The sequence below is a fragment of the Fringilla coelebs genome (genome assembly GCF_963513975.1).
Source record: "Fringilla coelebs genome assembly, contig: SCAFFOLD_41, whole genome shotgun sequence".
NCBI classification, from domain to species: domain Eukaryota; kingdom Metazoa; phylum Chordata; class Aves; order Passeriformes; family Fringillidae; genus Fringilla; species Fringilla coelebs.
In genome coordinates, this window is record NW_028167191.1 from 511905 (window position 1) to 793363 (window position 281459).

Sequence of the window (281459 nt, forward strand, 5' to 3'; positions counted from 1 at the left end):
ACACTGTGAGGCACCACTGAATAAAGGGATCATTGTGACAATGAGAGGCCCCATCAAACCAAGGGTCCATTGTGACACCACAGGGCCTCATAAAACTATGGAGACCATTATGACAATTTGGGGTGTCATGGAACCAAGGGGCCATTGTGATGCTGAGGGGACTCATGGAATCATGGAGATCATTGTGACACTGTGAGGCCTCATGGAATAGGCAAATCATTATGACACTTTGTGGCTTCATGGAACCATTGAGACCATTGTGACCGTGGGGGTCTCCACAGAACCAAGAAGACCATTGTGATACTGTGGGGCCTTGTGAAACCAAGAGACCTTTGTGATACTTCAGGACTGCATGGAACCAAAGCTCCAGGGTGACACAGAGGGGCCTCCTGTCATCAATGGTCCATTGTGACACTGTGGAGCCAAAGGAGACCACTGTGACACCACAAACCCCCAGGGTCCTAAGGTCCATTGTGACATTGCAGGGCTCATGGAACAGAGGAGTCACATGTCATTGTGGGGCCTGAGGAACAACGGAGAATATTGTGACATTGCAAGGCATCAAGGAATCATTGGGACCACTGTGACACTGCAGGGCCTTATGAAACATAGGAGCCATTGGGACCCTATGGGACCCCATTGAATGAAGGGTCCATTGTGACACTGTTGGACCCCATGGAATCAAAGCACCACTGAGACACTGCGGTGCCCCATGGAACCAAGGGGACCGTGGTGATACTGCAGGGCCTCATAAAACCAAGGGAACACAGAACAGGTCTGGCTGGTTTGGCCTCCCGTGGACTGCCTGACTGGTCCAACTGACCTTTGCATGTTGAGGGTCTCTTCTCATCTGCTGCTGAAACACTGAGGCTCCGTGCTTTCCTTCCCAATGAAAAAGAACTCCTCTGGGCACCCATTAGTAGAACTGGGATTTCAACTCCAAGTTTCCTTATGTCTTGGTTTAGAAAGACAGGTGCCGGCTAAAGGAGACAGGAACCTCCCCTGAAATGGAGAATGCAAACCCTCCCCACCCCTCAGAATTGGTATGAATAAGGGGCTCTCAGGCAAAAAATATGGGAGCAGGAAATAACAGTTCTTTAATAGGGAAAAAAAAAAAAAAATATAACAATGCAATACACCAGAACAACACTGTCAGAGTCAGAACACGACCTGACACCCTTGTGGGTCAGGGTGTTGGTAGCAGTCCAGTTGGAAAAGTTCTGTTGGAGCAGGGGAGTCCTGTAGGAAAGGAGTGTATTCTTCCTCCACAGATCCGTGGAAGTAGAAGCAGCTGCTGTTCCTCTGGGTAGTCCAGTGGAGCAAAGGCTGTCTTGGTGTCAGAACCTTGCAGGTTATATCTTCATGACACTGCTTGGTTCCTCCCTCTGGGCAGAGCATCTCACAATGGGTTGCAATAGTTCTTATCAGTCATGTGGTGACATTCAATAGCCCCTTATCAGCAAATGCCCTTTGTTGATTATGATCACTCAGGAAGAGAGATAAGGAGCAATGCCTGCTTGTCACCAGACAACTGCCATACAGATGGCAATAGAATACATCTTGCCTGGCAATCTGGAACATTATCCACCCCTTATTCTATTTCCATCTGCATCATAATGAAACCTTACACACAGTTCTCACTTAAGACTAGGTTTCCCTGTGGTACACAACGGCTTTCTCCATCTCTCTGCATTATCCACCAAGTGTAACCAGGTCCTTGAGCAAAAACTATTCCACGGATGGGTTTGTCTTTGCCTGAGGTGGGAGTAATCCAAACAGTTTCCTAAAATACCTTTCATGTGTACAACAGGGACTTAATCTCCATCCACAGTGCGCAGGGATTCAGACTGGGCAGGACCAGCTCGATTGATGGACCCTCTGGTGTTGACCATCCAGGTGGACTTTGCTAAGTTCATTTCCCAATTCCTAAAAGTCCCCCCACCAAGTGCCTTCAGGGTAGTCTTGAGTAGTCCATTGCACCGTTCAACTTTCCCGGCAGCTGGTGCATGATATGGGATATGGTATATCTATTCAATACCATGTTCCCTGGCCGGTGTTTATAAGGCCATTCTTGAAATGGGTCTCATTGTCCGACTCAATTCTCTCAGGGGTTCCATGTCTTCACAGGACTTGCTTTTCAAGGCCCAGGATGGTGTTCCGGGCAGTGGCGTGAGGCACAGGGTAGGTCTCCAACCATCCCGTGGTGGCTTCCACCATGGTCAGCACATAGCGCTTGCCCTGGAATGTCTGGGGCAGTGGGATGTAGTCAATCTGCCAGGCCTCCCCATACCTGTACTTGGACCACTGCCCACCATACCACAGGGGCTTCACTCGCTTGGCCTGCTTGATGGCAGCACACGTCTCACAGTCATGGATGACCTGCGAAATACTGTCTTTGGTTAAATCCACCCCTCGGTCTCGTGCCCACTTATAGGTAGCATCTCTGCCTTGATGACCTGAGGCATCATGGGCCCATTGAGCTAGAAACAATTCCCCCTTATGTTGCCAATCTAAGTCTGTCTTTGACACCTCTATTTTTGCTGCCTGATCCACCTGTTGGTTGTTCCAGTGTTCCTCATTAGCCCGACTCTTGGGGACATGGGCATCTATGTGTTGGACCTTCACAGGTAGCTTTTCTAACCAAGTGGCAATGTCCTTCCACTCATCAGCAGCCCAGATTGGTTTTCCCCTACACTGCCAGTTGGCCTTTTTCCACCTTTCCAGCCAGCCCCACAGAGCATTGGCTACCATCCAGGAATCAGTATAAAGGTAGAGCTTTGGCCACTTTTCTCTCTCAGCAATGTCCAGGGCCAGCTGAACAGCTTTGAGTTCAGCAAGTTGGCTTGATCCACCTTCTCCTTTGGTAGCTTGAGCAACTTGTTGTGTGGGGCTCCATACAGCTGCTTTCCACTTCCGGTTCATCCCTACGACGCGACAGGAACCCTCAGTGAAAAGAGCGTAGCGTGTTTCCTCTGCTAGTAGATGGTTGTACGGTGGAGCTTCTTCAGCACGTGTCACTTGCTCTTGTTCCTCCTCATCAGCAAGACCAAAGTCTTCACCTTCTGGCCAGTTTGTAATTATTTCTAAAATCCCAGAGCGATTCAAGTTTCCAATACGGGCACGCTGTGTGATCAAGGCAATCCACTTACTCCATGTAGCACCAGTGGCATGGTGGGTGGTGGGAGCCTTTCCTTTGAACATCCACCCCAGTACCGGTAGTCGGGGTGCCAGGAGGAGTTGTGTTTCCGTGCCAATCACCTCTGAGGCGGCTTGAACTCCTTCGTAGGCTGCCAAGATTTCCTTTTCTGTGGGAGTGTAATTGGCTTTGGACCCTCTGTAGCTTCGACTCCAAAATCCCAGTGGTCATCCTCGAGTCTCCCCCGGCACATTTTGCCAAAGGCTCCAGGACAAGCCATGGTTCCCGGCTGCAGAGTACAGTACATTCTTCACCTCTGGTCCCGTCCTGACTGGGCCAAGGGCCACCGCATGAGCGATCTCCTGCTTGATCTGGGCAAAAGCTTGTTGTTGCTCAGGGCCCCAGTGGAACTCGTTCTTCTTGCGGGTGACCAGGTAAAGAGGGCTCATGATTTGACTGTACTCGGGAATGTGCATCCTCCAAAAGCCTATGGCACCTAGGAAAGCTTGTGTTTCCTTCTTGCTAGTTGGTGGAGACATCACGGTGATCTTGTTGATGACCTCAGTGGGAATCTGACCTCGTCCATCTTGCCACTTTACTCCCAGGAACTGGATCTCTCGGGCAGGTCCCTTGACTTTGCTCTTCTTGATAGCACAACCAGATTCTAGCAGAATCTGGATGATTTTCTTTCCTTTCTCAAACACTTCCATTGCTGTGTTCCCCCACACAATGATGTCATCAACGTATTGCAGATGTTCTGGAGCCTCACCCTTTTCCAGTGCAGTCTGGATCAGTCCATGGCAAATGGTGGGGCTGTGCTTCCACCCCTGGGGCAGTCGGTTCCAGGTGTACTGCACACCCCTCCAGGTGAAAGCAAACTGAGGCCTGCACTCTGCTGCCAGAGGAATGGAGAAAAACGCGTTAGCGATGTCAACAGTGGCGTACCATTTTGCTGCCTTGGACTCCAGCTCGTACTGGAGTTCCAGCATGTCCGGCACAACAGCGCTCAGCGGCGGAGTCACTTCGTTCAAGCCACTGTAGTCCACAGTCAATCTCCATTCTTTGTCAGACTTGCGCACAGGTCAGATGGGACTGTTGAAGGGTGAGTGGGTCTTGCTGAGCACCCCTTGGCTCTCCAGCTCACGGATCATTTTGTGGGTGGGGATCATGGCATCTCAATTCGTCCGATACTGCTGGCAGTGCACCATCGAGGTGGCAATTGGCACTCGTTGCTCTTCCACCTTCAGGAGACCTACTGCAGATGGGTTTTCTGACAGTCCAGGCAAGGTGTTCAACTGCTTGATGTTTTCTGCCTCCACAGCAGCTATGCCAAAAGCCCATTTGAGTCCTTTTGGGTCTTTGTAATAGCCATTCTGGAGAAAGTCTATGTCTAGAATGCATGGGGCCTCTGGACCAGTCACAATAGGAGGTTTCTTCCAGTCTTTCCCCGTCAGGCTCACCTCAGCTTCCAACAGGGTCAATTGCTGTGATCTCCCTGTCACCCCAGCAATGGAAACAGGTTCTGCCCCCACATGTCCCGATGGTATCAGGGTACGCTGCGCACCAGTATCAACTAAAGCCTTGTACCTTTGTGGTTCTGATGTGCCAGGCCATCGGATCCACACTGTCCAGAAAATCCGATTTTCTCGTGCCTCTCCCTGGCTAGAGGCAGGGCCCCTCTAACACTGGCTATTATTTCTTTCCTGGGCATACATGGTAGAAGTGCCCTCAAGGGGATCTGACAGATCAAACTCAGGAGCTTGGTCATGGGAGGCTGAGGCTACCTTCACTTTACTGGAGTTCCCTCGGTTAGTGTTTCCCTCCTTGAGTTGACGCACCTGTGCTGCCAGGACAGAAGTGGGTTTTCCATCCCACCTTCCCATATCTTCCCCATGGTCCCGCAGAAAGAACCACAGGTCAGCCCGTGGGGTGTCCCCTCTCTCTCTAGCTGGGGAACGTTGCGCTCTGAATCTGGGGCCTGTCACTCTTACTGGTGCAATGTGGGGATTGTTCCTTCTCACCACCTCCCTCATCTCCCTCATCTCCTCTCTGAGTTCTTGGACTATGGCAGAAACATGAGCCTGCATGGGGCCGTTGATCATACTTTCATAATTCCTAAACTTATCTGCAACAGAACCCACTCTCTCTCTGTTGGTATCAGCATTAATCATTGCAATGAAGGTGGTGTATTGAGATGGCCCCAGATTTGCCAGACTCCACAGCATTTGCCCTGTGCATCTGACCTGATCAGGGTCATTATCGTGCTGTCCATCCCTCCCAAAGAGTACCTCCAATACTGCCACTTCTCTTTGCTGTTGGATCCCTTCCTCAAGACTCTTCCAGTGCATTCTATGGTGCTGCTCCTGCATCCTTTCCCTGTGGACAAACCTCTCTCTGACACTTATTAAAAGCCACTCCCAGAGGGAAAGGGACCCTGGCTCCCTTACAAAAATCTGATTGATACCTGAGTCCTGAGTCAAGGGTCCCAGATTCCTTGCTTCACCACCATCTAGCTGGACACCTGTACCCATGAGATCCCAGACCCGAAGAAACCAGGTTGTATACGCTTCATGTCCCCGTCATACAATATCTTTGTGCAGATTACAGAGACTTTCGTACTTCAGGGACTCGGTGATGATTGCAACCTCCGGCTCCCCTGTGGGCTGTGAGGGCCCTCCCCTATCTGGGTGCTCTGCTTTTGTCTTCGATCTCCTTGTTTCTACAGGGGCAACTGCTGCTGGCTGTGACTGCCTCTGCAGTTCAGCTGGAACCTGAACAGTTGTAACATCTGTGGGTCCTACTGCTGCACTATTAGACTCTCCCTCTTCAAGGCAGGGGGAGGGCTTCTCACCAGCTGGGGAAGTGTATTCCTTCAGCATCTGGTGCATCTCCTTCACCAGACCCCCCACCCAATCTGGGTAGTTCACATCTGGGGTGGGCTGTGGGGTAGGGTCAGGCTCTGGGGCAGCAGCAGCCCTAGATTCTGGTAGCATGTTAGGTTCTGGGGTAGGTGTCAGGGTAGTTATCCAGGTTAGTCTCCCTCTCTCTCTAAATGCGAAATAGAACAGGCCTATCAGCAACACCAGCCACTCTATGATATCATTATTATTTAGAGTGGATCTGATCCCTTCAAAAACTGGTGGGGCGGACCCAAACAGACGGTTAAAGGGTTGGGAGAAGATTTCCCCCAGTGTCATTTCCTTACAGCAGGTACCATTATTAAAGTAACCCCAAAAACATACAGTTAGTGTGTGATAGCTGTGAATCCATGTGCCTGCTTTCCAGAGGAAGTTACAAATCCATGAATTTCTCACCTTATTCACCCATAAGAGAAACCGGATAATAGCCATAGTAGCCTTGGTTATAGGACCCATGTTTAGATAAGGGCTTACTAATGGGAGAAATACGGCCATGATCACGTGCCACCCAAACCAGGGCACGCTGGACCACATGGTGTTGCCTAATGGGGTTTCTGTAGCCGCACACAAAAAAATCAGATTATTCAAGAACTGTTATTCCCTTTTTGTTTAAGTGCCCTCAAGCGTCAGGTTGGGCGCCAAAATCTCTCTTGGTTTGGAAAGACAGGTGCCTGCTAAAGGAGACAGGAGCCTCCCCTGAAATGGAGAATGCAAACCCTCCCCACCCCTCCAAATTGCTATGAATAAGGGGCTCTCAGGCAAAAAATATGGGAGCAGGAAATAACAGTTCTTTAATAGGGAAGGGAAGGGAAAAGATAAAAGGATACAATAAAACAATGCAATACACCGGAACAACACTGTCAGAGTCAGAACTCAACCTGTCACCCTGTGGGTCAGGGTGTTGGTAGCAGTCCAGTTGGAAAAAAAAATGGCTGCAGTCCTCCTGGAGTGTCAGGTGTGGTTCTGTTGGAGCAGAGGTGTCTTGTAGAAAAGGGTGTATTCTTCCTCCGCAGATCTGTGAAAGTAGAAGCAGCTGCTGTTCCTCTGGGTAGTCCAGTGGAGAAGAGCTGCCCTGGTGTGTCAGAATCTTCTCGGTTATATCTGAGTAGGAATGCTTGGCTCCTCCCTCTGGGCGGAGCATCTCACAATGGGATGTTATAGTTCTTATCAGTCATGTGGTGACATTCAATAGCCCCTTATCAGCAGATGTCCCCTGTTGATTATGATCACTCAGGAAGAGAGATAAGGAGAATTGCTTGCTTGACACCAGACAACTGCCAAACAGATGGCAATAGAATACATCTTGCCTTGCAATCTGGAACACCTCAAGAACCCACAAATCTTCCAGAACATGTCCCCAAACCCTAAATTCCACCTGAAATACCTGTTAAGTGATGGGACTTAAGACATCCTATATCAATTTCTTTCTTTTTAGTCCTATTTCAGGTGTTTTTAAGCAATAAAGACAAATAAGAAGGAAACTGGAGCCAAACCAAAAGGATAACCAGCCTGGTGTCCTCCCAGCACAGATGACAGGGAATGTCGGTTACCAGGGCTCTGCCGAATGTGGGTCCATCTGTGAGGGATGGAGCTGAAACAGTGCACAAAGCTCTTCCTGCAGTTGGGGCATTTGCAGAGCTTCCCTTACTGGTGCCTCTCTTGGTGTCGGGACAAGCGAGAACGGCTGGAGAAGCTCTTCCCACACTGGGGACGCTCGTAGGGCCTCTCCCCAGTGTGGATGTGCCAGTGGGTGATGAGGTGAGAATTGTTCTTGAAGCCCTTCCCACGGTCAGAGCAGCAGAAGGGCCTCTTCTCAGCATGAATCTGATAGTGCTGGAGCAGATGGGACCTGGTCTGAAAGCTCTTCTGACACTTGGGGCACTCAAAGGGCCTCTCCCCAGTGTGGATCATTTGGTGGATGATCAGTTGGGACCTCCATCTGAAGCCCTTCCCACATTGCCCACACTTGTATGGCCTTTCCCCAGTGTTGATCCTCTGGTGGCAGATCAAGGGGGACTTCTGCCTGAAGCTCTTCCCACATTCTTCACACTCGTAGGGCCGTTCCATGGTGTGAGTCCTCTGGTGGGAGATCAGGTTGGAGCTCTGGTTAAAGCTCATCCCACAGTCCCTACACTCATAGGGCCTCTCCCCAGTGTGGATGCATTGGTGGGTCACGAAGCTGGATCTGTAGCTAAAGCCCTTTCCACACTCCCCACACTCGTAGGGCCATTCCCCGATGTGGATCATCTGGTGCTGGATCAGGGTGCTGCTCGGCCTGAAGCCCTTCCCACACTCCAAGCACTTGTGGGGCTTCTCCCTTTCATGAAGTTGCTCATTGACCACCAGCTCTGAGCTCTGGCAGAAGCTCTGCCCACCTTCCTCGCTCAGGGTGGGTCTTTCCTCCTCAGGCACCCTGGGATGTGTTTGGAGCCCCTCCTCCTGTGGGATGTCTGGGGCTTTTCTTCCCCGTTGGATTCCTGAGCCATGGAGCCGCTCAAAACAGCCTCTTCCACAAGGTTCTGCCATGGAGATTTGTCTTCCCTGGTCTCCATTCTCAGTTCCTTGTCTGGGGGAGGAAGGACAAGGAGAGGATGGGATTTGCCTCTGTGCCAGAGGGAAGGGGAAGGAGATCCTCCCAGTGCATCCCGGCAGGACAGTGTCAGCAGTGGGGTTGTCCTGCAGCCAGGGGCCATGCTGGGCTGGGAAATGGAGCAGGAGAGAGGGGGAAAGGGGCACTGACTTCCTCATCATCTGCCTGGGGGTCCCAGGCCATCTTCGTCTTACTCGCAGCTTCCTCCTCCATCTGGCAAAGGTTTGGGGATGGGAAATTCTGTTTTGGAAGGAAAACAAGGGATAAGCACATTGAGTTTTGTACTGGTTTGAAGGGAAACCAGGGGCAGAGTCTAAGCCAGAATTACAATTCAATAAGAAAATTAAGATCAAGGCAATGATACGGAAACACTGCCTTATACTGACAGAGTCAGGATATGACCTGACACTCTGTTGGTCAGGGTTGTGGTAGCAGTCCCATTAACTGGTGGCTGCAGTCCTGTTGGAGTGATGAGTGTGATTCTGTCGAGGCAGTGATCCTGTAGAAGGGTCTGGTCTTCCTCTGAAGGTCCAGTGGTGGTTGTGGAGCTCTTGTCCTCTGGGAATCCAGTAGGCAGGGTGCTCCTGGTTGTTGCAAGCCTCAGATTCTATCCAGGTAGGAATGCTTGGTTCCTCCCCCTGGGCGGAGCATCCCACAATGGGATGATGTAATTTTATCAGTCCTGCAGTGACACTCAGTGGCCCATTATCAGAAGATAGCCCGTGGAGGGCGTTATCAGGGCTGAGTCATGGAAGAGATAAAGAACACTGCCCCAGCTGTTTATAACAGTTTATGAAGATGGTGATTAAAAACATGCTTTTGGTTACATCCTACAATCTTACACTGCAACCTGAAACAGTGGGGTAATCCCTGCTCGGGGTGTGTGGGGGCTGAACACCAACCCCCTTTCCCAGACTGGCTCAGATGTAAAATCCCCACACCAGGAAGGCCACACACACAGGGGACAATGTCACACTTGCCCCGCCCCACGGGATGTCTCTGTCCCTGTCACTTCCTTTGCTATCCCCCCTTTTCTCTCTCTTTCCATCTCTCTCTCTACCTCACATTTACTGTTCAACAAAATCCACTCTGGATTTGCTTTCATTAGCACCTTAATTGGGACAGAGGCATCTCTTGGACAATTTTCTTAACCAGATTGCGACGTTATTTTGGCACAGTGAGTTTAGGGCACTGTAGTCTGATCCCAAGTGCCTTTGTCAACAGCATGGTCCCCTCCTCTGCGGAGGTTGTGGTTCTCTCTGGAGGAGCTCTTGGAAACTTGGATGCAGTCCCTCCTTCCTCCTGGGGAGAACTGATAAGGAAAAAGGCTGTTGTGGGTGGCCAGTGTAAAGAAAATATTTTGTTGTCCTTCCTTGAAAAGTTTGTTAAAATCGCTGGAGGGAAGGGAGCAAATGTTACCAGCGAGGCTGACAAGGTTCGTTCACCCCAAGGTGAGGGACACAAGGCTGCTAAAAGTCCTGCAAGAAACTCAGCTCATGTAGCTAAATTGCTGAATAACTCCCGAATTCAGAGGCTTGGAGACTTTGCCAAATGTGAGAATCATTTTTCTCTCTGTCCCTCTCACCTTTGTGACAGTTATACAGAGTTTTCCCTTCCTTTTAATAATCTATATTGGGCCAAATTTTCACTTTTATCAGAACCTGCCAGCAGCTGAGCTGGAGCTGTACAGGAACCGAAGAACTTGGAATTGCCACAGAATTTCTCCTATTGTTTCTATTTATTAATGTGTGGGATTTGTTCACATTTCCATCACAAGTGACTTGTGGGAAAATCAAATATTCATCAAAGTATTTTATGTAAGGTTGTCTTGGTTTGGAAAGACAGTTGCCTGCTAAAGGAGACAGGAGCCTCCCCGGAAATGGAGAATGCAAACTCTCCCCACCCCTCCGAATTCCTATGAATTTTAAATAAGGGGCTCTCAGGCAAAAAATATGGGAGCAGGAAATAACAGTTCTTTAATAGGGAAGGGAACAAATAAAAGGATAAAATAAAACAATGCAATACACTAGAACAACACTGACAGAGTCAGAACTCAACCTGACACCCTGTGGGTCAGGGTGTTGGTAGCAGTGAAGTTGGAAAAAAAAGGGGCTGCAGTCCTCCTGGAGTGTCAGACGCGGTTCTGTTGGAGCAGGGGAGTCCTGTAGGAAAGGGGTGTCTTCTTCCTCCACAGATCTCTGGAAGTAGAAGCAGCTGATGTTCCTCTGGGTAGTCCAGTGGAGAAGAGCTGTGCTGGTGTGTCAGAATCTTCAGATTATATCTGGATAGAAATATTTGGCTCCTCCCTCTGGGTGGAGAATCTCACAATGGGATGCTATAGTTCTTATCAGTCATGTGGTGACATTCAACAGCGTCTTATCAGCAGATGTCCCCTGCTGAGGGGCCCTGATTACAATCACTCAGGAAGAGAGATAAGGAGAATTGCTTGCTTGACACCAGACAACTGCCAAACAGATGGCAATAGAATACATCTTGCCTTGCAATCTGGAACAAAGGTAAAGTTTGATTTCTGCCAAGTTTATTTTGTCGAGTGTCCAGGGGACGCTCGAGGAGTCTCTGTGCCTCTCGGCCTGGGGGATGCTTGGGAGAGGCTTGGGAGAAATGTCCCTGTCCCTGCCACCCCAGACCATTCCCCAGGGGATCTCCATTGTTCTCACCCCAGGGAATGCCTGGGGATGTCTCCCTCCCTCTCACCCCTGTGCCAGGGGGTGCTCGGGGCAGTCTCTGTCCCTCTCAGCCCAGGGGATGCTCAGAGGTCTCTGTCCCCTCGCCCTGGGGGATGCTCGGGGGTGTCTCCATCCCTCTGGCCTCAGGGAATGCCTGTGCAGGGATGGAGACCAGGGACTCTCTGTCCCTCTCACTGCTCAAGGTGCTCGGGGCTGGGGGGAGCTCTCCGACCTTCTCACACCTGGGGAGTCTGGGGGGGTCTCTGTCCCTCTCAGCCGTGGTGTGACCCCACCCAAACATAATTGCAGTCAGAGGGACAGAGACAGTCCAAAGCCCCAGAAGGAATGAACCTGGGATTTGGTTTGGGGCTGAGAAATTAGGAAGTGGCTGGAATTGGGGTTGGAGTCGGAGCTGAGATTTGGATTTGAGCTGGGATTGGGTTAAGGCTAATCATGGGATTGGCTTTAGGGCTGGGGTTGGGATTGCATATGGGCCTAGACAAGTCTGGGACTGGGATGAGATTAAATACAGAACTGTGAGTGTGTCTAAACGTGGAGTGAGATTGAGACCAGGATCAGGGTCAGCTTTGGAACAGAGCGCACACAGAGCAGGACAGGGGGGGTGTCACTGCAGGATGTCCCTGGCATCGTTCCAGCCCTCCTCAGGTACCTCCAAACATGGGGGGCAGCTGGGTGCTCCAAGATCCAGGGGCTCCCACCCTGCCCCTCAATACCAGGTGAGCATTCCCTGAGGGCAGCCCTGACTGTGACCCTTGGGGCTCTGGGATCAGCCCTCACATCCCTGTGGGAGCAGCTGCAGACAGGATGAGAGATTTTCCCCTCCCTCATTCCTGTGGAAGGGTGAAGCTCAGCTGTCCTTTTCTTCTGGTGCCTCCTCCTCTCCTCAGCTGAGGATGTAGAACTCCCCATGAGCAGGAAAATCCCCATTCCCTCTTTCCTTGTGGCTGCAGCCTGGAACATCCACTCAGAATGAAAAGCTTTCTGACAGTCCTGCTGAATGATACTGGGAGGAGGTTTGTGAGAAAGGATGGAAATTGTGTTTTGATAGGAAATAATGTTACAAAATTATTTCTTTCTGTCCCATTCCTTTTCTATCAGTTCCAGTTTGTTTTTCAAAGTGCCACCTTCTCAGCTGATTGTGTTTGTTTCCTCCTTTCTCTCCTGCCTTTCTTTGCCTGCTCTGTTTCTCTCTGTCTCTCTTGACCCAGGGCAACTCCCACCAAGGACCCTGCCCTGATTGAATTCCCAATCCAGGAGCTACAACGACCATGGGTGAAGTTATGGAGGCTGGCAGTGAAATGTCACTGTAAGATCTTGCTCCACTTGGCTTTTGGGTCCCTTCTTAAGGGCTTTGCCTTCAAGGGCAGAAAATTCTTTTCCTGGCTGGGAGCTGGAATTCCAGCCCCTGGGAGTGTGTGCCATGGATGCCAGAGGGGCATTCCCGAGGCTCCCAGGAAGGTGTGCAGGGCCAGGGGACAAGGCCCAGCAGCTCTGTGGGCTCCCAGAGCCCACAGCAATTGTGGCTTTGCTGGACATTTCCCAGCACATTTCCGGCTGGAACCAGAGGGAGGGAGGAAATGGAAGCAAGTCCCCGACAGAATCCCGGAACGATTGGGGTGGGAAGGGACCCTGCCCATGGGTCACGATCTCACGAGGGAGAGACCCCTCTGCCCCAGTGAAGGTGCGAATGAGAGCGTGGGAACGCAACCTGCGGATCTGCTCAGACTTGGATTGAACTGAACAAGAAATGGGAAGGAGAAAGGGAGAGAAAGAAATCGAGAAGAGGTCTCAGAGAGAGAAAGAAATAGGAAAGAGGTCTCAGGGAGACAAAAAGAAAATGGAAAAAGATCTCAGAATGAAAGAAAGAAATCGCAAAAAGTTCTCAGAAGGAGAGAAAGAAAGAGGAAAAGGCTCCGGCCCGGACTCCGCAGCTCCCAGGGACACCCGCAGGGCCCAGCGCCTTTCACAGTTCCAGCCAATCAGAGAACGCACTAACCCATTTCCAGCCAACCAGAGCGTTTCTTACCAATGACTCACCAGTTGCTGGGCGGACCCGCGGAGCCCAGCGGCCCCCGGAGCGGAATTTGGGGCTCGGGCCGGGGGGACGGATCCGCACCGGGGGGGTCCCCGAGCCCCCTGCCCACCCCTGGGGCCGATCGGGGGCTCCCCCCAGCCAGCAGCCGGTGCTGCGGCGGCCGTGGGGCAGAGGGGTGGGAAAGGGGGGTCTGGGGTGGGAGTGGAGGAAATGCGGGAGGAAGAGGAGGGAGAGGAGGAGGAGCAGGAGCGGGAGAATCCCGCCGCTCGCACCGCCCGCACGCTGAGCCTGCAGCACCCCCTGCCCCGGGAGCATCACCCCCAGCCCCGAGCCGCAGGTGAGAGCGGAGGCCGAGCTCGCCCCGACTCTACCGAGGGGTCTGCGGGAGGATTTTTTTGGAGAGTGTTCGGAGGCGGCAGATCTCGGACTCGAGCCCCGGATATCTCCGGGCTCCCTAAGAGGAGCTTTTTCGGGGGGAGAAGAGTCGCGATCGCCCCTCGGGAGTGTCTTGGGGGATCCACGTGGGGATGGCCCGGTACCGACGGGGCGGGCCATTGGATTTGGGGATCCCCGTGAGAGCCGGGGCCGTGGGACCCCCGGGCCGGGGAGAGGGGAAGGGGCGGAACCGGAGCTGGGGGACCCCCGGCAGCCCGGAGATGAGGCGGGGACGGGACCCCCTGACCCTGATAGGGGCACGTCCTGGGGTGACTTCATGGTGCTCGTACCCCCATCGGTCCGTTTAGCTCAGAAATGAGTTCTGCACCTTTAAGGCTGGTTCTGAGAGCGAAGGGGAGGAGGAAGAAGCAGCAGTTTGTTTTCAGAAACTGCACTCACTCCTCCACATTCCGGCTCCTGGATTGTTGTGATGCCCTAAGGAGCTGGAACAGAGGCTAGATGGAGCTAAGAGGAATAAAGTGGATTTTTATTGAAGTGCCTTCAAAGGCCACACTCTGGCAGTGCCGGAGCCGCAGTTGTGGCTCTGCCCGGATGGCTCCAAGATGGGAGCAAAAGAGGGCTTGGTCACAAGATCTCACATTTTTATAAGTTTGAGTCCATTTGCATATAGGAGTTAATTGTCCAATTTATAGCTTCAAATTATGAAGTTTCATCTTCCTTGCTTGCTTGCTCACCATCCTCTTTTCACATTGTTTATGCTTTGAGCCTGAAGTTTGAAGAGATTGTGCTTGAGTCTCCAGCTAGAATAGGATTGTTTTGTCTTCACCAGTCTGTGAAAAGATCCCAGTAACACTTAATATAAAGCTAAAAGCTGCACACCAAAACAGAAGAGAAAAACTTAAAACCTAAGGTATCAGTTGTCTGTGGACAGACACACAGCAGGACAGAGCTCTCCTTTGCTTTTAGTTAGTTTGTGGCTCGCTGAGGCAGAGAAGTTCCCTGGACTGTGGTTTTTCTTTTTCTTTGGAGCTGTTTAAACCTGGTCTGGACTGAACACCCAGAAGAGCACCAGCAGCTCCCACCTGTGGCCCACCTGGCTGGGCCTGGTCTGCAGCATTTCCAGCACCTGAAGGACTTATAAGAGACTGATAAGAGACTGAGTGAGCCAAGCTACAGCCCACAGAGGGACTTTCTGAGTTTGTCATCTCTTTTGGAGAGGCAAGAGTTTTTATTGTTTAATATTGTTCTTTTTTTTTTTTTTTTTTTTTTTTTTTTTTGTGCTGGTGAATGCTTTACCTGTTAAATAAACAGTTTTTTCCACTTTTCTCTGAGGAAATCTTTTCTCGATCTGGTTGGGGGAGGGGCCACTTGAATTTGCTTTTTAGAGAAAACCCCTTTGGAGGTTTTTTTCCCAAATTTGCCCTTTACCAGGACAGGGCAATGGGAAGAGGGGGGAGCCCCAAGTGGCTGGACCAGGGGGAGGCTGGAGAGGGGAACCGAAAACCCCCCAGCATCCCTAAGCAGGACCCTGGAGAGGGGGGATCCCCAGGACCCATGAGGATCTCCAGCAGCCCTGAGACAGGGGACCACCAGAACCCCAGAGGGAGGAGACAGGAAATGAGACACTCCTGGTGGCTTTTTTTTATTCACTCTTGATTCTTGGAGGTTTTTATGGACACCAGATGATTTCTAGAGATGGACTTGGGCAGGAGGAATCCCCAACCCAAGGCGTTCACACCTTGTTTTTCCCCAAACCAGGATTTCCCATCCCAAATCTGGGCTGGATGGAGGAGGAACAGGCTATGAGGAACAGGAAGATGCCCCGGGACCCCCAGGCAGGTGAGGAGGAAGTCAGTGCCGTCTTCCCCCTCTCTCCTGCTCCATTTCCCAGCCCAGCACGGCCCCTGGCTGCAGGACAACACTGCTGCCAATGCCATCCTGCCGGGGATGCACTGGGGGGATCTCCTTCCCCTTCCCTCTGGCACGGAGGCAAATCCCATCTTCTCCTTGTCCTTCCTCCCCCAGAGAAGGAGCTGAGGATGGAGACCAGGGAGGACAAATCCCCACAGCAGAACCTCATGGAAGAGGCCATTTTAAGCAGCTCCATGGCACAGGAATCCAACGGGAAGGAAAAGCAAGAGAGATCCCACAGGAGGAGGCGTTGCAAAGCCAGCCCAGGGTGCTCTGAGAAGGAAATACCCATCCTGGTCCAGGAAGGTGGGCAGAGCTTCAGCCAGAGCACAGAGCTGGTGGCCCACAAGCAGCTTCATGACAGCGAGAGGCCCTACGAGTGCTTGGAGTGTGGGAAGAGCTTCAGGAAGAGATTCAACCTGATCTGCCACCAGAGGATCCACACTGGGGAACGGCCCTATGAGTGCTTGGAATGTGGGATGAGCTTCAGCCACAGGTCCGACCTGGTTGTCCACCAGCGGTTCCACACTGGGGAGAGGCCCTACGAGTGCCCCGAGTGCGGGAAGAGGTTTCACACCAGCTCCCACCTCCTTGTACATGAGCGGATTCACACCGAGGAGAGGCCCTTCCGCTGCCCCGACTGCGGGATGGGCTTCAAACACAACTCCACCCTCGTCACCCACCGACGCATCCACACCGGGGAGAGGCCCTACGAGTGTCCCCAGTGTGGGAAGAGCTTCTCAGACCGCTCGTTCTTTACCCGACACCAACGGAGGCACCGGTAAGGGAAGCCCTGCGAGAGCCCTGACTGCAGGAAGAGCTTCATGCACTGCTCCAACTCCATCCCCATCGGGGAACCCACATTGGTCAGAGCCCTGGTGACCCACATTCCCTTTGATACACAGTGGGAAGTGGCTGGTGTTCCTTTTCTTTTGCCTCTAATTATCTTTTGGTTTATCTTCCTCTCTTCGAAACACCGAAAATTGGGGTAAAAATCAACAAATTCTTCAAAGGCATTTAAAGCCTCACATTTTACTTGTGTTTTGGGGGAATCTTGGATTCTGGGAGATATCTGGGAGGCTATGGGGGGGGTTGGGGGGTATTTGGTTACTTATCTTTATTTCTTGGCATTCCAAAAGATGAGAGGGATTGATCTGTCAGCTCAAAACTGCTCAATGCCACTGAAAACTACTCAATCCCACCCACAAATTACTCAATTCCCCAGCCCCTCAGGGTGGAATGGGGTTGGGAGGGGATTGGGCCAAGTGGGATGCAAATCAGGAAGGATGAGATGAGCATTGGGTGGGGCAGGATGAGAGGATGGGTTTTGGGAGGTGTGAAATGGGGGAAATACAGCTTGGGAAGGGGGTCTTGATGTCCAGGAGGGGTGGGATGGGATGGGTTTGGGATTGGGGAGGTGGGGTGGGGTCTGGAATGAGACAGCCAAAGTTTGGGGATGATGAAGGGAGGGGGAGCCCGTTACTGATTGAGTTTTTGGATATTCCATGTTCATGCAGAGGTTTTGGGGTATCTCACATTTCTGAGGTGGTTTTGGGACACTCCTCAGCTCTTGGGGGGTTTCCTGAGAGCAGCTCCATGGAGCCCCATTGCCAAGGGTGTTTGCCATGGGCATGAGCTCATAGCTGTAGCCAGAGTCCATTGCCTTGGTACTGGAGAGCAGAGAAATCATGAACGGCCCCAGACATCTCCAGTGTGTGTTTGGGGCTAGGGCAAGTTGTGCACAGGTGGGGTGGTCACTGCCCAGCCCAGCAACTGCAGCCTCTGGCACCGCCCCAAAGTGGCTGCCAAGCCCCTGGCACCCCAAAAACCCCAACTATGAGAGGGACCAGAGCAGGTAAGGCTGTGACACAGGTGTGACACTGACACGTCTCATGGCCCCAGGGCTCACAGCAACTGAGATGGCACTGGATCCAAGGACGACTGTGGATCTCTCTCTCCTGCTCTCTCTTTTCCTGGCTTCCTCTTCTCAAAATCTGGATAACTTGAAGTTCTGTAGTTGAGAGTTTTTCAAGTGCTTTGTGAAGTGCCTTACCACAATTCCAGATTTAATCAAAGTTATAAGCTATGTTAAATACTATTGCTCTGTAAATTGTTATGTCATAGGTTATAAGTTAGGATAAATAGTATTAATTACTGTTCTTTTGCTAAGTTGTTAAGTTTAAGGTGTAAGTTAAGGTTATGGTATAAGTATTAAGTTTGAGCTCTGTTCAGCTTTTAGGCTGTATTCCTTTTATCCTTGCCCTCACTGTCCTCTTGTCACACACACACAGGGGGGCAGTTCTCGGTTAGTTTCTGGTTTAATTGCCTGGATTTGATTTGGTTTTGTGGCTGCTTTGCTTCCTTGCTGTGCCTGCATTGTCCCATTGGGGGCAGAGTGACTCTTGCCAAGGAACTTTGTCATGCCTCACCCCCTGTGCTCCTGATCGGTGATTTTTGTCTGTGGAGGGCCGGTTGGCCAACAGGGAAAGACTCCGTATCACTCCCCTGGAGGGAAAACCCCTCAAGCCCAGCCTCTTGGTTAGGATGAGGAGAATGGCTTCTCCCAGCATGCCTTGCTGAGACATGGAGATTCAATGTATCCCATTGGTCCTGGTCTTCTGTCCTATCCCTCAAGATCCCTATATAAACCCCTGCTTTTCCTGCCTGAGTGGCTCTTCCATGACTGGATCCTTCAGGGAAGAAGCTTAATAAAGGCTCTCCTTGGAACCCCACACGAAGACCCTGTCTCTCCTTCTTCATTGCCCAGATCCCAGAAGAGCTGAAATCACCTGGCGTGAGCACAGATGTGCCTGTGCCCCTGAGGTGTCTTTTTCAAGACGCTTCTTTAGGAAGGTCACGGCAATCTGAAAAATGCCTGCTGCAAGAGGTGGCACCCAACGTAGGGCCTTTGCAAAGAGGTCTCTGAAGAAGTGTCTCCTGCAACATCAGCTGCAGGACTTAAGCCGCTGTTGGGTTTGCTACTTCCCTGAGGAGAATCCCTCACATTTTAGTGGGGGCTATCCGAAGGGCGACCAGGACACTCCAAAGACTGAAGAGGCCGAGGAAGTGCCGGAGCACCAGAGGCTGGCCACAGGCTGACCACCTGCAGGGGAGATTTTTGTTGACTCAATGGGCATCAGCCTGAAGAGCAAGTGTAAGTTTTACACATATTAGGGTCTTCTGCTTTTTCATTTCCCTTTTTCTGCTTGGTGTGGGAGTGAAGTTTGAGGATGGGCAACAATCTTAGTCACCCCAAGCAGAGCCCTCCTCAAAGAGACATCTACTTCCAAGTTGTGGGTGCCCTTGTTGTTCAGGGAATTCATTTTTTTTAAGGAAAACTTGAAAGCTTTTCTTTTTTTTCTTTTCAAATACTTTGTGAATTGCTTGTGTTTTGGGATATAGCTGGGATCTATTTATTTGTTTTACAAACTGAGGGAAATGTTAAAGTGGGGAAGTTTCATGCTCTTTTTGCTTAATCTTCTTTTTTGTTCTTTTTATGATTCAGTTAAAAAATCAGTGGAAAATTCAGGAAAAGTTTTGGGTCCCCGGTTAAAAACCCCTTTCCTGCCTTCCTCATCCCATGTGCCCAAATCCTCTTTCCCACCTGAGGGGTGCTCAGCAGGTGGTTGTTGCTACTCAGAACAGGGTTGCTGGCATCTCCCTGCCACCTCCTGATCCCCTCTCTCCCTTTATCTGGACAGCAAGGCACCTGCTGCCCTGGACCTTCCCCTCATCCTCCCTCCAGTTCCCCTTTACCCAGTTCCACCTCCTATTGATTCCCTGCAAAATGCTGCTGCAATGTGACCAGCCCTGCCATTTTGCCACTTCCCTTTCCAAGCTTTCCTACCCTTACACCCCAAAATAGCCACCTCCCCACCTCTCCTCCTCCCTTTTCCATGCCTTCTAACCACACTGAGACCCCCTCCTTGCATTGGGAATTGCCTCCCCATCGTGGACCCCATGCCATTTGTGTATAAACAGGAAAGAAGGACATTACCCAACTCCTGGGACCCCATCCCCTGCAGGGACGTCTCCTCATCGGAATGTCCCCTGATCATCCGGAGCCATGCCACTGCCCCAGGGGAGGATGCTGAACCGGCAGGGCACCCTGCTGTGGGAATTCAGCACATCGCTTCAGATGTCCAGAGCTACCGAGAGAACCCCTGGGGGGCTCGGAGGTCTTGGAATGTTGCCAAAAGCGCCTGATGGATTGACTATGATCCCTCTAGGGATGTGCCACCTGCATATGAGGATATGAGAATCACTGGGGTTTGAATGATGTAGAAATAGTATAATTACAAGGTGAAACACGGGTTTTAAGGTTTTGGTACAGGGGGGTTATGGAGACAAGATGGAAGAATTATGGTCTATCTCGTGGTTCTTCTTCCTTCTTTATGTCTTCCATTTTTCTGTATGACGAAGATATTTTTTGATAGGTTCTTGGTGAAGGTACACTTGCTAATAACGATAAAAAGTATTGGGGACAAAAGGTAAATAAGATTTACGTAGGTTTTGTTATAAAAAGACACGACTGCCCTGTGGGTGGTCAGAGTGCCTTTGGCTGCCTTGCTGGTCAGGTCCCGGCTGGGCAGAGAGAAAACTTTGTAGATAAAAAATAATAAACAACCTTGAAGACCAAAAATCTGAGAGTCCAGCCTCATGTTTTGAAGCCCGATTGGAACGAACCATCCTACGCGTATCTGGGCAGAGACAGAAAACAGCCGACCCAGACAGGGCTGGAGGGAGCTCAGATTTGCACAAGGCTTCTCTGAGTGCCAGGGCTTGGATGGGGGAAATGGTGGGGTGGGGGTAGGGACAGAGTCTGATTGATTGTCAGCCATGAAGGCTCTTGATTTTTATATCTATTCAGACTGCATGAAGAGGTACTTGGATTCAGTGTCAATTGGAGTTTGCACATATCAATTTATTACAGGGAATAAAACCAAAACAGGAACCAAAAAAATCTTTTCACTCTGTCTTTTTAAACATAGTTAATTATTTTAAATAGGCTTCTGAAACCTGCAGAATTAACCACAAAAGATTTGGAAACTGAAATCAAATTATTCCCAGAGGCTTGGCTTGTTAAGGTGTTCTGACTGTTAATGAGCCCTGGGACACTGAATTCCTGCACTCAAGAGCTGAAGGCTGAACAAGCCTCTGCAGCACTGACATTCAGCAGCAGCCTCCAAGTTGCTGAGGATGTCAGCAGCCCCCACTGAGGCCATCCCTGCCCAGAGCCCGTGGGGGAATGGGCAGACAAGGAGAGCGTCCCTGGGGCTGGGGCAGCACAACTCAGAGGCAGCAGGGGCTCCAGCTGGGAAATGGAGTGTGGAATGTGTCTGGGAAAGCCCTGCCTGGGCTGTGCCAAGCAGGACAGACAAGCCCTGACCCCCATCCCTGAAACAACTCTCTCAAGGAGGCATTTCAAAGGAATTACAATTGTTTGTGTCCTCTGAGTTGGACTCCCTGGAGAAATACCAACAAGAGATTCTCAGGAGCTCAAAAGAATAAAACAGTCATTATTGGTATCTTTAGAAAATCAGAGAAACTTGGCAAAAGCTTTTTTATGACATTGTAGTGGTTTTGGTTTGTTAATTAAGGATTTTTCTTATTTTGATATTCCTCAATTAATGTATTGATGAGTGTGGTGGGTTTTAGTGTTGGTTAATTCTTTATGCATTTCTTTTGTTCTGAGTTGGGATTAGGAGAAACGTAAAGTAGGCCTAAAATTTTAAAAGGGTAAAAAGAAAATTTTATTAAAGATAAATTTAAAAAGGAAAAAGGTAACAAGAATTAAAATAAACTCTTTAGAACAATTGTTTTTTCTTTACAACTTTTTCTTTTTACTGACAATGTAAAGAAAGAAAACCAAGTATTTCTAGTTAGTTTACTTTTTCTAGAATGGTCTTTTTTTAGTTTACTTAAGGAGGGAAGTTTTTCTTGTTAAGGTTATGGAGATCTTTTTACAAGAGGAAAAAATTGTTTTTTTGAGGTTCTTCCAAGGCAGGGTTGTTTTCTTTTCGTTTGGTTGAGATAGGGCCAGGGCCAGGGCCTGCTGCTTCTTTGTTGACTGGAAAAGAAAGAGGAGGTTCCTGGGTTTTTTCATCTTTAACATATGTGTTTCACAGAGACGTGTTCAGTAGCTTCCTGGTTTAACAGATTGTCAGTGCCACAAAGAGTTTTGTATTGCTTTTTAAATATTTTCTTATGTCAAACTACGACAGACATTCAATCAACAAAAAACACTTCTCAAAGCATTGACTTAGCCCATTCACACTCAGAAGATCTAAGGCTGTTCAATTTAATTTTAATCAAAATTTGCAGGAGCACAGAAACAGCAGAAGATGACACAGAAAGACAAAGAAGATACAGAGAGGTGCGCACACAGCTACCAACTTCTGGATTCCAGCAGTTTTCAGATGGAAATTCCAAGAGGAGGTAGGGTCAGGATGTGTGCTTGCCATGTTGACAGCCTTCAATACCCCTTGGTCTTCCTGAGCCCTGCCCCCAGGTGGGACTTGCCCACTCAGGAGCTGGGCTGGGGGCTGCAGAGGTGGCTGTGGAGCATTGCCTGTGCTGTGCCAGGGACTGGCAGATATTGCTGGGCTGGGATAGAGGCTCTGGGGGGATTGGGGTTCCAGGGCAGGGCAAGGCTGGACCTGCCCCTTCCTCCCACACATATGAAATGTTTCAAGCCAACAATGTCTTCCAGTCTCTCACATAGGCAATGCTGGAGGTAAAATCCCATTTCTGGCCATGGGCACCTGGAGGAGAAGGACAGTTCTTTTCCACACGAAGGGAAATACAGAGCCTCTGTGTTTGGAGAGCCTCACTAGCCAAGGCCAGCCAGACTTGTTAGGAATGACAGATTTCGTCTGGGAGCAGTCTTTGGTCATAGGGAATTTTTGAGGTGAAAGCCCTATCTTGGCCATGGACACATGGAGAAGCAGGACAGTTCTTTCCCATAGGAAGGAAAGCACAGAGCCTTCCCAAGTGTCTTGGTTTGGAAAGACAGTTGCCTGCTAAAGGAGACAGGAGCCTCCCCTGAAATGGAGAATGCAAACCCTCCCCACCCCTCTGAATTGGTATGAATAAGGGGCTCTCAGGCAAAAAACATGGGAGCAGGAAAATAACAGTTCTTTAATAGGGAAGGGAAAAAATATAAAATTATAAAATACAACAATGCAATACACCAGAACAACACTGTCAGAGTCAGAACACAACCTGACACCCTGTGGGTCATGGTGTTGGTAGCAGTCCAGTTGGAAAAGGGGCTGCAGTCCTCCTGGAGTTTCAGGCGTGGTTCTGTTGGAGCAAGGGAATCCTGTAGGAAAGGGGTGTCTTCTTCCTCCACAGATCCGTGGAAGTTGCAGCTGCTGTTCCTCTGGGGAGTCCAGTGGAGAAAAAAAAGCTGCCGGGCATGTCAGAATCTTGGAGGTTATATCTGCATGGCACTGCTTGGCTCCTCCCTCTGGGCGGAGCATCTCACAATGGGATGTTATAGTTCTTATCAGTAATGTGGTGACATTCAATAGCCCCTTATCAGCAGATGCCCCCTGTTGATTATGGTCACTCAGGAAGAGAGACAAGGAGCATTGCCCACTTGGCACCAGACAACTGCCATACAGATGGTAATAGAATACATCTTGCCTTGCAATCTGGAACACCAAGTTTTTTAGGGACAGATGAGAGCTGGCCCTTGTGAAACTCTTGCCATCCAGACTTGTCCTGGCAACATTCCTATGGGAACAATCCTTGGATATAAGGAAATTTGGACTTGAAATCCCTGTTCTACCCATAGGTGCCCAGAGGAGAAGGACAGTTCTTTTTCATTGGGAAGGAAAGCACGGAGCCTCAGTGTTTCAGCAGCAGATGAGAAGAGACCCTCAACATCTTAAAATCAGCTGGACCAGTCAGGCAGTCCACGGGAGGCCAAACCAGCCAGACCTGTTCTGTGTTCCCTTGGTTTTATGAGGCCCTGCAGTATCACCACGGTCCCCTTGGTTCCATGGGGCACCGCAGTGTCCCAGTGGTGCTTTGATTTCATGGGGTCCAGCAGTGTCACAATGGACCCTTCATTCAATGGGGTGGCAGAGGGTCCCAATGGCTCCTATGTTTCATAAGGCCCCGCAGTGTCACAATGGTCCCAATGATTCCTTGATGCCTTGCAATGTCACAATGGTCTCCAGGCCCTACAATGACATGTGACTCCTCTGTTCCATGAGCCCTGCGATGTCACAATGGACCTTTGGACCCTGGGGTTTTGTGGTGTCACAATCGTCTCCTTTGGCTCCACAGTGTCACAATGGACCACTGATGACAGGAGGCCCCTCTGTGTCACCCTGGAGCTTTGGTTCCATGCAGCCCTGCAGTGTCACAAAGGCCTCTTGGTTTCACAAAACCCCACAGTATCACAATGGTCCTCTTGGTTCTGTGGGGACCCCCAGGGTCACAATGGTCTCACTGGTTCCATGAAGCCTCAAAGTGTCACAATGATTTTCCTATTGTATGAGGCCTCATAGTGTCACAATGGTCTCCATGATTCCATGAGTCACCTCAGTATCACAATGGCCCCTTGGTTCCATGACACCCCAAAGTTTCATAATGGTCTCCATAGTTCCATGAGATCCCATGGTGTCACAATGGACCCTTGGTTTGATGGGGCCTCTCAGTGTCACAATGATCCCTACATTCCATGGTGCCACAGAGTGTGCGAACAATCCCCTTGGTTCCACGAGGCCCAGCAATGTCACAGTGCTCTCTATGATTCCATGAGGCCCCACAGTGTCACAGTGGTCCTTGGTGTTATAAGGCCCTACAATGTCACAATGGTCTCTTTTCTCATAGGGCCCCACAGTGTCACAATGGTCCCTTGGTCTCACAGGACCCCACAGTGCTACAATGGTCCCTTGATTCCATGGGCCCTGTGCTGGTGCATTCCCCCTTCCCCTTCTCAGGCCACCCTGCCAGCTCACAAATGCTCCTTGGGCCTCGGCCTTGGCCAACATCCCCTGGGCTCAGCTCCTCTGCAGCTCATCACAAACAATGTCTGCTCCAGGCACTGCTGCTGCCCAAACAGCTCCTGGTTTCTGTAGGAGCAGCCCTGGCAACTGTTTGTGTTCCCTCAGTGGCACAACATCCCTGTTCTCACACTGCCAAAGAAAGCTGTTGATGCCAAGTGTGGCCAGGATGAACCATTGCTGGGACTGAAGCCCCTCTCGTGGGGCCCTGCAAACAGCGCTCCAAAAGGAGCCCTTGGAGCTCTCCTGGGCCAGTGACTCCCTCTGAGTGGGGCCTCTCCGAGCCGGGAACTCTCCCGTTTGCTGCACTCAGGGATCCTGAATAATGACGGAGCCTGGGCCGATCCCCCCATTCCTCCAGACTTAACCCTTGGCCCGCTGGGGAGATGCCAAAGCATCCACAGGGAGCATTTCCTGCCCTCAGGGGAATTTCTCACAGGTCCCTTGCACTAACTCTTTGTGTCTATGTGCACATAGGAGTTCCTGTGCTGGGGAAATGTGTCAGAAATGCTGCTCTCTGAGGGGTTTGAGTGCCTTGGATATCTGAGTCAGTGAGGCCTCTAAGTGCGGTAAAGTCAAAAGCTGTAGCTAAGCTAAATGCTGATAAGAGTTGTTTTTTTCCTAAGGTGTTATATTTAATATAACTTAATATAAGCTAATAAGCTAAGTTGAATATTGTTTAGTGTATTCCACTGTTAAATCGCAAAGTAATAGGTTGTAGGTTAGGGTACGTAATATTAACCTCTGTTCTTTTGCTAAATTGTAAAGTTGAAGGTATCAGTTAAGTTTAAGGTGTAAGTGAAGTCCTGTTAAGTTTTAGCTCTGGTAAAACTTTTGGGCTGTATTCCTTTTATCCTTGCCCTCACTGTCCTTGTGCCCCACACACAGAGGGGAGAGTTTGCAGTTTGTTTCTGGTTTGATTGCCTGGATTTTGTTTGGTTTTGTTGGTGCTTTGTTTCCATGCTCAGCCTGAAGTGTCCAGTCAGCAGCAGAGTGACTCTTGCCAAGGAACTTTGCTGTGCTCTCACTAAATATCAAATCTGGTTTTTGCTGATCCCTTGCCAAGGATTTTTTCAGTGCTCTCAAGCCCTCGTTCCTGACAGGGTGAAGGACCCCATGCCCAGGCTCTGCCCTGGGGGACACGGGGAGGCTGCTGGGGGGTCCCCTGTCCCCTTTCCCACACCCCAGGGCCCCGGCCCCCCGTCCCTGTGTCAGGCTCTGGGGTTGATCTCGTGGAACATCCTCTGGGGGAGGCTGCGGTGCTGGGGGCAGGAGGACCTGGGGGGACAGGGGACCCTGCTGTGCACGAGCAGGGTTGGACTGCTCTGGGGGTAACTGTGGGGGCCGGGGCGGAACAGAGTGACCTGACACTGTGAGGTCACTGTGATTTTACACAGTCCCTGTGTAAAATCACAGTGATTTTACACAGTGATTTTACACAGTCCCCTATGATGCCCCACAGCCCTTTTGCGATATCACACAGCCATCTGTGATGTCACGGCCCACTCTGGGACATCACACAGCACCCTTGTGATGTCACAGAGCCAGCTCTGACATCCCTCATTCCAAGGAAATCACCCTGGAATGTCATGCAGCTGCACTATGATGTCACAGAAGACTCTGTGATCTCACAAAGTCACCCTGAGACATCACAGTCTGTTCTGTGATGTCACAGCCTGCTCTGTGATAATACACAGCCACCCAGTGATGTCACAACCCCTTCTCTGATGGCACAAAGCCACACTCAATGATGGCAGAGTCTGCTCGATGGCCTCCCATCCTACTCTATGATGTCACTGTCAGCTGTGTGATGCTACAACCCCCCTCAGTGATGTCACAAAACCCTCTCTGTGATATCATACTTTCACTCTGTAATCCTTGAAGAAGGCACTGAACAGGAAGCAGAGCCCTTGCTGCCTGTTGTGTCTCCTGCAGCTGGGCCAGGCCTGAGCCCTAATGGCTCCAGCAGGAAGAATATCTCTCCTGGAGGCACTGGCCGACGCTCCTGCAGCCTGCTGCCTTGTGAATGGCCTGGAGATCCCTGTTCTCTAAGACATTTGCAGGGGGAATTCCCAGAAGCCTCAGTGGGCTGAGGCAATTCTGGCTGCAGGAGCAGCAAAATCACTGCCTTGGTGAGCCAAATGGCACTCTTGGGGAGCAGGATCAAAGGGCTGGGCAGCAAAAGCCAGGGGCTGGCAGCAAATGCCAATGTTTGAGCCCTATGGGAGCCAGTGGCCGGAATCCCTGAAGAGGCAAAGTCGCTGAAAGGCAGCATGGATGATTTTTGGCTTTTGCTTTAGCTGTGGGGCAGCTAAAGCCTTTTCCCCCTTTGATCTTGCAGGAGGCTCTGGAGATGTTGCTCTCGGGGGGGCCTCCAACACCTCAAGGCACTCCCTTGGCCGATTATCATTACGCAGGTAACCAAAGCAGAGCTTCTTCTTCACTGACACACGCTGCCGTCTCCTTAAGTGCCGCGGCAAGCATTTCTGCTTCAACAAGTAGTGCTTAACACCCGCACGAGGTCTCCACTTCTCCGGGGGTCGGGCAAAGCACCAGCATCTCCTCCTTCAGCTTTACTTCTTTTCCATGCCTTTTCCCTGGGCCATGCCTGCTCCTGTCTTCCTTGCCTTCTGAGGGAGCAGACGTGGAGACGGGTGAATGATGGCTGGCGCCGACTTGCTTTCGGCAGCCAGGGGGATCTACTTCAAGTGGATGGAGGCATCAATTGACCCGCTGCTGCTTTTTACGGCCAGGCTCGGATAGATGGACACCTGAGGAGAAGGAGTCCTTCCAAAAGGCTTTCCACACCTACGGCAAGGATTTTCATCTCATCCAGAAGCAGGTAAAGCCATAGGACCTTCTTTACCCTAGCAGATCATCCCAAGGAAAGGTTGGCTATTTCAGCTACCAACTACGGGACTTCAGTCTCTCTCTTCTCAAGTACCAAACACCTTCAAGTAGTAACAAAAGGGGACATCCAAGGCCTGCGGGAAAATGGTGATCCTGCCTCTCCAGCCCTTTTCTGCAAGCTCTCTTGCAAGAAGCAGCTGTATTCTGTCACACTTGTCTCACAGGTGTGCTGCTGCTTGCACAACACACATGGCGCTGGCATAATTGCAGTGAAGCGGGCAAAGAAGAACGGTGCTCGATGGATTTGTTGTTGCTCTGTGCATTACATGTGGTACCACGTAGCATAATACAGGGTTTATTCCTTTGCATGATGCCTCGCTTCCTCGAGATGATTTCATTTTACACCCTACTCCATTTCCTCCAGGATTTTCCTTCCTCCCTTGCTCCATATTCTGCTTTTTCTCCAGTGCACCCTACAGCAGGGTCATTTGGGATTCCTTCTTTTTCTCTTCCCAACAGATCCAGACTAAGACCGTGGCACAGTGTGTGGAGTACTACTACTCCTGGAAAAAAGAGCAGAAAGTTGCCGGCACCCTTGCTCAGGTGAGTGGCAAGAGAATGGAGACATGCCAGGAGGGAATCAAGGAAGTGGCAGAAGGGGACACAAGCTGCTGGCAAGCCATGCCAGAGGCCGCTTTGCCAGGATCCCGTCGTCCCCTGCACTGGGAAAGGCGCAGCACATGCTGCCCAGGCCTTCACTGTGCTGCTGCCCTGGAATATGCAATCCTGGAGCATAACTTGGACCCAAGAAAGCAGCACTGCCACCAACATGGCCTTTGACTCTCTACAGCTTGCTTTCTCAAGGGCCTTGCTGATTCCAATCACACCCTTCATTCCCCACTGCTTGCTAACAGCAGCAATCCCAGCTGCCTTCATGCAGATGCTGCACATTTGCAGGGATCTTTTGTAGCATCCCAGCCTACTCCCCAAGGAGGAGCTGCTGCTGCTGTGGCTCTGCTCAAACTTTCCTTACTGGCAAACAGCAATTGGCTTCAGAGACAGAGACAGAGAGAGAGAGAGAAGTATTATTGAGGGTAGTAGAAAAGGGGGGGAAGCATGTGTCTTCACTGATTGGACTGAATTCAAATCCCATTTGAAGCCTAGACATTTGTGGAAGGAAAGCCGAGAGAAATAGATGTTAGGCAGGGAGGTATAATTAAGAAGTGTGGAAGTAGAGATAGCCAGGCACTTATGCCAGCCCTTTGGGCTGTAGAAAAGAGGAGTCTTTTCCTCCAAGTGCTGGCTTGGCAGCCCGCCGCAGCCCACTGCCAAAGCCAGCCGTGTTCTCAGCTCTTGGGGCTTTGGAAGAATTTGCTTTGGCCCATCGACTTTTGTGCTGGACGCTCTGATTTGCAGCCTTCTGAGAGGAAGGAAACATTGATAAGGATTCTTTGATTTGCAGACTGCGTGCGAAGCAAAGAGCAGCAAAAGCCCCCCCAGAAAGGAGACTGGGCAGACAGGGAAGAGAAGCCGCAAGAGGGCTCGCAGCGCCGACTGTCCCTGCTGCCAAGCGCGCCAGCCGCCCCAGCCGGCGCGAGGCCCCTTTCCCTGCGGCCAGTGCAAACGGTGCGCAAGTTCCTCCTCTCTCTGCTCCAAGCTGCGCCTTTGCACTCAAACAGGCTGAGCCTTTTCAAAGGCACCACAGGGCAAGCACAGGCCGCTTGCAGGGTGGGCCCTGGCAGCCGTGCTCAAGGTTACAAGCCACTTCCAACGCAAAGGGCTCAGCTCAAACCCACTTCAATTCACAAGGAAACCTTGCCGTGCCCCCCAACAAGACGCACTTGATACAAGTAGGAATAGATAGCATCAAAGCTTGCTTTGATGGGGCTGGTCAACTTCAAATGGGGATGAAGCAAAAGGAGGATGACATTCCAAGGAATTGAAAGCACAGAGATCAAACTCATGGTGATGATCAATTTGCATATGTGTCACAGTCTGAAAAGACAGAAATTGGTACTAAAAGGGAGGTCTCCGTGCTTGCTTTCATGGTGTGTATTAAATTGACAATGGATGGTTTGTTTCCTATCTTCCAGGGTGTTTGAAACCATCAAGGAAAGGAACAAACACAGGAGAAGACATGGCCCACGGAAGGAAGCAGAGCCTCTCGCCAAGAAGAAAAGGCCCAATTAGACAAGCCTGCAGTTGTGCAGGGCTAGCCATCAAGAGTTAGCCCTCAAGAAGACTAGATAGGAAGAAGATGGGTTTTTAAGACTTTAGGGTTGCTTATTCTTCTACTGAGTTGACATGGTAGCAATCTCTGCATTTCTTAGTTCAGATTAGTTCAGATTAGTTCAGATTAGTTCAGATTAGTTCAGATTAGTTCAGTAGTATTATTGAAGATGTTTTTCTTAGTAGTCCTAGATTTCTCAGTAAATGGAAGAGGTTTGGTGTTGGCTACGCTCTGTCTTTTGTCATTTTGCCTTTGTTGAGACGCAACCTCTCTTTATCATTAAAACAAAGTTTGTTCCAAATTCTGTCTTTTTGTCTGTATGAAATCACTCCAGCCAAGTTTGTTCCATTTGCTTGGTGTTGCAAGCATGGCACTTGCCCTGAGAGAAGAATGCGGGCACGTGAGTCCTCCCACCGGCCCAGCCCCTTGCTCAGCTGGCAGGACTTCCAAAGGGCCGTCTCCATGAGTGCCAAGGAAATAACGGTGGGGCTTCATCCTTTGATGAAGCCTAAAAACCTTGGCCGGGAGTTCAAAGGGAGGCTTTGTTGAATTCAATGAATTGGAGCGCAATGAGTGATCTTGTCTCACTCCACTTTCTGGGATAAAAGCAGAGGCTTCCGTCCTTTTTTGCTGCCCAGCAACATAACTTTGTTTCATTGTGGGCGACAGATGGACTTGACTGCCTTCCAGGACGTTTCTAACCTCTGCCATTCTATAAAATCCCTATGCACCACAAAGACATCAGTGGTTGCATTTCAGTTTCAATGTCAAGGCCCACTCTCCCGCTCTGGGCCTCCAGCAATCTCCTCAGCTAAAGCAGAGCGGCTGTGCCCATGATGCTCTCACTTCTCACAGCTTTGGCATTTGCAGCAAAGAAGAGTCAAAGTCACTCTTTTGTCTAGCCCAGCAAATGGCAGTGCCTAGCAAGGCTTTGGAGGCAGGGGCTAGGGAGGATGGAGAGGGGGCCAGGGAGGGGGGAATTGCCAGGCTGCTTCTGGCAAGGCGAGGGAAGCTTGCCCTTGTCCCATGGAGCCAGGGCAGGTGGGATTTGCAACCTACAAAGTAGCTGCACTTCAGATACTTGAGAACCTACAAAGTATCTGCACTGCAGATACTTGAGAACCTCCAAAGTATCTGCACTGCAGTGGGCCTTGGTACAGCTGCGTTTGCTGGGTTTGTTGGCGTGTGTGGCACACGCAGGCTGGCAAGGAAGCGAGATTTGCTCTTGCTTAACGCTAGGCGGGATGGCAGCAAAAGTGGCTGGCTTTTGCCAGAGCTGGGACCTAAGTCTTGAAACAAAGGTGAAGGCCGTCAGTGTGGAGAAGTCATTCTGTCAGTGTTCCTTTCTCAGAGGAAGCCCAGAGTATTAGAGATGAACATTCTCCCTTCTTCAAGGCAGCTGGAAGAATGACATGGAAATTCTGCACCACAGATTGACTACCAAAACATGCTGGTGGACTGCCCCAGTGTGCGGCCCCATCACTTGCCCTGAAAAACATCCTGTTTCTCCAAGGTTCAAGGAAGGAGAGTTGCGGTGAGAGACCCGCTCACTAGGCCAAAGGAGGCAAAACATCAAGTGACATCTTGGGCAGCAATAGGACAACTGAGCAAGGGGGCAGGAGGAATGCCTTCACTTGGAGAGAAAGCTTTGCCCTTGCTTCTGCACGCAACGCCTTGCAGCATCTAGCTCCTCTGCGAGCCGGAGGAGAGCCAGCGGCGGCAGTCGCCCTGCTTCTCCAGGGCAGGAGATGGGCTCTGGACTCTGGGCCCTTGCACAGAGCCAGGCTCCTGTGCACATTCAGCTGCAGGCACCTTACAGAGAAGCCCAGGCAAGACCCAGAGCTGTCCCTGCACGGCTTTTGCCCGTCTCATCAGACCACTGATGAGAAATGCCCCAGGGGGAAGGTTCTCCCAGCAAACTTGCAGCCCAAGAAGCAAAAGGGGCAAAGGTGGCTCATCCCTGTTTTTGTTGCCTGGCTCCCCTGGGGTTCTAAATGGAATGTTGTCCCTAGCAACTGGCATTGTCTCCCACTCCTGTGGCCGTTGGTGGAACACTGGTGGAGCAGCGGTGGAGCAGCAGCTGCAGGATCTGCTCCTGGGCTCTCCCTGCCTCTCTCTCTCGCCTTCTGCACTCAGCGCCACACCTGGCCTCTGCATCCACATCCTCCTCTTCTCCTCTGCCGCCAGGCATCCCCACAGCACTTTGGCACTGTCAAAGGTAAGGAAGTCCATGGTTGCCCTCAAAGCACTAACAGAAGGGCAGGAGGCTCCAGCTGCCTCTCCCGCCAGCCACCACACACAGGGTGCGTGCTCACTTTGCCCAGAGCAGATTCCTCATGAAAGCGGGCTCCTACTTCTCTTGGAATAATGCTGCCCCCAGGGCAAACACAGACCTTTCCATAAGAGGACAGAGAGAGCTGTCACGCTGCACTTGCAGATGCTCGTCCACTGATGACCTGATGAAATTTCTTGGCACCCATTTCACTCCTGAAACTATCTTGTGCTGACCCCAAAACATATTGGTCATTCCTGAGGAGTTCAGGGCTCCGGCGTCAAAAAGTCCTGTTGCGCCCTCACCCTGCTCACACCTCCTCCAAAGCTTCAAAAAGCAGAAGGATGGCATTTCTCCTCTGTGATCCCTACCGTTCAGGGCATGGAAGCAGTTTGCTGGCCCTCTCCTCCAATAGGGGCTTTCATCTTCAAAAATGATCTGCCTTCTGCAATTCTTAGAGACTTACATACTTACATCACTTACAGATGCGTTCTGGTTTCATCGCTTTATAGTTTGTTTTTTGGGGTTTTTTGGATCTCTTTTGCATAGAGATAGTGGTATAGATTTGTCTGAGTTTTTCAATGTCTGAAGGGCTGGTTCTGCTTCATGGCAAGAGGCAGCCATGAAATGCCATCTTGAGTGGTCCTTCTCAAGAGCACAATGACAGTAGGAGAGAATTTTCTGGGCTGGAAGGGATTCTCAAAGATCATGGAGCCCGCATCCTGGGCCTGCCCAGGACAGCCTGAAGAATCACAGGCTGGGCCCAAGGGCAGCGTCCAAAGGGTTTTGGAGCTCCGTCAGGCTTGGTGCTGTGACACCTTCCCTGGGGAGGCTGTTGCAGTGCCCAAGCACCCTGTGGCTGAAGAGCCTTCTCCTTCTATCCAAGCCAAGCCTCCACTGGCACATCTTCCATGCCATTCTCTTGGTTCTTCTCCCTGGCCCCAAGAGTGGAGAGAGTAGTGCATGCCCTTGTGCTTCCCGTCTTGAGGAAGCTGCAGACTGCTAGGGGGTGCTGCCTTTGAAAATCCAGCAATTCCACCAAACGGAGGGGAGCTGGGACAGAGGAGCTCGTGCTTTGCAATGATGAGGATGAGAAGGAAGGCTAGCGACACATGTTGGCAGAAGGATTTTTATCTGGAGCATTGTTTTGATCTCTTGCAGGTGGAAAGGAGAGGCAGAATGAAAAGGAAAGCAAGAGCCAAGAGTCAGCCGTGAGTTTTGGCACAGGGTTAAAGGACAGCCAACTTGAGGAATGGCATAGAGGAGAACTGCTCTTTCAGAGTCAGGGTGGCACTGGGGCAAGGCTTTGAGGCTACGGGCGCTGTCTCTTGAGCGCTCGCCTTTCTTACGTCCACCTTCTTCTTCCTTTAGACACATCAATGTTGGCAGTGACTTTCAGGCCGAGCTCCCAGAGCTGCAGAGCAGACCAGCCAGTGAGGAGGAGAGCATGCAAGCCTGGTGTGGAAACCCTGGGAGGAAGATGAATCTGACATGGAAAAACCGGACAGAGGTAGCTGTCAAGCTTCTCTTCCAGGCCTGGCATACTGGGCTGTGTCAAAGGCTGCTTCTTGGGTGCAAAGGCAGCTTTTTGCAGGCTCTGCTTCTCTCCTTGTCTCGCCCATCTTGCCACGCGCAAGTCTTAGAGGCAAGGAGAATGCTCTGCTTTTGCAGCAGAGCAGGCAAAAGAGCAAGCGTCCTGCTCTCCAAATTGGCCAGGGGCATTTGCCACTGGCAGAGGAGAGATTGGCCCCCACTTCTTCTTACAAAAGCTGCTTGCATGGGAGAGCCAGCAGCACTGTGTGGGCCTTTGCTTCAGCTGCCCCTGTCTTTGCTGTGCTTTTCATGCTCTCCAAGCTGATGACTTTAGCTCCTGTGCTTTCCTTCTGCCTTGGATGGCAAGCTTTGCCCCTTCTGGGCTCAAGCCTGACTTTGGGTGGCTTTCTCTTGTGCTTGCAGTAAGAGAACTCTTGGACATGGCCAGCTCCCGTGGCATTCCCGGGGCAGCAGCTAACCTGGAGCTGGCCCTGCACTGCCTGCACCAGGCTGGCGGCAGCGTTCCGGTAAGAAGCGGCTCTTTGGGCGCGGGGAGGAGTGGACAGGGAATTCATAAGGCCCGGGCACTGGCACAGCCTTTCCTGGCTGCTCCTTGAAGAAGGCACTGAACAGGAAGCAGAGCCCTTGCTGCCTGTTGTGTCTCCTGCAGCTGGGCCAGGCCTGAGCCCTAATGGCTCCAGCAGGAAGAATATCTCTCCTGGAGGCACTGGCCGACGCTCCTGCAGCCTGCTGCCTTGTGAATGGCCTGGAGATCCCTGTTCTCTAAGACATTTGCAGGGGGAATTCCCAGAAGCCTCAGTGGGCTGAGGCAATTCTGGCTGCAGGAGCAGCAAAATCACTGCCTTGGTGAGCCAAATGGCACTCTTGGGGAGCAGGATCAAAGGGCTGGGCAGCAAAAGCCAGGGGCTGGCAGCAAATGCCAATGTTTGAGCCCTATGGGAGCCAGTGGCCGGAATCCCTGAAGAGGCAAAGTCGCTGAAAGGCAGCATGGATGATTTTTGGCTTTTGCTTTTGTTGTGGGGCAGCTAAAGCCTTTTCCCCCTTTGATCTTGCAGGAGGCTCTGGAGATGTTGCTCTCGGGGGGGCCTCCAACACCTCAAGGCACTCCCTTGGCCCATTATCATTACGCAGGTAACCAAAGCAGAGCTTCTTCTTCACTGACACACGCTGCCGTCTCCTTAAGTGCCGCGGCAAGCATTTCTGCTTCAACAAGTTGTGCTTAACACCCGCACGAGGTCTCCACTTCTCCGGGGGTCGGGCAAAGCACCAGCATCTCCTCCTTCAGCTTTACTTCTTTTCCATGCCTTTTCCCTGGGCCATGCCCGCTCCTGTCTTCCTTGCCTTCTGAGGGAGCAGACGTGGACACGGGTGAATGATGGCTGGCGCCGACTTGCTTTCGGCAGCCAGGGGGATCTACTTCAAGTGGATGGAGGCATCAATTGACCCGCTGCTGCTTTTTACGGCCAGGCTTGGATAGATGGACACCTGAGGAGAAGGAGTCCTTCCAAAAGGCTTTCCACACCTACGGCAAGGATTTTCATCTCATCCAGAAGCAGGTAAAGCCATAGGACCTTCTTTACCCTAGCAGATCATCCCAAGGAAAGGTTGGCTATTTCAGCTACCAACTACGGGACTTCAGTCTCTCTCTTCTCAAGTACCAGCACCTTCAAGTAGTAACAAAAGGGGACATCCAAGGCCTGCGGGAAAATGGTGATCCTGCCTCTCCAGCCCTTTTCTGCAAGCTCTCTTGCAAGAAGCAGCTGTATTCTGTCACACTTGTCTCACAGGTGTGCTGCTGCTTGCACAACACACATGGCGCTGGCATAATTGCAGTGAAGCGGGCAAAGAAGAAGGGTGCTCGATGGATTTGTTGTTGCTCTGTGCATTACATGTGGTACCACGTAGCATAATACAGGGTTTATTCCTTTGCATGATGCCTCGCTTCCTCGAGATGATTTCATTTTACACCCTACTCCATTTCCTCCAGGATTTTCCTTCCTCCCTTCCTCCATATTCTGCTTTTTCTCCAGTGCACCCTACAGCAGGGTCATTTGGGATTCCTTCTTTTTCTCTTCCCAACAGATCCAGACTAAGACCGTGGCACAGTGTGTGGAGTACTACTACTCCTGGAAAAAAGAGCAGAAAGTTGCCGGCACCCTTGCTCAGGTGAGTGGCAAGAGAATGGAGACATGCCAGGAGGGAATCAAGGAAGTGGCAGAAGGGGACACAAGCTGCTGGCAAGCCATGCCAGAGGCCGCTTTGCCAGGATCCCGTCGTCCCCTGCACTGGGAAAGGCGCAGCACATGCTGCCCAGGCCTTCACTGTGCTGCTGCCCTGGAATATGCAATCCTGGAGCATAACTTGGACCCAAGAAAGCAGCACTGCCACCAACATGGCCTTTGACTCTCTACAGCTTGCTTTCTCAAGGGCCTTGCTGATTCCAATCACACCCTTCATTCCCCACTGCTTGCTAACAGCAGCAATCCCAGCTGCCTTCATGCAGATGCTGCACATTTGCAGGGATCTTTTGTAGCATCCCAGCCTACTCCCCAAGCAGGAGCTGCCGCTGCTGTGGCTCTGCTCCAACTTTCCTGTTTCCTGGCAAACAGCAATTGGCTTCAGAGACAGAGACAGAGAGAGAGAGAGAAGTATTATTGAGGGTAGTAGAAAAGGGGGGGAAGCATGTGTCTTCACTGATTGGACTGAATTCAAATCCCATTTGAAGCCTAGACATTTGTGGAAGGAAACCCAAGAGAAATAGATGTTAGGCAGGGAGGTATAATTAAGAAGTGTGGAAGTAGAGATAGCCAGGCACTTATGCCAGCCCTTTGGGCTGTAGAAAAGAGGAGTCTTTTCCTCCAAGTGCTGGCTTGGCAGCCCGCCGCAGCCCACTGCCAAAGCCAGCCGTGTTCTCAGCTCTTGGGTCTTTGGAAGAATTTGCTTTGGCCCATCGACTTTTGTGCTGGACGCTCTGATTTGCAGCCTTCTGAGAGGAAGGAAACATTGATAAGGATTCTTTGATTTGCAGACTGCGTGCGAAGCAAAGAGCAGCAAAAGCCCCCCCAGAAAGGAGACTGGGCAGACGGGGAAGAGAAGCCGCAAGAGGGCTCGCAGCGCCGACTGTCCCTGCTGCCAAGCGCGCCAGCCGCCCCAGCCGGCGCGAGGCCCCTTTCCCTGCGGCCAGTGCAAACGGTGCGCAAGTTCCTCCTCTCTCTGCTCCAAGCTGCGCCTTTGCACTCAAACAGGCTGAGCCTTTTCAAAGGCACCACAGGGCAAGCACAGGCCACTTGCAGGATGGGCCCTGGCAGCCGTGCTCAAGGTTACAAGCCACTTCCAACGCAAAGGGCTCAGCTCAAACCCACTTCAATTCACAAGGAAACCTTGCCGTGCCCCCCAACAAGACGCACTTGATACAAGTAGGAATAGATAGCATCAAAGCTTGCTTTGATGGGGCTGGTCAACTTCAAATGGGGATGAAGCAAAAGGAGGATGACATTCCAAGGAATTGAAAGCACAGAGATCAAACTCATGGTGATGATCAATTTGCATATGTGTCACAGTCTGAAAAGACAGAAATTGGTACTAAAAGGGAGGTCTCCGTGCTTGCTTTCATGGTGTGTATTAAATTGACAATGGATGGTTTGTTTCCTATCTTCCAGGGTGTTTGAAACCATCAAGGAAAGGAACAATCACAGGAGAAGACATGGCCCACGGAAGGAAGCAGAACCTCTTGCCAAGAAGAAAAGGCCCAATTAGACAAGCCTGCAGTTGTGCAGGGCTAGACATCAAGAATTGGCCCTCAAGAAGACTAGATAGGAAGAAGATGGGTTTTTAAGACTTTAGGGTTGCTTATTCTTCTACTGAGTTGACATGGTAGCAATCTCTGCATTTCTTAGTTCAGATTAGTTCAGATTAGTTCCGATTAGTTCCGATTAGTTCCGATTAGTTCCGATTATTTCAGTAGTATTATTGAAGATGTTTTTCTTAGTAGTCCTAGATTTCTCAGTAAATGGAAGAGGTTTGGTGTTGGCTACGCTCTGTCTTTTGTCATTTTGCCTTTGTTGAGACGCAATCTCTCTTTATCACTCAAACAAAGTTTGTTCCAAAGTTTGTTCCAAATTCTTGTTCCCTCAAGAAGACTAGATAGGAAGAAGATGGGTTTTTAAGACATTAGGGTTGCTTATTCTTCTGCTGAGTTGACATGGTAGCAATCTCTGCATTTCTTAGTTCAGATTAGTTCAGATTAGTTCAAATTAGTTCAGATTAGTTCAGATTAGTTCAGATTAGTTCAGTAGTATTATTGAAGATGTTTTTCTTAGTAGTCCTAGATTTCTCAGTAAATGGAAGAGGTTTGGTGTTGGCTACGCTCTGTCTTTTGTCATTTTGCCTTTGTTGAGACGCAACCTCTCTTTATCATTAAAACAAAGTTTGTTCCAAATTCTGTCTTTTTGTCTGTATGAAATCACTCCAGCCAAGTTTGTTCCATTTGCTTGGTGTTGCAAGCATGGCACTTGCCCTGAGAGAAGAATGCGGGCACGTGAGTCCTCCCACCGGCCCAGCCCCTTGCTCAGCTGGCAGGACTTCCAAAGGGCCGTCTCCATGAGTGCCAAGGAAATAACGGTGGGGCTTCATCCTTTGATGAAGCCTAAAAACCTTGGCCGGGAGTTCAAAGGGAGGCTTTGTTGAATTCAATGAATTGGAGCGCAATGAGTGATCTTGTCTCACTCCACTTTCTGGGATAAAAGCAGAGGGTTCCGTCCTTTTTTGCTGCCCAGCAACATAACTTTGTTTCATTGTGGGCGACAGATGGACTTGACTGCCTTCCAGGACGTTTCTAACCTCTGCGATTCTATAAAATCCCTAGGCACCACAAAGACATCAGTGGTTGCATTTCAGTTTCAATGTCAAGGCCCACTCTCCCGCTCTGGGCCTCCAGCAATCTCCTCAGCTAAAGCAGAGCGGCTGTGCCCATGATGCTCTCACTTCTCACAGCTTTGGCATTTGCAGCAAAGAAGAGTCAAAGTCACTCTTTTGTCTAGCCCAGCAAATGGCAGTGCCTAGCAAGGCTTTGGAGGCAGGGGCTAGGGAGGATGGAGAGGGGGCCAGGGAGGGGGGAATTGCCAGGCTGCTTCTGGCAAGGCGAGGGAAGCTTGCCCTTGTCCCATGGAGCCAGGGCAGGTGGGATTTGCAACCTACAAAGTAGCTGCACTTCAGATACTTGAGAACCTACAAAGTATCTGCACTGCAGATACTTGAGAACCTACAAAGTATCTGCACTGCAGCGGGCCTTGGTACAGCTGGGTTTGTTGGCGTGTGTGGCACACGCAGGCTGGCAAGGAAGCGAGATTTGCTCTTGCTTAACGCTAGGCGGGATGGCAGCAAAAGTGGCTGGCTTTTGCCAGAGCTGGGACCTAAGTCTTGAAACAAAGGTGAAGGCCGTCAGTGTGGAGAAGTCATTCTGTCAGTGTTCCTTTCTCAGAGGAAGCCCAGAGTATTAGAGATGAACATTCTCCCTTCTTCAAGGCAGCTGGAAGAATGACATGGAAATTCTGCACCACAGATTGACTACCAAAACATGCTGGTGGACTGCCCCAGTGTGCGGCCCCATCACTTGCCCTGAAAAACATCCTGTTTCTCCAAGGTTCAAGGAAGGAGAGTTGCGGTGAGAGACCCGCTCACTAGGCCAAAGGAGGCAAAACATCAAGTGACATCTTGGGCAGCAATAGGACAACTGAGCAAGGGGGCAGGAGGAATGCCTTCACTTGGAGAGAAAGCTTTGCCCTTGCTTCTGCACGCAACGCCTTGCAGCATCTAGCTCCTCTCCGAGCCGGAGGAGAGCCAGCGGCGGCAGTCGCCCTGCTTCTCCAGGGCAGGAGATGGGCTCTGGACTCTGGGACCTTGCACAGAGCCAGGCTCCTGTGCACATTCAGCTGCAGGCACCTTACAGAGAAGCCCAGGCAAGACCCAGAGCTGTCCCTGCACGGCTTTTGCCCGTCTCATCAGACCACTGATGAGAAATGCCCCAGGGGGAAGGTTCTCCCAGCAAACTTGCAGCCCAAGAAGCAAAAGGGGCAAAGGTGGCCCATCCCTGTTCCTGTTGCCTGGCTCCCCTGGGGTTCTAAATGGAATGTTGTCCCTAGCAACTGGCATTGTCTCCCACTCCTGTGGCCGTTGGTGGAACACTGGTGGAGCAGCGGTGGAGCAGCAGCTGCAGGATCTGCTCCTGGGCTCTCCCTGCCTCTCTCTCTCGCCTTCTGCACTCAGCGCCACACCCGGCCTCTGCATCCACATCCTCCTCTTCTCCTCTGCCGCCAGGCATCCCCACAGCACTTTGGCACTGTCAAAGGTAAGGAAGTCCATGGTTGCCCTCAAAGCACTAACAGAAGGGCAGGAGGCTCCAGCTGCCTCTCCCGCCAGCCACCACACACAGGGTGCGTGCTCACTTTGCCCAGAGCAGATTCCTCATGAAAGCGGGCTCCTACTTCTCTTGGAATAATGCTGCCCCCAGGGCAAACACAGACCTTTCCATAGAGGACAGAGAGAGCTGTCACGCTGCACTTGCAGATGCTCGTCCACTGATGACCTGATGAAATTTCTTGGCACCCATTTCAATCCTGAAACTATCTTGTGCTGACCCCAAAACATATTGGTCATTCCTGAGGAGTTCAGGGCTCCGGCGTCAAAAAGTCCTGTTGCGCCCTCACCCTGCTCACACCTCCTCCAAAGCTTCAAAAAGCAGAAGGATGGCATTTCTCCTCTGTGATCCCTACCGTTCAGGGCATGGAAGCAGTTTGCTGGCCCTCTCCTCCAATAGGGGCTTTCATCTTCAAAAATGATCTGCTTTCTGCAATTCTTAGAGACTTACATACTTACATCACTTACAGATGCGTTCTGGTTTCATCGCTTTATAGTTTGTTTTTTGGGGTTTTTTGGATCTCTTTTGCATAGAGATAGTGGTATAGATTTGTCTGAGTTTTTCAATGTCTGAAGGGCGGGTTCTGCTTCATGGCGAGAGGCAGCCATGAAATGCCATCTTGAGTGGTCCTTCTCAAGAGCACAATGACAGTAGGAGAGAATTTTCTGGGCTGGAAGGGATTCTCAAAGATCATGGAGCCCGCATCCTGGGCCTGCCCAGGACAGCCTGAAGAATCACAGGCTGGGCCCAAGGGCAGCGTCCAAAGGGTTTTGGAGCTCCGTCAGGCTTGGTGCTGTGACACCTTCCCTGGGGAGGCTGTTGCAGTGCCCAAGCACCCTGTGGCTGAAGAGCCTTCTCCTTCTATCCAAGCCAAGCCTCCACTGGCACGTCTTCCATGCCATTCATTGGTTCTTCTCCCTGGCCCCAAGAGCGGAGAGAGTAGTGCATGCCCTTGTGCTTCCCGTCTTGAGGAAGCTGCAGACTGCTAGGGGGTGCTGCCTTTGAAAATCCAGCAATTCCACCAAACGGAGGGGAGCTGGGACAGAGGAGCTCGTGCTTTGCAATGATGAGGATGAGAAGGAAGGCTAGCGACACATGGTGGCAGAAGGATTTTTATCTGGAGCATTGTTTTGATCTCTTGCAGGTGGAAAGGAGAGGCAGAATGAAAAGGAAAGCAAGAGCCAAGAGTCAGCCGTGAGTTTTGGCACAGGGTTAAAGGACAGCCAACTTGAGGAATGGCATAGAGGAGAACTGCTCTTTCAGAGTCAGGGTGGCACTGGGGCAAGGCTTTGGGTCTACGGGCGCTGTCTCTTGAGCGCTCGCCTTTCTTACGTCCACCTTCTTCTTCCTTTAGACACATCAATGTTGGCAGTGACTTTCAGGCCGAGCTCCCAGAGCTGCAGAGCAGACCAGCCAGTGAGGAGGAAGAGCATGCAAGCCTGGTGTGGAAACCCTGGGAGGAAGATGAATCTGACATGGAAAAACCGGACAGAGGTAGCTGTCAAGCTTCTCTTCCAGGCCTGGCATACTGGGCTGTGTCAAAGGCTGCTTCTTGGGTGCAAAGGCAGCTTTTTGCAGGCTCTGCTTCTCTCCTTGTCTCGCCCATCTTGCCACGCACAAGTCTTAGAGGCAAGGAGAATGCTCTGCTTTTGCAGCAGAGCAGGCAAAAGAGCAAGCGTCCTGCTCTCCAAATTGGCCAGGGGCATTTGCCACTGGCAGAGGAGAGATTGGCCCCCACTTCTTCTTACAAAAGCTGCTTGCATGGGAGAGCCAGCAGCACTGTGTGGGCCTTTGCTTCAGCTGCCCCTGTCTTTGCTGTGCTTTTCATGCTCTCCAAGCTGATGACTTTAGCTCCTATGCTTTCCTTCTGCCTTGGATGGCAAGCTTTGCCCCTTCTGGGCTCAAGCCTGACTTTGGGTGGCTTTCTCTTGTGCTTGCAGTAAGAGAACTCTTGGACATGGCCAGCTCCCGTGGCATTCCCGGGGCAGCAGCTAACCTGGAGCTGGCCCTGCACTGCCTGCAGCAGGCTGGCGGCAGCGTTCCGGTAAGAAGCGGCTCTTTGGGCGCGGGGAGGAGTGGACAGGTAATTCATAAGGCCCGGGCACTGGCACAGCCTTTCCTGGCTGCTCCTTGAAGAAGGCACTGAACAGGAAGCAGAGCCCTTGCTGCCTGTTGTGTCTCCTGCAGCTGGGCCAGGCCTGAGCCCTAATGGCTCCAGCAGGAAGAATATCTCTCCTGGAGGCACTGGCCGACGCTCCTGCAGCCTGCTGCCTTGTGAATGGCCTGGAGATCCCTGTTCTCTAAGACATTTGCAGGGGGAATTCCCAGAAGCCTCAGTGGGCTGAAGCAATTGTGGCTGCAGGAGCAGCAAAATCACTGCCTTGGTGAGCCAAATGGCACTCTTGGGGAGCAGGATCAAAGGGCTGGGCAGCAAAAGCCAGGGGCTGGCAGCAAATGCCAATGTTTGAGCCCTATGGGAGCCAGTGGCCGGAATCCCTGAAGAGGCAAAGTCGCTGAAAGGCAGCATGGATGATTTTTGCCTTTTGCTTTTGTTGTGGGGCAGCTAAAGCCTTTTGCCCCTTTGATCTTGCAGGAGGCTCTGGAGATGTTGCTCTCGGGGGGGCCTCCAACACCTCAAGGCCATCCCTTGGCCGATTATCATTACGCAGGTAACCAAAGCAGAGCTTCTTCTTCACTGACGCACGCTGCCGTCTCCTTAAGTGCCGCGGCAAGCATTTCTGCTTCAACAAGTTGTGCTTAACACCCGCACGGGGTCTCCACTTCTCCGGGGGTCGGGCAAAGCACCAGCATCTCCTCCTTCAGCTTTACTTCTTTTCCATGCCTTTTCCCTGGGCCATGCCTGCTCCTGTCTTCCTTGCCTTCTGAGGGAGCAGACGTGGACACGGGTGAATGATGGCTGGCGCCGACTTGCTTTCGGCAGCCAGGGGGATCTACTTCAAGTGGATGGAGGCATCAATTGACCCGCTGCTGCTTTTTACGGCCAGGCTCGGATAGATGGACACCTGAGGAGAAGGAGTCCTTCCAAAAGGCTTTCCACACCTACGGCAAGGATTTTCATCTCATCCAGAAGCAGGTAAAGCCATAGGACCTTCTTTACCCTAGCAGATCATCCCAAGGAAAGGTTGGCTATTTCAGCTACCAACTACGGGACTTCAGTCTCTCTCTTCTCAAGTACTAAACACCTTCAAGTAGTAACAAAAGGGGACATCCAAGGCCTGCGGGAAAATGGTGATCCTGCCTCTCCAGCCCTTTTCTGCAAGCTCTCTTGCAAGAAGCAGCTGTATTCTGTCACACTTGTCTCACAGGTGTGCGGCTGCTTGCACAACACACATGGCGCTGGCATAATTGCAGTGAAGCGGGCAAAGAAGAAGGGTGCTCGATGGATTTGTTGTTGCTCTGTGCATTACATGTGGTACCACGTAGCATAATACAGGGTTTATTCCTTTGCATGATGCCTCGCTTCCTCGAGATGATTTCATTTTACACCCTACTCCATTTCCTCCAGGATTTTCCTTCCTCCCTTGCTCCATATTCTGCTTTTTCTCCAGTGCACCCTACAGCAGGGTCATTTGGGATTCCTTCTTTTTCTCTTCCCAACAGATCCAGACTAAGACCGTGGCACAGTGTGTGGAGTACTACTACTCCTGGAAAAAAGAGCAGAAAGTTGCCGGCACCCTTGCTCAGGTGAGTGGCAAGAGAATGGAGACATGCCAGGAGGGAATCAAGGAAGTGGCAGAAGGGGACACAAGCTGCTGGCAAGCCATGCCAGAGGCCGCTTTGCCAGGATCCCGTCGTCCCCTGCACTGGGAAAGGCGCAGCACATGCTGCCCAGGCCTTCACTGTGCTGCTGCCCTGGAATATGCAATCCTGGAGCATAACTTGGACCCAAGAAAGCAGCACTGCCACCAACATGGCCTTTGACTCTCTACAGCTTGCTTTCTCAAGGGCCTTGCTGATTCCAATCACACCCTTCATTCCCCACTGCTTGCTAACAGCAGCAATCCCAGCTGCCTTCATGCAGATGCTGCACATTTGCAGGGATCTTTTGTAGCATCCCAGCCTACTCCCCAAGCAGGAGCTGCCGCTGCTGTGGCTCTGCTCCAACTTTCCTTACTGGCAAACAGCAATTGGCTTCAGAGACAGAGACAGAGAGAGAGAGAGAAGTATTATTGAGGGTAGTAGAAAAGGGGGGGAAGCATGTGTCTTCACTGATTGGACTGAATTCAAATCCCATTTGAAGCCTAGACATTTGTGGAAGGAAAGCCGAGAGAAATAGATGTTAGGCAGGGAGGTATAATTAAGAAGTGTGGAAGTAGAGATAGCCAGGCACTTATGCCAGCCCTTTGGGCTGTAGAAAAGAGGAGTCTTTTCCTCCAAGTGCTGGCTTGGCAGCCCGCCGCAGCCCACTGCCAAAGCCAGCCGTGTTCTCAGCTCTTGGGGCTTTGGAAGAATTTGCTTTGGCCCATAGACTTTTGTGCTGGACGCTCTGATTTGCAGCCTTCTGAGAGGAAGGAAACATTGATAAGGATTCTTTGATTTGCAGACTGCGTGCGAAGCAAAGAGCAGCAAAAGCCCCCCCAGAAAGGAGACTGGGCAGACGGGGAAGAGAAGCCGCAAGAGGGCTCGCAGCGCCGACTGTCCCTGCTGCCAAGCGCGCCAGCCGCCCCAGCCGGCGCGAGGCCCCTTTCCCTGCGGCCAGTGCAAACGGTGCGCAAGTTCCTCCTCTCTCTGCTCCAAGCTGCGCCTTTGCACTCAAACAGGCTGAGCCTTTTCAAAGGCACCACAGGGCAAGCACAGGCCACTTGCAGGATGGGCCCTGGCAGCCGTGCTCAAGGTTACAAGCCACTTCCAACGCAAAGGGCTCAGCTCAAACCCACTTCAATTCACAAGGAAACCTTGCCGTGCCCCCCAACAAGACGCACTTGATACAAGTAGGAATAGATAGCATCAAAGCTTGCTTTGATGGGGCTGGTCAACTTCAAATGGGGATGAAGCAAAAGGAGGATGACATTCCAAGGAATTGAAAGCACAGAGATCAAACTCATGGTGATGATCAATTTGCATATGTGTCACAGCCTGAAAAGACAGAAATTGGTACTAAAAGGGAGGTCTCCGTGCTTGCTTTCATGGTGTGTATTAAATTGACAATGGATGGTTTGTTTCCTATCTTCCAGGGTGTTTGAAACCATCAAGGAAAGGAACAAACACAGGAGAAGACATGGCCCACGGAAGGAAGCAGAGCCTCTCGTCAAGAAGAAAAGGCCCAATTAGACAAGCCTGCAGTTGTGCAGGGCTGGCCATCAAGAGTTAGCCCTCAAGAAGACTAGATAGGAAGAAGATGGGTTTTTAAGACTTTAGGGTTGCTTATTCTTCTACTGAGTTGACATGGTAGCAATCTCTGCATTTCTTAGTTCAGATTAGTTCAACTTAGTTCAGATTAGTTCAGATTAGTTCAGATTAGTTCAGATTAGTTCAGTAGTATTATTGAAGATGTTTTTCTTAGTAGTCCTAGATTTCTCAGTAAATGGAAGAGGTTTGGTGTTGGCTACGCTCTGTCTTTTGTCATTTTGCCTTTGTTGAGACGCAACCTCTCTTTATCATTAAAACAAAGTTTGTTCCAAATTCTGTCTTTTTGTCTGTATGAAATCACTCCAGCCAAGTTTGTTCCATTTGCTTGGTGTTGCAAGCATGGCACTTGCCCTGAGAGAAGAATGCGGGCACGTGAGTCCTCCCACCGGCCCAGCCCCTTGCTCAGCTGGCAGGACTTCCAAAGGGCCGTCTCCATGAGTGCCAAGGAAATAACGGTGGGGCTTCATCCTTTGATGAAGCCTAAAAACCTTGGCCGGGAGTTCAAAGGGAGGCTTTGTTGAATTCAATGAATTGGAGCGCAATGAGTGATCTTGTCTCACTCCACTTTCTGGGATAAAAGCAGAGGCTTCCGTCCTTTTTTGCTGCCCAGCAACATAACTTTGTTTCATTGTGGGCGACAGATGGACTTGACTGCCTTCCAGGACATTTCTAACCTCTGCCATTCTATAAAATCCCTATGCACCACAAAGACATCAGTGGTTGCATTTCAGTTTCAATGTCAAGGCCCACTCTCCCGCTCTGGGCCTCCAGCAATCTCCTCAGCTAAAGCAGAGCGGCTGTGCCCATGATGCTCTCACTTCTCACAGCTTTGGCATTTGCAGCAAAGAAGAGTCAAAGTCACTCTTTTGTCTAGCCCAGCAAATGGCAGTGCCTAGCAAGGCTTTGGAGGCAGGGGCTAGGGAGGATGGAGAGGGGGCCAGGGAGGGGGAAATTGCCAGGCTGCTTCTGGCGAGGCGAGGGAAGCTTGCCCTTGTCCCATGGAGCCAGGGCAGGTGGGATTTGCAACCTACAAAGTAGCTGCACTTCAGATACTTGAGAACCTACAAAGTATCTGCATTGCAGATACTTGAGAACCTACAAAGTATCTGCACTGCAGTGGGCCTTGGTACAGCTGGGTTTGTTGGCGTGTGTGGCACACGCAGGCTGGCAAGGAAGCGAGATTTGCTCTTGCTTAACGCTAGGCGGGATGGCAGCAAAAGTGGCTGGCTTTTGCCAGAGCTGGGACCTAAGTCTTGAAACAAAGGTGAAGGCCGTCAGTGTGGAGAAGTCATTCTGTCAGTGTTCCTTTCTCAGAGGAAGCCCAGAGTATTAGAGATGAACATTCTCCCTTCTTCAAGGCAGCTGGAAGAATGACATGGAAATTCTGCACCACAGATTGACTACCAAAACATGCTGGTGGACTGCCCCAGTGTGCGGCCCCATCACTTGCCCTGAAAAACATCCTGTTTCTCCAAGGTTCAAGGAAGGAGAGTTGCGGTGAGAGACCCGCTCACTAGGCCAAAGGAGGCAAAACATCAAGTGACATCTTGGGCAGCAATAGGACAACTGAGCAAGGGGGCAGGAGGAATGCCTTCACTTGGAGAGAAAGCTTTGCCCTTGCTTCTGCACGCAACGCCTTGCAGCATCTAGCTCCTCTCCGAGCCGGAGGAGAGCCAGCGGCGGCAGTCGCCCTGCTTCTCCAGGGCAGGAGATGGGCTCTGGACTCTGGGCCCTTGCACAGAGCCAGGCTCCTGTGCACATTCAGCTGCAGGCACCTTACAGAGAAGCCCAGGCAAGACCCAGAGCTGTCCCTGCACGGCTTTTGCCCGTCTCATCAGACCACTGATGAGAAATGCCCCAGGGGGAAGGTTCTCCCAGCAAACTTGCAGCCCAAGAAGCAAAAGGGGCAAAGGTGGCCCGTCCCTCTTCCTGTTGCCTGGCTCCCCTGGGGTTCTAAATGGAATGTTGTCCCTAGCAACTGGCATTGTCTCCCACTCCTGTGGCCGTTGGTGGAACACTGGTGGAGCAGCGCTGGAGCAGCAGCTGCAGGATCTGCTCCTGGGCTCTCCCTGCCTCTCTCTCTCGCCTTCTGCACTCAGCGCCACACCCGGCCTCTGCATCCACATCCTCCTCTTCTCCTCTGCCGCCAGGCATCCCCACAGCACTTTGGCACTGTCAAAGGTAAGGAAGTCCATGGTTGCCCTCAAAGCACTAACAGAAGGGCAGGAGGCTCCAGCTGCCTCTCCCGCCAGCCACCACACACAGGGTGCGTGCTCACTTTGCCCAGAGCAGATTCCTCATGAAAGCGGGCTCCTACTTCTCTTGGAATAATGCTGCCCCCAGGGCAAACACAGACCTTTCCATAGAGGACAGAGAGAGCTGTCACGCTGCACTTGCAGATGCTCGTCCACTGATGACCTGATGAAATTTCTTGGCACCCATTTCACTCCTGAACCTATCTTGTGCTGACCTCAAAACATATTGGTCATTCCTGAGGAGTTCAGGGCTCCGGCGTCAAAAAGTCCTGTTGCGCCCTCACCCTGCTCACACCTCCTCCAAAGCTTCAAAAAGCAGAAGGATGGCATTTCTCCTCTGTGATCCCTACCGTTCAGGGCATGGAAGCAGTTTGCTGGCCCTCTCCTCCAATAGGGGCTTTCATCTTCAAAAATGATCTGCTTTCTGCAATTCTTAGAGACTTACATACTTACATCACTTACAGATGCGTTCTGGTTTCATCGTTTTATAGTTTGTTTTTTGGGGTTTTTTGGATCTCTTTTGCATAGAGATAGTGGTATAGATTTGTCTGAGTTTTTCAATGTCTGAAGGGCGGGTTCTGCTTCATGGCGAGAGGCAGCCATGAAATGCCATCTTGAGTGGTCCTTCTCAAGAGCACAATGACAGTAGGAGAGAATTTTCTGGGCTGGAAGGGATTCTCAAAGATCATGGAGCCCGCATCCTGGGCCTGCCCAGGACAGCCTGAAGAATCACAGGCTGGGCCCAAGGGCAGCGTCCAAAGGGTTTTGGAGCTCCGTCAGGCTTGGTGCTGTGACACCTTCCCTGGGGAGGCTGTTGCAGTGCCCAAGCACCCTGTGGCTGAAGAGCCTTCTCCTTCTATCCAAGCCAAGCCTCCACTGGCACGTCTTCCATGCCATTCATTGGTTCTTCTCCCTGGCCCCAAGAGCGGAGAGAGTAGTGCATGCCCTTGTGCTTCCCGTCTTGAGGAAGCTGCAGACTGCTAGGGGGTGCTGCCTTTGAAAATCCAGCAATTCCACCAAACGGAGGGGAGCTGGGACAGAGGAGCTCGTGCTTTGCAATGATGAGGATGAGAAGGAAGGCTAGCGACACATGGTGGCAGAAGGATTTTTATCTGGAGCATTGTTTTGATCTCTTGCAGGTGGAAAGGAGAGGCAGAATGAAAAGGAAAGCAAGAGCCAAGAGTCAGCCGTGAGTTTTGGCACAGGGTTAAAGGACAGCCAACTTGAGGAATGGCATAGAGGAGAACTGCTCTTTCAGAGTCAGGGTGGCACTGGGGCAAGGCTTTGGGTCTACGGGCGCTGTCTCTTGAGCGCTCGCCTTTCTTACGTCCACCTTCTTCTTCCTTTAGACACATCAATGTTGGCAGTGACTTTCAGGCCGAGCTCCCAGAGCTGCAGAGCAGACCAGCCAGTGAGGAGGAAGAGCATGCAAGCCTGGTGTGGAAACCCTGGGAGGAAGATGAATCTGACATGGAAAAACCGGACAGAGGTAGCTGTCAAGCTTCTCTTCCAGGCCTGGCATACTGGGCTGTGTCAAAGGCTGCTTCTTGGGTGCAAAGGCAGCTTTTTGCAGGCTCTGCTTCTCTCCTTGTCTCGCCCATCTTGCCACGCACAAGTCTTAGAGGCAAGGAGAATGCTCTGCTTTTGCAGCAGAGCAGGCAAAAGAGCAAGCGTCCTGCTCTCCAAATTGGCCAGGGGCATTTGCCACTGGCAGAGGAGAGATTGGCCCCCACTTCTTCTTACAAAAGCTGCTTGCATGGGAGAGCCAGCAGCACTGTGTGGGCCTTTGCTTCAGCTGCCCCTGTCTTTGCTGTGCTTTTCATGCTCTCCAAGCTGATGACTTTAGCTCCTATGCTTTCCTTCTGCCTTGGATGGCAAGCTTTGCCCCTTCTGGGCTCAAGCCTGACTTTGGGTGGCTTTCTCTTGTGCTTGCAGTAAGAGAACTCTTGGACATGGCCAGCTCCCGTGGCATTCCCGGGGCAGCAGCTAACCTGGAGCTGGCCCTGCACTGCCTGCAGCAGGCTGGCGGCAGCGTTCCGGTAAGAAGCGGCTCTTTGGGCGCGGGGAGGAGTGGACAGGTAATTCATAAGGCCCGGGCACTGGCACAGCCTTTCCTGGCTGCTCCTTGAAGAAGGCACTGAACAGGAAGCAGAGCCCTTGCTGCCTGTTGTGTCTCCTGCAGCTGGGCCAGGCCTGAGCCCTAATGGCTCCAGCAGGAAGAATATCTCTCCTGGAGGCACTGGCCGACGCTCCTGCAGCCTGCTGCCTTGTGAATGGCCTGGAGATCCCTGTTCTCTAAGACATTTGCAGGGGGAATTCCCAGAAGCCTCAGTGGGCTGAAGCAATTGTGGCTGCAGGAGCAGCAAAATCACTGCCTTGGTGAGCCAAATGGCACTCTTGGGGAGCAGGATCAAAGGGCTGGGCAGCAAAAGCCAGGGGCTGGCAGCAAATGCCAATGTTTGAGCCCTATGGGAGCCAGTGGCCGGAATCCCTGAAGAGGCAAAGTCGCTGAAAGGCAGCATGGATGATTTTTGCCTTTTGCTTTTGTTGTGGGGCAGCTAAAGCCTTTTGCCCCTTTGATCTTGCAGGAGGCTCTGGAGATGTTGCTCTCGGGGGGGCCTCCAACACCTCAAGGCCATCCCTTGGCCGATTATCATTACGCAGGTAACCAAAGCAGAGCTTCTTCTTCACTGACGCACGCTGCCGTCTCCTTAAGTGCCGCGGCAAGCATTTCTGCTTCAACAAGTTGTGCTTAACACCCGCACGGGGTCTCCACTTCTCCGGGGGTCGGGCAAAGCACCAGCATCTCCTCCTTCAGCTTTACTTCTTTTCCATGCCTTTTCCCTGGGCCATGCCTGCTCCTGTCTTCCTTGCCTTCTGAGGGAGCAGACGTGGACACGGGTGAATGATGGCTGGCGCCGACTTGCTTTCGGCAGCCAGGGGGATCTACTTCAAGTGGATGGAGGCATCAATTGACCCGCTGCTGCTTTTTACGGCCAGGCTCGGATAGATGGACACCTGAGGAGAAGGAGTCCTTCCAAAAGGCTTTCCACACCTACGGCAAGGATTTTCATCTCATCCAGAAGCAGGTAAAGCCATAGGACCTTCTTTACCCTAGCAGATCATCCCAAGGAAAGGTTGGCTATTTCAGCTACCAACTACGGGACTTCAGTCTCTCTCTTCTCAAGTACTAAACACCTTCAAGTAGTAACAAAAGGGGACATCCAAGGCCTGCGGGAAAATGGTGATCCTGCCTCTCCAGCCCTTTTCTGCAAGCTCTCTTGCAAGAAGCAGCTGTATTCTGTCACACTTGTCTCACAGGTGTGCGGCTGCTTGCACAACACACATGGCGCTGGCATAATTGCAGTGAAGCGGGCAAAGAAGAAGGGTGCTCGATGGATTTGTTGTTGCTCTGTGCATTACATGTGGTACCACGTAGCATAATACAGGGTTTATTCCTTTGCATGATGCCTCGCTTCCTCGAGATGATTTCATTTTACACCCTACTCCATTTCCTCCAGGATTTTCCTTCCTCCCTTGCTCCATATTCTGCTTTTTCTCCAGTGCACCCTACAGCAGGGTCATTTGGGATTCCTTCTTTTTCTCTTCCCAACAGATCCAGACTAAGACCGTGGCACAGTGTGTGGAGTACTACTACTCCTGGAAAAAAGAGCAGAAAGTTGCCGGCACCCTTGCTCAGGTGAGTGGCAAGAGAATGGAGACATGCCAGGAGGGAATCAAGGAAGTGGCAGAAGGGGACACAAGCTGCTGGCAAGCCATGCCAGAGGCCGCTTTGCCAGGATCCCGTCGTCCCCTGCACTGGGAAAGGCGCAGCACATGCTGCCCAGGCCTTCACTGTGCTGCTGCCCTGGAATATGCAATCCTGGAGCATAACTTGGACCCAAGAAAGCAGCACTGCCACCAACATGGCCTTTGACTCTCTACAGCTTGCTTTCTCAAGGGCCTTGCTGATTCCAATCACACCCTTCATTCCCCACTGCTTGCTAACAGCAGCAATCCCAGCTGCCTTCATGCAGATGCTGCACATTTGCAGGGATCTTTTGTAGCATCCCAGCCTACTCCCCAAGCAGGAGCTGCCGCTGCTGTGGCTCTGCTCCAACTTTCCTTACTGGCAAACAGCAATTGGCTTCAGAGACAGAGACAGAGAGAGAGAGAGAAGTATTATTGAGGGTAGTAGAAAAGGGGGGGAAGCATGTGTCTTCACTGATTGGACTGAATTCAAATCCCATTTGAAGCCTAGACATTTGTGGAAGGAAAGCCGAGAGAAATAGATGTTAGGCAGGGAGGTATAATTAAGAAGTGTGGAAGTAGAGATAGCCAGGCACTTATGCCAGCCCTTTGGGCTGTAGAAAAGAGGAGTCTTTTCCTCCAAGTGCTGGCTTGGCAGCCCGCCGCAGCCCACTGCCAAAGCCAGCCGTGTTCTCAGCTCTTGGGGCTTTGGAAGAATTTGCTTTGGCCCATAGACTTTTGTGCTGGACGCTCTGATTTGCAGCCTTCTGAGAGGAAGGAAACATTGATAAGGATTCTTTGATTTGCAGACTGCGTGCGAAGCAAAGAGCAGCAAAAGCCCCCCCAGAAAGGAGACTGGGCAGACGGGGAAGAGAAGCCGCAAGAGGGCTCGCAGCGCCGACTGTCCCTGCTGCCAAGCGCGCCAGCCGCCCCAGCCGGCGCGAGGCCCCTTTCCCTGCGGCCAGTGCAAACGGTGCGCAAGTTCCTCCTCTCTCTGCTCCAAGCTGCGCCTTTGCACTCAAACAGGCTGAGCCTTTTCAAAGGCACCACAGGGCAAGCACAGGCCACTTGCAGGATGGGCCCTGGCAGCCGTGCTCAAGGTTACAAGCCACTTCCAACGCAAAGGGCTCAGCTCAAACCCACTTCAATTCACAAGGAAACCTTGCCGTGCCCCCCAACAAGACGCACTTGATACAAGTAGGAATAGATAGCATCAAAGCTTGCTTTGATGGGGCTGGTCAACTTCAAATGGGGATGAAGCAAAAGGAGGATGACATTCCAAGGAATTGAAAGCACAGAGATCAAACTCATGGTGATGATCAATTTGCATATGTGTCACAGCCTGAAAAGACAGAAATTGGTACTAAAAGGGAGGTCTCCGTGCTTGCTTTCATGGTGTGTATTAAATTGACAATGGATGGTTTGTTTCCTATCTTCCAGGGTGTTTGAAACCATCAAGGAAAGGAACAAACACAGGAGAAGACATGGCCCACGGAAGGAAGCAGAGCCTCTCGTCAAGAAGAAAAGGCCCAATTAGACAAGCCTGCAGTTGTGCAGGGCTGGCCATCAAGAGTTAGCCCTCAAGAAGACTAGATAGGAAGAAGATGGGTTTTTAAGACTTTAGGGTTGCTTATTCTTCTACTGAGTTGACATGGTAGCAATCTCTGCATTTCTTAGTTCAGATTAGTTCAACTTAGTTCAGATTAGTTCAGATTAGTTCAGATTAGTTCAGATTAGTTCAGTAGTATTATTGAAGATGTTTTTCTTAGTAGTCCTAGATTTCTCAGTAAATGGAAGAGGTTTGGTGTTGGCTACGCTCTGTCTTTTGTCATTTTGCCTTTGTTGAGACGCAACCTCTCTTTATCATTAAAACAAAGTTTGTTCCAAATTCTGTCTTTTTGTCTGTATGAAATCACTCCAGCCAAGTTTGTTCCATTTGCTTGGTGTTGCAAGCATGGCACTTGCCCTGAGAGAAGAATGCGGGCACGTGAGTCCTCCCACCGGCCCAGCCCCTTGCTCAGCTGGCAGGACTTCCAAAGGGCCGTCTCCATGAGTGCCAAGGAAATAACGGTGGGGCTTCATCCTTTGATGAAGCCTAAAACCCTTGGCCGGGAGTTCAAAGGGAGGCTTTGTTGAATTCAATGAATTGGAGCGCAATGAGTGATCTTGTCTCACTCCACTTTCTGGGATAAAAGCAGAGGCTTCCGTCCTTTTTTGCTGCCCAGCAACATAACTTTGTTTCATTGTGGGCGACAGATGGACTTGACTGCCTTCCAGGACATTTCTAACCTCTGCCATTCTATAAAATCCCTATGCACCACAAAGACATCAGTGGTTGCATTTCAGTTTCAATGTCAAGGCCCACTCTCCCGCTCTGGGCCTCCAGCAATCTCCTCAGCTAAAGCAGAGCGGCTGTGCCCATGATGCTCTCACTTCTCACAGCTTTGGCATTTGCAGCAAAGAAGAGTCAAAGTCACTCTTTTGTCTAGCCCAGCAAATGGCAGTGCCTAGCAAGGCTTTGGAGGCAGGGGCTAGGGAGGATGGAGAGGGGGCCAGGGAGGGGGAAATTGCCAGGCTGCTTCTGGCGAGGCGAGGGAAGCTTGCCCTTGTCCCATGGAGCCAGGGCAGGTGGGATTTGCAACCTACAAAGTAGCTGCACTTCAGATACTTGAGAACCTACAAAGTATCTGCATTGCAGATACTTGAGAACCTACAAAGTATCTGCACTGCAGTGGGCCTTGGTACAGCTGGGTTTGTTGGCGTGTGTGGCACACGCAGGCTGGCAAGGAAGCGAGATTTGCTCTTGCTTAACGCTAGGCGGGATGGCAGCAAAAGTGGCTGGCTTTTGCCAGAGCTGGGACCTAAGTCTTGAAACAAAGGTGAAGGCCGTCAGTGTGGAGAAGTCATTCTGTCAGTGTTCCTTTCTCAGAGGAAGCCCAGAGTATTAGAGATGAACATTCTCCCTTCTTCAAGGCAGCTGGAAGAATGACATGGAAATTCTGCACCACAGATTGACTACCAAAACATGCTGGTGGACTGCCCCAGTGTGCGGCCCCATCACTTGCCCTGAAAAACATCCTGTTTCTCCAAGGTTCAAGGAAGGAGAGTTGCGGTGAGAGACCCGCTCACTAGGCCAAAGGAGGCAAAACATCAAGTGACAACTTGGGCAGCAATAGGACAACTGAGCAAGGGGGCAGGAGGAATGCCTTCACTTGGAGAGAAAGCTTTGCCCTTGCTTCTGCACGCAACGCCTTGCAGCATCTAGCTCCTCTCCGAGCCGGAGGAGAGCCAGCGGCGGCAGTCGCCCTGCTTCTCCAGGGCAGGAGATGGGCTCTGGACTCTGGGCCCTTGCACAGAGCCAGGCTCCTGTGCACATTCAGCTGCAGGCACCTTACAGAGAAGCCCAGGCAAGACCCAGAGCTGTCCCTGCACGGCTTTTGCCCGTCTCATCAGACCACTGATGAGAAATGCCCCAGGGGGAAGGTTCTCCCAGCAAACTTGCAGCCCAAGAAGCAAAAGGGGCAAAGGTGGCCCATCCCTCTTCCTGTTGCCTGGCTCCCCTGGGGTTCTAAATGGAATGTTGTCCCTAGCAACTGGCATTGTCTCCCACTCCTGTGGCCGTTGGTGGAACACTGGTGGAGCAGCGCTGGAGCAGCAGCTGCAGGATCTGCTCCTGGGCTCTCCCTGCCTCTCTCTCTCGCCTTCTGCACTCAGCGCCACACCCGGCCTCTGCATCCACATCCTCCTCTTCTCCTCTGCCGCCAGGCATCCCCACAGCACTTTGGCACTGTCAAAGGTAAGGAAGTCCATGGTTGCCCTCAAAGCACTAACAGAAGGGCAGGAGGCTCCAGCTGCCTCTCCCGCCAGCCACCACACACAGGGTGCGTGCTCACTTTGCCCAGAGCAGATTCCTCATGAAAGCGGGCTCCTACTTCTCTTGGAATAATGCTGCCCCCAGGGCAAACACAGACCTTTCCATAGAGGACAGAGAGAGCTGTCACGCTGCACTTGCAGATGCTCGTCCACTGATGACCTGATGAAATTTCTTGGCACCCATTTCACTCCTGAACCTATCTTGTGCTGACCTCAAAACATATTGGTCATTCCTGAGGAGTTCAGGGCTCCGGCGTCAAAAAGTCCTGTTGCGCCCTCACCCTGCTCACACCTCCTCCAAAGCTTCAAAAAGCAGAAGGATGGCATTTCTCCTCTGTGATCCCTACCGTTCAGGGCATGGAAGCAGTTTGCTGGCCCTCTCCTCCAATAGGGGCTTTCATCTTCAAAAATGATCTGCTTTCTGCAATTCTTAGAGACTTACATACTTACATCACTTACAGATGCGTTCTGGTTTCATCGTTTTATAGTTTGTTTTTTGGGGTTTTTTGGATCTCTTTTGCATAGAGATAGTGGTATAGATTTGTCTGAGTTTTTCAATGTCTGAAGGGCGGGTTCTGCTTCATGGCGAGAGGCAGCCATGAAATGCCATCTTGAGTGGTCCTTCTCAAGAGCACAATGACAGTAGGAGAGAATTTTCTGGGCTGGAAGGGATTCTCAAAGATCATGGAGCCCGCATCCTGGGCCTGCCCAGGACAGCCTGAAGAATCACAGGCTGGGCCCAAGGGCAGCGTCCAAAGGGTTTTGGAGCTCCGTCAGGCTTGGTGCTGTGACACCTTCCCTGGGGAGGCTGTTGCAGTGCCCAAGCACCCTGTGGCTGAAGAGCCTTCTCCTTCTATCCAAGCCAAGCCTCCACTGGCACGTCTTCCATGCCATTCATTGGTTCTTCTCCCTGGCCCCAAGAGCGGAGAGAGTAGTGCATGCCCTTGTGCTTCCCGTCTTGAGGAAGCTGCAGACTGCTAGGGGGTGCTGCCTTTGAAAATCCAGCAATTCCACCAAACGGAGGGGAGCTGGGACAGAGGAGCTCGTGCTTTGCAATGATGAGGATGAGAAGGAAGGCTAGCGACACATGGTGGCAGAAGGATTTTTATCTGGAGCATTGTTTTGATCTCTTGCAGGTGGAAAGGAGAGGCAGAATGAAAAGGAAAGCAAGAGCCAAGAGTCAGCCGTGAGTTTTGGCACAGGGTTAAAGGACAGCCAACTTGAGGAATGGCATAGAGGAGAACTGCTCTTTCAGAGTCAGGGTGGCACTGGGGCAAGGCTTTGGGTCTACGGGCGCTGTCTCTTGAGCGCTCGCCTTTCTTACGTCCACCTTCTTCTTCCTTTAGACACATCAATGTTGGCAGTGACTTTCAGGCCGAGCTCCCAGAGCTGCAGAGCAGACCAGCCAGTGAGGAGGAAGAGCATGCAAGCCTGGTGTGGAAACCCTGGGAGGAAGATGAATCTGACATGGAAAAACCGGACAGAGGTAGCTGTCAAGCTTCTCTTCCAGGCCTGGCATACTGGGCTGTGTCAAAGGCTGCTTCTTGGGTGCAAAGGCAGCTTTTTGCAGGCTCTGCTTCTCTCCTTGTCTCGCCCATCTTGCCACGCACAAGTCTTAGAGGCAAGGAGAATGCTCTGCTTTTGCAGCAGAGCAGGCAAAAGAGCAAGCGTCCTGCTCTCCAAATTGGCCAGGGGCATTTGCCACTGGCAGAGGAGAGATTGGCCCCCACTTCTTCTTACAAAAGCTGCTTGCATGGGAGAGCCAGCAGCACTGTGTGGGCCTTTGCTTCAGCTGCCCCTGTCTTTGCTGTGCTTTTCATGCTCTCCAAGCTGATGACTTTAGCTCCTATGCTTTCCTTCTGCCTTGGATGGCAAGCTTTGCCCCTTCTGGGCTCAAGCCTGACTTTGGGTGGCTTTCTCTTGTGCTTGCAGTAAGAGAACTCTTGGACATGGCCAGCTCCCGTGGCATTCCCGGGGCAGCAGCTAACCTGGAGCTGGCCCTGCACTGCCTGCACCAGGCTGGCGGCAGCGTTCCGGTAAGAAGCGGCTCTTTGGGCGCGGGGAGGAGTGGACAGGGAATTCATAAGGCCCGGGCACTGGCACAGCCTTTCCTGGCTGCTCCTTGAAGAAGGCACTGAACAGGAAGCAGAGCCCTTGCTGCCTGTTGTGTCTCCTGCAGCTGGGCCAGGCCTGAGCCCTAATGGCTCCAGCAGGAAGAATATCTCTCCTGGAGGCACTGGCCGACGCTCCTGCAGCCTGCTGCCTTGTGAATGGCCTGGAGATCCCTGTTCTCTAAGACATTTGCAGGGGGAATTCCCAGAAGCCTCAGTGGGCTGAAGCAATTGTGGCTGCAGGAGCAGCAAAATCACTGCCTTGGTGAGCCAAATGGCACTCTTGGGGAGCAGGATCAAAGGGCTGGGCAGCAAAAGCCAGGGGCTGGCAGCAAATGCCAATGTTTGAGCCCTATGGGAGCCAGTGGCCGGAATCCCTGAAGAGGCAAAGTCGCTGAAAGGCAGCATGGATGATTTTTGCCTTTTGCTTTTGTTGTGGGGCAGCTAAAGCCTTTTGCCCCTTTGATCTTGCAGGAGGCTCTGGAGATGTTGCTCTCGGGGGGGCCTCCAACACCTCAAGGCCATCCCTTGGCCGATTATCATTACGCAGGTAACCAAAGCAGAGCTTCTTCTTCACTGACGCACGCTGCCGTCTCCTTAAGTGCCGCGGCAAGCATTTCTGCTTCAACAAGTTGTGCTTAACACCCGCACGGGGTCTCCACTTCTCCGGGGGTCGGGCAAAGCACCAGCATCTCCTCCTTCAGCTTTACTTCTTTTCCATGCCTTTTCCCTGGGCCATGCCTGCTCCTGTCTTCCTTGCCTTCTGAGGGAGCAGACGTGGACACGGGTGAATGATGGCTGGCGCCGACTTGCTTTCGGCAGCCAGGGGGATCTACTTCAAGTGGATGGAGGCATCAATTGACCCGCTGCTGCTTTTTACGGCCAGGCTCGGATAGATGGACACCTGAGGAGAAGGAGTCCTTCCAAAAGGCTTTCCACACCTACGGCAAGGATTTTCATCTCATCCAGAAGCAGGTAAAGCCATAGGACCTTCTTTACCCTAGCAGATCATCCCAAGGAAAGGTTGGCTATTTCAGCTACCAACTACGGGACTTCAGTCTCTCTCTTCTCAAGTACTAAACACCTTCAAGTAGTAACAAAAGGGGACATCCAAGGCCTGCGGGAAAATGGTGATCCTGCCTCTCCAGCCCTTTTCTGCAAGCTCTCTTGCAAGAAGCAGCTGTATTCTGTCACACTTGTCTCACAGGTGTGCGGCTGCTTGCACAACACACATGGCGCTGGCATAATTGCAGTGAAGCGGGCAAAGAAGAAGGGTGCTCGATGGATTTGTTGTTGCTCTGTGCATTACATGTGGTACCACGTAGCATAATACAGGGTTTATTCCTTTGCATGATGCCTCGCTTCCTCGAGATGATTTCATTTTACACCCTACTCCATTTCCTCCAGGATTTTCCTTCCTCCCTTCCTCCATATTCTGCTTTTTCTCCAGTGCACCCTACAGCAGGGTCATTTGGGATTCCTTCTTTTTCTCTTCCCAACAGATCCAGACTAAGACCGTGGCACAGTGTGTGGAGTACTACTACTCCTGGAAAAAAGAGCAGAAAGTTGCCGGCACCCTTGCTCAGGTGAGTGGCAAGAGAATGGAGACATGCCAGGAGGGAATCAAGGAAGTGGCAGAAGGGGACACAAGCTGCTGGCAAGCCATGCCAGAGGCCGCTTTGCCAGGATCCCGTCGTCCCCTGCACTGGGAAAGGCGCAGCACATGCTGCCCAGGCCTTCACTGTGCTGCTGCCCTGGAATATGCAATCCTGGAGCATAACTTGGACCCAAGAAAGCAGCACTGCCACCAACATGGCCTTTGACTCTCTACAGCTTGCTTTCTCAAGGGCCTTGCTGATTCCAATCACACCCTTCATTCCCCACTGCTTGCTAACAGCAGCAATCCCAGCTGCCTTCATGCAGATGCTGCACATTTGCAGGGATCTTTTGTAGCATCCCAGCCTACTCCCCAAGCAGGAGCTGCCGCTGCTGTGGCTCTGCTCAAACTTTCCTGTTTCCTGGCAAACAGCAATTGGCTTCAGAGACAGAGACAGAGAGAGAGAGAGAAGTATTATTGAGGGTAGTAGAAAAGGGGGGGAAGCATGTGTCTTCACTGATTGGACTGAATTCAAATCCCATTTGAAGCCTAGACATTTGTGGAAGGAAAGCCGAGAGAAATAGATGTTAGGCAGGGAGGTATAATTAAGAAGTGTGGAAGTAGAGATAGCCAGGCACTTATGCCAGCCCTTTGGGCTGTAGAAAAGAGGAGTCTTTTCCTCCAAGTGCTGGCTTGGCAGCCCGCCGCAGCCCACTGCCAAAGCCAGCCGTGTTCTCAGCTCTTGGGGCTTTGGAAGAATTTGCTTTGGCCCATAGACTTTTGTGCTGGACGCTCTGATTTGCAGCCTTCTGAGAGGAAGGAAACATTGATAAGGATTCTTTGATTTGCAGACTGCGTGCGAAGCAAAGAGCAGCAAAAGCCCCCCCAGAAAGGAGACTGGGCAGACGGGGAAGAGAAGCCGCAAGAGGGCTCGCAGCGCCGACTGTCCCTGCTGCCAAGCGCGCCAGCCGCCCCAGCCGGCGCGAGGCCCCTTTCCCTGCGGCCAGTGCAAACGGTGCGCAAGTTCCTCCTCTCTCTGCTCCAAGCTGCGCCTTTGCACTCAAACAGGCTGAGCCTTTTCAAAGGCACCACAGGGCAAGCACAGGCCACTTGCAGGATGGGCCCTGGCAGCCGTGCTCAAGGTTACAAGCCACTTCCAACGCAAAGGGCTCAGCTCAAACCCACTTCAATTCACAAGGAAACCTTGCCGTGCCCCCCAACAAGACGCACAAGTAGGAATAGATAGCATCAAAGCTTGCTTTGATGGGGCTGGTCAACTTCAAATGGGGATGAAGCAAAAGGAGGATGACATTCCAAGGAATTGAAAGCACAGAGATCAAACTCATGGTGATGATCAATTTGCATATGTGTCACAGTCTGAAAAGACAGAAATTGGTACTAAAAGGGAGGTCTCCGTACTTGCTTTCATGGTGTGTATTAAATTGACAATGGATGGTTTGTTTCCTATCTTCCAGGGCGTTTGAAACCATCAAGGAAAGGAACAAACACAGGAGAAGACATGGCCCACGGAAGGAAGCAGAGCCTCTTGCCAAGAAGAAAAGGCCCAATTAGACAAGCCTGCAGTTGTGCAGGGCTAGCCATCAAGAGTTAGCCCTCAAGAAGACTAGATAGGAAGAAGATGGGTTTTTAAGACTTTAGGGTTGCTTATTCTTCTACTGAGTTGACATGGTAGCAATCTCTGCATTTCTTAGTTCAGATTAGTTCAGATTAGTTCAAATTAGTTCAGATTAGTTCAGATTAGTTCAGATTAGTTCAGTAGTATTATTGAAGATGTTTTTCTTAGTAGTCCTAGATTTCTCAGTAAATGGAAGAGGTTTGGTATTGGCTGCGCTCTGTCTTTTGTCATTTTGCCTTTGTTGAGACGCAACCTCTCTTTATCATTAAAACAAAGTTTGTTCCAAATTCTGTCTTTTTGTCTGTATGAAATCACTCCAGCCAAGTTTGTTCCATTTGCTTGGTGTTGCAAGCATGGCACTTGCCCTGAGAGAAGAATGCGGGCACGTGAGTCCTCCCACCGGCCCAGCCCCTTGCTCAGCTGGCAGGACTTCCAAAGGGCCGTCTCCATGAGTGCCAAGGAAATAACGGTGGGGCTTTATCCTTTGATGAAGCCTAAAAACCTTGGCCGGGAGTTCAAAGGGAGGCTTTGTTGAATTCAATGAATTGGAGCGCAATGAGTGATCTTGTCTCACTCCACTTTCTGGGATAAAAGCAGAGGGTTCCGTCCTTTTTTGCTGCCCAGCAACATAACTTTGTTTCATTGTGGGCGACAGATGGACTTGACTGCCTTCCAGGACGTTTCTAACCTCTGCCATTCTATAAAATCCCTATGCACCACAAAGACATCAGTGGTTGCATTTCAGTTTCAATGTCAAGGCCCACTCTCCCGCTCTGGGCCTCCAGCAATCTCCTCAGCTAAAGCAGAGCGGCTGTGCCCATGATGCTCTCACTTCTCACAGCTTTGGCATTTGCAGCAAAGAAGAGTCAAAGTCACTCTTTTGTCTAGCCCAGCAAATGGCAGTGCCTAGCAAGGCTTTGGAGGCAGGGGCTAGGGAGGATGGAGAGGGGGCCAGGGAGGGGGGAATTGCCAGGCTGCTTCTGGCAAGGCGAGGGAAGCTTGCCCTTGTCCCATGGAGCCAGGGCAGGTGGGATTTGCAACCTACAAAGTAGCTGCACTTCAGATACTTGAGAACCTACAAAGTATCTGCATTGCAGATACTTGAGAACCTCCAAAGTATCTGCACTGCAGTGGGCCTTGGTACAGCTGGGTTTGTTGGCGTGTGTGGCACACGCAGGCTGGCAAGGAAGCGAGATTTGCTCTTGCTTAACGCTAGGCGGGATGGCAGCAAAAGTGGCTGGCTTTTGCCAGAGCTGGGACCTAAGTCTTGAAAGAAAGGTGAAGGCCGTCAGTGTGGAGAAGTCATTCTGTCAGTGTTCCTTTCTCAGAGGAAGCCCAGAGTATTAGAGATGAACATTCTCCCTTCTTCAAGGCAGCTGGAAGAATGACATGGAAATTCTGCACGACAGATTGACTACCAAAACATGCTGGTGGACTGCCCCAGTGTGCGGCCCCATCAGTTGCCCTGAAAAACATCCTGTTTCTCCAAGGTTCAAGGAAGGAGAGTTGCGGTGAGAGACCCGCTCACTAGGCCAAAGGAGGCAAAACATCAAGTGACATCTTGGGCAGCAATAGGACAACTGAGCAAGGGGGCAGGAGGAATGCCTTCACTTGGAGAGAAAGCTTTGCCCTTGCTTCTGCACGCAACGCCTTGCAGCATCTAGCTCCTCTCCGAGCCGGAGGAGAGCCAGCGGCGGCAGTCGCCCTGCTTCTCCAGGGCAGGAGATGGGCTCTGGACTCTGGGCCCTTGCACAGAGCCAGGCTCCTGTGCACATTCAGCTGCAGGCACCTTACAGAGAAGCCCAGGCAAGACCCAGAGCTGTCCCTGCACGGCTTTTGCCCGTCTCATCAGACCACTGATGAGAAATGCCCCAGGGGGAAGGTTCTCCCAGCAAACTTGCAGCCGAAGAAGCAAAAGGGGCAAAGGTGGCCCATCCCTGTTCCTGTTGCCTGGCTCCCCTGGGGTTCTAAATGGAATGTTGTCCCTAGCAACTGGCATTGTCTCCCACTCCTGTGGCCGTTGGTGGAACACTGGTGGAGCAGCGCTGGAGCAGCAGCTGCAGGATCTGCTCCTGGGCTCTCCCTGCCTCTCTCTCTCGCCTTCTGCACTCAGCGCCACACCCGGCCTCTGCATCCACATCCTCCTCTTCTCCTCTGCCGCCAGGCATCCCCACAGCACTTTGGCACTGTCAAAGGTAAGGAAGTCCATGGTTGCCCTCAAAGCACTAACAGAAGGGCAGGAGGCTCCAGCTGCCTCTCCCGCCAGCCACCACACACAGGGTGCGTGCTCACTTTGCCCAGACCAGATTCCTCATGAAAGCGGGCTCCTACTTCTCTTGGAATAATGCTGCCCCCAGGGCAAACACAGACCTTTCCATAGAGGACAGAGAGAGCTGTCACGCTGCACTTGCAGATGCTCGTCCACTGATGACCTGATGAAATTTCTTGGCACCCATTTCACTCCTGAACCTATCTTGTGCTGACCCCAAAACATATTGGTCATTCCTGAGGAGTTCAGGGCTCCGGCGTCAAAAAGTCCTGTTGCGCCCTCACCCTGCTCACACCTCCTCCAAAGCTTCAAAAAGCAGAAGGATGGCATTTCTCCTCTGTGATCCCTACCGTTCAGGGCATGGAAGCAGTTTGCTGGCCCTCTCCTCCAATAGGGGCTTTCATCTTCAAAAATGATCTGCTTTCTGCAATTCTTAGAGACTTACATACTTACATCACTTACAGATGCGTTCTGGTTTCATCGTTTTATAGTTTGTTTTTTGGGGTTTTTTGGATCTCTTTTGCATAGAGATAGTGGTATAGATTTGTCTGAGTTTTTCAATGTCTGAAGGGCGGGTTCTGCTTCATGGCGAGAGGCAGCCATGAAATGCCATCTTGAGTGGTCCTTCTCAAGAGCACAATGACAGTAGGAGAGAATTTTCTGGGCTGGAAGGGATTCTCAAAGATCATGGAGCCCGCATCCTGGGCCTGCCCAGGACAGCCTCAAGAATCACAGGCTGGGCCCAAGGGCAGCGTCCAAAGGGTTTTGGAGCTCCGTCAGGCTTGGTGCTGTGACACCTTCCCTGGGGAGGCTGTTGCAGTGCCCAAGCACCCTGTGGCTGAAGAGCCTTCTCCTTCTATCCAAGCCAAGCCTCCACTGGCACGTCTTCCATGCCATTCATTGGTTCTTCTCCCTGGCCCCAAGAGCGGAGAGAGTAGTGCATGCCCTTGTGCTTCCCGTCTTGAGGAAGCTGCAGACTGCTAGGGGGTGCTGCCTTTGAAAATCCAGCAATTCCACCACACGGAGGGGAGCTGGGACAGAGGAGCTCGTGCTTTGCAATGATGAGGATGAGAAGGAAGGCTAGCGACACATGGTGGCAGAAGGATTTTTATCTGGAGCATTGTTTTGATCTCTTGCAGGTGGAAAGGAGAGGCAGAATGAAAAGGAAAGCAAGAGCCAAGAGTCAGCCGTGAGTTTTGGCACAGGGTTAAAGGACAGCCAACTTGAGGAATGGCATAGAGGAGAACTGCTCTTTCAGAGTCAGGGTGGCACTGGGGCAAGGCTTTGGGTCTACGGGCGCTGTCTCTTGAGCGCTCGCCTTTCTTACGTCCACCTTCTTCTTCCTTTAGACACATCAATGTTGGCAGTGACTTTCAGGCCGAGCTCCCAGAGCTGCAGAGCAGACCAGCCAGTGAGGAGGAAGAGCATGCAAGCCTGGTGTGGAAACCCTGGGAGGAAGATGAATCTGACATGGAAAAACCGGACAGAGGTAGCTGTCAAGCTTCTCTTCCAGGCCTGGCATACTGGGCTGTGTCAAAGGCTGCTTCTTGGGTGCAAAGGCAGCTTTTTGCAGGCTCTGCTTCTCTCCTTGTCTCGCCCATCTTGCCACGCACAAGTCTTAGAGGCAAGGAGAATGCTCTGCTTTTGCAGCAGAGCAGGCAAAAGAGCAAGCGTCCTGCTCTCCAAATTGGCCAGGGGCATTTGCCACTGGCAGAGGAGAGATTGGCCCCCACTTCTTCTTACAAAAGCTGCTTGCATGGGAGAGCCAGCAGCACTGTGTGGGCCTTTGCCTCAGCTGCCCCTGTCTTTGCTGTGCTTTTCATGCTCTCCAAGCTGATGACTTTAGCTCCTATGCTTTCCTTCTGCCTTGGATGGCAAGCTTTGCCCCTTCTGGGCTCAAGCCTGACTTTGGGTGGCTTTCTCTTGTGCTTGCAGTAAGAGAACTCTTGGACATGGCCAGCTCCCGTGGCATTCCCGGGGCAGCAGCTAACCTGGAGCTGGCCCTGCACTGCCTGCAGCAGGCTGGCGGCAGCATTCCGGTAAGAAGCGGCTCTTTGGGCGCGGGGAGGAGTGGACAGGGAATTCATAAGGCCCGGGCACTGGCACAGCCTTTCCTGGCTGCTCCTTGAAGAAGGCACTGAACAGGAAGCAGAGCCCTTGCTGCCTGTTGTGTCTCCTGCAGCTGGGCCAGGCCTGAGCCCTAATGGCTCCAGCAGGAAGAATATCTCTCCTGGAGGCACTGGCCGACGCTCCTGCAGCCTGCTGCCTTGTGAATGGCCTGGAGATCCCTGTTCTCTAAGACATTTGCAGGGGGAATTCCCAGAAGCCTCAGTGGGCTGAAGCAATTGTGGCTGCAGGAGCAGCAAAATCACTGCCTTGGTGAGCCAAATGGCACTCTTGGGGAGCAGGATCAAAGGGCTGGGCAGCAAAAGCCAGGGGCTGGCAGCAAATGCCAATGTTTGAGCCCTATGGGAGCCAGTGGCCGGAATCCCTGAAGAGGCAAAGTCGCTGAAAGGCAGCATGGATGATTTTTGCCTTTTGCTTTTGTTGTGGGGCAGCTAAAGCCTTTTCCCCCTTTGATCTTGCAGGAGGCTCTGGAGATGTTGCTCTCGGGGGGGCCTCCAACACCTCAAGGCCATCCCTTGGCCGATTATCATTACGCAGGTAACCAAAGCAGAGCTTCTTCTTCACTGACGCACGCTGCTGTCTCCTTAAGTGCCGCGGCAAGCATTTCTGCTTCAACAAGTAGTGCTTAACACCCGCACGGGGTCTCCACTTCTCCGGGGGTCGGGCAAAGCACCAGCATCTCCTCCTTCAGCTTTACTTCTTTTCCATGCCTTTTCCCTGGGCCATGCCTGCTCCTGTCTTCCTTGCCTTCTGAGGGAGCAGACGTGGACACGGGTGAATGATGGCTGGCGCCGACTTGCTTTCGGCAGCCAGGGGGATCTACTTCAAGTGGATGGAGGCATCAATTGACCCGCTGCTGCTTTTTACGGCCAGGCTCGGATAGATGGACACCTGAGGAGAAGGAGTCCTTCCAAAAGGCTTTCCACACCTACGGCAAGGATTTTCATCTCATCCAGAAGCAGGTAAAGCCATAGGACCTTCTTTACCCTAGCAGATCATCCCAAGGAAAGGTTGGCTATTTCAGCTACCAACTACGGGACTTCAGTCTCTCTCTTCTCAAGTACCAGCACCTTCAAGTAGTAACAAAAGGGGACATCCAAGGCCTGCGGGAAAATGGTGATCCTGCCTCTCCAGCCCTTTTCTGCAAGCTCTCTTGCAAGAAGCAGCTGTATTCTGTCACACTTGTCTCACAGGTGTGCTGCTGCTTGCACAACACACATGGCGCTGGCATAATTGCAGTGAAGCGGGCAAAGAAGAAGGGTGCTCGATGGATTTGTTGTTGCTCTGTGCATTACATGTGGTACCACGTAGCATAATACAGGGTTTATTCCTTTGCATGATGCCTCGCTTCCTCGAGATGATTTCATTTTACACCCTACTCCATTTCCTCCAGGATTTTCCTTCCTCCCTTCCTCCATATTCTGCTTTTTCTCCAGTGCACCCTACAGCAGGGTCATTTGGGATTCCTTCTTTTTCTCTTCCCAACAGATCCAGACTAAGACCGTGGCACAGTGTGTGGAGTACTACTACTCCTGGAAAAAAGAGCAGAAAGTTGCCGGCACCCTTGCTCAGGTGAGTGGCAAGAGAATGGAGACATGCCAGGAGGGAATCAAGGAAGTGGCAGAAGGGGACACAAGCTGCTGGCAAGCCATGCCAGAGGCCGCTTTGCCAGGATCCCGTCGTCCCCTGCACTGGGAAAGGCGCAGCACATGCTGCCCAGGCCTTCACTGTGCTGCTGCCCTGGAATATGCAATCCTGGAGCATAACTTGGACCCAAGAAAGCAGCACTGCCACCAACATGGCCTTTGACTCTCTACAGCTTGCTTTCTCAAGGGCCTTGCTGATTCCAATCACACCCTTCATTCCCCACTGCTTGCTAACAGCAGCAATCCCAGCTGCCTTCATGCAGATGCTGCACATTTGCAGGGATCTTTTGTAGCATCCCAGCCTACTCCCCAAGCAGGAGCTGCCGCTGCTGTGGCTCTGCTCAAACTTTCCTGTTTCCTGGAAAACAGCAATTGGCTTCAGAGACAGAGACAGAGAGAGAGAGAGAAGTATTATTGAGGGTAGTAGAAAAGGGGGGGAAGCATGTGTCTTCACTGATTGGACTGAATTCAAATCCCATTTGAAGCCTAGACATTTGTGGAAGGAAACCCAAGAGAAATAGATGTTAGGCAGGGAGGTATAATTAAGAAGTGTGGAAGTAGAGATAGCCAGGCACTTATGCCAGCCCTTTGGGCTGTAGAAAAGAGGAGTCTTTTCCTCCAAGTGCTGGCTTGGCAGCCCGCCGCAGCCCACTGCCAAAGCCAGCCGTGTTCTCAGCTCTTGGGGCTTTGGAAGAATTTGCTTTGGCCCATAGACTTTTGTGCTGGACGCTCTGATTTGCAGCCTTCTGAGAGGAAGGAAACATTGATAAGGATTCTTTGATTTGCAGACTGCGTGCGAAGCAAAGAGCAGCAAAAGGCCCCCCAGAAAGGAGACTGGGCAGACAGGGAAGAGAAGCCGCAAGAGGGCTCGCAGCGCCGACTGTCCCTGCTGCCAAGCGTGCCAGCCGCCCCAGCCGGCGCGAGGCCCCTTTCCCTGCGGCCAGTGCAAACGGTGCGCAAGTTCCTCCTCTCTCTGCTCCAAGCTGCGCCTTTGCTCTAAAACAGGCTGAGCATTTTCAAAGGCACCACAGGGCAAGCTGAGGCCACTTGCAGGGTGGGCCCTGGCAGCCGTGCTCAAGGTTACAAGCCACTTCCAACGCAAAGGGCTCAGCTCAAACCCACTTCAATTCACAAGGAAACCTTGCCGTGCCCCCCAACAAGACGCACAAGTAGGAATAGATAGCATCAAAGCTTGCTTTGATGGGGCTGGTCAACTTCAAATGGGGATGAAGCAAAAGGAGGATGACATTCCAAGGAATTGAAAGCACAGAGATCAAACTCATGGTGATGATCAATTTGCATATGTGTCACAGTCTGAAAAGACAGAAATTGGTACTAAAAGGGAGGTCTCCGTACTTGCTTTCATGGTGTGTATTAAATTGACAATGGATGGTTTGTTTCCTATCTTCCAGGGCGTTTGAAACCATCAAGGAAAGGAACAAACACAGGAGAAGACATGGCCCACGGAAGGAAGCAGAGCCTCTTGCCAAGAAGAAAAGGCCCAATTAGACAAGCCTGCAGTTGTGCAGGGCTAGCCATCAAGAGTTAGCCCTCAAGAAGACTAGATAGGAAGAAGATGGGTTTTTAAGACTTTAGGGTTGCTTATTCTTCTACTGAGTTGACATGGTAGCAATCTCTGCATTTCTTAGTTCAGATTAGTTCAGATTAGTTCAAATTAGTTCAGATTAGTTCAGATTAGTTCAGATTAGTTCAGTAGTATTATTGAAGATGTTTTTCTTAGTAGTCCTAGATTTCTCAGTAAATGGAAGAGGTTTGGTATTGGCTGCGCTCTGTCTTTTGTCATTTTGCCTTTGTTGAGACGCAACCTCTCTTTATCATTAAAACAAAGTTTCTTCCAAATTCTGTCTTTTTGTCTGTATGAAATCACTCCAGCCAAGTTTGTTCCATTTGCTTGGTGTTGCAAGCATGGCACTTGCCCTGAGAGAAGAATGCGGGCACGTGAGTCCTCCCACCGGCCCAGCCCCTTGCTCAGCTGGCAGGACTTCCAAAGGGCCGTCTCCATGAGTGCCAAGGAAATAACGGTGGGGCTTTATCCTTTGATGAAGCCTAAAAACCTTGGCCGGGAGTTCAAAGGGAGGCTTTGTTGAATTCAATGAATTGGAGCGCAATGAGTGATCTTGTCTCACTCCACTTTCTGGGATAAAAGCAGAGGGTTCCGTCCTTTTTTGCTGCCCAGCAACATAACTTTGTTTCATTGTGGGCGACAGATGGACTTGACTGCCTTCCAGGACATTTCTAACCTCTGCCATTCTATAAAATCCCTATGCACCACAAAGACATCAGTGGTTGCATTTCAGTTTCAATGTCAAGGCCCACTCTCCCGCTCTGGGCCTCCAGCAATCTCCTCAGCTAAAGCAGAGCGGCTGTGCCCATGATGCTCTCACTTCTCACAGCTTTGGCATTTGCAGCAAAGAAGAGTCAAAGTCACTCTTTTGTCTAGCCCAGCAAATGGCAGTGCCTAGCAAGGCTTTGGAGGCAGGGGCTAGGGAGGATGGAGAGGGGGCCAGGGAGGGGGGAATTGCCAGGCTGCTTCTGGCAAGGCGAGGGAAGCTTGCCCTTGTCCCATGGAGCCAGGGCAGGTGGGATTTGCAACCTACAAAGTAGCTGCACTTCAGATACTTGAGAACCTACAAAGTATCTGCATTGCAGATACTTGAGAACCTACAAAGTATCTGCACTGCAGTGGGCCTTGGTACAGCTGGGTTTGTTGGCGTGTGTGGCACACGCAGGCTGGCAAGGAAGCGAGATTTGCTCTTGCTTAACGCTAGGCGGGATGGCAGCAAAAGTGGCTGGCTTTTGCCAGAGCTGGGACCTAAGTCTTGAAAGAAAGGTGAAGGCCGTCAGTGTGGAGAAGTCATTCTGTCAGTGTTCCTTTCTCAGAGGAAGCCCAGAGTATTAGAGATGAACATTCTCCCTTCTTCAAGGCAGCTGGAAGAATGACATGGAAATTCTGCACGACAGATTGACTACCAAAACATGCTGGTGGACTGCCCCAGTGTGCGGCCCCATCAGTTGCCCTGAAAAACATCCTGTTTCTCCAAGGTTCAAGGAAGGAGAGTTGCGGTGAGAGACCCGCTCACTAGGCCAAAGGAGGCAAAACATCAAGTGACATCTTGGGCAGCAATAGGACAACTGAGCAAGGGGGCAGGAGGAATGCCTTCACTTGGAGAGAAAGCTTTGCCCTTGCTTCTGCACGCAACGCCTTGCAGCATCTAGCTCCTCTCCGAGCCGGAGGAGAGCCAGCGGCGGCAGTCGCCCTGCTTCTCCAGGGCAGGAGATGGGCTCTGGACTCTGGGCCCTTGCACAGAGCCAGGCTCCTGTGCACATTCAGCTGCAGGCACCTTACAGAGAAGCCCAGGCAAGACCCAGAGCTGTCCCTGCACGGCTTTTGCCCGTCTCATCAGACCACTGATGAGAAATGCCCCAGGGGGAAGGTTCTCCCAGCAAACTTGCAGCCCAAGAAGCAAAAGGGGCAAAGGTGGCCCATCCCTCTTCCTGTTGCCTGGCTCCCCTGGGGTTCTAAATGGAATGTTGTCCCTAGCAACTGGCATTGTCTCCCACTCCTGTGGCCGTTGGTGGAACACTGGTGGAGCAGCGGTGGAGCAGCAGCTGCAGGATCTGCTCCTGGGCTCTCCCTGCCTCTCTCTCTCGCCTTCTGCACTCAGCGCCACACCCGGCCTCTGCATCCACATCCTCCTCTTCTCCTCTGCCGCCACGCATCCCCACAGCACTTTGGCACTGTCAAAGGTAAGGAAGTCCATGGTTGCCCTCAAAGCACTAACAGAAGGGCAGGAGGCTCCAGCTGCCTCTCCCGCCAGCCACCACACACAGGGTGCGTGCTCACTTTGCCCAGAGCAGATTCCTCATGAAAGCGGGCTCCTACTTCTCTTGGAATAATGCTGCCCCCAGGGCAAACACAGACCTTTCCATAGAGGACAGAGAGAGCTGTCACGCTGCACTTGCAGATGCTCGTCCACTGATGACCTGATGAAATTTCTTGGCACCCATTTCACTCCTGAAACTATCTTGTGCTGACCCCAAAACATATTGGTCATTCCTGAGGAGTTCAGGGCTCCGGCGTCAAAAAGTCCTGTTGCGCCCTCACCCTGCTCACACCTCCTCCAAAGCTTCAAAAAGCAGAAGGATGGCATTTCTCCTCTGTGATCCCTACCGTTCAGGGCATGGAAGCAGTTTGCTGGCCCTCTCCTCCAATAGGGGCTTTCATCTTCAAAAATGATCTGCTTTCTGCAATTCTTAGAGACTTACATACTTACATCACTTACAGATGCGTTCTGGTTTCATCGCTTTATAGTTTGTTTTTTGGGGTTTTTTGGATCTCTTTTGCATAGAGATAGTGGTATAGATTTGTCTGAGTTTTTCAATGTCTGAAGGGCGGGTTCTGCTTCATGGCGAGAGGCAGCCATGAAATGCCATCTTGAGTGGTCCTTCTCAAGAGCACAATGACAGTAGGAGAGAATTTTCTGGGCTGGAAGGGATTCTCAAAGATCATGGAGCCCGCATCCTGGGCCTGCCCAGGACAGCCTGAAGAATCACAGGCTGGGCCCAAGGGCAGCGTCCAAAGGGTTTTGGAGCTCCGTCAGGCTTGGTGCTGTGACACCTTCCCTGGGGAGGCTGTTGCAGTGCCCAAGCACCCTGTGGCTGAAGAGCCTTCTCCTTCTATCCAAGCCAAGCCTCCACTGGCACGTCTTCCATGCCATTCATTGGTTCTTCTCCCTGGCCCCAAGAGCGGAGAGAGTAGTGCATGCCCTTGTGCTTCCCGTCTTGAGGAAGCTGCAGACTGCTAGGGGGTGCTGCCTTTGAAAATCTAGCAATTCCACCAAACGGAGGGGAGCTGGGACAGAGGAGCTCGTGCTTTGCAATGATGAGGATGAGAAGGAAGGCTAGCGACACATGGTGGCAGAAGGATTTTTATCTGGAGCATTGTTTTGATCTCTTGCAGGTGGAAAGGAGAGGCAGAATGAAAAGGAAAGCAAGAGCCAAGAGTCAGCCGTGAGTTTTGGCACAGGGTTAAAGGACAGCCAACTTGAGGAATGGCATAGAGGAGAACTGCTCTTTCAGAGTCAGGGTGGCACTGGGGCAAGGCTTTGGGTCTACGGGCGCTGTCTCTTGAGCGCTCGCCTTTCTTACGTCCACCTTCTTCTTCCTTTAGACACATCAATGTTGGCAGTGACTTTCAGGCCGAGCTCCCAGAGCTGCAGAGCAGACCAGCCAGTGAGGAGGAGAGCATGCAAGCCTGGTGTGGAAACCCTGGGAGGAAGATGAATCTGACATGGAAAAACCGGACAGAGGTAGCTGTCAAGCTTCTCTTCCAGGCCTGGCATACTGGGCTGTGTCAAAGGCTGCTTCTTGGGTGCAAAGGCAGCTTTTTGCAGGCTCTGCTTCTCTCCTTGTCTCGCCCATCTTGCCACGCACAAGTCTTAGAGGCAAGGAGAATGCTCTGCTTTTGCAGCAGAGCAGGCAAAAGAGCAAGCGTCCTGCTCTCCAAATTGGCCAGGGGCATTTGCCACTGGCAGAGGAGAGATTGGCCCCCACTTCTTCTTACAAAAGCTGCTTGCATGGGAGAGCCAGCAGCACTGTGTGGGCCTTTGCTTCAGCTGCCCCTGTCTTTGCTGTGCTTTTCATGCTCTCCAAGCTGATGACTTTAGCTCCTATGCTTTCCTTCTGCCTTGGATGGCAAGCTTTGCCCCTTCTGGGCTCAAGCCTGACTTTGGGTGGCTTTCTCTTGTGCTTGCAGTAAGAGAACTCTTGGACATGGCCAGCTCCCGTGGCATTCCCGGGGCAGCAGCTAACCTGGAGCTGGCCCTGCACTGCCTGCACCAGGCTGGCGGCAGCGTTCCGGTAAGAAGCGGCTCTTTGGGCGCGGGGAGGAGTGGACAGGGAATTCATAAGGCCCGGGCACTGGCACAGCCTTTCCTGGCTGCTCCTTGAAGAAGGCACTGAACAGGAAGCAGAGCCCTTGCTGCCTGTTGTGTCTCCTGCAGCTGGGCCAGGCCTGAGCCCTAATGGCTCCAGCAGGAAGAATATCTCTCCTGGAGGCACTGGCCGACGCTCCTGCAGCCTGCTGCCTTGTGAATGGCCTGGAGATCCCTGTTCTCTAAGACATTTGCAGGGGGAATTCCCAGAAGCCTGAGTGGGCTGAGGCAATTGTGGCTGCAGGAGCAGCAAAATCACTGCCTTGGTGAGCCAAATGGCACTCTTGGGGAGCAGGATCAAAGGGCTGGGTAGCAAAAGCCAGGGGCTGGCAGCAAATGCCAATGTTTGAGCCCTATGGGAGCCAGTGGCCGGAATCCCTGAAGAGGCAAAGTCGCTGAAAGGCAGCATGGATGATTTTTGGCTTTTGCTTTTGTAGTGGGGCAGCTAAAGCCTTTTCCCCCTTTGATCTTGCAGGAGGCTCTGGAGATGTTGCTCTCGGGGGGGCCTCCAACACCTCAAGGCCATCCCTTGGCCCATTATCATTACGCAGGTAACCAAAGCAGAGCTTCTTCTTCACTGACGCACGCTGCCGTCTCCTTAAGTGCCGCGGCAAGCATTTCTGCTTCAACAAGTAGTGCTTAACACCCGCACGGGGTCTCCACTTCTCCGGGGGTCGGGCAAAGCACCAGCATCTCCTCCTTCAGCTTTACTTCTTTTCCATGCCTTTTCCCTGGGCCATGCCCGCTCCTGTCTTCCTTGCCTTCTGAGGGAGCAGACGTGGACACGGGTGAATGATGGCTGGCGCCGACTTGCTTTCGGCAGCCAGGGGGATCTACTTCAAGTGGATGGAGGCATCAATTGACCCGCTGCTGCTTTTTACAGCCAGGCTCGGATAGATGGACACCTGAGGAGAAGGAGTCCTTCCAAAAGGCTTTCCACACCTACGGCAAGGATTTTCATCTCATCCAGAAGCAGGTAAAGCCATAGGACCTTCTTTACCCTAGCAGATCATCCCAAGGAAAGGTTGGCTATTTCAGCTACCAACTACGGGACTTCAGTCTCTCTCTTCTCAAGTACCAAACACCTTCAAGTAGTAACAAAAGGGGACATCCAAGGCCTGCGGGAAAATGGTGATCCTGCCTCTCCAGCCCTTTTCTGCAAGCTCTCTTGCAAGAAGCAGCTGTATTCTGTCACACTTGTCTCACAGGTGTGCTGCTGCTTGCACAACACACATGGTGCTGGCATAATTGCAGTGAAGCGGGCAAAGAAGAAGGGTGCTCGATGGATTTGTTGTTGCTCTGTGCATTACATGTGGTACCACGTAGCATAATACAGGGTTTATTCCTTTGCATGATGCCTCGCTTCCTCGAGATGATTTCATTTTACACCCTACTCCATTTCCTCCAGGATTTTCCTTCCTCCCTTGCTCCATATTCTGCTTTTTCTCCAGTGCACCCTACAGCAGGGTCATTTGGGATTCCTTCTTTTTCTCTTCCCAACAGATCCAGACTAAGACCGTGGCACAGTGTGTGGAGTACTACTACTCCTGGAAAAAAGAGCAGAAAGTTGCCGGCACCCTTGCTCAGGTGAGTGGCAAGAGAATGGAGACATGCCAGGAGGGAATCAAGGAAGTGGCAGAAGGGGACACAAGCTGCTGGCAAGCCATGCCAGAGGCCGCTTTGCCAGGATCCCGTCGTCCCCTGCACTGGGAAAGGCGCAGCACATGCTGCCCAGGCCTTCACTGTGCTGCTGCCCTGGAATATGCAATCCTGGAGCATAACTTGGACCCAAGAAAGCAGCACTGCCACCAACATGGCCTTTGACTCTCTACAGCTTGCTTTCTCAAGGGCCTTGCTGATTCCAATCACACCCTTCATTCCCCACTGCTTGCTAACAGCAGCAATCCCAGCTGCCTTCATGCAGATGCTGCACATTTGCAGGGATCTTTTGTAGCATCCCAGCCTACTCCCCAAGCAGGAGCTGCCGCTGCTGTGGCTCTGCTCAAACTTTCCTTACTGGCAAACAGCAATTGGCTTCAGAGACAGAGACAGAGAGAGAGAGAGAAGTATTATTGAGGGTAGTAGAAAAGGGGGGGAAGCATGTGTCTTCACTGATTGGACTGAATTCAAATCCCATTTGAAGCCTAGACATTTGTGGAAGGAAACCCAAGAGAAATAGATGTTAGGCAGGGAGGTATAATTAAGAAGTGTGGAAGTAGAGATAGCCAGGCACTTATGCCAGCCCTTTGGGCTGTAGAAAAGAGGAGTCTTTTCCTCCAAGTGCTGGCTTGGCAGCCCGCCGCAGCCCACTGCCAAAGCCAGCCGTGTTCTCAGCTCTTGGGGCTTTGGAAGAATTTGCTTTGGCCCATAGACTTTTGTGCTGGACGCTCTGATTTGCAGCCTTCTGAGAGGAAGGAAACATTGATAAGGATTCTTTGATTTGCAGACTGCGTGCGAAGCAAAGAGCAGCAAAAGCCCCCCCAGAAAGGAGACTGGGCAGACAGGGAAGAGAAGCCGCAAGAGGGCTCGCAGCGCCGACTGTCCCTGCTGCCAAGCGCGCCAGCCGCCCCAGCCGGCGCGAGGCCCCTTTCCCTGCGGCCAGTGCAAACGGTGCGCAAGTTCCTCCTCTCTCTGCTCCAAGCTGCGCCTTTGCACTCAAACAGGCTGAGCCTTTTCAAAGGCACCACAGGGCAAGCACAGGCCACTTGCAGGGTGGGCCCTGGCAGCCGTGCTCAAGGTTACAAGCCACTTCCAACGCAAAGGGCTCAGCTCAAACCCACTTCAATTCACAAGGAAACCTTGCCGTGCCCCCCAACAAGACGCACAAGTAGGAATAGATAGCATCAAAGCTTGCTTTGATGGGGCTGGTCAACTTCAAATGGGGATGAAGCAAAAGGAGGATGACATTCCAAGGAATTGAAAGCACAGAGATCAAACTCATGGTGATGATCAATTTGCATATGTGTCACAGTCTGAAAAGACAGAAATTGGTACTAAAAGGGAGGTCTCCGTGCTTGCTTTCATGGTGTGTATTAAATTGACAATGGATGGTTTGTTTCCTGTCTTCCAGGTTGTTTGAAACCATCAAGGAAAGGAACAAACACAGGAGAAGACATGGCCCACGGAAGGAAGCAGAGCCTCTGGCCAAGAAGAAAAGGCCCAATTAGACAAGCCTGCAGTTGTGCAGGGCTAGCCATCAAGAGTTAGCCCTCAAGAAGACTAGATAGGAAGAAGATGGGTTTTTAAGACTTTAGGGTTGCTTATTCTTCTACTGAGTTGACATGGTAGCAATCTCTGCATTTCTTAGTTCAGATTAGTTCAGATTAGTTCAAATTAGTTCAGATTAGTTCAGATTAGTTCAGATTAGTTCAGTAGTATTATTGAAGATGTTTTTCTTAGTAGTCCTAGATTTCTCAGTAAATGGAAGAGGTTTGGTGTTGGCTACGCTCTGTCTTTTGTCATTTTGCCTTTGTTGAGACGCAATCTCTCTTTATCACTCAAACAAAGTTTGTTCCGAAGTTTGTTCCAAATTCTTGTTCCCTCAAGAAGGCTAGATAGGAAGAAGATGGGTTTTTAAGACTTTAGGGTTGCTTATTCTTCTACTGAGTTGACATGGTAGCAATCTCTGCATTTCTTAGTTCAGATTAGTTCAGATTAGTTCAGATTAGTTCAAATTAGTTCAGATTAGTTCAGATTAGTTCAGTAGTATTATTGAAGATGTTTTTCTTAGTAGTCCTAGATTTCTCAGTAAATGGAAGAGGTTTGGTGTTGGCTGTGCTCTGTCTTTTGTCATTTTGCCTTTGTTGAGACGCAACCTCTCTTTATCATTAAAACAAAGTTTGTTCCAAATTCTGTCTTTTTGTCTGTATGAAATCACTCCAGCCAAGTTTGTTCCATTTGCTTGGTGTTGCAAGCATGGCACTTGCCCTGAGAGAAGAATGCGGGCACGTGAGTCCTCCCACTGGCCCAGCCCCTTGCTCAGCTGGCAGGACTTCCAAAGGGCCGTCTCCATGAGTGCCAAGGAAATAACGGTGGGGCTTCATCCTTTGATGAAGCCTAAAAACCTTGGCCGGGAGTTCAAAGGGAGGCTTTGTTGAATTCAATGAATTGGAGCGCAATGAGTGATCTTGTCTCACTCCACTTTCTGGGATAAAAGCAGAGGGTTCCGTCCTTTTTTGCTGCCCAGCAACATAACTTTGTTTCATTGTGGGCGACAGATGGACTTGACTGCCTTCCAGGACGTTTCTAACCTCTGCCATTCTATAAAATCCCTATGCACCACAAAGACATCAGTGGTTGCATTTCAGTTTCAATGTCAAGGCCCACTCTCCCGCTCTGGGCCTCCAGCAATCTCCTCAGCTAAAGCAGAGCGGCTGTGCCCATGATGCTCTCACTTCTCACAGCTTTGGCATTTGCAGCAAAGAAGAGTCAAAGTCACTCTTTTGTCTAGCCCAGCAAATGGCAGTGCCTAGCAAGGCTTTGGAGGCAGGGGCTAGGGAGGATGGAGAGGGGGCCAGGGAGGGGGGAATTGCCAGGCTGCTTCTGGCAAGGCGAGGGAAGCTTGCCCTTGTCCCATGGAGCCAGGGCAGGTGGGATTTGCAACCCACAAAGTATCTGCACTTCAGATACTTGAGAACCTACAAAGTATCTGCACTTCAGATACTTGAGAACCTACAAAGTATCTGCACTGCAGTGGGCCTTGGTACAGCTGCGTTTGCTGGGTTTGTTGGCGTGTGTGGCACACGCAGGCTGGCAAGGAAGCGAGATTTGCTCTTGCTTAACGCTAGGCGGGATGGCAGCAAAAGTGGCTGGCTTTTGCCAGAGCTGGGACCTAAGTCTTGAAAGAAAGGTGAAGGCCGTCAGTGTGGAGAAGTCATTCTGTCAGTGTTCCTTTCTCAGAGGAAGCCCAGAGTATTAGAGATGAACATTCTCCCTTCTTCAAGGCAGCTGGAAGAATGACATGGAAATTCTGCACGACAGATTGACTACCAAAACATGCTGGTGGACTGCCCCAGTGTGCGGCCCCATCAGTTGCCCTGAAAAACATCCTGTTTCTCCAAGGTTCAAGGAAGGAGAGTTGCGGTGAGAGACCCGCTCACTAGGCCAAAGGAGGCAAAACATCAAGTGACATCTTGGGCAGCAATAGGACAACTGAGCAAGGGGGCAGGAGGAATGCCTTCACTTGGAGAGAAAGCTTTGCCCTTGCTTCTGCACGCAACACCTTGCAGCATCTAGCTCCTCTCCGAGCCGGAGGAGAGCCAGCGGCGGCAGTCGCCCTGCTTCTCCAGGGCAGGAGATGGGCTCTGGACTCTGGGCCCTTGCACAGAGCCAGGCTCCTGTGCACATTCAGCTGCAGGCACCTTACAGAGAAGCCCAGGCAAGACCCAGAGCTGTCCCTGCACGGCTTTTGCCCGTCTCATCAGACCACTGATGAGAAATGCCCCAGGGGGAAGGTTCTCCCAGCAAACTTGCAGCCCAAGAAGCAAAAGGGGCAAAGGTGGCCCATCCCTCTTCCTGTTGCCTGGCTCCCCTGGGGTTCTAAATGGAATGTTGTCCCTAGCAACTGGCATTGTCTCCCACTCCTGTGGCCGTTGGTGGAACACTGGTGGAGCAGCGCTGGAGCAGCAGCTGCAGGATCTGCTCCTGGGCTCTCCCTGCCTCTCTCTCTCGCCTTCTGCACTCAGCGCCACACCCGGCCTCTGCATCCACATCCTCCTCTTCTCCTCTGCCGCCAGGCATCCCCACAGCACTTTGGCACTGTCAAAGGTAAGGAAGTCCATGGTTGCCCTCAAAGCACTAACAGAAGGGCAGGAGGCTCCAGCTGCCTCTCCCGCCAGCCACCACACACAGGGTGCGTGCTCACTTTGCCCAGAGCAGATTCCTCATGAAAGCGGGCTCCTACTTCTCTTGGAATAATGCTGCCCCCAGGGCAAACACAGACCTTTCCATAGAGGACAGAGAGAGCTGTCACGCTGCACTTGCAGATGCTCGTCCACTGATGACCTGATGAAATTTCTTGGCACCCATTTCACTCCTGAAACTATCTTGTGCTGACCCCAAAACATATTGGTCATTCCTGAGGAGTTCAGGGCCCTGGCGTCAAAAAGTCCTGTTGCGCCCTCACCCTGCTCACACCTCCTCCAAAGCTTCAAAAAGCAGAAGGATGGCATTTCTCCTCTGTGATCCCTACCGTTCAGGGCATGGAAGCAGTTTGCTGGCCCTCTCCTCCAATAGGGGCTTTCATCTTCAAAAATGATCTGCTTTCTGCAATTCTTAGAGACTTACATACTTACATCACTTACAGATGCGTTCTGGTTTCATCGCTTTATAGTTTGTTTTTTGGGGTTTTTTGGATCTCTTTTGCATAGAGATAGTGGTATAGATTTGTCTGAGTTTTTCAATGTCTGAAGGGCGGGTTCTGCTTCATGGCGAGAGGCAGCCATGAAATGCCATCTTGAGTGGTCCTTCTCAAGAGCACAATGACAGTAGGAGAGAATTTTCTGGGCTGGAAGGGATTCTCAAAGATCATGGAGCCCGCATCCTGGGCCTGCCCAGGACAGCCTGAAGAATCACAGGCTGGGCCCAAGGGCAGCGTCCAAAGGGTTTTGGAGCTCCGTCAGGCTTGGTGCTGTGACACCTTCCCTGGGGAGGCTGTTGCAGTGCCCAAGCACCCTGTGGCTGAAGAGCCTTCTCCTTCTATGCAAGCCAAGCCTCCACTGGCACATCTTCCATGCCATTCTCTTGGTTCTTCTCCCTGGCCCCAAGAGCGGAGAGAGTAGTGCATGCCCTTGTGCTTCCCGTCTTGAGGAAGCTGCAGACTGCTAGGGGGTGCTGCCTTTGAAAATCCAGCAATTCCACCACACGGAGGGGAGCTGGGACAGAGGAGCTCGTGCTTTGCAATGATGAGGATGAGAAGGAAGGCTAGCGACACATCTTGGCAGAAGGATTTTTATCTGGAGCATTGTTTTGATCTCTTGCAGGTGGAAAGGGGAGGCAGAATGAAAAGGAAAGCAAGAGCCAAGAGTCAGCCGTGAGTTTTGGCACAGGGTTAAAGGACAGCCAACTTGAGGAATGGCATAGAGGAGAACTGCTCTTTCAGAGTCAGGGTGGCACTGGGGCAAGGCTTTGGGTCTACGGGCGCTGTCTCTTGAGCGCTCGCCTTTCTTACGTCCACCTTCTTCTTCCTTTAGACACATCAATGTTGGCAGTGACTTTCAGGCCGAGCTCCCAGAGCTGCAGAGCAGACCAGCCAGTGAGGAGGAAGAGCATGCAAGCCTGGTGTGGAAACCCTGGGAGGAAGATGAATCTGACATGGAAAAACCGGACAGAGGTAGCTGTCAAGCTTCTCTTCCAGGCCTGGCATACTGGGCTGTGTCAAAGGCTGCTTCTTGGGTGCAAAGGCAGCTTTTTGCAGGCTCTGCTTCTCTCCTTGTCTCGCCCATCTTGCCACGTGCAAGTCTTAGAGGCAAGGAGAATGCTCTGCTTTTGCAGCAGAGCAGGCAAAAGAGCAAGCGTCCTGCTCTCCAAATTGGCCAGGGGCATTTGCCACTGGCAGAGGAGAGATTGGCCCCCACTTCTTCTTACAAAAGCTGCTTGCATGGGAGAGCCAGCAGCACTGTGTGGGCCTTTGCTTCAGCTGCCCCTGTCTTTGCTGTGCTTTTCATGCTCTCCAAGCTGATGACTTTAGCTCCTATGCTTTCCTTCTGCCTTGGATGGCAAGCTTTGCCCCTTCTGGGCTCAAGCCTGACTTTGGGTGGCTTTCTCTTGTGCTTGCAGTAAGAGAACTCTTGGACATGGCCAGCTCCCGTGGCATTCCCGGGGCAGCAGCTAACCTGGAGCTGGCCCTGCACTGCCTGCACCAGGCTGGCGGCAGCGTTCCGGTAAGAAGCGGCTCTTTGGGCGCGGGGAGGAGTGGACAGGGAATTCATAAGGCCCGGGCACTGGCACAGCCTTTCCTGGCTGCTCCTTGAAGAAGGCACTGAACAGGAAGCAGAGCCCTTGCTGCCTGTTGTGTCTCCTGCAGCTGGGCCAGGCCTGAGCCCTAATGGCTCCAGCAGGAAGAATATCTCTCCTGGAGGCACTGGCCGACGCTCCTGCAGCCTGCTGCCTTGTGAATGGCCTGGAGATCCCTGTTCTCTAAGACATTTGCAGGGGGAATTCCCAGAAGCCTGAGTGGGCTGAGGCAATTGTGGCTGCAGGAGCAGCAAAATCACTGCCTTGGTGAGCCAAATGGCACTCTTGGGGAGCAGGATCAAAGGGCTGGGCAGCAAAAGCCAGGGGCTGGCAGCAAATGCCAATGTTTGAGCCCTATGGGAGCCAGTGGCCGGAATCCCTGAAGAGGCAAAGTCGCTGAAAGGCAGCATGGATGATTTTTGCCTTTTGCTTTTGTAGTGGGGCAGCTAAAGCCTTTTCCCCCTTTGATCTTGCAGGAGGCTCTGGAGATGTTGCTCTCGGGGGGGCCTCCAACACCTCAAGGCCATCCCTTGGCCCATTATCATTACGCAGGTAACCAAAGCAGAGCTTCTTCTTCACTGACGCACGCTGCCGTCTCCTTAAGTGCCGCGGCAAGCATTTCTGCTTCAACAAGTAGTGCTTAACACCCGCACGGGGTCTCCACTTCTCCGGGGGTCGGGCAAAGCACCAGCATCTCCTCCTTCAGCTTTACTTCTTTTCCATGCCTTTTCCCTGGGCCATGCCCGCTCCTGTCTTCCTTGCCTTCTGAGGGAGCAGACGTGGACACGGGTGAATGATGGCTGGCGCCGACTTGCTTTCGGCAGCCAGGGGGATCTACTTCAAGTGGATGGAGGCATCAATTGACCCGCTGCTGCTTTTTACGGCCAGGCTCGGATAGATGGACACCTGAGGAGAAGGAGTCCTTCCAAAAGGCTTTCCACACCTACGGCAAGGATTTTCATCTCATCCAGAAGCAGGTAAAGCCATAGGACCTTCTTTACCCTAGCAGATCATCCCAAGGAAAGGTTGGCTATTTCAGCTACCAACTACGGGACTTCAGTCTCTCTCTTCTCAAGTACCAAACACCTTCAAGTAGTAACAAAAGGGGACATCCAAGGCCTGCGGGAAAATGGTGATCCTGCCTCTCCAGCCCTTTTCTGCAAGCTCTCTTGCAAGAAGCAGCTGTATTCTGTCACACTTGTCTCACAGGTGTGCTGCTGCTTGCACAACACACATGGTGCTGGCATAATTGCAGTGAAGCGGGCAAAGAAGAAGGGTGCTCGATGGATTTGTTGTTGCTCTGTGCATTACATGTGGTACCACGTAGCATAATACAGGGTTTATTCCTTTGCATGATGCCTCGCTTCCTCGAGATGATTTCATTTTACACCCTACTCCATTTCCTCCAGGATTTTCCTTCCTCCCTTGCTCCATATTCTGCTTTTTCTCCAGTGCACCCTACAGCAGGGTCATTTGGGATTCCTTCTTTTTCTCTTCCCAACAGATCCAGACTAAGACCGTGGCACAGTGTGTGGAGTACTACTACTCCTGGAAAAAAGAGCAGAAAGTTGCCGGCACCCTTGCTCAGGTGAGTGGCAAGAGAATGGAGACATGCCAGGAGGGAATCAAGGAAGTGGCAGAAGGGGACACAAGCTGCTGGCAAGCCATGCCAGAGGCCGCTTTGCCAGGATCCCGTCGTCCCCTGCACTGGGAAAGGCGCAGCACATGCTGCCCAGGCCTTCACTGTGCTGCTGCCCTGGAATATGCAATCCTGGAGCATAACTTGGACCCAAGAAAGCAGCACTGCCACCAACATGGCCTTTGACTCTCTACAGCTTGCTTTCTCAAGGGCCTTGCTGATTCCAATCACACCCTTCATTCCCCACTGCTTGCTAACAGCAGCAATCCCAGCTGCCTTCATGCAGATGCTGCACATTTGCAGGGATCTTTTGTAGCATCCCAGCCTACTCCCCAAGCAGGAGCTGCCGCTGCTGTGGCTCTGCTCAAACTTTCCTTACTGGCAAACAGCAATTGGCTTCAGAGACAGAGACAGAGAGAGAGAGAGAAGTATTATTGAGGGTAGTAGAAAAGGGGGGGAAGCATGTGTCTTCACTGATTGGACTGAATTCAAATCCCATTTGAAGCCTAGACATTTGTGGAAGGAAACCCAAGAGAAATAGATGTTAGGCAGGGAGGTATAATTAAGAAGTGTGGAAGTAGAGATAGCCAGGCACTTATGCCAGCCCTTTGGGCTGTAGAAAAGAGGAGTCTTTTCCTCCAAGTGCTGGCTTGGCAGCCCGCCGCAGCCCACTGCCAAAGCCAGCCGTGTTCTCAGCTCTTGGGGCTTTGGAAGAATTTGCTTTGGCCCATAGACTTTTGTGCTGGACGCTCTGATTTGCAGCCTTCTGAGAGGAAGGAAACATTGATAAGGATTCTTTGATTTGCAGACTGCGTGCGAAGCAAAGAGCAGCAAAAGCCCCCCCAGAAAGGAGACTGGGCAGACAGGGAAGAGAAGCCGCAAGAGGGCTCGCAGCGCCGACTGTCCCTGCTGCCAAGCGCGCCAGCCGCCCCAGCCGGCGCGAGGCCCCTTTCCCTGCGGCCAGTGCAAACGGTGCGCAAGTTCCTCCTCTCTCTGCTCCAAGCTGCGCCTTTGCACTCAAACAGGCTGAGCCTTTTCAAAGGCACCACAGGGCAAGCACAGGCCACTTGCAGGGTGGGCCCTGGCAGCCGTGCTCAAGGTTACAAGCCACTTCCAACGCAAAGGGCTCAGCTCAAACCCACTTCAATTCACAAGGAAACCTTGCCGTGCCCCCCAACAAGACGCACAAGTAGGAATAGATAGCATCAAAGCTTGCTTTGATGGGGCTGGTCAACTTCAAATGGGGATGAAGCAAAAGGAGGATGACATTCCAAGGAATTGAAAGCACAGAGATCAAACTCATGGTGATGATCAATTTGCATATGTGTCACAGTCTGAAAAGACAGAAATTGGTACTAAAAGGGAGGTCTCCGTGCTTGCTTTCATGGTGTGTATTAAATTGACAATGGATGGTTTGTTTCCTGTCTTCCAGGTTGTTTGAAACCATCAAGGAAAGGAACAAACACAGGAGAAGACATGGCCCACGGAAGGAAGCAGAGCCTCTGGCCAAGAAGAAAAGGCCCAATTAGACAAGCCTGCAGTTGTGCAGGGCTAGCCATCAAGAGTTAGCCCTCAAGAAGACTAGATAGGAAGAAGATGGGTTTTTAAGACTTTAGGGTTGCTTATTCTTCTACTGAGTTGACATGGTAGCAATCTCTGCATTTCTTAGTTCAGATTAGTTCAGATTAGTTCAAATTAGTTCAGATTAGTTCAGATTAGTTCAGATTAGTTCAGTAGTATTATTGAAGATGTTTTTCTTAGTAGTCCTAGATTTCTCAGTAAATGGAAGAGGTTTGGTGTTGGCTACGCTCTGTCTTTTGTCATTTTGCCTTTGTTGAGACGCAATCTCTCTTTATCACTCAAACAAAGTTTGTTCCGAAGTTTGTTCCAAATTCTTGTTCCCTCAAGAAGGCTAGATAGGAAGAAGATGGGTTTTTAAGACTTTAGGGTTGCTTATTCTTCTACTGAGTTGACATGGTAGCAATCTCTGCATTTCTTAGTTCAGATTAGTTCAGATTAGTTCAGATTAGTTCAAATTAGTTCAGATTAGTTCAGATTAGTTCAGTAGTATTATTGAAGATGTTTTTCTTAGTAGTCCTAGATTTCTCAGTAAATGGAAGAGGTTTGGTGTTGGCTGTGCTCTGTCTTTTGTCATTTTGCCTTTGTTGAGACGCAACCTCTCTTTATCATTAAAACAAAGTTTGTTCCAAATTCTGTCTTTTTGTCTGTATGAAATCACTCCAGCCAAGTTTGTTCCATTTGCTTGGTGTTGCAAGCATGGCACTTGCCCTGAGAGAAGAATGCGGGCACGTGAGTCCTCCCACTGGCCCAGCCCCTTGCTCAGCTGGCAGGACTTCCAAAGGGCCGTCTCCATGAGTGCCAAGGAAATAACGGTGGGGCTTTATCCTTTGATGAAGCCTAAAAACCTTGGCCGGGAGTTCAAAGGGAGGCTTTGTTGAATTCAATGAATTGGAGCGCAATGAGTGATCTTGTCTCACTCCACTTTCTGGGATAAAAGCAGAGGGTTCCGTCCTTTTTTGCTGCCCAGCAACATAACTTTGTTTCATTGTGGGCGACAGATGGACTTGACTGCCTTCCAGGACGTTTCTAACCTCTGCCATTCTATAAAATCCCTATGCACCACAAAGACATCAGTGGTTGCATTTCAGTTTCAATGTCAAGGCCCACTCTCCCGCTCTGGGCCTCCAGCAATCTCCTCAGCTAAAGCAGAGCGGCTGTGCCCATGATGCTCTCACTTCTCACAGCTTTGGCATTTGCAGCAAAGAAGAGTCAAAGTCACTCTTTTGTCTAGCCCAGCAAATGGCAGTGCCTAGCAAGGCTTTGGAGGCAGGGGCTAGGGAGGATGGAGAGGGGGCCAGGGAGGGGGGAATTGCCAGGCTGCTTCTGGCAAGGCGAGGGAAGCTTGCCCTTGTCCCATGGAGCCAGGGCAGGTGGGATTTGCAACCCACAAAGTATCTGCACTTCAGATACTTGAGAACCTACAAAGTATCTGCACTTCAGATACTTGAGAACCTACAAAGTATCTGCACTGCAGTGGGCCTTGGTACAGCTGCGTTTGCTGGGTTTGTTGGCGTGTGTGGCACACGCAGGCTGGCAAGGAAGCGAGATTTGCTCTTGCTTAACGCTAGGCGGGATGGCAGCAAAAGTGGCTGGCTTTTGCCAGAGCTGGGACCTAAGTCTTGAAAGAAAGGTGAAGGCCGTCAGTGTGGAGAAGTCATTCTGTCAGTGTTCCTTTCTCAGAGGAAGCCCAGAGTATTAGAGATGAACATTCTCCCTTCTTCAAGGCAGCTGGAAGAATGACATGGAAATTCTGCACGACAGATTGACTACCAAAACATGCTGGTGGACTGCCCCAGTGTGCGGCCCCATCAGTTGCCCTGAAAAACATCCTGTTTCTCCAAGGTTCAAGGAAGGAGAGTTGCGGTGAGAGACCCGCTCACTAGGCCAAAGGAGGCAAAACATCAAGTGACATCTTGGGCAGCAATAGGACAACTGAGCAAGGGGGCAGGAGGAATGCCTTCACTTGGAGAGAAAGCTTTGCCCTTGCTTCTGCACGCAACACCTTGCAGCATCTAGCTCCTCTCCGAGCCGGAGGAGAGCCAGCGGCGGCAGTCGCCCTGCTTCTCCAGGGCAGGAGATGGGCTCTGGACTCTGGGCCCTTGCACAGAGCCAGGCTCCTGTGCACATTCAGCTGCAGGCACCTTACAGAGAAGCCCAGGCAAGACCCAGAGCTGTCCCTGCACGGCTTTTGCCCGTCTCATCAGACCACTGATGAGAAATGCCCCAGGGGGAAGGTTCTCCCAGCAAACTTGCAGCCCAAGAAGCAAAAGGGGCAAAGGTGGCCCATCCCTCTTCCTGTTGCCTGGCTCCCCTGGGGTTCTAAATGGAATGTTGTCCCTAGCAACTGGCATTGTCTCCCACTCCTGTGGCCGTTGGTGGAACACTGGTGGAGCAGCGCTGGAGCAGCAGCTGCAGGATCTGCTCCTGGGCTCTCCCTGCCTCTCTCTCTCGCCTTCTGCACTCAGCGCCACACCCGGCCTCTGCATCCACATCCTCCTCTTCTCCTCTGCCGCCAGGCATCCCCACAGCACTTTGGCACTGTCAAAGGTAAGGAAGTCCATGGTTGCCCTCAAAGCACTAACAGAAGGGCAGGAGGCTCCAGCTGCCTCTCCCGCCAGCCACCACACACAGGGTGCGTGCTCACTTTGCCCAGAGCAGATTCCTCATGAAAGCGGGCTCCTACTTCTCTTGGAATAATGCTGCCCCCAGGGCAAACACAGACCTTTCCATAGAGGACAGAGAGAGCTGTCACGCTGCACTTGCAGATGCTCGTCCACTGATGACCTGATGAAATTTCTTGGCACCCATTTCACTCCTGAAACTATCTTGTGCTGACCCCAAAACATATTGGTCATTCCTGAGGAGTTCAGGGCCCTGGCGTCAAAAAGTCCTGTTGCGCCCTCACCCTGCTCACACCTCCTCCAAAGCTTCAAAAAGCAGAAGGATGGCATTTCTCCTCTGTGATCCCTACCGTTCAGGGCATGGAAGCAGTTTGCTGGCCCTCTCCTCCAATAGGGGCTTTCATCTTCAAAAATGATCTGCTTTCTGCAATTCTTAGAGACTTACATACTTACATCACTTACAGATGCGTTCTGGTTTCATCGCTTTATAGTTTGTTTTTTGGGGTTTTTTGGATCTCTTTTGCATAGAGATAGTGGTATAGATTTGTCTGAGTTTTTCAATGTCTGAAGGGCGGGTTCTGCTTCATGGCGAGAGGCAGCCATGAAATGCCATCTTGAGTGGTCCTTCTCAAGAGCACAATGACAGTAGGAGAGAATTTTCTGGGCTGGAAGGGATTCTCAAAGATCATGGAGCCCGCATCCTGGGCCTGCCCAGGACAGCCTGAAGAATCACAGGCTGGGCCCAAGGGCAGCGTCCAAAGGGTTTTGGAGCTCCGTCAGGCTTGGTGCTGTGACACCTTCCCTGGGGAGGCTGTTGCAGTGCCCAAGCACCCTGTGGCTGAAGAGCCTTCTCCTTCTATGCAAGCCAAGCCTCCACTGGCACATCTTCCATGCCATTCTCTTGGTTCTTCTCCCTGGCCCCAAGAGCGGAGAGAGTAGTGCATGCCCTTGTGCTTCCCGTCTTGAGGAAGCTGCAGACTGCTAGGGGGTGCTGCCTTTGAAAATCCAGCAATTCCACCACACGGAGGGGAGCTGGGACAGAGGAGCTCGTGCTTTGCAATGATGAGGATGAGAAGGAAGGCTAGCGACACATCTTGGCAGAAGGATTTTTATCTGGAGCATTGTTTTGATCTCTTGCAGGTGGAAAGGGGAGGCAGAATGAAAAGGAAAGCAAGAGCCAAGAGTCAGCCGTGAGTTTTGGCACAGGGTTAAAGGACAGCCAACTTGAGGAATGGCATAGAGGAGAACTGCTCTTTCAGAGTCAGGGTGGCACTGGGGCAAGGCTTTGGGTCTACGGGCGCTGTCTCTTGAGCGCTCGCCTTTCTTACGTCCACCTTCTTCTTCCTTTAGACACATCAATGTTGGCAGTGACTTTCAGGCCGAGCTCCCAGAGCTGCAGAGCAGACCAGCCAGTGAGGAGGAAGAGCATGCAAGCCTGGTGTGGAAACCCTGGGAGGAAGATGAATCTGACATGGAAAAACCGGACAGAGGTAGCTGTCAAGCTTCTCTTCCAGGCCTGGCATACTGGGCTGTGTCAAAGGCTGCTTCTTGGGTGCAAAGGCAGCTTTTTGCAGGCTCTGCTTCTCTCCTTGTCTCGCCCATCTTGCCACGTGCAAGTCTTAGAGGCAAGGAGAATGCTCTGCTTTTGCAGCAGAGCAGGCAAAAGAGCAAGCGTCCTGCTCTCCAAATTGGCCAGGGGCATTTGCCACTGGCAGAGGAGAGATTGGCCCCCACTTCTTCTTACAAAAGCTGCTTGCATGGGAGAGCCAGCAGCACTGTGTGGGCCTTTGCTTCAGCTGCCCCTGTCTTTGCTGTGCTTTTCATGCTCTCCAAGCTGATGACTTTAGCTCCTATGCTTTCCTTCTGCCTTGGATGGCAAGCTTTGCCCCTTCTGGGCTCAAGCCTGACTTTGGGTGGCTTTCTCTTGTGCTTGCAGTAAGAGAACTCTTGGACATGGCCAGCTCCCGTGGCATTCCCGGGGCAGCAGCTAACCTGGAGCTGGCCCTGCACTGCCTGCACCAGGCTGGCGGCAGCGTTCCGGTAAGAAGCGGCTCTTTGGGCGCGGGGAGGAGTGGACAGGGAATTCATAAGGCCCGGGCACTGGCACAGCCTTTCCTGGCTGCTCCTTGAAGAAGGCACTGAACAGGAAGCAGAGCCCTTGCTGCCTGTTGTGTCTCCTGCAGCTGGGCCAGGCCTGAGCCCTAATGGCTCCAGCAGGAAGAATATCTCTCCTGGAGGCACTGGCCGACGCTCCTGCAGCCTGCTGCCTTGTGAATGGCCTGGAGATCCCTGTTCTCTAAGACATTTGCAGGGGGAATTCCCAGAAGCCTGAGTGGGCTGAGGCAATTGTGGCTGCAGGAGCAGCAAAATCACTGCCTTGGTGAGCCAAATGGCACTCTTGGGGAGCAGGATCAAAGGGCTGGGCAGCAAAAGCCAGGGGCTGGCAGCAAATGCCAATGTTTGAGCCCTATGGGAGCCAGTGGCCGGAATCCCTGAAGAGGCAAAGTCGCTGAAAGGCAGCATGGATGATTTTTGGCTTTTGCTTTTGTAGTGGGGCAGCTAAAGCCTTTTCCCCCTTTGATCTTGCAGGAGGCTCTGGAGATGTTGCTCTCGGGGGGGCCTCCAACACCTCAAGGCCATCCCTTGGCCCATTATCATTACGCAGGTAACCAAAGCAGAGCTTCTTCTTCACTGACGCACGCTGCCGTCTCCTTAAGTGCCGCGGCAAGCATTTCTGCTTCAACAAGTAGTGCTTAACACCCGCACGGGGTCTCCACTTCTCCGGGGGTCGGGCAAAGCACCAGCATCTCCTCCTTCAGCTTTACTTCTTTTCCATGCCTTTTCCCTGGGCCATGCCCGCTCCTGTCTTCCTTGCCTTCTGAGGGAGCAGACGTGGACACGGGTGAATGATGGCTGGCGCCGACTTGCTTTCGGCAGCCAGGGGGATCTACTTCAAGTGGATGGAGGCATCAATTGACCCGCTGCTGCTTTTTACGGCCAGGCTCGGATAGATGGACACCTGAGGAGAAGGAGTCCTTCCAAAAGGCTTTCCACACCTACGGCAAGGATTTTCATCTCATCCAGAAGCAGGTAAAGCCATAGGACCTTCTTTACCCTAGCAGATCATCCCAAGGAAAGGTTGGCTATTTCAGCTACCAACTACGGGACTTCAGTCTCTCTCTTCTCAAGTACCAAACACCTTCAAGTAGTAACAAAAGGGGACATCCAAGGCCTGCGGGAAAATGGTGATCCTGCCTCTCCAGCCCTTTTCTGCAAGCTCTCTTGCAAGAAGCAGCTGTATTCTGTCACACTTGTCTCACAGGTGTGCTGCTGCTTGCACAACACACATGGTGCTGGCATAATTGCAGTGAAGCGGGCAAAGAAGAAGGGTGCTCGATGGATTTGTTGTTGCTCTGTGCATTACATGTGGTACCACGTAGCATAATACAGGGTTTATTCCTTTGCATGATGCCTCGCTTCCTCGAGATGATTTCATTTTACACCCTACTCCATTTCCTCCAGGATTTTCCTTCCTCCCTTGCTCCATATTCTGCTTTTTCTCCAGTGCACCCTACAGCAGGGTCATTTGGGATTCCTTCTTTTTCTCTTCCCAACAGATCCAGACTAAGACCGTGGCACAGTGTGTGGAGTACTACTGCTCCTGGAAAAAAGAGCAGAAAGTTGCCGGCACCCTTGCTCAGGTGAGTGGCAAGAGAATGGAGACATGCCAGGAGGGAATCAAGGAAGTGGCAGAAGGGGACACAAGCTGCTGGCAAGCCATGCCAGAGGCCGCTTTGCCAGGATCCCGTCGTCCCCTGCACTGGGAAAGGCGCAGCACATGCTGCCCAGGCCTTCACTGTGCTGCTGCCCTGGAATATGCAATCCTGGAGCATAACTTGGACCCAAGAAAGCAGCACTGCCACCAACATGGCCTTTGACTCTCTACAGCTTGCTTTCTCAAGGGCCTTGCTGATTCCAATCACACCCTTCATTCCCCACTGCTTGCTAACAGCAGCAATCCCAGCTGCCTTCATGCAGATGCTGCACATTTGCAGGGATCTTTTGTAGCATCCCAGCCTACTCCCCAAGCAGGAGCTGCCGCTGCTGTGGCTCTGCTCCAACTTTCCTTACTGGCAAACAGCAATTGGCTTCAGAGACAGAGACAGAGAGAGAGAGAGAAGTATTATTGAGGGTAGTAGAAAAGGGGGGGAAGCATGTGTCTTCACTGATTGGACTGAATTCAAATCCCATTTGAAGCCTAGACATTTGTGGAAGGAAACCCAAGAGAAATAGATGTTAGGCAGGGAGGTATAATTAAGAAGTGTGGAAGTAGAGATAGCCAGGCACTTATGCCAGCCCTTTGGGCTGTAGAAAAGAGGAGTCTTTTCCTCCAAGTGCTGGCTTGGCAGCCCGCCGCAGCCCACTGCCAAAGCCAGCCGTGTTCTCAGCTCTTGGGGCTTTGGAAGAATTTGCTTTGGCCCATCGACTTTTGTGCTGGACGCTCTGATTTGCAGCCTTCTGAGAGGAAGGAAACATTGATAAGGATTCTTTGATTTGCAGACTGCGTGCGAAGCAAAGAGCAGCAAAAGCCCCCCCAGAAAGGAGACTGGGCAGACAGGGAAGAGAAGCCGCAAGAGGGCTCGCAGCGCCGACTGTCCCTGCTGCCAAGCGCGCCAGCCGCCCCAGCCGGCGCGAGGCCCCTTTCCCTGCGGCCAGTGCAAACGGTGCGCAAGTTCCTCCTCTCTCTGCTCCAAGCTGCGCCTTTGCACTCAAACAGGCTGAGCCTTTTCAAAGGCACCACAGGGCAAGCACAGGCCACTTGCAGGGTGGGCCCTGGCAGCCGTGCTCAAGGTTACAAGCCACTTCCAACGCAAAGGGCTCAGCTCAAACCCACTTCAATTCACAAGGAAACCTTGCCGTGCCCCCCAACAAGACGCACAAGTAGGAATAGATAGCATCAAAGCTTGCTTTGATGGGGCTGGTCAACTTCAAATGGGGATGAAGCAAAAGGAGGATGACATTCCAAGGAATTGAAAGCACAGAGATCAAACTCATGGTGATGATCAATTTGCATATGTGTCACAGTCTGAAAAGACAGAAATTGGTACTAAAAGGGAGGTCTCCGTGCTTGCTTTCATGGTGTGTATTAAATTGACAATGGATGGTTTGTTTCCTGTCTTCCAGGTTGTTTGAAACCATCAAGGAAAGGAACAAACACAGGAGAAGACATGGCCCACGGAAGGAAGCAGAGCCTCTGGCCAAGAAGAAAAGGCCCAATTAGACAAGCCTGCAGTTGTGCAGGGCTAGCCATCAAGAGTTAGCCCTCAAGAAGACTAGATAGGAAGAAGATGGGTTTTTAAGACTTTAGGGTTGCTTATTCTTCTACTGAGTTGACATGGTAGCAATCTCTGCATTTCTTAGTTCAGATTAGTTCAGATTAGTTCAAATTAGTTCAGATTAGTTCAGATTAGTTCAGATTAGTTCAGTAGTATTATTGAAGATGTTTTTCTTAGTAGTCCTAGATTTCTCAGTAAATGGAAGAGGTTTGGTGTTGGCTACGCTCTGTCTTTTGTCATTTTGCCTTTGTTGAGACGCAATCTCTCTTTATCACTCAAACAAAGTTTGTTCCGAAGTTTGTTCCAAATTCTTGTTCCCTCAAGAAGGCTAGATAGGAAGAAGATGGGTTTTTAAGACTTTAGGGTTGCTTATTCTTCTACTGAGTTGACATGGTAGCAATCTCTGCATTTCTTAGTTCAGATTAGTTCAGATTAGTTCAGATTAGTTCAAATTAGTTCAGATTAGTTCAGATTAGTTCAGTAGTATTATTGAAGATGTTTTTCTTAGTAGTCCTAGATTTCTCAGTAAATGGAAGAGGTTTGGTGTTGGCTGTGCTCTGTCTTTTGTCATTTTGCCTTTGTTGAGACGCAACCTCTCTTTATCATTAAAACAAAGTTTGTTCCAAATTCTGTCTTTTTGTCTGTATGAAATCACTCCAGCCAAGTTTGTTCCATTTGCTTGGTGTTGCAAGCATGGCACTTGCCCTGAGAGAAGAATGCGGGCACGTGAGTCCTCCCACCGGCCCAGCCCCTTGCTCAGCTGGCAGGACTTCCAAAGGGCCGTCTCCATGAGTGCCAAGGAAATAACGGTGGGGCTTCATCCTTTGATGAAGCCTAAAAACCTTGGCCGGGAGTTCAAAGGGAGGCTTTGTTGAATTCAATGAATTGGAGCGCAATGAGTGATCTTGTCTCACTCCACTTTCTGGGATAAAAGCAGAGGGTTCCGTCCTTTTTTGCTGCCCAGCAACATAACTTTGTTTCATTGTGGGCGACAGATGGACTTGACTGCCTTCCAGGACGTTTCTAACCTCTGCCATTCTATAAAATCCCTATGCACCACAAAGACATCAGTGGTTGCATTTCAGTTTCAATGTCAAGGCCCACTCTCCCGCTCTGGGCCTCCAGCAATCTCCTCAGCTAAAGCAGAGCGGCTGTGCCCATGATGCTCTCACTTCTCACAGCTTTGGCATTTGCAGCAAAGAAGAGTCAAAGTCACTCTTTTGTCTAGCCCAGCAAATGGCAGTGCCTAGCAAGGCTTTGGAGGCAGGGGCTAGGGAGGATGGAGAGGGGGCCAGGGAGGGGGGAATTGCCAGGCTGCTTCTGGCAAGGCGAGGGAAGCTTGCCCTTGTCCCATGGAGCCAGGGCAGGTGGGATTTGCAACCCACAAAGTATCTGCACTTCAGATACTTGAGAACCTACAAAGTATCTGCACTTCAGATACTTGAGAACCTACAAAGTATCTGCACTGCAGTGGGCCTTGGTACAGCTGCGTTTGCTGGGTTTGTTGGCGTGTGTGGCACACGCAGGCTGGCAAGGAAGCGAGATTTGCTCTTGCTTAACGCTAGGCGGGATGGCAGCAAAAGTGGCTGGCTTTTGCCAGAGCTGGGACCTAAGTCTTGAAAGAAAGGTGAAGGCCGTCAGTGTGGAGAAGTCATTCTGTCAGTGTTCCTTTCTCAGAGGAAGCCCAGAGTATTAGAGATGAACATTCTCCCTTCTTCAAGGCAGCTGGAAGAATGACATGGAAATTCTGCACGACAGATTGACTACCAAAACATGCTGGTGGACTGCCCCAGTGTGCGGCCCCATCACTTGCCCTGAAAAACATCCTGTTTCTCCAAGGTTCAAGGAAGGAGAGTTGCGGTGAGAGACCCGCTCACTAGGCCAAAGGAGGCAAAACATCAAGTGACATCTTGGGCAGCAATAGGACAACTGAGCAAGGGGGCAGGAGGAATGCCTTCACTTGGAGAGAAAGCTTTGCCCTTGCTTCTGCACGCAACGCCTTGCAGCATCTAGCTCCTCTCCGAGCCGGAGGAGAGCCAGCGGCGGCAGTCGCCCTGCTTCTCCAGGGCAGGAGATGGGCTCTGGACTCTGGGCCCTTGCACAGAGCCAGGCTCCTGTGCACATTCAGCTGCAGGCACCTTACAGAGAAGCCCAGGCAAGACCCAGAGCTGTCCCTGCACGGCTTTTGCCCGTCTCATCAGACCACTGATGAGAAATGCCCCAGGGGGAAGGTTCTCCCAGCAAACTTGCAGCCCAAGAAGCAAAAGGGGCAAAGGTGGCCCATCCCTCTTCCTGTTGCCTGGCTCCCCTGGGGTTCTAAATGGAATGTTGTCCCTAGCAACTGGCATTGTCTCCCACTCCTGTGGCCGTTGGTGGAACACTGGTGGAGCAGCGCTGGAGCAGCAGCTGCAGGATCTGCTCCTGGGCTCTCCCTGCCTCTCTCTCTCGCCTTCTGCACTCAGCGCCACACCCGGCCTCTGCATCCACATCCTCCTCTTCTCCTCTGCCGCCAGGCATCCCCACAGCACTTTGGCACTGTCAAAGGTAAGGAAGTCCATGGTTGCCCTCAAAGCACTAACAGAAGGGCAGGAGGCTCCAGCTGCCTCTCCCGCCAGCCACCACACACAGGGTGCGTGCTCACTTTGCCCAGAGCAGATTCCTCATGAAAGCGGGCTCCTACTTCTCTTGGAATAATGCTGCCCCCAGGGCAAACACAGACCTTTCCATAGAGGACAGAGAGAGCTGTCACGCTGCACTTGCAGATGCTCGTCCACTGATGACCTGATGAAATTTCTTGGCACCCATTTCACTCCTGAAACTATCTTGTGCTGACCCCAAAACATATTGGTCATTCCTGAGGAGTTCAGGGCTCCGGCGTCAAAAAGTCCTGTTGCGCCCTGACCCTGCACACACCTCCTCCAAAGCTTCAAAAAGCAGAAGGATGGCATTTCTCCTCTGTGATCCCTACCGTTCAGGGCATGGAAGCAGTTTGCTGGCCCTCTCCTCCAATAGGGGCTTTCATCTTCAAAAATGATCTGCTTTCTGCAATTCTTAGAGACTTACATACTTACATCACTTACAGATGCGTTCTGGTTTCATCGCTTTATAGTTTGTTTTTTGGGGTTTTTTGGATCTCTTTTGCATAGAGATAGTGGTATAGATTTGTCTGAGTTTTTCAATGTCTGAAGGGCGGGTTCTGCTTCATGGCGAGAGGCAGCCATGAAATGCCATCTTGAGTGGTCCTTCTCAAGAGCACAGTGACAGTAGGAGAGCATTTTCTGGGCTGGAAGGGATTCTCAAAGATCATGGAGCCCGCATCCTGGGCCTGCCCAGGACAGCCTGAAGAATCACAGGCTGGGCCCAAGGGCAGCGTCCAAAGGGTTTTGGAGCTCCGTCAGGCTTGGTGCTGTGACACCTTCCCTGGGGAGGCTGTTGCAGTGCCCAAGCACCCTGTGGCTGAAGAGCCTTCTCCTTCTATGCAAGCCAAGCCTCCACTGGCACATCTTCCATGCCATTCTCTTGGTTCTTCTCCCTGGCCCCAAGAGCGGAGAGAGTAGTGCATGCCCTTGTGCTTCCCGTCTTGAGGAAGCTGCAGACTGCTAGGGGGTGCTGCCTTTGAAAATCCAGCAATTCCACCACACGGAGGGGAGCTGGGACAGAGGAGCTCGTGCTTTGCAATGATGAGGATGAGAAGGAAGGCTAGCGACACATCTTGGCAGAAGGATTTTTATCTGGAGCATTGTTTTGATCTCTTGCAGGTGGAAAGGAGAGGCAGAATGAAAAGGAAAGCAAGAGCCAAGAGTCAGCCGTGAGTTTTGGCACAGGGTTAAAGGACAGCCAACTTGAGGAATGGCATAGAGGAGAACTGCTCTTTCAGAGACAGGGTGGCACTGGGGCAAGGCTTTGGGTCTACGGGCGCTGTCTCTTGAGCGCTCGCCTTTCTTACGTCCACCTTCTTCTTCCTTTAGACACATCAATGTTGGCAGTGACTTTCAGGCCGAGCTCCCAGAGCTGCAGAGCAGACCAGCCAGTGAGGAGGAGAGCATGCAAGCCTGGTGTGGAAACCCTGGGAGGAAGATGAATCTGACATGGAAAAACCGGACAGAGGTAGCTGTCAAGCTTCTCTTCCAGGCCTGGCATACTGGGCTGTGTCAAAGGCTGCTTCTTGGGTGCAAAGGCAGCTTTTTGCAGGCTCTGCTTCTCTCCTTGTCTCGCCCATCTTGCCACGCACAAGTCTTAGAGGCAAGGAGAATGCTCTGCTTTTGCAGCAGAGCAGGCAAAAGAGCAAGCGTCCTGCTCTCCAAATTGGCCAGGGGCATTTGCCACTGGCAGAGGAGAGATTGGCCCCCACTTCTTCTTACAAAAGCTGCTTGCATGGGAGAGCCAGCAGCACTGTGTGGGCCTTTGCTTCAGCTGCCCCTGTCTTTGCTGTGCTTTTCATGCTCTCCAAGCTGATGACTTTAGCTCCTATGCTTTCCTTCTGCCTTGGATGGCAAGCTTTGCCCCTTCTGGGCTCAAGCCTGACTTTGGGTGGCTTTCTCTTGTGCTTGCAGTAAGAGAACTCTTGGACATGGCCAGCTCCCGTGGCATTCCCGGGGCAGCAGCTAACCTGGAGCTGGCCCTGCACTGCCTGCACCAGGCTGGCGGCAGCGTTCCGGTAAGAAGCGGCTCTTTGGGCGCGGGGAGGAGTGGACAGGGAATTCATAAGGCCCGGGCACTGGCACAGCCTTTCCTGGCTGCTCCTTGAAGAAGGCACTGAACAGGAAGCAGAGCCCTTGCTGCCTGTTGTGTCTCCTGCAGCTGGGCCAGGCCTGAGCCCTAATGGCTCCAGCAGGAAGAATATCTCTCCTGGAGGCACTGGCCGACGCTCCTGCAGCCTGCTGCCTTGTGAATGGCCTGGAGATCCCTGTTCTCTAAGACATTTGCAGGGGGAATTCCCAGAAGCCTGAGTGGGCTGAGGCAATTGTGGCTGCAGGAGCAGCAAAATCACTGCCTTGGTGAGCCAAATGGCACTCTTGGGGAGCAGGATCAAAGGGCTGGGCAGCAAAAGCCAGGGGCTGGCAGCAAATGCCAATGTTTGAGCCCTATGGGAGCCAGTGGCCGGAATCCCTGAAGAGGCAAAGTCGCTGAAAGGCAGCATGGATGATTTTTGCCTTTTGCTTTTGTTGTGGGGCAGCTAAAGCCTTTTCCCCCTTTGATCTTGCAGGAGGCTCTGGAGATGTTGCTCTCGGGGGGGCCTCCAACACCTCAAGGCCATCCCTTGGCCGATTATCATTACGCAGGTAACCAAAGCAGAGCTTCTTCTTCACTGACGCACGCTGCCGTCTCCTTAAGTGCCGCGGCAAGCATTTCTGCTTCAACAAGTTGTGCTTAACACCCGCACGGGGTCTCCACTTCTCCGGGGGGCGGGCAAAGCACCAGCATCTCCTCCTTCAGCTTTACTTCTTTTCCATGCCTTTTCCCTGGGCCATGCCTGCTCCTGTCTTCCTTGCCTTCTGAGGGAGCAGACGTGGACACGGGTGAATGATGGCTGGCGCCGACTTGCTTTCGGCAGCCAGGGGGATCTACTTCAAGTGGATGGAGGCATCAATTGACCCGCTGCTGCTTTTTACGGCCAGGCTCGGATAGATGGACACCTGAGGAGAAGGAGTCCTTCCAAAAGGCTTTCCACACCTACGGCAAGGATTTTCATCTCATCCAGAAGCAGGTAAAGCCATAGGACCTTCTTTACCCTAGCAGATCATCCCAAGGAAAGGTTGGCTATTTCAGCTACCAACTACGGGACTTCAGTCTCTCTCTTCTCAAGTACTAAACACCTTCAAGTAGTAACAAAAGGGGACATCCAAGGCCTGCGGGAAAATGGTGATCCTGCCTCTCCAGCCCTTTTCTGCAAGCTCTCTTGCAAGAAGCAGCTGTATTCTGTCACACTTGTCTCACAGGTGTGCGGCTGCTTGCACAACACACATGGCGCTGGCATAATTGCAGTGAAGCGGGCAAAGAAGAAGGGTGCTCGATGGATTTGTTGTTGCTCTGTGCATTACATGTGGTACCACGTAGCATAATACAGGGTTTATTCCTTTGCATGATGCCTCGCTTCCTCGAGATGATTTCATTTTACACCCTACTCCATTTCCTCCAGGATTTTCCTTCCTCCCTTGCTCCATATTCTGCTTTTTCTCCAGTGCACCCTACAGCAGGGTCATTTGGGATTCCTTCTTTTTCTCTTCCCAACAGATCCAGACTAAGACCGTGGCACAGTGTGTGGAGTACTACTACTCCTGGCAAAAGAGCAGAAAGTTGCCGGCACCCTTGCTCAGGTGAGTGGCAAGAGAATGGAGACATGCCAGGAGGGAATCAAGGAAGTGGCAGAAGGGGACACAAGCTGCTGGCAAGCCATGCCAGAGGCCGCTTTGCCAGCATCCCGTCGTCCCCTGCACTGGGAAAGGCGCAGCACATGCTGCCCAGGCCTTCACTGTGCTGCTGCCCTGGAATATGCAATCCTGGAGCATAACTTGGACCCAAGAAAGCAGCACTGCCACCAACATGGCCTTTGACTCTCTACAGCTTGCTTTCTCAAGGGCCTTGCTGATTCCAATCACACCCTTCATTCCCCACTGCTTGCTAACAGCAGCAATCCCAGCTGCCTTCATGCAGATGCTGCACATTTGCAGGGATCTTTTGTAGCATCCCAGCCTACTCCCCAAGCAGGAGCTGCCGCTGCTGTGGCTCTGCTCAAACTTTCCTTACTGGCAAACAGCAATTGGCTTCAGAGACAGAGACAGAGAGAGAGAGAGAAGTATTATTGAGGGTAGTAGAAAAGGGGGGGAAGCATGTGTCTTCACTGATTGGACTGAATTCAAATCCCATTTGAAGCCTAGACATTTGTGGAAGGAAACCCAAGAGAAATAGATGTTAGGCAGGGAGGTATAATTAAGAAGTGTGGAAGTAGAGATAGCCAGGCACTTATGCCAGCCCTTTGGGCTGTAGAAAAGAGGAGTCTTTTCCTCCAAGTGCTGGCTTGGCAGCCCGCCGCAGCCCACTGCCAAAGCCAGCCGTGTTCTCAGCTCTTGGGGCTTTGGAAGAATTTGCTTTGGCCCATCGACTTTTGTGCTGGACGCTCTGATTTGCAGCCTTCTGAGAGGAAGGAAACATTGATAAGGATTCTTTGATTTGCAGACTGCGTGCGAAGCAAAGAGCAGCAAAAGCCCCCCCAGAAAGGAGACTGGGCAGACAGGGAAGAGAAGCCGCAAGAGGGCTCGCAGCGCCGACTGTCCCTGCTGCCAAGCGCGCCAGCCGCCCCAGCCGGCGCGAGGCCCCTTTCCCTGCGGCCAGTGCAAACGGTGCGCAAGTTCCTCCTCTCTCTGCTCCAAGCTGCGCCTTTGCTCTAAAACAGGCTGAGCCTTTTCAAAGGCACCACAGGGCAAGCACAGGCCACTTGCAGGGTGGGCCCTGGCAGCCGTGCTCAAGGTTACAAGCCACTTCCAACGCAAAGGGCTCAGCTCAAACCCACTTCAATTCACAAGGAAACCTTGCCGTGCCCCCCAACAAGACGCACTTGATACAAGTAGGAATAGATAGCATCAAAGCTTGCTTTGATGGGGCTGGTCAACTTCAAATGGGGATGAAGCAAAAGGAGGATGACATTCCAAGGAATTGAAAGCACAGAGATCAAACTCATGGTGATGATCAATTTGCATATGTGTCACAGCCTGAAAAGACAGAAATTGGTACTAAAAGGGAGGTCTCCGTACTTGCTTTCATGGTGTGTATTAAATTGACAATGGATGGTTTGTTTCCTATCTTCCAGGGCGTTTGAAACCATCAAGGAAAGGAACAAACACAGGAGAAGACATGGCCCACGGAAGGAAGCAGAGCCTCTTGCCAAGAAGAAAAGGCCCAATTAGACAAGCCTGCAGTTGTGCAGGGCTAGCCATCAAGAGTTAGCCCTCAAGAAGACTAGATAGGAAGAAGATGGGTTTTTAAGACTTTAGGGTTGCTTATTCTTCTACTGAGTTGACATGGTAGCAATCTCTGCATTTCTTAGTTCAGATTAGTTCAGATTAGTTCAAATTAGTTCAGATTAGTTCAGATTAGTTCAGATTAGTTCAGTAGTATTATTGAAGATGTTTTTCTTAGTAGTCCTAGATTTCTCAGTAAATGGAAGAGGTTTGGTGTTGGCTACGCTCTGTCTTTTGTCATTTTGCCTTTGTTGAGACGCAATCTCTCTTTATCACTCAAACAAAGTTTGTTCTGAAGTTTGTTCCAAATTCTTGTTCCCTCAAGAAGGCTAGATAGGAAGAAGATGGGTTTTTAAGACTTTAGGGTTGCTTATTCTTCTACTGAGTTGACATGGTAGCAATCTCTGCATTTCTTAGTTCAGATTAGTTCAGATTAGTTCAGATTAGTTCAAATTAGTTCAGATTAGTTCAGATTAGTTCAGTAGTATTATTGAAGATGTTTTTCTTAGTAGTCCTAGATTTCTCAGTAAATGGAAGAGGTTTGGTGTTGGCTGTGCTCTGTCTTTTGTCATTTTGCCTTTGTTGAGACGCAACCTCTCTTTATCATTAAAACAAAGTTTGTTCCAAATTCTGTCTTTTTGTCTGTATGAAATCACTCCAGCCAAGTTTGTTCCATTTGCTTGGTGTTGCAAGCATGGCACTTGCCCTGAGAGAAGAATGCGGGCACGTGAGTCCTCCCACCGGCCCAGCCCCTTGCTCAGCTGGCAGGACTTCCAAAGGGCCGTCTCCATGAGTGCCAAGGAAATAACGGTGGGGCTTCATCCTTTGATGAAGCCTAAAAACCTTGGCCGGGAGTTCAAAGGGAGGCTTTGTTGAATTCAATGAATTGGAGCGCAATGAGTGATCTTGTCTCACTCCACTTTCTGGGATAAAAGCAGAGGGTTCCGTCCTTTTTTGCTGCCCAGCAACATAACTTTGTTTCATTGTGGGCGACAGATGGACTTGACTGCCTTCCAGGACGTTTCTAACCTCTGCCATTCTATAAAATCCCCATGCACCACAAAGACATCAGTGGTTGCATTTCAGTTTCAATGTCAAGGCCCACTCTCCCGCTCTGGGCCTCCAGCAATCTCCTCAGCTAAAGCAGAGCGGCTGTGCCCATGATGCTCTCACTTCTCACAGCTTTGGCATTTGCAGCAAAGAAGAGTCAAAGTCACTCTTTTGTCTAGCCCAGCAAATGGCAGTGCCTAGCAAGGCTTTGGAGGCAGGGGCTAGGGAGGATGGAGAGGGGGCCAGGGAGGGGGGAATTGCCAGGCTGCTTCTGGCAAGGCGAGGGAAGCTTGCCCTTGTCCCATGGAGCCAGGGCAGGTGGGATTTGCAACCCACAAAGTATCTGCACTTCAGATACTTGAGAACCTACAAAGTATCTGCACTTCAGATACTTGAGAACCTACAAAGTATCTGCACTGCAGTGGGCCTTGGTACAGCTGCGTTTGCTGGGTTTGTTGGCGTGTGTGGCACACGCAGGCTGGCAAGGAAGCGAGATTTGCTCTTGCTTAACGCTAGGCGGGATGGCAGCAAAAGTGGCTGGCTTTTGCCAGAGCTGGGACCTAAGTCTTGAAAGAAAGGTGAAGGCCGTCAGTGTGGAGAAGTCATTCTGTCAGTGTTCCTTTCTCAGAGGAAGCCCAGAGTATTAGAGATGAACATTCTCCCTTCTTCAAGGCAGCTGGAAGAATGACATGGAAATTCTGCACGACAGATTGACTACCAAAACATGCTGGTGGACTGCCCCAGTGTGCGGCCCCATCAGTTGCCCTGAAAAACATCCTGTTTCTCCAAGGTTCAAGGAAGGAGAGTTGCGGTGAGAGACCCGCTCACTAGGCCAAAGGAGGCAAAACATCAAGTGACATCTTGGGCAGCAATAGGACAACTGAGCAAGGGGGCAGGAGGAATGCCTTCACTTGGAGAGAAAGCTTTGCCCTTGCTTCTGCACGCAACACCTTGCAGCATCTAGCTCCTCTCCGAGCCGGAGGAGAGCCAGCGGCGGCAGTCGCCCTGCTTCTCCAGGGCAGGAGATGGGCTCTGGACTCTGGGCCCTTGCACAGAGCCAGGCTCCTGTGCACATTCAGCTGCAGGCACCTTACAGAGAAGCCCAGGCAAGACCCAGAGCTGTCCCTGCACGGCTTTTGCCCGTCTCATCAGACCACTGATGAGAAATGCCCCAGGGGGAAGGTTCTCCCAGCAAACTTGCAGCCCAAGAAGCAAAAGGGGCAAAGGTGGCCCATCCCTCTTCCTGTTGCCTGGCTCCCCTGGGGTTCTAAATGGAATGTTGTCCCTAGCAACTGGCATTGTCTCCCACTCCTGTGGCCGTTGGTGGAACACTGGTGGAGCAGCGGTGGAGCAGCAGCTGCAGGATCTGCTCCTGGGCTCTCCCTGCCTCTCTCTCTCGCCTTCTGCACTCAGCGCCACACCCGGCCTCTGCATCCACATCCTCCTCTTCTCCTCTGCCGCCAGGCATCCCCACAGCACTTTGGCACTGTCAAAGGTAAGGAAGTCCATGGTTGCCCTCAAAGCACTAACAGAAGGGCAGGAGGCTCCAGCTGCCTCTCCCGCCAGCCACCACACACAGGGTGCGTGCTCACTTTGCCCAGAGCAGATTCCTCATGAAAGCGGGCTCCTACTTCTCTTGGAATAATGCTGCCCCCAGGGCAAACACAGACCTTTCCATAGAGGACAGAGAGAGCTGTCACGCTGCACTTGCAGATGCTCGTCCACTGATGACCTGATGAAATTTCTTGGCACCCATTTCACTCCTGAAACTATCTTGTGCTGACCCCAAAACATATTGGTCATTCCTGAGGAGTTCAGGGCCCTGGCGTCAAAAAGTCCTGTTGCGCCCTCACCCTGCTCACACCTCCTCCAAAGCTTCAAAAAGCAGAAGGATGGCATTTCTCCTCTGTGATCCCTACCGTTCAGGGCATGGAAGCAGTTTGCTGGCCCTCTCCTCCAATAGGGGCTTTCATCTTCAAAAATGATCTGCTTTCTGCAATTCTTAGAGACTTACATACTTACATCACTTACAGATGCGTTCTGGTTTCATCGCTTTATAGTTTGTTTTTTGGGGTTTTTTGGATCTCTTTTGCATAGAGATAGTGGTATAGATTTGTCTGAGTTTTTCAATGTCTGAAGGGCGGGTTCTGCTTCATGGCGAGAGGCAGCCATGAAATGCCATCTTGAGTGGTCCTTCTCAAGAGCACAATGACAGTAGGAGAGAATTTTCTGGGCTGGAAGGGATTCTCAAAGATCATGGAGCCCGCATCCTGGGCCTGCCCAGGACAGCCTGAAGAATCACAGGCTGGGCCCAAGGGCAGCGTCCAAAGGGTTTTGGAGCTCCGTCAGGCTTGGTGCTGTGACACCTTCCCTGGGGAGGCTGTTGCAGTGCCCAAGCACCCTGTGGCTGAAGAGCCTTCTCCTTCTATGCAAGCCAAGCCTCCACTGGCACATCTTCCATGCCATTCTCTTGGTTCTTCTCCCTGGCCCCAAGAGCGGAGAGAGTAGTGCATGCCCTTGTGCTTCCCGTCTTGAGGAAGCTGCAGACTGCTAGGGGGTGCTGCCTTTGAAAATCCAGCAATTCCACCACACGGAGGGGAGCTGGGACAGAGGAGCTCGTGCTTTGCAATGATGAGGATGAGAAGGAAGGCTAGCGACACATCTTGGCAGAAGGATTTTTATCTGGAGCATTGTTTTGATCTCTTGCAGGTGGAAAGGGGAGGCAGAATGAAAAGGAAAGCAAGAGCCAAGAGTCAGCCGTGAGTTTTGGCACAGGGTTAAAGGACAGCCAACTTGAGGAATGGCATAGAGGAGAACTGCTCTTTCAGAGTCAGGGTGGCACTGGGGCAAGGCTTTGGGTCTACGGGCGCTGTCTCTTGAGCGCTCGCCTTTCTTACGTCCACCTTCTTCTTCCTTTAGACACATCAATGTTGGCAGTGACTTTCAGGCCGAGCTCCCAGAGCTGCAGAGCAGACCAGCCAGTGAGGAGGAAGAGCATGCAAGCCTGGTGTGGAAACCCTGGGAGGAAGATGAATCTGACATGGAAAAACCGGACAGAGGTAGCTGTCAAGCTTCTCTTCCAGGCCTGGCATACTGGGCTGTGTCAAAGGCTGCTTCTTGGGTGCAAAGGCAGCTTTTTGCAGGCTCTGCTTCTCTCCTTGTCTCGCCCATCTTGCCACGCACAAGTCTTAGAGGCAAGGAGAATGCTCTGCTTTTGCAGCAGAGCAGGCAAAAGAGCAAGCGTCCTGCTCTCCAAATTGGCCAGGGGCATTTGCCACTGGCAGAGGAGAGATTGGCCCCCACTTCTTCTTACAAAAGCTGCTTGCATGGGAGAGCCAGCAGCACTGTGTGGGCCTTTGCTTCAGCTGCCCCTGTCTTTGCTGTGCTTTTCATGCTCTCCAAGCTGATGACTTTAGCTCCTGTGCTTTCCTTCTGCCTTGGATGGCAAGCTTTGCCCCTTCTGGGCTCAAGCCTGACTTTGGGTGGCTTTCTCTTGTGCTTGCAGTAAGAGAACTCTTGGACATGGCCAGCTCCCGTGGCATTCCCGGGGCAGCAGCTAACCTGGAGCTGGCCCTGCACTGCCTGCACCAGGCTGGCGGCAGCGTTCCGGTAAGAAGCGGCTCTTTGGGCGCGGGGAGGAGTGGACAGGGAATTCATAAGGCCCGGGCACTGGCACAGCCTTTCCTGGCTGCTCCTTGAAGAAGGCACTGAACAGGAAGCAGAGCCCTTGCTGCCTGTTGTGTCTCCTGCAGCTGGGCCAGGCCTGAGCCCTAATGGCTCCAGCAGGAAGAATATCTCTCCTGGAGGCACTGGCCGACGCTCCTGCAGCCTGCTGCCTTGTGAATGGCCTGGAGATCCCTGTTCTCTAAGACATTTGCAGGGGGAATTCCCAGAAGCCTCAGTGGGCTGAGGCAATTGTGGCTGCAGGAGCAGCAAAATCACTGCCTTGGTGAGCCAAATGGCACTCTTGGGGAGCAGGATCAAAGGGCTGGGCAGCAAAAGCCAGGGGCTGGCAGCAAATGCCAATGTTTGAGCCCTATGGGAGCCAGTGGCCGGAATCCCTGAAGAGGCAAAGTCGCTGAAAGGCAGCATGGATGATTTTTGCCTTTTGCTTTTGTAGTGGGGCAGCTAAAGCCTTTTCCCCCTTTGATCTTGCAGGAGGCTCTGGAGATGTTGCTCTCGGGGGGGCCTCCAACACCTCAAGGCCATCCCTTGGCCCATTATCATTACGCAGGTAACCAAAGCAGAGCTTCTTCTTCACTGACACACGCTGCCGTCTCCTTAAGTGCCGCGGCAAGCATTTCTGCTTCAACAAGTAGTGCTTAACACCCGCACGGGGTCTCCACTTCTCCGGGGGTCGGGCAAAGCACCAGCATCTCCTCCTTCAGCTTTACTTCTTTTCCATGCCTTTTCCCTGGGCCATGCCCGCTCCTGTCTTCCTTGCCTTCTGAGGGAGCAGACGTGGACACGGGTGAATGATGGCTGGCGCCGACTTGCTTTCGGCAGCCAGGGGGATCTACTTCAAGTGGATGGAGGCATCAATTGACCCGCTGCTGCTTTTTACGGCCAGGCTCGGATAGATGGACACCTGAGGAGAAGGAGTCCTTCCAAAAGGCTTTCCACACCTACGGCAAGGATTTTCATCTCATCCAGAAGCAGGTAAAGCCATAGGACCTTCTTTACCCTAGCAGATCATCCCAAGGAAAGGTTGGCTATTTCAGCTACCAACTACGGGACTTCAGTCTCTCTCTTCTCAAGTACCAAACACCTTCAAGTAGTAACAAAAGGGGACATCCAAGGCCTGCGGGAAAATGGTGATCCTGCCTCTCCAGCCCTTTTCTGCAAGCTCTCTTGCAAGAAGCAGCTGTATTCTGTCACACTTGTCTCACAGGTGTGCTGCTGCTTGCACAACACACATGGTGCTGGCATAATTGCAGTGAAGCGGGCAAAGAAGAAGGGTGCTCGATGGATTTGTTGTTGCTCTGTGCATTACATGTGGTACCACGTAGCATAATACAGGGTTTATTCCTTTGCATGATGCCTCGCTTCCTCGAGATGATTTCATTTTACACCCTACTCCATTTCCTCCAGGATTTTCCTTCCTCCCTTGCTCCATATTCTGCTTTTTCTCCAGTGCACCCTACAGCAGGGTCATTTGGGATTCCTTCTTTTTCTCTTCCCAACAGATCCAGACTAAGACCGTGGCACAGTGTGTGGAGTACTACTACTCCTGGAAAAAAGAGCAGAAAGTTGCCGGCACCCTTGCTCAGGTGAGTGGCAAGAGAATGGAGACATGCCAGGAGGGAATCAAGGAAGTGGCAGAAGGGGACACAAGCTGCTGGCAAGCCATGCCAGAGGCCGCTTTGCCAGGATCCCGTCGTCCCCTGCACTGGGAAAGGCGCAGCACATGCTGCCCAGGCCTTCACTGTGCTGCTGCCCTGGAATATGCAATCCTGGAGCATAACTTGGACCCAAGAAAGCAGCACTGCCACCAACATGGCCTTTGACTCTCTACAGCTTGCTTTCTCAAGGGCCTTGCTGATTCCAATCACACCCTTCATTCCCCACTGCTTGCTAACAGCAGCAATCCCAGCTGCCTTCATGCAGATGCTGCACATTTGCAGGGATCTTTTGTAGCATCCCAGCCTACTCCCCAAGCAGGAGCTGCCGCTGCTGTGGCTCTGCTCAAACTTTCCTTACTGGCAAACAGCAATTGGCTTCAGAGACAGAGACAGAGAGAGAGAGAGAAGTATTATTGAGGGTAGTAGAAAAGGGGGGGAAGCATGTGTCTTCACTGATTGGACTGAATTCAAATCCCATTTGAAGCCTAGACATTTGTGGAAGGAAACCCAAGAGAAATAGATGTTAGGCAGGGAGGTATAATTAAGAAGTGTGGAAGTAGAGATAGCCAGGCACTTATGCCAGCCCTTTGGGCTGTAGAAAAGAGGAGTCTTTTCCTCCAAGTGCTGGCTTGGCAGCCCGCCGCAGCCCACTGCCAAAGCCAGCCGTGTTCTCAGCTCTTGGGGCTTTGGAAGAATTTGCTTTGGCCCATAGACTTTTGTGCTGGACGCTCTGATTTGCAGCCTTCTGAGAGGAAGGAAACATTGATAAGGATTCTTTGATTTGCAGACTGCGTGCGAAGCAAAGAGCAGCAAAAGCCCCCCCAGAAAGGAGACTGGGCAGACAGGGAAGAGAAGCCGCAAGAGGGCTCGCAGCGCCGACTGTCCCTGCTGCCAAGCGCGCCAGCCGCCCCAGCCGGCGCGAGGCCCCTTTCCCTGCGGCCAGTGCAAACGGTGCGCAAGTTCCTCCTCTCTCTGCTCCAAGCTGCGCCTTTGCACTCAAACAGGCTGAGCCTTTTCAAAGGCACCACAGGGCAAGCACAGGCCACTTGCAGGGTGGGCCCTGGCAGCCGTGCTCAAGGTTACAAGCCACTTCCAACGCAAAGGGCTCAGCTCAAACCCACTTCAATTCACAAGGAAACCTTGCCGTGCCCCCCAACAAGACGCACAAGTAGGAATAGATAGCATCAAAGCTTGCTTTGATGGGGCTGGTCAACTTCAAATGGGGATGAAGCAAAAGGAGGATGACATTCCAAGGAATTGAAAGCACAGAGATCAAACTCATGGTGATGATCAATTTGCATATGTGTCACAGTCTGAAAAGACAGAAATTGGTACTAAAAGGGAGGTCTCCGTGCTTGCTTTCATGGTGTGTATTAAATTGACAATGGATGGTTTGTTTCCTGTCTTCCAGGTTGTTTGAAACCATCAAGGAAAGGAACAAACACAGGAGAAGACATGGCCCACGGAAGGAAGCAGAGCCTCTGGCCAAGAAGAAAAGGCCCAATTAGACAAGCCTGCAGTTGTGCAGGGCTAGCCATCAAGAGTTAGCCCTCAAGAAGACTAGATAGGAAGAAGATGGGTTTTTAAGACTTTAGGGTTGCTTATTCTTCTACTGAGTTGACATGGTAGCAATCTCTGCATTTCTTAGTTCAGATTAGTTCAGATTAGTTCAAATTAGTTCAGATTAGTTCAGATTAGTTCAGATTAGTTCAGTAGTATTATTGAAGATGTTTTTCTTACTAGTCCTAGATTTCTCAGTAAATGGAAGAGGTTTGGTGTTGGCTACGCTCTGTCTTTTGTCATTTTGCCTTTGTTGAGACGCAATCTCTCTTTATCACTCAAACAAAGTTTGTTCCGAAGTTTGTTCCAAATTCTTGTTCCCTCAAGAAGGCTAGATAGGAAGAAGATGGGTTTTTAAGACTTTAGGGTTGCTTATTCTTCTACTGAGTTGACATGGTAGCAATCTCTGCATTTCTTAGTTCAGATTAGTTCAGATTAGTTCAGATTAGTTCAAATTAGTTCAGATTAGTTCAGATTAGTTCAGTAGTATTATTGAAGATGTTTTTCTTAGTAGTCCTAGATTTCTCAGTAAATGGAAGAGGTTTGGTGTTGGCTGTGCTCTGTCTTTTGTCATTTTGCCTTTGTTGAGACGCAACCTCTCTTTATCATTAAAACAAAGTTTGTTCCAAATTCTGTCTTTTTGTCTGTATGAAATCACTCCAGCCAAGTTTGTTCCATTTGCTTGGTGTTGCAAGCATGGCACTTGCCCTGAGAGAAGAATGCGGGCACGTGAGTCCTCCCACCGGCCCAGCCCCTTGCTCAGCTGGCAGGACTTCCAAAGGGCCGTCTCCATGAGTGCCAAGGAAATAACGGTGGGGCTTCATCCTTTGATGAAGCCTAAAAACCTTGGCCGGGAGTTCAAAGGGAGGCTTTGTTGAATTCAATGAATTGGAGCGCAATGAGTGATCTTGTCTCACTCCACTTTCTGGGATAAAAGCAGAGGGTTCCGTCCTTTTTTGCTGCCCAGCAACATAACTTTGTTTCATTGTGGGCGACAGATGGACTTGACTGCCTTCCAGGACGTTTCTAACCTCTGCCATTCTATAAAATCCCTATGCACCACAAAGACATCAGTGGTTGCATTTCAGTTTCAATGTCAAGGCCCACTCTCCCGCTCTGGGCCTCCAGCAATCTCCTCAGCTAAAGCAGAGCGGCTGTGCCCATGATGCTCTCACTTCTCACAGCTTTGGCATTTGCAGCAAAGAAGAGTCAAAGTCACTCTTTTGTCTAGCCCAGCAAATGGCAGTGCCTAGCAAGGCTTTGGAGGCAGGGGCTAGGGAGGATGGAGAGGGGGCCAGGGAGGGGGGAATTGCCAGGCTGCTTCTGGCAAGGCGAGGGAAGCTTGCCCTTGTCCCATGGAGCCAGGGCAGGTGGGATTTGCAACCCACAAAGTATCTGCACTTCAGATACTTGAGAACCTACAAAGTATCTGCACTTCAGATACTTGAGAACCTACAAAGTATCTGCACTGCAGTGGGCCTTGGTACAGCTGCGTTTGCTGGGTTTGTTGGCGTGTGTGGCACACGCAGGCTGGCAAGGAAGCGAGATTTGCTCTTGCTTAACGCTAGGCGGGATGGCAGCAAAAGTGGCTGGCTTTTGCCAGAGCTGGGACCTAAGTCTTGAAAGAAAGGTGAAGGCCGTCAGTGTGGAGAAGTCATTCTGTCAGTGTTCCTTTCTCAGAGGAAGCCCAGAGTATTAGAGATGAACATTCTCCCTTCTTCAAGGCAGCTGGAAGAATGACATGGAAATTCTGCACGACAGATTGACTACCAAAACATGCTGGTGGACTGCCCCAGTGTGCGGCCCCATCACTTGCCCTGAAAAACATCCTGTTTCTCCAAGGTTCAAGGAAGGAGAGTTGCGGTGAGAGACCCGCTCACTAGGCCAAAGGAGGCAAAACATCAAGTGACATCTTGGGCAGCAATAGGACAACTGAGCAAGGGGGCAGGAGGAATGCCTTCACTTGGAGAGAAAGCTTTGCCCTTGCTTCTGCACGCAACGCCTTGCAGCATCTAGCTCCTCTCCGAGCCGGAGGAGAGCCAGCGGCGGCAGTCGCCCTGCTTCTCCAGGGCAGGAGATGGGCTCTGGACTCTGGGCCCTTGCACAGAGCCAGGCTCCTGTGCACATTCAGCTGCAGGCACCTTACAGAGAAGCCCAGGCAAGACCCAGAGCTGTCCCTGCACGGCTTTTGCCCGTCTCATCAGACCACTGATGAGAAATGCCCCAGGGGGAAGGTTCTCCCAGCAAACTTGCAGCCCAAGAAGCAAAAGGGGCAAAGGTGGCCCATCCCTCTTCCTGTTGCCTGGCTCCCCTGGGGTTCTAAATGGAATGTTGTCCCTAGCAACTGGCATTGTCTCCCACTCCTGTGGCCGTTGGTGGAACACTGGTGGAGCAGCGGTGGAGCAGCAGCTGCAGGATCTGCTCCTGGGCTCTCCCTGCCTCTCTCTCTCGCCTTCTGCACTCAGCGCCACACCCGGCCTCTGCATCCACATCCTCCTCTTCTCCTCTGCCGCCAGGCATCCCCACAGCACTTTGGCACTGTCAAAGGTAAGGAAGTCCATGGTTGCCCTCAAAGCACTAACAGAAGGGCAGGAGGCTCCAGCTGCCTCTCCCGCCAGCCACCACACACAGGGTGCGTGCTCACTTTGCCCAGAGCAGATTCCTCATGAAAGCGGGCTCCTACTTCTCTTGGAATAATGCTGCCCCCAGGGCAAACACAGACCTTTCCATAGAGGACAGAGAGAGCTGTCACGCTGCACTTGCAGATGCTCGTCCACTGATGACCTGATGAAATTTCTTGGCACCCATTTCACTCCTGAAACTATCTTGTGCTGACCCCAAAACATATTGGTCATTCCTGAGGAGTTCAGGGCCCTGGCGTCAAAAAGTCCTGTTGCGCCCTCACCCTGCTCACACCTCCTCCAAAGCTTCAAAAAGCAGAAGGATGGCATTTCTCCTCTGTGATCCCTACCGTTCAGGGCATGGAAGCAGTTTGCTGGCCCTCTCCTCCAATAGGGGCTTTCATCTTCAAAAATGATCTGCTTTCTGCAATTCTTAGAGACTTACATACTTACATCACTTACAGATGCGTTCTGGTTTCATCGCTTTATAGTTTGTTTTTTGGGGTTTTTTGGATCTCTTTTGCATAGAGATAGTGGTATAGATTTGTCTGAGTTTTTCAATGTCTGAAGGGCGGGTTCTGCTTCATGGCGAGAGGCAGCCATGAAATGCCATCTTGAGTGGTCCTTCTCAAGAGCACAATGACAGTAGGAGAGAATTTTCTGGGCTGGAAGGGATTCTCAAAGATCATGGAGCCCGCATCCTGGGCCTGCCCAGGACAGCCTCAAGAATCACAGGCTGGGCCCAAGGGCAGCGTCCAAAGGGTTTTGGAGCTCCGTCAGGCTTGGTGCTGTGACACCTTCCCTGGGGAGGCTGTTGCAGTGCCCAAGCACCCTGTGGCTGAAGAGCCTTCTCCTTCTATGCAAGCCAAGCCTCCACTGGCACATCTTCCATGCCATTCTCTTGGTTCTTCTCCCTGGCCCCAAGAGCGGAGAGAGTAGTGCATGCCCTTGTGCTTCCCGTCTTGAGGAAGCTGCAGACTGCTAGGGGGTGCTGCCTTTGAAAATCCAGCAATTCCACCACACGGAGGGGAGCTGGGACAGAGGAGCTCGTGCTTTGCAATGATGAGGATGAGAAGGAAGGCTAGCGACACATCTTGGCAGAAGGATTTTTATCTGGAGCATTGTTTTGATCTCTTGCAGGTGGAAAGGAGAGGCAGAATGAAAAGGAAAGCAAGAGCCAAGAGTCAGCCGTGAGTTTTGGCACAGGGTTAAAGGACAGCCAACTTGAGGAATGGCATAGAGGAGAACTGCTCTTTCAGAGTCAGGGTGGCACTGGGGCAAGGCTTTGGGTCTACGGGCGCTGTCTCTTGAGCGCTCGCCTTTCTTACGTCCACCTTCTTCTTCCTTTAGACACATCAATGTTGGCAGTGACTTTCAGGCCGAGCTCCCAGAGCTGCAGAGCAGACCAGCCAGTGAGGAGGAAGAGCATGCAAGCCTGGTGTGGAAACCCTGGGAGGAAGATGAATCTGACATGGAAAAACCGGACAGAGGTAGCTGTCAAGCTTCTCTTCCAGGCCTGGCATACTGGGCTGTGTCAAAGGCTGCTTCTTGGGTGCAAAGGCAGCTTTTTGCAGGCTCTGCTTCTCTCCTTGTCTCGCCCATCTTGCCACGCGCAAGTCTTAGAGGCAAGGAGAATGCTCTGCTTTTGCAGCAGAGCAGGCAAAAGAGCAAGCGTCCTGCTCTCCAAATTGGCCAGGGGCATTTGCCACTGGCAGAGGAGAGATTGGCCCCCACTTCTTCTTACAAAAGCTGCTTGCATGGGAGAGCCAGCAGCACTGTGTGGGCCTTTGCTTCAGCTGCCCCTGTCTTTGCTGTGCTTTTCATGCTCTCCAAGCTGATGACTTTAGCTCCTATGCTTTCCTTCTGCCTTGGATGGCAAGCTTTGCCCCTTCTGGGCTCAAGCCTGACTTTGGGTGGCTTTCTCTTGTGCTTGCAGTAAGAGAACTCTTGGACATGGCCAGCTCCCGTGGCATTCCCGGGGCAGCAGCTAACCTGGAGCTGGCCCTGCACTGCCTGCACCAGGCTGGCGGCAGCGTTCCGGTAAGAAGCGGCTCTTTGGGCGCGGGGAGGAGTGGACAGGGAATTCATAAGGCCCGGGCACTGGCACAGCCTTTCCTGGCTGCTCCTTGAAGAAGGCACTGAACAGGAAGCAGAGCCCTTGCTGCCTGTTGTGTCTCCTGCAGCTGGGCCAGGCCTGAGCCCTAATGGCTCCAGCAGGAAGAATATCTCTCCTGGAGGCACTGGCCGACGCTCCTGCAGCCTGCTGCCTTGTGAATGGCCTGGAGATCCCTGTTCTCTAAGACATTTGCAGGGGGAATTCCCAGAAGCCTCAGTGGGCTGAGGCAATTGTGGCTGCAGGAGCAGCAAAATCACTGCCTTGGTGAGCCAAATGGCACTCTTGGGGAGCAGGATCAAAGGGCTGGGCAGCAAAAGCCAGGGGCTGGCAGCAAATGCCAATGTTTGAGCCCTATGGGAGCCAGTGGCCGGAATCCCTGAAGAGGCAAAGTCGCTGAAAGGCAGCATGGATGATTTTTGCCTTTTGCTTTTGTAGTGGGGCAGCTAAAGCCTTTTCCCCCTTTGATCTTGCAGGAGGCTCTGGAGATGTTGCTCTCGGGGGGGCCTCCAACACCTCAAGGCCATCCCTTGGCCCATTATCATTACGCAGGTAACCAAAGCAGAGCTTCTTCTTCACTGACGCACGCTGCCGTCTCCTTAAGTGCCGCGGCAAGCATTTCTGCTTCAACAAGTAGTGCTTAACACCCGCACGGGGTCTCCACTTCTCCGGGGGTCGGGCAAAGCACCAGCATCTCCTCCTTCAGCTTTACTTCTTTTCCATGCCTTTTCCCTGGGCCATGCCCGCTCCTGTCTTCCTTGCCTTCTGAGGGAGCAGACGTGGACACGGGTGAATGATGGCTGGCGCCGACTTGCTTTCGGCAGCCAGGGGGATCTACTTCAAGTGGATGGAGGCATCAATTGACCCGCTGCTGCTTTTTACGGCCAGGCTCGGATAGATGGACACCTGAGGAGAAGGAGTCCTTCCAAAAGGCTTTCCACACCTACGGCAAGGATTTTCATCTCATCCAGAAGCAGGTAAAGCCATAGGACCTTCTTTACCCTAGCAGATCATCCCAAGGAAAGGTTGGCTATTTCAGCTACCAACTACGGGACTTCAGTCTCTCTCTTCTCAAGTACCAAACACCTTCAAGTAGTAACAAAAGGGGACATCCAAGGCCTGCGGGAAAATGGTGATCCTGCCTCTCCAGCCCTTTTCTGCAAGCTCTCTTGCAAGAAGCAGCTGTATTCTGTCACACTTGTCTCACAGGTGTGCTGCTGCTTGCACAACACACATGGTGCTGGCATAATTGCAGTGAAGCGGGCAAAGAAGAAGGGTGCTCGATGGATTTGTTGTTGCTCTGTGCATTACATGTGGTACCACGTAGCATAATACAGGGTTTATTCCTTTGCATGATGCCTCGCTTCCTCGAGATGATTTCATTTTACACCCTACTCCATTTCCTCCAGGATTTTCCTTCCTCCCTTGCTCCATATTCTGCTTTTTCTCCAGTGCACCCTACAGCAGGGTCATTTGGGATTCCTTCTTTTTCTCTTCCCAACAGATCCAGACTAAGACCGTGGCACAGTGTGTGGAGTACTACTACTCCTGGAAAAAAGAGCAGAAAGTTGCCGGCACCCTTGCTCAGGTGAGTGGCAAGAGAATGGAGACATGCCAGGAGGGAATCAAGGAAGTGGCAGAAGGGGACACAAGCTGCTGGCAAGCCATGCCAGAGGCCGCTTTGCCAGGATCCCGTCGTCCCCTGCACTGGGAAAGGCGCAGCACATGCTGCCCAGGCCTTCACTGTGCTGCTGCCCTGGAATATGCAATCCTGGAGCATAACTTGGACCCAAGAAAGCAGCACTGCCACCAACATGGCCTTTGACTCTCTACAGCTTGCTTTCTCAAGGGCCTTGCTGATTCCAATCACACCCTTCATTCCCCACTGCTTGCTAACAGCAGCAATCCCAGCTGCCTTCATGCAGATGCTGCACATTTGCAGGGATCTTTTGTAGCATCCCAGCCTACTCCCCAAGCAGGAGCTGCCGCTGCTGTGGCTCTGCTCAAACTTTCCTTACTGGCAAACAGCAATTGGCTTCAGAGACAGAGACAGAGAGAGAGAGAGAAGTATTATTGAGGGTAGTAGAAAAGGGGGGGAAGCATGTGTCTTCACTGATTGGACTGAATTCAAATCCCATTTGAAGCCTAGACATTTGTGGAAGGAAACCCAAGAGAAATAGATGTTAGGCAGGGAGGTATAATTAAGAAGTGTGGAAGTAGAGATAGCCAGGCACATATGCCAGCCCTTTGGGCTGTAGAAAAGAGGAGTCTTTTCCTCCAAGTGCTGGCTTGGCAGCCCGCCGCAGCCCACTGCCAAAGCCAGCCGTGTTCTCAGCTCTTGGGGCTTTGGAAGAATTTGCTTTGGCCCATAGACTTTTGTGCTGGACGCTCTGATTTGCAGCCTTCTGAGAGGAAGGAAACATTGATAAGGATTCTTTGATTTGCAGACTGCGTGCGAAGCAAAGAGCAGCAAAAGCCCCCCCAGAAAGGAGACTGGGCAGACAGGGAAGAGAAGCCGCAAGAGGGCTCGCAGCGCCGATTGTCCCTGCTGCCAAGCGCGCCAGCCGCCCCAGCCGGCGCGAGGCCCCTTTCCCTGCGGCCAGTGCAAACGGTGCGCAAGTTCCTCCTCTCTCTGCTCCAAGCTGCGCCTTTGCACTCAAACAGGCTGAGCCTTTTCAAAGGCACCACAGGGCAAGCACAGGCCACTTGCAGGGTGGGCCCTGGCAGCCGTGCTCAAGGTTACAAGCCACTTCCAACGCAAAGGGCTCAGCTCAAACCCACTTCAATTCACAAGGAAACCTTGCCGTGCCCCCCAACAAGACGCACAAGTAGGAATAGATAGCATCAAAGCTTGCTTTGATGGGGCTGGTCAACTTCAAATGGGGATGAAGCAAAAGGAGGATGACATTCCAAGGAATTGAAAGCACAGAGATCAAACTCATGGTGATGATCAATTTGCATATGTGTCACAGTCTGAAAAGACAGAAATTGGTACTAAAAGGGAGGTCTCCGTGCTTGCTTTCATGGTGTGTATTAAATTGACAATGGATGGTTTGTTTCCTGTCTTCCAGGTTGTTTGAAACCATCAAGGAAAGGAACAAACACAGGAGAAGACATGGCCCACGGAAGGAAGCAGAGCCTCTGGCCAAGAAGAAAAGGCCCAATTAGACAAGCCTGCAGTTGTGCAGGGCTAGCCATCAAGAGTTAGCCCTCAAGAAGACTAGATAGGAAGAAGATGGGTTTTTAAGACTTTAGGGTTGCTTATTCTTCTACTGAGTTGACATGGTAGCAATCTCTGCATTTCTTAGTTCAGATTAGTTCAGATTAGTTCAAATTAGTTCAGATTAGTTCAGATTAGTTCAGATTAGTTCAGTAGTATTATTGAAGATGTTTTTCTTACTAGTCCTAGATTTCTCAGTAAATGGAAGAGGTTTGGTGTTGGCTACGCTCTGTCTTTTGTCATTTTGCCTTTGTTGAGACGCAATCTCTCTTTATCACTCAAACAAAGTTTGTTCCGAAGTTTGTTCCAAATTCTTGTTCCCTCAAGAAGGCTAGATAGGAAGAAGATGGGTTTTTAAGACTTTAGGGTTGCTTATTCTTCTACTGAGTTGACATGGTAGCAATCTCTGCATTTCTTAGTTCAGATTAGTTCAGATTAGTTCAGATTAGTTCAAATTAGTTCAGATTAGTTCAGATTAGTTCAGTAGTATTATTGAAGATGTTTTTCTTAGTAGTCCTAGATTTCTCAGTAAATGGAAGAGGTTTGGTGTTGGCTGTGCTCTGTCTTTTGTCATTTTGCCTTTGTTGAGACGCAACCTCTCTTTATCATTAAAACAAAGTTTGTTCCAAATTCTGTCTTTTTGTCTGTATGAAATCACTCCAGCCAAGTTTGTTCCATTTGCTTGGTGTTGCAAGCATGGCACTTGCCCTGAGAGAAGAATGCGGGCACGTGAGTCCTCCCACCGGCCCAGCCCCTTGCTCAGCTGGCAGGACTTCCAAAGGGCCGTCTCCATGAGTGCCAAGGAAATAACGGTGGGGCTTCATCCTTTGATGAAGCCTAAAAACCTTGGCCGGGAGTTCAAAGGGAGGCTTTGTTGAATTCAATGAATTGGAGCGCAATGAGTGATCTTGTCTCACTCCACTTTCTGGGATAAAAGCAGAGGGTTCCGTCCTTTTTTGCTGCCCAGCAACATAACTTTGTTTCATTGTGGGCGACAGATGGACTTGACTGCCTTCCAGGACGTTTCTAACCTCTGCCATTCTATAAAATCCCTATGCACCACAAAGACATCAGTGGTTGCATTTCAGTTTCAATGTCAAGGCCCACTCTCCCGCTCTGGGCCTCCAGCAATCTCCTCAGCTAAAGCAGAGCGGCTGTGCCCATGATGCTCTCACTTCTCACAGCTTTGGCATTTGCAGCAAAGAAGAGTCAAAGTCACTCTTTTGTCTAGCCCAGCAAATGGCAGTGCCTAGCAAGGCTTTGGAGGCAGGGGCTAGGGAGGATGGAGAGGGGGCCAGGGAGGGGGGAATTGCCAGGCTGCTTCTGGCAAGGCGAGGGAAGCTTGCCCTTGTCCCATGGAGCCAGGGCAGGTGGGATTTGCAACCCACAAAGTATCTGCACTTCAGATACTTGAGAACCTACAAAGTATCTGCACTTCAGATACTTGAGAACCTACAAAGTATCTGCACTGCAGTGGGCCTTGGTACAGCTGCGTTTGCTGGGTTTGTTGGCGTGTGTGGCACACGCAGGCTGGCAAGGAAGCGAGATTTGCTCTTGCTTAACGCTAGGCGGGATGGCAGCAAAAGTGGCTGGCTTTTGCCAGAGCTGGGACCTAAGTCTTGAAAGAAAGGTGAAGGCCGTCAGTGTGGAGAAGTCATTCTGTCAGTGTTCCTTTCTCAGAGGAAGCCCAGAGTATTAGAGATGAACATTCTCCCTTCTTCAAGGCAGCTGGAAGAATGACATGGAAATTCTGCACGACAGATTGACTACCAAAACATGCTGGTGGACTGCCCCAGTGTGCGGCCCCATCAGTTGCCCTGAAAAACATCCTGTTTCTCCAAGGTTCAAGGAAGGAGAGTTGCGGTGAGAGACCCGCTCACTAGGCCAAAGGAGGCAAAACATCAAGTGACATCTTGGGCAGCAATAGGACAACTGAGCAAGGGGGCAGGAGGAATGCCTTCACTTGGAGAGAAAGCTTTGCCCTTGCTTCTGCACGCAACGCCTTGCAGCATCTAGCTCCTCTCCGAGCCGGAGGAGAGCCAGCGGCGGCAGTCGCCCTGCTTCTCCAGGGCAGGAGATGGGCTCTGGACTCTGGGCCCTTGCACAGAGCCAGGCTCCTGTGCACATTCAGCTGCAGGCACCTTACAGAGAAGCCCAGGCAAGACCCAGAGCTGTCCCTGCACGGCTTTTGCCCGTCTCATCAGACCACTGATGAGAAATGCCCCAGGGGGAAGGTTCTCCCAGCAAACTTGCAGCCCAAGAAGCAAAAGGGGCAAAGGTGGCCCATCCCTCTTCCTGTTGCCTGGCTCCCCTGGGGTTCTAAATGGAATGTTGTCCCTAGCAACTGGCATTGTCTCCCACTCCTGTGGCCGTTGGTGGAACACTGGTGGAGCAGCGCTGGAGCAGCAGCTGCAGGATCTGCTCCTGGGCTCTCCCTGCCTCTCTCTCTCGCCTTCTGCACTCAGCGCCACACCCGGCCTCTGCATCCACATCCTCCTCTTCTCCTCTGCCGCCAGGCATCCCCACAGCACTTTGGCACTGTCAAAGGTAAGGAAGTCCATGGTTGCCCTCAAAGCACTAACAGAAGGGCAGGAGGCTCCAGCTGCCTCTCCCGCCAGCCACCACACACAGGGTGCGTGCTCACTTTGCCCAGAGCAGATTCCTCATGAAAGCGGGCTCCTACTTCTCTTGGAATAATGCTGCCCCCAGGGCAAACACAGACCTTTCCATAGAGGACAGAGAGAGCTGTCACGCTGCACTTGCAGATGCTCGTCCACTGATGACCTGATGAAATTTCTTGGCACCCATTTCACTCCTGAAACTATCTTGTGCTGACCCCAAAACATATTGGTCATTCCTGAGGAGTTCAGGGCTCCGGCGTCAAAAAGTCCTGTTGCGCCCTGACCTTGCACACACCTCCTCCAAAGCTTCAAAAAGCAGAAGGATGGCATTTCTCCTCTGTGATCCCTACCGTTCAGGGCATGGAAGCAGTTTGCTGGCCCTCTCCTCCAATAGGGGCTTTCATCTTCAAAAATGATCTGCTTTCTGCAATTCTTAGAGACTTACATACTTACATCACTTACAGATGCGTTCTGGTTTCATCGCTTTATAGTTTGTTTTTTGGGGTTTTTTGGATCTCTTTTGCATAGAGATAGTGGTATAGATTTGTCTGAGTTTTTCAATGTCTGAAGGGCGGGTTCTGCTTCATGGCGAGAGGCAGCCATGAAATGCCATCTTGAGTGGTCCTTCTCAAGAGCACAGTGACAGTAGGAGAGCATTTTCTGGGCTGGAAGGGATTCTCAAAGATCATGGAGCCCGCATCCTGGGCCTGCCCAGGACAGCCTGAAGAATCACAGGCTGGGCCCAAGGGCAGCGTCCAAAGGGTTTTGGAGCTCCGTCAGGCTTGGTGCTGTGACACCTTCCCTGGGGAGGCTGTTGCAGTGCCCAAGCACCCTGTGGCTGAAGAGCCTTCTCCTTCTATGCAAGCCAAGCCTCCACTGGCACATCTTCCATGCCATTCTCTTGGTTCTTCTCCCTGGCCCCAAGAGCGGAGAGAGTAGTGCATGCCCTTGTGCTTCCCGTCTTGAGGAAGCTGCAGACTGCTAGGGGGTGCTGCCTTTGAAAATCCAGCAATTCCACCAAACGGAGGGGAGCTGGGACAGAGGAGCTCGTGCTTTGCAATGATGAGGATGAGAAGGAAGGCTAGCGACACATCTTGGCAGAAGGATTTTTATCTGGAGCATTGTTTTGATCTCTTGCAGGTGGAAAGGAGAGGCAGAATGAAAAGGAAAGCAAGAGCCAAGAGTCAGCCGTGAGTTTTGGCACAGGGTTAAAGGACAGCCAACTTGAGGAATGGCATAGAGGAGAACTGCTCTTTCAGAGTCAGGGTGGCACTGGGGCAAGGCTTTGGGTCTACGGGCGCTGTCTCTTGAGCGCTCGCCTTTCTTACGTCCACCTTCTTCTTCCTTTAGACACATCAATGTTGGCAGTGACTTTCAGGCCGAGCTCCCAGAGCTGCAGAGCAGACCAGCCAGTGAGGAGGAAGAGCATGCAAGCCTGGTGTGGAAACCCTGGGAGGAAGATGAATCTGACATGGAAAAACCGGACAGAGGTAGCTGTCAAGCTTCTCTTCCAGGCCTGGCATACTGGGCTGTGTCAAAGGCTGCTTCTTGGGTGCAAAGGCAGCTTTTTGCAGGCTCTGCTTCTCTCCTTGTCTCGCCCATCTTGCCACGCGCAAGTCTTAGAGGCAAGGAGAATGCTCTGCTTTTGCAGCAGAGCAGGCAAAAGAGCAAGCGTCCTGCTCTCCAAATTGGCCAGGGGCATTTGCCACTGGCAGAGGAGAGATTGGCCCCCACTTCTTCTTACAAAAGCTGCTTGCATGGGAGAGCCAGCAGCACTGTGTGGGCCTTTGCTTCAGCTGCCCCTGTCTTTGCTGTGCTTTTCATGCTCTCCAAGCTGATGACTTTAGCTCCTATGCTTTCCTTCTGCCTTGGATGGCAAGCTTTGCCCCTTCTGGGCTCAAGCCTGACTTTGGGTGGCTTTCTCTTGTGCTTGCAGTAAGAGAACTCTTGGACATGGCCAGCTCCCGTGGCATTCCCGGGGCAGCAGCTAACCTGGAGCTGGCCCTGCACTGCCTGCACCAGGCTGGCGGCAGCGTTCCGGTAAGAAGCGGCTCTTTGGGCGCGGGGAGGAGTGGACAGGGAATTCATAAGGCCCGGGCACTGGCACAGCCTTTCCTGGCTGCTCCTTGAAGAAGGCACTGAACAGGAAGCAGAGCCCTTGCTGCCTGTTGTGTCTCCTGCAGCTGGGCCAGGCCTGAGCCCTAATGGCTCCAGCAGGAAGAATATCTCTCCTGGAGGCACTGGCCGACGCTCCTGCAGCCTGCTGCCTTGTGAATGGCCTGGAGATCCCTGTTCTCTAAGACATTTGCAGGGGGAATTCCCAGAAGCCTCAGTGGGCTGAGGCAATTGTGGCTGCAGGAGCAGCAAAATCACTGCCTTGGTGAGCCAAATGGCACTCTTGGGGAGCAGGATCAAAGGGCTGGGCAGCAAAAGCCAGGGGCTGGCAGCAAATGCCAATGTTTGAGCCCTATGGGAGCCAGTGGCCGGAATCCCTGAAGAGGCAAAGTCGCTGAAAGGCAGCATGGATGATTTTTGCCTTTTGCTTTTGTAGTGGGGCAGCTAAAGCCTTTTCCCCCTTTGATCTTGCAGGAGGCTCTGGAGATGTTGCTCTCGGGGGGGCCTCCAACACCTCAAGGCCATCCCTTGGCCCATTATCATTACGCAGGTAACCAAAGCAGAGCTTCTTCTTCACTGACGCACGCTGCCGTCTCCTTAAGTGCCGCGGCAAGCATTTCTGCTTCAACAAGTAGTGCTTAACACCCGCACGGGGTCTCCACTTCTCCGGGGGTCGGGCAAAGCACCAGCATCTCCTCCTTCAGCTTTACTTCTTTTCCATGCCTTTTCCCTGGGCCATGCCCGCTCCTGTCTTCCTTGCCTTCTGAGGGAGCAGACGTGGACACGGGTGAATGATGGCTGGCGCCGACTTGCTTTCGGCAGCCAGGGGGATCTACTTCAAGTGGATGGAGGCATCAATTGACCCGCTGCTGCTTTTTACGGCCAGGCTCGGATAGATGGACACCTGAGGAGAAGGAGTCCTTCCAAAAGGCTTTCCACACCTACGGCAAGGATTTTCATCTCATCCAGAAGCAGGTAAAGCCATAGGACCTTCTTTACCCTAGCAGATCATCCCAAGGAAAGGTTGGCTATTTCAGCACCAACTACGGGACTTCAGTCTCTCTCTTCTCAAGTACCAAACACCTTCAAGTAGTAACAAAAGGGGACATCCAAGGCCTGCGGGAAAATGGTGATCCTGCCTCTCCAGCCCTTTTCTGCAAGCTCTCTTGCAAGAAGCAGCTGTATTCTGTCACACTTGTCTCACAGGTGTGCGGCTGATTGCACAACACACATGGCGCTGGCATAATTGCAGTGAAGCGGGCAAAGAAGAAGGGTGCTCGATGGATTTGTTGTTGCTCTGTGCATTACATGTGGTACCACGTAGCATAATACAGGGTTTATTCCTTTGCATGATGCCTCGCTTCCTCGAGATGATTTCATTTTACACCCTACTCCATTTCCTCCAGGATTTTCCTTCCTCCCTTGCTCCATATTCTGCTTTTTCTCCAGTGCACCCTACAGCAGGGTCATTTGGGATTCCTTCTTTTTCTCTTCCCAACAGATCCAGACTAAGACCGTGGCACAGTGTGTGGAGTACTACTACTCCTGGAAAAAAGAGCAGAAAGTTGCCGGCACCCTTGCTCAGGTGAGTGGCAAGAGAATGGAGACATGCCAGGAGGGAATCAAGGAAGTGGCAGAAGGGGACACAAGCTGCTGGCAAGCCATGCCAGAGGCCGCTTTGCCAGGATCCCGTCGTCCCCTGCACTGGGAAAGGCGCAGCACATGCTGCCCAGGCCTTCACTGTGCTGCTGCCCTGGAATATGCAATCCTGGAGCATAACTTGGACCCAAGAAAGCAGCACTGCCACCAACATGGCCTTTGACTCTCTACAGCTTGCTTTCTCAAGGGCCTTGCTGATTCCAATCACACCCTTCATTCCCCACTGCTTGCTAACAGCAGCAATCCCAGCTGCCTTCATGCAGATGCTGCACATTTGCAGGGATCTTTTGTAGCATCCCAGCCTACTCCCCAAGCAGGAGCTGCCGCTGCTGTGGCTCTGCTCAAACTTTCCTTACTGGCAAACAGCAATTGGCTTCAGAGACAGAGACAGAGAGAGAGAGAGAAGTATTATTGAGGGTAGTAGAAAAGGGGGGGAAGCATGTGTCTTCACTGATTGGACTGAATTCAAATCCCATTTGAAGCCTAGACATTTGTGGAAGGAAACCCAAGAGAAATAGATGTTAGGCAGGGAGGTATAATTAAGAAGTGTGGAAGTAGAGATAGCCAGGCACTTATGCCAGCCCTTTGGGCTGTAGAAAAGAGGAGTCTTTTCCTCCAAGTGCTGGCTTGGCAGCCCGCCGCAGCCCACTGCCAAAGCCAGCCGTGTTCTCAGCTCTTGGGGCTTTGGAAGAATTTGCTTTGGCCCATAGACTTTTGTGCTGGACGCTCTGATTTGCAGCCTTCTGAGAGGAAGGAAACATTGATAAGGATTCTTTGATTTGCAGACTGCGTGCGAAGCAAAGAGCAGCAAAAGCCCCCCCAGAAAGGAGACTGGGCAGACAGGGAAGAGAAGCCGCAAGAGGGCTCGCAGCGCCGACTGTCCCTGCTGCCAAGCGCGCCAGCCGCCCCAGCCGGCGCGAGGCCCCTTTCCCTGCGGCCAGTGCAAACGGTGCGCAAGTTCCTCCTCTCTCTGCTCCAAGCTGCGCCTTTGCACTCAAACAGGCTGAGCCTTTTCAAAGGCACCACAGGGCAAGCACAGGCCACTTGCAGGGTGGGCCCTGGCAGCCGTGCTCAAGGTTACAAGCCACTTCCAACGCAAAGGGCTCAGCTCAAACCCACTTCAATTCACAAGGAAACCTTGCCGTGCCCCCCAACAAGACGCACAAGTAGGAATAGATAGCATCAAAGCTTGCTTTGATGGGGCTGGTCAACTTCAAATGGGGATGAAGCAAAAGGAGGATGACATTCCAAGGAATTGAAAGCACAGAGATCAAACTCATGGTGATGATCAATTTGCATATGTGTCACAGTCTGAAAAGACAGAAATTGGTACTAAAAGGGAGGTCTCCGTGCTTGCTTTCATGGTGTGTATTAAATTGACAATGGATGGTTTGTTTCCTGTCTTCCAGGTTGTTTGAAACCATCAAGGAAAGGAACAAACACAGGAGAAGACATGGCCCACGGAAGGAAGCAGAGCCTCTGGCCAAGAAGAAAAGGCCCAATTAGACAAGCCTGCAGTTGTGCAGGGCTAGCCATCAAGAGTTAGCCCTCAAGAAGACTAGATAGGAAGAAGATGGGTTTTTAAGACTTTAGGGTTGCTTATTCTTCTACTGAGTTGACATGGTAGCAATCTCTGCATTTCTTAGTTCAGATTAGTTCAGATTAGTTCAGTAGTATTATTGAAGATGTTTTTCTTAGTAGTCCTAGATTTCTCAGTAAATGGAAGAGGTTTGGTGTTGGCTACGCTCTGTCTTTTGTCATTTTGCCTTTGTTGAGACGCAACCTCTCTTTATCATTAAAACAAAGTTTGTTCCAAATTCTGTCTTTTTGTCTGTATGAAATCACTCCAGCCAAGTTTGTTCCATTTGCTTGGTGTTGCAAGCATGGCACTTGCCCTGAGAGAAGAATGTGGGCACGTGAGTCCTCCCACCGGCCCAGCCCCTTGCTCAGCTGGCAGGACTTCCAAAGGGCCGTCTCCATGAGTGCCAAGGAAATAACGGTGGGGCTTCATCCTTTGATGAAGCCTAAAAACCTTGGCCGGGAGTTCAAAGGGAGGCTTTGTTGAATTCAATGAATTGGAGCGCAATGAGTGATCTTGTCTCACTCCACTTTCTGGGATAAAAGCAGAGGGTTCCGTCCTTTTTTGCTGCCCAGCAACATAACTTTGTTTCATTGTGGGCGACAGATGGACTTGACTGCCTTCCAGGACGTTTCTAACCTCTGCCATTCTATAAAATCCTTATGCACCACAAAGACATCAGTGGTTGCATTTCAGTTTCAATGTCAAGGCCCACTCTCCCGCTCTGGGCCTCCAGCAATCTCCTCAGCTAAAGCAGAGCGGCTGTGCCCATGATGCTCTCACTTCTCACAGCTTTGGCATTTGCAGCAAAGAAGAGTCAAAGTCACTCTTTTGTCTAGCCCAGCAAATGGCAGTGCCTAGCAAGGCTTTGGAGGCAGGGGCTAGGGAGGATGGAGAGGGGGCCAGGGAGGGGGGAATTGCCAGGCTGCTTCTGGCAAGGCGAGGGAAGCTTGCCCTTGTCCCATGGAGCCAGGGCAGGTGGGATTTGCAACCCACAAAGTATCTGCACTTCAGATACTTGAGAACCTACAAAGTATCTGCACTTCAGATACTTGAGAACCTCCAAAGTATCTGCACTGCAGTGGGCCTTGGTACAGCTGCGTTTGCTGGGTTTGTTGGCGTGTGTGGCACACGCAGGCTGGCAAGGAAGCGAGATTTGCTCTTGCTTAACGCTAGGCGGGATGGCAGCAAAAGTGGCTGGCTTTTGCCAGAGCTGGGACCTAAGTCTTGAAAGAAAGGTGAAGGCCGTCAGTGTGGAGAAGTCATTCTGTCAGTGTTCCTTTCTCAGAGGAAGCCCAGAGTATTAGAGATGAACATTCTCCCTTCTTCAAGGCAGCTGGAAGAATGACATGGAAATTCTGCACGACAGATTGACTACCAAAACATGCTGGTGGACTGCCCCAGTGTGCGGCCCCATCAGTTGCCCTGAAAAACATCCTGTTTCTCCAAGGTTCAAGGAAGGAGAGTTGCGGTGAGAGACCCGCTCACTAGGCCAAAGGAGGCAAAACATCAAGTGACATCTTGGGCAGCAATAGGACAACTGAGCAAGGGGGCAGGAGGAATGCCTTCACTTGGAGAGAAAGCTTTGCCCTTGCTTCTGCACGCAACGCCTTGCAGCATCTAGCTCCTCTCCGAGCCGGAGGAGAGCCAGCGGCGGCAGTCGCCCTGCTTCTCCAGGGCAGGAGATGGGCTCTGGACTCTGGGCCCTTGCACAGAGCCAGGCTCCTGTGCACATTCAGCTGCAGGCACCTTACAGAGAAGCCCAGGCAAGACCCAGAGCTGTCCCTGCACGGCTTTTGCCCGTCTCATCAGACCACTGATGAGAAATGCCCCAGGGGGAAGGTTCTCCCAGCAAACTTGCAGCCCAAGAAGCAAAAGGGGCAAAGGTGGCCCATCCCTCTTCCTGTTGCCTGGCTCCCCTGGGGTTCTAAATGGAATGTTGTCCCTAGCAACTGGCATTGTCTCCCACTCCTGTGGCCGTTGGTGGAACACTGGTGGAGCAGCGCTGGAGCAGCAGCTGCAGGATCTGCTCCTGGGCTCTCCCTGCCTCTCTCTCTCGCCTTCTGCACTCAGCGCCACACCCGGCCTCTGCATCCACATCCTCCTCTTCTCCTCTGCCGCCAGGCATCCCCACAGCACTTTGGCACTGTCAAAGGTAAGGAAGTCCATGGTTGCCCTCAAAGCACTAACAGAAGGGCAGGAGGCTCCAGCTGCCTCTCCCGCCAGCCACCACACACAGGGTGCGTGCTCACTTTGCCCAGAGCAGATTCCTCATGAAAGCGGGCTCCTACTTCTCTTGGAATAATGCTGCCCCCAGGGCAAACACAGACCTTTCCATAGAGGACAGAGAGAGCTGTCACGCTGCACTTGCAGATGCTCGTCCACTGATGACCTGATGAAATTTCTTGGCACCCATTTCACTCCTGAAACTATCTTGTGCTGACCCCAAAACATATTGGTCATTCCTGAGGAGTTCAGGGCTCCGGCGTCAAAAAGTCCTGTTGCGCCCTGACCCTGCACACACCTCCTCCAAAGCTTCAAAAAGCAGAAGGATGGCATTTCTCCTCTGTGATCCCTACCGTTCAGGGCATGGAAGCAGTTTGCTGGCCCTCTCCTCCAATAGGGGCTTTCATCTTCAAAAATGATCTGCTTTCTGCAATTCTTAGAGACTTACATACTTACATCACTTACAGATGCGTTCTGGTTTCATCGCTTTATAGTTTGTTTTTTGGGGTTTTTTGGATCTCTTTTGCATAGAGATAGTGGTATAGATTTGTCTGAGTTTTTCAATGTCTGAAGGGCGGGTTCTGCTTCATGGCGAGAGGCAGCCATGAAATGCCATCTTGAGTGGTCCTTCTCAAGAGCACAGTGACAGTAGGAGAGCATTTTCTGGGCTGGAAGGGATTCTCAAAGATCATGGAGCCCGCATCCTGGGCCTGCCCAGGACAGCCTGAAGAATCACAGGCTGGGCCCAAGGGCAGCGTCCAAAGGGTTTTGGAGCTCCGTCAGGCTTGGTGCTGTGACACCTTCCCTGGGGAGGCTGTTGCAGTGCCCAAGCACCCTGTGGCTGAAGAGCCTTCTCCTTCTATGCAAGCCAAGCCTCCACTGGCACATCTTCCATGCCATTCTCTTGGTTCTTCTCCCTGGCCCCAAGAGCGGAGAGAGTAGTGCATGCCCTTGTGCTTCCCGTCTTGAGGAAGCTGCAGACTGCTAGGGGGTGCTGCCTTTGAAAATCCAGCAATTCCACCACACGGAGGGGAGCTGGGACAGAGGAGCTCGTGCTTTGCAATGATGAGGATGAGAAGGAAGGCTAGCGACACATCTTGGCAGAAGGATTTTTATCTGGAGCATTGTTTTGATCTCTTGCAGGTGGAAAGGAGAGGCAGAATGAAAAGGAAAGCAAGAGCCAAGAGTCAGCCGTGAGTTTTGGCACAGGGTTAAAGGACAGCCAACTTGAGGAATGGCATAGAGGAGAACTGCTCTTTCAGAGTCAGGGTGGCACTGGGGCAAGGCTTTGGGTCTACGGGCGCTGTCTCTTGAGCGCTCGCCTTTCTTACGTCCACCTTCTTCTTCCTTTAGACACATCAATGTTGGCAGTGACTTTCAGGCCGAGCTCCCAGAGCTGCAGAGCAGACCAGCCAGTGAGGAGGAAGAGCATGCAAGCCTGGTGTGGAAACCCTGGGAGGAAGATGAATCTGACATGGAAAAACCGGACAGAGGTAGCTGTCAAGCTTCTCTTCCAGGCCTGGCATACTGGGCTGTGTCAAAGGCTGCTTCTTGGGTGCAAAGGCAGCTTTTTGCAGGCTCTGCTTCTCTCCTTGTCTCGCCCATCTTGCCACGCGCAAGTCTTAGAGGCAAGGAGAATGCTCTGCTTTTGCAGCAGAGCAGGCAAAAGAGCAAGCGTCCTGCTCTCCAAATTGGCCAGGGGCATTTGCCACTGGCAGAGGAGAGATTGGCCCCCACTTCTTCTTACAAAAGCTGCTTGCATGGGAGAGCCAGCAGCACTGTGTGGGCCTTTGCTTCAGCTGCCCCTGTCTTTGCTGTGCTTTTCATGCTCTCCAAGCTGATGACTTTAGCTCCTATGCTTTCCTTCTGCCTTGGATGGCAAGCTTTGCCCCTTCTGGGCTCAAGCCTGACTTTGGGTGGCTTTCTCTTGTGCTTGCAGTAAGAGAACTCTTGGACATGGCCAGCTCCCGTGGCATTCCCGGGGCAGCAGCTAACCTGGAGCTGGCCCTGCACTGCCTGCACCAGGCTGGCGGCAGCGTTCCGGTAAGAAGCGGCTCTTTGGGCGCGGGGAGGAGTGGACAGGGAATTCATAAGGCCCGGGCACTGGCACAGCCTTTCCTGGCTGCTCCTTGAAGAAGGCACTGAACAGGAAGCAGAGCCCTTGCTGCCTGTTGTGTCTCCTGCAGCTGGGCCAGGCCTGAGCCCTAATGGCTCCAGCAGGAAGAATATCTCTCCTGGAGGCACTGGCCGACGCTCCTGCAGCCTGCTGCCTTGTGAATGGCCTGGAGATCCCTGTTCTCTAAGACATTTGCAGGGGGAATTCCCAGAAGCCTCAGTGGGCTGAGGCAATTGTGGCTGCAGGAGCAGCAAAATCACTGCCTTGGTGAGCCAAATGGCACTCTTGGGGAGCAGGATCAAAGGGCTGGGCAGCAAAAGCCAGGGGCTGGCAGCAAATGCCAATGTTTGAGCCCTATGGGAGCCAGTGGCCGGAATCCCTGAAGAGGCAAAGTCGCTGAAAGGCAGCATGGATGATTTTTGCCTTTTGCTTTTGTAGTGGGGCAGCTAAAGCCTTTTCCCCCTTTGATCTTGCAGGAGGCTCTGGAGATGTTGCTCTCGGGGGGGCCTCCAACACCTCAAGGCCATCCCTTGGCCCATTATCATTACGCAGGTAACCAAAGCAGAGCTTCTTCTTCACTGACGCACGCTGCCGTCTCCTTAAGTGCCGCGGCAAGCATTTCTGCTTCAACAAGTAGTGCTTAACACCCGCACGGGGTCTCCACTTCTCCGGGGGTCGGGCAAAGCACCAGCATCTCCTCCTTCAGCTTTACTTCTTTTCCATGCCTTTTCCCTGGGCCATGCCCGCTCCTGTCTTCCTTGCCTTCTGAGGGAGCAGACGTGGACACGGGTGAATGATGGCTGGCGCCGACTTGCTTTCGGCAGCCAGGGGGATCTACTTCAAGTGGATGGAGGCATCAATTGACCCGCTGCTGCTTTTTACGGCCAGGCTCGGATAGATGGACACCTGAGGAGAAGGAGTCCTTCCAAAAGGCTTTCCACACCTACGGCAAGGATTTTCATCTCATCCAGAAGCAGGTAAAGCCATAGGACCTTCTTTACCCTAGCAGATCATCCCAAGGAAAGGTTGGCTATTTCAGCACCAACTACGGGACTTCAGTCTCTCTCTTCTCAAGTACCAAACACCTTCAAGTAGTAACAAAAGGGGACATCCAAGGCCTGCGGGAAAATGGTGATCCTGCCTCTCCAGCCCTTTTCTGCAAGCTCTCTTGCAAGAAGCAGCTGTATTCTGTCACACTTGTCTCACAGGTGTGCGGCTGATTGCACAACACACATGGCGCTGGCATAATTGCAGTGAAGCGGGCAAAGAAGAAGGGTGCTCGATGGATTTGTTGTTGCTCTGTGCATTACATGTGGTACCACGTAGCATAATACAGGGTTTATTCCTTTGCATGATGCCTCGCTTCCTCGAGATGATTTCATTTTACACCCTACTCCATTTCCTCCAGGATTTTCCTTCCTCCCTTGCTCCATATTCTGCTTTTTCTCCAGTGCACCCTACAGCAGGGTCATTTGGGATTCCTTCTTTTTCTCTTCCCAACAGATCCAGACTAAGACCGTGGCACAGTGTGTGGAGTACTACTACTCCTGGAAAAAAGAGCAGAAAGTTGCCGGCACCCTTGCTCAGGTGAGTGGCAAGAGAATGGAGACATGCCAGGAGGGAATCAAGGAAGTGGCAGAAGGGGACACAAGCTGCTGGCAAGCCATGCCAGAGGCCGCTTTGCCAGGATCCCGTCGTCCCCTGCACTGGGAAAGGCGCAGCACATGCTGCCCAGGCCTTCACTGTGCTGCTGCCCTGGAATATGCAATCCTGGAGCATAACTTGGACCCAAGAAAGCAGCACTGCCACCAACATGGCCTTTGACTCTCTACAGCTTGCTTTCTCAAGGGCCTTGCTGATTCCAATCACACCCTTCATTCCCCACTGCTTGCTAACAGCAGCAATCCCAGCTGCCTTCATGCAGATGCTGCACATTTGCAGGGATCTTTTGTAGCATCCCAGCCTACTCCCCAAGCAGGAGCTGCCGCTGCTGTGGCTCTGCTCAAACTTTCCTTACTGGCAAACAGCAATTGGCTTCAGAGACAGAGACAGAGAGAGAGAGAGAAGTATTATTGAGGGTAGTAGAAAAGGGGGGGAAGCATGTGTCTTCACTGATTGGACTGAATTCAAATCCCATTTGAAGCCTAGACATTTGTGGAAGGAAACCCAAGAGAAATAGATGTTAGGCAGGGAGGTATAATTAAGAAGTGTGGAAGTAGAGATAGCCAGGCACTTATGCCAGCCCTTTGGGCTGTAGAAAAGAGGAGTCTTTTCCTCCAAGTGCTGGCTTGGCAGCCCGCCGCAGCCCACTGCCAAAGCCAGCCGTGTTCTCAGCTCTTGGGGCTTTGGAAGAATTTGCTTTGGCCCATAGACTTTTGTGCTGGACGCTCTGATTTGCAGCCTTCTGAGAGGAAGGAAACATTGATAAGGATTCTTTGATTTGCAGACTGCGTGCGAAGCAAAGAGCAGCAAAAGCCCCCCCAGAAAGGAGACTGGGCAGACAGGGAAGAGAAGCCGCAAGAGGGCTCGCAGCGCCGACTGTCCCTGCTGCCAAGCGCGCCAGCCGCCCCAGCCGGCGCGAGGCCCCTTTCCCTGCGGCCAGTGCAAACGGTGCGCAAGTTCCTCCTCTCTCTGCTCCAAGCTGCGCCTTTGCACTCAAACAGGCTGAGCCTTTTCAAAGGCACCACAGGGCAAGCACAGGCCACTTGCAGGGTGGGCCCTGGCAGCCGTGCTCAAGGTTACAAGCCACTTCCAACGCAAAGGGCTCAGCTCAAACCCACTTCAATTCACAAGGAAACCTTGCCGTGCCCCCCAACAAGACGCACAAGTAGGAATAGATAGCATCAAAGCTTGCTTTGATGGGGCTGGTCAACTTCAAATGGGGATGAAGCAAAAGGAGGATGACATTCCAAGGAATTGAAAGCACAGAGATCAAACTCATGGTGATGATCAATTTGCATATGTGTCACAGTCTGAAAAGACAGAAATTGGTACTAAAAGGGAGGTCTCCGTGCTTGCTTTCATGGTGTGTATTAAATTGACAATGGATGGTTTGTTTCCTGTCTTCCAGGTTGTTTGAAACCATCAAGGAAAGGAACAAACACAGGAGAAGACATGGCCCACGGAAGGAAGCAGAGCCTCTGGCCAAGAAGAAAAGGCCCAATTAGACAAGCCTGCAGTTGTGCAGGGCTAGCCATCAAGAGTTAGCCCTCAAGAAGACTAGATAGGAAGAAGATGGGTTTTTAAGACTTTAGGGTTGCTTATTCTTCTACTGAGTTGACATGGTAGCAATCTCTGCATTTCTTAGTTCAGATTAGTTCAGATTAGTTCAGTAGTATTATTGAAGATGTTTTTCTTAGTAGTCCTAGATTTCTCAGTAAATGGAAGAGGTTTGGTGTTGGCTACGCTCTGTCTTTTGTCATTTTGCCTTTGTTGAGACGCAACCTCTCTTTATCATTAAAACAAAGTTTGTTCCAAATTCTGTCTTTTTGTCTGTATGAAATCACTCCAGCCAAGTTTGTTCCATTTGCTTGGTGTTGCAAGCATGGCACTTGCCCTGAGAGAAGAATGTGGGCACGTGAGTCCTCCCACCGGCCCAGCCCCTTGCTCAGCTGGCAGGACTTCCAAAGGGCCGTCTCCATGAGTGCCAAGGAAATAACGGTGGGGCTTCATCCTTTGATGAAGCCTAAAAACCTTGGCCGGGAGTTCAAAGGGAGGCTTTGTTGAATTCAATGAATTGGAGCGCAATGAGTGATCTTGTCTCACTCCACTTTCTGGGATAAAAGCAGAGGGTTCCGTCCTTTTTTGCTGCCCAGCAACATAACTTTGTTTCATTGTGGGCGACAGATGGACTTGACTGCCTTCCAGGACGTTTCTAACCTCTGCCATTCTATAAAATCCTTATGCACCACAAAGACATCAGTGGTTGCATTTCAGTTTCAATGTCAAGGCCCACTCTCCCGCTCTGGGCCTCCAGCAATCTCCTCAGCTAAAGCAGAGCGGCTGTGCCCATGATGCTCTCACTTCTCACAGCTTTGGCATTTGCAGCAAAGAAGAGTCAAAGTCACTCTTTTGTCTAGCCCAGCAAATGGCAGTGCCTAGCAAGGCTTTGGAGGCAGGGGCTAGGGAGGATGGAGAGGGGGCCAGGGAGGGGGGAATTGCCAGGCTGCTTCTGGCAAGGCGAGGGAAGCTTGCCCTTGTCCCATGGAGCCAGGGCAGGTGGGATTTGCAACCCACAAAGTATCTGCACTTCAGATACTTGAGAACCTACAAAGTATCTGCACTTCAGATACTTGAGAACCTCCAAAGTATCTGCACTGCAGTGGGCCTTGGTACAGCTGCGTTTGCTGGGTTTGTTGGCGTGTGTGGCACACGCAGGCTGGCAAGGAAGCGAGATTTGCTCTTGCTTAACGCTAGGCGGGATGGCAGCAAAAGTGGCTGGCTTTTGCCAGAGCTGGGACCTAAGTCTTGAAAGAAAGGTGAAGGCCGTCAGTGTGGAGAAGTCATTCTGTCAGTGTTCCTTTCTCAGAGGAAGCCCAGAGTATTAGAGATGAACATTCTCCCTTCTTCAAGGCAGCTGGAAGAATGACATGGAAATTCTGCACGACAGATTGACTACCAAAACATGCTGGTGGACTGCCCCAGTGTGCGGCCCCATCACTTGCCCTGAAAAACATCCTGTTTCTCCAAGGTTCAAGGAAGGAGAGTTGCGGTGAGAGACCCGCTCACTAGGCCAAAGGAGGCAAAACATCAAGTGACATCTTGGGCAGCAATAGGACAACTGAGCAAGGGGGCAGGAGGAATGCCTTCACTTGGAGAGAAAGCTTTGCCCTTGCTTCTGCACGCAACGCCTTGCAGCATCTAGCTCCTCTCCGAGCCGGAGGAGAGCCAGCGGCGGCAGTCGCCCTGCTTCTCCAGGGCAGGAGATGGGCTCTGGACTCTGGGCCCTTGCACAGAGCCAGGCTCCTGTGCACATTCAGCTGCAGGCACCTTACAGAGAAGCCCAGGCAAGACCCAGAGCTGTCCCTGCACGGCTTTTGCCCGTCTCATCAGACCACTGATGAGAAATGCCCCAGGGGGAAGGTTCTCCCAGCAAACTTGCAGCCCAAGAAGCAAAAGGGGCAAAGGTGGCCCATCCCTGTTCCTGTTGCCTGGCTCCCCTGGGGTTCTAAATGGAATGTTGTCCCTAGCAACTGGCATTGTCTCCCACTCCTGTGGCCGTTGGTGGAACACTGGTGGAGCAGCGCTGGAGCAGCAGCTGCAGGATCTGCTCCTGGGCTCTCCCTGCCTCTCTCTCTCGCCTTCTGCACTCAGCGCCACACCCGGCCTCTGCATCCACATCCTCCTCTTCTCCTCTGCCGCCAGGCATCCCCACAGCACTTTGGCACTGTCAAAGGTAAGGAAGTCCATGGTTGCCCTCAAAGCACTAACAGAAGGGCAGGAGGCTCCAGCTGCCTCTCCCGCCAGCCACCACACACAGGGTGCGTGCTCACTTTGCCCAGAGCAGATTCCTCATGAAAGCGGGCTCCTACTTCTCTTGGAATAATGCTGCCCCCAGGGCAAACACAGACCTTTCCATAGAGGACAGAGAGAGCTGTCACGCTGCACTTGCAGATGCTCGTCCACTGATGACCTGATGAAATTTCTTGGCACCCATTTCACTCCTGAAACTATCTTGTGCTGACCCCAAAACATATTGGTCATTCCTGAGGAGTTCAGGGCTCCGGCGTCAAAAAGTCCTGTTGCGCCCTCACCCTGCTCACACCTCCTCCAAAGCTTCAAAAAGCAGAAGGATGGCATTTCTCCTCTGTGATCCCTACCGTTCAGGGCATGGAAGCAGTTTGCTGGCCCTCTCCTCCAATAGGGGCTTTCATCTTCAAAAATGATCTGCTTTCTGCAATTCTTAGAGACTTACATACTTACATCACTTACAGATGCGTTCTGGTTTCATCGCTTTATAGTTTGTTTTTTTGGGGTTTTTTGGATCTCTTTTGCATAGAGATAGTGGTATAGATTTGTCTGAGTTTTTCAATGTCTGAAGGGCGGGTTCTGCTTCATGGCGAGAGGCAGCCATGAAATGCCATCTTGAGTGGTCCTTCTCAAGAGCACAGTGACAGTAGGAGAGCATTTTCTGGGCTGGAAGGGATTCTCAAAGATCATGGAGCCCGCATCCTGGGCCTGCCCAGGACAGCCTGAAGAATCACAGGCTGGGCCCAAGGGCAGCGTCCAAAGGGTTTTGGAGCTCCGTCAGGCTTGGTGCTGTGACACCTTCCCTGGGGAGGCTGTTGCAGTGCCCAAGCACCCTGTGGCTGAAGAGCCTTCTCCTTCTATCCAAGCCAAGCCTCCACTGGCACGTCTTCCATGCCATTCTCTTGGTTCTTCTCCCTGGCCCCAAGAGCGGAGAGAGTAGTGCATGCCCTTGTGCTTCCCGTCTTGAGGAAGCTGCAGACTGCTAGGGGGTGCTGCCTTTGAAAATCCAGCAATTCCACCACACGGAGGGGAGCTGGGACAGAGGAGCTCGTGCTTTGCAATGATGAGGATGAGAAGGAAGGCTAGCGACACATCTTGGCAGAAGGATTTTTATCTGGAGCATTGTTTTGATCTCTTGCAGGTGGAAAGGGGAGGCAGAATGAAAAGGAAAGCAAGAGCCAAGAGTCAGCCGTGAGTTTTGGCACAGGGTTAAAGGACAGCCAACTTGAGGAATGGCATAGAGGAGAACTGCTCTTTCAGAGTCAGGGTGGCACTGGGGCAAGGCTTTGGGTCTACGGGCGCTGTCTCTTGAGCGCTCGCCTTTCTTACGTCCACCTTCTTCTTCCTTTAGACACATCAATGTTGGCAGTGACTTTCAGGCCGAGCTCCCAGAGCTGCAGAGCAGACCAGCCAGTGAGGAGGAAGAGCATGCAAGCCTGGTGTGGAAACCCTGGGAGGAAGATGAATCTGACATGGAAAAACCGGACAGAGGTAGCTGTCAAGCTTCTCTTCCAGGCCTGGCATACTGGGCTGTGTCAAAGGCTGCTTCTTGGGTGCAAAGGCAGCTTTTTGCAGGCTCTGCTTCTCTCCTTGTCTCGCCCATCTTGCCACGCGCAAGTCTTAGAGGCAAGGAGAATGCTCTGCTTTTGCAGCAGAGCAGGCAAAAGAGCAAGCGTCCTGCTCTCCAAATTGGCCAGGGGCATTTGCCACTGGCAGAGGAGAGATTGGCCCCCACTTCTTCTTACAAAAGCTGCTTGCATGGGAGAGCCAGCAGCACTGTGTGGGCCTTTGCTTCAGCTGCCCCTGTCTTTGCTGTGCTTTTCATGCTCTCCAAGCTGATGACTTTAGCTCCTATGCTTTCCTTCTGCCTTGGATGGCAAGCTTTGCCCCTTCTGGGCTCAAGCCTGACTTTGGGTGGCTTTCTCTTGTGCTTGCAGTAAGAGAACTCTTGGACATGGCCAGCTCCCGTGGCATTCCCGGGGCAGCAGCTAACCTGGAGCTGGCCCTGCACTGCCTGCACCAGGCTGGCGGCAGCGTTCCGGTAAGAAGCGGCTCTTTGGGCGCGGGGAGGAGTGGACAGGGAATTCATAAGGCCCGGGCACTGGCACAGCCTTTCCTGGCTGCTCCTTGAAGAAGGCACTGAACAGGAAGCAGAGCCCTTGCTGCCTGTTGTGTCTCCTGCAGCTGGGCCAGGCCTGAGCCCTAATGGCTCCAGCAGGAAGAATATCTCTCCTGGAGGCACTGGCCGACGCTCCTGCAGCCTGCTGCCTTGTGAATGGCCTGGAGATCCCTGTTCTCTAAGACATTTGCAGGGGGAATTCCCAGAAGCCTGAGTGGGCTGAGGCAATTGTGGCTGCAGGAGCAGCAAAATCACTGCCTTGGTGAGCCAAATGGCACTCTTGGGGAGCAGGATCAAAGGGCTGGGCAGCAAAAGCCAGGGGCTGGCAGCAAATGCCAATGTTTGAGCCCTATGGGAGCCAGTGGCCGGAATCCCTGAAGAGGCAAAGTCGCTGAAAGGCAGCATGGATGATTTTTGCCTTTTGCTTTTGTAGTGGGGCAGCTAAAGCCTTTTCCCCCTTTGATCTTGCAGGAGGCTCTGGAGATGTTGCTCTCGGGGGGGCCTCCAACACCTCAAGGCCATCCCTTGGCCCATTATCATTACGCAGGTAACCAAAGCAGAGCTTCTTCTTCACTGACACACGCTGCCGTCTCCTTAAGTGCCGCGGCAAGCATTTCTGCTTCAACAAGTAGTGCTTAACACCCGCACGGGGTCTCCACTTCTCCGGGGGTCGGGCAAAGCACCAGCATCTCCTCCTTCAGCTTTACTTCTTTTCCATGCCTTTTCCCTGGGCCATGCCCGCTCCTGTCTTCCTTGCCTTCTGAGGGAGCAGACGTGGACACGGGTGAATGATGGCTGGCGCCGACTTGCTTTCGGCAGCCAGGGGGATCTACTTCAAGTGGATGGAGGCATCAATTGACCCGCTGCTGCTTTTTACGGCCAGGCTCGGATAGATGGACACCTGAGGAGAAGGAGTCCTTCCAAAAGGCTTTCCACACCTACGGCAAGGATTTTCATCTCATCCAGAAGCAGGTAAAGCCATAGGACCTTCTTTACCCTAGCAGATCATCCCAAGGAAAGGTTGGCTATTTCAGCTACCAACTACGGGACTTCAGTCTCTCTCTTCTCAAGTACCAAACACCTTCAAGTAGTAACAAAAGGGGACATCCAAGGCCTGCGGGAAAATGGTGATCCTGCCTCTCCAGCCCTTTTCTGCAAGCTCTCTTGCAAGAAGCAGCTGTATTCTGTCACACTTGTCTCACAGGTGTGCGGCTGATTGCACAACACACATGGCGCTGGCATAATTGCAGTGAAGCGGGCAAAGAAGAAGGGTGCTCGATGGATTTGTTGTTGCTCTGTGCATTACATGTGGTACCACGTAGCATAATACAGGGTTTATTCCTTTGCATGATGCCTCGCTTCCTCGAGATGATTTCATTTTACACCCTACTCCATTTCCTCCAGGATTTTCCTTCCTCCCTTCCTCCATATTCTGCTTTTTCTCCAGTGCACCCTACAGCAGGGTCATTTGGGATTCCTTCTTTTTCTCTTCCCAACAGATCCAGACTAAGTGTGTGGAGTACTACTACTCCTGGAAAAAAGAGCAGAAAGTTGCCGGCACCCTTGCTCAGGTGAGTGGCAAGAGAATGGAGACATGCCAGGAGGGAATCAAGGAAGTGGCAGAAGGGGACACAAGCTGCTGGCAAGCCATGCCAGAGGCCGCTTTGCCAGGATCCCGTCGTCCCCTGCACTGGGAAAGGTGCAGCACATGCTGCCCAGGCCTTCACTGTGCTGCTGCCCTGGAATATGCAATCCTGGAGCATAACTTGGACCCAAGAAAGCAGCACTGCCACCAACATGGCCTTTGACTCTCTACAGCTTGCTTTCTCAAGGGCCTTGCTGATTCCAATCACACCCTTCATTCCCCACTGCTTGCTAACAGCAGCAATCCCAGCTGCCTTCATGCAGATGCTGCACATTTGCAGGGATCTTTTGTAGCATCCCAGCCTACTCCCCAAGCAGGAGCTGCCGCTGCTGTGGCTCTGCTCAAACTTTCCTTACTGGCAAACAGCAATTGGCTTCAGAGACAGAGACAGAGAGAGAGAGAGAAGTATTATTGAGGGTAGTAGAAAAGGGGGGGAAGCATGTGTCTTCACTGATTGGACTGAATTCAAATCCCATTTGAAGCCTAGACATTTGTGGAAGGAAACCCAAGAGAAATAGATGTTAGGCAGGGAGGTATAATTAAGAAGTGTGGAAGTAGAGATAGCCAGGCACTTATGCCAGCCCTTTGGGCTGTAGAAAAGAGGAGTCTTTTCCTCCAAGTGCTGGCTTGGCAGCCCGCCGCAGCCCACTGCCAAAGCCAGCCGTGTTCTCAGCTCTTGGGGCTTTGGAAGAATTTGCTTTGGCCCATAGACTTTTGTGCTGGACGCTCTGATTTGCAGCCTTCTGAGAGGAAGGAAACATTGATAAGGATTCTTTGATTTGCAGACTGCGTGCGAAGCAAAGAGCAGCAAAAGCCCCCCCAGAAAGGAGACTGGGCAGACAGGGAAGAGAAGCCGCAAGAGGGCTCGCAGCGCCGACTGTCCCTGCTGCCAAGCGCGCCAGCCGCCCCAGCCGGCGCGAGGCCCCTTTCCCTGCGGCCAGTGCAAACGGTGCGCAAGTTCCTCCTCTCTCTGCTCCAAGCTGCGCCTTTGCACTCAAACAGGCTGAGCCTTTTCAAAGGCACCACAGGGCAAGCACAGGCCACTTGCAGGGTGGGCCCTGGCAGCCGTGCTCAAGGTTACAAGCCACTTCCAACGCAAAGGGCTCAGCTCAAACCCACTTCAATTCACAAGGAAACCTTGCCGTGCCCCCCAACAAGACGCACAAGTAGGAATAGATAGCATCAAAGCTTGCTTTGATGGGGCTGGTCAACTTCAAATGGGGATGAAGCAAAAGGAGGATGACATTCCAAGGAATTGAAAGCACAGAGATCAAACTCATGGTGATGATCAATTTGCATATGTGTCACAGTCTGAAAAGACAGAAATTGGTACTAAAAGGGAGGTCTCCGTGCTTGCTTTCATGGTGTGTATTAAATTGACAATGGATGGTTTGTTTCCTGTCTTCCAGGTTGTTTGAAACCATCAAGGAAAGGAACAAACACAGGAGAAGACATGGCCCACGGAAGGAAGCAGAGCCTCTGGCCAAGAAGAAAAGGCCCAATTAGACAAGCCTGCAGTTGTGCAGGGCTAGCCATCAAGAGTTAGCCCTCAAGAAGACTAGATAGGAAGAAGATGGGTTTTTAAGACTTTAGGGTTGCTTATTCTTCTACTGAGTTGACATGGTAGCAATCTCTGCATTTCTTAGTTCAGATTAGTTCAGATTAGTTCAAATTAGTTCAGATTAGTTCAGATTAGTTCAGATTAGTTCAGTAGTATTATTGAAGATGTTTTTCTTAGTAGTCCTAGATTTCTCAGTAAATGGAAGAGGTTTGGTGTTGGCTACGCTCTGTCTTTTGTCATTTTGCCTTTGTTGAGACGCAATCTCTCTTTATCACTCAAACAAAGTTTGTTCCGAAGTTTGTTCCAAATTCTTGTTCCCTCAAGAAGGCTAGATAGGAAGAAGATGGGTTTTTAAGACTTTAGGGTTGCTTATTCTTCTACTGAGTTGACATGGTAGCAATCTCTGCATTTCTTAGTTCAGATTAGTTCAGATTAGTTCAGATTAGTTCAAATTAGTTCAGATTAGTTCAGATTAGTTCAGTAGTATTATTGAAGATGTTTTTCTTAGTAGTCCTAGATTTCTCAGTAAATGGAAGAGGTTTGGTGTTGGCTGTGCTCTGTCTTTTGTCATTTTGCCTTTGTTGAGACGCAACCTCTCTTTATCATTAAAACAAAGTTTGTTCCAAATTCTGTCTTTTTGTCTGTATGAAATCACTCCAGCCAAGTTTGTTCCATTTGCTTGGTGTTGCAAGCATGGCACTTGCCCTGAGAGAAGAATGCGGGCACGTGAGTCCTCCCACCGGCCCAGCCCCTTGCTCAGCTGGCAGGACTTCCAAAGGGCCGTCTCCATGAGTGCCAAGGAAATAACGGTGGGGCTTCATCCTTTGATGAAGCCTAAAAACCTTGGCCGGGAGTTCAAAGGGAGGCTTTGTTGAATTCAATGAATTGGAGCGCAATGAGTGATCTTGTCTCACTCCACTTTCTGGGATAAAAGCAGAGGGTTCCGTCCTTTTTTGCTGCCCAGCAACATAACTTTGTTTCATTGTGGGCGACAGATGGACTTGACTGCCTTCCAGGACGTTTCTAACCTCTGCCATTCTATAAAATCCCTATGCACCACAAAGACATCAGTGGTTGCATTTCAGTTTCAATGTCAAGGCCCACTCTCCCGCTCTGGGCCTCCAGCAATCTCCTCAGCTAAAGCAGAGCGGCTGTGCCCATGATGCTCTCACTTCTCACAGCTTTGGCATTTGCAGCAAAGAAGAGTCAAAGTCACTCTTTTGTCTAGCCCAGCAAATGGCAGTGCCTAGCAAGGCTTTGGAGGCAGGGGCTAGGGAGGATGGAGAGGGGGCCAGGGAGGGGGGAATTGCCAGGCTGCTTCTGGCAAGGCGAGGGAAGCTTGCCCTTGTCCCATGGAGCCAGGGCAGGTGGGATTTGCAACCCACAAAGTATCTGCACTTCAGATACTTGAGAACCTACAAAGTATCTGCACTTCAGATACTTGAGAACCTCCAAAGTATCTGCACTGCAGTGGGCCTTGGTACAGCTGCGTTTGCTGGGTTTGTTGGCGTGTGTGGCACACGCAGGCTGGCAAGGAAGCGAGATTTGCTCTTGCTTAACGCTAGGCGGGATGGCAGCAAAAGTGGCTGGCTTTTGCCAGAGCTGGGACCTAAGTCTTGAAAGAAAGGTGAAGGCCGTCAGTGTGGAGAAGTCATTCTGTCAGTGTTCCTTTCTCAGAGGAAGCCCAGAGTATTAGAGATGAACATTCTCCCTTCTTCAAGGCAGCTGGAAGAATGACATGGAAATTCTGCACGACAGATTGACTACCAAAACATGCTGGTGGACTGCCCCAGTGTGCGGCCCCATCACTTGCCCTGAAAAACATCCTGTTTCTCCAAGGTTCAAGGAAGGAGAGTTGCGGTGAGAGACCCGCTCACTAGGCCAAAGGAGGCAAAACATCAAGTGACATCTTGGGCAGCAATAGGACAACTGAGCAAGGGGGCAGGAGGAATGCCTTCACTTGGAGAGAAAGCTTTGCCCTTGCTTCTGCACGCAACGCCTTGCAGCATCTAGCTCCTCTCCGAGCCGGAGGAGAGCCAGCGGCGGCAGTCGCCCTGCTTCTCCAGGGCAGGAGATGGGCTCTGGACTCTGGGCCCTTGCACAGAGCCAGGCTCCTGTGCACATTCAGCTGCAGGCACCTTACAGAGAAGCCCAGGCAAGACCCAGAGCTGTCCCTGCACGGCTTTTGCCCGTCTCATCAGACCACTGATGAGAAATGCCCCAGGGGGAAGGTTCTCCCAGCAAACTTGCAGCCCAAGAAGCAAAAGGGGCAAAGGTGGCCCATCCCTGTTCCTGTTGCCTGGCTCCCCTGGGGTTCTAAATGGAATGTTGTCCCTAGCAACTGGCATTGTCTCCCACTCCTGTGGCCGTTGGTGGAACACTGGTGGAGCAGCGCTGGAGCAGCAGCTGCAGGATCTGCTCCTGGGCTCTCCCTGCCTCTCTCTCTCGCCTTCTGCACTCAGCGCCACACCCGGCCTCTGCATCCACATCCTCCTCTTCTCCTCTGCCGCCACGCATCCCCACAGCACTTTGGCACTGTCAAAGGTAAGGAAGTCCATGGTTGCCCTCAAAGCACTAACAGAAGGGCAGGAGGCTCCAGCTGCCTCTCCCGCCAGCCACCACACACAGGGTGCGTGCTCACTTTGCCCAGAGCAGATTCCTCATGAAAGCGGGCTCCTACTTCTCTTGGAATAATGCTGCCCCCAGGGCAAACACAGACCTTTCCATAGAGGACAGAGAGAGCTGTCACGCTGCACTTGCAGATGCTCGTCCACTGATGACCTGATGAAATTTCTTGGCACCCATTTCACTCCTGAAACTATCTTGTGCTGACCCCAAAACATATTGGTCATTCCTGAGGAGTTCAGGGCTCCGGCGTCAAAAAGTCCTGTTGCGCCCTCACCCTGCTCACACCTCCTCCAAAGCTTCAAAAAGCAGAAGGATGGCATTTCTCCTCTGTGATCCCTACCGTTCAGGGCATGGAAGCAGTTTGCTGGCCCTCTCCTCCAATAGGGGCTTTCATCTTCAAAAATGATCTGCTTTCTGCAATTCTTAGAGACTTACATACTTACATCACTTACAGATGCGTTCTGGTTTCATCGCTTTATAGTTTGTTTTTTGGGGTTTTTTGGATCTCTTTTGCATAGAGATAGTGGTATAGATTTGTCTGAGTTTTTCAATGTCTGAAGGGCGGGTTCTGCTTCATGGCGAGAGGCAGCCATGAAATGCCATCTTGAGTGGTCCTTCTCAAGAGCACAATGACAGTAGGAGAGAATTTTCTGGGCTGGAAGGGATTCTCAAAGATCATGGAGCCCGCATCCTGGGCCTGCCCAGGACAGCCTGAAGAATCACAGGCTGGGCCCAAGGGCAGCGTCCAAAGGGTTTTGGAGCTCCGTCAGGCTTGGTGCTGTGACACCTTCCCTGGGGAGGCTGTTGCAGTGCCCAAGCACCCTGTGGCTGAAGAGCCTTCTCCTTCTATGCAAGCCAAGCCTCCACTGGCACATCTTCCATGCCATTCTCTTGGTTCTTCTCCCTGGCCCCAAGAGCGGAGAGAGTAGTGCATGCCCTTGTGCTTCCCGTCTTGAGGAAGCTGCAGACTGCTAGGGGGTGCTGCCTTTGAAAATCCAGCAATTCCACCACACGGAGGGGAGCTGGGACAGAGGAGCTCGTGCTTTGCAATGATGAGGATGAGAAGGAAGGCTAGCGACACATCTTGGCAGAAGGATTTTTATCTGGAGCATTGTTTTGATCTCTTGCAGGTGGAAAGGGGAGGCAGAATGAAAAGGAAAGCAAGAGCCAAGAGTCAGCCGTGAGTTTTGGCACAGGGTTAAAGGACAGCCAACTTGAGGAATGGCATAGAGGAGAACTGCTCTTTCAGAGTCAGGGTGGCACTGGGGCAAGGCTTTGGGTCTACGGGCGCTGTCTCTTGAGCGCTCGCCTTTCTTACGTCCACCTTCTTCTTCCTTTAGACACATCAATGTTGGCAGTGACTTTCAGGCCGAGCTCCCAGAGCTGCAGAGCAGACCAGCCAGTGAGGAGGAAGAGCATGCAAGCCTGGTGTGGAAACCCTGGGAGGAAGATGAATCTGACATGGAAAAACCGGACAGAGGTAGCTGTCAAGCTTCTCTTCCAGGCCTGGCATACTGGGCTGTGTCAAAGGCTGCTTCTTGGGTGCAAAGGCAGCTTTTTGCAGGCTCTGCTTCTCTCCTTGTCTCGCCCATCTTGCCACGCGCAAGTCTTAGAGGCAAGGAGAATGCTCTGCTTTTGCAGCAGAGCAGGCAAAAGAGCAAGCGTCCTGCTCTCCAAATTGGCCAGGGGCATTTGCCACTGGCAGAGGAGAGATTGGCCCCCACTTCTTCTTACAAAAGCTGCTTGCATGGGAGAGCCAGCAGCACTGTGTGGGCCTTTGCTTCAGCTGCCCCTGTCTTTGCTGTGCTTTTCATGCTCTCCAAGCTGATGACTTTAGCTCCTATGCTTTCCTTCTGCCTTGGATGGCAAGCTTTGCCCCTTCTGGGCTCAAGCCTGACTTTGGGTGGCTTTCTCTTGTGCTTGCAGTAAGAGAACTCTTGGACATGGCCAGCTCCCGTGGCATTCCCGGGGCAGCAGCTAACCTGGAGCTGGCCCTGCACTGCCTGCACCAGGCTGGCGGCAGCGTTCCGGTAAGAAGCGGCTCTTTGGGCGCGGGGAGGAGTGGACAGGGAATTCATAAGGCCCGGGCACTGGCACAGCCTTTCCTGGCTGCTCCTTGAAGAAGGCACTGAACAGGAAGCAGAGCCCTTGCTGCCTGTTGTGTCTCCTGCAGCTGGGCCAGGCCTGAGCCCTAATGGCTCCAGCAGGAAGAATATCTCTCCTGGAGGCACTGGCCGACGCTCCTGCAGCCTGCTGCCTTGTGAATGGCCTGGAGATCCCTGTTCTCTAAGACATTTGCAGGGGGAATTCCCAGAAGCCTCAGTGGGCTGAGGCAATTGTGGCTGCAGGAGCAGCAAAATCACTGCCTTGGTGAGCCAAATGGCACTCTTGGGGAGCAGGATCAAAGGGCTGGGCAGCAAAAGCCAGGGGCTGGCAGCAAATGCCAATGTTTGAGCCCTATGGGAGCCAGTGGCCGGAATCCCTGAAGAGGCAAAGTCGCTGAAAGGCAGCATGGATGATTTTTGCCTTTTGCTTTTGTAGTGGGGCAGCTAAAGCCTTTTCCCCCTTTGATCTTGCAGGAGGCTCTGGAGATGTTGCTCTCGGGGGGGCCTCCAACACCTCAAGGCCATCCCTTGGCCCATTATCATTACGCAGGTAACCAAAGCAGAGCTTCTTCTTCACTGACGCACGCTGCCGTCTCCTTAAGTGCCGCGGCAAGCATTTCTGCTTCAACAAGTAGTGCTTAACACCCGCACGGGGTCTCCACTTCTCCGGGGGTCGGGCAAAGCACCAGCATCTCCTCCTTCAGCTTTACTTCTTTTCCATGCCTTTTCCCTGGGCCATGCCCGCTCCTGTCTTCCTTGCCTTCTGAGGGAGCAGACGTGGACACGGGTGAATGATGGCTGGCGCCGACTTGCTTTCGGCAGCCAGGGGGATCTACTTCAAGTGGATGGAGGCATCAATTGACCCGCTGCTGCTTTTTACGGCCAGGCTCGGATAGATGGACACCTGAGGAGAAGGAGTCCTTCCAAAAGGCTTTCCACACCTACGGCAAGGATTTTCATCTCATCCAGAAGCAGGTAAAGCCATAGGACCTTCTTTACCCTAGCAGATCATCCCAAGGAAAGGTTGGCTATTTCAGCTACCAACTACGGGACTTCAGTCTCTCTCTTCTCAAGTACCAAACACCTTCAAGTAGTAACAAAAGGGGACATCCAAGGCCTGCGGGAAAATGGTGATCCTGCCTCTCCAGCCCTTTTCTGCAAGCTCTCTTGCAAGAAGCAGCTGTATTCTGTCACACTTGTCTCACAGGTGTGCGGCTGATTGCACAACACACATGGCGCTGGCATAATTGCAGTGAAGCGGGCAAAGAAGAAGGGTGCTCGATGGATTTGTTGTTGCTCTGTGCATTACATGTGGTACCACGTAGCATAATACAGGGTTTATTCCTTTGCATGATGCCTCGCTTCCTCGAGATGATTTCATTTTACACCCTACTCCATTTCCTCCAGGATTTTCCTTCCTCCCTTCCTCCATATTCTGCTTTTTCTCCAGTGCACCCTACAGCAGGGTCATTTGGGATTCCTTCTTTTTCTCTTCCCAACAGATCCAGACTAAGACCGTGGCACAGTGTGTGGAGTACTACTACTCCTGGAAAAAAGAGCAGAAAGTTGCCGGCACCCTTGCTCAGGTGAGTGGCAAGAGAATGGAGACATGCCAGGAGGGAATCAAGGAAGTGGCAGAAGGGGACACAAGCTGCTGGCAAGCCATGCCAGAGGCCGCTTTGCCAGGATCCCGTCGTCCCCTGCACTGGGAAAGGCGCAGCACATGCTGCCCAGGCCTTCACTGTGCTGCTGCCCTGGAATATGCAATCCTGGAGCATAACTTGGACCCAAGAAAGCAGCACTGCCACCAACATGGCCTTTGACTCTCTACAGCTTGCTTTCTCAAGGGCCTTGCTGATTCCAATCACACCCTTCATTCCCCACTGCTTGCTAACAGCAGCAATCCCAGCTGCCTTCATGCAGATGCTGCACATTTGCAGGGATCTTTTGTAGCATCCCAGCCTACTCCCCAAGCAGGAGCTGCCGCTGCTGTGGCTCTGCTCAAACTTTCCTTACTGGCAAACAGCAATTGGCTTCAGAGACAGAGACAGAGAGAGAGAGAGAAGTATTATTGAGGGTAGTAGAAAAGGGGGGGAAGCATGTGTCTTCACTGATTGGACTGAATTCAAATCCCATTTGAAGCCTAGACATTTGTGGAAGGAAACCCAAGAGAAATAGATGTTAGGCAGGGAGGTGTAATTAAGAAGTGTGGAAGTAGAGATAGCCAGGCACTTATGCCAGCCCTTTGGGCTGTAGAAAAGAGGAGTCTTTTCCTCCAAGTGCTGGCTTGGCAGCCCGCCGCAGCCCACTGCCAAAGCCAGCCGTGTTCTCAGCTCTTGGGGCTTTGGAAGAATTTGCTTTGGCCCATCGACTTTTGTGCTGGACGCTCTGATTTGCAGCCTTCTGAGAGGAAGGAAACATTGATAAGGATTCTTTGATTTGCAGACTGCGTGCGAAGCAAAGAGCAGCAAAAGCCCCCCCAGAAAGGAGACTGGGCAGACGGGGAAGAGAAGCCGCAAGAGGGCTCGCAGCGCCGACTGTCCCTGCTGCCAAGCGCGCCAGCCGCCCCAGCCGGCGCGAGGCCCCTTTCCCTGCGGCCAGTGCAAACGGTGCGCAAGTTCCTCCTCTCTCTGCTCCAAGCTGCGCCTTTGCTCTAAAACAGGCTGAGCCTTTTCAAAGGCACCACAGGGCAAGCTGAGGCCACTTGCAGGGTGGGCCCTGGCAGCCGTGCTCAAGGTTACAAGCCACTTCCAACGCAAAGGGCTCAGCTCAAACCCACTTCAATTCACAAGGAAACCTTGCCGTGCCCCCCAACAAGACGCACTTGATACAAGTAGGAATAGATAGCATCAAAGCTTGCTTTGATGGGGCTGGTCAACTTCAAATGGGGATGAAGCAAAAGGAGGATGACATTCCAAGGAATTGAAAGCACAGAGATCAAACTCATGGTGATGATCAATTTGCATATGTGTCACAGTCTGAAAAGACAGAAATTGGTACTAAAAGGGAGGTCTCCGTACTTGCTTTCATGGTGTGTATTAAATTGACAATGGATGGTTTGTTTCCTATCTTCCAGGGCGTTTGAAACCATCAAGGAAAGGAACAAACACAGGAGAAGACATGGCCCACGGAAGGAAGCAGAGCCTCTTGCCAAGAAGAAAAGGCCCAATTAGACAAGCCTGCAGTTGTGCAGGGCTAGCCATCAAGAGTTAGCCCTCAAGAAGACTAGATAGGAAGAAGATGGGTTTTTAAGACTTTAGGGTTGCTTATTCTTCTACTGAGTTGACATGGTAGCAATCTCTGCATTTCTTAGTTCAGATTAGTTCAGATTAGTTCAAATTAGTTCAGATTAGTTCAGATTAGTTCAGATTAGTTCAGTAGTATTATTGAAGATGTTTTTCTTAGTAGTCCTAGATTTCTCAGTAAATGGAAGAGGTTTGGTATTGGCTGCGCTCTGTCTTTTGTCATTTTGCCTTTGTTGAGACGCAACCTCTCTTTATCATTAAAACAAAGTTTGTTCCAAATTCTGTCTTTTTGTCTGTATGAAATCACTCCAGCCAAGTTTGTTCCATTTGCTTGGTGTTGCAAGCATGGCACTTGCCCTGAGAGAAGAATGCGGGCACGTGAGTCCTCCCACCGGCCCAGCCCCTTGCTCAGCTGGCAGGACTTCCAAAGGGCCGTCTCCATGAGTGCCAAGGAAATAACGGTGGGGCTTCATCCTTTGATGAAGCCTAAAAACCTTGGCCGGGAGTTCAAAGGGAGGCTTTGTTGAATTCAATGAATTGGAGCGCAATGAGTGATCTTGTCTCACTCCACTTTCTGGGATAAAAGCAGAGGGTTCCGTCCTTTTTTGCTGCCCAGCAACATAACTTTGTTTCATTGTGGGCGACAGATGGACTTGACTGCCTTCCAGGACATTTCTAACCTCTGCCATTCTATAAAATCCCTATGCACCACAAAGACATCAGTGGTTGCATTTCAGTTTCAATGTCAAGGCCCACTCTCCCGCTCTGGGCCTCCAGCAATCTCCTCAGCTAAAGCAGAGCGGCTGTGCCCATGATGCTCTCACTTCTCACAGCTTTGGCATTTGCAGCAAAGAAGAGTCAAAGTCACTCTTTTGTCTAGCCCAGCAAATGGCAGTGCCTAGCAAGGCTTTGGAGGCAGGGGCTAGGGAGGATGGAGAGGGGGCCAGGGAGGGGGAAATTGCCAGGCTGCTTCTGGCAAGGCGAGGGAAGCTTGCGCTTGTCCCATGGAGCCAGGGCAGGTGGGATTTGCAACCTACAAAGTAGCTGCACTTCAGATACTTGAGAACCTACAAAGTATCTGCATTGCAGATACTTGAGAACCTACAAAGTATCTGCACTGCAGTGGGCCTTGGTACAGCTGGGTTTGTTGGCGTGTGTGGCACACGCAGGCTGGCAAGGAAGCGAGATTTGCTCTTGCTTAACGCTAGGCGGGATGGCAGCAAAAGTGGCTGGCTTTTGCCAGAGCTGGGACCTAAGTCTTGAAAGAAAGGTGAAGGCCGTCAGTGTGGAGAAGTCATTCTGTCAGTGTTCCTTTCTCAGAGGAAGCCCAGAGTATTAGAGATGAACATTCTCCCTTCTTCAAGGCAGCTGGAAGAATGACATGGAAATTCTGCACGACAGATTGACTACCAAAACATGCTGGTGGACTGCCCCAGTGTGCGGCCCCATCACTTGCCCTGAAAAACATCCTGTTTCTCCAAGGTTCAAGGAAGGAGAGTTGCGGTGAGAGACCCGCTCACTAGGCCAAAGGAGGCAAAACATCAAGTGACATCTTGGGCAGCAATAGGACAACTGAGCAAGGGGGCAGGAGGAATGCCTTCACTTGGAGAGAAAGCTTTGCCCTTGCTTCTGCACGCAACGCCTTGCAGCATCTAGCTCCTCTCCGAGCCGGAGGAGAGCCAGCGGCGGCAGTCGCCCTGCTTCTCCAGGGCAGGAGATGGGCTCTGGACTCTGGGCCCTTGCACAGAGCCAGGCTCCTGTGCACATTCAGCTGCAGGCACCTTACAGAGAAGCCCAGGCAAGACCCAGAGCTGTCCCTGCACGGCTTTTGCCCGTCTCATCAGACCACTGATGAGAAATGCCCCAGGGGGAAGGTTCTCCCAGCAAACTTGCAGCCCAAGAAGCAAAAGGGGCAAAGGTGGCCCATCCCTGTTCCTGTTGCCTGGCTCCCCTGGGGTTCTAAATGGAATGTTGTCCCTAGCAACTGGCATTGTCTCCCACTCCTGTGGCCGTTGGTGGAACACTGGTGGAGCAGCGCTGGAGCAGCAGCTGCAGGATCTGCTCCTGGGCTCTCCCTGCCTCTCTCTCTCGCCTTCTGCACTCAGCGCCACACCCGGCCTCTGCATCCACATCCTCCTCTTCTCCTCTGCCGCCAGGCATCCCCACAGCACTTTGGCACTGTCAAAGGTAAGGAAGTCCATGGTTGCCCTCAAAGCACTAACAGAAGGGCAGGAGGCTCCAGCTGCCTCTCCCGCCAGCCACCACACACAGGGTGCGTGCTCACTTTGCCCAGAGCAGATTCCTCATGAAAGCGGGCTCCTACTTCTCTTGGAATAATGCTGCCCCCAGGGCAAACACAGACCTTTCCATAGAGGACAGAGAGAGCTGTCACGCTGCACTTGCAGATGCTCGTCCACTGATGACCTGATGAAATTTCTTGGCACCCATTTCACTCCTGAAACTATCTTGTGCTGACCCCAAAACATATTGGTCATTCCTGAGGAGTTCAGGGCTCCGGCGTCAAAAAGTCCTGTTGCGCCCTCACCCTGCTCACACCTCCTCCAAAGCTTCAAAAAGCAGAAGGATGGCATTTCTCCTCTGTGATCCCTACCGTTCAGGGCATGGAAGCAGTTTGCTGGCCCTCTCCTCCAATAGGGGCTTTCATCTTCAAAAATGATCTGCTTTCTGCAATTCTTAGAGACTTACATACTTACATCACTTACAGATGCGTTCTGGTTTCATCGCTTTATAGTTTGTTTTTTGGGGTTTTTTGGATCTCTTTTGCATAGAGATAGTGGTATAGATTTGTCTGAGTTTTTCAATGTCTGAAGGGCGGGTTCTGCTTCATGGCGAGAGGCAGCCATGAAATGCCATCTTGAGTGGTCCTTCTCAAGAGCACAGTGACAGTAGGAGAGCATTTTCTGTGCTGGAAGGGATTCTCAAAGATCATGGAGCCCGCATCCTGGGCCTGCCCAGGACAGCTTGAAGAATCACAGGCTGGGCCCAAGGGCAGCGTCCAAAGGGTTTTGGAGCTCCGTCAGGCTTGGTGCTGTGACACCTTCCCTGGGGAGGCTGTTGCAGTGCCCAAGCACCCTGTGGCTGAAGAGCCTTCTCCTTCTATGCAAGCCAAGCCTCCACTGGCACATCTTCCATGCCGTTCTCTTGGTTCTTCTCCCTGGCCCCAAGAGCGGAGAGAGTAGTGCATGCCCTTGTGCTTCCCGTCTTGAGGAAGCTGCAGACTGCTAGGGGGTGCTGCCTTTGAAAATCCAGCAATTCCACCAAACGGAGGGGAGCTGGGACAGAGGAGCTCGTGCTTTGCAATGATGAGGATGAGAAGGAAGGCTAGCGACACATGGTGGCAGAAGGATTTTTATCTGGAGCATTGTTTTGATCTCTTGCAGGTGGAAAGGAGAGGCAGAATGAAAAGGAAAGCAAGAGCCAAGAGTCAGCCGTGAGTTTTGGCACAGGGTTAAAGGACAGCCAACTTGAGGAATGGCATAGAGGAGAACTGCTCTTTCAGAGTCAGGGTGGCACTGGGGCAAGGCTTTGGGTCTACGGGCGCTGTCTCTTGAGCGCTCGCCTTTCTTACGTCCACCTTCTTCTTCCTTTAGACACATCAATGTTGGCAGTGACTTTCAGGCCGAGCTCCCAGAGCTGCAGAGCAGACCAGCCAGTGAGGAGGAAGAGCATGCAAGCCTGGTGTGGAAACCCTGGGAGGAAGATGAATCTGACATGGAAAAACCGGACAGAGGTAGCTGTCAAGCTTCTCTTCCAGGCCTGGCATACTGGGCTGTGTCAAAGGCTGCTTCTTGGGTGCAAAGGCAGCTTTTTGCAGGCTCTGCTTCTCTCCTTGTCTCGCCCATCTTGCCACGCGCAAGTCTTAGAGGCAAGGAGAATGCTCTGCTTTTGCAGCAGAGCAGGCAAAAGAGCAAGCGTCCTGCTCTCCAAATTGGCCAGGGGCATTTGCCACTGGCAGAGGAGAGATTGGCCCCCACTTCTTCTTACAAAAGCTGCTTGCATGGGAGAGCCAGCAGCACTGTGTGGGCCTTTGCTTCAGCTGCCCCTGTCTTTGCTGTGCTTTTCATGCTCTCCAAGCTGATGACTTTAGCTCCTATGCTTTCCTTCTGCCTTGGATGGCAAGCTTTGCCCCTTCTGGGCTCAAGCCTGACTTTGGGTGGCTTTCTCTTGTGCTTGCAGTAAGAGAACTCTTGGACATGGCCAGCTCCCGTGGCATTCCCGGGGCAGCAGCTAACCTGGAGCTGGCCCTGCACTGCCTGCACCAGGCTGGCGGCAGCGTTCCGGTAAGAAGCGGCTCTTTGGGCGCGGGGAGGAGTGGACAGGGAATTCATAAGGCCCGGGCACTGGCACAGCCTTTCCTGGCTGCTCCTTGAAGAAGGCACTGAACAGGAAGCAGAGCCCTTGCTGAGTCCTGCAGCTGGGCCAGGCCTGAGCCCTAATGGCTCCAGCAGGAAGAATATCTCTCCTGGAGGCACTGGCCGACGCTCCTGCAGCCTGCTGCCTTGTGAATGGCCTGGAGATCCCTGTTCTCTAAGACATTTGCAGGGGGAATTCCCAGAAGCCTCAGTGGGCTGAAGCAATTGTGGCTGCAGGAGCAGCAAAATCACTGCCTTGGTGAGCCAAATGGCACTCTTGGGGAGCAGGATCAAAGGGCTGGGCAGCAAAAGCCAGGGGCTGGCAGCAAATGCCAATGTTTGAGCCCTATGGGAGCCAGTGGCCGGAATCCCTGAAGAGGCAAAGTCGCTGAAAGGCAGCATGGATGATTTTTGCCTTTTGCTTTTGTTGTGGGGCAGCTAAAGCCTTTTGCCCCTTTGATCTTGCAGGAGGCTCTGGAGATGTTGCTCTCGGGGGGGCCTCCAACACCTCAAGGCCATCCCTTGGCCGATTATCATTACGCAGGTAACCAAAGCAGAGCTTCTTCTTCACTGACGCACGCTGCCGTCTCCTTAAGTGCCGCGGCAAGCATTTCTGCTTCAACAAGTTGTGCTTAACACCCGCACGGGGTCTCCACTTCTCCGGGGGTCGGGCAAAGCACCAGCATCTCCTCCTTCAGCTTTACTTCTTTTCCATGCCTTTTCCCTGGGCCATGCCTGCTCCTGTCTTCCTTGCCTTCTGAGGGAGCAGACGTGGACACGGGTGAATGATGGCTGGCGCCGACTTGCTTTCGGCAGCCAGGGGGATCTACTTCAAGTGGATAGAGGCATCAATTGACCCGCTGCTGCTTTTTACGGCCAGGCTCGGATAGATGGACACCTGAGGAGAAGGAGTCCTTCCAAAAGGCTTTCCACACCTACGGCAAGGATTTTCATCTCATCCAGAAGCAGGTAAAGCCATAGGACCTTCTTTACCCTAGCAGATCATCCCAAGGAAAGGTTGGCTATTTCAGCTACCAACTACGGGACTTCAGTCTCTCTCTTCTCAAGTACCAAACACCTTCAAGTAGTAACAAAAGGGGACATCCAAGGCCTGCGGGAAAATGGTGATCCTGCCTCTCCAGCCCTTTTCTGCAAGCTCTCTTGCAAGAAGCAGCTGTATTCTGTCACACTTGTCTCACAGGTGTGCGGCTGCTTGCACAACACACATGGCGCTGGCATAATTGCAGTGAAGCGGGCAAAGAAGAACGGTGCTCGATGGATTTGTTGTTGCTCTGTGCATTACATGTGGTACCACGTAGCATAATACAGGGTTTATTCCTTTGCATGATGCCTCGCTTCCTCGAGATGATTTCATTTTACACCCTACTCCATTTCCTCCAGGATTTTCCTTCCTCCCTTGCTCCATATTCTGCTTTTTCTCCAGTGCACCCTACAGCAGGGTCATTTGGGATTCCTTCTTTTTCTCTTCCCAACAGATCCAGACTAAGACCGTGGCACAGTGTGTGGAGTACTACTACTCCTGGAAAAAAGAGCAGAAAGTTGCCGGCACCCTTGCTCAGGTGAGTGGCAAGAGAATGGAGACATGCCAGGAGGGAATCAAGGAAGTGGCAGAAGGGGACACAAGCTGCTGGCAAGCCATGCCAGAGGCCGCTTTGCCAGGATCCCGTCGTCCCCTGCACTGGGAAAGGCGCAGCACATGCTGCCCAGGCCTTCACTGTGCTGCTGCCCTGGAATATGCAATCCTGGAGCATAACTTGGACCCAAGAAAGCAGCACTGCCACCAACATGGCCTTTGACTCTCTACAGCTTGCTTTCTCAAGGGCCTTGCTGATTCCAATCACACCCTTCATTCCCCACTGCTTGCTAACAGCAGCAATCCCAGCTGCCTTCATGCAGATGCTGCACATTTGCAGGGATCTTTTGTAGCATCCCAGCCTACTCCCCAAGCAGGAGCTGCCGCTGCTGTGGCTCTGCTCAAACTTTCCTTACTGGCAAACAGCAATTGGCTTCAGAGACAGAGACAGAGAGAGAGAGAGAAGTATTATTGAGGGTAGTAGAAAAGGGGGGGAAGCATGTGTCTTCACTGATTGGACTGAATTCAAATCCCATTTGAAGCCTAGACATTTGTGGAAGGAAACCCAAGAGAAATAGATGTTAGGCAGGGAGGTATAATTAAGAAGTGTGGAAGTAGAGATAGCCAGGCACTTATGCCAGCCCTTTGGGCTGTAGAAAAGAGGAGTCTTTTCCTCCAAGTGCTGGCTTGGCAGCCCGCCGCAGCCCACTGCCAAAGCCAGCCGTGTTCTCAGCTCTTGGGGCTTTGGAAGAATTTGCTTTGGCCCATCGACTTTTGTGCTGGACGCTCTGATTTGCAGCCTTCTGAGAGGAAGGAAACATTGATAAGGATTCTTTGATTTGCAGACTGCGTGCGAAGCAAAGAGCAGCAAAAGCCCCCCCAGAAAGGAGACTGGGCAGACGGGGAAGAGAAGCCGCAAGAGGGCTCGCAGCGCCGACTGTCCGTGCTGCCAAGCGCGCCAGCCGCCCCAGCCGGCGCGAGGCCCCTTTCCCTGCGGCCAGTGCAAACGGTGCGCAAGTTCCTCCTCTCTCTGCTCCAAGCTGCGCCTTTGCTCTAAAACAGGCTGAGCCTTTTCAAAGGCACCACAGGGCAAGCTGAGGCCACTTGCAGGGTGGGCCCTGGCAGCCGTGCTCAAGGTTACAAGCCACTTCCAACGCAAAGGGCTCAGCTCAAACCCACTTCAATTCACAAGGAAACCTTGCCGTGCCCCCCAACAAGACGCACTTGATACAAGTAGGAATAGATAGCATCAAAGCTTGCTTTGATGGGGCTGGTCAACTTCAAATGGGGATGAAGCAAAAGGAGGAGGACATTCCAAGGAATTGAAAGCACAGAGATCAAACTCATGGTGATGATCAATTTGCATATGTGTCACAGTCTGAAAAGACAGAAATTGGTACTAAAAGGGAGGTCTCCGTGCTTGCTTTCATGGTGTGTATTAAATTGACAATGGATGGTTTGTTTCCTATCTTCCAGGGTGTTTGAAACCATCAAGGAAAGGAACAAACACAGGAGAAGACATGGCCCACGGAAGGAAGCAGAGCCTCTCGTCAAGAAGAAAAGGCCCAATTAGACAAGCCTGCAGTTGTGCAGGGCTAGCCATCAAGAGTTAGCCCTCAAGAAGACTAGATAGGAAGAAGATGGGTTTTTAAGACTTTAGGGTTGCTTATTCTTCTACTGAGTTGACATGGTAGCAATCTCTGCATTTCTTAGTTCAGATTAGTTCAGATTAGTTCAAATTAGTTCAGATTAGTTCAGATTAGTTCAGATTAGTTCAGTAGTATTATTGAAGATGTTTTTCTTAGTAGTCCTAGATTTCTCAGTAAATGGAAGAGGTTTGGTATTGGCTGTGCTCTGTCTTTTGTCATTTTGCCTTTGTTGAGACGCAACCTCTCTTTATCATTAAAACAAAGTTTCTTCCAAATTCTGTCTTTTTGTCTGTATGAAATCACTCCAGCCAAGTTTGTTCCATTTGCTTGGTGTTGCAAGCATGGCACTTGCCCTGAGAGAAGAATGCGGGCACGTGAGTCCTCCCACCGGCCCAGCCCCTTGCTCAGCTGGCAGGACTTCCAAAGGGCCGTCTCCATGAGTGCCAAGGAAATAACGGTGGGGCTTCATCCTTTGATGAAGCCTAAAAACCTTGGCCGGGAGTTCAAAGGGAGGCTTTGTTGAATTCAATGAATTGGAGCGCAATGAGTGATCTTGTCTCACTCCACTTTCTGGGATAAAAGCAGAGGGTTCCGTCCTTTTTTGCTGCCCAGCAACATAACTTTGTTTCATTGTGGGCGACAGATGGACTTGACTGCCTTCCAGGACGTTTCTAACCTCTGCCATTCTATAAAATCCCTATGCACCACAAAGACATCAGTGGTTGCATTTCAGTTTCAATGTCAAGGCCCACTCTCCCGCTCTGGGCCTCCAGCAATCTCCTCAGCTAAAGCAGAGCGGCTGTGCCCATGATGCTCTCACTTCTCACAGCTTTGGCATTCGCAGCAAAGAAGAGTCAAAGTAACTCTTTTGTCTAGCCCAGCAAATGGCAGTGCCTAGCAAGGCTTTGGAGGCAGGGGCTAGGGAGGATGGAGAGGGGGCCAGGGAGGGGGGAATTGCCAGGCTGCTTCTGGCAAGGCGAGGGAAGCTTGCCCTTGTCCCATGGAGCCAGGGCAGGTGGGATTTGCAACCCACAAAGTATCTGCACTTCAGATACTTGAGAACCTACAAAGTATCTGCACTTCAGATACTTGAGAACCTACAAAGTATCTGCACTGCAGTGGGCCTTGGTACAGCTGCGTTTGCTGGGTTTGTTGGCGTGTGTGGCACACGCAGGCTGGCAAGGAAGCGAGATTTGCTCTTGCTTAACGCTAGGCGGGATGGCAGCAAAAGTGGCTGGCTTTTGCCAGAGCTGGGACCTAAGTCTTGAAAGAAAGGTGAAGGCCGTCAGTGTGGAGAAGTCATTCTGTCAGTGTTCCTTTCTCAGAGGAAGCCCAGAGTATTAGAGATGAACATTCTCCCTTCTTCAAGGCAGCTGGAAGAATGACATGGAAATTCTGCACGACAGATTGACTACCAAAACATGCTGGTGGACTGCCCCAGTGTGCGGCCCCATCAGTTGCCCTGAAAAACATCCTGTTTCTCCAAGGTTCAAGGAAGGAGAGTTGCGGTGAGAGACCCGCTCACTAGGCCAAAGGAGGCAAAACATCAAGTGACATCTTGGGCAGCAATAGGACAACTGAGCAAGGGGGCAGGAGGAATGCCTTCACTTGGAGAGAAAGCTTTGCCCTTGCTTCTGCACGCAACGCCTTGCAGCATCTAGCTCCTCTCCGAGCCGGAGGAGAGCCAGCGGCGGCAGTCGCCCTGCTTCTCCAGGGCAGGAGATGGGCTCTGGACTCTGGGCCCTTGCACAGAGCCAGGCTCCTGTGCACATTCAGCTGCAGGCACCTTACAGAGAAGCCCAGGCAAGACCCAGAGCTGTCCCTGCACGGCTTTTGCCCGTCTCATCAGACCACTGATGAGAAATGCCCCAGGGGGAAGGTTCTCCCAGCAAACTTGCAGCCCAAGAAGCAAAAGGGGCAAAGGTGGCCCATCCCTGTTCCTGTTGCCTGGCTCCCCTGGGGTTCTAAATGGAATGTTGTCCCTAGCAACTGGCATTGTCTCCCACTCCTGTGGCCGTTGGTGGAACACTGGTGGAGCAGCGGTGGAGCAGCAGCTGCAGGATCTGCTCCTGGGCTCTCCCTGCCTCTCTCTCTCGCCTTCTGCACTCAGCGCCACACCCGGCCTCTGCATCCACATCCTCCTCTTCTCCTCTGTCGCCACGCATCCCCACAGCACTTTGGCACTGTCAAAGGTAAGGAAGTCCATGGTTGCCCTCAAAGCACTAACAGAAGGGCAGGAGGCTCCAGCTGCCTCTCCCGCCAGCCACCACACACAGGGTGCGTGCTCACTTTGCCCAGAGCAGATTCCTCATGAAAGCGGGCTCCTACTTCTCTTGGAATAATGCTGCCCCCAGGGCAAACACAGACCTTTCCATAGAGGACAGAGAGAGCTGTCACGCTGCACTTGCAGATGCTCGTCCACTGATGACCTGATGAAATTTCTTGGCACCCATTTCACTCCTGAACCTATCTTGTGCTGACCCCAAAACATATTGGTTATTCCTGAGGAGTTCAGGGCTCCGGCGTCAAAAAGTCCTGTTGCGCCCTCACCCTGCTCACACCTCCTCCAAAGCTTCAAAAAGCAGAAGGATGGCATTTCTCCTCTGTGATCCCTACCGTTCAGGGCATGGAAGCAGTTTGCTGGCCCTCTCCTCCAATAGGGGCTTTCATCTTCAAAAATGATCTGCTTTCTGCAATTCTTAGAGACTTACATACTTACATCACTTACAGATGCGTTCTGGTTTCATCGCTTTATAGTTTGTTTTTTGGGGTTTTTTGGATCTCTTTTGCATAGAGATAGTGGTATAGATTTGTCTGAGTTTTTCAATGTCTGAAGGGCGGGTTCTGCTTCATGGCGAGAGGCAGCCATGAAATGCCATCTTGAGTGGTCCTTCTCAAGAGCACAGTGACAGTAGGAGAGCATTTTCTGGGCTGGAAGGGATTCTCAAAGTTCATGGAGCCCGCATCCTGGGCCTGCCCAGGACAGCTTGAAGAATCACAGGCTGGGCCCAAGGGCAGCGTCCAAAGGGTTTTGGAGCTCCGTCAGGCTTGGTGCTGTGACACCTTCCCTGGGGAGGCTGTTGCAGTGCCCAAGCACCCTGTGGCTGAAGAGCCTTCTCCTTCTATGCAAGCCAAGCCTCCACTGGCACATCTTCCATGCCATTCTCTTGGTTCTTCTCCCTGGCCCCAAGAGCGGAGAGAGTAGTGCATGCCCTTGTGCTTCCCGTCTTGAGGAAGCTGCAGACTGCTAGGGGGTGCTGCCTTTGAAAATCCAGCAATTCCACCACACGGAGGGGAGCTGGGACAGAGGAGCTCGTGCTTTGCAATGATGAGGATGAGAAGGAAGGCTAGCGACACATCTTGGCAGAAGGATTTTTATCTGGAGCATTGTTTTGATCTCTTGCAGGTGGAAAGGAGAGGCAGAATGAAAAGGAAAGCAAGAGCCAAGAGTCAGCCGTGAGTTTTGGCACAGGGTTAAAGGACAGCCAACTTGAGGAATGGCATAGAGGAGAACTGCTCTTTCAGAGTCAGGGTGGCACTGGGGCAAGGCTTTGGGTCTACGGGCGCTGTCTCTTGAGCGCTCGCCTTTCTTACGTCCACCTTCTTCTTCCTTTAGACACATCAATGTTGGCAGTGACTTTCAGGCCGAGCTCCCAGAGCTGCAGAGCAGACCAGCCAGTGAGGAGGAAGAGCATGCAAGCCTGGTGTGGAAACCCTGGGAGGAAGATGAATCTGACATGGAAAAACCGGACAGAGGTAGCTGTCAAGCTTCTCTTCCAGGCCTGGCATACTGGGCTGTGTCAAAGGCTGCTTCTTGGGTGCAAAGGCAGCTTTTTGCAGGCTCTGCTTCTCTCCTTGTCTCGCCCATCTTGCCACGCGCAAGTCTTAGAGGCAAGGAGAATGCTCTGCTTTTGCAGCAGAGCAGGCAAAAGAGCAAGCGTCCTGCTCTCCAAATTGGCCAGGGGCATTTGCCACTGGCAGAGGAGAGATTGGCCCCCACTTCTTCTTACAAAAGCTGCTTGCATGGGAGAGCCAGCAGCACTGTGTGGGCCTTTGCTTCAGCTGCCCCTGTCTTTGCTGTGCTTTTCATGCTCTCCAAGCTGATGACTTTAGCTCCTATGCTTTCCTTCTGCCTTGGATGGCAAGCTTTGCCCCTTCTGGGCTCAAGCCTGACTTTGGGTGGCTTTCTCTTGTGCTTGCAGTAAGAGAACTCTTGGACATGGCCAGCTCCCGTGGCATTCCCGGGGCAGCAGCTAACCTGGAGCTGGCCCTGCACTGCCTGCACCAGGCTGGCGGCAGCGTTCCGGTAAGAAGCGGCTCTTTGGGCGCGGGGAGGAGTGGACAGGGAATTCATAAGGCCCGGGCACTGGCACAGCCTTTCCTGGCTGCTCCTTGAAGAAGGCACTGAACAGGAAGCAGAGCCCTTGCTGAGTCCTGCAGCTGGGCCAGGCCTGAGCCCTAATGGCTCCAGCAGGAAGAATATCTCTCCTGGAGGCACTGGCCGACGCTCCTGCAGCCTGCTGCCTTGTGAATGGCCTGGAGATCCCTGTTCTCTAAGACATTTGCAGGGGGAATTCCCAGAAGCCTCAGTGGGCTGAAGCAATTGTGGCTGCAGGAGCAGCAAAATCACTGCCTTGGTGAGCCAAATGGCACTCTTGGGGAGCAGGATCAAAGGGCTGGGCAGCAAAAGCCAGGGGCTGGCAGCAAATGCCAATGTTTGAGCCCTATGGGAGCCAGTGGCCGGAATCCCTGAAGAGGCAAAGTCGCTGAAAGGCAGCATGGATGATTTTTGCCTTTTGCTTTTGTTGTGGGGCAGCTAAAGCCTTTTGCCCCTTTGATCTTGCAGGAGGCTCTGGAGATGTTGCTCTCGGGGGGGCCTCCAACACCTCAAGGCCATCCCTTGGCCGATTATCATTACGCAGGTAACCAAAGCAGAGCTTCTTCTTCACTGACGCACGCTGCCGTCTCCTTAAGTGCCGCGGCAAGCATTTCTGCTTCAACAAGTTGTGCTTAACACCCGCACGGGGTCTCCACTTCTCCGGGGGTCGGGCAAAGCACCAGCATCTCCTCCTTCAGCTTTACTTCTTTTCCATGCCTTTTCCCTGGGCCATGCCTGCTCCTGTCTTCCTTGCCTTCTGAGGGAGCAGACGTGGACACGGGTGAATGATGGCTGGCGCCGACTTGCTTTCGGCAGCCAGGGGGATCTACTTCAAGTGGATAGAGGCATCAATTGACCCGCTGCTGCTTTTTACGGCCAGGCTCGGATAGATGGACACCTGAGGAGAAGGAGTCCTTCCAAAAGGCTTTCCACACCTACGGCAAGGATTTTCATCTCATCCAGAAGCAGGTAAAGCCATAGGACCTTCTTTACCCTAGCAGATCATCCCAAGGAAAGGTTGGCTATTTCAGCTACCAACTACGGGACTTCAGTCTCTCTCTTCTCAAGTACCAAACACCTTCAAGTAGTAACAAAAGGGGACATCCAAGGCCTGCGGGAAAATGGTGATCCTGCCTCTCCAGCCCTTTTCTGCAAGCTCTCTTGCAAGAAGCAGCTGTATTCTGTCACACTTGTCTCACAGGTGTGCGGCTGCTTGCACAACACACATGGCGCTGGCATAATTGCAGTGAAGCGGGCAAAGAAGAACGGTGCTCGATGGATTTGTTGTTGCTCTGTGCATTACATGTGGTACCACGTAGCATAATACAGGGTTTATTCCTTTGCATGATGCCTCGCTTCCTCGAGATGATTTCATTTTACACCCTACTCCATTTCCTCCAGGATTTTCCTTCCTCCCTTGCTCCATATTCTGCTTTTTCTCCAGTGCACCCTACAGCAGGGTCATTTGGGATTCCTTCTTTTTCTCTTCCCAACAGATCCAGACTAAGACCGTGGCACAGTGTGTGGAGTACTACTACTCCTGGAAAAAAGAGCAGAAAGTTGCCGGCACCCTTGCTCAGGTGAGTGGCAAGAGAATGGAGACATGCCAGGAGGGAATCAAGGAAGTGGCAGAAGGGGACACAAGCTGCTGGCAAGCCATGCCAGAGGCCGCTTTGCCAGGATCCCGTCGTCCCCTGCACTGGGAAAGGCGCAGCACATGCTGCCCAGGCCTTCACTGTGCTGCTGCCCTGGAATATGCAATCCTGGAGCATAACTTGGACCCAAGAAAGCAGCACTGCCACCAACATGGCCTTTGACTCTCTACAGCTTGCTTTCTCAAGGGCCTTGCTGATTCCAATCACACCCTTCATTCCCCACTGCTTGCTAACAGCAGCAATCCCAGCTGCCTTCATGCAGATGCTGCACATTTGCAGGGATCTTTTGTAGCATCCCAGCCTACTCCCCAAGCAGGAGCTGCCGCTGCTGTGGCTCTGCTCAAACTTTCCTTACTGGCAAACAGCAATTGGCTTCAGAGACAGAGACAGAGAGAGAGAGAGAAGTATTATTGAGGGTAGTAGAAAAGGGGGGGAAGCATGTGTCTTCACTGATTGGACTGAATTCAAATCCCATTTGAAGCCTAGACATTTGTGGAAGGAAACCCAAGAGAAATAGATGTTAGGCAGGGAGGTATAATTAAGAAGTGTGGAAGTAGAGATAGCCAGGCACTTATGCCAGCCCTTTGGGCTGTAGAAAAGAGGAGTCTTTTCCTCCAAGTGCTGGCTTGGCAGCCCGCCGCAGCCCACTGCCAAAGCCAGCCGTGTTCTCAGCTCTTGGGGCTTTGGAAGAATTTGCTTTGGCCCATCGACTTTTGTGCTGGACGCTCTGATTTGCAGCCTTCTGAGAGGAAGGAAACATTGATAAGGATTCTTTGATTTGCAGACTGCGTGCGAAGCAAAGAGCAGCAAAAGCCCCCCCAGAAAGGAGACTGGGCAGACGGGGAAGAGAAGCCGCAAGAGGGCTCGCAGCGCCGACTGTCCGTGCTGCCAAGCGCGCCAGCCGCCCCAGCCGGCGCGAGGCCCCTTTCCCTGCGGCCAGTGCAAACGGTGCGCAAGTTCCTCCTCTCTCTGCTCCAAGCTGCGCCTTTGCTCTAAAACAGGCTGAGCCTTTTCAAAGGCACCACAGGGCAAGCTGAGGCCACTTGCAGGGTGGGCCCTGGCAGCCGTGCTCAAGGTTACAAGCCACTTCCAACGCAAAGGGCTCAGCTCAAACCCACTTCAATTCACAAGGAAACCTTGCCGTGCCCCCCAACAAGACGCACTTGATACAAGTAGGAATAGATAGCATCAAAGCTTGCTTTGATGGGGCTGGTCAACTTCAAATGGGGATGAAGCAAAAGGAGGAGGACATTCCAAGGAATTGAAAGCACAGAGATCAAACTCATGGTGATGATCAATTTGCATATGTGTCACAGTCTGAAAAGACAGAAATTGGTACTAAAAGGGAGGTCTCCGTGCTTGCTTTCATGGTGTGTATTAAATTGACAATGGATGGTTTGTTTCCTATCTTCCAGGGTGTTTGAAACCATCAAGGAAAGGAACAAACACAGGAGAAGACATGGCCCACGGAAGGAAGCAGAGCCTCTCGTCAAGAAGAAAAGGCCCAATTAGACAAGCCTGCAGTTGTGCAGGGCTAGCCATCAAGAGTTAGCCCTCAAGAAGACTAGATAGGAAGAAGATGGGTTTTTAAGACTTTAGGGTTGCTTATTCTTCTACTGAGTTGACATGGTAGCAATCTCTGCATTTCTTAGTTCAGATTAGTTCAGATTAGTTCAAATTAGTTCAGATTAGTTCAGATTAGTTCAGATTAGTTCAGTAGTATTATTGAAGATGTTTTTCTTAGTAGTCCTAGATTTCTCAGTAAATGGAAGAGGTTTGGTATTGGCTGTGCTCTGTCTTTTGTCATTTTGCCTTTGTTGAGACGCAACCTCTCTTTATCATTAAAACAAAGTTTCTTCCAAATTCTGTCTTTTTGTCTGTATGAAATCACTCCAGCCAAGTTTGTTCCATTTGCTTGGTGTTGCAAGCATGGCACTTGCCCTGAGAGAAGAATGCGGGCACGTGAGTCCTCCCACCGGCCCAGCCCCTTGCTCAGCTGGCAGGACTTCCAAAGGGCCGTCTCCATGAGTGCCAAGGAAATAACGGTGGGGCTTCATCCTTTGATGAAGCCTAAAAACCTTGGCCGGGAGTTCAAAGGGAGGCTTTGTTGAATTCAATGAATTGGAGCGCAATGAGTGATCTTGTCTCACTCCACTTTCTGGGATAAAAGCAGAGGGTTCCGTCCTTTTTTGCTGCCCAGCAACATAACTTTGTTTCATTGTGGGCGACAGATGGACTTGACTGCCTTCCAGGACGTTTCTAACCTCTGCCATTCTATAAAATCCCTATGCACCACAAAGACATCAGTGGTTGCATTTCAGTTTCAATGTCAAGGCCCACTCTCCCGCTCTGGGCCTCCAGCAATCTCCTCAGCTAAAGCAGAGCGGCTGTGCCCATGATGCTCTCACTTCTCACAGCTTTGGCATTTGCAGCAAAGAAGAGTCAAAGTCACTCTTTTGTCTAGCCCAGCAAATGGCAGTGCCTAGCAAGGCTTTGGAGGCAGGGGCTAGGGAGGATGGAGAGGGGGCCAGGGAGGGGGGAATTGCCAGGCTGCTTCTGGCAAGGCGAGGGAAGCTTGCCCTTGTCCCATGGAGCCAGGGCAGGTGGGATTTGCAACCCACAAAGTATCTGCACTTCAGATACTTGAGAACCTACAAAGTATCTGCACTTCAGATACTTGAGAACCTACAAAGTATCTGCACTGCAGTGGGCCTTGGTACAGCTGCGTTTGCTGGGTTTGTTGGCGTGCGTGGCACACGCAGGCTGGCAAGGAAGCGAGATTTGCTCTTGCTTAACGCTAGGCGGGATGGCAGCAAAAGTGGCTGGCTTTTGCCAGAGCTGGGACCTAAGTCTTGAAAGAAAGGTGAAGGCCGTCAGTGTGGAGAAGTCATTCTGTCAGTGTTCCTTTCTCAGAGGAAGCCCAGAGTATTAGAGATGAACATTCTCCCTTCTTCAAGGCAGCTGGAAGAATGACATGGAAATTCTGCACGACAGATTGACTACCAAAACATGCTGGTGGACTGCCCCAGTGTGCGGCCCCATCAGTTGCCCTGAAAAACATCCTGTTTCTCCAAGGTTCAAGGAAGGAGAGTTGCGGTGAGAGACCCGCTCACTAGGCCAAAGGAGGCAAAACATCAAGTGACATCTTGGGCAGCAATAGGACAACTGAGCAAGGGGGCAGGAGGAATGCCTTCACTTGGAGAGAAAGCTTTGCCCTTGCTTCTGCACGCAACGCCTTGCAGCATCTAGCTCCTCTCCGAGCCGGAGGAGAGCCAGCGGCGGCAGTCGCCCTGCTTCTCCAGGGCAGGAGATGGGCTCTGGACTCTGGGCCCTTGCACAGAGCCAGGCTCCTGTGCACATTCAGCTGCAGGCACCTTACAGAGAAGCCCAGGCAAGACCCAGAGCTGTCCCTGCACGGCTTTTGCCCGTCTCATCAGACCACTGATGAGAAATGCCCCAGGGGGAAGGTTCTCCCAGCAAACTTGCAGCCCAAGAAGCAAAAGGGGCAAAGGTGGCCCATCCCTGTTCCTGTTGCCTGGCTCCCCTGGGGTTCTAAATGGAATGTTGTCCCTAGCAACTGGCATTGTCTCCCACTCCTGTGGCCGTTGGTGGAACACTGGTGGAGCAGCGGTGGAGCAGCAGCTGCAGGATCTGCTCCTGGGCTCTCCCTGCCTCTCTCTCTCGCCTTCTGCACTCAGCGCCACACCCGGCCTCTGCATCCACATCCTCCTCTTCTCCTCTGTCGCCACGCATCCCCACAGCACTTTGGCACTGTCAAAGGTAAGGAAGTCCATGGTTGCCCTCAAAGCACTAACAGAAGGGCAGGAGGCTCCAGCTGCCTCTCCCGCCAGCCACCACACACAGGGTGCGTGCTCACTTTGCCCAGAGCAGATTCCTCATGAAAGCGGGCTCCTACTTCTCTTGGAATAATGCTGCCCCCAGGGCAAACACAGACCTTTCCATAGAGGACAGAGAGAGCTGTCACGCTGCACTTGCAGATGCTCGTCCACTGATGACCTGATGAAATTTCTTGGCACCCATTTCACTCCTGAACCTATCTTGTGCTGACCCCAAAACATATTGGTTATTCCTGAGGAGTTCAGGGCTCCGGCGTCAAAAAGTCCTGTTGCGCCCTCACCCTGCTCACACCTCCTCCAAAGCTTCAAAAAGCAGAAGGATGGCATTTCTCCTCTGTGATCCCTACCGTTCAGGGCATGGAAGCAGTTTGCTGGCCCTCTCCTCCAATAGGGGCTTTCATCTTCAAAAATGATCTGCTTTCTGCAATTCTTAGAGACTTACATACTTACATCACTTACAGATGCGTTCTGGTTTCATCGCTTTATAGTTTGTTTTTTGGGGTTTTTTGGATCTCTTTTGCATAGAGATAGTGGTATAGATTTGTCTGAGTTTTTCAATGTCTGAAGGGCGGGTTCTGCTTCATGGCGAGAGGCAGCCATGAAATGCCATCTTGAGTGGTCCTTCTCAAGAGCACAGTGACAGTAGGAGAGCATTTTCTGGGCTGGAAGGGATTCTCAAAGTTCATGGAGCCCGCATCCTGGGCCTGCCCAGGACAGCTTGAAGAATCACAGGCTGGGCCCAAGGGCAGCGTCCAAAGGGTTTTGGAGCTCCGTCAGGCTTGGTGCTGTGACACCTTCCCTGGGGAGGCTGTTGCAGTGCCCAAGCACCCTGTGGCTGAAGAGCCTTCTCCTTCTATGCAAGCCAAGCCTCCACTGGCACATCTTCCATGCCATTCTCTTGGTTCTTCTCCCTGGCCCCAAGAGCGGAGAGAGTAGTGCATGCCCTTGTGCTTCCCGTCTTGAGGAAGCTGCAGACTGCTAGGGGGTGCTGCCTTTGAAAATCCAGCAATTCCACCACACGGAGGGGAGCTGGGACAGAGGAGCTCGTGCTTTGCAATGATGAGGATGAGAAGGAAGGCTAGCGACACATCTTGGCAGAAGGATTTTTATCTGGAGCATTGTTTTGATCTCTTGCAGGTGGAAAGGGGAGGCAGAATGAAAAGGAAAGCAAGAGCCAAGAGTCAGCCGTGAGTTTTGGCACAGGGTTAAAGGACAGCCAACTTGAGGAATGGCATAGAGGAGAACTGCTCTTTCAGAGTCAGGGTGGCACTGGGGCAAGGCTTTGGGTCTACGGGCGCTGTCTCTTGACCGCTCGCCTTTCTTACGTCCACCTTCTTCTTCCTTTAGACACATCAATGTTGGCAGTGACTTTCAGGCCGAGCTCCCAGAGCTGCAGAGCAGACCAGCCAGTGAGGAGGAAGAGCATGCAAGCCTGGTGTGGAAACCCTGGGAGGAAGATGAATCTGACATGGAAAAACCGGACAGAGGTAGCTGTCAAGCTTCTCTTCCAGGCCTGGCATACTGGGCTGTGTCAAAGGCTGCTTCTTGGGTGCAAAGGCAGCTTTTTGCAGGCTCTGCTTCTCTCCTTGTCTCGCCCATCTTGCCACGCGCAAGTCTTAGAGGCAAGGAGAATGCTCTGCTTTTGCAGCAGAGCAGGCAAAAGAGCAAGCGTCCTGCTCTCCAAATTGGCCAGGGGCATTTGCCACTGGCAGAGGAGAGATTGGCCCCCACTTCTTCTTACAAAAGCTGCTTGCATGGGAGAGCCAGCAGCACTGTGTGGGCCTTTGCTTCAGCTGCCCCTGTCTTTGCTGTGCTTTTCATGCTCTCCAAGCTGATGACTTTAGCTCCTATGCTTTCCTTCTGCCTTGGATGGCAAGCTTTGCCCCTTCTGGGCTCAAGCCTGACTTTGGGTGGCTTTCTCTTGTGCTTGCAGTAAGAGAACTCTTGGACATGGCCAGCTCCCGTGGCATTCCCGGGGCAGCAGCTAACCTGGAGCTGGCCCTGCACTGCCTGCAGCAGGCTGGTGGCAGCGTTCCGGTAAGAAGCGGCTCTTTGGGCGCGGGGAGGAGTGGACAGGGAATTCATAAGGCCCGGGCACTGGCACAGCCTTTCCTGGCTGCTCCTTGAAGAAGGCACTGAACAGGAAGCAGAGCCCTTGCTGCCTGTTGTGTCTCCTGCAGCTGGGCCAGGCCTGAGCCCTAATGGCTCCAGCAGGAAGAATATCTCTCCTGGAGGCACTGGCCGACGCTCCTGCAGCCTGCTGCCTTGTGAATGGCCTGGAGATCCCTGTTCTCTAAGACATTTGCAGGGGCAATTCCCAGAAGCCTCAGTGGGCTGAGGCAATTGTGGCTGCAGGAGCAGCAAAATCACTGCCTTGGTGAGCCAAATGGCACTCTTGGGGAGCAGGATCAAAGGGCTGGGCAGCAAAAGCCAGGGGCTGGCAGCAAATGCCAATGTTTGAGCCCTATGGGAGCCAGTGGCCGGAATCCCTGAAGAGGCAAAGTCGCTGAAAGGCAGCATGGATGATTTTTGCCTTTTGCTTTTGTTGTGGGGCAGCTAAAGCCTTTTCCCCCTTTGATCTTGCAGGAGGCTCTGGAGATGTTGCTCTCGGGGGGGCCTCCAACACCTCAAGGCCATCCCTTGGCCGATTATCATTACGCAGGTAACCAAAGCAGAGCTTCTTCTTCACTGACGCACGCTGCCGTCTCCTTAAGTGCCGCGGCAAGCATTTCTGCTTCAACAAGTAGTGCTTAACACCCGCACGGGGTCTCCACTTCTCCGGGGGTCGGGCAAAGCACCAGCATCTCCTCCTTCAGCTTTACTTCTTTTCCATGCCTTTTCCCTGGGCCATGCCTGCTCCTGTCTTCCTTGCCTTCTGAGGGAGCAGACGTGGACACGGGTGAATGATGGCTGGCGCCGACTTGCTTTCGGCAGCCAGGGGGATCTACTTCAAGTGGATGGAGGCATCAATTGACCCGCTGCTGCTTTTTACGGCCAGGCTCGGATAGATGGACACCTGAGGAGAAGGAGTCCTTCCAAAAGGCTTTCCACACCTACGGCAAGGATTTTCATCTCATCCAGAAGCAGGTAAAGCCATAGGACCTTCTTTACCCTAGCAGATCATCCCAAGGAAAGGTTGGCTATTTCAGCTACCAACTACGGGACTTCAGTCTCTCTCTTCTCAAGTACCAAACACCTTCAAGTAGTAACAAAAGGGGACATCCAAGGCCTGCGGGAAAATGGTGATCCTGCCTCTCCAGCCCTTTTCTGCAAGCTCTCTTGCAAGAAGCAGCTGTATTCTGTCACACTTGTCTCACAGGTGTGCGGCTGCTTGCACAACACACATGGCGCTGGCATAATTGCAGTGAAGCGGGCAAAGAAGAACGGTGCTCGATGGATTTGTTGTTGCTCTGTGCATTACATGTGGTACCACGTAGCATAATACAGGGTTTATTCCTTTGCATGATGCCTCGCTTCCTCGAGATGATTTCATTTTACACCCTACTCCATTTCCTCCAGGATTTTCCTTCCTCCCTTGCTCCATATTCTGCTTTTTCTCCAGTGCACCCTACAGCAGGGTCATTTGGGATTCCTTCTTTTTCTCTTCCCAACAGATCCAGACTAAGACCGTGGCACAGTGTGTGGAGTACTACTACTCCTGGAAAAAAGAGCAGAAAGTTGCCGGCACCCTTGCTCAGGTGAGTGGCAAGAGAATGGAGACATGCCAGGAGGGAATCAAGGAAGTGGCAGAAGGGGACACAAGCTGCTGGCAAGCCATGCCAGAGGCCGCTTTGCCAGGATCCCGTCGTCCCCTGCACTGGGAAAGGCGCAGCACATGCTGCCCAGGCCTTCACTGTGCTGCTGCCCTGGAATATGCAATCCTGGAGCATAACTTGGACCCAAGAAAGCAGCACTGCCACCAACATGGCCTTTGACTCTCTACAGCTTGCTTTCTCAAGGGCCTTGCTGATTCCAATCACACCCTTCATTCCCCACTGCTTGCTAACAGCAGCAATCCCAGCTGCCTTCATGCAGATGCTGCACATTTGCAGGGATCTTTTGTAGCATCCCAGCCTACTCCCCAAGGAGGAGCTGCCGCTGCTGTGCCTCTGCTCAAACTTTCCTTACTGGCAAACAGCAATTGGCTTCAGAGACAGAGACAGAGAGAGAGAGAGAAGTATTATTGAGGGTAGTAGAAAAGGGGGGGAAGCATGTGTCTTCACTGATTGGACTGAATTCAAATCCCATTTGAAGCCTAGACATTTGTGGAAGGAAAGCCGAGAGAAATAGATGTTAGGCAGGGAGGTATAATTAAGAAGTGTGGAAGTAGAGCTAGCCAGGCACTTATGCCAGCCCTTTGGGCTGTAGAAAAGAGGAGTCTTTTCCTCCAAGTGCTGGCTTGGCAGCCCGCCGCAGCCCACTGCCAAAGCCAGCCGTGTTCTCAGCTCTTGGGGCTTTGGAAGAATTTGCTTTGGCCCATCGACTTTTGTGCTGGACGCTCTGATTTGCAGCCTTCTGAGAGGAAGGAAACATTGATAAGGATTCTTTGATTTGCAGACTGCGTGCGAAGCAAAGAGCAGCAAAAGCCCCCCCAGAAAGGAGACTGGGCAGACAGAGAAGAGAAGCCGCAAGAGGGCTCGCAGCGCCGACTGTCCCTGCTGCCAAGCGCGCCAGCCGCCCCAGCCGGCGCGAGGCCCCTTTCCCTGCGGCCAGTGCAAACGGTGCGCAAGTTCCTCCTCTCTCTGCTCCAAGCTGCGCCTTTGCACTCAAAATGACTGAGGCTTTTCAAAGGCACCACAGGGCAAGCTGAGGCCACTTGCAGGGTGGGCCCTGGCAGCCGTGCTCAAGGTTACAAGCCACTTCCAACGCAAAGGGCTCAGCTCAAACCCACTTCAATTCACAAGGAAACCTTGCCGTGCCCCCCAACAAGACGCACTTGATACAAGTAGGAATAGATAGCATCAAAGCTTGCTTTGATGGGGCTGGTCAACTTCAAATGGGGATGAAGCAAAAGGAGGAGGACATTCCAAGGAATTGAAAGCACAGAGATCAAACTCATGGTGATGATCAATTTGCATATGTGTCACAGTCTGAAAAGACAGAAATTGGTACTAAAAGGGAGGTCTCCGTGCTTGCTTTCATGGTGTGTATTAAATTGACAATGGATGGTTTGTTTCCTATCTTCCAGGGTGTTTGAAACCATCAAGGAAAGGAACAAACACAGGAGAAGACATGGCCCACGGAAGGAAGCAGAGCCTGTCGCCAAGAAGAAAAGGCCCAATTAGACAAGCCTGCAGTTGTGCAGGGCTAGCCATCAAGAGTTAGCCCTCAAGAAGACTAGATAGGAAGAAGATGGGTTTTTAAGACTTTAGGGTTGCTTATTCTTCTACTGAGTTGACATGGTAGCAATCTCTGCATTTCTTAGTTCAGATTAGTTCAGATTAGTTCAAATTAGTTCAGATTAGTTCAGATTAGTTCAGATTAGTTCAGTAGTATTATTGAAGATGTTTTTCTTAGTAGTCCTAGATTTCTCAGTAAATGGAAGAGGTTTGGTGTTGGCTACGCTCTGTCTTTTGTCATTTTGCCTTTGTTGAGACGCAACCTCTCTTTATCATTAAAACAAAGTTTCTTCCAAATTCTGTCTTTTTGTCTGTATGAAATCACTCCAGCCAAGTTTGTTCCATTTGCTTGGTGTTGCAAGCATGGCACTTGCCCTGAGAGAAGAATGCGGGCACGTGAGTCCTCCCACCGGCCCAGCCCCTTGCTCAGCTGGCAGGACTTCCAAAGGGCCGTCTCCATGAGTGCCAAGGAAATAACGGTGGGGCTTCATCCTTTGATGAAGCCTAAAAACCTTGGCCGGGAGTTCAAAGGGAGGCTTTGTTGAATTCAATGAATTGGAGCGCAATGAGTGATCTTGTCTCACTCCACTTTCTGGGATAAAAGCAGAGGGTTCCGTCCTTTTTTGCTGCCCAGCAACATAACTTTGTTTCATTGTGGGCGACAGATGGACTTGACTGCCTTCCAGGACGTTTCTAACCTCTGCCATTCTATAAAATCCCCATGCACCACAAAGACATCAGTGGTTGCATTTCAGTTTCAATGTCAAGGCCCACTCTCCCGCTCTGGGCCTCCAGCAATCTCCTCAGCTAAAGCAGAGCGGCTGTGCCCATGATGCTCTCACTTCTCACAGCTTTGGCATTTGCAGCAAAGAAGAGTCAAAGTCACTCTTTTGTCTAGCCCAGCAAATGGCAGTGCCTAGCAAGGCTTTGGAGGCAGGGGCTAGGGAGGATGGAGAGGGGGCCAGGGAGGGGGGAATTGCCAGGCTGCTTCTGGCAAGGCGAGGGAAGATTGCCCTTGTCCCATGGAGCCAGGGCAGGTGGGATTTGCAACCTACAAAGTATCTGCACTGCAGATACTTGAGAACCTACAAAGTATCTGCACTGCAGTGGGCCTTGGTACAGCTGCGTTTGCTGGGTTTGTTGGCGTGTGTGGCACACGCAGGCTGGCAAGGAAGCGAGATTTGTTCTTGCTTAACGCTAGGCGGGATGGCAGCAAAAGTGGCTGGCTTTTGCCAGAGCTGGGACCTAAGTCTTGAAAGAAAGGTGAAGGCCGTCAGTGTGGAGAAGTCATTCTGTCAGTGTTCCTTTCTCAGAGGAAGCCCAGAGTATTAGAGATGAACATTCTCCCTTCTTCAAGGCAGCTGGAAGAATGACATGGAAATTCTGCACGACAGATTGACTACCAAAACATGCTGGTGGACTGCCCCAGTGTGCGGCCCCATCACTTGCCCTGAAAAACATCCTGTTTCTCCAAGGTTCAAGGAAGGAGAGTTGCGGTGAGAGACCCGCTCACTAGGCCAAAGGAGGCAAAACATCAAGTGACATCTTGGGCAACAATAGGACAACTGAGCAAGGGGGCAGGAGGAATGCCTTCACTTGGAGAGAAAGCTTTGCCCTTGCTTCTGCACGCAACGCCTTGCAGCATCTAGCTCCTCTGCGAGCCGGAGGAGAGCCAGCGGCGGCAGTCGCCCTGCTTCTCCAGGGCAGGAGATGGGCTCTGGACTCTGGGCCCTTGCACAGAGCCAGGCTCCTGTGCACATTCAGCTGCAGGCACCTTACAGAGAAGCCCAGGCAAGACCCAGAGCTGTCCCTGCACGGCTTTTGCCCGTCTCATCAGACCACTGATGAGAAATGCCCCAGGGGGAAGGTTCTCCCAGCAAACTTGCAGCCCAAGAAGCAAAAGGGGCAAAGGTGGCCCATCCCTCTTCCTGTTGCCTGGCTCCCCTGGGGTTCTAAATGGAATGTTGTCCCTAGCAACTGGCATTGTCTCCCACTCCTGTGGCCGTTGGTGGAACACTGGTGGAGCAGCGGTGGAGCAGCAGCTGCAGGATCTGCTCCTGGGCTCTCCCTGCCTCTCTCTCTCGCCTTCTGCACTCAGCGCCACACCCGGCCTCTGCATCCACATCCTCCTCTTCTCCTCTGTCGCCAGGCATCCCCACAGCACTTTGGCACTGTCAAAGGTAAGGAAGTCCATGGTTGCCCTCAAAGCACTAACAGAAGGGCAGGAGGCTCCAGCTGCCTCTCCCGCCAGCCACCACACACAGGGTGCGTGCTCACTTTGCCCAGAGCAGATTCCTCATGAAAGCGGGCTCCTACTTCTCTTGGAATAATGCTGCCCCCAGGGCAAACACAGACCTTTCCATAGAGGACAGAGAGAGCTGTCACGCTGCACTTGCAGATGCTCGTCCACTGATGACCTGATGAAATTTCTTGGCACCCATTTCACTCCTGAACCTATCTTGTGCTGACCCCAAAACATATTGGTCATTCCTGAGGAGTTCAGGGCTCCGGCGTCAAAAAGTCCTGTTGCGCCCTCACCCTGCTCACACCTCCTCCAAAGCTTCAAAAAGCAGAAGGATGGCATTTCTCCTCTGCGATCCCTACCGTTCAGGGCATGGAAGCAGTTTGCTGGCCCTCTCCTCCAATAGGGGCTTTCATCTTCAAAAATGATCTGCTTTCTGCAATTCTTAGAGACTTACATACTTACATCACTTACAGATGCGTTCTGGTTTCATCGCTTTATAGTTTGTTTTTTGGGGTTTTTTGGATCTCTTTTGCATAGAGATAGTGGTATAGATTTGTCTGAGTTTTTCAATGTCTGAAGGGCGGGTTCTGCTTCATGGCGAGAGGCAGCCATGAAATGCCATCTTGAGTGGTCCTTCTCAAGAGCACAATGACAGTAGGAGAGAATTTTCTGGGCTGGAAGGGATTCTCAAAGATCATGGAGCCCGCATCCTGGGCCTGCCCAGGACAGCCTGAAGAATCACAGGCTGGGCCCAAGGGCAGCGTCCAAAGGGTTTTGGAGCTCCGTCAGGCTTGGTGCTGTGACACCTTCCCTGGGGAGGCTGTTGCAGTGCCCAAGCACCCTGTGGCTGAAGAGCCTTCTCCTTCTATCCAAGCCAAGCCTCCACTGGCACGTCTTCCATGCCATTCTCTTGGTTCTTCTCCCTGGCCCCAAGAGCGGAGAGAGTAGTGCATGCCCTTGTGCTTCCCGTCTTGAGGAAGCTGCAGACTGCTAGGGGGTGCTGCCTTTGAAAATCCAGCAATTCCACCAAACGGAGGGGAGCTGGGACAGAGGAGCTCGTGCTTTGCAATGATGAGGATGAGAAGGAAGGCTAGCGACACATGGTGGCAGAAGGATTTTTATCTGGAGCATTGTTTTGATCTCTTGCAGGTGGAAAGGAGAGGCAGAATGAAAAGGAAAGCAAGAGCCAAGAGTCAGCCGTGAGTTTTGGCACAGGGTTAAAGGACAGCCAACTTGAGGAATGGCATAGAGGAGAACTGCTCTTTCAGAGTCAGGGTGGCACTGGGGCAAGGCTTTGGGTCTACGGGCGCTGTCTCTTGAGCGCTCGCCTTTCTTACGTCCACCTTCTTCTTCCTTTAGACACATCAATGTTGGCAGTGACTTTCAGGCCGAGCTCCCAGAGCTGCAGAGCAGACCAGCCAGTGAGGAGGAAGAGCATGCAAGCCTGGTGTGGAAACCCTGGGAGGAAGATGAATCTGACATGGAAAAACCGGACAGAGGTAGCTGTCAAGCTTCTCTTCCAGGCCTGGCATACTGGGCTGTGTCAAAGGCTGCTTCTTGGGTGCAAAGGCAGCTTTTTGCAGGCTCTGCTTCTCTCCTTGTCTCGCCCATCTTGCCACGCGCAAGTCTTAGAGGCACGGAGAATGCTCTGCTTTTGCAGCAGAGCAGGCAAAAGAGCAAGCGTCCTGCTCTCCAAATTGGCCAGGGGCATTTGCCACTGGCAGAGGAGAGATTGGCCCCCACTTCTTCTTACAAAAGCTGCTTGCATGGGAGAGCCAGCAGCACTGTGTGGGCCTTTGCTTCAGCTGCCCCTGTCTTTGCTGTGCTTTTCATGCTCTCCAAGCTGATGACTTTAGCTCCTATGCTTTCCTTCTGCCTTGGATGGCAAGCTTTGCCCCTTCTGGGCTCAAGCCTGACTTTGGGTGGCTTTCTCTTGTGCTTGCAGTAAGAGAACTCTTGGACATGGCCAGCTCCCGTGGCATTCCCGGGGCAGCAGCTAACCTGGAGCTGGCCCTGCACTGCCTGCACCAGGCTGGCGGCAGCGTTCCGGTAAGAAGCGGCTCTTTGGGCGCGGGGAGGAGTGGACAGGGAATTCATAAGGCCCGGGCACTGGCACAGCCTTTCCTGGCTGCTCCTTGAAGAAGGCACTGAACAGGAAGCAGAGCCCTTGCTGCCTGTTGTGTCTCCTGCAGCTGGGCCAGGCCTGAGCCCTAATGGCTCCAGCAGGAAGAATATCTCTCCTGGAGGCACTGGCCGACGCTCCTGCAGCCTGCTGCCTTGTGAATGGCCTGGAGATCCCTGTTCTCTAAGACATTTGCAGGGGCAATTCCCAGAAGCCTCAGTGGGCTGAGGCAATTCTGGCTGCAGGAGCAGCAAAATCACTGCCTTGGTGAGCCAAATGGCACTCTTGGGGAGCAGGATCAAAGGGCTGGGCAGCAAAAGCCAGGGGCTGGCAGCAAATGCCAATGTTTGAGCCCTATGGGAGCCAGTGGCCGGAATCCCTGAAGAGGCAAAGTCGCTGAAAGGCAGCATGGATGATTTTTGGCTTTTGCTTTTGTTGTGGGGCAGCTAAAGCCTTTTCCCCCTTTGATCTTGCAGGAGGCTCTGGAGATGTTGCTCTCGGGGGGGCCTCCAACACCTCAAGGCCATCCCTTGGCCCATTATCATTACGCAGGTAACCAAAGCAGAGCTTCTTCTTCACTGACACACGCTGCCGTCTCCTTAAGTGCCGCGGCAAGCATTTCTGCTTCAACAAGTTGTGCTTAACACCCGCACGAGGTCTCCACTTCTCTGGGGGTCGGGCAAAGCACCAGCATCTCCTCCTTCAGCTTTACTTCTTTTCCATGCCTTTTCCCTGGGCCATGCCTGCTCCTGTCTTCCTTGCCTTCTGAGGGAGCAGACGTGGACACGGGTGAATGATGGCTGGCGCCGACTTGCTTTCGGCAGCCAGGGGGATCTACTTCAAGTGGATGGAGGCATCAATTGACCCGCTGCTGCTTTTTACGGCCAGGCTCGGATAGATGGACACCTGAGGAGAAGGAGTCCTTCCAAAAGGCTTTCCACACCTACGGCAAGGATTTTCATCTCATCCAGAAGCAGGTAAAGCCATAGGACCTTCTTTACCCTAGCAGATCATCCCAAGGAAAGGTTGGCTATTTCAGCTACCAACTACGGGACTTCAGTCTCTCTCTTCTCAAGTACCAAACACCTTCAAGTAGTAACAAAAGGGGACATCCAAGGCCTGCGGGAAAATGGTGATCCTGCCTCTCCAGCCCTTTTCTGCAAGCTCTCTTGCAAGAAGCAGCTGTATTCTGTCACACTTGTCTCACAGGTGTGCGGCTGCTTGCACAACACACATGGCGCTGGCATAATTGCAGTGAAGCGGGCAAAGAAGAACGGTGCTCGATGGATTTGTTGTTGCTCTGTGCATTACATGTGGTACCACGTAGCATAATACAGGGTTTATTCCTTTGCATGATGCCTCGCTTCCTCGAGATGATTTCATTTTACACCCTACTCCATTTCCTCCAGGATTTTCCTTCCTCCCTTGCTCCATATTCTGCTTTTTCTCCAGTGCACCCTACAGCAGGGTCATTTGGGATTCCTTCTTTTTCTCTTCCCAACAGATCCAGACTAAGACCGTGGCACAGTGTGTGGAGTACTACTACTCCTGGAAAAAAGAGCAGAAAGTTGCCGGCACCCTTGCTCAGGTGAGTGGCAAGAGAATGGAGACATGCCAGGAGGGAATCAAGGAAGTGGCAGAAGGGGACACAAGCTGCTGGCAAGCCATGCCAGAGGCCGCTTTGCCAGGATCCCGTCGTCCCCTGCACTGGGAAAGGCGCAGCACATGCTGCCCAGGCCTTCACTGTGCTGCTGCCCTGGAATATGCAATCCTGGAGCATAACTTGGACCCAAGAAAGCAGCACTGCCACCAACATGGCCTTTGACTCTCTACAGCTTGCTTTCTCAAGGGCCTTGCTGATTCCAATCACACCCTTCATTCCCCACTGCTTGCTAACAGCAGCAATCCCAGCTGCCTTCATGCAGATGCTGCACATTTGCAGGGATCTTTTGTAGCATCCCAGCCTACTCCCCAAGGAGGAGCTGCCGCTGCTGTGGCTCTGCTCAAACTTTCCTTCCTGGCAAACAGCAATTGGCTTCAGAGACAGAGACAGAGAGAGAGAGAGAAGTATTATTGAGGGTAGTAGAAAAGGGGGGGAAGCATGTGTCTTCACTGATTGGACTGAATTCAAATCCCATTTGAAGCCTAGACATTTGTGGAAGAAAAGCCGAGAGAAATAGATGTTAGGCAGGGAGGTATAATTAAGAAGTGTGGAAGTAGAGATAGCCAGGCACTTATGCCAGCCCTTTGGGCTGTAGAAAAGAGGAGTCTTTTCCTCCAAGTGCTGGCTTGGCAGCCCGCCGCAGCCCACTGCCAAAGCCAGCCGTGTTCTCAGCTCTTGGGGCTTTGGAAGAATTTGCTTTGGCCCATCGACTTTTGTGCTGGACGCTCTGATTTGCAGCCTTCTGAGAGGAAGGAAACATTGATAAGGATTCTTTGATTTGCAGACTGCGTGCGAAGCAAAGAGCAGCAAAAGCCCCCCCAGAAAGGAGACTGGGCAGACGGGGAAGAGAAGCCGCAAGAGGGCTCGCAGCGCCGACTGTCCCTGCTGCCAAGCGCGCCAGCCGCCCCAGCCGGCGCGAGGCCCCTTTCCCTGCGGCCAGTGCAAACGGTGCGCAAGTTCCTCCTCTCTCTGCTCCAAGCTGCGCCTTTGCACTCAAACAGGCTGAGCCTTTTCAAAGGCACCACAGGGCAAGCTGAGGCCACTTGCAGGGTGGGCCCTGGCAGCCGTGCTCAAGGTTACAAGCCACTTCCAACGCAAAGGGCTCAGCTCAAACCCACTTCAATTCACAAGGAAACCTTGCCGTGCCCCCCAACAAGACGCACTTGATACAAGTAGGAATAGATAGCATCAAAGCTTGCTTTGATGGGGCTGGTCAACTTCAAATGGGGATGAAGCAAAAGGAGGATGACATTCCAAGGAATTGAAAGCACAGAGATCAAACTCATGGTGATGATCAATTTGCATATGTGTCACAGTCTGAAAAGACAGAAATTGGTACTAAAAGGGAGGTCTCCGTGCTTGCTTTCATGGTGTGTATTAAATTGACAATGGATGGTTTGTTTCCTATCTTCCAGGGCGTTTGAAACCATCAAGGAAAGGAACAAACACAGGAGAAGACATGGCCCACGGAAGGAAGCAGAGCCTCTTGCCAAGAAGAAAAGGCCCAATTAGACAAGCCTGCAGTTGTGCAGGGCTAGGCATCAAGAATTAGCCCTCAAGAAGACTAGATAGGAAGATGATGGGTTTTTAAGACTTTAGGGTTGCTTATTCTTCTACTGAGTTGACATGGTAGCAATCTCTGCATTTCTTAGTTCAGATTAGTTCAGATTAGTTCAAATTAGTTCAGATTAGTTCAGATTAGTTCAGATTAGTTCAGTAGTATTATTGAAGATGTTTTTCTTAGTAGTCCTAGATTTCTCAGTAAATGGAAGAGGTTTGGTGTTGGCTACGCTCTGTCTTTTGTCATTTTGCCTTTGTTGAGACGCAACCTCTCTTTATCATTAAAACAAAGTTTCTTCCAAATTCTGTCTTTTTGTCTGTATGAAATCACTCCAGCCAAGTTTGTTCCATTTGCTTGGTGTTGCAAGCATGGCACTTGCCCTGAGAGAAGAATGCGGGCACGTGAGTCCTCCCACCGGCCCAGCCCCTTGCTCAGCTGGCAGGACTTCCAAAGGGCCGTCTCCATGAGTGCCAAGGAAATAACGGTGGGGCTTCATCCTTTGATGAAGCCTAAAAACCTTGGCCGGGAGTTCAAAGGGAGGCTTTGTTGAATTCAATGAATTGGAGCGCAATGAGTGATCTTGTCTCACTCCACTTTCTGGGATAAAAGCAGAGGGTTCCGTCCTTTTTTGCTGCCCAGCAACATAACTTTGTTTCATTGTGGGCGACAGATGGACTTGACTGCCTTCCAGGACGTTTCTAACCTCTGCCATTCTATAAAATCCCCATGCACCACAAAGACATCAGTGGTTGCATTTCAGTTTCAATGTCAAGGCCCACTCTCCCGCTCTGGGCCTCCAGCAATCTCCTCAGCTAAAGCAGAGCGGCTGTGCCCATGATGCTCTCACTTCTCACAGCTTTGGCATTTGCAGCAAAGAAGAGTCAAAGTCACTCTTTTGTCTAGCCCAGCAAATGGCAGTGCCTAGCAAGGCTTTGGAGGCAGGGGCTAGGGAGGATGGAGAGGGGGCCAGGGAGGGGGGAATTGCCAGGCTGCTTCTGGCAAGGCGAGGGAAGATTGCCCTTGTCCCATGGAGCCAGGGCAGGTGGGATTTGCAACCTACAAAGTATCTGCACTGCAGATACTTGAGAACCTACAAAGTATCTGCACTGCAGTGGGCCTTGGTACAGCTGCGTTTGCTGGGTTTGTTGGCGTGTGTGGCACACGCAGGCTGGCAAGGAAGCGAGATTTGTTCTTGCTTAACGCTAGGCGGGATGGCAGCAAAAGTGGCTGGCTTTTGCCAGAGCTGGGACCTAAGTCTTGAAAGAAAGGTGAAGGCCGTCAGTGTGGAGAAGTCATTCTGTCAGTGTTCCTTTCTCAGAGGAAGCCCAGAGTATTAGAGATGAACATTCTCCCTTCTTCAAGGCAGCTGGAAGAATGACATGGAAATTCTGCACGACAGATTGACTACCAAAACATGCTGGTGGACTGCCCCAGTGTGCGGCCCCATCACTTGCCCTGAAAAACATCCTGTTTCTCCAAGGTTCAAGGAAGGAGAGTTGCGGTGAGAGACCCGCTCACTAGGCCAAAGGAGGCAAAACATCAAGTGACATCTTGGGCAACAATAGGACAACTGAGCAAGGGGGCAGGAGGAATGCCTTCACTTGGAGAGAAAGCTTTGCCCTTGCTTCTGCACGCAACGCCTTGCAGCATCTAGCTCCTCTGCGAGCCGGAGGAGAGCCAGCGGCGGCAGTCGCCCTGCTTCTCCAGGGCAGGAGATGGGCTCTGGACTCTGGGCCCTTGCACAGAGCCAGGCTCCTGTGCACATTCAGCTGCAGGCACCTTACAGAGAAGCCCAGGCAAGACCCAGAGCTGTCCCTGCACGGCTTTTGCCCGTCTCATCAGACCACTGATGAGAAATGCCCCAGGGGGAAGGTTCTCCCAGCAAACTTGCAGCCCAAGAAGCAAAAGGGGCAAAGGTGGCCCATCCCTCTTCCTGTTGCCTGGCTCCCCTGGGGTTCTAAATGGAATGTTGTCCCTAGCAACTGGCATTGTCTCCCACTCCTGTGGCCGTTGGTGGAACACTGGTGGAGCAGCGGTGGAGCAGCAGCTGCAGGATCTGCTCCTGGGCTCTCCCTGCCTCTCTCTCTCGCCTTCTGCACTCAGCGCCACACCCGGCCTCTGCATCCACATCCTCCTCTTCTCCTCTGTCGCCAGGCATCCCCACAGCACTTTGGCACTGTCAAAGGTAAGGAAGTCCATGGTTGCCCTCAAAGCACTAACAGAAGGGCAGGAGGCTCCAGCTGCCTCTCCCGCCAGCCACCACACACAGGGTGCGTGCTCACTTTGCCCAGAGCAGATTCCTCATGAAAGCGGGCTCCTACTTCTCTTGGAATAATGCTGCCCCCAGGGCAAACACAGACCTTTCCATAGAGGACAGAGAGAGCTGTCACGCTGCACTTGCAGATGCTCGTCCACTGATGACCTGATGAAATTTCTTGGCACCCATTTCACTCCTGAACCTATCTTGTGCTGACCCCAAAACATATTGGTCATTCCTGAGGAGTTCAGGGCTCCGGCGTCAAAAAGTCCTGTTGCGCCCTCACCCTGCTCACACCTCCTCCAAAGCTTCAAAAAGCAGAAGGATGGCATTTCTCCTCTGCGATCCCTACCGTTCAGGGCATGGAAGCAGTTTGCTGGCCCTCTCCTCCAATAGGGGCTTTCATCTTCAAAAATGATCTGCTTTCTGCAATTCTTAGAGACTTACATACTTACATCACTTACAGATGCGTTCTGGTTTCATCGCTTTATAGTTTGTTTTTTGGGGTTTTTTGGATCTCTTTTGCATAGAGATAGTGGTATAGATTTGTCTGAGTTTTTCAATGTCTGAAGGGCGGGTTCTGCTTCATGGCGAGAGGCAGCCATGAAATGCCATCTTGAGTGGTCCTTCTCAAGAGCACAATGACAGTAGGAGAGAATTTTCTGGGCTGGAAGGGATTCTCAAAGATCATGGAGCCCGCATCCTGGGCCTGCCCAGGACAGCCTGAAGAATCACAGGCTGGGCCCAAGGGCAGCGTCCAAAGGGTTTTGGAGCTCCGTCAGGCTTGGTGCTGTGACACCTTCCCTGGGGAGGCTGTTGCAGTGCCCAAGCACCCTGTGGCTGAAGAGCCTTCTCCTTCTATCCAAGCCAAGCCTCCACTGGCACGTCTTCCATGCCATTCTCTTGGTTCTTCTCCCTGGCCCCAAGAGCGGAGAGAGTAGTGCATGCCCTTGTGCTTCCCGTCTTGAGGAAGCTGCAGACTGCTAGGGGGTGCTGCCTTTGAAAATCCAGCAATTCCACCAAACGGAGGGGAGCTGGGACAGAGGAGCTCGTGCTTTGCAATGATGAGGATGAGAAGGAAGGCTAGCGACACATGGTGGCAGAAGGATTTTTATCTGGAGCATTGTTTTGATCTCTTGCAGGTGGAAAGGAGAGGCAGAATGAAAAGGAAAGCAAGAGCCAAGAGTCAGCCGTGAGTTTTGGCACAGGGTTAAAGGACAGCCAACTTGAGGAATGGCATAGAGGAGAACTGCTCTTTCAGAGTCAGGGTGGCACTGGGGCAAGGCTTTGGGTCTACGGGCGCTGTCTCTTGAGCGCTCGCCTTTCTTACGTCCACCTTCTTCTTCCTTTAGACACATCAATGTTGGCAGTGACTTTCAGGCCGAGCTCCCAGAGCTGCAGAGCAGACCAGCCAGTGAGGAGGAAGAGCATGCAAGCCTGGTGTGGAAACCCTGGGAGGAAGATGAATCTGACATGGAAAAACCGGACAGAGGTAGCTGTCAAGCTTCTCTTCCAGGCCTGGCATACTGGGCTGTGTCAAAGGCTGCTTCTTGGGTGCAAAGGCAGCTTTTTGCAGGCTCTGCTTCTCTCCTTGTCTCGCCCATCTTGCCACGCGCAAGTCTTAGAGGCACGGAGAATGCTCTGCTTTTGCAGCAGAGCAGGCAAAAGAGCAAGCGTCCTGCTCTCCAAATTGGCCAGGGGCATTTGCCACTGGCAGAGGAGAGATTGGCCCCCACTTCTTCTTACAAAAGCTGCTTGCATGGGAGAGCCAGCAGCACTGTGTGGGCCTTTGCTTCAGCTGCCCCTGTCTTTGCTGTGCTTTTCATGCTCTCCAAGCTGATGACTTTAGCTCCTATGCTTTCCTTCTGCCTTGGATGGCAAGCTTTGCCCCTTCTGGGCTCAAGCCTGACTTTGGGTGGCTTTCTCTTGTGCTTGCAGTAAGAGAACTCTTGGACATGGCCAGCTCCCGTGGCATTCCCGGGGCAGCAGCTAACCTGGAGCTGGCCCTGCACTGCCTGCACCAGGCTGGCGGCAGCGTTCCGGTAAGAAGCGGCTCTTTGGGCGCGGGGAGGAGTGGACAGGGAATTCATAAGGCCCGGGCACTGGCACAGCCTTTCCTGGCTGCTCCTTGAAGAAGGCACTGAACAGGAAGCAGAGCCCTTGCTGCCTGTTGTGTCTCCTGCAGCTGGGCCAGGCCTGAGCCCTAATGGCTCCAGCAGGAAGAATATCTCTCCTGGAGGCACTGGCCGACGCTCCTGCAGCCTGCTGCCTTGTGAATGGCCTGGAGATCCCTGTTCTCTAAGACATTTGCAGGGGCAATTCCCAGAAGCCTCAGTGGGCTGAGGCAATTCTGGCTGCAGGAGCAGCAAAATCACTGCCTTGGTGAGCCAAATGGCACTCTTGGGGAGCAGGATCAAAGGGCTGGGCAGCAAAAGCCAGGGGCTGGCAGCAAATGCCAATGTTTGAGCCCTATGGGAGCCAGTGGCCGGAATCCCTGAAGAGGCAAAGTCGCTGAAAGGCAGCATGGATGATTTTTGGCTTTTGCTTTTGTTGTGGGGCAGCTAAAGCCTTTTCCCCCTTTGATCTTGCAGGAGGCTCTGGAGATGTTGCTCTCGGGGGGGCCTCCAACACCTCAAGGCCATCCCTTGGCCCATTATCATTACGCAGGTAACCAAAGCAGAGCTTCTTCTTCACTGACACACGCTGCCGTCTCCTTAAGTGCCGCGGCAAGCATTTCTGCTTCAACAAGTTGTGCTTAACACCCGCACGAGGTCTCCACTTCTCTGGGGGTCGGGCAAAGCACCAGCATCTCCTCCTTCAGCTTTACTTCTTTTCCATGCCTTTTCCCTGGGCCATGCCTGCTCCTGTCTTCCTTGCCTTCTGAGGGAGCAGACGTGGACACGGGTGAATGATGGCTGGCGCCGACTTGCTTTCGGCAGCCAGGGGGATCTACTTCAAGTGGATGGAGGCATCAATTGACCCGCTGCTGCTTTTTACGGCCAGGCTCGGATAGATGGACACCTGAGGAGAAGGAGTCCTTCCAAAAGGCTTTCCACACCTACGGCAAGGATTTTCATCTCATCCAGAAGCAGGTAAAGCCATAGGACCTTCTTTACCCTAGCAGATCATCCCAAGGAAAGGTTGGCTATTTCAGCTACCAACTACGGGACTTCAGTCTCTCTCTTCTCAAGTACCAAACACCTTCAAGTAGTAACAAAAGGGGACATCCAAGGCCTGCGGGAAAATGGTGATCCTGCCTCTCCAGCCCTTTTCTGCAAGCTCTCTTGCAAGAAGCAGCTGTATTCTGTCACACTTGTCTCACAGGTGTGCGGCTGCTTGCACAACACACATGGCGCTGGCATAATTGCAGTGAAGCGGGCAAAGAAGAACGGTGCTCGATGGATTTGTTGTTGCTCTGTGCATTACATGTGGTACCACGTAGCATAATACAGGGTTTATTCCTTTGCATGATGCCTCGCTTCCTCGAGATGATTTCATTTTACACCCTACTCCATTTCCTCCAGGATTTTCCTTCCTCCCTTGCTCCATATTCTGCTTTTTCTCCAGTGCACCCTACAGCAGGGTCATTTGGGATTCCTTCTTTTTCTCTTCCCAACAGATCCAGACTAAGACCGTGGCACAGTGTGTGGAGTACTACTACTCCTGGAAAAAAGAGCAGAAAGTTGCCGGCACCCTTGCTCAGGTGAGTGGCAAGAGAATGGAGACATGCCAGGAGGGAATCAAGGAAGTGGCAGAAGGGGACACAAGCTGCTGGCAAGCCATGCCAGAGGCCGCTTTGCCAGGATCCCGTCGTCCCCTGCACTGGGAAAGGCGCAGCACATGCTGCCCAGGCCTTCACTGTGCTGCTGCCCTGGAATATGCAATCCTGGAGCATAACTTGGACCCAAGAAAGCAGCACTGCCACCAACATGGCCTTTGACTCTCTACAGCTTGCTTTCTCAAGGGCCTTGCTGATTCCAATCACACCCTTCATTCCCCACTGCTTGCTAACAGCAGCAATCCCAGCTGCCTTCATGCAGATGCTGCACATTTGCAGGGATCTTTTGTAGCATCCCAGCCTACTCCCCAAGGAGGAGCTGCCGCTGCTGTGGCTCTGCTCAAACTTTCCTTCCTGGCAAACAGCAATTGGCTTCAGAGACAGAGACAGAGAGAGAGAGAGAAGTATTATTGAGGGTAGTAGAAAAGGGGGGGAAGCATGTGTCTTCACTGATTGGACTGAATTCAAATCCCATTTGAAGCCTAGACATTTGTGGAAGAAAAGCCGAGAGAAATAGATGTTAGGCAGGGAGGTATAATTAAGAAGTGTGGAAGTAGAGATAGCCAGGCACTTATGCCAGCCCTTTGGGCTGTAGAAAAGAGGAGTCTTTTCCTCCAAGTGCTGGCTTGGCAGCCCGCCGCAGCCCACTGCCAAAGCCAGCCGTGTTCTCAGCTCTTGGGGCTTTGGAAGAATTTGCTTTGGCCCATCGACTTTTGTGCTGGACGCTCTGATTTGCAGCCTTCTGAGAGGAAGGAAACATTGATAAGGATTCTTTGATTTGCAGACTGCGTGCGAAGCAAAGAGCAGCAAAAGCCCCCCCAGAAAGGAGACTGGGCAGACGGGGAAGAGAAGCCGCAAGAGGGCTCGCAGCGCCGACTGTCCCTGCTGCCAAGCGCGCCAGCCGCCCCAGCCGGCGCGAGGCCCCTTTCCCTGCGGCCAGTGCAAACGGTGCGCAAGTTCCTCCTCTCTCTGCTCCAAGCTGCGCCTTTGCACTCAAACAGGCTGAGCCTTTTCAAAGGCACCACAGGGCAAGCACAGGCCACTTGCAGGGTGGGCCCTGGCAGCCGTGCTCAAGGTTACAAGCCACTTCCAACGCAAAGGGCTCAGCTCAAACCCACTTCAATTCACAAGGAAACCTTGCCGTGCCCCCCAACAAGACGCACTTGATACAAGTAGGAATAGATAGCATCAAAGCTTGCTTTGATGGGGCTGGTCAACTTCAAATGGGGATGAAGCAAAAGGAGGATGACATTCCAAGGAATTGAAAGCACAGAGATCAAACTCATGGTGATGATCAATTTGCATATGTGTCACAGTCTGAAAAGACAGAAATTGGTACTAAAAGGGAGGTCTCCGTGCTTGCTTTCATGGTGTGTATTAAATTGACAATGGATGGTTTGTTTCCTATCTTCCAGGGCGTTTGAAACCATCAAGGAAAGGAACAAACACAGGAGAAGACATGGCCCACGGAAGGAAGCAGAGCCTCTTGCCAAGAAGAAAAGGCCCAATTAGACAAGCCTGCAGTTGTGCAGGGCTAGGCATCAAGAATTAGCCCTCAAGAAGACTAGATAGGAAGATGATGGGTTTTTAAGACTTTAGGGTTGCTTATTCTTCTACTGAGTTGACATGGTAGCAATCTCTGCATTTCTTAGTTCAGATTAGTTCAGATTAGTTCAAATTAGTTCAGATTAGTTCAGATTAGTTCAGATTAGTTCAGTAGTATTATTGAAGATGTTTTTCTTAGTAGTCCTAGATTTCTCAGTAAATGGAAGAGGTTTGGTGTTGGCTACGCTCTGTCTTTTGTCATTTTGCCTTTGTTGAGACGCAACCTCTCTTTATCATTAAAACAAAGTTTGTTCCAAATTCTGTCTTTTTGTCTGTATGAAATCACTCCAGCCAAGTTTGTTCCATTTGCTTGGTGTTGCAAGCATGGCACTTGCCCTGAGAGAAGAATGCGGGCACGTGAGTCCTCCCACCGGCCCAGCCCCTTGCTCAGCTGGCAGGACTTCCAAAGGGCCGTCTCCATGAGTGCCAAGGAAATAACGGTGGGGCTTCATCCTTTGATGAAGCCTAAAAACCTTGGCCGGGAGTTCAAAGGGAGGCTTTGTTGAATTCAATGAATTGGAGCGCAATGAGTGATCTTGTCTCACTCCACTTTCTGGGATAAAAGCAGAGGGTTCCGTCCTTTTTTGCTGCCCAGCAACATAACTTTGTTTCATTGTGGGCGACAGATGGACTTGACTGCCTTCCAGGACGTTTCTAACCTCTGCCATTCTATAAAATCCCTATGCACCACAAAGACATCAGTGGTTGCATTTCAGTTTCAATGTCAAGGCCCACTCTCCCGCTCTGGGCCTCCAGCAATCTCCTCAGCTAAAGCAGAGCGGCTGTGCCCATGATGCTCTCACTTCTCACAGCTTTGGCATTTGCAGCAAAGAAGAGTCAAAGTCACTCTTTTGTCTAGCCCAGCAAATGGCAGTGCCTAGCAAGGCTTTGGAGGCAGGGGCTAGGGAGGATGGAGAGGGGGCCAGGGAGGGGGGAATTGCCAGGCTGCTTCTGGCAAGGCGAGGGAAGCTTGCCCTTGTCCCATGGAGCCAGGGCAGGTGGGATTTGCAACCTACAAAGTATCTGCACTGCAGATACTTGAGAACCTACGAAGTATCTGCACTGCAGTGGGCCTTGGTACAGCTGGGTTTGTTGGCGTGTGTGGCACACGCAGGCTGGCAAGGAAGCGAGATTTGCTCTTGCTTAACGCTAGGCGGGATGGCAGCAAAAGTGGCTGGCTTTTGCCAGAGCTGGGACCTAAGTCTTGAAAGAAAGGTGAAGGCCGTCAGTGTGGAGAAGTCATTCTGTCAGTGTTCCTTTCTCAGAGGAAGCCCAGAGTATTAGAGATGAACATTCTCCCTTCTTCAAGGCAGCTGGAAGAATGACATGGAAATTCTGCACGACAGATTGACTACCAAAACATGCTGGTGGACTGCCCCAGTGTGCGGCCCCATCACTTGCCCTGAAAAACATCCTGTTTCTCCAAGGTTCAAGGAAGGAGAGTTGCGGTGAAAGACCCGCTCACTAGGCCAAAGGAGGCAAAACATCAAGTGACATCTTGGGCAGCAATAGGACAACTGAGCAAGGGGGCAGGAGGAATGCCTTCACTTGGAGAGAAAGCTTTGCCCTTGCTTCTGCACGCAACGCCTTGCAGCATCTAGCTCCTCTCCGAGCCGGAGGAGAGCCAGCGGCGGCAGTCGCCCTGCTTCTCCAGGGCAGGAGATGGGCTCTGGACTCTGGGCCCTTGCACAGAGCCAGGCTCCTGTGCACATTCAGCTGCAGGCACCTTACAGAGAAGCCCAGGCAAGACCCAGAGCTGTCCCTGCACGGCTTTTGCCCGTCTCATCAGACCACTGATGAGAAATGCCCCAGGGGGAAGGTTCTCCCAGCAAACTTGCAGCCCAAGAAGCAAAAGGGGCAAAGGTGGCCCATCCCTGTTCCTGTTGCCTGGCTCCCCTGGGGTTCTAAATGGAATGTTGTCCCTAGCAACTGGCATTGTCTCCCACTCCTGTGGCCGTTGGTGGAACACTGGTGGAGCAGCGGTGGAGCAGCAGCTGCAGGATCTGCTCCTGGGCTCTCCCTGCCTCTCTCTCTCGCCTTCTGCACTCAGCGCCACACCCGGCCTCTGCATCCACATCCTCCTCTTCTCCTCTGTCGCCAGGCATCCCCACAGCACTTTGGCACTGTCAAAGGTAAGGAAGTCCATGGTTGCCCTCAAAGCACTAACAGAAGGGCAGGAGGCTCCAGCTGCCTCTCCCGCCAGCCACCACACACAGGGTGCGTGCTCACTTTGCCCAGAGCAGATTCCTCATGAAAGCGGGCTCCTACTTCTCTTGGAATAATGCTGCCCCCAGGGCAAACACAGACCTTTCCATAGAGGACAGAGAGAGCTGTCACGCTGCACTTGCAGATGCTCGTCCACTGATGACCTGATGAAATTTCTTGGCACCCATTTCACTCCTGAACCTATCTTGTGCTGACCCCAAAACATATTGGTCATTCCTGAGGAGTTCAGGGCTCCGGCGTCAAAAAGTCCTGTTGCGCCCTCACCCTGCTCACACCTCCTCCAAAGCTTCAAAAAGCAGAAGGATGGCATTTCTCCTCTGCGATCCCTACCGTTCAGGGCATGGAAGCAGTTTGCTGGCCCTCTCCTCCAATAGGGGCTTTCATCTTCAAAAATGATCTGCTTTCTGCAATTCTTAGAGACTTACATACTTACATCACTTACAGATGCGTTCTGGTTTCATCGCTTTATAGTTTGTTTTTTGGGGTTTTTTGGATCTCTTTTGCATAGAGATAGTGGTATAGATTTGTCTGAGTTTTTCAATGTCTGAAGGGCGGGTTCTGCTTCATGGCGAGAGGCAGCCATGAAATGCCATCTTGAGTGGTCCTTCTCAAGAGCACAATGACAGTAGGAGAGAATTTTCTGGGCTGGAAGGGATTCTCAAAGATCATGGAGCCCGCATCCTGGGCCTGCCCAGGACAGCCTGAAGAATCACAGGCTGGGCCCAAGGGCAGCGTCCAAAGGGTTTTGGAGCTCCGTCAGGCTTGGTGCTGTGACACCTTCCCTGGGGAGGCTGTTGCAGTGCCCAAGCACCCTGTGGCTGAAGAGCCTTCTCCTTCTATCCAAGCCAAGCCTCCACTGGCACGTCTTCCATGCCATTCTCTTGGTTCTTCTCCCTGGCCCCAAGAGCGGAGAGAGTAGTGCATGCCCTTGTGCTTCCCGTCTTGAGGAAGCTGCAGACTGCTAGGGGGTGCTGCCTTTGAAAATCCAGCAATTCCACCAAACGGAGGGGAGCTGGGACAGAGGAGCTCGTGCTTTGCAATGATGAGGATGAGAAGGAAGGCTAGCGACACATGGTGGCAGAAGGATTTTTATCTGGAGCATTGTTTTGATCTCTTGCAGGTGGAAAGGAGAGGCAGAATGAAAAGGAAAGCAAGAGCCAAGAGTCAGCCGTGAGTTTTGGCACAGGGTTAAAGGACAGCCAACTTGAGGAATGGCATAGAGGAGAACTGCTCTTTCAGAGTCAGGGTGGCACTGGGGCAAGGCTTTGGGTCTACGGGCGCTGTCTCTTGAGCGCTCGCCTTTCTTACGTCCACCTTCTTCTTCCTTTAGACACATCAATGTTGGCAGTGACTTTCAGGCCGAGCTCCCAGAGCTGCAGAGCAGACCAGCCAGTGAGGAGGAAGAGCATGCAAGCCTGGTGTGGAAACCCTGGGAGGAAGATGAATCTGACATGGAAAAACCGGACAGAGGTAGCTGTCAAGCTTCTCTTCCAGGCCTGGCATACTGGGCTGTGTCAAAGGCTGCTTCTTGGGTGCAAAGGCAGCTTTTTGCAGGCTCTGCTTCTCTCCTTGTCTCGCCCATCTTGCCACGCGCAAGTCTTAGAGGCACGGAGAATGCTCTGCTTTTGCAGCAGAGCAGGCAAAAGAGCAAGCGTCCTGCTCTCCAAATTGGCCAGGGGCATTTGCCACTGGCAGAGGAGAGATTGGCCCCCACTTCTTCTTACAAAAGCTGCTTGCATGGGAGAGCCAGCAGCACTGTGTGGGCCTTTGCTTCAGCTGCCCCTGTCTTTGCTGTGCTTTTCATGCTCTCCAAGCTGATGACTTTAGCTCCTATGCTTTCCTTCTGCCTTGGATGGCAAGCTTTGCCCCTTCTGGGCTCAAGCCTGACTTTGGGTGGCTTTCTCTTGTGCTTGCAGTAAGAGAACTCTTGGACATGGCCAGCTCCCGTGGCATTCCCGGGGCAGCAGCTAACCTGGAGCTGGCCCTGCACTGCCTGCACCAGGCTGGCGGCAGCGTTCCGGTAAGAAGCGGCTCTTTGGGCGCGGGGAGGAGTGGACAGGGAATTCATAAGGCCCGGGCACTGGCACAGCCTTTCCTGGCTGCTCCTTGAAGAAGGCACTGAACAGGAAGCAGAGCCCTTGCTGCCTGTTGTGTCTCCTGCAGCTGGGCCAGGCCTGAGCCCTAATGGCTCCAGCAGGAAGAATATCTCTCCTGGAGGCACTGGCCGACGCTCCTGCAGCCTGCTGCCTTGTGAATGGCCTGGAGATCCCTGTTCTCTAAGACATTTGCAGGGGCAATTCCCAGAAGCCTCAGTGGGCTGAGGCAATTGTGGCTGCAGGAGCAGCAAAATCACTGCCTTGGTGAGCCAAATGGCACTCTTGGGGAGCAGGATCAAAGGGCTGGGCAGCAAAAGCCAGGGGCTGGCAGCAAATGCCAATGTTTGAGCCCTATGGGAGCCAGTGGCCGGAATCCCTGAAGAGGCAAAGTCGCTGAAAGGCAGCATGGATGATTTTTGGCTTTTGCTTTTGTTGTGGGGCAGCTAAAGCCTTTTGCCCCTTTGATCTTGCAGGAGGCTCTGGAGATGTTGCTCTCGGGGGGGCCTCCAACACCTCAAGGCCATCCCTTGGCCGATTATCATTACGCAGGTAACCAAAGCAGAGCTTCTTCTTCACTGACACACGCTGCCGTCTCCTTAAGTGCCGCGGCAAGCATTTCTGCTTCAACAAGTAGTGCTTAACACCCGCACGGGGTCTCCACTTCTCCGGGGGTCGGGCAAAGCACCAGCATCTCCTCCTTCAGCTTTACTTCTTTTCCATGCCTTTTCCCTGGGCCATGCCTGCTCCTGTCTTCCTTGCCTTCTGAGGGAGCAGACGTGGACACGGGTGAATGATGGCTGGCGCCGACTTGCTTTCGGCAGCCAGGGGGATCTACTTCAAGTGGATGGAGGCATCAATTGACCCGCTGCTGCTTTTTACGGCCAGGCTCGGATAGATGGACACCTGAGGAGAAGGAGTCCTTCCAAAAGGCTTTCCACACCTACGGCAAGGATTTTCATCTCATCCAGAAGCAGGTAAAGCCATAGGACCTTCTTTACCCTAGCAGATCATCCCAAGGAAAGGTTGGCTATTTCAGCTACCAACTACGGGACTTCAGTCTCTCTCTTCTCAAGTACCAAACACCTTCAAGTAGTAACAAAAGGGGACATCCAAGGCCTGCAGGAAAATGGTGATCCTGCCTCTCCAGCCCTTTTCTGCAAGCTCTCTTGCAAGAAGCAGCTGTATTCTGTCACACTTGTCTCACAGGTGTGCGGCTGCTTGCACAACACACATGGCGCTGGCATAATTGCAGTGAAGCGGGCAAAGAAGAACGGTGCTCGATGGATTTGTTGTTGCTCTGTGCATTACATGTGGTACCACGTAGCATAATACAGGGTTTATTCCTTTGCATGATGCCTCGCTTCCTCGAGATGATTTCATTTTACACCCTACTCCATTTCCTCCAGGATTTTCCTTCCTCCCTTGCTCCATATTCTGCTTTTTCTCCAGTGCACCCTACAGCAGGGTCATTTGGGATTCCTTCTTTTTCTCTTCCCAACAGATCCAGACTAAGACCGTGGCACAGTGTGTGGAGTACTACTACTCCTGGAAAAAAGAGCAGAAAGTTGCCGGCACCCTTGCTCAGGTGAGTGGCAAGAGAATGGAGACATGCCAGGAGGGAATCAAGGAAGTGGCAGAAGGGGACACAAGCTGCTGGCAAGCCATGCCAGAGGCCGCTTTGCCAGGATCCCGTCGTCCCCTGCACTGGGAAAGGCGCAGCACATGCTGCCCAGGCCTTCACTGTGCTGCTGCCCTGGAATATGCAATCCTGGAGCATAACTTGGACCCAAGAAAGCAGCACTGCCACCAACATGGCCTTTGACTCTCTACAGCTTGCTTTCTCAAGGGCCTTGCTGATTCCAATCACACCCTTCATTCCCCACTGCTTGCTAACAGCAGCAATCCCAGCTGCCTTCATGCAGATGCTGCACATTTGCAGGGATCTTTTGTAGCATCCCAGCCTACTCCCCAAGGAGGAGCTGCCGCTGCTGTGCCTCTGCTCAAACTTTCCTTACTGGCAAACAGCAATTGGCTTCAGAGACAGAGACAGAGAGAGAGAGAGAAGTATTATTGAGGGTAGTAGAAAAGGGGGGGAAGCATGTGTCTTCACTGATTGGACTGAATTCAAATCCCATTTGAAGCCTAGACATTTGTGGAAGGAAACCCAAGAGAAATAGATGTTAGGCAGGGAGGTATAATTAAGAAGTGTGGAAGTAGAGATAGCCAGGCACTTATGCCAGCCCTTTGGGCTGTAGAAAAGAGGAGTCTTTTCCTCCAAGTGCTGGCTTGGCAGCCCGCCGCAGCCCACTGCCAAAGCCAGCCGTGTTCTCAGCTCTTGGGGCTTTGGAAGAATTTGCTTTGGCCCATAGACTTTTGTGCTGGACGCTCTGATTTGCAGCCTTCTGAGAGGAAGGAAACATTGATAAGGATTCTTTGATTTGCAGACTGCGTGCGAAGCAAAGAGCAGCAAAAGCCCCCCCAGAAAGGAGACTGGGCAGACAGGGAAGAGAAGCCGCAAGAGGGCTCGCAGCGCCGACTGTCCCTGCTGCCAAGCGCGCCAGCCGCCCCAGCCGGCGCGAGGCCCCTTTCCCTGCGGCCAGTGCAAACGGTGCGCAAGTTCCTCCTCTCTCTGCTCCAAGCTGCGCCTTTGCACTCAAACAGGCTGAGCCTTTTCAAAGGCACCACAGGGCAAGCTGAGGCCACTTGCAGGGTGGGCCCTGGCAGGCGTGCTCAAGGTTACAAGCCACTTCCAACGCAAAGGGCTCAGCTCAAACCCACTTCAATTCACAAGGAAACCTTGCCGTGCCCCCCAACAAGACGCACTTGATACAAGTAGGAATAGATAGCATCAAAGCTTGCTTTGATGGGGCTGGTCAACTTCAAATGGGGATGAAGCAAAAGGAGGATGACATTCCAAGGAATTGAAAGCACAGAGATCAAACTCATGGTGATGATCAATTTGCATATGTGTCACAGTCTGAAAAGACAGAAATTGGTACTAAAAGGGAGGTCTCCGTGCTTGCTTTCATGGTGTGTATTAAATTGACAATGGATGGTTTGTTTCCTATCTTCCAGGGTGTTTGAAACCATCAAGGAAAGGAACAAACACAGGAGAAGACATGGCCCACGGAAGGAAGCAGAGCCTCTCGCCAAGAAGAAAAGGCCCAATTAGACAAGCCTGCAGTTGTGCAGGGCTAGGCATCAAGAATTAGCCCTCAAGAAGACTAGATAGGAAGAAGATGGGTTTTTAAGACTTTAGGGTTGCTTATTCTTCTACTGAGTTGACATGGTAGCAATCTCTGCATTTCTTAGTTCAGATTAGTTCCGATTAGTTCAGATTAGTTCAGTAGTATTATTGAAGATGTTTTTCTTAGTAGTCCTAGATTTCTCAGTAAATGGAAGAGGTTTGGTGTTGGCTACGCTCTGTCTTTTGTCATTTTGCCTTTGTTGAGACGCAACCTCTCTTTATCATTAAAACAAAGTTTGTTCCAAATTCTGTCTTTTTGTCTGTATGAAATCACTCCAGCCAAGTTTGTTCCATTTGCTTGGTGTTGCAAGCATGGCACTTGCCCTGAGAGAAGAATGCGGGCACGTGAGTCCTCCCACCGGCCCAGCCCCTTGCTCAGCTGGCAGGACTTCCAAAGGGCCGTCTCCATGAGTGCCAAGGAAATAACGGTGGGGCTTCATCCTTTGATGAAGCCTAAAAACCTTGGCCGGGAGTTCAAAGGGAGGCTTTGTTGAATTCAATGAATTGGAGCGCAATGAGTGATCTTGTCTCACTCCACTTTCTGGGATAAAAGCAGAGGGTTCCGTCCTTTTTTGCTGCCCAGCAACATAACTTTGTTTCATTGTGGGCGACAGATGGACTTGACTGCCTTCCAGGACGTTTCTAACCTCTGCCATTCTATAAAATCCCTATGCACCACAAAGACATCAGTGGTTGCATTTCAGTTTCAATGTCAAGGCCCACTCTCCCGCTCTGGGCCTCCAGCAATCTCCTCAGCTAAAGCAGAGCGGCTGTGCCCATGATGCTCTCACTTCTCACAGCTTTGGCATTTGCAGCAAAGAAGAGTCAAAGTCACTCTTTTGTCTAGCCCAGCAAATGGCAGTGCCTAGCAAGGCTTTGGAGGCAGGGGCTAGGGAGGATGGAGAGGGGGCCAGGGAGGGGGGAATTGCCAGGCTGCTTCTGGCAAGGCGAGGGAAGCTTGCCCTTGTCCCATGGAGCCAGGGCAGGTGGGATTTGCAACCCACAAAGTATCTGCACTTCAGATACTTGAGAACCTACAAAGTATCTGCACTGCAGATACTTGAGAACCTCCAAAGTATCTGCACTGCAGTGGGCCTTGGTACAGCTGCGTTTGCTGGGTTTGTTGGCGTGTGTGGCACACGCAGGCTGGCAAGGAAGCGAGATTTGCTCTTGCTTAACGCTAGGCGGGATGGCAGCAAAAGTGGCTGGCTTTTGCCAGAGCTGGGACCTAAGTCTTGAAACAAAGGTGAAGGCCGTCAGTGTGGAGAAGTCATTCTGTCAGTGTTCCTTTCTCAGAGGAAGCCCAGAGTATTAGAGATGAACATTCTCCCTTCTTCAAGGCAGCTGGAAGAATGACATGGAAATTCTGCACGACAGATTGACTACCAAAACATGCTGGTGGACTGCCCCAGTGTGCGGCCCCATCACTTGCCCTGAAAAACATCCTGTTTCTCCAAGGTTCAAGGAAGGAGAGTTGCGGTGAGAGACCCGCTCACTAGGCCAAAGGAGGCAAAACATCAAGTGACATCTTGGGCAGCAATAGGACAACTGAGCAAGGGGGCAGGAGGAATGCCTTCACTTGGAGAGAAAGCTTTGCCCTTGCTTCTGCACGCAACGCCTTGCAGCATCTAGCTCCTCTCCGAGCCGGAGGAGAGCCAGCGGCGGCAGTCGCCCTGCTTCTCCAGGGCAGGAGATGGGCTCTGGACTCTGGGCCCTTGCACAGAGCCAGGCTCCTGTGCACATTCAGCTGCAGGCACCTTACAGAGAAGCCCAGGCAAGACCCAGAGCTGTCCCTGCACGGCTTTTGCCCGTCTCATCAGACCACTGATGAGAAATGCCCCAGGGGGAAGGTTCTCCCAGCAAACTTGCAGCCCAAGAAGCAAAAGGGGCAAAGGTGGCCCATCCCTCTTCCTGTTGCCTGGCTCCCCTGGGGTTCTAAATGGAATGTTGTCCCTAGCAACTGGCATTGTCTCCCACTCCTGTGGCCGTTGGTGGAACACTGGTGGAGCAGCGGTGGAGCAGCAGCTGCAGGATCTGCTCCTGGGCTCTCCCTGCCTCTCTCTCTCGCCTTCTGCACTCAGCGCCACACCCGGCCTCTGCATCCACATCCTCCTCTTCTCCTCTGCCGCCAGGCATCCCCACAGCACTTTGGCACTGTCAAAGGTAAGGAAGTCCATGGTTGCCCTCAAAGCACTAACAGAAGGGCAGGAGGCTCCAGCTGCCTCTCCCGCCAGCCACCACACACAGGGTGCGTGCTCACTTTGCCCAGACCACATTCCTCATGAAAGCGGGCTCCTACTTCTCTTGGAATAATGCTGCCCCCAGGGCAAACACAGACCTTTCCATAGAGGACAGAGAGAGCTGTCACGCTGCACTTGCAGATGCTCGTCCACTGATGACCTGATGAAATTTCTTGGCACCCATTTCACTCCTGAAACTATCTTGTGCTGACCCCAAAACATATTGGTCATTCCTGAGGAGTTCAGGGCTCCGGCGTCAAAAAGTCCTGTTGCGCCCTCACCCTGCTCACACCTCCTCCAAAGCTTCAAAAAGCAGAAGGATGGCATTTCTCCTCTGTGATCCCTACCGTTCAGGGCATGGAAGCAGTTTGCTGGCCCTCTCCTTCAATAGGGGCTTTCATCTTCAAAAATGATCTGCTTTCTGCAATTCTTAGAGACTTACATACTTACATCACTTACAGATGCGTTCTGGTTTCATCGCTTTATAGTTTGTTTTTTGGGGTTTTTTGGATCTCTTTTGCATAGAGATAGTGGTATAGATTTGTCTGAGTTTTTCAATGTCTGAAGGGCGGGTTCTGCTTCATGGCGAGAGGCAGCCATGAAATGCCATCTTGAGTGGTCCTTCTCAAGAGCACAATGACAGTAGGAGAGAATTTTCTGGGCTGGAAGGGATTCTCAAAGATCATGGAGCCCGCATCCTGGGCCTGCCCAGGACAGCCTCAAGAATCACAGGCTGGGCCCAAGGGCAGCGTCCAAAGGGTTTTGGAGCTCCGTCAGGCTTGGTGCTGTGACACCTTCCCTGGGGAGGCTGTTGCAGTGCCCAAGCACCCTGTGGCTGAAGAGCCTTCTCCTTCTATCCAAGCCAAGCCTCCACTGGCACGTCTTCCATGCCATTCTCTTGGTTCTTCTCCCTGGCCCCAAGAGCGGAGAGAGTAGTGCATGCCCTTGTGCTTCCCGTCTTGAGGAAGCTGCAGACTGCTAGGGGGTGCTGCCTTTGAAAATCCAGCAATTCCACCAAACGGAGGGGAGCTGGGACAGAGGAGCTCGTGCTTTGCAATGATGAGGATGAGAAGGAAGGCTAGCGACACATGGTGGCAGAAGGATTTTTATCTGGAGCATTGTTTTGATCTCTTGCAGGTGGAAAGGAGAGGCAGAATGAAAAGGAAAGCAAGAGCCAAGAGTCAGCCGTGAGTTTTGGCACAGGGTTAAAGGACAGCCAACTTGAGGAATGGCATAGAGGAGAACTGCTCTTTCAGAGTCAGGGTGGCACTGGGGCAAGGCTTTGGGTCTACGGGCGCTGTCTCTTGAGCGCTCGCCTTTCTTACGTCCACCTTCTTCTTCCTTTAGACACATCAATGTTGGCAGTGACTTTCAGGCCGAGCTCCCAGAGCTGCAGAGCAGACCAGCCAGTGAGGAGGAAGAGCATGCAAGCCTGGTGTGGAAACCCTGGGAGGAAGATGAATCTGACATGGAAAAACCGGACAGAGGTAGCTGTCAAGCTTCTCTTCCAGGCCTGGCATACTGGGCTGTGTCAAAGGCTGCTTCTTGGGTGCAAAGGCAGCTTTTTGCAGGCTCTGCTTCTCTCCTTGTCTCGCCCATCTTGCCACGCGCAAGTCTTAGAGGCACGGAGAATGCTCTGCTTTTGCAGCAGAGCAGGCAAAAGAGCAAGCGTCCTGCTCTCCAAATTGGCCAGGGGCATTTGCCACTGGCAGAGGAGAGATTGGCCCCCACTTCTTCTTACAAAAGCTGCTTGCATGGGAGAGCCAGCAGCACTGTGTGGGCCTTTGCTTCAGCTGCCCCTGTCTTTGCTGTGCTTTTCATGCTCTCCAAGCTGATGACTTTAGCTCCTCTGCTTTCCTTCTGCCTTGGATGGCAAGCTTTGCCCCTTCTGGGCTCAAGCCTGACTTTGGGTGGCTTTCTCTTGTGCTTGCAGTAAGAGAACTCTTGGACATGGCCAGCTCCCGTGGCATTCCCGGGGCAGCAGCTAACCTGGAGCTGGCCCTGCACTGCCTGCAGCAGGCTGGCGGCAGCGTTCCGGTAAGAAGCGGCTCTTTGGGCGCGGGGAGGAGTGGACAGGGAATTCATAAGGCCCGGGCACTGGCACAGCCTTTCCTGGCTGCTCCTTGAAGAAGGCACTGAACAGGAAGCAGAGCCCTTGCTGCCTGTTGTGTCTCCTGCAGCTGGGCCAGGCCTGAGCCCTAATGGCTCCAGCAGGAAGAATATCTCTCCTGGAGGCACTGGCCGACGCTCCTGCAGCCTGCTGCCTTGTGAATGGCCTGGAGATCCCTGTTCTCTAAGACATTTGCAGGGGCAATTCCCAGAAGCCTGAGTGGGCTGAGGCAATTGTGGCTGCAGGAGCAGCAAAATCACTGCCTTGGTGAGCCAAATGGCACTCTTGGGGAGCAGGATCAAAGGGCTGGGCAGCAAAAGCCAGGGGCTGGCAGCAAATGCCAATGTTTGAGCCCTATGGGAGCCAGTGGCCGGAATCCCTGAAGAGGCAAAGTCGCTGAAAGGCAGCATGGATGATTTTTGGCTTTTGCTTTTGTTGTGGGGCAGCTAAAGCCTTTTGCCCCTTTGATCTTGCAGGAGGCTCTGGAGATGTTGCTCTCGGGGGGGCCTCCAACACCTCAAGGCCATCCCTTGGCCGATTATCATTACGCAGGTAACCAAAGCAGAGCTTCTTCTTCACTGACACACGCTGCCGTCTCCTTAAGTGCCGCGGCAAGCATTTCTGCTTCAACAAGTAGTGCTTAACACCCGCACGGGGTCTCCACTTCTCCGGGGGTCGGGCAAAGCACCAGCATCTCCTCCTTCAGCTTTACTTCTTTTCCATGCCTTTTCCCTGGGCCATGCCTGCTCCTGTCTTCCTTGCCTTCTGAGGGAGCAGACGTGGACACGGGTGAATGATGGCTGGCGCCGACTTGCTTTCGGCAGCCAGGGGGATCTACTTCAAGTGGATGGAGGCATCAATTGACCCGCTGCTGCTTTTTACGGCCAGGCTCGGATAGATGGACACCTGAGGAGAAGGAGTCCTTCCAAAAGGCTTTCCACACCTACGGCAAGGATTTTCATCTCATCCAGAAGCAGGTAAAGCCATAGGACCTTCTTTACCCTAGCAGATCATCCCAAGGAAAGGTTGGCTATTTCAGCTACCAACTACGGGACTTCAGTCTCTCTCTTCTCAAGTACCAAACACCTTCAAGTAGTAACAAAAGGGGACATCCAAGGCCTGCAGGAAAATGGTGATCCTGCCTCTCCAGCCCTTTTCTGCAAGCTCTCTTGCAAGAAGCAGCTGTATTCTATCACACTTGTCTCACAGGTGTGCGGCTGCTTGCACAACACACATGGCGCTGGCATAATTGCAGTGAAGCGGGCAAAGAAGAACGGTGCTCGATGGATTTGTTGTTGCTCTGTGCATTACATGTGGTACCACGTAGCATAATACAGGGTTTATTCCTTTGCATGATGCCTCGCTTCCTCGAGATGATTTCATTTTACACCCTACTCCATTTCCTCCAGGATTTTCCTTCCTCCATTGCTCCATATTCTGCTTTTTCTCCAGTGCACCCTACAGCAGGGTCATTTGGGATTCCTTCTTTTTCTCTTCCCAACAGATCCAGACTAAGACCGTGGCACAGTGTGTGGAGTACTACTACTCCTGGAAAAAAGAGCAGAAAGTTGCCGGCACCCTTGCTCAGGTGAGTGGCAAGAGAATGGAGACATGCCAGGAGGGAATCAAGGAAGTGGCAGAAGGGGACACAAGCTGCTGGCAAGCCATGCCAGAGGCCGCTTTGCCAGGATCCCGTCGTCCCCTGCACTGGGAAAGGCGCAGCACATGCTGCCCAGGCCTTCACTGTGCTGCTGCCCTGGAATATGCAATCCTGGAGCATAACTTGGACCCAAGAAAGCAGCACTGCCACCAACATGGCCTTTGACTCTCTACAGCTTGCTTTCTCAAGGGCCTTGCTGATTCCAATCACACCCTTCATTCCCCACTGCTTGCTAACAGCAGCAATCCCAGCTGCCTTCATGCAGATGCTGCACATTTGCAGGGATCTTTTGTAGCATCCCAGCCTACTCCCCAAGGAGGAGCTGCCGCTGCTGTGCCTCTGCTCAAACTTTCCTTACTGGCAAACAGCAATTGGCTTCAGAGACAGAGACAGAGAGAGAGAGAGAAGTATTATTGAGGGTAGTAGAAAAGGGGGGGAAGCATGTGTCTTCACTGATTGGACTGAATTCAAATCCCATTTGAAGCCTAGACATTTGTGGAAGGAAACCCAAGAGAAATAGATGTTAGGCAGGGAGGTATAATTAAGAAGTGTGGAAGTAGAGATAGCCAGGCACTTATGCCAGCCCTTTGGGCTGTAGAAAAGAGGAGTCTTTTCCTCCAAGTGCTGGCTTGGCAGCCCGCCGCAGCCCACTGCCAAAGCCAGCCGTGTTCTCAGCTCTTGGGGCTTTGGAAGAATTTGCTTTGGCCCATAGACTTTTGTGCTGGACGCTCTGATTTGCAGCCTTCTGAGAGGAAGGAAACATTGATAAGGATTCTTTGATTTGCAGACTGCGTGCGAAGCAAAGAGCAGCAAAAGCCCCCCCAGAAAGGAGACTGGGCAGACAGGGAAGAGAAGCCGCAAGAGGGCTCGCAGCGCCGACTGTCCCTGCTGCCAAGCGCGCCAGCCGCCCCAGCCGGCGCGAGGCCCCTTTCCCTGCGGCCAGTGCAAACGGTGCGCAAGTTCCTCCTCTCTCTGCTCCAAGCTGCGCCTTTGCTCTAAAACAGGCTGAGCCTTTTCAAAGGCACCACAGGGCAAGCTGAGGCCACTTAGAGGGTGGGCCCTGGCAGGCGTGCTCAAGGTTACAAGCCACTTCCAACGCAAAGGGCTCAGCTCAAACCCACTTCAATTCACAAGGAAACCTTGCCGTGCCCCCCAACAAGACGCACTTGATACAAGTAGGAATAGATAGCATCAAAGCTTGCTTTGATGGGGCTGGTCAACTTCAAATGGGGATGAAGCAAAAGGAGGAGGACATTCCAAGGAATTGAAAGCACAGAGATCAAACTCATGGTGATGATCAATTTGCATATGTGTCACAGTCTGAAAAGACAGAAATTGGTACTAAAAGGGAGGTCTCCGTGCTTGCTTTCATGGTGTGTATTAAATTGACAATGGATGGTTTGTTTCCTATCTTCCAGGGTGTTTGAAACCATCAAGGAAAGGAACAAACACAGGAGAAGACATGGCCCACGGAAGGAAGCAGAGCCTCTCGTCAAGAAGAAAAGGCCCAATTAGACAAGCCTGCAGTTGTGCAGGGCTAGCCATCAAGAATTAGCCCTCAAGAAGACTAGATAGGAAGAAGATGGGTTTTTAAGAATTTAGGGTTGCTTATTCTTCTACTGAGTTGACATGGTAGCAATCTCTGCATTTCTTAGTTCAGATTAGTTCCGATTAGTTCAGATTAGTTCAGTAGTATTATTGAAGATGTTTTTCTTAGTAGTCCTAGATTTCTCAGTAAATGGAAGAGGTTTGGTGTTGGCTACGCTCTGTCTTTTGTCATTTTGCCTTTGTTGAGACGCAACCTCTCTTTATCATTAAAACAAAGTTTGTTCCAAATTCTGTCTTTTTGTCTGTATGAAATCACTCCAGCCAAGTTTGTTCCATTTGCTTGGTGTTGCAAGCATGGCACTTGCCCTGAGAGAAGAATGCGGGCACGTGAGTCCTCCCACCGGCCCAGCCCCTTGCTCAGCTGGCAGGACTTCCAAAGGGCCGTCTCCATGAGTGCCAAGGAAATAACGGTGGGGCTTCATCCTTTGATGAAGCCTAAAAACCTTGGCCGGGAGTTCAAAGGGAGGCTTTGTTGAATTCAATGAATTGGAGCGCAATGAGTGATCTTGTCTCACTCCACTTTCTGGGATAAAAGCAGAGGGTTCCGTCCTTTTTTGCTGCCCAGCAACATAACTTTGTTTCATTGTGGGCGACAGATGGACTTGACTGCCTTCCAGGACGTTTCTAACCTCTGCCATTCTATAAAATCCCTATGCACCACAAAGACATCAGTGGTTGCATTTCAGTTTCAATGTCAAGGCCCACTCTCCCGCTCTGGGCCTCCAGCAATCTCCTCAGCTAAAGCAGAGCGGCTGTGCCCATGATGCTCTCACTTCTCACAGCTTTGGCATTTGCAGCAAAGAAGAGTCAAAGTCACTCTTTTGTCTAGCCCAGCAAATGGCAGTGCCTAGCAAGGCTTTGGAGGCAGGGGCTAGGGAGGATGGAGAGGGGGCCAGGGAGGGGGGAATTGCCAGGCTGCTTCTGGCAAGGCGAGGGAAGCTTGCCCTTGTCCCATGGAGCCAGGGCAGGTGGGATTTGCAACCCACAAAGTATCTGCACTTCAGATACTTGAGAACCTACAAAGTATCTGCACTGCAGATACTTGAGAACCTCCAAAGTATCTGCACTGCAGTGGGCCTTGGTACAGCTGCGTTTGCTGGGTTTGTTGGCGTGTGTGGCACACGCAGGCTGGCAAGGAAGCGAGATTTGCTCTTGCTTAACGCTAGGCGGGATGGCAGCAAAAGTGGCTGGCTTTTGCCAGAGCTGGGACCTAAGTCTTGAAACAAAGGTGAAGGCCGTCAGTGTGGAGAAGTCATTCTGTCAGTGTTCCTTTCTCAGAGGAAGCCCAGAGTATTAGAGATGAACATTCTCCCTTCTTCAAGGCAGCTGGAAGAATGACATGGAAATTCTGCACGACAGATTGACTACCAAAACATGCTGGTGGACTGCCCCAGTGTGCGGCCCCATCAGTTGCCCTGAAAAACATCCTGTTTCTCCAAGGTTCAAGGAAGGAGAGTTGCGGTGAGAGACCCGCTCACTAGGCCAAAGGAGGCAAAACATCAAGTGACATCTTGGGCAGCAATAGGACAACTGAGCAAGGGGGCAGGAGGAATGCCTTCACTTGGAGAGAAAGCTTTGCCCTTGCTTCTGCACGCAACGCCTTGCAGCATCTAGCTCCTCTCCGAGCCGGAGGAGAGCCAGCGGCGGCAGTCGCCCTGCTTCTCTAGGGCAGGAGATGGGCTCTGGACTCTGGGCCCTTGCACAGAGCCAGGCTCCTGTGCACATTCAGCTGCAGGCACCTTACAGAGAAGCCCAGGCAAGACCCAGAGCTGTCCCTGCACGGCTTTTGCCCGTCTCATCAGACCACTGATGAGAAATGCCCCAGGGGGAAGGTTCTCCCAGCAAACTTGCAGCCCAAGAAGCAAAAGGGGCAAAGGTGGCCCATCCCTGTTCCTGTTGCCTGGCTCCCCTGGGGTTCTAAATGGAATGTTGTCCCTAGCAACTGGCATTGTCTCCCACTCCTGTGGCCGTTGGTGGAACACTGGTGGAGCAGCGGTGGAGCAGCAGCTGCAGGATCTGCTCCTGGGCTCTCCCTGCCTCTCTCTCTCGCCTTCTGCACTCAGCGCCACACCCGGCCTCTGCATCCACATCCTCCTCTTCTCCTCTGCCGCCAGGCATCCCCACAGCACTTTGGCACTGTCAAAGGTAAGGAAGTCCATGGTTGCCCTCAAAGCACTAACAGAAGGGCAGGAGGCTCCAGCTGCCTCTCCCGCCAGCCACCACACACAGGGTGCGTGCTCACTTTGCCCAGACCAGATTCCTCATGAAAGCGGGCTCCTACTTCTCTTGGAATAATGCTGCCCCCAGGGCAAACACAGACCTTTCCATAGAGGACAGAGAGAGCTGTCACGCTGCACTTGCAGATGCTCGTCCACTGATGACCTGATGAAATTTCTTGGCACCCATTTCACTCCTGAAACTATCTTGTGCTGACCCCAAAACATATTGGTCATTCCTGAGGAGTTCAGGGCTCCGGCGTCAAAAAGTCCTGTTGCGCCCTCACCCTGCTCACACCTCCTCCAAAGCTTCAAAAAGCAGAAGGATGGCATTTCTCCTCTGTGATCCCTACCGTTCAGGGCATGGAAGCAGTTTGCTGGCCCTCTCCTTCAATAGGGGCTTTCATCTTCAAAAATGATCTGCTTTCTGCAATTCTTAGAGACTTACATACTTACATCACTTACAGATGCGTTCTGGTTTCATCGCTTTATAGTTTGTTTTTTGGGGTTTTTTGGATCTCTTTTGCATAGAGATAGTGGTATAGATTTGTCTGAGTTTTTCAATGTCTGAAGGGCGGGTTCTGCTTCATGGCGAGAGGCAGCCATGAAATGCCATCTTGAGTGGTCCTTCTCAAGAGCACAATGACAGTAGGAGAGAATTTTCTGGGCTGGAAGGGATTCTCAAAGATCATGGAGCCCGCATCCTGGGCCTGCCCAGGACAGCCTCAAGAATCACAGGCTGGGCCCAAGGGCAGCGTCCAAAGGGTTTTGGAGCTCCGTCAGGCTTGGTGCTGTGACACCTTCCCTGGGGAGGCTGTTGCAGTGCCCAAGCACCCTGTGGCTGAAGAGCCTTCTCCTTCTATGCAAGCCAAGCCTCCACTGGCACGTCTTCCATGCCATTCTCTTGGTTCTTCTCCCTGGCCCCAAGAGCGGAGAGAGTAGTGCATGCCCTTGTGCTTCCCGTCTTGAGGAAGCTGCAGACTGCTAGGGGGTGCTGCCTTTGAAAATCCAGCAATTCCACCAAACGGAGGGGAGCTGGGACAGAGGAGCTCGTGCTTTGCAATGATGAGGATGAGAAGGAAGGCTAGCGACACATGGTGGCAGAAGGATTTTTATCTGGAGCATTGTTTTGATCTCTTGCAGGTGGAAAGGAGAGGCAGAATGAAAAGGAAAGCAAGAGCCAAGAGTCAGCCGTGAGTTTTGGCACAGGGTTAAAGGACAGCCAACTTGAGGAATGGCATAGAGGAGAACTGCTCTTTCAGAGTCAGGGTGGCACTGGGGCAAGGCTTTGGGTCTACGGGCGCTGTCTCTTGAGCGCTCGCCTTTCTTACGTCCACCTTCTTCTTCCTTTAGACACATCAATGTTGGCAGTGACTTTCAGGCCGAGCTCCCAGAGCTGCAGAGCAGACCAGCCAGTGAGGAGGAAGAGCATGCAAGCCTGATGTGGAAACCCTGGGAGGAAGATGAATCTGACATGGAAAAACCGGACAGAGGTAGCTGTCAAGCTTCTCTTCCAGGCCTGGCATACTGGGCTGTGTCAAAGGCTGCTTCTTGGGTGCAAAGGCAGCTTTTTGCAGGCTCTGCTTCTCTCCTTGTCTCGCCCATCTTGCCACGCGCAAGTCTTAGAGGCACGGAGAATGCTCTGCTTTTGCAGCAGAGCAGGCAAAAGAGCAAGCGTCCTGCTCTCCAAATTGGCCAGGGGCATTTGCCACTGGCAGAGGAGAGATTGGCCCCCACTTCTTCTTACAAAAGCTGCTTGCATGGGAGAGCCAGCAGCACTGTGTGGGCCTTTGCTTCAGCTGCCCCTGTCTTTGCTGTGCTTTTCATGCTCTCCAAGCTGATGACTTTAGCTCCTATGCTTTCCTTCTGCCTTGGATGGCAAGCTTTGCCCCTTCTGGGCTCAAGCCTGACTTTGGGTGGCTTTCTCTTGTGCTTGCAGTAAGAGAACTCTTGGACATGGCCAGCTGCCGTGGCATTCCCGGGGCAGCAGCTAACCTGGAGCTGGCCCTGCACTGCCTGCACCAGGCTGGCGGCAGCGTTCCGGTAAGAAGCGGCTCTTTGGGCGCGGGGAGGAGTGGACAGGGAATTCATAAGGCCCGGGCACTGGCACAGCCTTTCCTGGCTGCTCCTTGAAGAAGGCACTGAACAGGAAGCAGAGCCCTTGCTGCCTGTTGTGTCTCCTGCAGCTGGGCCAGGCCTGAGCCCTAATGGCTCCAGCAGGAAGAATATCCCTCCTGGAGGCACTGGCCGACGCTCCTGCAGCCTGCTGCCTTGTGAATGGCCTGGAGATCCCTGTTCTCTAAGACATTTGCAGGGGGAATTCCCAGAAGCCTCAGTGGGCTGAGGCAATTGTGGCTGCAGGAGCAGCAAAATCACTGCCTTGGTGAGCCAAATGGCACTCTTGGGGAGCAGGATCAAAGGGCTGGGCAGCAAAAGCCAGGGGCTGGCAGCAAATGCCAATGTTTGAGCCCTATGGGAGCCAGTGGCCGGAATCCCTGAAGAGGCAAAGTCGCTGAAAGGCAGCATGGATGATTTTTGGCTTTTGCTTTTGTTGTGGGGCAGCTAAAGCCTTTTCCCCCTTTGATCTTGCAGGAGGCTCTGGAGATGTTGCTCTCGGGGGGGCCTCCAACACCTCAAGGCCATCCCTTGGCCCATTATCATTACGCAGGTAACCAAAGCAGAGCTTCTTCTTCACTGACGCACGCTGCCGTCTCCTTAAGTGCCGCGGCAAGCATTTCTGCTTCAACAAGTAGTGCTTAACACCCGCACGGGGTCTCCACTTCTCCGGGGGTCAGGCAAAGCACCAGCATCTCCTCCTTCAGCTTTACTTCTTTTCCATGCCTTTTCCCTGGGCCATGCCTGCTCCTGTCTTCCTTGCCTTCTGAGGGAGCAGACGTGGACACGGGTGAATGATGGCTGGCACCGACTTGCTTTCGGCAGCCAGGGGGATCTACTTCAAGTGGCTGGAGGCATCAATTGACCGGCTGCTGCTTTTTACGGCCAGGCTCGGATAGATGGACACCTGAGGAGAAGGAGTCCTTCCAAAAGGCTTTCCACACCTACGGCAAGGATTTTCATCTCATCCAGAAGCAGGTAAAGCCATAGGACCTTCTTTACCCTAGCAGATCATCCCAAGGAAAGGTTGGCTATTTCAGCTACCAACTACGGGACTTCAGTCTCTCTCTTCTCAAGTACCAAACACCTTCAAGTAGTAACAAAAGGGGACATCCAAGGCCTGCGGGAAAATGGTGATCCTGCCTCTCCAGCCCTTTTCTGCAAGCTCTCTTGCAAGAAGCAGCTGTATTCTGTCACACTTGTCTCACAGGTGTGCGGCTGCTTGCACAACACACATGGCGCTGGCATAATTGCAGTGAAGCGGGCAAAGAAGAACGGTGCTCGATGGATTTGTTGTTGCTCTGTGCATTACATGTGGTACCACGTAGCATAATACAGGGTTTATTCCTTTGCATGATGCCTCGCTTCCTCGAGATGATTTCATTTTACACCCTACTCCATTTCCTCCAGGATTTTCCTTCCTCCATTGCTCCATATTCTGCTTTTTCTCCAGTGCACCCTACAGCAGGGTCATTTGGGATTCCTTCTTTTTCTCTTCCCAACAGATCCAGACTAAGACCGTGGCACAGTGTGTGGAGTACTACTACTCCTGGAAAAAAGAGCAGAAAGTTGCCGGCACCCTTGCTCAGGTGAGTGGCAAGAGAATAGAGACATGCCAGGAGGGAATCAAGGAAGTGGCAGAAGGGGACACAAGCTGCTGGCAAGCCATGCCAGAGGCCGCTTTGCCAGGATCCCGTCGTCCCCTGCACTGGGAAAGGCGCAGCACATGCTGCCCAGGCCTTCACTGTGCTGCTGCCCTGGAATATGCAATCCTGGAGCATAACTTGGACTCAAGAAAGCAGCACTGCCACCAACATGGCCTTTGACTCTCTACAGCTTGCTTTCTCAAGGGCCTTGCTGATTCCAATCACACCCTTCATTCCCCACTGCTTGCTAACAGCAGCAATCCCAGCTGCCTTCATGCAGATGCTGCACATTTGCAGGGATCTTTTGTAGCATCCCAGCCTACTCCCCAAGGAGGAGCTGCCGCTGCTGTGCCTCTGCTCAAACTTTCCTTACTGGCAAACAGCAATTGGCTTCAGAGACAGAGACAGAGAGAGAGAGAGAAGTATTATTGAGGGTAGTAGAAAAGGGGGGGAAGCATGTGTCTTCACTGATTGGACTGAATTCAAATCCCATTTGAAGCCTAGACATTTGTGGAAGGAAACCCAAGAGAAATAGATGTTAGGCAGGGAGGTATAATTAAGAAGTGTGGAAGTAGAGATAGCCAGGCACTTATGCCAGCCCTTTGGGCTGTAGAAAAGAGGAGTCTTTTCCTCCAAGTGCTGGCTTGGCAGCCCGCCGCAGCCCACTGCCAAAGCCAGCCGTGTTCTCAGCTCTTGGGGCTTTGGAAGAATTTGCTTTGGCCCATAGACTTTTGTGCTGGACGCTCTGATTTGCAGCCTTCTGAGAGGAAGGAAACATTGATAAGGATTCTTTGATTTGCAGACTGCGTGCGAAGCAAAGAGCAGCAAAAGCCCCCGCAGAAAGGAGACTGGGCAGACAGGGAAGAGAAGCCGCAAGAGGGCTCGCAGCGCCGACTGTCCCTGCTGCCAAGCGCGCCAGCCGCCCCAGCCGGCGCGAGGCCCCTTTCCCTGCGGCCAGTGCAAACGGTGCGCAAGTTCCTCCTCTCTCTGCTCCAAGCTGCACCTTTGCTCTAAAACAGGCTGAGCCTTTTCAAAGGCACCACAGGGCAAGCTGAGGCCACTTAGAGGGTGGGCCCTGGCAGGCGTGCTCAAGGTTACAAGCCACTTCCAACGCAAAGGGCTCAGCTCAAACCCACTTCAATTCACAAGGAAACCTTGCCGTGCCCCCCAACAAGACGCACTTGATACAAGTAGGAATAGATAGCATCAAAGCTTGCTTTGATGGGGCTGGTCAACTTCAAATGGGGATGAAGCAAAAGGAGGAGGACATTCCAAGGAATTGAAAGCACAGAGATCAAACTCATGGTGATGATCAATTTGCATATGTGTCACAGTCTGAAAAGACAGAAATTGGTACTAAAAGGGAGGTCTCCGTGCTTGCTTTCATGGTGTGTATTAAATTGACAATGGATGGTTTGTTTCCTATCTTCCAGGGTGTTTGAAACCATCAAGGAAAGGAACAAACACAGGAGAAGACATGGCCCACGGAAGGAAGCAGAGCCTCTCGTCAAGAAGAAAAGGCCCAATTAGACAAGCCTGCAGTTGTGCAGGGCTAGCCATCAAGAATTAGCCCTCAAGAAGACTAGATAGGAAGAAGATGGGTTTTTAAGAATTTAGGGTTGCTTATTCTTCTACTGAGTTGACATGGTAGCAATCTCTGCATTTCTTAGTTCAGATTAGTTCAGATTAGTTCAGATTAGTTCAGTAGTATTATTGAAGATGTTTTTCTTAGTAGTCCTAGATTTCTCAGTAAATGGAAGAGGTTTGGTGTTGGCTACGCTCTGTCTTTTGTCATTTTGCCTTTGTTGAGACGCAACCTCTCTTTATCATTAAAACAAAGTTTGTTCCAAATTCTGTCTTTTTGTCTGTATGAAATCACTCCAGCCAAGTTTGTTCCATTTGCTTGGTGTTGCAAGCATGGCACTTGCCCTGAGAGAAGAATGCGGGCACGTGAGTCCTCCCACCGGCCCAGCCCCTTGCTCAGCTGGCAGGACTTCCAAAGGGCCGTCTCCATGAGTGCCAAGGAAATAACGGTGGGGCTTCATCCTTTGATGAAGCCTAAAAACCTTGGCCGGGAGTTCAAAGGGAGGCTTTGTTGAATTCAATGAATTGGAGCGCAATGAGTGATCTTGTCTCACTCCACTTTCTGGGATAAAAGCAGAGGGTTCCGTCCTTTTTTGCTGCCCAGCAACATAACTTTGTTTCATTGTGGGCGACAGATGGACTTGACTGCCTTCCAGGACGTTTCTAACCTCTGCCATTCTATAAAATCCCTATGCACCACAAAGACATCAGTGGTTGCATTTCAGTTTCAATGTCAAGGCCCACTCTCCCGCTCTGGGCCTCCAGCAATCTCCTCAGCTAAAGCAGAGCGGCTGTGCCCATGATGCTCTCACTTCTCACAGCTTTGGCATTTGCAGCAAAGAAGAGTCAAAGTCACTCTTTTGTCTAGCCCAGCAAATGGCAGTGCCTAGCAAGGCTTTGGAGGCAGGGGCTAGGGAGGATGGAGAGGGGGCCAGGGAGGGGGGAATTGCCAGGCTGCTTCTGGCAAGGCGAGGGAAGCTTGCCCTTGTCCCATGGAGCCAGGGCAGGTGGGATTTGCAACCCACAAAGTATCTGCACTTCAGATACTTGAGAACCTACAAAGTATCTGCACTGCAGATACTTGAGAACCTCCAAAGTATCTGCACTGCAGTGGGCCTTGGTACAGCTGCGTTTGCTGGGTTTGTTGGCGTGTGTGGCACACGCAGGCTGGCAAGGAAGCGAGATTTGCTCTTGCTTAACGCTAGGCGGGATGGCAGCAAAAGTGGCTGGCTTTTGCCAGAGCTGGGACCTAAGTCTTGAAAGAAAGGTGAAGGCCGTCAGTGTGGAGAAGTCATTCTGTCAGTGTTCCTTTCTCAGAGGAAGCCCAGAGTATTAGAGATGAACATTCTCCCTTCTTCAAGGCAGCTGGAAGAATGACATGGAAATTCTGCACGACAGATTGACTACCAAAACATGCTGGTGGACTGCCCCAGTGTGCGGCCCCATCAGTTGCCCTGAAAAACATCCTGTTTCTCCAAGGTTCAAGGAAGGAGAGTTGCGGTGAGAGACCCGCTCACTAGGCCAAAGGAGGCAAAACATCAAGTGACATCTTGGGCAGCAATAGGACAACTGAGCAAGGGGGCAGGAGGAATGCCTTCACTTGGAGAGAAAGCTTTGCCCTTGCTTCTGCACGCAACGCCTTGCAGCATCTAGCTCCTCTCCGAGCCGGAGGAGAGCCAGCGGCGGCAGTCGCCCTGCTTCTCTAGGGCAGGAGATGGGCTCTGGACTCTGGGCCCTTGCACAGAGCCAGGCTCCTGTGCACATTCAGCTGCAGGCACCTTACAGAGAAGCCCAGGCAAGACCCAGAGCTGTCCCTGCATGGCTTTTGCCCGTCTCATCAGACCACTGATGAGAAATGCCCCAGGGGGAAGGTTCTCCCAGCAAACTTGCAGCCCAAGAAGCAAAAGGGGCAAAGGTGGCCCATCCCTGTTCCTGTTGCCTGGCTCCCCTGGGGTTCTAAATGGAATGTTGTCCCTAGCAACTGGCATTGTCTCCCACTCCTGTGGCCGTTGGTGGAACACTGGTGGAGCAGCGGTGGAGCAGCAGCTGCAGGATCTGCTCCTGGGCTCTCCCTGCCTCTCTCTCTCGCCTTCTGCACTCAGCGCCACACCCGGCCTCTGCATCCACATCCTCCTCTTCTCCTCTGCCGCCAGGCATCCCCACAGCACTTTGGCACTGTCAAAGGTAAGGAAGTCCATGGTTGCCCTCAAAGCACTAACAGAAGGGCAGGAGGCTCCAGCTGCCTCTCCCGCCAGCCACCACACACAGGGTGCGTGCTCACTTTGCCCAGACCAGATTCCTCATGAAAGCGGGCTCCTACTTCTCTTGGAATAATGCTGCCCCCAGGGCAAACACAGACCTTTCCATAGAGGACAGAGAGAGCTGTCACGCTGCACTTGCAGATGCTCGTCCACTGATGACCTGATGAAATTTCTTGGCACCCATTTCACTCCTGAAACTATCTTGTGCTGACCCCAAAACATATTGGTCATTCCTGAGGAGTTCAGGGCTCCGGCGTCAAAAAGTCCTGTTGCGCCCTCACCCTGCTCACACCTCCTCCAAAGCTTCAAAAAGCAGAAGGATGGCATTTCTCCTCTGTGATCCCTACCGTTCAGGGCATGGAAGCAGTTTGCTGGCCCTCTCCTTCAATAGGGGCTTTCATCTTCAAAAATGATCTGCTTTCTGCAATTCTTAGAGACTTACATACTTACATCACTTACAGATGCGTTCTGGTTTCATCGCTTTATAGTTTGTTTTTTGGGGTTTTTTGGATCTCTTTTGCATAGAGATAGTGGTATAGATTTGTCTGAGTTTTTCAATGTCTGAAGGGCGGGTTCTGCTTCATGGCGAGAGGCAGCCATGAAATGCCATCTTGAGTGGTCCTTCTCAAGAGCACAATGACAGTAGGAGAGAATTTTCTGGGCTGGAAGGGATTCTCAAAGATCATGGAGCCCGCATCCTGGGCCTGCCCAGGACAGCCTCAAGAATCACAGGCTGGGCCCAAGGGCAGCGTCCAAAGGGTTTTGGAGCTCCGTCAGGCTTGGTGCTGTGACACCTTCCCTGGGGAGGCTGTTGCAGTGCCCAAGCACCCTGTGGCTGAAGAGCCTTCTCCTTCTATCCAAGCCAAGCCTCCACTGGCACGTCTTCCATGCCATTCTCTTGGTTCTTCTCCCTGGCCCCAAGAGCGGAGAGAGTAGTGCATGCCCTTGTGCTTCCCGTCTTGAGGAAGCTGCAGACTGCTAGGGGGTGCTGCCTTTGAAAATCCAGCAATTCCACCAAACGGAGGGGAGCTGGGACAGAGGAGCTCGTGCTTTGCAATGATGAGGATGAGAAGGAAGGCTAGCGACACATGGTGGCAGAAGGATTTTTATCTGGAGCATTGTTTTGATCTCTTGCAGGTGGAAAGGAGAGGCAGAATGAAAAGGAAAGCAAGAGCCAAGAGTCAGCCGTGAGTTTTGGCACAGGGTTAAAGGACAGCCAACTTGAGGAATGGCATAGAGGAGAACTGCTCTTTCAGAGTCAGGGTGGCACTGGGGCAAGGCTTTGGGTCTACGGGCGCTGTCTCTTGAGCGCTCGCCTTTCTTACGTCCACCTTCTTCTTCCTTTAGACACATCAATGTTGGCAGTGACTTTCAGGCCGAGCTCCCAGAGCTGCAGAGCAGACCAGCCAGTGAGGAGGAAGAGCATGCAAGCCTGATGTGGAAACCCTGGGAGGAAGATGAATCTGACATGGAAAAACCGGACAGAGGTAGCTGTCAAGCTTCTCTTCCAGGCCTGGCATACTGGGCTGTGTCAAAGGCTGCTTCTTGGGTGCAAAGGCAGCTTTTTGCAGGCTCTGCTTCTCTCCTTGTCTCGCCCATCTTGCCACGCGCAAGTCTTAGAGGCACGGAGAATGCTCTGCTTTTGCAGCAGAGCAGGCAAAAGAGCAAGCGTCCTGCTCTCCAAATTGGCCAGGGGCATTTGCCACTGGCAGAGGAGAGATTGGCCCCCACTTCTTCTTACAAAAGCTGCTTGCATGGGAGAGCCAGCAGCACTGTGTGGGCCTTTGCTTCAGCTGCCCCTGTCTTTGCTGTGCTTTTCATGCTCTCCAAGCTGATGACTTTAGCTCCTATGCTTTCCTTCTGCCTTGGATGGCAAGCTTTGCCCCTTCTGGGCTCAAGCCTGACTTTGGGTGGCTTTCTCTTGTGCTTGCAGTAAGAGAACTCTTGGACATGGCCAGCTCCCGTGGCATTCCCGGGGCAGCAGCTAACCTGGAGCTGGCCCTGCACTGCCTGCACCAGGCTGGCGGCAGCGTTCCGGTAAGAAGCGGCTCTTTGGGCGCGGGGAGGAGTGGACAGGGAATTCATAAGGCCCGGGCACTGGCACAGCCTTTCCTGGCTGCTCCTTGAAGAAGGCACTGAACAGGAAGCAGAGCCCTTGCTGCCTGTTGTGTCTCCTGCAGCTGGGCCAGGCCTGAGCCCTAATGGCTCCAGCAGGAAGAATATCCCTCCTGGAGGCACTGGCCGACGCTCCTGCAGCCTGCTGCCTTGTGAATGGCCTGGAGATCCCTGTTCTCTAAGACATTTGCAGGGGGAATTCCCAGAAGCCTCAGTGGGCTGAGGCAATTGTGGCTGCAGGAGCAGCAAAATCACTGCCTTGGTGAGCCAAATGGCACTCTTGGGGAGCAGGATCAAAGGGCTGGGCAGCAAAAGCCAGGGGCTGGCAGCAAATGCCAATGTTTGAGCCCTATGGGAGCCAGTGGCCGGAATCCCTGAAGAGGCAAAGTCGCTGAAAGGCAGCATGGATGATTTTTGGCTTTTGCTTTTGTTGTGGGGCAGCTAAAGCCTTTTCCCCCTTTGATCTTGCAGGAGGCTCTGGAGATGTTGCTCTCGGGGGGGCCTCCAACACCTCAAGGCCATCCCTTGGCCCATTATCATTACGCAGGTAACCAAAGCAGAGCTTCTTCTTCACTGACACACGCTGCCGTCTCCTTAAGTGCCACGGCAAGCATTTCTGCTTCAACAAGTAGTGCTTAACACCCGCACGGGGTCTCCACTTCTCCGGGGGTCAGGCAAAGCACCAGCATCTCCTCCTTCAGCTTTACTTCTTTTCCATGCCTTTTCCCTGGGCCATGCCTGCTCCTGTCTTCCTTGCCTTCTGAGGGAGCAGACGTGGACACGGGTGAATGATGGCTGGCACCGACTTGCTTTCGGCAGCCAGGGGGATCTACTTCAAGTGGCTGGAGGCATCAATTGACCGGCTGCTGCTTTTTACGGCCAGGCTCGGATAGATGGACACCTGAGGAGAAGGAGTCCTTCCAAAAGGCTTTCCACACCTACGGCAAGGATTTTCATCTCATCCAGAAGCAGGTAAAGCCATAGGACCTTCTTTACCCTAGCAGATCATCCCAAGGAAAGGTTGGCTATTTCAGCTACCAACTACGGGACTTCAGTCTCTCTCTTCTCAAGTACCAAACACCTTCAAGTAGTAACAAAAGGGGACATCCAAGGCCTGCGGGAAAATGGTGATCCTGCCTCTCCAGCCCTTTTCTGCAAGCTCTCTTGCAAGAAGCAGCTGTATTCTGTCACACTTGTCTCACAGGTGTGCGGCTGCTTGCACAACACACATGGCGCTGGCATAATTGCAGTGAAGCGGGCAAAGAAGAACGGTGCTCGATGGATTTGTTGTTGCTCTGTGCATTACATGTGGTACCACGTAGCATAATACAGGGTTTATTCCTTTGCATGATGCCTCGCTTCCTCGAGATGATTTCATTTTACACCCTACTCCATTTCCTCCAGGATTTTCCTTCCTCCCTTGCTCCATATTCTGCTTTTTCTCCAGTGCACCCTACAGCAGGGTCATTTGGGATTCCTTCTTTTTCTCTTCCCAACAGATCCAGACTAAGACCGTGGCACAGTGTGTGGAGTACTACTACTCCTGGAAAAAAGAGCAGAAAGTTGCCGGCACCCTTGCTCAGGTGAGTGGCAAGAGAATAGAGACATGCCAGGAGGGAATCAAGGAAGTGGCAGAAGGGGACACAAGCTGCTGGCAAGCCATGCCAGAGGCCGCTTTGCCAGGATCCCGTCGTCCCCTGCACTGGGAAAGGCGCAGCACATGCTGCCCAGGCCTTCACTGTGCTGCTGCCCTGGAATATGCAATCCTGGAGCATAACTTGGACCCAAGAAAGCAGCACTGCCACCAACATGGCCTTTGACTCTCTACAGCTTGCTTTCTCAAGGGCCTTGCTGATTCCAATCACACCCTTCATTCCCCACTGCTTGCTAACAGCAGCAATCCCAGCTGCCTTCATGCAGATGCTGCACATTTGCAGGGATCTTTTGTAGCATCCCAGCCTACTCCCCAAGGAGGAGCTGCCGCTGCTGTGCCTCTGCTCAAACTTTCCTTACTGGCAAACAGCAATTGGCTTCAGAGACAGAGACAGAGAGAGAGAGAGAAGTATTATTGAGGGTAGTAGAAAAGGGGGGGAAGCATGTGTCTTCACTGATTGGACTGAATTCAAATCCCATTTGAAGCCTAGACATTTGTGGAAGGAAACCCAAGAGAAATAGATGTTAGGCAGGGAGGTATAATTAAGAAGTGTGGAAGTAGAGATAGCCAGGCACTTATGCCAGCCCTTTGGGCTGTAGAAAAGAGGAGTCTTTTCCTCCAAGTGCTGGCTTGGCAGCCCGCCGCAGCCCACTGCCAAAGCCAGCCGTGTTCTCAGCTCTTGGGGCTTTGGAAGAATTTGCTTTGGCCCATCGACTTTTGTGCTGGACGCTCTGATTTGCAGCCTTCTGAGAGGAAGGAAACATTGATAAGGATTCTTTGATTTGCAGACTGCGTGCGAAGCAAAGAGCAGCAAAAGCCCCCGCAGAGAGGAGACTGGGCAGACAGGGAAGAGAAGCCGCAAGAGGGCTCGCAGCGCCGACTGTCCCTGCTGCCAAGCGCGCCAGCCGCCCCAGCCGGCGCGAGGCCCCTTTCCCTGCGGCCAGTGCAAACGGTGCGCAAGTTCCTCCTCTCTCTGCTCCAAGCTGCACCTTTGCTCTAAAACAGGCTGAGCCTTTTCAAAGGCACCACAGGGCAAGCTGAGGCCACTTAGAGGGTGGGCCCTGGCAGGCGTGCTCAAGGTTACAAGCCACTTCCAACGCAAAGGGCTCAGCTCAAACCCACTTCAATTCACAAGGAAACCTTGCCGTGCCCCCCAACAAGACGCACTTGATACAAGTAGGAATAGATAGCATCAAAGCTTGCTTTGATGGGGCTGGTCAACTTCAAATGGGGATGAAGCAAAAGGAGGAGGACATTCCAAGGAATTGAAAGCACAGAGATCAAACTCATGGTGATGATCAATTTGCATATGTGTCACAGTCTGAAAAGACAGAAATTGGTACTAAAAGGGAGGTCTCCGTGCTTGCTTTCATGGTGTGTATTAAATTGACAATGGATGGTTTGTTTCCTATCTTCCAGGGTGTTTGAAACCATCAAGGAAAGGAACAAACACAGGAGAAGACATGGCCCACGGAAGGAAGCAGAGCCTCTCGTCAAGAAGAAAAGGCCCAATTAGACAAGCCTGCAGTTGTGCAGGGCTAGCCATCAAGAATTAGCCCTCAAGAAGACTAGATAGGAAGAAGATGGGTTTTTAAGAATTTAGGGTTGCTTATTCTTCTACTGAGTTGACATGGTAGCAATCTCTGCATTTCTTAGTTCAGATTAGTTCAGATTAGTTCAGATTAGTTCAGTAGTATTATTGAAGATGTTTTTCTTAGTAGTCCTAGATTTCTCAGTAAATGGAAGAGGTTTGGTGTTGGCTACGCTCTGTCTTTTGTCATTTTGCCTTTGTTGAGACGCAACCTCTCTTTATCATTAAAACAAAGTTTGTTCCAAATTCTGTCTTTTTGTCTGTATGAAATCACTCCAGCCAAGTTTGTTCCATTTGCTTGGTGTTGCAAGCATGGCACTTGCCCTGAGAGAAGAATGCGGGCACGTGAGTCCTCCCACCGGCCCAGCCCCTTGCTCAGCTGGCAGGACTTCCAAAGGGCCGTCTCCATGAGTGCCAAGGAAATAACGGTGGGGCTTCATCCTTTGATGAAGCCTAAAACCCTTGGCCGGGAGTTCAAAGGGAGGCTTTGTTGAATTCAATGAATTGGAGCGCAATGAGTGATCTTGTCTCACTCCACTTTCTGGGATAAAAGCAGAGGGTTCCGTCCTTTTTTGCTGCCCAGCAACATAACTTTGTTTCATTGTGGGCGACAGATGGACTTGACTGCCTTCCAGGACGTTTCTAACCTCTGCCATTCTATAAAATCCCTATGCACCACAAAGACATCAGTGGTTGCATTTCAGTTTCAATGTCAAGGCCCACTCTCCCGCTCTGGGCCTCCAGCAATCTCCTCAGCTAAAGCAGAGCGGCTGTGCCCATGATGCTCTCACTTCTCACAGCTTTGGCATTTGCAGCAAAGAAGAGTCAAAGTCACTCTTTTGTCTAGCCCAGCAAATGGCAGTGCCTAGCAAGGCTTTGGAGGCAGGGGCTAGGGAGGATGGAGAGGGGGCCAGGGAGGGGGGAATTGCCAGGCTGCTTCTGGCAAGGCGAGGGAAGCTTGCCCTTGTCCCATGGAGCCAGGGCAGGTGGGATTTGCAACCCACAAAGTATCTGCACTTCAGATACTTGAGAACCTACAAAGTATCTGCACTGCAGATACTTGAGAACCTCCAAAGTATCTGCACTGCAGTGGGCCTTGGTACAGCTGCGTTTGCTGGGTTTGTTGGCGTGTGTGGCACACGCAGGCTGGCAAGGAAGCGAGATTTGCTCTTGCTTAACGCTAGGCGGGATGGCAGCAAAAGTGGCTGGCTTTTGCCAGAGCTGGGACCTAAGTCTTGAAAGAAAGGTGAAGGCCGTCAGTGTGGAGAAGTCATTCTGTCAGTGTTCCTTTCTCAGAGGAAGCCCAGAGTATTAGAGATGAACATTCTCCCTTCTTCAAGGCAGCTGGAAGAATGACATGGAAATTCTGCACGACAGATTGACTACCAAAACATGCTGGTGGACTGCCCCAGTGTGCGGCCCCATCACTTGCCCTGAAAAACATCCTGTTTCTCCAAGGTTCAAGGAAGGAGAGTTGCGGTGAGAGACCCGCTCACTAGGCCAAAGGAGGCAAAACATCAAGTGACATCTTGGGCAGCAATAGGACAACTGAGCAAGGGGGCAGGAGGAATGCCTTCACTTGGAGAGAAAGCTTTGCCCTTGCTTCTGCACGCAACGCCTTGCAGCATCTAGCTCCTCTCCGAGCCGGAGGAGAGCCAGCGGCGGCAGTCGCCCTGCTTCTCTAGGGCAGGAGATGGGCTCTGGACTCTGGGCCCTTGCACAGAGCCAGGCTCCTGTGCACATTCAGCTGCAGGCACCTTACAGAGAAGCCCAGGCAAGACCCAGAGCTGTCCCTGCACGGCTTTTGCCCGTCTCATCAGACCACTGATGAGAAATGCCCCAGGGGGAAGGTTCTCCCAGCAAACTTGCAGCCCAAGAAGCAAAAGGGGCAAAGGTGGCCCATCCCTGTTCCTGTTGCCTGGCTCCCCTGGGGTTCTAAATGGAATGTTGTCCCTAGCAACTGGCATTGTCTCCCACTCCTGTGGCCGTTGGTGGAACACTGGTGGAGCAGCGGTGGAGCAGCAGCTGCAGGATCTGCTCCTGGGCTCTCCCTGCCTCTCTCTCTCGCCTTCTGCACTCAGCGCCACACCCGGCCTCTGCATCCACATCCTCCTCTTCTCCTCTGCCGCCAGGCATCCCCACAGCACTTTGGCACTGTCAAAGGTAAGGAAGTCCATGGTTGCCCTCAAAGCACTAACAGAAGGGCAGGAGGCTCCAGCTGCCTCTCCCGCCAGCCACCACACACAGGGTGCGTGCTCACTTTGCCCAGACCAGATTCCTCATGAAAGCGGGCTCCTACTTCTCTTGGAATAATGCTGCCCCCAGGGCAAACACAGACCTTTCCATAGAGGACAGAGAGAGCTGTCACGCTGCACTTGCAGATGCTCGTCCACTGATGACCTGATGAAATTTCTTGGCACCCATTTCACTCCTGAAACTATCTTGTGCTGACCCCAAAACATATTGGTCATTCCTGAGGAGTTCAGGGCTCCGGCGTCAAAAAGTCCTGTTGCGCCCTCACCCTGCTCACACCTCCTCCAAAGCTTCAAAAAGCAGAAGGATGGCATTTCTCCTCTGTGATCCCTACCGTTCAGGGCATGGAAGCAGTTTGCTGGCCCTCTCCTTCAATAGGGGCTTTCATCTTCAAAAATGATCTGCTTTCTGCAATTCTTAGAGACTTACATACTTACATCACTTACAGATGCGTTCTGGTTTCATCGCTTTATAGTTTGTTTTTTGGGGTTTTTTGGATCTCTTTTGCATAGAGATAGTGGTATAGATTTGTCTGAGTTTTTCAATGTCTGAAGGGCGGGTTCTGCTTCATGGCGAGAGGCAGCCATGAAATGCCATCTTGAGTGGTCCTTCTCAAGAGCACAATGACAGTAGGAGAGAATTTTCTGGGCTGGAAGGGATTCTCAAAGATCATGGAGCCCGCATCCTGGGCCTGCCCAGGACAGCCTCAAGAATCACAGGCTGGGCCCAAGGGCAGCGTCCAAAGGGTTTTGGAGCTCCGTCAGGCTTGGTGCTGTGACACCTTCCCTGGGGAGGCTGTTGCAGTGCCCAAGCACCCTGTGGCTGAAGAGCCTTCTCCTTCTATCCAAGCCAAGCCTCCACTGGCACGTCTTCCATGCCATTCTCTTGGTTCTTCTCCCTGGCCCCAAGAGCGGAGAGAGTAGTGCATGCCCTTGTGCTTCCCGTCTTGAGGAAGCTGCAGACTGCTAGGGGGTGCTGCCTTTGAAAATCCAGCAATTCCACCAAACGGAGGGGAGCTGGGACAGAGGAGCTCGTGCTTTGCAATGATGAGGATGAGAAGGAAGGCTAGCGACACATGGTGGCAGAAGGATTTTTATCTGGAGCATTGTTTTGATCTCTTGCAGGTGGAAAGGAGAGGCAGAATGAAAAGGAAAGCAAGAGCCAAGAGTCAGCCGTGAGTTTTGGCACAGGGTTAAAGGACAGCCAACTTGAGGAATGGCATAGAGGAGAACTGCTCTTTCAGAGTCAGGGTGGCACTGGGGCAAGGCTTTGGGTCTACGGGCGCTGTCTCTTGAGCGCTCGCCTTTCTTACGTCCACCTTCTTCTTCCTTTAGACACATCAATGTTGGCAGTGACTTTCAGGCCGAGCTCCCAGAGCTGCAGAGCAGACCAGCCAGTGAGGAGGAAGAGCATGCAAGCCTGATGTGGAAACCCTGGGAGGAAGATGAATCTGACATGGAAAAACCGGACAGAGGTAGCTGTCAAGCTTCTCTTCCAGGCCTGGCATACTGGGCTGTGTCAAAGGCTGCTTCTTGGGTGCAAAGGCAGCTTTTTGCAGGCTCTGCTTCTCTCCTTGTCTCGCCCATCTTGCCACGCGCAAGTCTTAGAGGCACGGAGAATGCTCTGCTTTTGCAGCAGAGCAGGCAAAAGAGCAAGCGTCCTGCTCTCCAAATTGGCCAGGGGCATTTGCCACTGGCAGAGGAGAGATTGGCCCCCACTTCTTCTTACAAAAGCTGCTTGCATGGGAGAGCCAGCAGCACTGTGTGGGCCTTTGCTTCAGCTGCCCCTGTCTTTGCTGTGCTTTTCATGCTCTCCAAGCTGATGACTTTAGCTCCTATGCTTTCCTTCTGCCTTGGATGGCAAGCTTTGCCCCTTCTGGGCTCAAGCCTGACTTTGGGTGGCTTTCTCTTGTGCTTGCAGTAAGAGAACTCTTGGACATGGCCAGCTCCCGTGGCATTCCCGGGGCAGCAGCTAACCTGGAGCTGGCCCTGCACTGCCTGCACCAGGCTGGCGGCAGCGTTCCGGTAAGAAGCGGCTCTTTGGGCGCGGGGAGGAGTGGACAGGGAATTCATAAGGCCCGGGCACTGGCACAGCCTTTCCTGGCTGCTCCTTGAAGAAGGCACTGAACAGGAAGCAGAGCCCTTGCTGCCTGTTGTGTCTCCTGCAGCTGGGCCAGGCCTGAGCCCTAATGGCTCCAGCAGGAAGAATATCCCTCCTGGAGGCACTGGCCGACGCTCCTGCAGCCTGCTGCCTTGTGAATGGCCTGGAGATCCCTGTTCTCTAAGACATTTGCAGGGGGAATTCCCAGAAGCCTCAGTGGGCTGAGGCAATTGTGGCTGCAGGAGCAGCAAAATCACTGCCTTGGTGAGCCAAATGGCACTCTTGGGGAGCAGGATCAAAGGGCTGGGCAGCAAAAGCCAGGGGCTGGCAGCAAATGCCAATGTTTGAGCCCTATGGGAGCCAGTGGCCGGAATCCCTGAAGAGGCAAAGTCGCTGAAAGGCAGCATGGATGATTTTTGGCTTTTGCTTTTGTTGTGGGGCAGCTAAAGCCTTTTCCCCCTTTGATCTTGCAGGAGGCTCTGGAGATGTTGCTCTCGGGGGGGCCTCCAACACCTCAAGGCCATCCCTTGGCCCATTATCATTACGCAGGTAACCAAAGCAGAGCTTCTTCTTCACTGACACACGCTGCCGTCTCCTTAAGTGCCGCGGCAAGCATTTCTGCTTCAACAAGTAGTGCTTAACACCCGCACGGGGTCTCCACTTCTCCGGGGGTCAGGCAAAGCACCAGCATCTCCTCCTTCAGCTTTACTTCTTTTCCATGCCTTTTCCCTGGGCCATGCCTGCTCCTGTCTTCCTTGCCTTCTGAGGGAGCAGACGTGGACACGGGTGAATGATGGCTGGCACCGACTTGCTTTCGGCAGCCAGGGGGATCTACTTCAAGTGGCTGGAGGCATCAATTGACCGGCTGCTGCTTTTTACGGCCAGGCTCGGATAGATGGACACCTGAGGAGAAGGAGTCCTTCCAAAAGGCTTTCCACACCTACGGCAAGGATTTTCATCTCATCCAGAAGCAGGTAAAGCCATAGGACCTTCTTTACCCTAGCAGATCATCCCAAGGAAAGGTTGGCTATTTCAGCTACCAACTACGGGACTTCAGTCTCTCTCTTCTCAAGTACCAAACACCTTCAAGTAGTAACAAAAAAGGACATCCAAGGCCTGCGGGAAAATGGTGATCCTGCCTCTCCAGCCCTTTTCTGCAAGCTCTCTTGCAAGAAGCAGCTGTATTCTGTCACACTTGTCTCACAGGTGTGCGGCTGCTTGCACAACACACATGGCGCTGGCATAATTGCAGTGAAGCGGGCAAAGAAGAACGGTGCTCGATGGATTTGTTGTTGCTCTGTGCATTACATGTGGTACCACGTAGCATAATACAGGGTTTATTCCTTTGCATGATGCCTCGCTTCCTCGAGATGATTTCATTTTACACCCTACTCCATTTCCTCCAGGATTTTCCTTCCTCCATTGCTCCATATTCTGCTTTTTCTCCAGTGCACCCTACAGCAGGGTCATTTGGGATTCCTTCTTTTTCTCTTCCCAACAGATCCAGACTAAGACCGTGGCACAGTGTGTGGAGTACTACTACTCCTGGAAAAAAGAGCAGAAAGTTGCCGGCACCCTTGCTCAGGTGAGTGGCAAGAGAATAGAGACATGCCAGGAGGGAATCAAGGAAGTGGCAGAAGGGGACACAAGCTGCTGGCAAGCCATGCCAGAGGCCGCTTTGCCAGGATCCCGTCGTCCCCTGCACTGGGAAAGGCGCAGCACATGCTGCCCAGGCCTTCACTGTGCTGCTGCCCTGGAATATGCAATCCTGGAGCATAACTTGGACCCAAGAAAGCAGCACTGCCACCAACATGGCCTTTGACTCTCTACAGCTTGCTTTCTCAAGGGCCTTGCTGATTCCAATCACACCCTTCATTCCCCACTGCTTGCTAACAGCAGCAATCCCAGCTGCCTTCATGCAGATGCTGCACATTTGCAGGGATCTTTTGTAGCATCCCAGCCTACTCCCCAAGGAGGAGCTGCCGCTGCTGTGGCTCTGCTCAAACTTTCCTTACTGGCAAACAGCAATTGGCTTCAGAGACAGAGACAGAGAGAGAGAGAGAAGTATTATTGAGGGTAGTAGAAAAGGGGGGGAAGCATGTGTCTTCACTGATTGGACTGAATTCAAATCCCATTTGAAGCCTAGACATTTGTGGAAGGAAACCCAAGAGAAATAGATGTTAGGCAGGGAGGTATAATTAAGAAGTGTGGAAGTAGAGATAGCCAGGCACTTATGCCAGCCCTTTGGGCTGTAGAAAAGAGGAGTCTTTTCCTCCAAGTGCTGGCTTGGCAGCCCGCCGCAGCCCACTGCCAAAGCCAGCCGTGTTCTCAGCTCTTGGGGCTTTGGAAGAATTTGCTTTGGCCCATCGACTTTTGTGCTGGACGCTCTGATTTGCAGCCTTCTGAGAGGAAGGAAACATTGATAAGGATTCTTTGATTTGCAGACTGCGTGCGAAGCAAAGAGCAGCAAAAGCCCCCGCAGAGAGGAGACTGGGCAGACAGGGAAGAGAAGCCGCAAGAGGGCTCGCAGCGCCGACTGTCCCTGCTGCCAAGCGCGCCAGCCGCCCCAGCCGGCGCGAGGCCCCTTTCCCTGCGGCCAGTGCAAACGGTGCGCAAGTTCCTCCTCTCTCTGCTCCAAGCTGCACCTTTGCTCTAAAACAGGCTGAGCCTTTTCAAAGGCACCACAGGGCAAGCTGAGGCCACTTAGAGGGTGGGCCCTGGCAGGCGTGCTCAAGGTTACAAGCCACTTCCAACGCAAAGGGCTCAGCTCAAACCCACTTCAATTCACAAGGAAACCTTGCCGTGCCCCCCAACAAGACGCACTTGATACAAGTAGGAATAGATAGCATCAAAGCTTGCTTTGATGGGGCTGGTCAACTTCAAATGGGGATGAAGCAAAAGGAGGAGGACATTCCAAGGAATAGAAAGCACAGAGATCAAACTCATGGTGATGATCAATTTGCATATGTGTCACAGTCTGAAAAGACAGAAATTGGTACTAAAAGGGAGGTCTCCGTGCTTGCTTTCATGGTGTGTATTAAATTGACAATGGATGGTTTGTTTCCTATCTTCCAGGGTGTTTGAAACCATCAAGGAAAGGAACAAACACAGGAGAAGACATGGCCCACGGAAGGAAGCAGAGCCTCTCGTCAAGAAGAAAAGGCCCAATTAGACAAGCCTGCAGTTGTGCAGGGCTAGCCATCAAGAATTAGCCCTCAAGAAGACTAGATAGGAAGAAGATGGGTTTTTAAGAATTTAGGGTTGCTTATTCTTCTACTGAGTTGACATGGTAGCAATCTCTGCATTTCTTAGTTCAGATTAGTTCCGATTAGTTCAGATTAGTTCAGTAGTATTATTGAAGATGTTTTTCTTAGTAGTCCTAGATTTCTCAGTAAATGGAAGAGGTTTGGTGTTGGCTACGCTCTGTCTTTTGTCATTTTGCCTTTGTTGAGACGCAACCTCTCTTTATCATTAAAACAAAGTTTGTTCCAAATTCTGTCTTTTTGTCTGTATGAAATCACTCCAGCCAAGTTTGTTCCATTTGCTTGGTGTTGCAAGCATGGCACTTGCCCTGAGAGAAGAATGCGGGCACGTGAGTCCTCCCACCGGCCCAGCCCCTTGCTCAGCTGGCAGGACTTCCAAAGGGCCGTCTCCATGAGTGCCAAGGAAATAACGGTGGGGCTTCATCCTTTGATGAAGCCTAAAAACCTTGGCCGGGAGTTCAAAGGGAGGCTTTGTTGAATTCAATGAATTGGAGCGCAATGAGTGATCTTGTCTCACTCCACTTTCTGGGATAAAAGCAGAGGGTTCCGTCCTTTTTTGCTGCCCAGCAACATAACTTTGTTTCATTGTGGGCGACAGATGGACTTGACTGCCTTCCAGGACGTTTCTAACCTCTGCCATTCTATAAAATCCCTATGCACCACAAAGACATCAGTGGTTGCATTTCAGTTTCAATGTCAAGGCCCACTCTCCCGCTCTGGGCCTCCAGCAATCTCCTCAGCTAAAGCAGAGCGGCTGTGCCCATGATGCTCTCACTTCTCACAGCTTTGGCATTTGCAGCAAAGAAGAGTCAAAGTCACTCTTTTGTCTAGCCCAGCAAATGGCAGTGCCTAGCAAGGCTTTGGAGGCAGGGGCTAGGGAGGATGGAGAGGGGGCCAGGGAGGGGGGAATTGCCAGGCTGCTTCTGGCAAGGCGAGGGAAGCTTGCCCTTGTCCCATGGAGCCAGGGCAGGTGGGATTTGCAACCCACAAAGTATCTGCACTTCAGATACTTGAGAACCTACAAAGTATCTGCACTGCAGATACTTGAGAACCTCCAAAGTATCTGCACTGCAGTGGGCCTTGGTACAGCTGCGTTTGCTGGGTTTGTTGGCGTGTGTGGCACACGCAGGCTGGCAAGGAAGCGAGATTTGCTCTTGCTTAACGCTAGGCGGGATGGCAGCAAAAGTGGCTGGCTTTTGCCAGAGCTGGGACCTAAGTCTTGAAACAAAGGTGAAGGCCGTCAGTGTGGAGAAGTCATTCTGTCAGTGTTCCTTTCTCAGAGGAAGCCCAGAGTATTAGAGATGAACATTCTCCCTTCTTCAAGGCAGCTGGAAGAATGACATGGAAATTCTGCACGACAGATTGACTACCAAAACATGCTGGTGGACTGCCCCAGTGTGCGGCCCCATCACTTGCCCTGAAAAACATCCTGTTTCTCCAAGGTTCAAGGAAGGAGAGTTGCGGTGAGAGACCCGCTCACTAGGCCAAAGGAGGCAAAACATCAAGTGACATCTTGGGCAGCAATAGGACAACTGAGCAAGGGGGCAGGAGGAATGCCTTCACTTGGAGAGAAAGCTTTGCCCTTGCTTCTGCACGCAACGCCTTGCAGCATCTAGCTCCTCTCCGAGCCGGAGGAGAGCCAGCGGCGGCAGTCGCCCTGCTTCTCTAGGGCAGGAGATGGGCTCTGGACTCTGGGCCCTTGCACAGAGCCAGGCTCCTGTGCACATTCAGCTGCAGGCACCTTACAGAGAAGCCCAGGCAAGACCCAGAGCTGTCCCTGCACGGCTTTTGCCCGTCTCATCAGACCACTGATGAGAAATGCCCCAGGGGGAAGGTTCTCCCAGCAAACTTGCAGCCCAAGAAGCAAAAGGGGCAAAGGTGGCCCATCCCTGTTCCTGTTGCCTGGCTCCCCTGGGGTTCTAAATGGAATGTTGTCCCTAGCAACTGGCATTGTCTCCCACTCCTGTGGCCGTTGGTGGAACACTGGTGGAGCAGCGGTGGAGCAGCAGCTGCAGGATCTGCTCCTGGGCTCTCCCTGCCTCTCTCTCTCGCCTTCTGCACTCAGCGCCACACCCGGCCTCTGCATCCACATCCTCCTCTTCTCCTCTGCCGCCAGGCATCCCCACAGCACTTTGGCACTGTCAAAGGTAAGGAAGTCCATGGTTGCCCTCAAAGCACTAACAGAAGGGCAGGAGGCTCCAGCTGCCTCTCCCGCCAGCCACCACACACAGGGTGCGTGCTCACTTTGCCCAGACCAGATTCCTCATGAAAGCGGGCTCCTACTTCTCTTGGAATAATGCTGCCCCCAGGGCAAACACAGACCTTTCCATGGAGGACAGAGAGAGCTGTCACGCTGCACTTGCAGATGCTCGTCCACTGATGACCTGATGAAATTTCTTGGCACCCATTTCACTCCTGAAACTATCTTGTGCTGACCCCAAAACATATTGGTCATTCCTGAGGAGTTCAGGGCTCCGGCGTCAAAAAGTCCTGTTGCGCCCTCACCCTGCTCACACCTCCTCCAAAGCTTCAAAAAGCAGAAGGATGGCATTTCTCCTCTGTGATCCCTACCGTTCAGGGCATGGAAGCAGTTTGCTGGCCCTCTCCTTCAATAGGGGCTTTCATCTTCAAAAATGATCTGCTTTCTGCAATTCTTAGAGACTTACATACTTACATCACTTACAGATGCGTTCTGGTTTCATCGCTTTATAGTTTGTTTTTTGGGGTTTTTTGGATCTCTTTTGCATAGAGATAGTGGTATAGATTTGTCTGAGTTTTTCAATGTCTGAAGGGCGGGTTCTGCTTCGTGGCGAGAGGCAGCCATGAAATGCCATCTTGAGTGGTCCTTCTCAAGAGCACAATGACAGTAGGAGAGAATTTTCTGGGCTGGAAGGGATTCTCAAAGATCATGGAGCCCGCATCCTGGGCCTGCCCAGGACAGCCTCAAGAATCACAGGCTGGGCCCAAGGGCAGCGTCCAAAGGGTTTTGGAGCTCCGTCAGGCTTGGTGCTGTGACACCTTCCCTGGGGAGGCTGTTGCAGTGCCCAAGCACCCTGTGGCTGAAGAGCCTTCTCCTTCTATCCAAGCCAAGCCTCCACTGGCACGTCTTCCATGCCATTCTCTTGGTTCTTCTCCCTGGCCCCAAGAGCGGAGAGAGTAGTGCATGCCCTTGTGCTTCCCGTCTTGAGGAAGCTGCAGACTGCTAGGGGGTGCTGCCTTTGAAAATCCAGCAATTCCACCAAACGGAGGGGAGCTGGGACAGAGGAGCTCGTGCTTTGCAATGATGAGGATGAGAAGGAAGGCTAGCGACACATGGTGGCAGAAGGATTTTTATCTGGAGCATTGTTTTGATCTCTTGCAGGTGGAAAGGAGAGGCAGAATGAAAAGGAAAGCAAGAGCCAAGAGTCAGCCGTGAGTTTTGGCACAGGGTTAAAGGACAGCCAACTTGAGGAATGGCATAGAGGAGAACTGCTCTTTCAGAGTCAGGGTGGCACTGGGGCAAGGCTTTGGGTCTACGGGCGCTGTCTCTTGACCGCTCGCCTTTCTTACGTCCACCTTCTTCTTCCTTTAGACACATCAATGTTGGCAGTGACTTTCAGGCCGAGCTCCCAGAGCTGCAGAGCAGACCAGCCAGTGAGGAGGAAGAGCATGCAAGCCTGGTGTGGAAACCCTGGGAGGAAGATGAATCTGACATGGAAAAACCGGACAGAGGTAGCTGTCAAGCTTCTCTTCCAGGCCTGGCATACTGGGCTGTGTCAAAGGCTGCTTCTTGGGTGCAAAGGCAGCTTTTTGCAGGCTCTGCTTCTCTCCTTGTCTCGCCCATCTTGCCACGCGCAAGTCTTAGAGGCACGGAGAATGCTCTGCTTTTGCAGCAGAGCAGGCAAAAGAGCAAGCGTCCTGCTCTCCAAATTGGCCAGGGGCATTTGCCACTGGCAGAGGAGAGATTGGCCCCCACTTCTTCTAACAAAAGCTGCTTGCATGGGAGAGCCAGCAGCACTGTGTGGGCCTTTGCTTCAGCTGCCCCTGTCTTTGCTGTGCTTTTCATGCTCTCCAAGCTGATGACTTTAGCTCCTATGCTTTCCTTCTGCCTTGGATGGCAAGCTTTGCCCCTTCTGGGCTCAAGCCTGACTTTGGGTGGCTTTCTCTTGTGCTTGCAGTAAGAGAACTCTTGGACATGGCCAGCTGCCGTGGCATTCCCGGGGCAGCAGCTAACCTGGAGCTGGCCCTGCACTGCCTGCACCAGGCTGGCGGCAGCGTTCCGGTAAGAAGCGGCTCTTTGGGCGCGGGGAGGAGTGGACAGGGAATTCATAAGGCCCGGGCACTGGCACAGCCTTTCCTGGCTGCTCCTTGAAGAAGGCACTGAACAGGAAGCAGAGCCCTTGCTGCCTGTTGTGTCTCCTGCAGCTGGGCCAGGCCTGAGCCCTAATGGCTCCAGCAGGAAGAATATCTCTCCTGGAGGCACTGGCCGACGCTCCTGCAGCCTGCTGCCTTGTGAATGGCCTGGAGATCCCTGTTCTCTAAGACATTTGCAGGGGGAATTCCCAGAAGCCTCAGTGGGCTGAGGCAATTGTGGCTGCAGGAGCAGCAAAATCACTGCCTTGGTGAGCCAAATGGCACTCTTGGGGAGCAGGATCAAAGGGCTGGGCAGCAAAAGCCAGGGGCTGGCAGCAAATGCCAATGTTTGAGCCCTATGGGAGCCAGTGGCCGGAATCCCTGAAGAGGCAAAGTCGCTGAAAGGCAGCATGGATGATTTTTGGCTTTTGCTTTTGTTGTGGGGCAGCTAAAGCCTTTTCCCCCTTTGATCTTGCAGGAGGCTCTGGAGATGTTGCTCTCGGGGGGGCCTCCAACACCTCAAGGCCATCCCTTGGCCCATTATCATTACGCAGGTAACCAAAGCAGAGCTTCTTCTTCACTGACACACGCTGCCGTCTCCTTAAGTGCCGCGGCAAGCATTTCTGCTTCAACAAGTAGTGCTTAACACCCGCACGGGGTCTCCACTTCTCCGGGGGTCAGGCAAAGCACCAGCATCTCCTCCTTCAGCTTTACTTCTTTTCCATGCCTTTTCCCTGGGCCATGCCTGCTCCTGTCTTCCTTGCCTTCTGAGGGAGCAGACGTGGACACGGGTGAATGATGGCTGGCACCGACTTGCTTTCGGCAGCCAGGGGGATCTACTTCAAGTGGCTGGAGGCATCAATTGACCGGCTGCTGCTTTTTACGGCCAGGCTCGGATAGATGGACACCTGAGGAGAAGGAGTCCTTCCAAAAGGCTTTCCACACCTACGGCAAGGATTTTCATCTCATCCAGAAGCAGGTAAAGCCATAGGACCTTCTTTACCCTAGCAGATCATCCCAAGGAAAGGTTGGCTATTTCAGCTACCAACTACGGGACTTCAGTCTCTCTCTTCTCAAGTACCAAACACCTTCAAGTAGTAACAAAAGGGGACATCCAAGGCCTGCGGGAAAATGGTGATCCTGCCTCTCCAGCCCTTTTCTGCAAGCTCTCTTGCAAGAAGCAGCTGTATTCTGTCACACTTGTCTCACAGGTGTGCGGCTGCTTGCACAACACACATGGCGCTGGCATAATTGCAGTGAAGCGGGCAAAGAAGAACGGTGCTCGATGGATTTGTTGTTGCTCTGTGCATTACATGTGGTACCACGTAGCATAATACAGGGTTTATTCCTTTGCATGATGCCTCGCTTCCTCGAGATGATTTCATTTTACACCCTACTCCATTTCCTCCAGGATTTTCCTTCCTCCATTGCTCCATATTCTGCTTTTTCTCCAGTGCACCCTACAGCAGGGTCATTTGGGATTCCTTCTTTTTCTCTTCCCAACAGATCCAGACTAAGACCGTGGCACAGTGTGTGGAGTACTACTACTCCTGGAAAAAAGAGCAGAAAGTTGCCGGCACCCTTGCTCAGGTGAGTGGCAAGAGAATAGAGACATGCCAGGAGGGAATCAAGGAAGTGGCAGAAGGGGACACAAGCTGCTGGCAAGCCATGCCAGAGGCCGCTTTGCCAGGATCCCGTCGTCCCCTGCACTGGGAAAGGCGCAGCACATGCTGCCCAGGCCTTCACTGTGCTGCTGCCCTGGAATATGCAATCCTGGAGCATAACTTGGACCCAAGAAAGCAGCACTGCCACCAACATGGCCTTTGACTCTCTACAGCTTGCTTTCTCAAGGGCCTTGCTGATTCCAATCACACCCTTCATTCCCCACTGCTTGCTAACAGCAGCAATCCCAGCTGCCTTCATGCAGATGCTGCACATTTGCAGGGATCTTTTGTAGCATCCCAGCCTACTCCCCAAGGAGGAGCTGCCGCTGCTGTGCCTCTGCTCAAACTTTCCTTACTGGCAAACAGCAATTGGCTTCAGAGACAGAGACAGAGAGAGAGAGAGAAGTATTATTGAGGGTAGTAGAAAAGGGGGGGAAGCATGTGTCTTCACTGATTGGACTGAATTCAAATCCCATTTGAAGCCTAGACATTTGTGGAAGGAAACCCAAGAGAAATAGATGTTAGGCAGGGAGGTATAATTAAGAAGTGTGGAAGTAGAGCTAGCCAGGCACTTATGCCAGCCCTTTGGGCTGTAGAAAAGAGGAGTCTTTTCCTCCAAGTGCTGGCTTGGCAGCCCGCCGCAGCCCACTGCCAAAGCCAGCCGTGTTCTCAGCTCTTGGGGCTTTGGAAGAATTTGCTTTGGCCCATCGACTTTTGTGCTGGACGCTCTGATTTGCAGCCTTCTGAGAGGAAGGAAACATTGATAAGGATTCTTTGATTTGCAGACTGCGTGCGAAGCAAAGAGCAGCAAAAGCCCCCCCAGAAAGGAGACTGGGCAGACAGGGAAGAGAAGCCGCAAGAGGGCTCGCAGCGCCGACTGTCCCTGCTGCCAAGCGCGCCAGCCGCCCCAGCCGGCGCGAGGCCCCTTTCCCTGCGGCCAGTGCAAACGGTGCGCAAGTTCCTCCTCTCTCTGCTCCAAGCTGCACCTTTGCTCTAAAACAGGCTGAGCCTTTTCAAAGGCACCACAGGGCAAGCTGAGGCCACTTAGAGGGTGGGCCCTGGCAGGCGTGCTCAAGGTTACAAGCCACTTCCAACGCAAAGGGCTCAGCTCAAACCCACTTCAATTCACAAGGAAACCTTGCCGTGCCCCCCAACAAGACGCACTTGATACAAGTAGGAATAGATAGCATCAAAGCTTGCTTTGATGGGGCTGGTCAACTTCAAATGGGGATGAAGCAAAAGGAGGAGGACATTCCAAGGAATAGAAAGCACAGAGATCAAACTCATGGTGATGATCAATTTGCATATGTGTCACAGTCTGAAAAGACAGAAATTGGTACTAAAAGGGAGGTCTCCGTGCTTGCTTTCATGGTGTGTATTAAATTGACAATGGATGGTTTGTTTCCTATCTTCCAGGGTGTTTGAAACCATCAAGGAAAGGAACAAACACAGGAGAAGACATGGCCCACGGAAGGAAGCAGAGCCTCTCGTCAAGAAGAAAAGGCCCAATTAGACAAGCCTGCAGTTGTGCAGGGCTAGCCATCAAGAATTAGCCCTCAAGAAGACTAGATAGGAAGAAGATGGGTTTTTAAGAATTTAGGGTTGCTTATTCTTCTACTGAGTTGACATGGTAGCAATCTCTGCATTTCTTAGTTCAGATTAGTTCAGATTAGTTCAGATTAGTTCAGTAGTATTATTGAAGATGTTTTTCTTAGTAGTCCTAGATTTCTCAGTAAATGGAAGAGGTTTGGTGTTGGCTACGCTCTGTCTTTTGTCATTTTGCCTTTGTTGAGACGCAACCTCTCTTTATCATTAAAACAAAGTTTGTTCCAAATTCTGTCTTTTTGTCTGTATGAAATCACTCCAGCCAAGTTTGTTCCATTTGCTTGGTGTTGCAAGCATGGCACTTGCCCTGAGAGAAGAATGCGGGCACGTGAGTCCTCCCACCGGCCCAGCCCCTTGCTCAGCTGGCAGGACTTCCAAAGGGCCGTCTCCATGAGTGCCAAGGAAATAACGGTGGGGCTTCATCCTTTGATGAAGCCTAAAAACCTTGGCCGGGAGTTCAAAGGGAGGCTTTGTTGAATTCAATGAATTGGAGCGCAATGAGTGATCTTGTCTCACTCCACTTTCTGGGATAAAAGCAGAGGGTTCCGTCCTTTTTTGCTGCCCAGCAACATAACTTTGTTTCATTGTGGGCGACAGATGGACTTGACTGCCTTCCAGGACGTTTCTAACCTCTGCCATTCTATAAAATCCCTATGCACCACAAAGACATCAGTGGTTGCATTTCAGTTTCAATGTCAAGGCCCACTCTCCTGCTCTGGGCCTCCAGCAATCTCCTCAGCTAAAGCAGAGCGGCTGTGCCCATGATGCTCTCACTTCTCACAGCTTTGGCATTTGCAGCAAAGAAGAGTCAAAGTCACTCTTTTGTCTAGCCCAGCAAATGGCAGTGCCTAGCAAGGCTTTGGAGGCAGGGGCTAGGGAGGATGGAGAGGGGGCCAGGGAGGGGGGAATTGCCAGGCTGCTTCTGGCAAGGCGAGGGAAGCTTGCCCTTGTCCCATGGAGCCAGGGCAGGTGGGATTTGCAACCCACAAAGTATCTGCACTTCAGATACTTGAGAACCTACAAAGTATCTGCACTGCAGATACTTGAGAACCTCCAAAGTATCTGCACTGCAGTGGGCCTTGGTACAGCTGCGTTTGCTGGGTTTGTTGGCGTGTGTGGCACACGCAGGCTGGCAAGGAAGCGAGATTTGCTCTTGCTTAACGCTAGGCGGGATGGCAGCAAAAGTGGCTGGCTTTTGCCAGAGCTGGGACCTAAGTCTTGAAACAAAGGTGAAGGCCGTCAGTGTGGAGAAGTCATTCTGTCAGTGTTCCTTTCTCAGAGGAAGCCCAGAGTATTAGAGATGAACATTCTCCCTTCTTCAAGGCAGCTGGAAGAATGACATGGAAATTCTGCACGACAGATTGACTACCAAAACATGCTGGTGGACTGCCCCAGTGTGCGGCCCCATCACTTGCCCTGAAAAACATCCTGTTTCTCCAAGGTTCAAGGAAGGAGAGTTGCGGTGAGAGACCCGCTCACTAGGCCAAAGGAGGCAAAACATCAAGTGACATCTTGGGCAGCAATAGGACAACTGAGCAAGGGGGCAGGAGGAATGCCTTCACTTGGAGAGAAAGCTTTGCCCTTGCTTCTGCACGCAACGCCTTGCAGCATCTAGCTCCTCTCCGAGCCGGAGGAGAGCCAGCGGCGGCAGTCGCCCTGCTTCTCTAGGGCAGGAGATGGGCTCTGGACTCTGGGCCCTTGCACAGAGCCAGGCTCCTGTGCACATTCAGCTGCAGGCACCTTACAGAGAAGCCCAGGCAAGACCCAGAGCTGTCCCTGCACGGCTTTTGCCCGTCTCATCAGACCACTGATGAGAAATGCCCCAGGGGGAAGGTTCTCCCAGCAAACTTGCAGCCCAAGAAGCAAAAGGGGCAAAGGTGGCCCATCCCTGTTCCTGTTGCCTGGCTCCCCTGGGGTTCTAAATGGAATGTTGTCCCTAGCAACTGGCATTGTCTCCCACTCCTGTGGCCGTTGGTGGAACACTGGTGGAGCAGCGGTGGAGCAGCAGCTGCAGGATCTGCTCCTGGGCTCTCCCTGCCTCTCTCTCTCGCCTTCTGCACTCAGCGCCACACCCGGCCTCTGCATCCACATCCTCCTCTTCTCCTCTGCCGCCAGGCATCCCCACAGCACTTTGGCACTGTCAAAGGTAAGGAAGTCCATGGTTGCCCTCAAAGCACTAACAGAAGGGCAGGAGGCTCCAGCTGCCTCTCCCGCCAGCCACCACACACAGGGTGCGTGCTCACTTTGCCCAGACCAGATTCCTCATGAAAGCGGGCTCCTACTTCTCTTGGAATAATGCTGCCCCCAGGGCAAACACAGACCTTTCCATAGAGGACAGAGAGAGCTGTCACGCTGCACTTGCAGATGCTCGTCCACTGATGACCTGATGAAATTTCTTGGCACCCATTTCACTCCTGAAACTATCTTGTGCTGACCCCAAAACATATTGGTCATTCCTGAGGAGTTCAGGGCTCCGGCGTCAAAAAGTCCTGTTGCGCCCTCACCCTGCTCACACCTCCTCCAAAGCTTCAAAAAGCAGAAGGATGGCATTTCTCCTCTGTGATCCCTACCGTTCAGGGCATGGAAGCAGTTTGCTGGCCCTCTCCTTCAATAGGGGCTTTCATCTTCAAAAATGATCTGCTTTCTGCAATTCTTAGAGACTTACATACTTACATCACTTACAGATGCGTTCTGGTTTCATCGCTTTATAGTTTGTTTTTTGGGGTTTTTTGGATCTCTTTTGCATAGAGATAGTGGTATAGATTTGTCTGAGTTTTTCAATGTCTGAAGGGCGGGTTCTGCTTCGTGGCGAGAGGCAGCCATGAAATGCCATCTTGAGTGGTCCTTCTCAAGAGCACAATGACAGTAGGAGAGAATTTTCTGGGCTGGAAGGGATTCTCAAAGATCATGGAGCCCGCATCCTGGGCCTGCCCAGGACAGCCTCAAGAATCACAGGCTGGGCCCAAGGGCAGCGTCCAAAGGGTTTTGGAGCTCCGTCAGGCTTGGTGCTGTGACACCTTCCCTGGGGAGGCTGTTGCAGTGCCCAAGCACCCTGTGGCTGAAGAGCCTTCTCCTTCTATGCAAGCCAAGCCTCCACTGGCACGTCTTCCATGCCATTCTCTTGGTTCTTCTCCCTGGCCCCAAGAGCGGAGAGAGTAGTGCATGCCCTTGTGCTTCCCGTCTTGAGGAAGCTGCAGACTGCTAGGGGGTGCTGCCTTTGAAAATCCAGCAATTCCACCAAACGGAGGGGAGCTGGGACAGAGGAGCTCGTGCTTTGCAATGATGAGGATGAGAAGGAAGGCTAGCGACACATGGTGGCAGAAGGATTTTTATCTGGAGCATTGTTTTGATCTCTTGCAGGTGGAAAGGAGAGGCAGAATGAAAAGGAAAGCAAGAGCCAAGAGTCAGCCGTGAGTTTTGGCACAGGGTTAAAGGACAGCCAACTTGAGGAATGGCATAGAGGAGAACTGCTCTTTCAGAGTCAGGGTGGCACTGGGGCAAGGCTTTGGGTCTACGGGCGCTGTCTCTTGACCGCTCGCCTTTCTTACGTCCACCTTCTTCTTCCTTTAGACACATCAATGTTGGCAGTGACTTTCAGGCCGAGCTCCCAGAGCTGCAGAGCAGACCAGCCAGTGAGGAGGAAGAGCATGCAAGCCTGATGTGGAAACCCTGGGAGGAAGATGAATCTGACATGGAAAAACCGGACAGAGGTAGCTGTCAAGCTTCTCTTCCAGGCCTGGCATACTGGGCTGTGTCAAAGGCTGCTTCTTGGGTGCAAAGGCAGCTTTTTGCAGGCTCTGCTTCTCTCCTTGTCTCGCCCATCTTGCCACGCGCAAGTCTTAGAGGCAAGGAGAATGCTCTGCTTTTGCAGCAGAGCAGGCAAAAGAGCAAGCGTCCTGCTCTCCAAATTGGCCAGGGGCATTTGCCACTGGCAGAGGAGAGATTGGCCCCCACTTCTTCTAACAAAAGCTGCTTGCATGGGAGAGCCAGCAGCACTGTGTGGGCCTTTGCTTCAGCTGCCCCTGTCTTTGCTGTGCTTTTCATGCTCTCCAAGCTGATGACTTTAGCTCCTATGCTTTCCTTCTGCCTTGGATGGCAAGCTTTGCCCCTTCTGGGCTCAAGCCTGACTTTGGGTGGCTTTCTCTTGTGCTTGCAGTAAGAGAACTCTTGGACATGGCCAGCTCCCGTGGCATTCCCGGGGCAGCAGCTAACCTGGAGCTGGCCCTGCACTGCCTGCAGCAGGCTGGCGGCAGCGTTCCGGTAAGAAGCGGCTCTTTGGGCGCGGGGAGGAGTGGACAGGGAATTCATAAGGCCCGGGCACTGGCACAGCCTTTCCTGGCTGCTCCTTGAAGAAGGCACTGAACAGGAAGCAGAGCCCTTGCTGCCTGTTGTGTCTCCTGCAGCTGGGCCAGGCCTGAGCCCTAATGGCTCCAGCAGGAAGAATATCTCTCCTGGAGGCACTGGCCGACGCTCCTGCAGCCTGCTGCCTTGTGAATGGCCTGGAGATCCCTGTTCTCTAAGACATTTGCAGGGGGAATTCCCAGAAGCCTCAGTGGGCTGAGGCAATTGTGGCTGCAGGAGCAGCAAAATCACTGCCTTGGTGAGCCAAATGGCACTCTTGGGGAGCAGGATCAAAGGGCTGGGCAGCAAAAGCCAGGGGCTGGCAGCAAATGCCAATGTTTGAGCCCTATGGGAGCCAGTGGCCGGAATCCCTGAAGAGGCAAAGTCGCTGAAAGGCAGCATGGATGATTTTTGCCTTTTGCTTTTGTTGTGGGGCAGCTAAAGCCTTTTCCCCCTTTGATCTTGCAGGAGGCTCTGGAGATGTTGCTCTCGGGGGGGCCTCCAACACCTCAAGGCCATCCCTTGGCCGATTATCATTACGCAGGTAACCAAAGCAGAGCTTCTTCTTCACTGACACACGCTGCCGTCTCCTTAAGTGCCGCGGCAAGCATTTCTGCTTCAACAAGTTGTGCTTAACACCCGCACGGGGTCTCCACTTCTCCGGGGGTCAGGCAAAGCACCAGCATCTCCTCCTTCAGCTTTACTTCTTTTCCATGCCTTTTCCCTGGGCCATGCCTGCTCCTGTCTTCCTTGCCTTCTGAGGGAGCAGACGTGGACACGGGTGAATGATGGCTGGCGCCGACTTGCTTTCGGCAGCCAGGGGGATCTACTTCAAGTGGATGGAGGCATCAATTGACCCGCTGCTGCTTTTTACGGCCAGGCTCGGATAGATGGACACCTGAGGAGAAGGAGTCCTTCCAAAAGGCTTTCCACACCTACGGCAAGGATTTTCATCTCATCCAGAAGCAGGTAAAGCCATAGGACCTTCTTTACCCTAGCAGATCATCCCAAGGAAAGGTTGGCTATTTCAGCTACCAACTACGGGACTTCAGTCTCTCTCTTCTCAAGTACCAAACACCTTCAAGTAGTAACAAAAAAGGACATCCAAGGCCTGCGGGAAAATGGTGATCCTGCCTCTCCAGCCCTTTTCTGCAAGCTCTCTTGCAAGAAGCAGCTGTATTCTGTCACACTTGTCTCACAGGTGTGCGGCTGCTTGCACAACACACATGGCGCTGGCATAATTGCAGTGAAGCGGGCAAAGAAGAACGGTGCTCGATGGATTTGTTGTTGCTCTGTGCATTACATGTGGTACCACGTAGCATAATACAGGGTTTATTCCTTTGCATGATGCCTCGCTTCCTCGAGATGATTTCATTTTACACCCTACTCCATTTCCTCCAGGATTTTCCTTCCTCCCTTGCTCCATATTCTGCTTTTTCTCCAGTGCACCCTACAGCAGGGTCATTTGGGATTCCTTCTTTTTCTCTTCCCAACAGATCCAGACTAAGACCGTGGCACAGTGTGTGGAGTACTACTACTCCTGGAAAAAAGAGCAGAAAGTTGCCGGCACCCTTGCTCAGGTGAGTGGCAAGAGAATGGAGACATGCCAGGAGGGAATCAAGGAAGTGGCAGAAGGGGACACAAGCTGCTGGCAAGCCATGCCAGAGGCCGCTTTGCCAGGATCCCGTCGTCCCCTGCACTGGGAAAGGCGCAGCACATGCTGCCCAGGCCTTCACTGTGCTGCTGCCCTGGAATATGCAATCCTGGAGCATAACTTGGACCCAAGAAAGCAGCACTGCCACCAACATGGCCTTTGACTCTCTACAGCTTGCTTTCTCAAGGGCCTTGCTGATTCCAATCACACCCTTCATTCCCCACTGCTTGCTAACAGCAGCAATCCCAGCTGCCTTCATGCAGATGCTGCACATTTGCAGGGATCTTTTGTAGCATCCCAGCCTACTCCCCAAGGAGGAGCTGCCGCTGCTGTGGCTCTGCTCAAACTTTCCTTACTGGCAAACAGCAATTGGCTTCAGAGACAGAGACAGAGAGAGAGAGAGAAGTATTATTGAGGGTAGTAGAAAAGGGGGGGAAGCATGTGTCTTCACTGATTGGACTGAATTCAAATCCCATTTGAAGCCTAGACATTTGTGGAAGGAAACCCAAGAGAAATAGATGTTAGGCAGGGAGGTATAATTAAGAAGTGTGGAAGTAGAGATAGCCAGGCACTTATGCCAGCCCTTTGGGCTGTAGAAAAGAGGAGTCTTTTCCTCCAAGTGCTGGCTTGGCAGCCCGCCGCAGCCCACTGCCAAAGCCAGCCGTGTTCTCAGCTCTTGGGGCTTTGGAAGAATTTGCTTTGGCCCATCGACTTTTGTGCTGGACGCTCTGATTTGCAGCCTTCTGAGAGGAAGGAAACATTGATAAGGATTCTTTGATTTGCAGACTGCGTGCGAAGCAAAGAGCAGCAAAAGCCCCCCCAGAAAGGAGACTGGGCAGACAGGGAAGAGAAGCCGCAAGAGGGCTCGCAGCGCCGACTGTCCCTGCTGCCAAGCGCGCCAGCCGCCCCAGCCGGCGCGAGGCCCCTTTCCCTGCGGCCAGTGCAAACGGTGCGCAAGTTCCTCCTCTCTCTGCTCCAAGCTGCGCCTTTGCTCTAAAACAGGCTGAGCCTTTTCAAAGGCACCACAGGGCAAGCTGAGGCCACTTAGAGGGTGGGCCCTGGCAGGCGTGCTCAAGGTTACAAGCCACTTCCAACGCAAAGGGCTCAGCTCAAACCCACTTCAATTCACAAGGAAACCTTGCCGTGCCCCCCAACAAGACGCACTTGATACAAGTAGGAATAGATAGCATCAAAGCTTGCTTTGATGGGGCTGGTCAACTTCAAATGGGGATGAAGCAAAAGGAGGAGGACATTCCAAGGAATTGAAAGCACAGAGATCAAACTCATGGTGATGATCAATTTGCATATGTGTCACAGCCTGAAAAGACAGAAATTGGTACTAAAAGGGAGGTCTCCGTGCTTGCTTTCATGGTGTGTATTAAATTGACAATGGATGGTTTGTTTCCTATCTTCCAGGGTGTTTGAAACCATCAAGGAAAGGAACAAACACAGGAGAAGACATGGCCCACGGAAGGAAGCAGAGCCTCTCGTCAAGAAGAAAAGGCCCAATTAGACAAGCCTGCAGTTGTGCAGGGCTAGCCATCAAGAATTAGCCCTCAAGAAGACTAGATAGGAAGAAGATGGGTTTTTAAGAATTTAGGGTTGCTTATTCTTCTACTGAGTTGACATGGTAGCAATCTCTGCATTTCTTAGTTCAGATTAGTTCAGATTAGTTCAGATTAGTTCAGTAGTATTATTGAAGATGTTTTTCTTAGTAGTCCTAGATTTCTCAGTAAATGGAAGAGGTTTGGTGTTGGCTACGCTCTGTCTTTTGTCATTTTGCCTTTGTTGAGACGCAACCTCTCTTTATCATTAAAACAAAGTTTGTTCCAAATTCTGTCTTTTTGTCTGTATGAAATCACTCCAGCCAAGTTTGTTCCATTTGCTTGGTGTTGCAAGCATGGCACTTGCCCTGAGAGAAGAATGCGGGCACGTGAGTCCTCCCACCGGCCCAGCCCCTTGCTCAGCTGGCAGGACTTCCAAAGGGCCGTCTCCATGAGTGCCAAGGAAATAACGGTGGGGCTTCATCCTTTGATGAAGCCTAAAAACCTTGGCCGGGAGTTCAAAGGGAGGCTTTGTTGAATTCAATGAATTGGAGCGCAATGAGTGATCTTGTCTCACTCCACTTTCTGGGATAAAAGCAGAGGGTTCCGTCCTTTTTTGCTGCCCAGCAACATAACTTTGTTTCATTGTGGGCGACAGATGGACTTGACTGCCTTCCAGGACGTTTCTAACCTCTGCCATTCTATAAAATCCCTATGCACCACAAAGACATCAGTGGTTGCATTTCAGTTTCAATGTCAAGGCCCACTCTCCCGCTCTGGGCCTCCAGCAATCTCCTCAGCTAAAGCAGAGCGGCTGTGCCCATGATGCTCTCACTTCTCACAGCTTTGGCATTTGCAGCAAAGAAGAGTCAAAGTCACTCTTTTGTCTAGCCCAGCAAATGGCAGTGCCTAGCAAGGCTTTGGAGGCAGGGGCTAGGGAGGATGGAGAGGGGGCCAGGGAGGGGGGAATTGCCAGGCTGCTTCTGGCAAGGCGAGGGAAGCTTGCCCTTGTCCCATGGAGCCAGGGCAGGTGGGATTTGCAACCCACAAAGTATCTGCACTTCAGATACTTGAGAACCTACAAAGTATCTGCACTGCAGATACTTGAGAACCTCCAAAGTATCTGCACTGCAGTGGGCCTTGGTACAGCTGCGTTTGCTGGGTTTGTTGGCGTGTGTGGCACACGCAGGCTGGCAAGGAAGCGAGATTTGCTCTTGCTTAACGCTAGGCGGGATGGCAGCAAAAGTGGCTGGCTTTTGCCAGAGCTGGGACCTAAGTCTTGAAACAAAGGTGAAGGCCGTCAGTGTGGAGAAGTCATTCTGTCAGTGTTCCTTTCTCAGAGGAAGCCCAGAGTATTAGAGATGAACATTCTCCCTTCTTCAAGGCAGCTGGAAGAATGACATGGAAATTCTGCACGACAGATTGACTACCAAAACATGCTGGTGGACTGCCCCAGTGTGCGGCCCCATCACTTGCCCTGAAAAACATCCTGTTTCTCCAAGGTTCAAGGAAGGAGAGTTGCGGTGAGAGACCCGCTCACTAGGCCAAAGGAGGCAAAACATCAAGTGACATCTTGGGCAGCAATAGGACAACTGAGCAAGGGGGCAGGAGGAATGCCTTCACTTGGAGAGAAAGCTTTGCCCTTGCTTCTGCACGCAACGCCTTGCAGCATCTAGCTCCTCTCCGAGCCGGAGGAGAGCCAGCGGCGGCAGTCGCCCTGCTTCTCTAGGGCAGGAGATGGGCTCTGGACTCTGGGCCCTTGCACAGAGCCAGGCTCCTGTGCACATTCAGCTGCAGGCACCTTACAGAGAAGCCCAGGCAAGACCCAGAGCTGTCCCTGCACGGCTTTTGCCCGTCTCATCAGACCACTGATGAGAAATGCCCCAGGGGGAAGGTTCTCCCAGCAAACTTGCAGCCCAAGAAGCAAAAGGGGCAAAGGTGGCCCATCCCTGTTCCTGTTGCCTGGCTCCCCTGGGGTTCTAAATGGAATGTTGTCCCTAGCAACTGGCATTGTCTCCCACTCCTGTGGCCGTTGGTGGAACACTGGTGGAGCAGCGGTGGAGCAGCAGCTGCAGGATCTGCTCCTGGGCTCTCCCTGCCTCTCTCTCTCGCCTTCTGCACTCAGCGCCACACCCGGCCTCTGCATCCACATCCTCCTCTTCTCCTCTGCCGCCAGGCATCCCCACAGCACTTTGGCACTGTCAAAGGTAAGGAAGTCCATGGTTGCCCTCAAAGCACTAACAGAAGGGCAGGAGGCTCCAGCTGCCTCTCCCGCCAGCCACCACACACAGGGTGCGTGCTCACTTTGCCCAGACCAGATTCCTCATGAAAGCGGGCTCCTACTTCTCTTGGAATAATGCTGCCCCCAGGGCAAACACAGACCTTTCCATAGAGGACAGAGAGAGCTGTCACGCTGCACTTGCAGATGCTCGTCCACTGATGACCTGATGAAATTTCTTGGCACCCATTTCACTCCTGAAACTATCTTGTGCTGACCCCAAAACATATTGGTCATTCCTGAGGAGTTCAGGGCTCCGGCGTCAAAAAGTCCTGTTGCGCCCTCACCCTGCTCACACCTCCTCCAAAGCTTCAAAAAGCAGAAGGATGGCATTTCTCCTCTGTGATCCCTACCGTTCAGGGCATGGAAGCAGTTTGCTGGCCCTCTCCTTCAATAGGGGCTTTCATCTTCAAAAATGATCTGCTTTCTGCAATTCTTAGAGACTTACATACTTACATCACTTACAGATGCGTTCTGGTTTCATCGCTTTATAGTTTGTTTTTTGGGGTTTTTTGGATCTCTTTTGCATAGAGATAGTGGTATAGATTTGTCTGAGTTTTTCAATGTCTGAAGGGCGGGTTCTGCTTCATGGCGAGAGGCAGCCATGAAATGCCATCTTGAGTGGTCCTTCTCAAGAGCACAATGACAGTAGGAGAGAATTTTCTGGGCTGGAAGGGATTCTCAAAGATCATGGAGCCCGCATCCTGGGCCTGCCCAGGACAGCCTCAAGAATCACAGGCTGGGCCCAAGGGCAGCGTCCAAAGGGTTTTGGAGCTCCGTCAGGCTTGGTGCTGTGACACCTTCCCTGGGGAGGCTGTTGCAGTGCCCAAGCACCCTGTGGCTGAAGAGCCTTCTCCTTCTATCCAAGCCAAGCCTCCACTGGCACGTCTTCCATGCCATTCTCTTGGTTCTTCTCCCTGGCCCCAAGAGCGGAGAGAGTAGTGCATGCCCTTGTGCTTCCCGTCTTGAGGAAGCTGCAGACTGCTAGGGGGTGCTGCCTTTGAAAATCCAGCAATTCCACCAAACGGAGGGGAGCTGGGACAGAGGAGCTCGTGCTTTGCAATGATGAGGATGAGAAGGAAGGCTAGCGACACATGGTGGCAGAAGGATTTTTATCTGGAGCATTGTTTTGATCTCTTGCAGGTGGAAAGGAGAGGCAGAATGAAAAGGAAAGCAAGAGCCAAGAGTCAGCCGTGAGTTTTGGCACAGGGTTAAAGGACAGCCAACTTGAGGAATGGCATAGAGGAGAACTGCTCTTTCAGAGTCAGGGTGGCACTGGGGCAAGGCTTTGGGTCTACGGGCGCTGTCTCTTGAGCGCTCGCCTTTCTTACGTCCACCTTCTTCTTCCTTTAGACACATCAATGTTGGCAGTGACTTTCAGGCCGAGCTCCCAGAGCTGCAGAGCAGACCAGCCAGTGAGGAGGAAGAGCATGCAAGCCTGATGTGGAAACCCTGGGAGGAAGATGAATCTGACATGGAAAAACCGGACAGAGGTAGCTGTCAAGCTTCTCTTCCAGGCCTGGCATACTGGGCTGTGTCAAAGGCTGCTTCTTGGGTGCAAAGGCAGCTTTTTGCAGGCTCTGCTTCTCTCCTTGTCTCGCCCATCTTGCCACGCGCAAGTCTTAGAGGCACGGAGAATGCTCTGCTTTTGCAGCAGAGCAGGCAAAAGAGCAAGCGTCCTGCTCTCCAAATTGGCCAGGGGCATTTGCCACTGGCAGAGGAGAGATTGGCCCCCACTTCTTCTTACAAAAGCTGCTTGCATGGGAGAGCCAGCAGCACTGTGTGGGCCTTTGCTTCAGCTGCCCCTGTCTTTGCTGTGCTTTTCATGCTCTCCAAGCTGATGACTTTAGCTCCTATGCTTTCCTTCTGCCTTGGATGGCAAGCTTTGCCCCTTCTGGGCTCAAGCCTGACTTTGGGTGGCTTTCTCTTGTGCTTGCAGTAAGAGAACTCTTGGACATGGCCAGCTCCCGTGGCATTCCCGGGGCAGCAGCTAACCTGGAGCTGGCCCTGCACTGCCTGCACCAGGCTGGCGGCAGCGTTCCGGTAAGAAGCGGCTCTTTGGGCGCGGGGAGGAGTGGACAGGGAATTCATAAGGCCCGGGCACTGGCACAGCCTTTCCTGGCTGCTCCTTGAAGAAGGCACTGAACAGGAAGCAGAGCCCTTGCTGCCTGTTGTGTCTCCTGCAGCTGGGCCAGGCCTGAGCCCTAATGGCTCCAGCAGGAAGAATATCCCTCCTGGAGGCACTGGCCGACGCTCCTGCAGCCTGCTGCCTTGTGAATGGCCTGGAGATCCCTGTTCTCTAAGACATTTGCAGGGGGAATTCCCAGAAGCCTCAGTGGGCTGAGGCAATTGTGGCTGCAGGAGCAGCAAAATCACTGCCTTGGTGAGCCAAATGGCACTCTTGGGGAGCAGGATCAAAGGGCTGGGCAGCAAAAGCCAGGGGCTGGCAGCAAATGCCAATGTTTGAGCCCTATGGGAGCCAGTGGCCGGAATCCCTGAAGAGGCAAAGTCGCTGAAAGGCAGCATGGATGATTTTTGGCTTTTGCTTTTGTTGTGGGGCAGCTAAAGCCTTTTCCCCCTTTGATCTTGCAGGAGGCTCTGGAGATGTTGCTCTCGGGGGGGCCTCCAACACCTCAAGGCCATCCCTTGGCCCATTATCATTACGCAGGTAACCAAAGCAGAGCTTCTTCTTCACTGACACACGCTGCCGTCTCCTTAAGTGCCGCGGCAAGCATTTCTGCTTCAACAAGTAGTGCTTAACACCCGCACGGGGTCTCCACTTCTCCGGGGGTCAGGCAAAGCACCAGCATCTCCTCCTTCAGCTTTACTTCTTTTCCATGCCTTTTCCCTGGGCCATGCCTGCTCCTGTCTTCCTTGCCTTCTGAGGGAGCAGACGTGGACACGGGTGAATGATGGCTGGCACCGACTTGCTTTCGGCAGCCAGGGGGATCTACTTCAAGTGGCTGGAGGCATCAATTGACCGGCTGCTGCTTTTTACGGCCAGGCTCGGATAGATGGACACCTGAGGAGAAGGAGTCCTTCCAAAAGGCTTTCCACACCTACGGCAAGGATTTTCATCTCATCCAGAAGCAGGTAAAGCCATAGGACCTTCTTTACCCTAGCAGATCATCCCAAGGAAAGGTTGGCTATTTCAGCTACCAACTACGGGACTTCAGTCTCTCTCTTCTCAAGTACCAAACACCTTCAAGTAGTAACAAAAAAGGACATCCAAGGCCTGCGGGAAAATGGTGATCCTGCCTCTCCAGCCCTTTTCTGCAAGCTCTCTTGCAAGAAGCAGCTGTATTCTGTCACACTTGTCTCACAGGTGTGCGGCTGCTTGCACAACACACATGGCGCTGGCATAATTGCAGTGAAGCGGGCAAAGAAGAACGGTGCTCGATGGATTTGTTGTTGCTCTGTGCATTACATGTGGTACCACGTAGCATAATACAGGGTTTATTCCTTTGCATGATGCCTCGCTTCCTCGAGATGATTTCATTTTACACCCTACTCCATTTCCTCCAGGATTTTCCTTCCTCCATTGCTCCATATTCTGCTTTTTCTCCAGTGCACCCTACAGCAGGGTCATTTGGGATTCCTTCTTTTTCTCTTCCCAACAGATCCAGACTAAGACCGTGGCACAGTGTGTGGAGTACTACTACTCCTGGAAAAAAGAGCAGAAAGTTGCCGGCACCCTTGCTCAGGTGAGTGGCAAGAGAATAGAGACATGCCAGGAGGGAATCAAGGAAGTGGCAGAAGGGGACACAAGCTGCTGGCAAGCCATGCCAGAGGCCGCTTTGCCAGGATCCCGTCGTCCCCTGCACTGGGAAAGGCGCAGCACATGCTGCCCAGGCCTTCACTGTGCTGCTGCCCTGGAATATGCAATCCTGGAGCATAACTTGGACCCAAGAAAGCAGCACTGCCACCAACATGGCCTTTGACTCTCTACAGCTTGCTTTCTCAAGGGCCTTGCTGATTCCAATCACACCCTTCATTCCCCACTGCTTGCTAACAGCAGCAATCCCAGCTGCCTTCATGCAGATGCTGCACATTTGCAGGGATCTTTTGTAGCATCCCAGCCTACTCCCCAAGGAGGAGCTGCCGCTGCTGTGGCTCTGCTCAAACTTTCCTTACTGGCAAACAGCAATTGGCTTCAGAGACAGAGACAGAGAGAGAGAGAGAAGTATTATTGAGGGTAGTAGAAAAGGGGGGGAAGCATGTGTCTTCACTGATTGGACTGAATTCAAATCCCATTTGAAGCCTAGACATTTGTGGAAGGAAACCCAAGAGAAATAGATGTTAGGCAGGGAGGTATAATTAAGAAGTGTGGAAGTAGAGATAGCCAGGCACTTATGCCAGCCCTTTGGGCTGTAGAAAAGAGGAGTCTTTTCCTCCAAGTGCTGGCTTGGCAGCCCGCCGCAGCCCACTGCCAAAGCCAGCCGTGTTCTCAGCTCTTGGGGCTTTGGAAGAATTTGCTTTGGCCCATCGACTTTTGTGCTGGACGCTCTGATTTGCAGCCTTCTGAGAGGAAGGAAACATTGATAAGGATTCTTTGATTTGCAGACTGCGTGCGAAGCAAAGAGCAGCAAAAGCCCCCGCAGAGAGGAGACTGGGCAGACAGGGAAGAGAAGCCGCAAGAGGGCTCGCAGCGCCGACTGTCCCTGCTGCCAAGCGCGCCAGCCGCCCCAGCCGGCGCGAGGCCCCTTTCCCTGCGGCCAGTGCAAACGGTGCGCAAGTTCTTCCTCTCTCTGCTCCAAGCTGCACCTTTGCTCTAAAACAGGCTGAGCCTTTTCAAAGGCACCACAGGGCAAGCTGAGGCCACTTAGAGGGTGGGCCCTGGCAGGCGTGCTCAAGGTTACAAGCCACTTCCAACGCAAAGGGCTCAGCTCAAACCCACTTCAATTCACAAGGAAACCTTGCCGTGCCCCCCAACAAGACGCACTTGATACAAGTAGGAATAGATAGCATCAAAGCTTGCTTTGATGGGGCTGGTCAACTTCAAATGGGGATGAAGCAAAAGGAGGAGGACATTCCAAGGAATAGAAAGCACAGAGATCAAACTCATGGTGATGATCAATTTGCATATGTGTCACAGTCTGAAAAGACAGAAATTGGTACTAAAAGGGAGGTCTCCGTGCTTGCTTTCATGGTGTGTATTAAATTGACAATGGATGGTTTGTTTCCTATCTTCCAGGGTGTTTGAAACCATCAAGGAAAGGAACAAACACAGGAGAAGACATGGCCCACGGAAGGAAGCAGAGCCTCTCGTCAAGAAGAAAAGGCCCAATTAGACAAGCCTGCAGTTGTGCAGGGCTAGCCATCAAGAATTAGCCCTCAAGAAGACTAGATAGGAAGAAGATGGGTTTTTAAGAATTTAGGGTTGCTTATTCTTCTACTGAGTTGACATGGTAGCAATCTCTGCATTTCTTAGTTCAGATTAGTTCCGATTAGTTCAGATTAGTTCAGTAGTATTATTGAAGATGTTTTTCTTAGTAGTCCTAGATTTCTCAGTAAATGGAAGAGGTTTGGTGTTGGCTACGCTCTGTCTTTTGTCATTTTGCCTTTGTTGAGACGCAACCTCTCTTTATCATTAAAACAAAGTTTGTTCCAAATTCTGTCTTTTTGTCTGTATGAAATCACTCCAGCCAAGTTTGTTCCATTTGCTTGGTGTTGCAAGCATGGCACTTGCCCTGAGAGAAGAATGCGGGCACGTGAGTCCTCCCACCGGCCCAGCCCCTTGCTCAGCTGGCAGGACTTCCAAAGGGCCGTCTCCATGAGTGCCAAGGAAATAACGGTGGGGCTTCATCCTTTGATGAAGCCTAAAAACCTTGGCCGGGAGTTCAAAGGGAGGCTTTGTTGAATTCAATGAATTGGAGCGCAATGAGTGATCTTGTCTCACTCCACTTTCTGGGATAAAAGCAGAGGGTTCCGTCCTTTTTTGCTGCCCAGCAACATAACTTTGTTTCATTGTGGGCGACAGATGGACTTGACTGCCTTCCAGGACGTTTCTAACCTCTGCCATTCTATAAAATCCCTATGCACCACAAAGACATCAGTGGTTGCATTTCAGTTTCAATGTCAAGGCCCACTCTCCCGCTCTGGGCCTCCAGCAATCTCCTCAGCTAAAGCAGAGCGGCTGTGCCCATGATGCTCTCACTTCTCACAGCTTTGGCATTTGCAGCAAAGAAGAGTCAAAGTCACTCTTTTGTCTAGCCCAGCAAATGGCAGTGCCTAGCAAGGCTTTGGAGGCAGGGGCTAGGGAGGATGGAGAGGGGGCCAGGGAGGGGGGAATTGCCAGGCTGCTTCTGGCAAGGCGAGGGAAGCTTGCCCTTGTCCCATGGAGCCAGGGCAGGTGGGATTTGCAACCCACAAAGTATCTGCACTTCAGATACTTGAGAACCTACAAAGTATCTGCACTGCAGATACTTGAGAACCTCCAAAGTATCTGCACTGCAGTGGGCCTTGGTACAGCTGCGTTTGCTGGGTTTGTTGGCGTGTGTGGCACACGCAGGCTGGCAAGGAAGCGAGATTTGCTCTTGCTTAACGCTAGGCGGGATGGCAGCAAAAGTGGCTGGCTTTTGCCAGAGCTGGGACCTAAGTCTTGAAACAAAGGTGAAGGCCGTCAGTGTGGAGAAGTCATTCTGTCAGTGTTCCTTTCTCAGAGGAAGCCCAGAGTATTAGAGATGAACATTCTCCCTTCTTCAAGGCAGCTGGAAGAATGACATGGAAATTCTGCACGACAGATTGACTACCAAAACATGCTGGTGGACTGCCCCAGTGTGCGGCCCCATCACTTGCCCTGAAAAACATCCTGTTTCTCCAAGGTTCAAGGAAGGAGAGTTGCGGTGAGAGACCCGCTCACTAGGCCAAAGGAGGCAAAACATCAAGTGACATCTTGGGCAGCAATAGGACAACTGAGCAAGGGGGCAGGAGGAATGCCTTCACTTGGAGAGAAAGCTTTGCCCTTGCTTCTGCACGCAACGCCTTGCAGCATCTAGCTCCTCTCCGAGCCGGAGGAGAGCCAGCGGCGGCAGTCGCCCTGCTTCTCTAGGGCAGGAGATGGGCTCTGGACTCTGGGCCCTTGCACAGAGCCAGGCTCCTGTGCACATTCAGCTGCAGGCACCTTACAGAGAAGCCCAGGCAAGACCCAGAGCTGTCCCTGCACGGCTTTTGCCCGTCTCATCAGACCACTGATGAGAAATGCCCCAGGGGGAAGGTTCTCCCAGCAAACTTGCAGCCCAAGAAGCAAAAGGGGCAAAGGTGGCCCATCCCTGTTCCTGTTGCCTGGCTCCCCTGGGGTTCTAAATGGAATGTTGTCCCTAGCAACTGGCATTGTCTCCCACTCCTGTGGCCGTTGGTGGAACACTGGTGGAGCAGCGGTGGAGCAGCAGCTGCAGGATCTGCTCCTGGGCTCTCCCTGCCTCTCTCTCTCGCCTTCTGCACTCAGCGCCACACCCGGCCTCTGCATCCACATCCTCCTCTTCTCCTCTGCCGCCAGGCATCCCCACAGCACTTTGGCACTGTCAAAGGTAAGGAAGTCCATGGTTGCCCTCAAAGCACTAACAGAAGGGCAGGAGGCTCCAGCTGCCTCTCCCGCCAGCCACCACACACAGGGTGCGTGCTCACTTTGCCCAGAGCAGATTCCTCATGAAAGCGGGCTCCTACTTCTCTTGGAATAATGCTGCCCCCAGGGCAAACACAGACCTTTCCATAGAGGACAGAGAGAGCTGTCACGCTGCACTTGCAGATGCTCGTCCACTGATGACCTGATGAAATTTCTTGGCACCCATTTCACTCCTGAAACTATCTTGTGCTGACCCCAAAACATATTGGTCATTCCTGAGGAGTTCAGGGCTCCGGCGTCAAAAAGTCCTGTTGCGCCCTCACCCTGCTCACACCTCCTCCAAAGCTTCAAAAAGCAGAAGGATGGCATTTCTCCTCTGTGATCCCTACCGTTCAGGGCATGGAAGCAGTTTGCTGGCCCTCTCCTTCAATAGGGGCTTTCATCTTCAAAAATGATCTGCTTTCTGCAATTCTTAGAGACTTACATACTTACATCACTTACAGATGCGTTCTGGTTTCATCGCTTTATAGTTTGTTTTTTGGGGTTTTTTGGATCTCTTTTGCATAGAGATAGTGGTATAGATTTGTCTGAGTTTTTCAATGTCTGAAGGGCGGGTTCTGCTTCATGGCGAGAGGCAGCCATGAAATGCCATCTTGAGTGGTCCTTCTCAAGAGCACAATGACAGTAGGAGAGAATTTTCTGGGCTGGAAGGGATTCTCAAAGATCATGGAGCCCGCATCCTGGGCCTGCCCAGGACAGCCTCAAGAATCACAGGCTGGGCCCAAGGGCAGCGTCCAAAGGGTTTTGGAGCTCCGTCAGGCTTGGTGCTGTGACACCTTCCCTGGGGAGGCTGTTGCAGTGCCCAAGCACCCTGTGGCTGAAGAGCCTTCTCCTTCTATCCAAGCCAAGCCTCCACTGGCACGTCTTCCATGCCATTCTCTTGGTTCTTCTCCCTGGCCCCAAGAGCGGAGAGAGTAGTGCATGCCCTTGTGCTTCCCGTCTTGAGGAAGCTGCAGACTGCTAGGGGGTGCTGCCTTTGAAAATCCAGCAATTCCACCAAACGGAGGGGAGCTGGGACAGAGGAGCTCGTGCTTTGCAATGATGAGGATGAGAAGGAAGGCTAGCGACACATGGTGGCAGAAGGATTTTTATCTGGAGCATTGTTTTGATCTCTTGCAGGTGGAAAGGAGAGGCAGAATGAAAAGGAAAGCAAGAGCCAAGAGTCAGCCGTGAGTTTTGGCACAGGGTTAAAGGACAGCCAACTTGAGGAATGGCATAGAGGAGAACTGCTCTTTCAGAGTCAGGGTGGCACTGGGGCAAGGCTTTGGGTCTACGGGCGCTGTCTCTTGACCGCTCGCCTTTCTTACGTCCACCTTCTTCTTCCTTTAGACACATCAATGTTGGCAGTGACTTTCAGGCCGAGCTCCCAGAGCTGCAGAGCAGACCAGCCAGTGAGGAGGAAGAGCATGCAAGCCTGGTGTGGAAACCCTGGGAGGAAGATGAATCTGACATGGAAAAACCGGACAGAGGTAGCTGTCAAGCTTCTCTTCCAGGCCTGGCATACTGGGCTGTGTCAAAGGCTGCTTCTTGGGTGCAAAGGCAGCTTTTTGCAGGCTCTGCTTCTCTCCTTGTCTCGCCCATCTTGCCACGCGCAAGTCTTAGAGGCACGGAGAATGCTCTGCTTTTGCAGCAGAGCAGGCAAAAGAGCAAGCGTCCTGCTCTCCAAATTGGCCAGGGGCATTTGCCACTGGCAGAGGAGAGATTGGCCCCCACTTCTTCTAACAAAAGCTGCTTGCATGGGAGAGCCAGCAGCACTGTGTGGGCCTTTGCTTCAGCTGCCCCTGTCTTTGCTGTGCTTTTCATGCTCTCCAAGCTGATGACTTTAGCTCCTATGCTTTCCTTCTGCCTTGGATGGCAAGCTTTGCCCCTTCTGGGCTCAAGCCTGACTTTGGGTGGCTTTCTCTTGTGCTTGCAGTAAGAGAACTCTTGGACATGGCCAGCTGCCGTGGCATTCCCGGGGCAGCAGCTAACCTGGAGCTGGCCCTGCACTGCCTGCACCAGGCTGGCGGCAGCGTTCCGGTAAGAAGCGGCTCTTTGGGCGCGGGGAGGAGTGGACAGGGAATTCATAAGGCCCGGGCACTGGCACAGCCTTTCCTGGCTGCTCCTTGAAGAAGGCACTGAACAGGAAGCAGAGCCCTTGCTGCCTGTTGTGTCTCCTGCAGCTGGGCCAGGCCTGAGCCCTAATGGCTCCAGCAGGAAGAATATCTCTCCTGGAGGCACTGGCCGACGCTCCTGCAGCCTGCTGCCTTGTGAATGGCCTGGAGATCCCTGTTCTCTAAGACATTTGCAGGGGGAATTCCCAGAAGCCTCAGTGGGCTGAGGCAATTGTGGCTGCAGGAGCAGCAAAATCACTGCCTTGGTGAGCCAAATGGCACTCTTGGGGAGCAGGATCAAAGGGCTGGGCAGCAAAAGCCAGGGGCTGGCAGCAAATGCCAATGTTTGAGCCCTATGGGAGCCAGTGGCCGGAATCCCTGAAGAGGCAAAGTCGCTGAAAGGCAGCATGGATGATTTTTGGCTTTTGCTTTTGTTGTGGGGCAGCTAAAGCCTTTTCCCCCTTTGATCTTGCAGGAGGCTCTGGAGATGTTGCTCTCGGGGGGGCCTCCAACACCTCAAGGCCATCCCTTGGCCCATTATCATTACGCAGGTAACCAAAGCAGAGCTTCTTCTTCACTGACACACGCTGCCGTCTCCTTAAGTGCCGCGGCAAGCATTTCTGCTTCAACAAGTAGTGCTTAACACCCGCACGGGGTCTCCACTTCTCCGGGGGTCAGGCAAAGCACCAGCATCTCCTCCTTCAGCTTTACTTCTTTTCCATGCCTTTTCCCTGGGCCATGCCTGCTCCTGTCTTCCTTGCCTTCTGAGGGAGCAGACGTGGACACGGGTGAATGATGGCTGGCACCGACTTGCTTTCGGCAGCCAGGGGGATCTACTTCAAGTGGATGGAGGCATCAATTGACCCGCTGCTGCTTTTTACGGCCAGGCTCGGATAGATGGACACCTGAGGAGAAGGAGTCCTTCCAAAAGGCTTTCCACACCTACGGCAAGGATTTTCATCTCATCCAGAAGCAGGTAAAGCCATAGGACCTTCTTTACCCTAGCAGATCATCCCAAGGAAAGGTTGGCTATTTCAGCTACCAACTACGGGACTTCAGTCTCTCTCTTCTCAAGTACCAAACACCTTCAAGTAGTAACAAAAGGGGACATCCAAGGCCTGCGGGAAAATGGTGATCCTGCCTCTCCAGCCCTTTTCTGCAAGCTCTCTTGCAAGAAGCAGCTGTATTCTGTCACACTTGTCTCACAGGTGTGCGGCTGCTTGCACAACACACATGGCGCTGGCATAATTGCAGTGAAGCGGGCAAAGAAGAACGGTGCTCGATGGATTTGTTGTTGCTCTGTGCATTACATGTGGTACCACGTAGCATAATACAGGGTTTATTCCTTTGCATGATGCCTCGCTTCCTCGAGATGATTTCATTTTACACCCTACTCCATTTCCTCCAGGATTTTCCTTCCTCCATTGCTCCATATTCTGCTTTTTCTCCAGTGCACCCTACAGCAGGGTCATTTGGGATTCCTTCTTTTTCTCTTCCCAACAGATCCAGACTAAGACCGTGGCACAGTGTGTGGAGTACTACTACTCCTGGAAAAAAGAGCAGAAAGTTGCCGGCACCCTTGCTCAGGTGAGTGGCAAGAGAATAGAGACATGCCAGGAGGGAATCAAGGAAGTGGCAGAAGGGGACACAAGCTGCTGGCAAGCCATGCCAGAGGCCGCTTTGCCAGGATCCCGTCGTCCCCTGCACTGGGAAAGGCGCAGCACATGCTGCCCAGGCCTTCACTGTGCTGCTGCCCTGGAATATGCAATCCTGGAGCATAACTTGGACCCAAGAAAGCAGCACTGCCACCAACATGGCCTTTGACTCTCTACAGCTTGCTTTCTCAAGGGCCTTGCTGATTCCAATCACACCCTTCATTCCCCACTGCTTGCTAACAGCAGCAATCCCAGCTGCCTTCATGCAGATGCTGCACATTTGCAGGGATCTTTTGTAGCATCCCAGCCTACTCCCCAAGGAGGAGCTGCCGCTGCTGTGCCTCTGCTCAAACTTTCCTTACTGGCAAACAGCAATTGGCTTCAGAGACAGAGACAGAGAGAGAGAGAGAAGTATTATTGAGGGTAGTAGAAAAGGGGGGGAAGCATGTGTCTTCACTGATTGGACTGAATTCAAATCCCATTTGAAGCCTAGACATTTGTGGAAGGAAACCCAAGAGAAATAGATGTTAGGCAGGGAGGTATAATTAAGAAGTGTGGAAGTAGAGCTAGCCAGGCACTTATGCCAGCCCTTTGGGCTGTAGAAAAGAGGAGTCTTTTCCTCCAAGTGCTGGCTTGGCAGCCCGCCGCAGCCCACTGCCAAAGCCAGCCGTGTTCTCAGCTCTTGGGGCTTTGGAAGAATTTGCTTTGGCCCATCGACTTTTGTGCTGGACGCTCTGATTTGCAGCCTTCTGAGAGGAAGGAAACATTGATAAGGATTCTTTGATTTGCAGACTGCGTGCGAAGCAAAGAGCAGCAAAAGCCCCCCCAGAAAGGAGACTGGGCAGACAGGGAAGAGAAGCCGCAAGAGGGCTCGCAGCGCCGACTGTCCCTGCTGCCAAGCGCGCCAGCCGCCCCAGCCGGCGCGAGGCCCCTTTCCCTGCGGCCAGTGCAAACGGTGCGCAAGTTCCTCCTCTCTCTGCTCCAAGCTGCACCTTTGCTCTAAAACAGGCTGAGCCTTTTCAAAGGCACCACAGGGCAAGCTGAGGCCACTTAGAGGGTGGGCCCTGGCAGGCGTGCTCAAGGTTACAAGCCACTTCCAACGCAAAGGGCTCAGCTCAAACCCACTTCAATTCACAAGGAAACCTTGCCGTGCCCCCCAACAAGACGCACTTGATACAAGTAGGAATAGATAGCATCAAAGCTTGCTTTGATGGGGCTGGTCAACTTCAAATGGGGATGAAGCAAAAGGAGGAGGACATTCCAAGGAATAGAAAGCACAGAGATCAAACTCATGGTGATGATCAATTTGCATATGTGTCACAGTCTGAAAAGACAGAAATTGGTACTAAAAGGGAGGTCTCCGTGCTTGCTTTCATGGTGTGTATTAAATTGACAATGGATGGTTTGTTTCCTATCTTCCAGGGTGTTTGAAACCATCAAGGAAAGGAACAAACACAGGAGAAGACATGGCCCACGGAAGGAAGCAGAGCCTCTCGTCAAGAAGAAAAGGCCCAATTAGACAAGCCTGCAGTTGTGCAGGGCTAGCCATCAAGAATTAGCCCTCAAGAAGACTAGATAGGAAGAAGATGGGTTTTTAAGAATTTAGGGTTGCTTATTCTTCTACTGAGTTGACATGGTAGCAATCTCTGCATTTCTTAGTTCAGATTAGTTCAGATTAGTTCAGATTAGTTCAGTAGTATTATTGAAGATGTTTTTCTTAGTAGTCCTAGATTTCTCAGTAAATGGAAGAGGTTTGGTGTTGGCTACGCTCTGTCTTTTGTCATTTTGCCTTTGTTGAGACGCAACCTCTCTTTATCATTAAAACAAAGTTTGTTCCAAATTCTGTCTTTTTGTCTGTATGAAATCACTCCAGCCAAGTTTGTTCCATTTGCTTGGTGTTGCAAGCATGGCACTTGCCCTGAGAGAAGAATGCGGGCACGTGAGTCCTCCCACCGGCCCAGCCCCTTGCTCAGCTGGCAGGACTTCCAAAGGGCCGTCTCCATGAGTGCCAAGGAAATAACGGTGGGGCTTCATCCTTTGATGAAGCCTAAAAACCTTGGCCGGGAGTTCAAAGGGAGGCTTTGTTGAATTCAATGAATTGGAGCGCAATGAGTGATCTTGTCTCACTCCACTTTCTGGGATAAAAGCAGAGGGTTCCGTCCTTTTTTGCTGCCCAGCAACATAACTTTGTTTCATTGTGGGCGACAGATGGACTTGACTGCCTTCCAGGACGTTTCTAACCTCTGCCATTCTATAAAATCCCTATGCACCACAAAGACATCAGTGGTTGCATTTCAGTTTCAATGTCAAGGCCCACTCTCCTGCTCTGGGCCTCCAGCAATCTCCTCAGCTAAAGCAGAGCGGCTGTGCCCATGATGCTCTCACTTCTCACAGCTTTGGCATTTGCAGCAAAGAAGAGTCAAAGTCACTCTTTTGTCTAGCCCAGCAAATGGCAGTGCCTAGCAAGGCTTTGGAGGCAGGGGCTAGGGAGGATGGAGAGGGGGCCAGGGAGGGGGGAATTGCCAGGCTGCTTCTGGCAAGGCGAGGGAAGCTTGCCCTTGTCCCATGGAGCCAGGGCAGGTGGGATTTGCAACCCACAAAGTATCTGCACTTCAGATACTTGAGAACCTACAAAGTATCTGCACTGCAGATACTTGAGAACCTCCAAAGTATCTGCACTGCAGTGGGCCTTGGTACAGCTGCGTTTGCTGGGTTTGTTGGCGTGTGTGGCACACGCAGGCTGGCAAGGAAGCGAGATTTGCTCTTGCTTAACGCTAGGCGGGATGGCAGCAAAAGTGGCTGGCTTTTGCCAGAGCTGGGACCTAAGTCTTGAAACAAAGGTGAAGGCCGTCAGTGTGGAGAAGTCATTCTGTCAGTGTTCCTTTCTCAGAGGAAGCCCAGAGTATTAGAGATGAACATTCTCCCTTCTTCAAGGCAGCTGGAAGAATGACATGGAAATTCTGCACGACAGATTGACTACCAAAACATGCTGGTGGACTGCCCCAGTGTGCGGCCCCATCACTTGCCCTGAAAAACATCCTGTTTCTCCAAGGTTCAAGGAAGGAGAGTTGCGGTGAGAGACCCGCTCACTAGGCCAAAGGAGGCAAAACATCAAGTGACATCTTGGGCAGCAATAGGACAACTGAGCAAGGGGGCAGGAGGAATGCCTTCACTTGGAGAGAAAGCTTTGCCCTTGCTTCTGCACGCAACGCCTTGCAGCATCTAGCTCCTCTCCGAGCCGGAGGAGAGCCAGCGGCGGCAGTCGCCCTGCTTCTCTAGGGCAGGAGATGGGCTCTGGACTCTGGGCCCTTGCACAGAGCCAGGCTCCTGTGCACATTCAGCTGCAGGCACCTTACAGAGAAGCCCAGGCAAGACCCAGAGCTGTCCCTGCACGGCTTTTGCCCGTCTCATCAGACCACTGATGAGAAATGCCCCAGGGGGAAGGTTCTCCCAGCAAACTTGCAGCCCAAGAAGCAAAAGGGGCAAAGGTGGCCCATCCCTGTTCCTGTTGCCTGGCTCCCCTGGGGTTCTAAATGGAATGTTGTCCCTAGCAACTGGCATTGTCTCCCACTCCTGTGGCCGTTGGTGGAACACTGGTGGAGCAGCGGTGGAGCAGCAGCTGCAGGATCTGCTCCTGGGCTCTCCCTGCCTCTCTCTCTCGCCTTCTGCACTCAGCGCCACACCCGGCCTCTGCATCCACATCCTCCTCTTCTCCTCTGCCGCCAGGCATCCCCACAGCACTTTGGCACTGTCAAAGGTAAGGAAGTCCATGGTTGCCCTCAAAGCACTAACAGAAGGGCAGGAGGCTCCAGCTGCCTCTCCCGCCAGCCACCACACACAGGGTGCGTGCTCACTTTGCCCAGAGCAGATTCCTCATGAAAGCGGGCTCCTACTTCTCTTGGAATAATGCTGCCCCCAGGGCAAACACAGACCTTTCCATAGAGGACAGAGAGAGCTGTCACGCTGCACTTGCAGATGCTCGTCCACTGATGACCTGATGAAATTTCTTGGCACCCATTTCACTCCTGAAACTATCTTGTGCTGACCCCAAAACATATTGGTCATTCCTGAGGAGTTCAGGGCTCCGGCGTCAAAAAGTCCTGTTGCGCCCTCACCCTGCTCACACCTCCTCCAAAGCTTCAAAAAGCAGAAGGATGGCATTTCTCCTCTGTGATCCCTACCGTTCAGGGCATGGAAGCAGTTTGCTGGCCCTCTCCTTCAATAGGGGCTTTCATCTTCAAAAATGATCTGCTTTCTGCAATTCTTAGAGACTTACATACTTACATCACTTACAGATGCGTTCTGGTTTCATCGCTTTATAGTTTGTTTTTTGGGGTTTTTTGGATCTCTTTTGCATAGAGATAGTGGTATAGATTTGTCTGAGTTTTTCAATGTCTGAAGGGCGGGTTCTGCTTCGTGGCGAGAGGCAGCCATGAAATGCCATCTTGAGTGGTCCTTCTCAAGAGCACAATGACAGTAGGAGAGAATTTTCTGGGCTGGAAGGGATTCTCAAAGATCATGGAGCCCGCATCCTGGGCCTGCCCAGGACAGCCTCAAGAATCACAGGCTGGGCCCAAGGGCAGCGTCCAAAGGGTTTTGGAGCTCCGTCAGGCTTGGTGCTGTGACACCTTCCCTGGGGAGGCTGTTGCAGTGCCCAAGCACCCTGTGGCTGAAGAGCCTTCTCCTTCTATGCAAGCCAAGCCTCCACTGGCACGTCTTCCATGCCATTCTCTTGGTTCTTCTCCCTGGCCCCAAGAGCGGAGAGAGTAGTGCATGCCCTTGTGCTTCCCGTCTTGAGGAAGCTGCAGACTGCTAGGGGGTGCTGCCTTTGAAAATCCAGCAATTCCACCAAACGGAGGGGAGCTGGGACAGAGGAGCTCGTGCTTTGCAATGATGAGGATGAGAAGGAAGGCTAGCGACACATGGTGGCAGAAGGATTTTTATCTGGAGCATTGTTTTGATCTCTTGCAGGTGGAAAGGAGAGGCAGAATGAAAAGGAAAGCAAGAGCCAAGAGTCAGCCGTGAGTTTTGGCACAGGGTTAAAGGACAGCCAACTTGAGGAATGGCATAGAGGAGAACTGCTCTTTCAGAGTCAGGGTGGCACTGGGGCAAGGCTTTGGGTCTACGGGCGCTGTCTCTTGACCGCTCGCCTTTCTTACGTCCACCTTCTTCTTCCTTTAGACACATCAATGTTGGCAGTGACTTTCAGGCCGAGCTCCCAGAGCTGCAGAGCAGACCAGCCAGTGAGGAGGAAGAGCATGCAAGCCTGATGTGGAAACCCTGGGAGGAAGATGAATCTGACATGGAAAAACCGGACAGAGGTAGCTGTCAAGCTTCTCTTCCAGGCCTGGCATACTGGGCTGTGTCAAAGGCTGCTTCTTGGGTGCAAAGGCAGCTTTTTGCAGGCTCTGCTTCTCTCCTTGTCTCGCCCATCTTGCCACGCGCAAGTCTTAGAGGCAAGGAGAATGCTCTGCTTTTGCAGCAGAGCAGGCAAAAGAGCAAGCGTCCTGCTCTCCAAATTGGCCAGGGGCATTTGCCACTGGCAGAGGAGAGATTGGCCCCCACTTCTTCTAACAAAAGCTGCTTGCATGGGAGAGCCAGCAGCACTGTGTGGGCCTTTGCTTCAGCTGCCCCTGTCTTTGCTGTGCTTTTCATGCTCTCCAAGCTGATGACTTTAGCTCCTATGCTTTCCTTCTGCCTTGGATGGCAAGCTTTGCCCCTTCTGGGCTCAAGCCTGACTTTGGGTGGCTTTCTCTTGTGCTTGCAGTAAGAGAACTCTTGGACATGGCCAGCTCCCGTGGCATTCCCGGGGCAGCAGCTAACCTGGAGCTGGCCCTGCACTGCCTGCAGCAGGCTGGCGGCAGCGTTCCGGTAAGAAGCGGCTCTTTGGGCGCGGGGAGGAGTGGACAGGGAATTCATAAGGCCCGGGCACTGGCACAGCCTTTCCTGGCTGCTCCTTGAAGAAGGCACTGAACAGGAAGCAGAGCCCTTGCTGCCTGTTGTGTCTCCTGCAGCTGGGCCAGGCCTGAGCCCTAATGGCTCCAGCAGGAAGAATATCTCTCCTGGAGGCACTGGCCGACGCTCCTGCAGCCTGCTGCCTTGTGAATGGCCTGGAGATCCCTGTTCTCTAAGACATTTGCAGGGGGAATTCCCAGAAGCCTCAGTGGGCTGAGGCAATTGTGGCTGCAGGAGCAGCAAAATCACTGCCTTGGTGAGCCAAATGGCACTCTTGGGGAGCAGGATCAAAGGGCTGGGCAGCAAAAGCCAGGGGCTGGCAGCAAATGCCAATGTTTGAGCCCTATGGGAGCCAGTGGCCGGAATCCCTGAAGAGGCAAAGTCGCTGAAAGGCAGCATGGATGATTTTTGCCTTTTGCTTTTGTTGTGGGGCAGCTAAAGCCTTTTCCCCCTTTGATCTTGCAGGAGGCTCTGGAGATGTTGCTCTCGGGGGGGCCTCCAACACCTCAAGGCCATCCCTTGGCCGATTATCATTACGCAGGTAACCAAAGCAGAGCTTCTTCTTCACTGACACACGCTGCCGTCTCCTTAAGTGCCGCGGCAAGCATTTCTGCTTCAACAAGTTGTGCTTAACACCCGCACGGGGTCTCCACTTCTCCGGGGGTCAGGCAAAGCACCAGCATCTCCTCCTTCAGCTTTACTTCTTTTCCATGCCTTTTCCCTGGGCCATGCCTGCTCCTGTCTTCCTTGCCTTCTGAGGGAGCAGACGTGGACACGGGTGAATGATGGCTGGCGCCGACTTGCTTTCGGCAGCCAGGGGGATCTACTTCAAGTGGATGGAGGCATCAATTGACCCGCTGCTGCTTTTTACGGCCAGGCTCGGATAGATGGACACCTGAGGAGAAGGAGTCCTTCCAAAAGGCTTTCCACACCTACGGCAAGGATTTTCATCTCATCCAGAAGCAGGTAAAGCCATAGGACCTTCTTTACCCTAGCAGATCATCCCAAGGAAAGGTTGGCTATTTCAGCTACCAACTACGGGACTTCAGTCTCTCTCTTCTCAAGTACCAAACACCTTCAAGTAGTAACAAAAAAGGACATCCAAGGCCTGCGGGAAAATGGTGATCCTGCCTCTCCAGCCCTTTTCTGCAAGCTCTCTTGCAAGAAGCAGCTGTATTCTGTCACACTTGTCTCACAGGTGTGCGGCTGCTTGCACAACACACATGGCGCTGGCATAATTGCAGTGAAGCGGGCAAAGAAGAACGGTGCTCGATGGATTTGTTGTTGCTCTGTGCATTACATGTGGTACCACGTAGCATAATACAGGGTTTATTCCTTTGCATGATGCCTCGCTTCCTCGAGATGATTTCATTTTACACCCTACTCCATTTCCTCCAGGATTTTCCTTCCTCCCTTGCTCCATATTCTGCTTTTTCTCCAGTGCACCCTACAGCAGGGTCATTTGGGATTCCTTCTTTTTCTCTTCCCAACAGATCCAGACTAAGACCGTGGCACAGTGTGTGGAGTACTACTACTCCTGGAAAAAAGAGCAGAAAGTTGCCGGCACCCTTGCTCAGGTGAGTGGCAAGAGAATGGAGACATGCCAGGAGGGAATCAAGGAAGTGGCAGAAGGGGACACAAGCTGCTGGCAAGCCATGCCAGAGGCCGCTTTGCCAGGATCCCGTCGTCCCCTGCACTGGGAAAGGCGCAGCACATGCTGCCCAGGCCTTCACTGTGCTGCTGCCCTGGAATATGCAATCCTGGAGCATAACTTGGACCCAAGAAAGCAGCACTGCCACCAACATGGCCTTTGACTCTCTACAGCTTGCTTTCTCAAGGGCCTTGCTGATTCCAATCACACCCTTCATTCCCCACTGCTTGCTAACAGCAGCAATCCCAGCTGCCTTCATGCAGATGCTGCACATTTGCAGGGATCTTTTGTAGCATCCCAGCCTACTCCCCAAGGAGGAGCTGCCGCTGCTGTGCCTCTGCTCAAACTTTCCTTACTGGCAAACAGCAATTGGCTTCAGAGACAGAGACAGAGAGAGAGAGAGAAGTATTATTGAGGGTAGTAGAAAAGGGGGGGAAGCATGTGTCTTCACTGATTGGACTGAATTCAAATCCCATTTGAAGCCTAGACATTTGTGGAAGGAAACCCAAGAGAAATAGATGTTAGGCAGGGAGGTATAATTAAGAAGTGTGGAAGTAGAGATAGCCAGGCACTTATGCCAGCCCTTTGGGCTGTAGAAAAGAGGAGTCTTTTCCTCCAAGTGCTGGCTTGGCAGCCCGCCGCAGCCCACTGCCAAAGCCAGCCGTGTTCTCAGCTCTTGGGGCTTTGGAAGAATTTGCTTTGGCCCATCGACTTTTGTGCTGGACGCTCTGATTTGCAGCCTTCTGAGAGGAAGGAAACATTGATAAGGATTCTTTGATTTGCAGACTGCGTGCGAAGCAAAGAGCAGCAAAAGCCCCCCCAGAAAGGAGACTGGGCAGACAGGGAAGAGAAGCCGCAAGAGGGCTCGCAGCGCCGACTGTCCCTGCTGCCAAGCGCGCCAGCCGCCCCAGCCGGCGCGAGGCCCCTTTCCCTGCGGCCAGTGCAAACGGTGCGCAAGTTCCTCCTCTCTCTGCTCCAAGCTGCGCCTTTGCTCTAAAACAGGCTGAGCCTTTTCAAAGGCACCACAGGGCAAGCTGAGGCCACTTAGAGGGTGGGCCCTGGCAGGCGTGCTCAAGGTTACAAGCCACTTCCAACGCAAAGGGCTCAGCTCAAACCCACTTCAATTCACAAGGAAACCTTGCCGTGCCCCCCAACAAGACGCACTTGATACAAGTAGGAATAGATAGCATCAAAGCTTGCTTTGATGGGGCTGGTCAACTTCAAATGGGGATGAAGCAAAAGGAGGAGGACATTCCAAGGAATTGAAAGCACAGAGATCAAACTCATGGTGATGATCAATTTGCATATGTGTCACAGCCTGAAAAGACAGAAATTGGTACTAAAAGGGAGGTCTCCGTGCTTGCTTTCATGGTGTGTATTAAATTGACAATGGATGGTTTGTTTCCTATCTTCCAGGGTGTTTGAAACCATCAAGGAAAGGAACAAACACAGGAGAAGACATGGCCCACGGAAGGAAGCAGAGCCTCTCGTCAAGAAGAAAAGGCCCAATTAGACAAGCCTGCAGTTGTGCAGGGCTAGCCATCAAGAATTAGCCCTCAAGAAGACTAGATAGGAAGAAGATGGGTTTTTAAGAATTTAGGGTTGCTTATTCTTCTACTGAGTTGACATGGTAGCAATCTCTGCATTTCTTAGTTCAGATTAGTTCAGATTAGTTCAGATTAGTTCAGTAGTATTATTGAAGATGTTTTTCTTAGTAGTCCTAGATTTCTCAGTAAATGGAAGAGGTTTGGTGTTGGCTACGCTCTGTCTTTTGTCATTTTGCCTTTGTTGAGACGCAACCTCTCTTTATCATTAAAACAAAGTTTGTTCCAAATTCTGTCTTTTTGTCTGTATGAAATCACTCCAGCCAAGTTTGTTCCATTTGCTTGGTGTTGCAAGCATGGCACTTGCCCTGAGAGAAGAATGCGGGCACGTGAGTCCTCCCACCGGCCCAGCCCCTTGCTCAGCTGGCAGGACTTCCAAAGGGCCGTCTCCATGAGTGCCAAGGAAATAACGGTGGGGCTTCATCCTTTGATGAAGCCTAAAAACCTTGGCCGGGAGTTCAAAGGGAGGCTTTGTTGAATTCAATGAATTGGAGCGCAATGAGTGATCTTGTCTCACTCCACTTTCTGGGATAAAAGCAGAGGGTTCCGTCCTTTTTTGCTGCCCAGCAACATAACTTTGTTTCATTGTGGGCGACAGATGGACTTGACTGCCTTCCAGGACGTTTCTAACCTCTGCCATTCTATAAAATCCCTATGCACCACAAAGACATCAGTGGTTGCATTTCAGTTTCAATGTCAAGGCCCACTCTCCCGCTCTGGGCCTCCAGCAATCTCCTCAGCTAAAGCAGAGCGGCTGTGCCCATGATGCTCTCACTTCTCACAGCTTTGGCATTTGCAGCAAAGAAGAGTCAAAGTCACTCTTTTGTCTAGCCCAGCAAATGGCAGTGCCTAGCAAGGCTTTGGAGGCAGGGGCTAGGGAGGATGGAGAGGGGGCCAGGGAGGGGGGAATTGCCAGGCTGCTTCTGGCAAGGCGAGGGAAGCTTGCCCTTGTCCCATGGAGCCAGGGCAGGTGGGATTTGCAACCCACAAAGTATCTGCACTTCAGATACTTGAGAACCTACAAAGTATCTGCACTGCAGATACTTGAGAACCTCCAAAGTATCTGCACTGCAGTGGGCCTTGGTACAGCTGCGTTTGCTGGGTTTGTTGGCGTGTGTGGCACACGCAGGCTGGCAAGGAAGCGAGATTTGCTCTTGCTTAACGCTAGGCGGGATGGCAGCAAAAGTGGCTGGCTTTTGCCAGAGCTGGGACCTAAGTCTTGAAACAAAGGTGAAGGCCGTCAGTGTGGAGAAGTCATTCTGTCAGTGTTCCTTTCTCAGAGGAAGCCCAGAGTATTAGAGATGAACATTCTCCCTTCTTCAAGGCAGCTGGAAGAATGACATGGAAATTCTGCACGACAGATTGACTACCAAAACATGCTGGTGGACTGCCCCAGTGTGCGGCCCCATCACTTGCCCTGAAAAACATCCTGTTTCTCCAAGGTTCAAGGAAGGAGAGTTGCGGTGAGAGACCCGCTCACTAGGCCAAAGGAGGCAAAACATCAAGTGACATCTTGGGCAGCAATAGGACAACTGAGCAAGGGGGCAGGAGGAATGCCTTCACTTGGAGAGAAAGCTTTGCCCTTGCTTCTGCACGCAACGCCTTGCAGCATCTAGCTCCTCTCCGAGCCGGAGGAGAGCCAGCGGCGGCAGTCGCCCTGCTTCTCTAGGGCAGGAGATGGGCTCTGGACTCTGGGCCCTTGCACAGAGCCAGGCTCCTGTGCACATTCAGCTGCAGGCACCTTACAGAGAAGCCCAGGCAAGACCCAGAGCTGTCCCTGCACGGCTTTTGCCCGTCTCATCAGACCACTGATGAGAAATGCCCCAGGGGGAAGGTTCTCCCAGCAAACTTGCAGCCCAAGAAGCAAAAGGGGCAAAGGTGGCCCATCCCTGTTCCTGTTGCCTGGCTCCCCTGGGGTTCTAAATGGAATGTTGTCCCTAGCAACTGGCATTGTCTCCCACTCCTGTGGCCGTTGGTGGAACACTGGTGGAGCAGCGCTGGAGCAGCAGCTGCAGGATCTGCTCCTGGGCTCTCCCTGCCTCTCTCTCTCGCCTTCTGCACTCAGCGCCACACCCGGCCTCTGCATCCACATCCTCCTCTTCTCCTCTGCCGCCAGGCATCCCCACAGCACTTTGGCACTGTCAAAGGTAAGGAAGTCCATGGTTGCCCTCAAAGCACTAACAGAAGGGCAGGAGGCTCCAGCTGCCTCTCCCGCCAGCCACCACACACAGGGTGCGTGCTCACTTTGCCCAGACCAGATTCCTCATGAAAGCGGGCTCCTACTTCTCTTGGAATAATGCTGCCCCCAGGGCAAACACAGACCTTTCCATAGAGGACAGAGAGAGCTGTCACGCTGCACTTGCAGATGCTCGTCCACTGATGACCTGATGAAATTTCTTGGCACCCATTTCACTCCTGAAACTATCTTGTGCTGACCCCAAAACATATTGGTCATTCCTGAGGAGTTCAGGGCTCCGGCGTCAAAAAGTCCTGTTGCGCCCTCACCCTGCTCACACCTCCTCCAAAGCTTCAAAAAGCAGAAGGATGGCATTTCTCCTCTGTGATCCCTACCGTTCAGGGCATGGAAGCAGTTTGCTGGCCCTCTCCTTCAATAGGGGCTTTCATCTTCAAAAATGATCTGCTTTCTGCAATTCTTAGAGACTTACATACTTACATCACTTACAGATGCGTTCTGGTTTCATCGCTTTATAGTTTGTTTTTTGGGGTTTTTTGGATCTCTTTTGCATAGAGATAGTGGTATAGATTTGTCTGAGTTTTTCAATGTCTGAAGGGCGGGTTCTGCTTCATGGCGAGAGGCAGCCATGAAATGCCATCTTGAGTGGTCCTTCTCAAGAGCACAATGACAGTAGGAGAGAATTTTCTGGGCTGGAAGGGATTCTCAAAGATCATGGAGCCCGCATCCTGGGCCTGCCCAGGACAGCCTCAAGAATCACAGGCTGGGCCCAAGGGCAGCGTCCAAAGGGTTTTGGAGCTCCGTCAGGCTTGGTGCTGTGACACCTTCCCTGGGGAGGCTGTTGCAGTGCCCAAGCACCCTGTGGCTGAAGAGCCTTCTCCTTCTATCCAAGCCAAGCCTCCACTGGCACGTCTTCCATGCCATTCTCTTGGTTCTTCTCCCTGGCCCCAAGAGCGGAGAGAGTAGTGCATGCCCTTGTGCTTCCCGTCTTGAGGAAGCTGCAGACTGCTAGGGGGTGCTGCCTTTGAAAATCCAGCAATTCCACCAAACGGAGGGGAGCTGGGACAGAGGAGCTCGTGCTTTGCAATGATGAGGATGAGAAGGAAGGCTAGCGACACATGGTGGCAGAAGGATTTTTATCTGGAGCATTGTTTTGATCTCTTGCAGGTGGAAAGGAGAGGCAGAATGAAAAGGAAAGCAAGAGCCAAGAGTCAGCCGTGAGTTTTGGCACAGGGTTAAAGGACAGCCAACTTGAGGAATGGCATAGAGGAGAACTGCTCTTTCAGAGTCAGGGTGGCACTGGGGCAAGGCTTTGGGTCTACGGGCGCTGTCTCTTGACCGCTCGCCTTTCTTACGTCCACCTTCTTCTTCCTTTAGACACATCAATGTTGGCAGTGACTTTCAGGCCGAGCTCCCAGAGCTGCAGAGCAGACCAGCCAGTGAGGAGGAAGAGCATGCAAGCCTGATGTGGAAACCCTGGGAGGAAGATGAATCTGACATGGAAAAACCGGACAGAGGTAGCTGTCAAGCTTCTCTTCCAGGCCTGGCATACTGGGCTGTGTCAAAGGCTGCTTCTTGGGTGCAAAGGCAGCTTTTTGCAGGCTCTGCTTCTCTCCTTGTCTCGCCCATCTTGCCACGCGCAAGTCTTAGAGGCACGGAGAATGCTCTGCTTTTGCAGCAGAGCAGGCAAAAGAGCAAGCGTCCTGCTCTCCAAATTGGCCAGGGGCATTTGCCACTGGCAGAGGAGAGATTGGCCCCCACTTCTTCTTACAAAAGCTGCTTGCATGGGAGAGCCAGCAGCACTGTGTGGGCCTTTGCTTCAGCTGCCCCTGTCTTTGCTGTGCTTTTCATGCTCTCCAAGCTGATGACTTTAGCTCCTATGCTTTCCTTCTGCCTTGGATGGCAAGCTTTGCCCCTTCTGGGCTCAAGCCTGACTTTGGGTGGCTTTCTCTTGTGCTTGCAGTAAGAGAACTCTTGGACATGGCCAGCTCCCGTGGCATTCCCGGGGCAGCAGCTAACCTGGAGCTGGCCCTGCACTGCCTGCACCAGGCTGGCGGCAGCGTTCCGGTAAGAAGCGGCTCTTTGGGCGCGGGGAGGAGTGGACAGGGAATTCATAAGGCCCGGGCACTGGCACAGCCTTTCCTGGCTGCTCCTTGAAGAAGGCACTGAACAGGAAGCAGAGCCCTTGCTGCCTGTTGTGTCTCCTGCAGCTGGGCCAGGCCTGAGCCCTAATGGCTCCAGCAGGAAGAATATCCCTCCTGGAGGCACTGGCCGACGCTCCTGCAGCCTGCTGCCTTGTGAATGGCCTGGAGATCCCTGTTCTCTAAGACATTTGCAGGGGGAATTCCCAGAAGCCTCAGTGGGCTGAGGCAATTGTGGCTGCAGGAGCAGCAAAATCACTGCCTTGGTGAGCCAAATGGCACTCTTGGGGAGCAGGATCAAAGGGCTGGGCAGCAAAAGCCAGGGGCTGGCAGCAAATGCCAATGTTTGAGCCCTATGGGAGCCAGTGGCCGGAATCCCTGAAGAGGCAAAGTCGCTGAAAGGCAGCATGGATGATTTTTGGCTTTTGCTTTTGTTGTGGGGCAGCTAAAGCCTTTTCCCCCTTTGATCTTGCAGGAGGCTCTGGAGATGTTGCTCTCGGGGGGGCCTCCAACACCTCAAGGCCATCCCTTGGCCGATTATCATTACGCAGGTAACCAAAGCAGAGCTTCTTCTTCACTGACACACGCTGCCGTCTCCTTAAGTGCCGCGGCAAGCATTTCTGCTTCAACAAGTAGTGCTTAACACCCGCACGGGGTCTCCACTTCTCCGGGGGTCAGGCAAAGCACCAGCATCTCCTCCTTCAGCTTTACTTCTTTTCCATGCCTTTTCCCTGGGCCATGCCTGCTCCTGTCTTCCTTGCCTTCTGAGGGAGCAGACGTGGACACGGGTGAATGATGGCTGGCACCGACTTGCTTTCGGCAGCCAGGGGGATCTACTTCAAGTGGCTGGAGGCATCAATTGACCGGCTGCTGCTTTTTACGGCCAGGCTCGGATAGATGGACACCTGAGGAGAAGGAGTCCTTCCAAAAGGCTTTCCACACCTACGGCAAGGATTTTCATCTCATCCAGAAGCAGGTAAAGCCATAGGACCTTCTTTACCCTAGCAGATCATCCCAAGGAAAGGTTGGCTATTTCAGCTACCAACTACGGGACTTCAGTCTCTCTCTTCTCAAGTACCAAACACCTTCAAGTAGTAACAAAAGGGGACATCCAAGGCCTGCGGGAAAATGGTGATCCTGCCTCTCCAGCCCTTTTCTGCAAGCTCTCTTGCAAGAAGCAGCTGTATTCTGTCACACTTGTCTCACAGGTGTGCGGCTGCTTGCACAACACACATGGCGCTGGCATAATTGCAGTGAAGCGGGCAAAGAAGAAGGGTGCTCGATGGATTTGTTGTTGCTCTGTGCATTACATGTGGTACCACGTAGCATAATACAGGGTTTATTCCTTTGCATGATGCCTCGCTTCCTCGAGATGATTTCATTTTACACCCTACTCCATTTCCTCCAGGATTTTCCTTCCTCCCTTGCTCCATATTCTGCTTTTTCTCCAGTGCACCCTACAGCAGGGTCATTTGGGATTCCTTCTTTTTCTCTTCCCAACAGATCCAGACTAAGACCGTGGCACAGTGTGTGGAGTACTACTACTCCTGGAAAAAAGAGCAGAAAGTTGCCGGCACCCTTGCTCAGGTGAGTGGCAAGAGAATGGAGACATGCCAGGAGGGAATCAAGGAAGTGGCAGAAGGGGACACAAGCTGCTGGCAAGCCATGCCAGAGGCCGCTTTGCCAGGATCCCGTCGTCCCCTGCACTGGGAAAGGCGCAGCACATGCTGCCCAGGCCTTCACTGTGCTGCTGCCCTGGAATATGCAATCCTGGAGCATAACTTGGACCCAAGAAAGCAGCACTGCCACCAACATGGCCTTTGACTCTCTACAGCTTGCTTTCTCAAGGGCCTTGCTGATTCCAATCACACCCTTCATTCCCCACTGCTTGCTAACAGCAGCAATCCCAGCTGCCTTCATGCAGATGCTGCACATTTGCAGGGATCTTTTGTAGCATCCCAGCCTACTCCCCAAGGAGGAGCTGCCGCTGCTGTGCCTCTGCTCAAACTTTCCTTACTGGCAAACAGCAATTGGCTTCAGAGACAGAGACAGAGAGAGAGAGAGAAGTATTATTGAGGGTAGTAGAAAAGGGGGGGAAGCATGTGTCTTCACTGATTGGACTGAATTCAAATCCCATTTGAAGCCTAGACATTTGTGGAAGGAAACCCAAGAGAAATAGATGTTAGGCAGGGAGGTATAATTAAGAAGTGTGGAAGTAGAGATAGCCAGGCACTTATGCCAGCCCTTTGGGCTGTAGAAAAGAGGAGTCTTTTCCTCCAAGTGCTGGCTTGGCAGCCCGCCGCAGCCCACTGCCAAAGCCAGCCGTGTTCTCAGCTCTTGGGGCTTTGGAAGAATTTGCTTTGGCCCATCGACTTTTGTGCTGGACGCTCTGATTTGCAGCCTTCTGAGAGGAAGGAAACATTGATAAGGATTCTTTGATTTGCAGACTGCGTGCGAAGCAAAGAGCAGCAAAAGCTCCCGCAGAAAGGAGACTGGGCAGACAGGGAAGAGAAGCCGCAAGAGGGCTCGCAGCGCCGACTGTCCCTGCTGCCAAGCGCGCCAGCCGCCCCAGCCGGCGCGAGGCCCCTTTCCCTGCGGCCAGTGCAAACGGTGCGCAAGTTCCTCCTCTCTCTGCTCCAAGCTGCACCTTTGCTCTAAAACAGGCTGAGCCTTTTCAAAGGCACCACAGGGCAAGCTGAGGCCACTTAGAGGGTGGGCCCTGGCAGGCGTGCTCAAGGTTACAAGCCACTTCCAACGCAAAGGGCTCAGCTCAAACCCACTTCAATTCACAAGGAAACCTTGCCGTGCCCCCCAACAAGACGCACTTGATACAAGTAGGAATAGATAGCATCAAAGCTTGCTTTGATGGGGCTGGTCAACTTCAAATGGGGATGAAGCAAAAGGAGGAGGACATTCCAAGGAATAGAAAGCACAGAGATCAAACTCATGGTGATGATCAATTTGCATATGTGTCACAGTCTGAAAAGACAGAAATTGGTACTAAAAGGGAGGTCTCCGTGCTTGCTTTCATGGTGTGTATTAAATTGACAATGGATGGTTTGTTTCCTATCTTCCAGGGTGTTTGAAACCATCAAGGAAAGGAACAAACACAGGAGAAGACATGGCCCACGGAAGGAAGCAGAGCCTCTCGTCAAGAAGAAAAGGCCCAATTAGACAAGCCTGCAGTTGTGCAGGGCTAGCCATCAAGAATTAGCCCTCAAGAAGACTAGATAGGAAGAAGATGGGTTTTTAAGAATTTAGGGTTGCTTATTCTTCTACTGAGTTGACATGGTAGCAATCTCTGCATTTCTTAGTTCAGATTAGTTCAGATTAGTTCAGATTAGTTCAGTAGTATTATTGAAGATGTTTTTCTTAGTAGTCCTAGATTTCTCAGTAAATGGAAGAGGTTTGGTGTTGGCTACGCTCTGTCTTTTGTCATTTTGCCTTTGTTGAGACGCAACCTCTCTTTATCATTAAAACAAAGTTTGTTCCAAATTCTGTCTTTTTGTCTGTATGAAATCACTCCAGGCAAGTTTGTTCCATTTGCTTGGTGTTGCAAGCATGGCACTTGCCCTGAGAGAAGAATGCGGGCACGTGAGTCCTCCCACCGGCCCAGCCCCTTGCTCAGCTGGCAGGACTTCCAAAGGGCCGTCTCCATGAGTGCCAAGGAAATAACGGTGGGGCTTCATCCTTTGATGAAGCCTAAAAACCTTGGCCGGGAGTTCAAAGGGAGGCTTTGTTGAATTCAATGAATTGGAGCGCAATGAGTGATCTTGTCTCACTCCACTTTCTGGGATAAAAGCAGAGGGTTCCGTCCTTTTTTGCTGCCCAGCAACATAACTTTGTTTCATTGTGGGCGACAGATGGACTTGACTGCCTTCCAGGACGTTTCTAACCTCTGCCATTCTATAAAATCCCTATGCACCACAAAGACATCAGTGGTTGCATTTCAGTTTCAATGTCAAGGCCCACTCTCCCGCTCTGGGCCTCCAGCAATCTCCTCAGCTAAAGCAGAGCGGCTGTGCCCATGATGCTCTCACTTCTCACAGCTTTGGCATTTGCAGCAAAGAAGAGTCAAAGTCACTCTTTTGTCTAGCCCAGCAAATGGCAGTGCCTAGCAAGGCTTTGGAGGCAGGGGCTAGGGAGGATGGAGAGGGGGCCAGGGAGGGGGGAATTGCCAGGCTGCTTCTGGCAAGGCGAGGGAAGCTTGCCCTTGTCCCATGGAGCCAGGGCAGGTGGGATTTGCAACCCACAAAGTATCTGCACTTCAGATACTTGAGAACCTACAAAGTATCTGCACTGCAGATACTTGAGAACCTCCAAAGTATCTGCACTGCAGTGGGCCTTGGTACAGCTGCGTTTGCTGGGTTTGTTGGCGTGTGTGGCACACGCAGGCTGGCAAGGAAGCGAGATTTGCTCTTGCTTAACGCTAGGCGGGATGGCAGCAAAAGTGGCTGGCTTTTGCCAGAGCTGGGACCTAAGTCTTGAAACAAAGGTGAAGGCCGTCAGTGTGGAGAAGTCATTCTGTCAGTGTTCCTTTCTCAGAGGAAGCCCAGAGTATTAGAGATGAACATTCTCCCTTCTTCAAGGCAGCTGGAAGAATGACATGGAAATTCTGCACGACAGATTGACTACCAAAACATGCTGGTGGACTGCCCCAGTGTGCGGCCCCATCACTTGCCCTGAAAAACATCCTGTTTCTCCAAGGTTCAAGGAAGGAGAGTTGCGGTGAGAGACCCGCTCACTAGGCCAAAGGAGGCAAAACATCAAGTGACATCTTGGGCAGCAATAGGACAACTGAGCAAGGGGGCAGGAGGAATGCCTTCACTTGGAGAGAAAGCTTTGCCCTTGCTTCTGCACGCAACGCCTTGCAGCATCTAGCTCCTCTCCGAGCCGGAGGAGAGCCAGCGGCGGCAGTCGCCCTGCTTCTCTAGGGCAGGAGATGGGCTCTGGACTCTGGGCCCTTGCACAGAGCCAGGCTCCTGTGCACATTCAGCTGCAGGCACCTTACAGAGAAGCCCAGGCAAGACCCAGAGCTGTCCCTGCACGGCTTTTGCCCGTCTCATCAGACCACTGATGAGAAATGCCCCAGGGGGAAGGTTCTCCCAGCAAACTTGCAGCCCAAGAAGCAAAAGGGGCAAAGGTGGCCCATCCCTCTTCCTGTTGCCTGGCTCCCCTGGGGTTCTAAATGGAATGTTGTCCCTAGCAACTGGCATTGTCTCCCACTCCTGTGGCCGTTGGTGGAACACTGGTGGAGCAGCGGTGGAGCAGCAGCTGCAGGATCTGCTCCTGGGCTCTCCCTGCCTCTCTCTCTCGCCTTCTGCACTCAGCGCCACACCCGGCCTCTGCATCCACATCCTCCTCTTCTCCTCTGCCGCCAGGCATCCCCACAGCACTTTGGCACTGTCAAAGGTAAGGAAGTCCATGGTTGCCCTCAAAGCACTAACAGAAGGGCAGGAGGCTCCAGCTGCCTCTCCCGCCAGCCACCACACACAGGGTGCGTGCTCACTTTGCCCAGACCAGATTCCTCATGAAAGCGGGCTCCTACTTCTCTTGGAATAATGCTGCCCCCAGGGCAAACACAGACCTTTCCATAGAGGACAGAGAGAGCTGTCACGCTGCACTTGCAGATGCTCGTCCACTGATGACCTGATGAAATTTCTTGGCACCCATTTCACTCCTGAAACTATCTTGTGCTGACCCCAAAACATATTGGTCATTCCTGAGGAGTTCAGGGCTCCGGCGTCAAAAAGTCCTGTTGCGCCCTCACCCTGCTCACACCTCCTCCAAAGCTTCAAAAAGCAGAAGGATGGCATTTCTCCTCTGTGATCCCTACCGTTCAGGGCATGGAAGCAGTTTGCTGGCCCTCTCCTTCAATAGGGGCTTTCATCTTCAAAAATGATCTGCTTTCTGCAATTCTTAGAGACTTACATACTTACATCACTTACAGATGCGTTCTGGTTTCATCGCTTTATAGTTTGTTTTTTGGGGTTTTTTGGATCTCTTTTGCATAGAGATAGTGGTATAGATTTGTCTGAGTTTTTCAATGTCTGAAGGGCGGGTTCTGCTTCATGGCGAGAGGCAGCCATGAAATGCCATCTTGAGTGGTCCTTCTCAAGAGCACAATGACAGTAGGAGAGAATTTTCTGGGCTGGAAGGGATTCTCAAAGATCATGGAGCCCGCATCCTGGGCCTGCCCAGGACAGCCTCAAGAATCACAGGCTGGGCCCAAGGGCAGCGTCCAAAGGGTTTTGGAGCTCCGTCAGGCTTGGTGCTGTGACACCTTCCCTGGGGAGGCTGTTGCAGTGCCCAAGCACCCTGTGGCTGAAGAGCCTTCTCCTTCTATCCAAGCCAAGCCTCCACTGGCACGTCTTCCATGCCATTCTCTTGGTTCTTCTCCCTGGCCCCAAGAGCGGAGAGAGTAGTGCATGCCCTTGTGCTTCCCGTCTTGAGGAAGCTGCAGACTGCTAGGGGGTGCTGCCTTTGAAAATCCAGCAATTCCACCAAACGGAGGGGAGCTGGGACAGAGGAGCTCGTGCTTTGCAATGATGAGGATGAGAAGGAAGGCTAGCGACACATGGTGGCAGAAGGATTTTTATCTGGAGCATTGTTTTGATCTCTTGCAGGTGGAAAGGAGAGGCAGAATGAAAAGGAAAGCAAGAGCCAAGAGTCAGCCGTGAGTTTTGGCACAGGGTTAAAGGACAGCCAACTTGAGGAATGGCATAGAGGAGAACTGCTCTTTCAGAGTCAGGGTGGCACTGGGGCAAGGCTTTGGGTCTACGGGCGCTGTCTCTTGAGCGCTCGCCTTTCTTACGTCCACCTTCTTCTTCCTTTAGACACATCAATGTTGGCAGTGACTTTCAGGCCGAGCTCCCAGAGCTGCAGAGCAGACCAGCCAGTGAGGAGGAAGAGCATGCAAGCCTGGTGTGGAAACCCTGGGAGGAAGATGAATCTGACATGGAAAAACCGGACAGAGGTAGCTGTCAAGCTTCTCTTCCAGGCCTGGCATACTGGGCTGTGTCAAAGGCTGCTTCTTGGGTGCAAAGGCAGCTTTTTGCAGGCTCTGCTTCTCTCCTTGTCTCGCCCATCTTGCCACGCGCAAGTCTTAGAGGCACGGAGAATGCTCTGCTTTTGCAGCAGAGCAGGCAAAAGAGCAAGCGTCCTGCTCTCCAAATTGGCCAGGGGCATTTGCCACTGGCAGAGGAGAGATTGGCCCCCACTTCTTCTTACAAAAGCTGCTTGCATGGGAGAGCCAGCAGCACTGTGTGGGCCTTTGCTTCAGCTGCCCCTGTCTTTGCTGTGCTTTTCATGCTCTCCAAGCTGATGACTTTAGCTCCTATGCTTTCCTTCTGCCTTGGATGGCAAGCTTTGCCCCTTCTGGGCTCAAGCCTGACTTTGGGTGGCTTTCTCTTGTGCTTGCAGTAAGAGAACTCTTGGACATGGCCAGCTGCCGTGGCATTCCCGGGGCAGCAGCTAACCTGGAGCTGGCCCTGCACTGCCTGCAGCAGGCTGGCGGCAGCGTTCCGGTAAGAAGCGGCTCTTTGGGCGCGGGGAGGAGTGGACAGGGAATTCATAAGGCCCGGGCACTGGCACAGCCTTTCCTGGCTGCTCCTTGAAGAAGGCACTGAACAGGAAGCAGAGCCCTTGCTGCCTGTTGTGTCTCCTGCAGCTGGGCCAGGCCTGAGCCCTAATGGCTCCAGCAGGAAGAATATCTCTCCTGGAGGCACTGGCCGACGCTCCTGCAGCCTGCTGCCTTGTGAATGGCCTGGAGATCCCTGTTCTCTAAGACATTTGCAGGGGGAATTCCCAGAAGCCTCAGTGGGCTGAGGCAATTGTGGCTGCAGGAGCAGCAAAATCACTGCCTTGGTGAGCCAAATGGCACTCTTGGGGAGCAGGATCAAAGGGCTGGGCAGCAAAAGCCAGGGGCTGGCAGCAAATGCCAATGTTTGAGCCCTATGGGAGCCAGTGGCCGGAATCCCTGAAGAGGCAAAGTCGCTGAAAGGCAGCATGGATGATTTTTGGCTTTTGCTTTTGTTGTGGGGCAGCTAAAGCCTTTTCCCCCTTTGATCTTGCAGGAGGCTCTGGAGATGTTGCTCTCGGGGGGGCCTCCAACACCTCAAGGCCATCCCTTGGCCGATTATCATTACGCAGGTAACCAAAGCAGAGCTTCTTCTTCACTGACACACGCTGCCGTCTCCTTAAGTGCCGCGGCAAGCATTTCTGCTTCAACAAGTAGTGCTTAACACCCGCACGGGGTCTCCACTTCTCCGGGGGTCAGGCAAAGCACCAGCATCTCCTCCTTCAGCTTTACTTCTTTTCCATGCCTTTTCCCTGGGCCATGCCTGCTCCTGTCTTCCTTGCCTTCTGAGGGAGCAGACGTGGACACGGGTGAATGATGGCTGGCGCCGACTTGCTTTCGGCAGCCAGGGGGATCTACTTCAAGTGGATGGAGGCATCAATTGACCCGCTGCTGCTTTTTACGGCCAGGCTCGGATAGATGGACACCTGAGGAGAAGGAGTCCTTCCAAAAGGCTTTCCACACCTACGGCAAGGATTTTCATCTCATCCAGAAGCAGGTAAAGCCATAGGACCTTCTTTACCCTAGCAGATCATCCCAAGGAAAGGTTGGCTATTTCAGCTACCAACTACGGGACTTCAGTCTCTCTCTTCTCAAGTACCAAACAGCTTCAAGTAGTAACAAAAGGGGACATCCAAGGCCTGCAGGAAAATGGTGATCCTGCCTCTCCAGCCCTTTTCTGCAAGCTCTCTTGCAAGAAGCAGCTGTATTCTGTCACACTTGTCTCACAGGTGTGCGGCTGCTTGCACAACACACATGGCGCTGGCATAATTGCAGTGAAGCGGGCAAAGAAGAAGGGTGCTCGATGGATTTGTTGTTGCTCTGTGCATTACATGTGGTACCACGTAGCATAATACAGGGTTTATTCCTTTGCATGATGCCTCGCTTCCTCGAGATGATTTCATTTTACACCCTACTCCATTTCCTCCAGGATTTTCCTTCCTCCCTTGCTCCATATTCTGCTTTTTCTCCAGTGCACCCTACAGCAGGGTCATTTGGGATTCCTTCTTTTTCTCTTCCCAACAGATCCAGACTAAGACCGTGGCACAGTGTGTGGAGTACTACTACTCCTGGAAAAAAGAGCAGAAAGTTGCCGGCACCCTTGCTCAGGTGAGTGGCAAGAGAATGGAGACATGCCAGGAGGGAATCAAGGAAGTGGCAGAAGGGGACACAAGCTGCTGGCAAGCCATGCCAGAGGCCGCTTTGCCAGGATCCCGTCGTCCCCTGCACTGGGAAAGGCGCAGCACATGCTGCCCAGGCCTTCACTGTGCTGCTGCCCTGGAATATGCAATCCTGGAGCATAACTTGGACCCAAGAAAGCAGCACTGCCACCAACATGGCCTTTGACTCTCTACAGCTTGCTTTCTCAAGGGCCTTGCTGATTCCAATCACACCCTTCATTCCCCACTGCTTGCTAACAGCAGCAATCCCAGCTGCCTTCATGCAGATGCTGCACATTTGCAGGGATCTTTTGTAGCATCCCAGCCTACTCCCCAAGCAGGAGCTGCCGCTGCTGTGGCTCTGCTCAAACTTTCCTTACTGGCAAACAGCAATTGGCTTCAGAGACAGAGACAGAGAGAGAGAGAGAAGTATTATTGAGGGTAGTAGAAAAGGGGGGGAAGCATGTGTCTTCACTGATTGGACTGAATTCAAATCCCATTTGAAGCCTAGACATTTGTGGAAGGAAACCCAAGAGAAATAGATGTTAGGCAGGGAGGTATAATTAAGAAGTGTGGAAGTAGAGATAGCCAGGCACTTATGCCAGCCCTTTGGGCTGTAGAAAAGAGGAGTCTTTTCCTCCAAGTGCTGGCTTGGCAGCCCGCCGCAGCCCACTGCCAAAGCCAGCCGTGTTCTCAGCTCTTGGGGCTTTGGAAGAATTTGCTTTGGCCCATCGACTTTTGTGCTGGACGCTCTGATTTGCAGCCTTCTGAGAGGAAGGAAACATTGATAAGGATTCTTTGATTTGCAGACTGCGTGCGAAGCAAAGAGCAGCAAAAGCCCCCCCAGAAAGGAGACTGGGCAGACAGGGAAGAGAAGCCGCAAGAGGGCTCGCAGCGCCGACTGTCCCTGCTGCCAAGCGCGCCAGCCGCCCCAGCCGGCGCGAGGCCCCTTTCCCTGCGGCCAGTGCAAACGGTGCGCAAGTTCCTCCTCTCTCTGCTCCAAGCTGCGCCTTTGCTCTAAAACAGGCTGAGCCTTTTCAAAGGCACCACAGGGCAAGCTGAGGCCACTTAGAGGGTGGGCCCTGGCAGGCGTGCTCAAGGTTACAAGCCACTTCCAACGCAAAGGGCTCAGCTCAAACCCACTTCAATTCACAAGGAAACCTTGCCGTGCCCCCCAACAAGACGCACTTGATACAAGTAGGAATAGATAGCATCAAAGCTTGCTTTGATGGGGCTGGTCAACTTCAAATGGGGATGAAGCAAAAGGAGGAGGACATTCCAAGGAATTGAAAGCACAGAGATCAAACTCATGGTGATGATCAATTTGCATATGTGTCACAGCCTGAAAAGACAGAAATTGGTACTAAAAGGGAGGTCTCCGTGCTTGCTTTCATGGTGTGTATTAAATTGACAATGGATGGTTTGTTTCCTATCTTCCAGGGTGTTTGAAACCATCAAGGAAAGGAACAAACACAGGAGAAGACATGGCCCACGGAAGGAAGCAGAGCCTCTCGTCAAGAAGAAAAGGCCCAATTAGACAAGCCTGCAGTTGTGCAGGGCTAGCCATCAAGAATTAGCCCTCAAGAAGACTAGATAGGAAGAAGATGGGTTTTTAAGAATTTAGGGTTGCTTATTCTTCTACTGAGTTGACATGGTAGCAATCTCTGCATTTCTTAGTTCAGATTAGTTCAGATTAGTTCAGATTAGTTCAGTAGTATTATTGAAGATGTTTTTCTTAGTAGTCCTAGATTTCTCAGTAAATGGAAGAGGTTTGGTGTTGGCTACGCTCTGTCTTTTGTCATTTTGCCTTTGTTGAGACGCAACCTCTCTTTATCATTAAAACAAAGTTTGTTCCAAATTCTGTCTTTTTGTCTGTATGAAATCACTCCAGGCAAGTTTGTTCCATTTGCTTGGTGTTGCAAGCATGGCACTTGCCCTGAGAGAAGAATGCGGGCACGTGAGTCCTCCCACCGGCCCAGCCCCTTGCTCAGCTGGCAGGACTTCCAAAGGGCCGTCTCCATGAGTGCCAAGGAAATAACGGTGGGGCTTCATCCTTTGATGAAGCCTAAAAACCTTGGCCGGGAGTTCAAAGGGAGGCTTTGTTGAATTCAATGAATTGGAGCGCAATGAGTGATCTTGTCCCACTCCACTTTCTGGGATAAAAGCAGAGGGTTCCGTCCTTTTTTGCTGCCCAGCAACATAACTTTGTTTCATTGTGGGCGACAGATGGACTTGACCGCCTTCCAGGACGTTTCTAACCTCTGCCATTCTATAAAATCCCTATGCACCACAAAGACATCAGTGGTTGCATTTCAGTTTCAATGTCAAGGCCCACTCTCCCGCTCTGGGCCTCCAGCAATCTCCTCAGCTAAAGCAGAGCGGCTGTGCCCATGATGCTCTCACTTCTCACAGCTTTGGCATTTGCAGCAAAGAAGAGTCAAAGTCACTCTTTTGTCTAGCCCAGCAAATGGCAGTGCCTAGCAAGGCTTTGGAGGCAGGGGCTAGGGAGGATGGAGAGGGGGCCAGGGAGGGGGGAATTGCCAGGCTGCTTCTGGCAAGGCGAGGGAAGCTTGCCCTTGTCCCATGGAGCCAGGGCAGGTGGGATTTGCAACCTACAAAGTAGCTGCACTTCAGATACTTGAGAACCTACAAAGTATCTGCACTGCAGATACTTGAGAACCTCCAAAGTATCTGCACTGCAGTGGGCCTTGGTACAGCTGCGTTTGCTGGGTTTGTTGGCGTGTGTGGCACACGCAGGCTGGCAAGGAAGCGAGATTTGCTCTTGCTTAACGCTAGGCGGGATGGCAGCAAAAGTGGCTGGCTTTTGCCAGAGCTGGGACCTAAGTCTTGAAAGAAAGGTGAAGGCCGTCAGTGTGGAGAAGTCATTCTGTCAGTGTTCCTTTCTCAGAGGAAGCCCAGAGTATTAGAGATGAACATTCTCCCTTCTTCAAGGCAGCTGGAAGAATGACATGGAAATTCTGCACGACAGATTGACTACCAAAACATGCTGGTGGACTGCCCCAGTGTGCGGCCCCATCACTTGCCCTGAAAAACATCCTGTTTCTCCAAGGTTCAAGGAAGGAGAGTTGCGGTGAGAGACCCGCTCACTAGGCCAAAGGAGGCAAAACATCAAGTGACATCTTGGGCAGCAATAGGACAACTGAGCAAGGGGGCAGGAGGAATGCCTTCACTTGGAGAGAAAGCTTTGCCCTTGCTTCTGCACGCAACACCTTGCAGCATCTAGCTCCTCTCTGAGCCGGAGGAGAGCCAGCGGCGGCAGTCGCCCTGCTTCTCTAGGGCAGGAGATGGGCTCTGGACTCTGGGCCCTTGCACAGAGCCAGGCTCCTGTGCACATTCAGCTGCAGGCACCTTACAGAGAAGCCCAGGCAAGACCCAGAGCTGTCCCTGCACGGCTTTTGCCCGTCTCATCAGACCACTGATGAGAAATGCCCCAGGGGGAAGGTTCTCCCAGCAAACTTGCAGCCCAAGAAGCAAAAGGGGCAAAGGTGGCCCATCCTCTTCCTGTTGCCTGGCTCCCCTGGGGTTCTAAATGGAATGTTGTCCCTAGCAACTGGCATTGTCTCCCACTCCTGTGGCCGTTGGTGGAACACTGGTGGAGCAGCGGTGGAGCAGCAGCTGCAGGATCTGCTCCTGGGCTCTCCCTGCCTCTCTCTCTCGCCTTCTGCACTCAGCGCCACACCCGGCCTCTGCATCCACATCCTCCTCTTCTCCTCTGCCGCCAGGCATCCCCACAGCACTTTGGCACTGTCAAAGGTAAGGAAGTCCATGGGTACCCTCAAAGCACTAACAGAAGGGCAGGAGGCTCCAGCTGCCTCTCCCGCCAGCCACCACACACAGGGTGCGTGCTCACTTTGCCCAGAGCAGATTCCTCATGAAAGCGGGCTCCTACTTCTCTTGGAATAATGCTGCCCCCAGGGCAAACACAGACCTTTCCATAGAGGACAGAGAGAGCTGTCACGCTGCACTTGCAGATGCTCGTCCACTGATGACCTGATGAAATTTCTTGGCACCCATTTCACTCCTGAAACTATCTTGTGCTGACCCCAAAACATATTGGTCATTCCTGAGGAGTTCAGGGCTCCGGCGTCAAAAAGTCCTGTTGCGCCCTCACCCTGCTCACACCTCCTCCAAAGCTTCAAAAAGCAGAAGGATGGCATTTCTCCTCTGTGATCCCTACCGTTCAGGGCATGGAAGCAGTTTGCTGGCCCTCTCCTCCAATAGGGGCTTTCATCTTCAAAAATGATCTGCTTTCTGCAATTCTTAGAGACTTACATACTTACATCACTTACAGATGCGTTCTGGTTTCATCGCTTTATAGTTTGTTTTTTGGGGTTTTTTGGATCTCTTTTGCATAGAGATAGTGGTATAGATTTGTCTGAGTTTTTCAATGTCTGAAGGGCGGGTTCTGCTTCATGGCGAGAGGCAGCCATGAAATGCCATCTTGAGTGGTCCTTCTCAAGAGCACAATGACAGTAGGAGAGAATTTTCTGGGCTGGAAGGGATTCTCAAAGATCATGGAGCCCGCATCCTGGGCCTGCCCAGGACAGCCTCAAGAATCACAGGCTGGGCCCAAGGGCAGCGTCCAAAGGGTTTTGGAGCTCCGTCAGGCTTGGTGCTGTGACACCTTCCCTGGGGAGGCTGTTGCAGTGCCCAAGCACCCTGTGGCTGAAGAGCCTTCTCCTTCTATCCAAGCCAAGCCTCCACTGGCACGTCTTCCATGCCATTCTCTTGGTTCTTCTCCCTGGCCCCAAGAGCGGAGAGAGTAGTGCATGCCCTTGTGCTTCCCGTCTTGAGGAAGCTGCAGACTGCTAGGGGGTGCTGCCTTTGAAAATCCAGCAATTCCACCAAACGGAGGGGAGCTGGGACAGAGGAGCTCGTGCTTTGCAATGATGAGGATGAGAAGGAAGGCTAGCGACACATGGTGGCAGAAGGATTTTTATCTGGAGCATTGTTTTGATCTCTTGCAGGTGGAAAGGAGAGGCAGAATGAAAAGGAAAGCAAGAGCCAAGAGTCAGCCGTGAGTTTTGGCACAGGGTTAAAGGACAGCCAACTTGAGGAATGGCATAGAGGAGAACTGCTCTTTCAGAGTCAGGGTGGCACTGGGGCAAGGCTTTGGGTCTACGGGCGCTGTCTCTTGAGCGCTCGCCTTTCTTACGTCCACCTTCTTCTTCCTTTAGACACATCAATGTTGGCAGTGACTTTCAGGCCGAGCTCCCAGAGCTGCAGAGCAGACCAGCCAGTGAGGAGGAAGAGCATGCAAGCCTGGTGTGGAAACCCTGGGAGGAAGATGAATCTGACATGGAAAAACCGGACAGAGGTAGCTGTCAAGCTTCTCTTCCAGGCCTGGCATACTGGGCTGTGTCAAAGGCTGCTTCTTGGGTGCAAAGGCAGCTTTTTGCAGGCTCTGCTTCTCTCCTTGTCTCGCCCATCTTGCCACGCGCAAGTCTTAGAGGCACGGAGAATGCTCTGCTTTTGCAGCAGAGCAGGCAAAAGAGCAAGCGTCCTGCTCTCCAAATTGGCCAGGGGCATTTGCCACTGGCAGAGGAGAGATTGGCCCCCACTTCTTCTTACAAAAGCTGCTTGCATGGGAGAGCCAGCAGCACTGTGTGGGCCTTTGCTTCAGCTGCCCCTGTCTTTGCTGTGCTTTTCATGCTCTCCAAGCTGATGACTTTAGCTCCTATGCTTTCCTTCTGCCTTGGATGGCAAGCTTTGCCCCTTCTGGGCTCAAGCCTGACTTTGGGTGGCTTTCTCTTGTGCTTGCAGTAAGAGAACTCTTGGACATGGCCAGCTGCCGTGGCATTCCCGGGGCAGCAGCTAACCTGGAGCTGGCCCTGCACTGCCTGCAGCAGGCTGGCGGCAGCGTTCCGGTAAGAAGCGGCTCTTTGGGCGCGGGGAGGAGTGGACAGGGAATTCATAAGGCCCGGGCACTGGCACAGCCTTTCCTGGCTGCTCCTTGAAGAAGGCACTGAACAGGAAGCAGAGCCCTTGCTGCCTGTTGTGTCTCCTGCAGCTGGGCCAGGCCTGAGCCCTAATGGCTCCAGCAGGAAGAATATCTCTCCTGGAGGCACTGGCCGACGCTCCTGCAGCCTGCTGCCTTGTGAATGGCCTGGAGATCCCTGTTCTCTAAGACATTTGCAGGGGGAATTCCCAGAAGCCTCAGTGGGCTGAGGCAATTGTGGCTGCAGGAGCAGCAAAATCACTGCCTTGGTGAGCCAAATGGCACTCTTGGGGAGCAGGATCAAAGGGCTGGGCAGCAAAAGCCAGGGGCTGGCAGCAAATGCCAATGTTTGAGCCCTATGGGAGCCAGTGGCCGGAATCCCTGAAGAGGCAAAGTCGCTGAAAGGCAGCATGGATGATTTTTGGCTTTTGCTTTTGTTGTGGGGCAGCTAAAGCCTTTTCCCCCTTTGATCTTGCAGGAGGCTCTGGAGATGTTGCTCTCGGGGGGGCCTCCAACACCTCAAGGCCATCCCTTGGCCGATTATCATTACGCAGGTAACCAAAGCAGAGCTTCTTCTTCACTGACACACGCTGCCGTCTCCTTAAGTGCCGCGGCAAGCATTTCTGCTTCAACAAGTAGTGCTTAACACCCGCACGGGGTCTCCACTTCTCCGGGGGTCAGGCAAAGCACCAGCATCTCCTCCTTCAGCTTTACTTCTTTTCCATGCCTTTTCCCTGGGCCATGCCTGCTCCTGTCTTCCTTGCCTTCTGAGGGAGCAGACGTGGACACGGGTGAATGATGGCTGGCGCCGACTTGCTTTCGGCAGCCAGGGGGATCTACTTCAAGTGGATGGAGGCATCAATTGACCCGCTGCTGCTTTTTACGGCCAGGCTCGGATAGATGGACACCTGAGGAGAAGGAGTCCTTCCAAAAGGCTTTCCACACCTACGGCAAGGATTTTCATCTCATCCAGAAGCAGGTAAAGCCATAGGACCTTCTTTACCCTAGCAGATCATCCCAAGGAAAGGTTGGCTATTTCAGCTACCAACTACGGGACTTCAGTCTCTCTCTTCTCAAGTACCAAACACCTTCAAGTAGTAACAAAAGGGGACATCCAAGGCCTGCGGGAAAATGGTGATCCTGCCTCTCCAGCCCTTTTCTG

The 281459-nt window shown here is 52.1% G+C and overlaps 2 protein-coding genes across 2 annotated transcripts; both read left to right on the forward strand.

Annotated features, from left to right (window-relative positions):
* Window positions 1-12009: 12009 nt before the first annotated feature.
* Window positions 12010-16479, forward strand: LOC311166182 (uncharacterized protein; the record flags this gene model as incomplete). The annotated part of the gene is made up of 4 exons (XM_084227650.1): window positions 12010-12068; window positions 12561-12624; window positions 13526-13724; window positions 15809-16479. The coding sequence occupies 4 exons, from the start codon at window positions 12010-12012 to the stop codon at window positions 16477-16479; spliced, it is 993 nt and encodes a 330-aa protein (XP_084083776.1).
* Window positions 16480-20533: 4054 nt separating this feature from the next.
* LOC311166183 (uncharacterized protein) lies at window positions 20534-212537 on the forward strand (the record flags this gene model as incomplete). Its single annotated transcript, XM_084227651.1, has 5 exons — window positions 20534-20577; window positions 203538-203634; window positions 205236-205277; window positions 205805-205888; window positions 212505-212537. 5 exons carry the CDS (start codon window positions 20534-20536, stop codon window positions 212535-212537), a joined length of 300 nt encoding a protein of 99 aa, XP_084083777.1.
* Window positions 212538-281459: the final 68922 nt, after the last annotated feature.